At 34.6% G+C, this 288,358-nt stretch overlaps 1 protein-coding gene across 9 annotated transcripts; it reads right to left on the bottom strand.

The window, feature by feature from the left end:
• Positions 1-39,563: 39,563 nt before the first annotated feature.
• On the bottom strand, positions 39,564-179,189 carry DDHD1 (DDHD domain containing 1). Of its 9 annotated transcripts, XM_031952842.1 has the most exons (15): positions 178,345-179,189; positions 161,750-161,824; positions 148,959-149,132; positions 148,170-148,190; positions 141,293-141,391; positions 139,227-139,355; positions 138,533-138,680; positions 116,353-116,459; positions 96,368-96,474; positions 79,825-80,087; positions 78,709-78,784; positions 58,248-58,397; positions 51,787-52,039; positions 50,678-50,878; positions 39,564-39,808 (listed from the first exon to the last, which is right to left on the bottom strand). In XM_031952842.1, exons 1-15 carry the CDS (start codon positions 179,165-179,167, stop codon positions 39,627-39,629), a joined length of 2,808 nt encoding a protein of 935 aa, XP_031808702.1. In that variant the 5' UTR covers positions 179,168-179,189; the 3' UTR covers positions 39,564-39,626. The 9 variants fall into 9 exon arrangements, with proteins under 9 accessions (XP_031808702.1, XP_031808705.1, XP_031808704.1 ...); XM_031952845.1 differs by lacking the exon at positions 161,750-161,824; XM_031952844.1 differs by lacking the exon at positions 148,170-148,190.
• Positions 179,190-288,358: the final 109,169 nt, after the last annotated feature.

A 288,358-nucleotide genomic window follows, 5' to 3' on the forward strand; every position in this document is an offset into this window, starting at 1 on the left:
CATACATATAACCTGTAAATAAAAGGCTATTTAAAAACAAATCTTTATCTGGTTTCATTCATATTCCATGCTAGTATGATGGAAAGCCTCTAAGGTCCCCCCTAGAATGTTCTTGGGAATATGCTATCTCTGATTGTCCATTCCAAGGGATGGCTCCATCTCATGATCAGTGGAAATGCACCATCTCCCCTTGCCAAATCCAAAGGGTAGAACATCTATCTTATAACCACCTATTCAGCAGAAATATTTCCTCTACTGCTGTTATTCATATTTTGGTCTATGCACTTTATGGTAGCTAAGGAAATGTTGTTCTATTTTTAACATACTTGTAATCTTTAAAAAATAGAGCCCTGAAGAAAAGTGACCCCTCAGATCAAGAGGGAGGTTGGGGGGGTCATCTTGTTTAAAGAGGATCCTGATTCCTCTAATAAAGTGTGTTTTTGACTCAGACCTTTGCCTCAGTTTCTCCTTTTGGTTGTCCAGAGTGATTTTTTTCCCCGAGTTGTTAGATTCATATCTCCAACTACCTATTGGTTATCTTGAATTGGATGTCTTGCAAACATCTTAAACTCAGAATGTCCAAAACTAAACCTGCAATCTTTCCATCAAAAGCTTTTACCTTTCTAAATTTTGGTTCATTATCACTATCCTCCAGTTTTACAATCTAAGCGTTGGCCCTCAATCCCTCACTCTGTCATTTCTCACATCCAATCTGTTGCTAATGCCATCATTCTGATACAGGTCCTTAGTATCTCATGGTTGGACCATTTTATGGTTGGATAGTCTTATTACATGGTCTACTTAGCAGTCAAAGTGATCTTCTTAAAGTGCAGTTCTGACTATAATACCCCCCCTACTCAATAAATTCCAGTGGTTTCCTATTATCTTCAGAATTAAATTCAAAATTCTTTGTTATTTTTATTATTAAAGATTTAAACTTTTCATAATCTTCTCCTGTCACACACACACACACACACACACACACACCCTCCTTTTCACTCTTCTTATATCTTACTTTACTTTTGTCTAGCTCCTCGGTGATATTGGTCTTTTTGCTATTCCTCAATCAAGATACTTTTATCTATTGATTCCAGACATTAAAATATTCTTCCTTTCTCTTAGCCTTTTCCCCTCCTCCTTTCATGTTGGGCAAGATATATTTTTATAGCCAACTGAGAGTGTGAGTATATGTATGTATACATACAATGTATGTGTGTGTGTATATATATATATATATATATATATATATATATATATATTCTTCTAGCATTTAACCAGTTCAGATGACAATGATTTTCAAGTATCATACACCCCATTCCACCTCTTATATTCTCAACTGTCAAAATTTTTCCTTGCATACTCCTTTTATGTGAGACAATTTCATCATTTTTTCTCTCCTTTCTCTCTTCTCACAGTGCATTCCTATTTCTCATCTACTTTTTTTTGGAGATCATCCCAACATGATATATTCATACTTGTGATCTCTCTCTATATATAGATAGTTCCAACTACCCTAATAATGATAAATTTCCCACATAGGAATATAACAGTTTAACTTTATTAAGTCCTTTATGATTCTCTTTCTGGTTTACCTTTTTAATGCTTCTCTTGAATCTTATGTTTGAATGTAATATTTTCCATTCTCTTTTGTTACTTTGATCAGGAGTGTTTGAAAATATTCTATTTCATTAAATGTCTGTTTTCCTCCTGAGGGATTATTATTATTACTTTGCTACAGATATTATTCTTTTTTTAGTCCTAGTTCTTTTGCCTTCTAGAATATTATATTCCAAGCCTTTTACCTGGGGTAGCTGTGCTAAAATGTGTGTGATCCTATGGCTTCCCATGTGAATAATTTATTTCTGGATCCTTAAAATATTTTTTCTTTGACCTGCAAGCTCTGGAATTTGACTATGATATTCCTGGGAGTTTTTATTTTGGAATCTCTTTCAAGAGGTGATTTTTTTCATTTCTTATTTTGCCCTCTAATTTTAAGATAGTGGGGCAGTTTTGTTTTATAATTTCCTGAAATATGTATAATATTTAACCTACATCAGATTGCTTGCTGTCTTGGGGAGGAGAGAGAGAAAAGAGGGAAAGAGGAAATTTTGGAACACAAAGTCTTGCAAAAATGAATATTAAAAACTATCTTTACATATATTTGGAAAAATAAAATACTATTGAAAACAAACAAAAAAGAAATATAATAGCTCTTTTTTGGGATCAAAACAATCCAATAATTCTTAAATTATTTCTTCTTGATCTATTTCCAGATCAGTTAAGTTTCTTGATGACATATTTTACATTTTCTTCAATTTTTTCTTCTTTTTTTTACTTTGTTTTGTTGTTTCTTGCTTTTGTTGTTAATTTCCACTTGCCAATTCTAATTTTTAAGAAATTATTTTCTTCAATGAACCTCTTTTTAGATTTAGCCAATTCTTTTTTTCTAAGGAGTTTTTTTTCATCAATGAAGTTTTGTCCCTTTAGCATTTGTTCAAGTCTTCTTTTTTTCATTGAGGTTTTATATCTTTTTAATCATTTTGGTTAGTTCTGTTTATGATGATATTTTCTTCATTATTTCTGTTACTCTTCAACCAAACTGCTAATTCTCTTTCCATGATTTTCATGTTTTACTCTCATTTCTTTTCCCAATTTCTTAACCTCTTATTTGATTTTTAAAATCCTTTTTTAGCTCTTTTATAAGAAAAATCTCTTTTTTATGCTTTTCTAAGAATTTTTTTTGTTTTGCGTATATTTTCATATTATTGTCTTCTTCTGAGTTTGTCTTTCACTTCCATCTCACCACAGAAACTTTTTATGGTTTGGTCCTTTTTTTTTTTTTTTTTTTTTTTTTTTTTTTTGGTTCTTTGCTTATTTTTGGAGCCTTTTTTTTTTTTTCTTTTCTTTTTTGAGCTTGGTTAGAATTGGATTTTTTTTTATTTTTTTTTATTTTTTATTTAATAGCCTTTTATTTACATGCTATATACATGGGTAATTTTACAGCATTAACAATTGCCAAACCTCTTGTTCCAATTTTTACCTCTTACCCCTCCCCACCCCCTCCCCTAGATGGCAGGATGACCAGTAGATGTTAAATATATTAAAATATAAATTAGATACACAATAAGTATACCCAACCAAAACATTATTTTGCTGTAGAAAAAGAATCAGACTCTGAAATATTGTACAATTAGCTTGTGAAGGAAATCAAAAATGCAGGTGTGCATAAATATAGGGATTGGGAATTCAATGTAATGGTTTTTAGTCATCTCCCAGAGTTCTTTTTCTGGGCATAGCTGGTTCAGTTCATTACTGCTCCATTGGAAATGATTTGGTTGATCTCGTTGCTGAGGATGGCCTGGTCCACCAGAACTGGTCATCATATAGTATTGTTGTTGAAGTATATAATGATCTCCTGGTCCTGCTCATTTCACTCAGCATCAGTTCATGTAAGTCTCTCCAGGCCTTTCTGAAATTATCCTGTTAGTCATTTCTTACAGAACAGTAATATTCCATAATATAGAATTGGATTTTAATCCCCAGAAGGTGGGGGTGGGAGGAAGAGAATGAGAGGTGGGAGTGGGGGAAAGGGGATGAGAGTTTAGGGGAAATCATTATCCCAAACTTCAGGTTTTTTCACCCTGCAGTTTTCACAACCAGTTCTGGGAGTCTTTAAGTTTTCAGGGCTTCCTGGGAGTGTGATCCAAGGAGAGGTGTGATCCAGGGAGAGATAAGGTCATTGCTCTCCTAGTCTGCACTCTAATCATTACTCAGGTAAATCCAAGGGTGGAATGTCATATGAAAGGAATAACAAGAAAGATCAGTAAAATATAATAATAGTCAACACTTATTTAAATCTGTAAAGGACAGCTAGGTGGTATAAAGAGCCTCACAATCAACCTTTTTGGGAACAGGGTGTTAGATCTGAAAAATATATTGGGTTTTGGATAGGAAGATGTCCAAAAAATTAATTAAAAGGTTCTGATAAAGGCCTCATTTCAAAATTAAGGCTCTAATTTATAAAAAAAGCCATTCTCCAATTGAAAATGGTCAAAGGTTAAAGACAATTTGATAAAGAAATTGAAATTATTTCTAGTCATTGAAAAGATTCCAAGTCATTATTAATCAGAAAGAAAAAGACAATCAAACCATCACACCTCTCAGTTGGCTAAGATGAAGGAAAAAATGATGATTGTTGGAGGGGAGGGGGAAAACTGGGACATTGATTCATTGTTGGTGGAGTTGGAACTAATCCAACCATTTTGGAAATTTGGAACTATGCTCGACAAATTTGATACCTTTTATCCAAGTGTTACTATGGGATTATATCCCAAAGAGATTATAAAGAGGAAAGGGACCGTATGTGCACGAATGTTTGTGGCAGCCCTTTTTGTAGTGGTTAGAAATAAACGAATGGATGTCCATCAGTTGGAGAATGGCTGAAAAATTGTGGTATATGAAAATTATGGAATATTACTGTTCTGTGAAATGACCAACAGGATGATTTCAGAAAGGCCTGGAGAGACTTAAATGATGTGGGAAATGGAGGACCAGGAGATTTTAATTAACAAAATACTAGATGATGACCAGTTCTGATGGATCAGGCCATCCTCACAACAAGATCAACCAAACTTTTAAGGAGCAGAAGAACTGAACAGCTATACCCAGAAAAAGAACCTGGGAGATGACAAAAACCATTACATTGAATTAATCCCTATTTTATGCACACCTGCATTTTGATTTCCTTCACAATAATTGTACAATAATTCAAAGTCTGATTTTTTTGTAACAAAATAATTTTTGGTCATGTATACTTTTTGTATCTAAGTTATTTTTAATATATTTAACATCTACTGGTCATTCCCCATTTAGGGGAGGGGGGGGAAAGAGGGAAAATTAAAAGGGGTTTGGCAATTTTAGCGTAAAGTTACCCATGTATATATCCTGTAAATGGATTAAATTAAAAAAAAAAAAAAAAAAAAAAAAATGGCAGGACCAGGAGATCATTATATACTTCAACAACAATACTATATGAACCATTCTGATGGACCAGGCCATCCTCAGCAAAATCAACTAAATCATTTCCAATGGAGCAGTAATGAATGAACAATGCCAGAGAAAGAACCTGGGAGATGACTAAAAAAACATTGAATTCCCAATTCCTTATTTATAACCTGCATTTTATTTCCTTCCAAATATGTACAAATTTCAGAGTCTGATTCTTTTTGTACCCAAAAATAACATTTTGGTCATGTATACTTTTTATCAATTTATATTTTAATATATTTAAATCTATGCCATCCTGCCATCTAGGGGGGGTGGGGGTGAGGTAAAAATTGGAACAAGAGGTTTGGCAAAATGTAAAGTTACCCTCAATATCCTGTTAAAGGCTTTAAAAAAAAAGTTTAAGCGATACCCCTTTGATCCAGTGACTACTGGGAACCCAAAGGATTATAAAGAAGGGGGGATTAGTAAGAATGTTTTGTGGAGCCCTTTTTAGTTTTAGAAACTGGAAACTGAATGGGTCCATCAGTTGGGAATGGCTAAATAAATTGTGGTATATGGAATATTATGGAATATTATTGTTCTTAAGAAATGACCAACAGGATGATTTCAGAAAGGCCTGAGAGACAGGAACTCATGTAAAATACAGGACCAGGAGATCATTTATACTTCAACAAAATACTATATGATGACCAGTTCTGATGGTGGCCATCCTCAGCAATAAGATCAACCAAATCATTTCCAATGGAGCAGTAATGAACTGAACAATGCCCAAGAAAGAACTCTGGTAGATGACTAAAACCATTAATTAATTCCCAACCCTATATTTATTCCCACCTGCATTTTTATTTCCTTAAACTAATTGTCAATATTTAGAGTCTGATTTTTTTGTACTCAAAATAATTTTGGTCATGTATACTTATTGTGTATCTAATTTATATTTTTTATTTAACATCTACTGGTCACCTGCCATCTGGGGAGGGGTTAAGAGGTGAAAAATTGGAAAAGAGGTTTGGCAATTGTTAATGCTGTAAAGTTACCCATGCATTTAACCTGTAAATAAAAGGCTATTAAAAAAAAAAAATAGTCAAAGGAGAAAAAAAAAAAAAGTATTTATAGGCTTAGACCATCTTTGATATATTTTTACTTACTCAGGTAAGAATTAGAGTGCAGAGCAGGAAAGCAGTGACATTTGACAAATGGACTAACCGTAAAAGGAGTTAGCATCCTAAAAGAACTTAACTATAGCAAAGAGAAAGATATCATAAGGAAGGCACAACTAGTTCCTGGAGAACTTGCTGCCATAAGGCAGGCACTTCCTAATGAACCAGCAAAGAAATGGGGTATCAGTAGGTTCTTTTATAGAAGAAAAATAACTTGAGGAGTAGATATCATAATTTGGTTTTCTGATTGGATACAGTATTTGTGGGTCAATACAAGGAACTCAACAAGGAATTACAAAATAATTCTGTCAATACTGATTCCTGCTTGCCTCAGCTACCGGGGGTAGCTAAAGGAATTCAAGTAGGTAGGGTTCACTGCAACAAAGGCCTAGTTAAATTTCCCTTAAATTCAATAAAAGTCTTTGTTTCTCAACTGCTCACTATGACGCACCTAGATACTGGATCGCCAGAACAGACATGGCTTTTTACTTGAGTCTTATTCACCCCATTACAGATACTTCATACAAGAAAAATGGGGAAAGAGCTTTGGAAAAGGAAATACAGAAATTGTCAAAGAAAACAACTCCTTAAAAAATACAGTTGGTGAAATGGAAAAAAAAACAAACCCAAAGAAAACCACTTCTTAAAAAATACATTTGAGAAAATGGAAAAAGAAAACAACTCCTTGAAAAACGAAATTGGTAAAATGGAAAAAGAGAGCAACTCTCTAAAAAAAAATTAGAATTGGTGAAATGGGGGAAAAAAACCCAATGAACAAAATAACTAATTTAAAAATTCAATTGGCCAAATGCAAAAGGAGGTAAAAGGCAAAAAAGAAGAAAATAATTCCCTAAAAATTAGAATTGAATAAATGCAAGTGATTGACTCAACGAGACATCAAGAATCCGTGAAGCAAAACAAAAAAAAAAAAAAAAAAAGAAGAAAAGGAAAAAGAAAACAAAAAAGAAAAAATAGAAGAAAATGTAAAATACTTCAATGGAAAAACAACTGACCTAGAAAATAGATCTAGGAGAGACAATCTAGGAATGATTGGTCTACCTGACAACCATGAAGAAAAAAAGAGCCCAGACAACATCTTCATCAAGGGAAAACTGCCCTGCTATCCTAGAACCAGAGGGTAAAATAGTCACTGAAAGAATCTACTGATCACCTCTTGAAAGAGACCCCAAAATAAAAACTCAAAGGAATATTGTAGCTAAGTTCCAGAATAATAATGAGAAAATACTGCAAACAGCCAGAAAGAAACAATTCAAATATCAAGGAGCCACAATCAGGATTACCCAGGACCTAGCAGTTTCCACTTTAAAGGATCAAAGATCCTGGAATATGATATATTGGAGGGCAAAGGAGCTTGGACTGCAGCCAAGAAACAACTACCCAGCAAAATGAAGCATTATTTTTCAGAGGGAAAATATGGACATTCAATGAAATAGTGGATTTTCAATTATTTTTAATGAAAAGATCAGAGCTGAACAGAAAATTTGATCTTCAAATACAGAACTCAAGAAGCATAAAAAGGTAAAGAAAAGAAAAAAACAACTTTTTAAAAGGTTAAAATGCTTACCTTCCTACATGGGGAGAGGAAATATGTAACTCCTGAGAATTGTATATTTGTTAGGAGTATACTTAAAAGTGTGTAGATATAATTTGACTTTATTGTAATGATATAAAAAAGAAACTAGAGGTAGAAAAAGCATTGTACTGAAAGAAGAGTAAAGAGGAGGTAAAACAGGGTAAATTATATCATATAAAGGGGCAAAAAAGACCTATTACAATTGAGGGAAAGAAGGGAGAGGAGATGAGCATTGTCTGAATCTTAAGGTCATCAGATTTGGCTCAAAAAGAGAATAGTAGACTTATTTAGTTTGATGCAGAAACTTGTCTCACTTACAGGGAAGTAGGAGGGGAAAGAGGAAAGGAAAAGGGGAGACTAATATAAGGGAGAACAGAAGTAGAAGGAAAAAAGGGGAAGAGGCTGAAAAAGGGGAGGACAGATTGAGGGACGTGGTGGTCAGAAAGGGAAAGGGGGAAAGGAAAGAGAAAAGTTTAACTTGGGAAAAATAGGATGAGGGGAAATACAGAGTTAGTAATTTTAACTGTGAATGCAAATGGGATGAACTCTTCCATAAAACAGAAGCTGATAGCAGATAAATTTTTTGTAAGAAACACATTTGAAGCAGAGAGATATATACAGAGTAAAGGTAAAAGGCTAGAGCAGAATCTATTATGCCTAAGCTGAAATAGCTGTTTAAAAAAAGCAGGGGTGGTGATCCTTATCTCAGATCAAACAAAAGCAAAGGTAGATCTAATTAAAAGAGATAGGGAAGGAAACTACATCTTGCTAAAATGTCAATACTAAACATATATGCACCAAGTGCCATAGCATCCAAATTCCTAGAGAAATTAAGAGAGCTCAACCTCCCTTTATCAGAACTAGATGAATAGAACCACAAAATAAACAAGAATAAAATTAAGGAGGTAAATAGAATTTTAGAAAAGTTAGGTATGATAGAACTTTATTGAAAATTTAATGGGGATAGAAATGAATACATTTTTCTCTCATTGGTACATGGAACCTATACAAAAATTGACCATGTCAATTTTAGGACATAAAAATCTCAAAATCAAATTTTGAAAGGCAGAAATAGTAAATGCATATTTTTTAGATCATGATGCAATAAAAATTACATGTAATAAGGGGCCTGGGAAAGAGAGACCAAAAATTAAATGGAAACTAGATAATCTCATTCTAAAGAAGGAATGGGTGAAACAATAAATCATAAAGACAACCAATAATTTCATCCAAGAGAATGACAATAATGAGACAACATACCAAAATTTATGAAATGCAGCTAAAGTAGTTGTTAGGGGAAATTTTATATCTCTAGATGCTTACTTGAATAAAATAAAGGAGAAGATCAATGAATTAGGCATGTTACTAAAAAAGTTAAATTTTGAAAATAAAAGAAGAGATTAATAAAATTGAAAGTAAGGAAACTATTGACCTAATGAACAAAACTAAGAGTCAGTTTTATGGAAAAAAACAACATAGATAAAATGAGCTGGAGAAGAAAAGACCAATAATCTTTGCCAAATAGGGTCCACAAAGAGTTAGACACAACTTAAAACAAAACAAAACAAAACTTGAACAAAGTTTGTAATGTATAATATATAATTATATTATGCTATATATATACTATGCTATATAAAATATAATATGATGTATATACATCTCACAACAGTCCTCTGAGAGCTAATGAAGACATTGAGTCTGAGAGGTTAAAGATCAAACAAGCAACCAGTACCTGAAGCAGAATTTAAATTCTGGTCTTTTCTGATTCAATTTGGCACTAGTTAAGTCAGTCCTTCCTATCTACTTTATATAATTGCTGTGAAGTTCAACTGGGATAATAATAATACAAACCACAAAAGTACTACACAAACATCAGTTAAAGGCCTTAAACCAGATTTTAGTAGTCATTTAAAATCTTCTCTTCAATACATTCCACATACAGCAATTAAAATTCTTTCTTCAAATACTATATTATGCTAAAATCCTTTTTAAAAGGATCTATAGTGACTCTTTATTTCCTGTTCCATCTAAATTCTAAAGTATTGGAGTTTGAAAATGGAACTCTCTCCCATCTGATAGATATCCCATGTAAAGATGAGTACTTGTTTTTGCCTTGATGCTTTTGTACAAGTCATTCCATCTCCCTGGAACTTTCTCCCTCAGCTAAGCCAGAGCTGCATGGCATACTAAGTCCAATATACTTCACTATAAATTGCAAGACATTCCTAAATCAATGGAATTGCAAATTGCCCTCCAATACTTCTAATCTAATCTGTCCCTTGCTTTTAAGGTTGATGTGACAAACTCCGAACTCTGATTTTTCTCTAATTTATCAAGTATGACAAATTTTTGTCTTCATTGCCCTATGAATCCAAATTCAGAGATATATGAAACTCTTCCCCAACAACTCAAAGACAAAGTAAGATCATCCAGCAAAGTAGCTTGAAAGTCTTCTCAGTGTTTGGGAAAACAGCTGAGGCCTTATAAGGAGAAATATCTAAATAAAGTGCTAAACAATGGACTTAGATCACAGTATACCTAACAGATTTGTTAACTTTTAACTAATGGCAGATTTACCTTTAGTTTAGCTATTTAATCTAAAAGGCCTCCTCTACCTTTTACCTAAATCTACTTAAATTGTGATATATATATATATATGTGTGTTTTTTTGTTTGTTTGTTTGTTTTGCTGAGGCAATTGGGGTTAAGTGACTTGCCCACAAAGGGTTATGTGTCTGAGGCCAAATTTGAACTCAGGTTCTCCCGATTTCAGGGCTGGTGCTCTATCCACTACACCAACTACCTGCCTCTTATAAAAATAAAAACAAAATACCTATAGCCCTCACAAAGTTTGTGTTTTGTGTATGTCTGCATGTGTGTACAACGTTTTAGAAAACTTGATAAAAAGTTAGTTGCCAATTAGAGAATGTAATTATTTCCTTTCAATGCAAAATAAAAATTCTGTTCTCATGACTTTGCTATGAAAAGAAGATAATTGGGAGAAAAAAGTATGAGAGGCCACTTTACTAGTTGTAGAGGTAGATAGTATTTAGAAAGGAGGTGGGAAAAATTGAGTGTGACAACCCTTCCTCATTCCACATGCCAATGGAACATTCTCAGTTGCCATTCTTGAGAACAAGTGGATGTTTGGGAAGCAGTTTCCAGGCATATATGAGTCACTATTAAGGAATTTGAAATGAAATATGATAAATACCCAGAAGGGCCAAAGATTTAATTAAAAATTTAATAAATAAAATTTAAGGGGGCAGCTAGGTGGCACATAGAGCACCAGCCCTGAAATCAGGAAGATCTGAGTTCAAATATGACTTCGGACACTTAACACTTCCTAGCTGTGTGACCTTGGGCAAGTCATTTAACTCCAATTGCCTTAGCAAAAAAAAAGGAAAGAAATAAAATTTAATGAAAGATCAATTTGCTCTCTCTCCCTCTTTTCCTTTCTGAAATATGTGCTTCCCTCTTTTACCCAGCCTCCATGCAACTGTCCTGTAAGCACATTTCCTGGGACCCAGGATATCTTTTGTTCATGTGTATTTATTTTGTCCTTATGTTGAGTGGATGAGTATTGCATGATAGACATGTGTAGAAATAGACATAACCTTGTGAGTTCCAGAGATCAAAGGGCTGTGAATCACACTGGGTTGGAATTGACTGGCAGGAAAGGAACCTAGGGAAGAGCACTGATAGGCTCATCTGGGTGTTAAGAGAACTTTTTGTTCTTTTTGGAGGGGGGGGGTCAAAATGGGTTCATGATTTAGATATAAAGTATGATTCTATAAGCAAATCTTTAAAAGTTTACTTTCCCTTTTAAAATTATGTATTTAAATAAGCTTACTACCCTGGTAACTTTGAGCCCAGCCAGACTTTCTCCCATGTTTTTATTTTTATTTTTTAAAAATAATACTAGCCTTTTATTTTTCAAAATACAAGCAAGGATAGTTTTCAGCATTTACCTTTGCAAAAACTTTGTGTTCCAATTTTTTCTTCTTTCCTTCCTTTCCTTTCTTTCTCTCCCCTCTCCCCTAGACAGCAAATAATCCAATATAGGTTATACATGTGCAATTCTTCTAAACATATTTCCATATATATCATACTGTGCAAGAAAAATCAGATCAAAAGGGGGAAAAATGAGAAGAAACAAGCAAATAACAACAAAGATGAAAATACTGTTATGATCCACATTCAGTCTCCATAGTCCTCTATCTGGATGCAGATAGCTCTTTCCAGCACAAGTCTATTGGAATTGCCTTGAATCGCTTCATTGTTAAAAAGAACCAGGCCTTTTGTTCTTAACTAAACCTTTTGTAGCTTGTCCAAAATCATCATAACCTCATAATTACTGCATTCAATCAGAAAGCCAAATAATGGTATCAACCTCAAGGTTATATTTCTTTTATAAAAGATCAACTTGTACTGTAAACCCAAACTAACTCCTTTTTAGGACTGGTCCCTACTGGACCCACATGTGCAAAAATGTTTGTGCCAGCCCTTATTGTAGTGGCAAGAAACTAGAAACTGACTGGATGCCCATCAATGGGAGAATGGCTGAATAAGTTATATATGAATGTTATAGAATATTATTGTTCTATAAGAAATGAGCAGTCTGATTTCAGAGAGGCCTAGAAAGACTTACATGAACTAATGCTAAGTGAAATGAGCAGAACCAAGAGATCATTATACACTGCAACAACAAGACTTTACGATGATCAATTCTGATATACATGGCTCTTTTCAACAATGAAATGATTCAAAATGATGTAAATTGTGTCCCCTTTAACCTTTGAGGGGTGTTGGAATCTTTACAAATTGTTAAGTCATCAGAGTTGATAGAGACAATAATTATCTAATTTAGCATGGTTCAGTATGATTGATCTGATCCTACGAGGAGATGTTATGAGCCAGAACTTGAAACAAGGTACTAAGTACAACTGATAGACAATAATGCTCGTGTTCACACCTTTAGAGAACTCATAGAAGCAAGAAATATTTAAGTACTCATTGGAGTTCACATGTTTGCGAGATTTCAGGGTTGTATGAGATATCTGAATTCGCACCTCCCTTAATCTCTCCCTTGGAGGAGCGGAGTTGACCTTTGGGAGATCATATATATAGAGGCTCTTAGCTTCAGGAATTACTTTGGAACATTGACTGGGGGCAGAGAGGAGTCCTCTGGGAGGAAACCCACAAGCCCTCTCTCTAAGACAAGAGAGATTCATTGCATCTTCCATCTTGCTGCTAGCTGGAGGCTGAAGAAAGCAGAGGCAAAGGACAAAAGAGCTCTTGGAGCCAAGCAGAAAGATAGGCCTCTAAGAAAACTAACCAGGCTATATTGGAGAAAATAAAAAGATCTGAACTTTTAACACCTGGCTGCATTTGGGTGATTATTACTTTTAACTGAAACAAAGGCTGCCTCCAGAAAACCTCCCCAAGAAGCCTGCTCCCAGAGAGAACCATTATTATTTTATTTTAAAGAAGGAAAACACCACATTTTGGTGCTCTTAACGTGGGACAAAAATCCTGATCCAGCGGAAAAGCCTGTGATCCTGATCCAGTGGAAAAGTCTCCTCAACCCAGAAATTAGGGTGAGTACAACAAAGAAATTTTGTTAAAAGAGTTAAAGTAGAATTTCAGCTAAGATGGGACAAATGTTTAGAAAACAGCCTTCTGTTTCTGTTCAAGGAAAATGTTTAGAAAGCATTATCAAAGTTATGGAAAAATCAAGGTTTGATTATAATTTTGCAGCAGATCACTGAACTTTTAGAAACTGTTAAGAACATATGTCCTTGTTTCTCTCTGGAACAAGAATTGGATTTAGACGAGTGGAAATTAGTAGGAGAGGATCTTTATCAATTCTATAATAAAAATGGACCTAACTCAATTTCCAAAGACATACTTACTACATATAATTTAATACAACTGGCTTTAGGGAATCTTATAAGTGTTAAAATAAGGAAAAAGAAGAAAGTGCCAACTAAACTAGGTGATAAGCAGGAAAATTCTGATAAAAATAGAGTTAAGTACAATTCTGAGTGTGATACTTCACAGCAGGAGGAATTAGATCATTCCATATCTCATGACCCTCCCCACTCAATTAACCCTTCATGGGTGGAAGAAGAAGGGGGAGGAAGAGAGGCAGAAACACAGTCAGCTTCTCCTGTGAAGCAGAATATGACAAGATTAGAAGAGGCATTAATTAAGGCAAAAAATGAAGGAGAAGATATATCTGATTTTATAAATGCATATTCTGTGACTGAAAAGCTTAACTCTTCAGGTCAAAAAGAGAGAAAATATACTCCTTTTAATTTGGAAAAAAATAAAGATTTGAAAAAGGGTTGCACTCTTTATGGGGCTACATCATCTTATGTTAAGATGTTACTGATAATTTGTCTTATGAAATCTTAACCCCGAATGATCGGAAGTCCATAGCTAAGACATGTTTAGAACCTGGACAAAATTTGTTGTAGCTTTCAGAGTTTCATGAATTATGTAGGATTCAAGCCCAAAATAATAGGCAAACAGGAGCTATTGGACAAATCACTTTTGACTAACTAGCTGGTGAAGGTCAGTATGGAGAGAATTCAGAACAGATTTATTATCCCATAACAGTGTATGAGCAAATTTCTAAGGCTGGGATAAAAGCTTGGAATTCTCTCCTTGGACAGAAAGATGGAAATAAAGCTTTCACAAAAATAGAGCAAGGTCCCAATGAACCTTTTGCAGATTTTGTGGGACATTTGCAAACAGCTGTAATAAGACCATTGGAGATAATGCTGTTACAGAAATAATGACCAGACATCTGGCTAAGGAAAATGCCAATGAGGTTTGCAAAAGAATTATATGGGGACTAGACAAAGATGCTCCTTTAGAGGAGATCATAAGACGCTGTGCCACAGTGGACACAAATGCTTATTATACCCAAACTATGATGAACATGGAAAGACAAGGTCCCTCTTGGCAAGGGACTTCTAGAGAAATTCATCGATGTTTTCAGTGTGGAAAGGTTGGACATTTGAGAACTCAATGTAGATACAGAGATAGAGTGAGAGGACAGGGTGAGAGAATAAAACCCCAAACCCCATGTCCAAAATGCAATAGAGGCTTTCACTGGGCCTTGGAATGTAGATTGACCCAGAGAAATGAGAGGCAGGGCCCAGCCCCAAGATATTAATCAAAAGACAGGTGGATAGCATCTAAGGTTACACCCAGAGAGTCTTTAGAAATTCAGGACTCTGATGTCATCAAGCAACAGAAAAGCAATCTGGATTACAATTGGGGAGAATACAAGTTTTTTAACCCAACAGGGCAGTGTCCAGTGCAAACAGCTCCAATGTAATTGTCAGATGATGAGGAGAAATCCCAAAAATGGTGAATGGAAGGGACCAGATAGGTTAACTGCTTGGGGAAGAGGGTTTGCTTGTATCTCCACAGGAGATGGGTGCCAACGAGCTGTATTCGCCTTGTCCATCAGAGAGAAACAGAAAAAGAGAAAAACTTCAAACAAAGGGGAAGATTTAAGAAACATCTGACACTGAAGGAGCATGGCTGACAATGAGACTGTTAAAATAACTTTAAAATCTTCAGGAATCATTGGATTTCTAACACAAGATGAGACTGTTTCAAGTTCTTCAAAACAAAGGAGAAGATTTAAGAAACATCTGACACTGAAAGAGCATGGCTGACAATGAGACTGTTAAAAGAACTTTAAAATCTTCAGGAATCATTGAATTCCCTGAGAGGAAAAATTGTTGATGAGACTATTGCAGTACTTCAGAGCTTACAGGAATTATTGGATTCCTGGCACATGAACTAATGGACAATGGATTCCTTTTGGACTATTTTTAAGACTTATGGACATGTATAATTCTGTATGTTGATTCATATTATGAAAAATTGTTTACTTTGAAGCTCATAGGAATTATTGGATTCCTGGCACATGAACTAATGGACAATGGGTTCCTTTTGGACTATTTCTAGGACTTATGGATATGTATAAATTCTCATGTTGATTCATGTTATTTGTTACATTACTACTAGCCTGTGTTATATTGCTATGTGCTCATGTAATTATGTGTAATGCCTCCCATATTGATGGATTTATGTGTACTTAGATTTATGTGTACCTTATCACCTTGTTTCATATCTGTTTCAAGTGAGTCCCTTTAGAAACCTGCTAATCTGATTTGATTTTCTATTTCCTTTGGTGTTTTCATCTCCCTTCCTCAGATGTCAGGGAGGGTGTGACCACCTTCTTTTTATGGTGTTTTCACTCCTTTTTTTGAGCAGTCAGGGAAGGCATGATCACCTTTTTGGGGTTCTCACCTCCTTGAGAAGTCAGGGAGGCCATGATCACCTATGTTCTAAATCAAAAGAAAAGGGGAGATGTTGGAATCTTTACAAACTGTTAAGTCATTAGAGTTGATAGAGACAATAATTATCTAATTTAGCATGGTTCAGTATGATTGATCTGATCCTACGAGGAGATGTTATGAGCCAGAACTTGAAACAAGGTACTAAGTACAACTGATAGAAACAATGCTTGTGTTCACACCTTTAGAGAGCTCATAGAAGCAAGAAATATTTAAGTACTCATTGGAGTTCACACGTTTGGGAGATTTTAGGGTTTAGTATGAGATATCTGAATTCATACCTGTCTTAATCCCTCCCTCAGAAGGATGGAGTCGACCTTTGGGAGATCATATATATAGAGGCTCTTAGCTTCAGGAATTACTTCGGAACATTGACTGGGGGCAGAGAGGAGCACTCTGGGAGGAAGCCCACAAGCCCTCTCTCTGAGACAAGAGAGATTCATTGCATCTTCCACCTTGGTGCTGGCTGGAGGCTGAAGAAAGCAGAGGCAAAGGACAAAGCTCCAAGAGCTCTTGGAGTCAAGCAGAAAGATAGGCCTCTAAGAAAACTAACCAGGCTATATTGGAGAAAATAAAAGATCTGAACTTTTAACACCTGGCTGCATTTGGGTGATTATTACTTTTAACTGAAACAAAGGCTGCCTCCAGAAAACCTCCCCAAGAAGCCTGCTCCCAGAGAGAACCATTATTATTTTATTTTAAAGAAGGAAAACACCACAGAGGGGGGCCCTGAAACTGTGTCCCCTTTAATGTGTAAAAGAAAGGTGATTCATAGTCTCAAACCCTCCCCTAGGAAAAGCAAACCTTTCCCAGACAACACCCCAACTTAAGCAGTTTCATTCAATTGGAGATCTCGGCCTGATACTGCTATTGAGTGGCTCAATTAAGTAATTTCATTCAATTTTAAATTGAATTGAATTGAATTGAATTTAAAAATCAGTCTCTCAGAAGTTGGTCCTGTTTCCAGTCCAAAGATCAAAGCAAGCCTCAATATATCTAAGACTACATACCCAGATATCTTTCCAGAAGTCCTAAATAGGATTATGCTTGCCAAAGAAGCTGTCTTCTTAGCAAGCTGTTTTGCCAGGATTTTTTTGTCCATTGGTGAAAATATTCTCTTCTCAGGGTTAACCTTTGCTTTCCTAACAGGACCTTTTGCCCACTAAGAAGTCTGTCTATCTAAAAAGCTGACTTCTCAGTGCCAATAAATCCCTTTTTGCCACACAGACTTTGGGTTTGCAAATTCTTTCAGGCCTCTGAGCAGAGGGGATCTCCCACCCCAATTCTCACACCTCATCCTAATTACCACTAACCTCATCAAAATCAATTCCAATTGTTCAGTGATGAAGAGAGCTATCTATACCCAAAGGGAGGACTGTGGGAGCTGGGTATGGACTACAACATAGCATTCTCCTTCTTGCTGATATTGTTTGCTTGTATTTTGTTTTCTTTTCCAGTTTTTTTTCTTCTTGATCTGATTGTTCTTGTGCAGCAAGATAACTGTATAATTATGTATACATATATTGGATTTAATACATATTTTAACATATTTAACATGTATTAGACTACCTGCCATCTAGGGGAGGGGTGGAGATTTGGAACAGAAATTTGGAACAGAAGGCTTTGCAAAGGTCAATGTTGAAAAATTACCTATGCATATGTTTTGTAAATAAAAAAAGTTTTAATAATAATAAAAAAAAAAGGATTAATCCCTGCTTGTGGAATTAAAGGTTCATTAGAAACTTCACATGCCTTAAAGGCATCTTCCCCCTTATTAATTATAAGTTCCCCTAAGGAACATGTCTTACCTTTTCTTAATTGCTAAAACCCCTTTTTCTTGCTGAAATATGGATTCAGCCCACTCTTAGTTGTGTAACTTTTGTCTTTTGATTTGGAGAAGATTCAAGTCTACAAATTTTTAAATAATATTTTTATTTTTCAAAATACATGCAAATATAGTTTTCAACATTCACCCTTGTAAAACCTTATATTCCAAAATTTTCTACCTCCTTCCCTTCTACTCTCTCCTTAAGACAGCAAGTTATCCAATATAAGTTATACATGTGCAATTCTTCTATGCATATTTTCACATACATCATACTGTACCCTCCTCCCCCCAAAAATGAATCAGGTCAAAAGGAGAAAAAATGAGAAAAAAAAAAAAACCACAAGCAAACAAACAAAGAAACAACAAAGGTGAAAATACTTTGCTATGTGATTCACATTCAGTTTCCTTGGTTCAGATGGCTCTTTCCATCATGTCTATTGGAATTCCTTTGAATCATCTCATTGTTGAAGAGTCAAGTACATCACAATTCATCATCATGTAATCTTGTTGTGTACAATGTTCTCTTGGTACTACTCATTTCACTTAGCATCAGTTCATGTAAGTCTTTCCAGATTTTTCTGAAATCAGTCTGCTCATTATTTTATATAGAACAATAATATTCCATTACATTCATGTACCATAAAGTCTCCAAATGTTTTAGAGACAACTCGCACCACTTCTGGCCCAAGACACCAGTATTCTTTTAGAGTACAAACCCATTCTTTCCAACTTTGGTGACAAAACCCCATCATTTTGGTGGTCCTGTACAGGAATAATCTGGCTCTACTTCTAACCCCAACATTTTGGTGGTCCTGAAACCCCAATAAAGTCCAAGAATGCTGTATTTCTTCCCCAAAGTGAAGGGACCAGTTGCTAAAATCTTAGTGGTTGGTTGGATTTTGTTTGTTTGTTTGTTTGTTTGTTTTTTTTTTATATTCACAAAGCTAACTTTTATACTAACTTCTTTCACTCTCATCAAAGGGCTTGTTAATTCTTCATCTTCTGCCATCAGAGTGGTATCAACTGCATATCTGAGATTGTTGATATTTCTCCTGGCAACTTTAATTCCAGCTTCTGATTCACCCAGTCTGGAATTTTACATGATATAGTCTGCATGTAAGTTAAATAAATAAGGTGATAATATTCAACCTTGTACTCTTTTTCCAATCTTAAACCAATCAATTGTTCCATATTTGATTCTAACTTGCTTTTTGATCCAAATACTGCCAGAGGCAAGTAAGATAATCTGATATTCTCATCTCTTTGCTACATTTTATTGTGATCCAAAGTTAAGGGCTTTAGTGCAGTCAATGAAGTAGAAATAGATGTTCTTCTGGAACTCCCACTTTTTTCTCCATAATCCAAGTGAATATTGGCAATTTAGTTTCTAGTTCCCTGCCTCCTTGAAAACTAGCCTACTCTTCTGGTAATTCTCCATTCACATATTATTGAAGTCTGGTTGACAGAACCTTAGTGTAATCTTGCTGGCATATGAGATGAGGGCAATCATTTGATAATTTGATAATACTCAATATTACCTTTCTTTAGAAATGGGACATAAATTGATATTTTAAAATAAATGGCCACTCTTATGTTTCCCAAATTTGCTGGCATATTGAGTGCAACACTTTAACAACATCATCTTCTGAGTTTTAAATAGCTCAGGTAGAACTCCATAAGTCTTATTGTTAGCAATATTTCCTAAGGCCCACTTGCCTTCATTCTCCAGAGTGTATGGCTCTTAACCACACCATCGTGGTTATCAGTGATTTTGAGATCTTTTGTTGTGCCACAGTTCCCTTTTGCTGTCTTGACCTAGTTTTCCCATTTTCATATTTACATATTCTGCCTCAGGTTATAACCTTTCTCTCTTAATGTTTGATGAGATAGGTCTACCTCAGTTGCTCTGCCCCCAAACCCCAGGCTATAATCATTCTCTCTTAAATGGTTGATGAGATAAAGGTTTTATATCTTTAGGTTATAATCATTCCTTCTTAGTGTTTGACAGGATAAAGATTTATCCATTTTAGATGTCATTACAATATCAGTAACCTCTCCAGTACCTCCCTCCATTGTGTCATTGTTCTTCTTATCCTATAAAAAAGCTTGCTCTCTGATACTTAGTGCTGTCTTCTTTGAGATGATAGACTCATCCAGCCCTGGGACCAAGATCCATCTAGTCTCAGTATATCTCTCCATTTAATAAACTATTAAATTGGTTTCTAACCTCTGTCTTGCTCAGTTTCTCCGGCATTTCATTTTCTTGTATACTTCTTTTGAATATTCTTTTTTCCTCTTTTTAATCTCTTCTGTTTCTACTAAATCCCTATCATTTTTGTCTATCAGGCCCATTTTTATGAAACAGTCCTTTGATATTTCTAATTATCTTGAAGAGATCTCCTATTTTTTCCATTTCATTGTTTTCTTTTATTTCTTTGCACTGCTCATTTAAGAAAACCTTTTATCTCTTTGCTATTCTCTGGAATTCTGCTTTCAGTTAGCTATATTTTCCCCTTACACCTTCATTCTTTCCTCAGCTATTTGTAAAGCCTCACCAGATAACCATTTCGCTTTCTTGCTCTTGTTTTTTCTTTGGAATGTTTTTTGTCGGTGCTTCCTATGCAATACTGAAAACTTCTGTCCACAGTTCTTTAGGCACTATACCTATCAAATTTAATCCCTTAAATCTATTTATCAATTCTACTTTATATTTCTAAGGGGTGTTACTTAGATCATACCTATGTGATCTGATGATTTTCCCTATTTTCCAAACTTAAGTCAGAATTTGGCAATAAGAAGTTCATGATCTGAGCCATAGTCAATTCCAGGTCATGTTTTAACTGATTTTATAGAGTTTCTCCCCCTATACAGACCATCTGGTGATAGCCATGTGTAGAGTCACTTTTGGGGTTGTTTTTAACAACCTTTTTTTTTAACCCCTTTTTTAAAGGTTTGCCACGACCAAAAAGTTATTTGGGAAAAACTCTATTAGTCTCCATCCTGCTTCATTTTGTATTCCAAGGTCAAACTTGCTTGTGATTTAAATTATCTTTTGATTTCCTGCTTTAGCAGTTCAATCCCCTGTGATGAATGTGACATTCTTTTCTGGAAGATGTGGGTCTTCATAACACTGATCAACTTTAGCCTCTTTGACTTCAGTGGTTGAATCATTTGCTTTGGATTTGGATATCATTGTCATTTTTGAAATTATAGCCAGACACAGATTTTCTCACCCTTTTATGAAGGCTACTCCATTTATTTTAAGGAATTTTTGCCCACAGTAATATATATAGTGATCACCTGAACTAAACTCACCTGTTCCTTTCCATGTACACCCAAGATGTTAATATTGATCTTTACAGCAGCAGACTTTCTTTCTATCACTGGATACATCCACAACTGAGCTTCCTTTTGGCTTTGGCCTAGCTGTTTCATAGTTTCTGGAGCTACTTCAAGTTGTTTTCTACTCTGCCAGTAGTGTATTGAATATTTCCAAATTGAGGAGCTCACTTTCAAGTGTCATATCTTTTATGATTTTGATACTATGTAGTTTCCTTGACAAAGATTTCCTTTGTCATTTCCTTCTTCAGTGTACTACCTTTTATCAGAACTTTTCGCCATGACCTGTCACATCTTAGGTTTCAGTGAGCTATACAAACCCCTCTGATGTAAACTGAAATCTTGGGGGAAAGGGTAGTCCTGGGTTAGAAATCTCAAACCGCCCTCTGAGAGGGGCCCACCCTCCTGTTCATAGGGGAAATTTCAAGATACATAATCTCATTCAATTCAATTTGAAATCTTGGCTCGGGGCATAATCATTACCCTCTATTGAGTTGAAAATTAGTCCCTTAAATTCATCTGGAGATTAGTTCCCAACTCAGGGCCAAAAACCCTAACATAATCAAACACCATGTGCCCAAATCTTTGCAAAAAAAGGTCCTAACAGGATTTTGCCCACTAAGTTATTTTTCTCAGTATAATAAATCCATTTTTGCCATAAATCTTGCCATTCGGAATTGGGAATTCTTTCTCAAAAAATCAGTCACACTGACCAGAGGATCTCTCAACCTTCATTTCTCACACCTCAATACCTCTGCCATGACAAGGCAGTGGATGCTAGAGAGGGTGTATTTGTTTACATACTCTAATAATGCATAATTTCTTTGGTTTTTGGTTTTTTTTCTACCTAAGAGTAGTTTTTATGTACTAAATATTTTGTGGGAATATAGAAAGCTAGCAGAGTAAGCTAAAAATTAAACTCGCCTTGGGAGTAATCAGTGAAAGTAGTTTTTATTCTGAATCTCAAAAGAATTGTAATATTAGTCTACCAATATTTTAGTGTACTAAATGGATACAATTCTAGCCCAACACTAGTCTTATAAATAGTCAAGTGACAGAGCCCTTTTCTAATTTTCCACAAAGGCAAATAAAATTCCCCTTTAGAGATAGGCCAGATACTAGATTATATATCCACATGGCTGACAAAAGCCTGCCTTTTTATATTAGCTATTGATATCTGTATTATATTTAAATTGGGAAAGCACATTTAGGAAGGAGCAAGACTATAAAGGGCTTTAAATGCTAAACAGAAGATTTTATATTTGATCCTGAGTTTACTAAAAGGGAGGAATAATATATTCAGAATTTTGCTTTAGGAAAATCACTTTAATAGTAGAGTAGAGGTTGGATAAGAATAGAAAAGATTTGAAGCACTGAGATCAATATGAAGATGATTTTTAAAAATTTATTTTGTTCTGAACTTAATAAAACAAGTATTTCCCTAACAAAGTAGGATAGAAAAACAAAGTACTGTACTTGAAATTGCAGATCCATTATGTACAACTTACCATTCCTTTCAAATATACAATAAAATTATCATGTGACTTTTTTCCTTTCTCCCCCATCTTAAACTTTGAGATGGCTACCATTATACACAAATCTGTGTGTATGTGTGTATACATACACATACATATATACATACATATGTCAGTTCTTTTTCTCGTTCTATAAAATAATGTTTTGGTACTTTGGTATGGCATTGAACAAGTAGGTCTAAATTGGCAGAATTGTCATTTTTATTATATTAGCTTGACCTATCCATGAACAATTGATATTTTTCCAATTGTTTAGATCTGACTTTATTTGTGTGAGAAGTGTTTTGTAATTATTATGTTCTTATAATTCTTGGGTTTGTCTTGGAAAGTAGACCCCCAAGTATTTTATTTTGTCTATAATTCAATTCTTTTTCTGAATTCAAACACCATCTTCCTTCATAGGATTGATGAGATTTGAATGCCCATAATTCTCCCCAATTTAATTGAATTGCTTTGGAATTTTGAAATGACCAATTGCCAAATCCCCAACCATTATTCCCAATGGACTTTCCTAAAGCTGCAACTTTGGCCAGAGTTGGAGACTACAGGAAAATCAGACCTTTAATTGCTGGCAGGGGTATAGAATGCCAATCAAGAAAAATAGAAGATAATATGCTAGGAGTAAAAAGTTACCACCTTTGGAGTGAGGAAGTTAGGTAGGAGAGTGAGAGAAAGGACATAGCCTGCTTTCTACAGAGTGTTCACAGGAGTATTTTGAAAAGCTAGGCTGTGAAAGGCCTGGAGAGACTTACATGAACTGATGGCGAGTGAAATGAGCAGGACCAGGAGGTCATTATACACTTCAATAACAATATTATATGATGATCAGTTCTGATGGACGTGACCCTCCTCAACAATGAGATGAACCAAATCAGTTCCAATAGAGCAGTGATGAATTGAACCAGCTACACCCAGTGAAAGAACTCTGGGAGATGAGTGTGAACCACAACATAGCATTTCCACTCCTTCTGTTTTTGTCTGCTTGCATTTTTGGTTTCCTTCTCAGGTTATTTTTACCTTATGTCTAAGTCTGGTTTTTCTTGTGCAGCAAAATAACTGTATAGATATGTATACATGTATTGTATTTAACATATATATTTTTTTTTTATTTAATAGCCTTTAATTTACAGGATATATACATGGGTAACTTTACAGCATTAACAATTGCCAAACCTCTTGTTCCAATTTTTCACCTCTTACCCCCCCCCACCCCCTCCCCTAAATGGCAGGATGACCAGTAGATGATTTAACATATATTTTAACATATTTAACATGTATGGGTTTACCTGTCATCTAGGGAAGGGAGTAGGGGAAAGGAAGGGAAAAGTTGGAATAGAAGGTTTTGCAATGGTCAATACCGAAAAAATTACCCATGCATATATCTTGTAAATAAAAAGGTATTTGAAAAAAAAAGTTAGGTGAAAAATTTTTCTGGAGGTTTGAGAAGATAAGATTGAGTCCCCAATCTCCCCACTATATAGAACCCCAATAAGAGAACAGGCTAGCCTTTTTGTAGTGGCTAGAAACTGGAAACTGAATGGATGTCCATCAGTTGGAGAATGGCTGAATAAATTGTGGTATATGAAAATTATGGAATATTACTGTTCTGTAAGAAAATGACCAACAGGATGATTTCAGAAAGGCCTGGAGAGACTTACACGAACTGATGCTGAGTGAAATGAGCAGGACCAGGAGATCATTATATACTTCAACAACAATACTATATGATGACCAGTTCTGATGGACCTGGCCATCCTCAGCAACGAGATCAACCAAATCATTTCTAATGGAGCAGTAATGAACTGAACTAGCTATACCCAGAAAAAGAACTCTGGGAGATGACTAAAAACCATTACATTGAATTCCCAATCCCTATATTTATGCACACCTGCATTTTTGATTTCCTTCACAAGCTAATTGTACAATATTTCAGAGTCTGATTCTTTTTGTACAGCAAAATAACGTTTTGGTCATGTATACTTATTGTGTATCTAATTTATATTTTAATATATTTAACATCTACTGGTCATCCTGCCATCTAGGGGAGGGGGGGGGGGGGTAAGAGGTGAAAAATTGGAACAAGAGGTTTGGCAATTGTTAATGCTGTAAAGTTACCCATGTATAAATCCTGTAAATAAAAGGCTATTTAAAAAAAAAAAAAAAAAAAAGAGAACAGGCTAGGAGCATTTAAATGACAGGTTACTAAGCCAACAAGGCAGAGGAGAGAGTTCTGAGACAGTTCCTCTGTAATCCCCACTTGATGGAGGAGGGGGAAGAAAGACCAGAGTTGCAAATTGAGAGTGAAGGAGAAAGAAATGCAATTTTCTTACTCGGCCACTTCTCGAATAGCGGGGGTTCCAATGCTGTGTTGGAACTGGATCAAGGGGGAGCTTGACCAAACCCCAAACTCCTGCTGGAGGACAGAGCATTGGGAAGATGGCTCAACCCCTGTAGTTCCCGGGAGTAGCAGCCAAGAGTAGAGACTTGTCTCCAAATCTCGCTTTAATTCTGTGACCTTTCTATTCGTTTACAGCCGAGTGAGAGAAGTTTGAAGGTTCAAACTTGGCTTGGAGTGTCTCCACAGTTTCTGCCCAAGGGCAGAGCTTAAAATCAGAATTCTGAAAAAGCTGGAAGATGCAGGATTCAGGTCAAGTGAGAGAAAAAGGAATTTAGGAGTGCCTTGAGATGCAAAGGAAGCCCCTAAGCATCTTAAGCTTTCCAGTTAGGGGATTTTTCTCAAACCAAGTTGATCTGTTTCATTTTGGACAGGAAAAAGCTTTAATTTTCCCCAAATTCTATAGCCTCTCATCTCTAGACATAGCTTCTCATTTCTAGACACCTCTAGAGATAGAGTGTAACAAAACGAGGCCTTTTGTCAGAGAACACTGGTATTCTCCCCGGGGAGAATACTGCTCGAACCAGGGGCTCCAACAACCAAACCCAGTCTGGGTGTCCACTACAGAATAGTGGGGAAAAAGTCTTTTACCCTGTCCAGATCTTCGGGGATTTCCCCATCCGGGAACCAAAAATGATAAGGTTTGAATGCCCTCAATTCCTGGTGGTCATGAGGTTAGTGGCAATAAGTTGTTACAATCCCCTTTAATCAGCCACAGGTTTAAAAGTGAAAGAATTCACTTATTACCAAATTATTAATTGCAAAATGAAAGTTTATTGTTGGATAGAAATCAGTTTGCTAAGAGACTGACTTCTATAGTGACAAAGACCTATTAGGGAAATGGAATTTCACGCTGAGAGAATCAGTGGGCAGGGTCTTAGCAAATTACTTGGGCCATCTGCAAGAGCTGAAGAAGCTAGTCCAAATACTGCCTTTTTAAAGGAGTCTTGGGGCTTCAGGACTCAGGTTCCTAGGCTCAGATTCTCATCAGTTTTCAGCCCAGATCGCCTATTGGAATTAACAACACTTCAAAGATGTGCCTTTTGACCAGGATTTCTAATTAAATCAAAGGCTCTGGCATCCCGAAAAGATAACTTATTTGGGGGGATATGCCTTCCCCAGGAGGGGCTGAGACTCCAAAGGGATCACAGATCACAAGGAAATATAGTTTCTTAAAGGGAACACAACAGTTTCCCTCCCTCTTCAGGATCTTTGAGTTTAATCTGGGTATTTAAAAGTCGGAATGCTATAATAGTTGCTCAAAATTGTTTTTAAAACAAACCTGCTATTATTGGATATAATATTATCTTTGGTTCTGCTCATTTCACCCTTCATTATTTTGTTGAGTTTTCTTCATGTTTTTCTAAAATCAATGAACTCATCATTTTTTTTTTTATAGCAGAATCATGAACATATCCTATAATTTGTTTAGTCATTCCTTAAATGATGGGTATCCCTTCAATTTCCAATTTTTTGATGCCACAAAGAGAGCTGCTCTAAATATTTTAGAACAGATAGGTTCTTTTACATTTTCCCTAATTATATTAGGAATCAGACCTATTTGCAGTATTGCTGGGTTAAAGGATATAATTTAATAACTCTTTGGACATGATCCCAAATTTTTCTCCAGAATGGTTGGATTAACTCACAGATTTACCAACAATGAATTAAGGTCCCCACTTTTTTATATCCCCTCCAATATTTGTTATTTTCCCCTTCTGTCATTTTAGCCATTCTGATTGGTGCAAAATGCTATCTTAAAGTTGTTTTAATTTGTATTTCTCTAATCAATAATGATTTTAGGCATTTTTCACATGATTATAAATTATTTTGATTTCTTCATATTGTTCATATTTATTGTTCAAATCCTTTAACCAGTTATTAATTGGGAAACAACTTGCATTCTTATAATTTGACAACATTGTTTATAGATTGTGAGAAATGAGACTTTCACCCGAGAATCTATCTATAAAAACTTTCCTCCAGTTTTCTGCTTTCCTTCTGATTTTGGCTATATTTGTTTTTATTTGTACAAATCTTTTTAAATTTAATATAATCAAAATATCTTACAACACTATCTCATTTGGCAATATAAATTATTTAACCTATCCATTAATCCAATAGATCTTAAATTATGTTTTCTTGATTTATTTTCCAGGTAACTTTTTTTTTTTTACGAGACACTTCACATTTTCTATTATTTTTCATTCTTTGAACATGGTTTTATAGTTTCTTGATGTCTCATAGAATCATTAGCTTCCACTTGTCCAATTCTAATTTTTAAGGAGTTATTTTCACCAGTGAATTTTTGTATTTCTTCTTCCATTTGGCCACTTTTGATTTTTAAAGTGTTATTTTCAGCATTTTTTGTTTTGTTTTGTGTCTTTATAAAAGTTTCATAATTTTCTTTGTTTTCATATCTTTACCTAATTTTTCCTCTACTACTATTTGATTTTCAAAAACATTAAAAAAATTCTTTTTCAGGAATTTTTGTTGCTTATATGCATTTTCCCTATTTTTGAGGCTTTGTGTAATGGTTTTAACTTCACTGTCTTTTTCTGCATTTGTATCCTGATGTTTCCCGTCACCATAATAGCTTTTTATGGTGAAATTCTTTGTTGTGCTCTTTGTTATTTTCCCAGTCTATTTCTCGATTGAATTTGTTACAATTCAATTCTATTCCCAACGTATAGGGGAGAAGAAGCACTTCCCAAACGTCAGGACTTTTTTCTTTTTGGTATTGCTATTTTCAGAGCTAGTCCTATGGGTTTAAAAGTTTTCAATTCTTCCAGAGTATGACTGGAGAGAAGTGTGATTAGTGTTTTCCTGGTCTATACTATCTATGGCTCTCAGAAAAAGTTCCTGATTGCTTGGGACTAAAATGGATATTGCCCTTCAGAGCCCCTGCTTCTTTGGGCCTGAAAGTGGTATTAACTCCTCAGGCACCCTTTTAACCAAAAGTGCTCCTCTGTTCTTGAACTGTGACCATGAAGTGGGTATAGGCAATGGAGTTGCTAGCTTCTAGTGCTGTATCTAAGGCTAGCACAAGGGTCTCTTGCAGTCTTTTACTGTTTGCCAGCTCCCTTTAGCATCTCTGGTTTGAGCATTCCTGAAACTGATGCTGCTTCTGTCACCCCTCCCCAGTTCCATCACTGATATTGCTCCATGTGGACTCTGAGTCTATCCACATGTTACAGATCTCTCCTTCCAACTTCATAAATTGTCTTGGTTTGAAAGAAATCTCATCCAGACTTTGTTGCCTTTGCCTCTCTACATTTGATTAAAGGCCTTATTTTAAAGTTGTCTGAAGGGAAATGTTGGGAGAAGTTAACTGAACACTTCATCTACTTCTCCATCTTGACTCTACCCCACCCCCTTGCATCTCTTTAGATTTATCTGGGTTTTCTTCTCCCTGAGATCTTTGGTAATTTCAATCTCCTTCTTTTACCCTTCTCCCTACCTCCCAGCCATTCTTCTCTCTTGCTTCCTTTTTTGTTTTTAATGGTAGTTTACTTGAGGGATAAATGTCAAAGAATGTTTTCTCCCTTGTTGGGAAATTCATGGTACACCAGCTAAGATGTTATGGGAAGGAAAGAACTGGAATGCCACAGACAAACCCTTCTCTCAAACTCCAACACATGCACACACACATGTACAATGCAGACACACAGGTAAAAACACACAAATGTACACACATGTACATGCACAGACATGCTCACATTCACATACACACATATGCACTGCACACAAAGTGTATAATGCAGACATGCATACAGATGCACACGTACAAAATGTGCACATATGTACAAATGCACATGTATGATCACACACAATACACATGTGTACAAACATGCATACACACACATTCTGTCCCAATATCCCACAAGTATTATTTATTTTTTCTGGCCTGGGACCAGCAGGGAGCTGCCATGCTGGTGCCATAGCATTCATTTTTGTAGTTTGAATCTCTGAGATTCTGGGAGAAAAGGGGTGAGATAATGTTGAATTCTATTTCCAGCCCAGATATGTGCCCTACCCCTTTCCATTTGATTTTCCTGCAGAGATCTTCTGCAGCATGCCAGTCTTTGCATTAGCTATGTGATATCAGTGAACTTAAGTCTAGAGGACTAGTCAGCTAGGTTCCTCAGGGTACTGAAGGGATGGGAGAACTGTGGATTAGGCTTTGTTGCCAATCAAATGGATGTGCCTTTAGCACAGTGTTAGTGCTGTTGTATAAAATGTAGAGATGAGTGAGCTCAACATCAAAGTCTATTTTTTAAGTTTTTAATTTTCAAAACTTATGACCAGATAATTTTTCTATATAAGTTTTTTTATTTTTCAAAACATATGCATAGATAATTCTACAACATTAGTTCTTGCAAACCCTTGTGTTCCACTTTTTCCTTTCCCTCTCCCCTAGATGGCAAGTAGTCTAATATACGTTAAACATGGTAGAAATGTTAAATCCAATATATGCATCTGTATTTATACAATTATAGTGCTGTACAAGAAAAATCAAATCAGACCAGAAAAGAAAATGAAAATAAAATGCAAATAAAGAGATTATGTTGTGAACCACACTCAAGTTCCACAGTTCTCTCTCTGGGTGTAGATGGTTCTTTTGATCACAAGACCATTGGAATTGGTCTGAATCATCTCATTGTTGAAGAGAACCATGTACAACAGAATTGATCATTGTATAATATTGCTATTGCTGTGTACAATGATCTCCTGGTTCTGCTCATTTCTCTTAATATCAGTTCATGCAAGTCTCAAACCTTTCTGAAATCCTGCTGATCATTTCTTACAGAACAATAATATTCCATAACATTCATATACCATAACTTATCCAACCATTCTCCAACTGATGGGCATCCACTCAGTTTCTAGTTTCTTGCCAATACAAAAGGGCTGCCATGAACATTTTTGCACATGTGGGTCCTTTCCCTCTAAGATCTCTTTGGGTTATAAGCCTAGTAGAAACACTGCTGGGGTCAAAGGTTATGCGCAGTTTGATAACTCTTGGGGCATAGTTCCAAACTGCTCTCCAGAATGGTTGGATCCATTCACAGTTCCACCAACAATGTATTAATGTCCCAGTTTTCCCACATTCCCTCCAACATTCAACATTTTTTCCTATCATATTAGGCAATCTGAGGGGTGTGTAGTGTTTCTTAATTTACATTTCTCTGATCAATAATGATTTAGAGCATCTTTTCCTATGACTAGAGATAGTTTCAATTTCTTCATCTGAAAACTGTCCATATCATTTGATCATTTATCAACTGGAGAATGGCTTGAATTTTTATAAATTTGAGTCAATTCTCTATTTTAGAAATAAGGCTTTTATCAGAACCCTTGAATGTAAAAATGTTTTCTGAGTTTATTGCTTCCCTTCTAATCTTGTCTGCATTAGTTTTGTTTGTACAAAAGTTTGCACAATCAAAATTATCTTATGATCAGTAATGGTCTCTACTTTTTCTTTGGTCATAAATTTCTTCCTCCTCCACAGATCTGAAACTGAAACTATTCTATTTCTTCTAATTTGTTTATAATATTATGTCTAGATCATGAACCATTTTGACCTTATCTTGGTATTCAGTGTTAAGTGTGGGTCAATACCTAGTTTTTGCCATACTAGTTTCCAATTTTCCTAGTTTTTGCCAAATAGTGAATTCTTATCCCAAAAGCTGGGGTCTTTGGGTTTGTGGAACACTAGTACTATAATCATTGACTATTTTGTCCTGTGACTAACCTATTCCACTGAAAGGCTTGATATCCTAAATCATGGAAATAGCTGCTTTATCTTTTTATACATTGTTTTGTAAAGATTTGAGAGGTCCAGGGGATCAGAGAAGTTAATCTTATCTTTTTTATGTGCTTTGAAGTCTTTTTCTAATTCTTTCCACTAATACTTCCATTTAAATTATATCATGTAAACTCTACTTATTGTACATACCTGTATAACTCGATTCATATAAAAACTTAAGCAAAAAGAGGTTTCAAGTGGAAAAAAGTTGTAGTTCTGATCTAGACAACATGGCATCACTGACTTCCTAATAGGAACTCTTTCTAGGCTTTCTGTGATTCTGGATTGTCTGGATGATGATCCTGACCCTGCTTTCTTAGGTGGAGGACTCTGGGTTGAAGATTCTAGGTCCTGAATATAAAGTGCTCCAGGCCCGAGTTATTGTCCTTGATTAGGGGCTGAACTTGATTATTTTTAGGCCTCCTTATGCTACAAATCTACCCCAAAGCTCTTAGTGCTTAAATTCAGCTCCTGGCTTCTCTGGGAGATTCCTAATTGTTTCTTTAAGCCTAGGGTGAATCTGATCACTTCCCAGAATCTCAGACTTCTGCCTCAGGACTGAGTTCTGGGAGTCTAGAGAAGCTCCTCTTGATCTGGCTGAGCTGATGGTCTTGGCCACAGTCTGAGCATAATGAATAATGCATACTGAATTCTTGCTTCTAATTTGATCCCTTGGTTTGGGCCAGGGGTCTGCTGTCAGCAACCCTACACTGTTGCTTTAGTTCCAAACACTGAATCTTTGATTCTATGCCACCCTTATCAAATACAGTTCCTGTCCTGGTCACTGAACTGAAGATCAAATTTGTGATATTAAGCTGGAAAAATTTGTAGTTTCTCCTTCAAATTCCCATTTAGTTGAATGTTCTTAGATTGCTGTTAAATTGCTTTTTTCCTCATTTTCAAAGGCTTATAGAATAATGGAATTGTTTTTAGAATGTTTGATAGAATCCAGGTACTTGGATTTGTGTTGTTAGCAGGAGGCAACCATGTGGGCTTTAGTGCCAACAGGGGCAGTAGGCATAAATATGGGCAGTGGACAGACATGCAGGCTCCAGTAGTAACTGACAGCAAAAGGTAACAGGCAGAGAAGGCAAGCATAATTGCTTACTATAATCTAGAACTGACTAGTTCCTCTGCATTGCATCTAAAACTTCCCCTAATGATCATTGCACACAATTCCTCTGCAAGGAAAACCTAGAGAACCAACGGACTGTGGAGAGGGAACAGCAATAAGATGACATTAAATTGTGGGCATATAGCCAAATTAAGTACTTTACATTTCAAAGATTTTCTTCGATAAAAACAAAGAGATTGACAAATTAAACATATAACTAACACCCCCCCCACCCCAACATTTGTCTGAAAATAAGGGGGAGATTAAATTGGGGAAATTCTTCAAAGGCTTTTCATAGGATGTATTTCTTTTCTTTTTAAACTCTTCTAGCCTCTACCTCCCTGCCCCACTTCCCTACCAGAAAGATAGAAGTGAAAAAATCCTAAGTGAATGTATAGGGCAATTCTTCCTGACCTGTAATTGACGACTGTAATCATTTTTGCTGCAGTCCTGATGTTCCTGATGTTGCTTTCATTTATTGTCACCTTTTAAAATTGAGATTCATTGTCAGTTGCAATCTTTTGGTCACTCACCATTTGGATAATCTTTTAGACCTGGACTTTCCTGGGACTCTCCTAGATTCCCTCAGAGAGTTATGTTGTTTATTCTATTTTAGTTGGCCTTTGGTTTTCCTTCTTTGATGCTACCTATTGAAGGTCACCCTAAGCTCATTTAAACAGTTATTTAAAATAGAAGTATCAAAGGCCAATAATACTCCGGAGTGTGGTCAGAACCACATTAAAATGTAATTGGGAAACTTGTGATGGAGTCTGCATACATAAAGAGGACTATGGTGACTGAATGTAGATCACAACATAGTATTTTCACCTTTTTTGTTATTTGCTTGCTTTTTTTCTTTCTCATTTTTCCCTTTTTAATCTGATTTTTTTTTTTTTCTTTGCAACATGGTAAATGTGGAAATATGTATAGAAGAATTACACATGTTTAACATATATTAGTTGCTGTTTAGGGGAGGGGAGTAGGGAGGAGGGAAAAAAATGTCGAACAAAAGGTTTTGCAAGGGTGAATGTTGAATGTATTTTGCAAATAAAAAGCTATTGTTAAAAAACAAAAAAATCAAAATCAAAAGATGTAATTAGGGAAAATCTTAACAAAATAAATATACTCTAAAATGTCATCATGTAATTTCCTAAAGTCAATATGGGGTCTGAAGTGATCCTTATGTATACTGTAGGGATCCTATTTCTATTTGAGTTTGTCACCCCTACTCTGGAAGACCTTCAGGAGTATAATATGATGGGAGCAGTATTCTAATTCTCATCCCCATGCAAGTAAAACTAGTTTTTCCTTAATAGGTATTGTTTTCCTTAAAAGGCAGGAATTGTTTGGCAGGGGTTGTTGATAATACTTCCCACTTACCTAAATACAAAACAGTCACAAGGTTCCTGGTACACTCAGATTTTTGCCTATTAGATCATGATGGGTAAAATTTACTCAACTAAATTACTCTCCTCCTGCTCTCTAAATAAATTTTTTGATAATTACTGAATGATCTATCAAGTGTTTCATATCAAATCTAAACTATCAGGCATCTGGCCTGATGTCCAGTTAAGAACATTCATCCAGTCCTAGTTTTGACTACAAGTGATTATGTTGGGCCAAATTCTTCATTTTGTTTGAAGGGGTTGCAGCATTCTTTAACATATTACCAGAAGTGCTTATCAGATCTTTCTTTGAATATGCTATTAGCTGCATATTTAAAGTTATCACTTGACACTTAAAAAAAAAAAAGCCACGAAAAGATGGTGTAAACATGCAGATGATAAAATATTCCTAACAACATGTCAAATCAACATGTAATAACAAACCAACAAACATGTGCCAGGTACTATGCTAAGTGTGCTAATATTTAGCTAAGCTAAATTAGGGATTTGGGAAAAGCTTCTTGCAGAAGGTGGGATTTTTAGCTGGGATCTGAATGAAGTCAAGAAAGTCAGGAAAAGAAGATTAATTCTAGGAATGGGGGAATAGCTGATGAAAATCCAAGGAACTGGGAAATGGAGTGACTTGCAAGGAGGAATAGCAAGGAAGCCAGATAGCTAAGAATGTGAGATGTAACAAAACTGGAAAGATGAGGGACGGAGGAGTTAGGTTTTGAAAGGCTTTGAAAACCAAACAGAAGATTTTATATTTGAAGCTGGATGTGATAGTATGCCCGGGAATTTATTGAATAGGATAACATGGCTAGACCTGAACTTTAGGAAAATCAATTTAACAGGTCAGTAAAATATGGACTTAAGTGGGAAGAAATGTGAGGCAGGGAGATTAGCATGAAGGTTATTGCAGTAGTCCAGGTATGAGGTGATGAGGTTATGACAGTGTTATGAAAGGAAAGGTACAATCAATAGGAATTGGCAAATGAATGAGATGAAGTGAAGAGTCAAGAATGATACCTAGTTTGAGTGACTAGGATTGTGGTGCCATAGACAGTATTTAGGAAAGTTATTTCATGAAAAATTTCACAAAAGAATTCATAAAAGATATGATTAGGAAAGGAGAGGTAGCAGGAAAAAACAACAGAGAGCTGGAACAAGCTTTGGTGGCCACCTTGAAATACTATAACAACTAAGTGAAATTTCCTTTGTGTTCAGCAACTTCTCTGAAGAATTTGTACAGAATGATATATGGAGTAGTTGTCATTTATTTATATTTATGGATATTTAATTGTATCATAATGATACATGATGAAATCACAGATCCATCAGTTATGAAATAAACAAATTATACAGTGCTATGTAGCGGAAGATGTCTGGAGTTAGAAGAGACTAGGATTCAGATTTTAACTCTTGACATTTACTAGTTAAGCCTAAAGGAAACTTACTTAACCTTTTTGAACCACAGTTAGCTTCATTTATAAAATGGGCATCCTTATTGAATATCTTTCTCTTTTACTTTTACTTACAGGTAAATATTTTCTTTTATTATTTAGTAAATGAGCAGAGCATTATCCTATATTTGCATTAATTTATTTTACCAGGTTTTTGTTATAATCAAATGAGGAAAAAAAATATACTTACCAAAACCATCAAGAATCATAAAACTATAGAATACTTCACAAAATTATTTAAATTATCAGATATTTTTATGTAAGATTTATTAGAATAAATGTTAATTGGGTTAATGGATAAGTAAAACTTTGTCAAACAATATATAAATGTCTCATTTTATTTCATTATTGTAACCAAATTACCATGGGGCCAGTCTGAGTCAGGACAAACCCACAGCAAGAGACTAATTATAAACGCGGTTCTTCATGGAACACAAAGAAGCTAACTGGTTCGTGTGGGAAATCAAAGTCATGATCTTGTATAGAGTAATGACCTCTACAGGATTGGATTATTATAACAGCTTGATAGTGGGTCTGCCTCATCTCTCCCCAACCTATACTAACCAGTAAAATGATTTTCCTAAAACAAATCAGATCCAACCATGTCATCTGCCGTGTTTTAAACTAGTTGGTAAATTCAGCTAGTGAGAGCAAGTGGATTATATTCTATAATCTTTCTCTCCTAGCCTCCCTTAGAAAGCTGAAATAGGGAAAATTTCTGCTCATTTTATGTCTTGCTTTTCTGTCTCTCTCTTTCTAGCAGTAGGAGGGAAATAAGTCAACCTGGATGCAACAACAACTGGCTTATTTTTTATGTGCTCTGATACTAATATATCATGGGGCAATTAGTAGTGGAACACTTGAGAATTTGGAAGACTGTAATTGAAGTGGGAAGTATGATCATAAGAAAAATGTGGGGAAGGAGGAGATCAAGAAAGATAAGAATTCTAAATTATTATTTTAGGGGGAAGGGTTTATAATGTCTGAGGATATGATGAGACATATTGATTAGATTGCCTATGAACTTGAGAAAGCAGGAGATGAACCTGAATTGTGTAAGATAACAAGTACATCCCTTAGCTTTGTAGCAGTGCATCTAGCTCTACACTCCATCACATTCATATATCCCTACAGAGAAAAGAAAAAAAAAACTTTAATTGCTACCATAACCAACTATTTCACCTAACAAAATAAAAAAGGTTGAGCTAATAGGAAGGGATATAAAACTTGAAAGGAAATATACTGCATGTCTCAGGGTAACCACAGTATTCCACAGCTAATGGCTTTTGAGAAATGCACAATGACAAAACAAGAGGCAAAAAATTCCTCAAACTCTCATGGGGAAATATGGCTTAATTTTGGATCATTGCCATAACATTCTGAGGATCAGAAATTTTGATTTCCCACCTCTCATGAGAATTTTCCCCAAAAGCAGAAGACCAATCCATATTTCTGAAAATTAAGCATGGATGATAATGAAAATGAATATTAGAAAAGAAAATTATGCTGTAACACAGAAAATACAGAAAGCTAACAAAGGGGGTCAGACATTGCTTTCTTCCCAGCTAAAGGGTGAGAAACAGTGTTTAAAAGATTTTAAATTTCTTTAAAGGAAAATGTTTAATATTTTAAATATTAAAACAAGCTTGATATTTCAGGAAACTACATTTATTTTTATGAATATAAATATTCTCTCTCAAGATATGCCTCAATTACAGGGAAGAGAGAAAGCATAAACCTGCTCCATCCAAAAGCAAAGGTAAAGAAAAAGCTCATGCTTTTACTACAATCTGCCAGGAAAATATATTTTTTTTTGAGGAAAAAAATAGTTCAACTTTTCTCCAGTGATTTTTTTCAACTAAAAAAAAAATTAATTCTCTATTAGGAAACCCATGACAGAGTAAATATTCCAGTTGGTATCCAACATAAACAAAGAAAATATAAACTTCCTAAACCTCTCCATGGAAGAGGAGCTTGTAAAAATCAAGTAGGATTTACAATTAAGGTTTATAAAAATAGAAAAACTCAATTATGAAACAATGATAATTTACTTTAATTGAAAGCCTAGCAAGTAACTATGCTTTATAAGTTTAAAAAAGGGAAATAACAAAAATTAATTTTAGATAAATTTTAAATAAAACATTCTTTAATGGCATGATTTCCAATCAAGACGTTTCTCCACTGTAATCTTTAATAACTTTTGGGAAACTGTAATTAAGATGGAATTATTTGAACAGTACCTAGGATAATCATCACAGATATACACTAAATAACAATAAATTTATGGCCAATTTTAGAGTTGCTCAAATAAGGATGCACAAATGTTACTTACCTAGTAACTGACAGCTAAATCAAGTCTGAATTACATATAGGTGTTACTTGAATATGAACAGGTACATCCCATGAACATATGCAGTGCTATAGAAATAAGTACAATCCTGACAAAATCAAAATTGTAGCATCTATCAATATACATAATCTTCTCATATTAAAAAGAAAAGAAGATTATGCTGGCCAGAAGGTCTCATTTAAAGATAAAACAGAATAAGCAATCTGATCTTTCTCAATGTACACCGAACTCCAAACAAAGACGCTACACTTCATGTGATATGGAACACTTCTTGATGTGGAACAAAATAAAACAGAACAAACTTCTTCCAAAGATGGATGAATGTTTTCCATGCATTGTAAAATCATCAAATCAAATGGACATTATAGTCTTTCACTCTTTTTCAGGTAAAAAAAAATGCTTTGCATTCCAAATATGAAGAAAAACCTTAAAAACAGTTTAGAAGAAATGTCAAACTATAAATAGGGAGAAACTTTCAAGTACCTTCAGTCAGTTGTTTGAGATGTTTGTTTTTCCTGAGAACTGAACTGGACCCAAGGAAATAAATAGGCAAAGGAAATGACCCAAGTTCATGGGAATTTCTAAACTTGAAAGAGAATTGCTTCAGCATTGCTAGGATCTCATTAATAGTTTTTTACAGCAAAGGTTCCTTAGTGATTCATATGCTACATAACATGGTCTTATTTTTTTTTTTTAATCTTCAAATTATTGGTTTACTTTATATAAATTTATGGAAAGTCCAAAACAGACAATATGACCGACACTTATGTGTCTGTGAATACACACACACACACGCGCGCACACGCACATATGGATAAAAACATAAGGAAAATCTGAGATGTCTTTACAGTACTACTCTGAAGAGATGAAATAGAAGGTGAGGCAGATGATTCTTTTCTGGCAATTACCTTTCAAACATCTCATTCTCATGTGACATATTTATAAGAACAGAAGAGGAAGACCGTTGGTTCCATGGCTTTTCTTGTGTAAACTATGAGGGTCTAACATGTTATTATAATTTGAAGACATCTAACAGATTACACATCCGAATATGAATTGTTCTTGCTAATAATAAAGAGGAGAGAAATTTGGCTGCAATCTATTTTCTAATTTGTTATGTAATATATCTCAAGGCACTTTAAAAAAATCTTGGTGCCTCAGTTTACTCATCTGTAAAATGAAAACATTTTTCATTTATAAATATTCATTTATTTACCTCTGGGAACAACTAACTGTGAGGATAACTGAATGACTTTAAAGGCATTTTGAGCTCCTCAGATGAAAAGCATTATAAAAACTATTTAATCTTGAGGAAAACTCTTCTAGTGCCTTTCAACTGCAATCCAAGTTTGTGCCTTAAATTCTGTTATTTATATTCTGTTAAACAGCTAGAAAACATTTTAACAGAATTTGATATATGAAACTTTTTTACTTAGAGCTTTTAACTATTTTTTTTAAAGTCTCTCTTATAAGTAATTTAAAGAATCTTACAATTTTGCAGGGAAAAAGAACTGAACTAGAATATTATTTGTGTGAAACTACAAAGTTGCTTTTTTTTTTTTTAATGAAAACAAATACTGAAAATTTGCCACACTGTCTATATATTCAGCTGATAAGTACAAAGAAATTTTTTCTGGAAAAAAAATTAACACTGTAAAAAAGAAATGTACTTCTTAAATTATGTCGAATGGAGTTTTTTTTTTTTTTTAAGTGATCCTTCAAACATAAGAATAAAATAGAAGTAATAAATTATAAACAGATTTTTCTTTTCTAAGCATTACTCTAAATTAAATTCAACAAAATCTAAATATGTAGTTAGAATGACCTCTGTTATTGTGGAAAATGTAGATTTTAATTTAAAGTATCACCTTTTGTCTTTTACTCTCACGTAAAATAAACAGGACCGTGCACTTTTAGGTACAATATATTTGATTAACTGGATTACAATGGATTTAATTTTTATACTTAATAAACTTAAAAGTTTTATTATTGTTACCATAGTGGCCTCTCAAGTCTTCCCTATCAAACCTTCCTTACCAATCATTCTTGTGTAATACCAGTACAGACTGTTACCTGAAAATTTTAAATTAACTTATTTAGGTTAGGGTTGAATTTTTTTTTAAATAAAAATTAGGGACTTTTAAATACAAATATTTCTTGCTCCAAATAAAATCGAAACATACTTAAGCCTGAAACCTCTGTGTCTTAAACATACTGAATTTTAACAAGCAACAATTTTGTGCCATTAAAGTTCCTTCAAAAGTTCAGATTGGGTCTAACTTTGGCTTTGCATCATTGTCTTGTTCATGTTTGTACATGAAAGTTAAAAGAAAAAGGGCAATATCCAAGGATGACCAATATGCAGTATGTGATGTTACAGCTGACCAGTATCGGCTTTCCACAAGGCCTTCTCTGAGTTCAAAATCAATCCTGTGATCCAGTTCCACTAGGAAAAAAAAAAAGGCACAATTTTATTAAATAAATCTTTGCACAATCTAATTAAATAAAGAACGAAAGATAGAAAAGTAGTTAACTGAAGTGGATCTCAAAACTTTTGATCTAAGGTTTCTATATTTCCTCTCCTCAATATACTCAAAGGAAAAAAAAAAACCACAACACAACAAAAACTACTGTCAATTTACTTGAAATGAATATGGGTAGAAGGGGTGGAATGGTGAAGTACATATGAGAAAACTAGAGAAATTAATGAGGTTCAGAAGGAGAACTTTGCTCATTATTCTATTGTCAGTGGACTGTTTCTTACATTTTCTAACTTCCCAAATTCCTTTTAATTCTGACTTTGACAGATACTTAACTGAAACTTCAAGAGAATTCAATTAGACTTTTATAAGCTCCTTGATACTTAAGACTGTTTTTTGTTTTTCTATAACTAAGGCCTAGCACAATGTCTGACACACAGTAAGCACTTAATAATAGCTTACTCTTTGATTTTAATAAAACTTCAGGGAGAGAAAATTTGGTTAATGGAACTTTGGTCTTTTGTATCTCTTTCTGATTTGTATGTTATTTTACAGAGATCAATAATATCAAAAACTCAGGCCACTCAACCAATTCAATTTTATTCTTGGTATAGAATTATAAAAGATTATTTTTAGGAAGGAAATATTTGATGTTAAGTGTAATGAATAGTTTTGGGTATGTGGGAGTATGTGTATATGTGTGACTTATTTATGATTTAATTAAGCCACCTTGTGATTTTACAATATTTTATCTTTTATAAATCCTGGGTCGAAATCCAGGTATGGGAGTTGGGAAGGCCATCTGATTCATCAATTCACAGGTCAGTACAGTATTTTTCCAGAGGATATCTGTAGGTGCTTAAAAAAACAAAAACCAAAACAAAACAGGCCAAATACTTGAGACTGTCTATCTTTAAATCAATGATTTGCTTCTGCATAAATAAAAAACAAAAATAAGTTCTTAAGATATAATAGCTACATTTTAAACTCTACATTCATACATACAAAGGCCAAGTTCTGTGAGGTGACTTTTCCCCCAATCTTTTGTCATTTTCTTATGTTTTAAGAAAATGTTCGTACGTTTTAAGAAAACGGAGGGGAAAAGTCTATAGAAAATGGGAGAATAGATGATGTGTGCACACCATACCTGTTAATATAAATAGAGGATTAAATGAAGTGCACCACTAGGGTAAATGGGAAGAAATAAAAGATGGAATGAGAACACTATAAGAGATTCATCAATGAATTCTTTTTCAATTCCATCATTAGACCATCATTAGAATCGGTAACTTTTGGGTTAATTTTCCCAAGGCTGTCCTCACCAAAGGAAAAATCAGAGAAGGGAACTGGATTGGATATGTTTGCACCTAGGGAATTATTTCTTGTGGTTTAGCACCACCATTTAAAAAGTCCAGTCCTACTATGCTCTGGTTGCCAATTTATCAATATTATTAAGTGTTTACTATATGCCAAGAATTGTGCTAAGTATAGGGGATATAAACAAACAAACAAAACCCATCCCTGCCTTTAAAGAGTTAATAATCAAATGGGAAGGTCATGATAGGAAAACTGAAGCCAGGCATAGGGCAGGATGAGATTGTACCTAAGGAGATGTAAATGCAGCCTGGTGAAAAATGGTGAATGTTTGAGCTGAGTTCTCTTAGTCAAAATATGGGGGTGAGAGGATGAATATGCAGTGCTCAAACACTATATATGATAACATTATTTACAAGTCAAAGAGGTTTATCTCGGCTTTCTCAACTATGAAATAAGGATAATAATAGCACTTACATCCCAGGATTTGTAAAGATCAAATGAGATTAATATTTGTAAAGTGCTTAGTACAATGCCTGGCACATAGTAGGAACTTGATAAATACTATTGTTGTTATTGTTGTTGCTGATTAAAAGAGCAGCTAAGTGGCTTGGCCGGTAACAGTGTTAGGTCTTGGATCAGGAAGATATGAATTCAAATCTGACTTTAGACATTTAATTGCTGTGTAATCCTGGGCAAATCACTTAATCCTGTTCACCTCAGTTTTTTTTTATCTGTAAAATAAACTGGAAAAGGAAATTAGAAACTTTGCTAAGAAAACCCCAATTAGAAAAAGTCAGACATTACTAGAAATGAGTAAACAATGACCTTAAGCTGGCAGAGGTTTTTTTAAAAGAAAATATTCAAATTGACTACTAAGAATCACTAGAAGTTTTCACTTGTGCTTTCAATTATGAGAAATGTGTGCATAGCATATAAATAAGCACTTATTGTGCCAATTGCTTTTTCTTTATCATGGGAATCAAGTTCACTTAACAGAATTGACAACATGCAGTATTTATTGTAGATGATACATTTTTCTGGGTAAAATTCTCATTTGATTAATTAACCATGAAAATGGATCAGCATAATTGGATTATTTCTTACTCTAGGTATCTATTTAGACTTTGCACTTTATTGACAGATCCATATTTGTTCCTCACCTTACTTTTAAGTGGAATTTAGCTTTTCAGAAATCACTGTTAGAAATCACATTCTTAGCTTATAGAATATGAATTTCATATTGTCTAACAAAAGAAAATAGTATGAGCTTATTAAGGGAAGGGAGATATCATGGACCCACAATTTTTCTTTCTATGAGCTCCTAGGTCATTTTAGTGGTCAATCTGGAAAGTAGTTAAGATGGCTGAAGGGAGGAAGCATAGAGACAGCTGCTAAAACTAGGGTAGACTCAGTATTCCTTTTATCACCTACAATTCAAATAGTATACAATTAAAATAATTACTTATGCAAGATATCAATTTTTTTATTTATAAGAACAAGAAAGAAATAATGTAGAAGTTCATTTTTTGGTATAGATTTCATTGTAACTATATCAAAATACCATTACTGACATGAAGAAATGTAAACACTTTTTGCTAGGTAAAATCCCTTGTAATAATAATTGCTATTATATAAAGTAGTCTCATTGATGTCAAGGGATAAAGAAAGGAATATATGGAAAATAAAAACAAAACAAATTCTGAAAATTGTAAATCATCAACAAATGATAAATAGTGTAAAGCTGAACTGGAGGTCATAATAATCAAAGAAAAAAAAATCTGGACTCTTGGCAAAACCTAAGGAAGACAAGAGAAGAGAACAGGTGGGAGAAAGAGGAAGAAAACTGAGACATCAGTTATATAAATCAAGAATTTAATCTTAAATTCAAATTAAAACAACTCTGAGATACCACTACACACCTGTCAGATTTGCTAGAATGACAGGGAAAGATAATGCAGAATGTTGGAGGGGATGTGGGAAAACAGGGACACTGATACATTGTTGGTGGAATTGTGAACACATCCAGCCATTCTGGAGAGCAATTTGGAACTATGTTCAAAAAGTTATCAAACTGTGTATACCCTTTGATCCAGCAGTGTCTCTACTGGGATTATATCCCAAAGAGATACTAAAGGGAAAGGGACCTGTATATGCCAAAATGTTTGTGGCAGCCCTCTTTGTAGTGGCTAGAAATTGGAAAATGAATGGATGCCCATCAATTGGAGAATGGTTGAGTAAATTGTGGTATATGAATGTTATGGAATATTATTGTTCTGTAAGAAACGACCAGCAGGATGAACACAGAGAGGCTTGGAGAGACTTACATGAACTGATGCTGAGTGAAATGAGCAGAACCAGGAGATCATTATATACCTCAACAACGATACTGTATGAGTGTGAAGACCGTGTATTTTTAAAATCAGCAGGAGTCCGGAGTTCAGGTTAGGGGAAAATCGTCAGTCTTTATTCTCAGTGAAGAAGGATTGCAGGTGGAAGAGAATCGGCGATAGCAATGTGTGCAGCTGAGTCAAGAAGCTAGCTAGACCAGCAGCCATACGACCAGCAGCTAGGAGAATGGACCCAGGCCCAATCTCTCCCAGCTTCTCTTCCTGTCTCTCTCTCTGCCTCCACCCACCAAAATCGTCATTTCCTGTACAACACATCAGGACTTGCACAGAGAGTGGGCAGGGACCATTCTTTATCCAAGCATGTATAGAGTATAGCCCAATTACTATTTAGCCTCATGTACTTGGGACCTCAGTGCATCAACTCAAATCTCAGCCCATTACATATGAGGATGTATTCTGATGGAAGTGGATTTCTTTGACAAAGAGAAGATCTAACTCAGTTTCAATTGATCAAGGATGGACAGAAGCAGCTACAGCCAAAGAAAGAACACTAGGACATGAATGTAAACTGCTTGCATTTTTGTTTTTCTTCCCGGGTTATTTATACCTTCTAAATCCAATTCTCCCTGAGCAACAAGAGAACTGTTTGGTTCTGCACACATATATTGTATCTAAGATCTACTGTAACCTATTTAACATGTATAGGACTGCCTGCCATCTGGGGGAGGGGGTGGAGGGAGGGAGAAGAAATATCGGAACAGAAGTGAGTGCAAGGGATAATGTAAAAATTACCCTGGCATGGGTTCTGTCAATAAAAAGTTATTAATTAAAAATAAAATAAAATAAAAGGAATAGAAAGTTATGTAAAAAAAATTAATCTTAGAATATACTACAAAAATTGAGCTTACAAATTTATTTTGCTACAAGCTATTTGCTTCCTTTTAATGTATTTAAGGAACAACTATAATGAAAAGATTAATTATCAATGTCACACATTTAAGTCCAAGCATCAGATGTAAATAGCTTTGTGTAAATTTCTTATCAAATAATGTATTCTGTCTATATATTTGATTAAAAAAATACAGAGACAAAAAGGAAAATAGAAACGGAGAAAAAAGGAATAAAATTTTGGGCTTTTAAACTTAAAAGTACCTCTCTTACTGGGGAAAATAAGAAAATTTGTAAGTACTAAATCATTCATAAAATTACCATCAAAGAATTACATATATAAAGTCATATTTGTAATAACATCCAAACTGATTTGACAAAAAAGGTTTATAGATAAGTAGCAAACTAGTTTTCATTATAGTAGAATGTTTAAGTGAATCACTTTCAGATTATGCTGAATGCTATTTCTGATCTATGCTATTCTGACAAAATTGTCTTTACTCTATATTACATATCCATGAAAAAGAAGTTATAGGAGATTAAAGAATGATTCATGTAAAATATGTAGGGGAAAAAAACCAAAGCGCTCTGAAATGTTAGCTGATGAAAGGCAGCCAGATTTGGATATTGAAAGTTAGGGCAGAGATTCAAATTCTGTATGATTATCTGGCATGCTGCTGGAAGTAAATTTTTTTGGAGAACATAAATTACTATTTGTTCTATATATATTTTGCTACTACATAATCCCTCATGAATCGCAAAATCAGTGGCAGTAGCAGGTGTCCTTCAGTGTCTTCTTTTTTCTTTTCAGTACAAAAAAAATTAGGTGCTGAAGATGGACGATTCCAAAGTCCTTGTAAAGCCCTTCTCCCTTGTCAAGCCTGACACACAGTTTTCATTGACTCAGCAAAACTAACATACTAAGAAAATAACTTCCTTATCTCCTTTAGCAAATGATAAATATTTTTCTTTCAATAAGTGTACTCTTTTTCTTTGTATGGCCATCTGCATTTTAATGAATATCCACTTTTCTTTTTCCTTATTTCACATAATGTATAATTACTGCTTACTGAATTGTGAATGACACATTCCTTATCAATGGCTAATGGAAAATGTCACACTCTGAATGTAATAAAACTTGTTTCCTGATTTGTTCTGGCTTATTGGTTTTAGACAGGATTGATTAGAAAATTCCTGTGAAAATAAATACAAGAGTACAAGTCTTATTATTGTGGAGCATCCTTCACTATAGAGAAAATAATGAAGTATTAAAGTGGAAAAATGTCAGCATACATCTACAAGTCTCCTTATATGAAGTTGGCAGGGAAGTAAGGGTAGAATTATGAAAAACAGCTATCTTTCCTCATAGAATATTACTAATCAAGCAGAATGAAGCAATTAAGAAGGAAGTAATCTAAAATAGATTTAAGAATATTTAGATTTGTTAACAAGCATTAGCAAGATTTAATAAAATCTAAAACCTTTAGACAATAGAGGTTACTTTTCAAAGAATTACCTCCATTAATCAGGAAATAAAATTCCTTTGTCTTTTCATATTAAACAACTCCAAAGTTGGCCTTGGAACTAAAGTCCCCAAGACCTGGCACAAATGAAATAGAAACAAAGTAAAAATGCTATGATCATAGTTTCCAAAACCAATATAAAGGAGGCAAGGACATTTTTTTTCTAAAATAACTAACAGATTTCCAAGATAGTGCCTAAGTGACAAAATAACAATATTCAATGAAGATACGATGAGTATATATCTAAGTAAACCAAAAAGTTAACTATGGCAACTCTAAAGAAAAGGTTTTACCTTTCTTTAAAAGTACCTCTCTTACTGGGGAGCATAAGAAAATTTGTAAGAACTAAATCATTCATAAAATTACCATCAAAGAATTACATATATAAAGTCATATTTGTAATAACATCCAAACTGATTTGACAAAAAAGGTTTATAGATAAGTAGCAAACTAGTTTTCATTATAGTAGAATGTTTAAGTGAAGTTCTACCTTTTAAAGAAAGGTAGAAACAGAAAACTACTTTAGTAACTGTGCTGAAAAGAATGTTATAAATAGAACTATATTATTATACTTGGGCCCACATTCAGATGAATTCATGGATGACAGAGAGACAATGCAGCATAAATCAAAGAATTTACAAGAAAGATTACTGAAGAATATATATTTAAGTTGTTAAATACAATTATATACTATATTTAAGGGGGTAAGTTGAAGTTATGGATAGAGTATCCAGTGTGAAATCAGGAAAACCTGAATTCAACTTTGGCTTCAGACACTTTGATAACCCAGGATGATCCTAAAGTTAATCACTTAACTGTTTGCCTCAGTTTCCTTAATTGTAAAATGAACTGGAGAATGAAATAGCAAACTACTCCAGTATCTTTGCCAAGAAAACTTCAATGGGTTCAAAAAGAGTTGGACATGAATGTAATGAATGAACAACACTGTAGATTACTAACTTTCATTGTTGCTATAAAAAAAGCAAGATTAATTGGAGGAAACCTTTAGTTTCATCATACTATTTTGAAGTTTCTATGTAGTAATCAGGGGCTTACCTTTTCTTTTCTAGGTCAGCTATCATACATTCAAAATCAGCTAAGTGGTTGTAGTAACTAGAATGCAGGGCCTGGGTGAAGAAGACTGAAGTCCAAATTTGGTCTCAGACTTACTTACTTACTCAGAATTACAGCTTGTATGACTCTGGGCAAGTCACTTAAGCTCCATCTACCTCAATCTTCTAATAAAAGTATCTATCACCTAAAGTTGCTGTGAGAATTAAATTAAATATTTGTTAAATGCTTTGCAAATATTAAAATAATACTTAAATATTAGGGGTCAGTTATCATAAAATGTGTTTTGACATAATTTAAGCAATAGTAATTATGGCTTATAAAACTGCCACTGCACTTCTAGTAAAATTATTTTATCACTTGCATGATAAAACAAAACTATGTATAACAAAAACATTTGTTTCTAGAGTTCATGTTTCCAATGGAAAAAAAAAATAGTAGTTTAAATCACCAACCATATACATACTTTCTGTTGTAAGAAATATGAAAATTTGCTGTATTACAATTTATAACTGTGGAATAAATTGTCTAGAAACCACCTGAAGATCTGTCATTAATTACAAAATTCAGGTGCTTCTTCTCCAGGCTGGCCTGCTTTGACATAGGCGGCTACAACCTAAAAGTAGTAAGTAGCATTGGCCAGATAGAAATTTTAAACCATAGCTAGCTACAATACATATTGGCCAGGGGATAACTATTTAAGGACCTACGATCTGCCCAAATGAGTTTGTTGTGATTTCATGTAATAATAGCAAAAATAACAATAAAACTAACATTCATATTTTAAGGTTTGAAAAGCATTTTATAAATATTATATAATTAAATCACAGAATTTGAGAGTCAGAAGGGCAGTGGTCATTTAGTTCAATGCACATATCAAAGAAATATTTATGATAATGTACCCCACAAGTCATGTAGTATCTGCTTGAAGACTTCCAGGAAGAAGAAGCTGATTACTTCTCAGGACAAGCCATCGCACTTTGTGATAGCTTTGGATATTGGAAAAATTTTTCTGACATCAAGCCTAAGTTTGCCTCTTTGTAACTTCCAACCATTGCTTCTGGTTCTATCTCCTGGATCAAAAAGATAAAGTTTAAACTCTTCTCCACTATGAAATGTTCCTCAGAAATCTTCTTTAGGCTAAACATGCCTTATTCCTTGAACTGATCTTTCTATGTCATGGATTCACTAACTTTAAATCACTGTTATCCTCCTTTGAACACTCTAGTTTATCTATATTCTTACTGTGATTTTCAGCATTGTACACAATACTCCAGATAAGGTTGAGGGATGTGGAAGGAGGATAAAGTACAGTGGGACTAGGACTTCTTGATTCATGAAAACTAACCCCCTCAACTAATGTAGTCCTCCTCTGCTGCCTCCCCCCACCCCCAATTATTTTTGAAGTCTTAAACTGGTGACTCAAATTGAGCTGGTAATTCAGATTCCCTCCCCCCAAACTACTGTCTATCTATATCTCCTCCATCTTATATTTATGAAACTGACATTTCTACCAAAGTGCAAAACTGTCTACTACACTCTATTGAATTTCTTCTTCTTAGACTTTATAGTCTCATTTCTCTAGCCTGGAAAAATTCTCTGCGATTTGTACTCTGTCATTTAGTGTTATTTAAACTTTCCAATTTCATATCTGCAAATCTGATGAGGATTATCACCTATAACTTTATTTAATTAAATGATTACAATATCAGAGACTTCCTGCCAGTGTACACTGAACTACTAAACAACTACTTTTCGAATCTGGCATCCAACCAATTCCGAATCTGATTGTATTACCTTACTTAGTGACCTTTTCTTTTTAATATAGCAATGAATGTTGCCCATACTGCAAACTGTGAGTCAATAAAAAAATCAAGGCACAAGTACGTGAAATTCTATTTGTAATGAATATTCCATAGGAGAAAAAAAGGAAAACCTTTCTCCTTTTGCTATGTTTTTGTTTTTGTTATGACTATAACAGGGTACAAAGTTTCAGACTTCCCTCCTCCTTATATAAAAGGGTAATGGGAAAAGAGCACTTTAATTATATAATTTTAAAAGTTAAAATTCTTATCAAATTTGCATATTGCGGAATACCTCTTCTTTATTTATGTTTATAACCAGAGGCAATATAATATGGTGTTAAGTCAATCTCAGAGTCAAAAAGACTTTCATTCACGCCTTGCCTTTCACACATTCTAACAGTAAGACCTTCTGCAAGGAACAGAAGTGAATGTAAGGGATAATGTTGTAAAAAATTACCTTGGCATGGGTTCTGTCAATAAAAAGTTATTATTAAAAAAAAAAACCTTCTGCAAGACATTTCGCCTCAGTGTCCTATGCAATTCTGTATGATTCTTAAGTTGCAGAACAATTACTAATTTTCATTAATAGAAGGGGCTTTATTATACAAAGGAAATCACAGTCCAGAATCTTTCCATCTTCCCCCAAAACAAGCTCAGAATTCTGGTCATGTAAAAGTATGTACATGTTTCAAAATCACTGTTCACACGACAATGATAAGAACATAAAATTATCATTATAAACTGATACTTAATTCAGCTAAAGAAAACTTAGGGTCTTTAATACAGCTAGACTAGATTTTATGCTATTATCTGTGGTATAATGACATATCTCACTTTTATTGATATGCAATTAAGAGTATTACTTACCAAATCCTGCTCAGTCATTTCCAAGCCTGGCTTTAAATCTGTTCAGTTTTTAGATTTAAAGGTCTTAAAGTCAGGTTGGTTAAGATCAAGCCAATACTAGAAACTAAAGACTTGGGGCAGATCGAATTGGAAAATGAGATATGGAAATTTTAATTTATCATAATATTCTATATTATTTATAATTATAATCTATTATAGAATCCAGAATTTTTAGAACTGTTGTACATGTCCTTTAAAACCATATGACCCATAGTTAAGACATTTCTATTATTGAAAATGTTCTACGAGACCCCATTAAACTAAATTTTTTAACCATTTGACATTATAATTACAAAGGAAAATAGCAAAAAACAAACCTAGCTAGAATTTTTTTTAATTGAAGGGAAAGTCTGACCATGTTACTCCCTTTTAAAATAAATTCCAGCAATTCTCTATTGTTTTAAGGATAAAATGTAAATCCTATTTGGTCCTCTACAACTTGGCCCTTACATACTTTTTCAGCCTTTTCATATATTTATACTCTATGGTCTAGTCAAACTGGCCTCATATGTGATATTCCATTACCCACCAATCTCTGACTTAAATGGATTGCTTTCCCTTGCTCCCTCAATGCATTATCATCTCATCTATCTCCTAGTAATTCCTTAAAATCCAACTGAAGTGCCACCTCCTACATAAAGTCTCTCTTCTAATCTCCTCCTTACAATTGCCCCACTCACACAAAAAAATTGTTTTTATATATATATTTGCATATGCATTTCCTGTCTTCTCTAATAGAATCACCTTTAGGGGTAGTTTTATTTTTGTTTTTGAATCTGCAGTGCCTAGCATAGTTCTATGTACAAAGAAGATATTTATTGATCAACTGACCAAAAATTGATCAAAAATATTCACAGAACATTCTTTAGAACATAAATATAACTGTTAGTAGCAAGGTTTCAATTTTAGCCCCAAAATAATTTAAGAAGTTAACTTAGAATAAGGAATATAATAAATAAAGTACAGTGTGCACTAACATGTAGAATCAAGAAAGCCAGAACTGCTATGTGGAAAGGTCTGCATGGTCATTGTAGTGCTGATTGGTGGGATGATGGGCTTTTTTTCTTCTTCTGTTACTTCTTTTGATGCATCAGATGGCTGTGATGTAGATGAACTACTAGAACGTCCAAATCTTGAAAACAACATTCCTCCAAGTCCTTTCCCAATGCTAGCAGCTCCTGTATTTCACAAAAATAAGACAGTTATCCTGCATGCTAAATCATTCTCTACCAAAATAGTTAAATGCTCCACCCATCAATTATAGTCTGTTGAAAGATAGGTTGCAATATTAATCATTTTTTCCCCCAAAGTGATAATAAACATTCAAAATTCCAATTCTTACTTGTAAGATTCTAAACAGTTACTACTGTACAAGATGAAAAATTTAACATGCCCTACCTTAGGCACTGTTCTTTTGATAAAGGGATATAGGAATTATTTTATTTGAGCATTTAATAACTAAATTATATTTGAGATCACAATATTTAAAAAAATTATTATAGTATTTTATTTTTCCAAATATATGCAAAGATAGTTTTCAACATTGACCTTTGCAAAAACTTGTGTTCCAAATTTTTCTCCCTCTCTCCCAAGACAGCAAGCAATTTGATAAAGGTTAAGTATGTGCAATTCTTCCAAACAAAATTTTCATTTTTGTCAAGTTGGATCACAATATTTCTCACAAAATATTTTATGTTAAGCTATATCTAAACTTTGTTGCAATACATGAATGTGCCATTAAAAACTTGGTATTAAGCAGCATAAAGTCTGAATTTGCGATGTATATTCAAGTCACTTTAAAGCTTCATTTCTGTAAACAAAACAATAAGCTAAACTGACTTAATACCTACATATAAGACATTAATTCTAGAAGAGACTATTAATTCTTTGAAGTTAAGACTACAAAACCTAACTAGAGGCTGCTCAATATAAGCTATTAACTTTAGCTGTAGAAACTCATAATAGAATGGCATATTTTTTCAGAAGTACTTAAATAAGAGCACAATTGGTAGCATGTACCTTAAAACTTAACTGCTAGAGAAATGATATCTCCAATCATGGAGCAAGAGTACTTATGAGAAAGTACCTAATATGCTGGCTTTGCCTATATTTGTTATAGATTCCCCATAATGCCGTCGAGACATGATAGGTGAAGTCACTGGGCTTGATACTGCTGACAAATTTTCATTCTCTGATGCTGAGGTAGGTTCTTTTGCAGGGTTGAGAAAAGTTGGCTTCATGTGTTCATAAGGTAGAGGATTTGTAGTATTATACCAATGGATCTGGACAGGTGAAATGTTGCTGTAGTGTTTCAAAATTAATGGTTCTAATCTATAAGCCTTGAAAGAAAAAAAATTTTTTAGAAGGTATAATGAGCAGTAAGATTTAATTTTTGAATATAGAAAATGTTCATTATTCAATATTATACTAAAAAAAACTTCTAAAAGGTAAAAACATAATTTCCTTTGCAAATTTAAAATTTTTCATTTAACATCACATTTCTGAATTTCTATTCTTCATAACAAAGAAAAAAAAGTATATATATATATAATATATATAAATATTATGTTATACACACACACACACACACACACACACACATATAAAGCTCAACACAAATTATCAACAAGGAAGGGAGATGCATTTTCTTATTTCTTTCAATTTGGGGACAAAGTCCATTAAGTGTATTGAAATTTATGAAAGGTATTAAAATTGATCTTTCCTTCAGGCTATATGTATATTTGCAGATTGCTGTTTGTTTACTGGACACATAAAGCTTTCAGCATAATTATAACTACTAGATAGATTACAAGAATTGACAATTTATGAAAGGATTAAACTTTTCTCTTCAAAGAATTTTCCTTTAAGTACTGTTTTTGAAAGCCTCAAAAACCTTGTTGGTAAATCAAAATTAAATAAAATGGTAAACACATCATAAAAAAGAACCAATTTATAACAACTCTATACATAACCTCTAGCTTTCACTTAAGATTAACGCATGATGGGGCAGCTAGTTGCTGTAGTGGATAGAGTACCAGCCCTAAGGTCAGGAAGACCTAAATTCAAATAGCCTCAGGTACTTAACACCTCCTGGCTGTGTGAGCCTGGGCAAGTCACTTAAGCCCAACGGCCTCAGCAAAAAAAAACCCCAAAAAACCACATGACAGAAGCTACTATCTTATCACAGAGGAAAACAACAGAATTATAGTTATAAACTATTACAAAAATGATATGATTAAGTATCTGATCATTTTAATTATTTTTAGAGTCTTCATCATATACCAAACTTTATATCACTTGTAGTTTTCCAATATTTTCATCCCCTGGGACATGATTAAATTAGGAGTAAAAATAAAAAAATAAGAACATGGTATCATTTAACTATAACCATATTGATTTTTTTTTTAACAATGGAAATAATTTTCTAAAATTCTAGTCTTCAATGTATAATTGTTATTGTTAATTCATTACTTCAAAGATCTTAATTTTATTGGTGTGGTTTTACTTGCCAGATAGTTTAATGAGTTACTATGGTCAAAAAAATTCAAGATTTGGAAGCTAACTTTTTTGATGATGGATACAGACGTTCCTTGGATGATAGACACTAATCAATTTATGTCTATACTTGAAGATATTCCAACTTTATGTGATTTGCTAGGAATAGTATTAAACACCTTGGTGCTAAAACACATTACAGTAGACTTTAAAAGAATCTCAGAGGACATATATTCCAACAAGCATATGAACAAAAACTTCTCTCAAATACATTTAACAAGTGGTCATTCAGCTTTTGCTAAAAGAATTTCAATAAAGAAGAATCTACAGTGTTCCCCAAGCCTAGTTTATTCCATTCTAGAGGACTTTTTGACAGTTTTTTCATATATCTTTAATTTGCCTCTGCAATTTTTACCAAAGGTTCTTATTTCTGTTCTTTGAATCCAAGCATAGTAAGTCCAAACCTTCCATAAAATAGTTTTCCAAATGACCTGATAGCAGCTTTTGTATCTTCTATAAGTCTGTGTTGAACACTTCCAATCCTTCAAAGAATCCTTATATGGAATTGAAAGGGGAGTGGAACTGTGTTCCCTTTAAAACTATCACTCTGAAACTGTGTTCCCTTTTTATCTTGGAGTCTCAGGTCCTCCTGGGAAAGCATATCACCCCAGATAAGTGAAGTATTATTATTCAATTAGAAATCTTGGTCAAAAAGCACCCCATTGATCTTTTGGGGATGCCAGACCCTTTTAAATTCCAATTGGAGATCTGGGCAGGATATTGATAAGCATCTAGGCCTGGGGACTTTGGCATTCTTTTCAGCCTGCAATCTGAGCCTCAAGATTCCTTTTTAAAGGGCAATTTCTAAACTCATTCTTTGCAGAAGGGCCAAAGCAGCTTGCTCTGCCTCTTTGGTATAGCTGCTAGGACCCTGCCTGCTGAGAAGGAATTCTCTTCCCAATGTCAGCCTCCATTTCCCTAACATGATTTTGCCATTAAAGAAGTCAGTCTCTTAGCAAAGCTGGCTTCTTATCCAACAATAAACTTCCATTTTTGCCACTTAAAACTCTTCGGGTTTGTGAGTTCACTGTGCGCTGACCAAAAGGGGATTTACCACAAGTCTCTGACTGCCACTAACCTCATCAGAATGACCATCTTTAGATGGTATTATTAGCATTACCATCCTGGTTGTTCTCTAGTTCATCAAGTCTTCTTGAAATGTGTTAACTAGAACTGGAAACAATACTCTATATGTAGCTCAATCAGGACAGAGTACAGTAGTATTATCAGACATTTCCTTACTTCCCACTAGGCTACCTTCATTTTGGACTTCCTTGATAAATATCCCCAGTAAACTCATCACTGGGAAATTTTATCATCTTAAAAGATCCAATCAACCTTAGAGTTCACTTCAGGAAGTTCTATTGGTACTGCTGACCTTCTGATTGGAGGATAAAGCCAACACATCCTCAATCTTTATTGATTTCAGGAAGGGAAACAAATTTCACCAGGCTACTCTTTTTTAGGCTACATTTTCTACTTCTTTAGCTTCTCTACCAATCCTTGACTAACTCCCCTCATTAGAGTATAACTTCCCTGAGGGCAGGGATTTTCTCTTTTCCCTCCTTCCCCTCCCCCCCCACTTTGTTGAAGTGTCAGTGTTTGGCACATAGCAGGTACTTAAAAAATGTTTATTAACAAATTCCTAGATTGGAACACTTTAAAAAAACCTAAGTTTAGCTTTTTCTGGTATTATATCACACTGGTGACTGACACAGCTTGCAGTACACTGAAAATCACATATTTTTACCAGATGAATTTTCTGCTAGCCATGTTTTCACTATCTTACATTTACGATGTTGAATTTTTGAGGTTCAGCAGAATGCCTAAATTTTGAACCCAAGCTTAAATTTATCCCAAATTTCACCAAGTTATAATATATATATACAAGTTATAACTCACTGGCAAAAATGCCAAAATTAGCACAGGTCCAAAAACAGATCTCTGGGGTATTTCACTATAGACTTTCTTAGAAACTGACATCAAACAATTAATGACTATTTTTTGGATATAGGCATCAAACAATTTCTGAATTCATCTAATTTTAAGTCTAGATATTTAGTTTACATCTCCCCATCTTTTGCATAATAAAATGAAAGAATAGTGAATACTAAGCTAAAACATAGACAAACTATATTCACTTGGAATAATATCCTCAGTTCCTTGAATTGTTCTGCCTCAATTCCCCTGGTTGTAATCCCCCTTTCTGCTCATTAGGACTGAGATAATTAGGGCTGTGGCCATTTTGGCATTCCAAAAGATAAAACTCCAGATGTCCTATCTCAGATACCTAATTGGCATTGTCTACCTCTATCTCTTCAGACTTCCTGGCTCTAGTTTGACTATCTCCTTTACTCCCAATTTGTAAGAATTTATGATCCTACACTCCAACTTTTCAGAACCAGATTGATAAGTCACTTCTTGGAGATTCCCACTTACCAGTTTGGACTCTACCTCCCTGCCTTGGACTCTATCCTGATAGCTTTAAGAGCCACGTTTTTATATATTTCATGGGAACCTCACATTGCTGCTAGATGCTTTTGAGACAGCAGCCCTAGGGGCAACATGCCCCTAGCACAATCTCTCCATCTCAGATAAAATATTAAAAATTTTCTAATCTCTATCTTGCTTCAGTTTCCGGTGTTACATTTGTAATCACTATTTCCTTTTCAATCATCTCTTTAATGAGTGCTAGAATTACCAGGAATCAAAGTCAAGCCCAATTGTCCCATAGTTTGTAGACTCTATTCTTTTACACTTATTAAAAACACCTGAGACACATGCCTATTTGTAGTTCTGTGGTATGTATCCTGAATCCCTTTATCATTCAAATAACACCAACAGCAATTTCATCTTCCAGTTCTTTCAGTACAGTGAGATGTAGTTCATCCGGGGTTGGTGACTTGGACTCCATTAAAGGAGTTAGATGTCAATATCAATTTTAAAGGCAAAGATTTAATCAAGAAGCTCTGATTTCTTTCCATCAATTATTTATCATCACATTCAACCCAAGAAACAGCTCATTCCTTTTTTCAATTCTCTCCCCAAAATAGGCAAAATCCCTCCGCTTTTGTTATTCTTAGCTTTCCTCATTTGTCTCAGCTAATTCTCAATTTTATTACTCCTGATATTCTTCTTAAAACCATTCTATCCTTTTTTATGTTCCTCATTACCTGTTCTTGCCTTTATACTTTGAACACATCTTTTATAAAAATAATCTAAGTTGAATGATAAATTTTCTGTGTATCCAAAATACTTTTCAAATCACTTCATTTTTTTCTCCTCATTCTAACTACTTTTCTTTAGAAAGTCTTTATCATTTCATTCTTGAGAACTTTCTACCTTTCATGGGTTGACTTACCCTGTAAAATTTTAGGCTATTAGATTCTTTCCCTAAACAATGAAATCTCTTCCAAAATCTCATGTAAATTGATGATGAAATTATCATTATCAAAAAGAACCTGTTCTACTTTGGGCAGAAAGCATGTTACTATAGATGTCTACATAAATGAAGTCCTCTAAGACTGTTTCTGCTTTTGCTGACCTTCACTCAAATACTTTCTATCCATGATTACTCTCAATGATTCTTAAATTTCTTCATATGAATATATTTTCAGCTTGAGAATAGCAACTAAATATGAATTTGACATAATAGAATCTTCAGGCCATCTTGATCTTATTTACAGAATAAAAGATTAAAATTGGCATTTTTCATCATATATTTTCACTGTTTAGATCAAATTTCTTAACTTTTTTGATTTGTGGCAGGGCACAGGGTGTAGTATTCAATTTCCATTTGGGAATTTATGTAATTTTGGAACAATTCTGTTTCCCAGTATATCAATATGTTTCTTACCATTCATTATTTTCTCAAAAGGGCAAGAATTCCAGGCCCATTGTAAAAAAAAAAAAAAAAAAAAAAAAAAAAATCCCATTTTAGAAGGCAGGGAGAAGAGGTTGGGAGAAAAAGGATATTTCTTTCAGAAGACTGATGAAATTTGTAAAATCTTAAAAGGATTATCTGGACTTCAGATAAAAATTGATTCAACTTTAAATGAAAAGTGAGCTTCACTTTTTCAAAAATTATTTTCTTTACTACTTCAATCTTTGTATTATTTTGCCCATGACAAGTTTTTTTTTTTTGTTTTTTTTTTTAAATTTAAGCAATTGTTACCAGCTATGTTTTAATAGTCTTCCCCACTGTTCTTCCAGCTTCAAGGAGCCTGTGTCATCATACTGCATAGGAATAACACCAACTCTTATAGAGACCTTGTCCTTTTGAAGGTCTCTGCTTGATTTTTGCAGTAATGGTTTGTCAGGTCTTGGCACTATTTTCAACTGTGTTCTCTTTTGCACTTAGATCTTATTTCGATGTAGGCTTGAATATCCTTCAGAGCTACAAAGCTTCTCCATATCAACAGTTATTATATTACACAGTTATATGAATAACTTTAAGGTAAAATTTGTCTTCTTGAATTAAAAGCCTATAAATTCATTTTATTGGTCACTTCTACTTTGTGTATTTGTTTATAGACTTCTGAGGCCATAGTTTTTATTTGTTAGACCTTTTACTGGATTTTATCAGTTATGAATTTTTATGTATCTCTATTACTATTCTTACCCACATTTCAAAGAAGATGTGCCATGTATTCAGAATCAGCTAATGATAAGAAAACTGCAAAAAACTTAAAATTGACCTCAACAATGCACAATTGTTGGGTTACCATTCCTGAGCCACTTCAGGTTTTTGTATGAAAACCCTCTATTTTGATTTTGAAATTATAGTATAAATCTGCAAATTCTAGGATATTCTGCTTTAAATTATAAATATAAATACATCTAAGAAACCAAAAATCTTTTCCTGCAAAACTGCTATAAATATAATCTGACAGCTAAAATAATTTTAGATAAGATTAGAGTGTCTTTCAAAGTATCACAATTATTCAACAATAATTTAACAATGAGAGAAAAAAGTTTGTAACTCCAACTCACAACTGGATCTGTGGGATGAAAAATATTTAGTAACCGGTTACATATGATTCTAGGCAAAATGTGGTCTTGACTTCCGCTGTTTCCTGGACGGATGCCACGTAATGCCAAAAAAACTGCTAGAGGGGATCCCATGCAGAAAAAATTTTCAACCTAAAAGAAAAAATAATTAATCCCAAATAAATCATGTTGGAAGGAAACAAAGAAAAATAATTTAATCCATCCTCTTTATTTTACAGATAAAGAAACTGAAACCCAGAGATAGATGATAAACAACTTGCTTGTGGTCACACAAGAGAACTGGTACTAGGACCCAGGAGTACAGAACACTGTTCATTCTTTAAAAGTGCTGGTTTTAAGTAAGAAATTTACTGTGCACAGACTTCCTAAAGGATGATATTGTTTGAATTTGTTATCTCTCACTTTCAAATACAGCTATTTTTGAAAATAAAATTTAGTTTGAGAATAGAAATTAAATATGAATTTGATACAATAGAATCTTCAAGACATCTTTACCCTATTTACAAAATAAAAGAATATCAAAACTGAAATAAAATTCATCTTTTCAATTCAGAATGTACGTGTTAAAAACCTATTATGTACTACATATTGGTGCAAGAAATACCAAGGTAAAAACAAAGAATTTATAAACAACATATAGAGAACAACACTTACAGAGACAAGTAAATATTAAAAAAAAAAAATTATTTTTGTGGGGGAGGAGGAAGGACTATGAAATTCCTCTTTAAAGAATTAAGCAGTATTGATTGTAAGATGAAATAAGGAGGAATAGCAAAGATATGGAAATAAAAGATGAAATGTCATATAGGAGAAAAGGAAATATATGGACATATGAGAGAGAGGAAGGAAAAGAGGGAAAGAAAATGAACATAAAGTAATCAGTCAAGACACAGTGGATAGAGTATGAAAGAGCTTTAAATACCAAACAGTTGTTAATATTACTACTGAAGCTTTTTGAGGAGTAGAATGACATGTTAAAACTACTTTGAAAAATATAAACTCTGTAGAGGAATGAAAAACCCCTGAAGGCAGGGTGAAAAATTAAGGGGCTATTTTAATAGTCAATAAGCATTTACTAAGCATCTACTGGGTATCAGGTACTATGCAAAACTCTGGGGATACAAAAAAAGGTAAAAGGGTCTCTGCTCTCAAGGAGCTCGCACGGGTTATGTATGAACAACAATACAACAAGCAAGCTACATAAACAAGGAAGGCAATAAAATTAAGGAGAATTAGGAAAGGCTTCTCTGCAGAAGAGTTGGTTTTGGATGTGGTATGAAAGGAAATCAAAAGGCAGAAATAAAAAAGGAGAGCATTCTAGGAATAGGAGATAGCTAATGAAAATGCAAGAAGTTAAAAAATGGAGTTTTGTTTGAAGAGCAGAAAGGAGATCAGTGTCACTGGAACACTCAAGGTTATAAGGTATATATAAAATGACTAGAAAGGTGGGGGAAGAGTAGGAAGGGACAGGCTATGAAGGACTTTGATTGCCAAAGAAAATTTTATATATTTTAACTGGAGATGATAGGAAATCACTGGAGTTTAATGATCTTGGGGAGGAATTAATATGGTCAGGCCTACTCCTTGGAAAGATCATTCTGCCAGTTGACTGGAAAAATGGGGAAAGACTTGTGACAAGAAACAAATCAGCAGGTTATTGTAATGGTCTGAGTGTGAGGAGATGAGGGCCTCTATCAAAATGACAGAAGAGTTAGAGGAGAAAGGGGACATATGTATGAGAAATTACAAACATAAAATTAACAGATATTAGCAACTCGCTTAGAAGCAGGAGAGGATAAAGAATTAAGTATGACACACAGATTGCCAGCCAGGCTAGAAGGATTATGGTTCCTTTAATAATAATGAGGAGGTATGGAAGGGAAAAGTTTTAAATAGAGAGATAAGTTCAAATTTTGGACATGTTAAGTTCAAGATATTTACATCCAACAAATATAGAAATGTAAGAAATGGAGCTTTAGTTAGGTTAGTGCTAGATAGGCAGATTTGAGAATTGTTAGATTCTTTATGAGATGATAACTGAATAGGGACTGATGAGATCATCAAGTCAGAGTACAAAGGGGAAAAAAGGACCCATGACAAAACACTGAATGAAGATCCAGCAAAAGAGACTGACAAGAAGTAGTCAGATAAGAGCAGAATGATGAGAGAGTAATGTCTGAAAAACCTAGAAAGAAGAAGAAGTTCTATAAGTGATGAAGGATAGATTAAGGCCAAGAAGGACGCAAAGGCCATTAGATTTAGTAACTGAAAAAATACTATTAAATTATGGAGAAAGTAGTTTCTATTGAATAATAAGGTCAGAAGCTAAAGTTAAGAAAGAAAAGGAAAGTAAGTGAAAACACTATGTAGCTATTCTTTACTATTGTGGAGATTAGTCACAAAAAGCAAGACATATGGGTGGATAAACAGATCAAATGAGGATTGGTTTTTTTTAAGGATAGTAAAGACATGGGTATGCTTATAGGTTGCAGAGAAATAGCTAGTAGACAAGAAAAGATAAATGAGAAAAACTTTTAATAACAAGAGCCATTCCTCAACTGGTAGTCAAAATGATATGAACAAGCAGTTTTCAGAGGAAGAAACACAAGTTATCAATAGTTATTATTATAAAAATTCTCCACATAATTAGAAAAAGGCAAAAATCTGAGTGTGTACTATCTCACATTCCTAAGTTTGACTAAGTTGACAAAAAAAGAAAATGATAAATGTCAGAGGGGCTATGGGGAAAAAATATATTAATACATTGTTGGTAAAACAGATCTACTATTGTGTAGACAATCAGGAAACAATTTGGAACTAGGCTTCAAAAGTTATTTAATTATACATATGTTGCCCAATGATACTACTAAGTATGTCTATATACCTCCAAAAAAAAAAAAAAAAAAAAACCCACAGAGAAAGACCTGTATGTACAAAACTACTTACAGCACTTTTCTTCATGGTGAGAAAGAATTGGAAAGTGGAGTAGAGTAACAAAGGAATAAGCATATATATATATATATATATATATATATATATATATATATACAACACACACACACACACACATACACACACACATGTATATCAAATGCCTACTCTGTACCAGGCATTGTTATTAAGTGCTTTATAAATATTTAATTAAAACTATTTAAACATTTAATCATCTCAATAACTCTAAAGGTAAATGCCATTATTTTTCCATTTTATTGTTAAGAAAATTGAGGCTACCTGAAGTCAAGTAATTTGACTGAGGTCACACAACTAATAAGCAATCACTAAGACTGGATATGAACTCAAGTCTTCCTAACTTAAGGCTCTAGATACCTAGTGTTCTAGATACCGCTTAAGGAATGGTCAACAACTGAGGAATGGCTCAACAAGGTGTGATAGAATAATACTATTGTGCTATAAGAATGATAGAGGTTGTTTCAGCAAAATCTGAGACAAAGATGGTGAGAGAGTGACAGAAGATGACTATATGAGTGATGCAAGAAGAGGAATTTTTGAAAAAATGGTCCCAATTTCTTTAGTAAAATATGAGGCATGGTTCTAAGTTGAGTGGGTAAGGGAAGGATAATATTGGGAAGTTTGAGGAGATAAAAAAAAGAAACATTTAGAAAAGCTACTGTGGTGAGGTGAAGTTTTCTAACAAAAATCTATAATCAATAAAATTTGGTCCAGTCAATACAATTTCCAGCTCTGTTACATGAAATACATGAAAAGAAGTGAAAACAGCTGATGATGGGAGTAATCTACCACAGAAGTTTGGCAGAATAAGATCAGCAATATAAGAACTAAAGAATCTCAAGAAAATAGGAGAATGTAGAGTGGGATTCATCATCAAGAGGCCATGATAGGAAAAGAAGAATGTAGTAAGTGCAGAAATGATGGTCTAGGAAAGAAACCAGTGGGGTTGGGAAGAGAAGAGGAGTTGAAAGCTTGAAAGTCATAATGTACATAGAGAACAAAGTTTGGAGTAGCAAAGCAGGAGAGGTGAAATTAAAATAGACATCAATTAAAGAGAATTTCAGAGTTCATAAACATGGAAGTGGCATATTTACAGGTGATAGGAACATCTGGAAATGACAGGAAACTATTGGAATTTAATGAGTTAGGGAGTAACATAGTCAGACATGCTCTTTAGAAATTACTTTGACATTTGAGATTAAAAAGACCATCTCTTGTTTTATTTTACAACATGATTAATATGGAAATATGTTTTGCACAACTACACATGTTAACCTATATCAAATTGTTTACCTTCTCAATGAGGGGATAGTGAGAAAGGAGGAGAATTGCTAAATGTTAAAAATTATTACATTTTTTTGGGGAAATTAATTGGGGGAAAATAAAATACCAAACAAATTTTAAGAAACAGAAAAAAAAAAAGAGCAAGACCATTTTTGTGTGTGGCTGAGGCAAGATGGTCATGGGAATTGTGTAAATTGAGGAAATGGGAGGTCAAGGGATTTGAGGGAGTATCATTATGTATATTGCAGTAACCTAATATAAAGGCAGGAAATGGGGAGGAAAAAGATTGAACCAGACTTTGAATTAACTGAGGAATAAAAGGGAATGTCTTGGAAGTCAGCAGACAACAGCTACTGAATTCTGATTCTGTGATGATCAACTATGCAAGACTTGGTTCTTCTCATTGCTCCAAGGTAACCCCAATAGGCTTTGGAAAGAAAATACCATCTGCACTCAGAAAAAGAAATATGGAGACTGAATATAAATCAACACATATTATATTCAATTCTTTTTTATTTTTTCCTTTCTTGTGATTTTTCCCTTTTGTTTTGATTTATCTCTTCCAATATGATTCAAAAAGAACTATGTATTAAAAAGTTAATTCCAAGAGACTTTGGACAGAAAATGCCATTTGCATCCAGAAAAAGAACTATAGAGATTGATTGTAAATCAACACATGCTATGTTCCCTTCTGTTTTGTTTTTTTTCCTTTCCTATGATATTTCCCTTTTGTTGACTTTTTTCTCTCAACATGATTCACAAAGAAATGTTTATTAAATAAATTAATTAAAAAAAAAGAAAAACAAGTTAATATGCATGTATAACCAGAAAAAAATAATAATAAAAAAAAGGATAGGACAATGGAGGGTGGAGAATTAATTTGAATAATGACTATTTGAAGGGAGAGTTCAGAATCACAGGGATGATTAGGGTACGATAGGGAAAGTTTGTTAGTCATAGAAAAAAAATTTAAAGATATTGTATAGTCTTAGGTTGGAGTTTTCTATGGCCTTTAAGTAGTTCAAATGAAAGGACAAATTTTGGAAAATGAAAGAACAGTGCTGTTATTCTCTTTTGCCAAAACAAGAAACCAGGCTGGTGACTTGAAAAGCCCTTTTTCCTATTCCTTGGGAGTAAATAATCTGATGCTTGAAAGAATGGTGTTCTCTTCTCTCTCAGCAAGAAGCAGGAAACTTACCCTAATGGAATGCGTCCTCTACCATTACTCTAAAGGCAGGAAATTGGTACAAGTTAAAATAGTATTTTTCTTCTTGAGAAAGGCTGAAGACAGACTTGAGACCTAACGTTTTCTCCTCTTCTCAAAAAGAGAGGACTGTGGTGCTTGATGGAATGTGTAACCCTCTCTGGAGGCAGGAAATCTGGTGTGATAGAATGGTGCCTCTTCCCTTTACTCCAAAGGTAAGAGACTGATGATTGATGGTACGAATCCTGGTGAGGAATGATTAGGATTTGAGGTAGTTCATTTTGAATGGAGAAAACTGATAAAATTTTTAATAGACTGGATAGGAAAAAGGAGATCATATTAAATATTATAGATTTAGAGATGGAAGAGACCTTAAAATAGGGGTGTTGGACTAAATACCCAACGCCCCTATTTTATCAATAAACTGAAGTCTTAAGAGGGAAAGTGAATACCCTGATACTGTCTTGATAAGTACCCACCAGATGCAAGATTGAACCCAGATCTTTTGATTTCAAGCCATTATTCATCCCATTATATCATACTCTTCTCAATGATCCTGAAGTGAAACAGTCAAATGACTGAAGAAGAATGAAACCCTTAAAAAAAGGAAATTAAGAAGTAGGCTTAAAAGTAGGTTGTAGGAGAAATATTGCAATTTCTACGGTGGATGTGCTGCAAATGAACTGATGCTGACTGAATCAAGCAGAACCAGAAATAAATTGTACATAATAACAGCAAGATTTTGTGATGACCAACTATGAAAGACTTGGTTCTTCTTGGTGCTTCAAGGCAACCCCGATAGATTTTGGAAAGAAAATGCCATCGCATCCAGAAAAAGAACTATGGAGGTTGAATATAAATCAATGCAAGCTAATATTCAATTCTTTTTTTTTTTTTTTTTTTTTTTTTTGTGATTTTTCCCCTATGCCTTCAGGGCAGTGAACTAGAGATATCCAGTAAGCAGTTCTTAATTAAGAACTCTAGCTCAAGAGACAGATGAGTAGGTTATTTAGATTTGTAAGTCATTTATTAATTTAACTCATGGAATCTAATGTGATTACTGATTCTAGACAGAAGAGAATCAGGTCTCACAATAAAATTTATTTGTGAATGAAAAATATGACAAAGATTATGAATTGTTAGAAGAAATTTAAAATAATCCATATGAGGAAAAATAATAAATATATAAATAAATGTCAAAAAAATCTGGAGAGGAAGAGAAAGTATTCAGGCATGACTGATTAAGTAATTTGTCAATAAGCATCTCTTAAGTGTCTGGTACATGCCACATACACAGAATAAAATAATAATTAAAAAAAGGAGTTAAAATCTATGCTCTCAAGAAGTTTTCATTCTATTAGAGGAGATAATGTGTGTAGGTGTCTTACATATCTTACACACACACTCACTCTTCAAAAATAATGGGAAAGAAGGGAGACTGTTAGCTGTGGGGATGAGAAACAGCTTCATTTAAAGGTAGTACTTGAGATGAGCTTTGAAAGAAATCATTGACTCCAAGAGGCAGAGATGAAGAGGAAATAAATTCCAGGAATGGCAGCAAGGAGATCAGGTTAGGACAAAGAATGAGGGCAATGAGTAATGTATAATAAGTTTGAAAAAAAAAAAAAAGATAGGAAATAGGATGCAAAGGGATTTAAGCTACTGAGGGATCTAAGTAGGTAGCACAGTGAACTGAGTACAGGTCCTGGAGTCAGGAAGGTTTGAATTCTAATTTGGCATCAGTCACTTACTAGCTATATGATCTTGAGCAAGTTACTTTTCTCTTTTCCTTTTCTTTCTTTCTTCCCTTCCTTCTCATGCCAAACAAACAAAAAAAAATTATATTGATGATAATGGTAATGGAAGGCAAGAGAGTTTATGGAGCAGGGAATGATTTGAACTTTTAGAAAATCACTTTGGCAGTTCTGTAAATAGTTTGGAGAAATGAAAGATGAGGTAGTGAGAACATTTAGGAAGTTACTACAATAGTTCAAGCAAAAGGTGATAAGAGACTAAGACAAACTCTATGTGAATAGAAAGAAAGGGTTGGATGTGAGATAGAATGGGGCAGTATTATCTTTCTCACAGAGAAATCACCCTACTCCTGTCACGCTTTGACAAAACCGAATCTTGGGCCTTCACTGTATAAAGACACTTCGATAATCATTTACTATCCTACTTATAATAGCTATTCAAAACTTTTTCATTCCTGTCAATATATTTCATTCACAATCCCTATCCCTCTAATACCTCAGTTTAGGACTTCATCTTGCATTCGACTGATTAAAATTGAGGCCATTTTCTTCTTTTTTAAATATCTTCAAGAACCATCTACTAAGATATACTAATATCTATTCCCCATTCTTTAAAAAAAAAAACAATTTTTGATCCAACCATCCTCATTATCTTCTCTTCTCCCTTTCTCAGTTAAACTCCTTGAAAAACCCACCTAAAAGGGCTTAATTTCTGTATTTTTTTTCATTGCATTATTCAACTGAAGCTGTTTCTCCTAAGTTACAAATGATTTCTTCATTGGTAAATGTAATGGCTGTTTTTTCAATCCTCATTCTTCTTGCTTTCTCTGTAGTTAACATTATCTATCACCCTTTTCTCTCAGATACTCTTTCCTTAACTATGAAATCCACCAGTCTTTTCCTATTACTCACACTTTCTGATTTCTTTAAATTATTTGGTCCTTCAGAACACCAGTCCCACATTAAGTGCCTATTCTAACTGGATATATCACAGACATCTTAAATTCAAATATTAAACAAAACTATCTCTCTTGTGAACACTTATGTAGAGAGAATCACCATCCTTTCAGTCACTCAGGTTTGAAACCTATGTTTCCCATTCTGAATTCATTCAACATATTCAATAAATTGCCAAATCTTCCTAACTCTAACTAAAGGCAACTAGTCAAGCATTTCTATTAAAGTAAAATTATGTAGCAAAGGGCTAGGAATAGAAAAAAAGATTTTCAAGGAATTCTTAATGGTGAAGATGACATGCAAATAACAGAAATACACACATCATTAATTAGAAATTAATCTCAGAGGAAAGAGGAAAAGGAGGAGAAGAGAGATAGCCAACTTCTTTTTTTTCCAGAAGATAGGATTTTGGCTTGAAGCGAGTACTGAGAGCATTTTGGGTAGGGAATCTAGCCAATGAAAAGGCATGAAATCAGATGACTGTGACAATTGAGAAAAAACAGAGATCAGGAAGAATGAAGACTGAGAAAAGGCCATTATATTAGGCAATGAAAATCAAGTTTGGAGGGAATAAACTGGCCAAATACAAGTACACAGCCACTCACATTTTTTTCAGTCTTATACTGAACTCTGACCATAATTTTGAGTATATGGACCTTTACTGACAAGGTGATACAGATATCTTTTTGGTATGCTGCCCACATTTGCCATAGCTTTCCTTCAAGGAGCAAACATCTTTTAAATATCATGGTTGAAGTTGCTGCCTGCATAGATCTTAGAGCCCAAGAATATAAAATTCAACATTGCTTTCATTCCTTCTTCTATTGGCGAGGAAGTGACGGGAACAGTTGCCAAGATATTAGGTGGGGTTTGCATTCTTTCTTTCTTTTTTCTAATGTTCAGCTTCAAGTCAACTTTTATACTATTCTCTTTCACTCTCATCAAGAAGCTACTTAATTCTTCACTTTCTGCCATCAGAGTGCATATATAATAAGCATATCTGAGATTGTTGATATTCCTCCTGATGAACTTAATTCCAGATCCTGATTTGTTTAGCCTACTATTTTGCATGATGTATTCTGCATACAAGTTAAATAAATAAGGTGACTTATGCAGCCTTGCTGTACTCCTTTTCTGATCTTAAATCAATTGTTGCATGCTTGGTTTTAACTATTGCTACTTGATCCACATACAAGTTCCCCAGGAGACAAAATGATCCCATCTCTGAGGATTTGCTACATTTTATTGTGACCTACATAGTCAAAGGCTTTAGTTTAGTTACTTATTTTACTTATTACTCTGGATACCTGGGCAAGGTCTTAAGTGACTGCAGGGTGCCACTGCATACCAACTTGCCTCTGGAGTCAGCTATTTGTAAATCATCTTATTGGATAGCCATTTTGCTTTCTTGGTCTTTTTATTTTGAAGTGCTTTCTGTTCAATATTGCAAACTTCAGTCCATAGTTCTTTAGGCACTTAACCTATCAGATTCAATCCCTTACTTGTACTCATCAATTCTATTTCTAATTCTATATTCCTAAGGGATGTTATCTAGGACATACCTATATGATCTGATATTTTTTCCTACTTTTTAAAATTTAAGTCTGAATTTTGCAATAAGAAGCTTATAGTCTGAACCATAATCAGTTTCATGTCTTGTTTTAATTGACTACAGTCCACCTTTGGCTACAAAATATATAATCAATCTGATTTCTATGTTAACCATCTGATAAACTCCATGTATAGAGTCAACTTTTTGAGTTGGTAAAAAAAGTGTTTGCTAGATCTGTAAGTTATTTGGTCAAAACTCTTATTAGTCTCCACCCTGCTTCATTTTGTACTCCAAGGCCAAACTTGCCTATAATTTAAATTATCTTTTGATTTCCCACTTTAGCAGTACAATGAATGTGACATCATTTTGGAGTTTGTTTGTTTTTTTAAACTGGAAGATGTAGATTTTCATAAAACTGATCAACTTTGGCCTCTCTGGCCAATAGTTATTGGAGCATAGACTTGCATTACTGTTATGGTGAATGATTTGCCTTAGATTTGAACAGATATTGTCATTTTTGAGATTTTATCCTAATTACTGCTTCTCTCATTCTTTTATTGATTATGAGGGCTACTGCATTTCTTCTAATGGATTCTTACCCACATACTTCGTTTCTTCTAAGAGATTCTTGCCCAGGTTAATATAAATGGTAATCATCTGAATTAATTTCACCTGTTCTTGTCCATTTAACTCACTAACACCCAAGTTATCCATCTTTTACTCTTTCTACATCCTGTTTGACCACAGCAGCTTATCTTGGATTATAGATCTTACATTCAAAATTCCTATACAGTACTGATCTTTATACCATTGAACTTTCCTTTTGTCATCAAACACATCTGCAGCTGAGCTTCCTTTTGGCAATGGCCCAGTCATTCATTAGCATAGGCACTACTTCTAGTTGTACCTCTACTCTTCCTCAGTAGCATATTGAACACCTAATAAATTGGGAAATGGATGAATATGACATATTTTATATGATATGAAAATTATGGAATATTAATATTTTTAAAGAATGAAGAGATGATTTCAGAAACACCTAGAAAAGCCTAGGTGAAAAAACTCACAGAGTAAAATATATAATTTTTCCTAAAATAGCTATGTTATAAAAACAATTTTGAAAGATAAGATGACGAAATAATCAATTCTAATTTCATATGAATGAAAAAACAAAAACAAAACAACAATTCACTATCTCATTATAAACGATAGATAAACATGAAAAATAAATGCATTTTTCTTTTAGTATGGTTGAGGTGGAAATTCGTTTTGCTTTACTATATTTATATAATAAAAAGGTTTTTGTATTTCTTTCAATTTTTCCTCCCAATGAAGACTTGATAATTGGAAAAAAAAATCAAATTTTAAGTTCTTCCTGAAGTGGAGGTATCTCTTCTAAGAAGGAAGAAGTCATTTGTCTTCCAAATATGCTACCGCTGAGCTAAAGAAGTTATCTAGGAAGATATCTAGTAAGGCTCAGAAAAACAAGAGAAATACAGTAGTTCATGATTCCTTGCTAAGAGATAATTAGGGAAAAACAACAAAATAACAGTAAGTTATCATTTATATAATATTTTAAAGTTTGCAAAGTGCTTCACAGTATGTATTCTTTCATCTGTACAAATATCCTGGAAGGGAGGTGCAATTATTATTCCCATTTGACAGATGAAACAAGTAAGACAGACAGAGATTAAATGACTCAGCAATGTCACACAACTAGTAATTAAATATATAAGTTGGGATTTGAACTCAGGGCTTCTTGATTGCTGTTAACCTGAAAAAAATGAGGGCATGTACCTAAGGCATAAGTGGCTTAAGGGACACAATGGAAAGAATGCTGGGTCTGGAGTCAGGAAGACCTGAATTCAAATCTGACCTCTATTTCTCATTAGCTAAGTATGTGACCCTGGGAAAGTTACTTAACCCTATTTGTCTCAATTTCTTCATCTGTAAAATGAACAAAAGGAAATGGCAAACCTCTCCAGTATCTCTGCCAAGAAAATCCCAAAGTCACAAAAAGTCAGATATGACTGAAAAACAATTTGATAACAACCACCTAAGAGACATTTCCAAATGAACAACAACTACCCAATTTTGGTGATTTATATAAACACAAATGACATTTCCAGAAGAAAACTAAAAATCACTACCAACAATCGTAATCCTTACACAAAAAAGCAAAAAAACACAAGAGCTCATGTTGTTTTTTCTTTATTGTCAGTTGCCTTTGAAAGTAAAGGTCACAAAAGAAAATTTATTTTGGGAAGTATTTGAGAATGGATTTTGGATTTATGGATAATTTCTTACAATTAGAATTGACAGACTCTTACTCAAAGATGGAATTCACCGGACAAAACCTGTTAAGAACATATTTGCTAGGTATCTTACAAATCTAACAAAAAAAACCCTTATGCTAAAAAAAGATGAAGGTAAAGATTGCCTATGCCTATCCCCCAAGGCAAATTCTACAGGGAATAGGCAGAAAGAAGAAATAGGAAAGCAGTTAAGGCACAAAGAAATACAAGGAGAAAAAGTTACCTATGGCATCAAATGTCAATATGAAAACATGCAGCATTTAGGCAACAAAGAAGAAAATGGAGGTCATAAAGTAAATTTGACCAAATCAGTATCACTGAGACTTGGTGAGATGAAATCTATGCTCTAGGGGAAAAAACCTGATTTAATATAGATAGGATAAGTAAAAGAGAAAAAACAAAAGTGAAAAAAAATGTGGGAAGATAGAAGGTAGTACTATATATTAAAAAGATAATCATGAGAAAATCCTCAAAAATTATATTTGACAGAAGGCAAAAAAAGAGAGAACAAATGATTCTGTCATTGGAATATACTATAGACCATCTGGACTGAAAGAGAAGATAACTAAAGAATTTTAGGGAAAAGATTATATGCCTGGAAACATAAGAGCAAGTAAGGATGGAGAATTGCAATTATCCAGATATTTGTGGGAGTGTCTTCTGCCAAATCAAAGCAAACAGTGACTTAATTGGGTATGATAATTTCATGTTTCATGCTTCCAATGCATGAAAAGCCTGTTTCATGTTTCCAAAGGAAGAGGAATTAATAATGGGAAATTCTATTTTGGATCTGATTCCTACTAAAAGGAAGGAACTATTTGCTAAAGGGAGCATGAGAGGAAGTTTGGAGGATTCAACTGTTCCATCCATTTGAGACAGAAATGAGAAGAAATTTGGGCATAGTCTGATTTGCAACTGAGATTTTTGAGAATGCAGAGACTCCCAAGGAGTAAGAAGAAATATAGGTACACTAAAATGTTTCAGAATAAATCAATCCAGGAGTGATGGGAGCTCAAGAATAAAATTTTGAAGATGTAATGGGAAATAATTTCAGTGAAGAGGGAAAATGGGATGTTTGAAAAGACCAATGTGGATGCTTGGATGCAATTAACTGAGATTTTTTTTTAAAAAGTTATGTACAAAAGATGGAAGTAGGAACAAGTAACATGGTACATATTTTCCTGTAAAAAATATGTGAAGAATGGTAAAGTACAAAATACGCTGAAGCTGTCCAGAAAAGCTAACAACAGTTTTTCTTTTTTAAAAGTACTATATTGTTTTGGTCAACCTGCCACCTGGGGAAGGGGATGGGGAGAAGGAGGGGAAAAATTGGAAAAAAAGGTTTTGCAAATTGTCAATGCTGAAAAATTACCCATGCATAGATCTTGTAAATAAAGAGCTATAATAATAATTTTTTTAAAAAAGTACTATTATATTAAGAGAAGTTCAAAGAAAAGAAAGGGCCTTTATGGAGAATGAACTTTACAGTGAAATGACAGATAAAAATTGAATTAATACTCAAGATAGGACATAATAAAGGAAGTTGTCCTTGATAAATTTAAGTCATCTGGTCGAGATGAGTTATATCTGTGCATTGTGGAGGGGGAAAAAAAAACAACCTAGCAGATATAATTGCTGACACTGGTCAGTGATATCAGTAATATTTATGGATAACTAGAAATGCCACAAAACTGGCAAATGATGTTTCATTTTCAAAAAAAAAAATTCTAGAATGAAATATTAACGACATAATTGGTAAATACCTAGAAAGAAAAGTTAAGATTACAAAGAACCACATCATGAATTCATTAAGCCAGACCACGACAGACTAACTTTAGCTTTTTTCCCACAAGGATAAGGAAAATGCTGTGAATATAATTTACCTAGTTTTCTACTAAATTTCTGAAAAAAAGTATTTCTTATTATTCTTGTAGAGATACTGAATAAATTTGGATTAGATACAATCAGATGGATTCAGAACTGGTTAGATGGTATGGTTCAATGGTAGCTGAAGGTACCTAATAGACTACTTCAGAAATCTGTGCTTGGGTCTGTGCTATTAAACATTTTTACATCAATGACTTAGATAAAGGCATAGATTACTAGTACAGTTATAAAATTTGTAGATATTACAAAGCTGGGAGAAATAGCTAACATACTGCATAGAAGAATCAGGATCCAAAATAATCCTGACAGATTAGTGCATTGTAGAACGGTCTTGTGACTGAGTACAAAAAACTAACTTTATAAGAGTAAGCATAGACAAACCACAATTATTCTTAAAAAAATTTGGGAGTTTTAGTGGACTATAAGATGAATATGAATCAGCATTGTGATGTAGTATCTAAAAAAGAATAATGTGATCTGCAGCTGCATTAATAAGTAGAGAAGCACAGTTTCCAGAATAGGAGCCTGACTGTCATTGTATTCTGTCTACTTTGGGCTTTGTTTTGCAATATGGTTTTCAGTCCTGCATATCATAGATTAGGGATAATGATAAACTGAAAAGTGTCCAGAGGAAGAGAACTAAAATTGTAAAGGGCTTCGAGTCCATAACATAAAGACTGACTGAAGGCAGTTTACCCTGGAGAAGATATGAGGAGACATGATAGCTGTTTTCAGGTGTGACATGAGGAACAGGATCTAGACTTATTTTATTTGATCCCAGAAAGCAAAACCAGAAACAATAGGCAGAAGTTACAAAAAGATAAATTTAGATTTGATGTCAGGAAAAATTCCTAACAATGTTTTCCAAAAGTGTAATAACCTGACTTAAGAGGTAACTCAGTTCCCACTTCATGGGGATCTACAAGCTATGTTATAATGAGGATTCTTTTTGTTTAAGACTTGATGATGTACAGAAGTTCGTTCCATCCTGAAATTCTGATTTAGTGACTTACCGAAAGCTAGTGTGTGGCAAGGCTAGAACTCCAACCCAAATCTTCTGATGTCATATTCAGTGCATTCTTCATTAACATTACAGAGTAATCTTCCAAAAGAGGAATTAAAAAAAAAAGTCTTGCTATATAATATGGAATCTGAGTAGCCCACAACATTGAGATTTTCTTAAAGTGTTTTTCTTTAAAATTTTTATAATATAATGTTTTTACATTAATCTTCATTTTTAAGTATATACTCCATTTTTCTACCCAGTAAGCTATGCCTTGTAATAAAGAATAAAAAAGGGGAAAAACAATGTTTATTACAAGCAAAATCAGCCTACACATCAACTAAGCCAGATGATACAAGTAATATTCCACTCTTATGGTTCACCACTTCCGTAAGGAAAAGAGAATAATACATTTTTTTCAATTCCTCTTCGGCCCAATTTTGGTTATTATAATTATATAGCATTCAGTTTCTTTTTGTTTTGGTTTTTTCTTTATATTTCCATTGTTGCCATACAATATTGTTATATACATTTCTGCTTAACTAATCCTTTTGTCAGTTTAGTTTTTCATGTTACTTTGAGTTCTTCATCATTTTTAATTAAAAGTAATAATTCATTAAATTCATACACAATTTATTTAGTCATTTGCCAAAGTATAGGCATCTATGTTACTTGCAGGTCTCCAATACCAAAAAAGTACTGCTTTCTTTCTGTTTATTACCTCTGGGAGCTATGTATACCACTGAAATCTGTGCTGCTAAAAACAAGATTTGTCAGCACGCATTCATAGCAAAAAAGTACAAAGTTCATTAAGTTTATTTTTGTGTATGCTTTTTACTAAATTACAATGTACCCTTTTAGCAAATACTGAAAAAAAAAACCAAATTAGAAATTATTCATTTTAAATTAAAGAATAAATTACAGGCCTAATTATTATATTCAAAAGATCTAACACTATATTTTAAAGTAGAATTTGACTTACATATAACTTTTGGCATAGCAAAAATCAAATTGGACTCCAGAGTCCAAAAACGTAGGTTTCTTCCCACTTACTAATCATAAGAATTTGGCTATGTCACTTAATTTGTCTAAATTTTAGTTTTCTGAGCTGTAAAATGAAAATTTATCTTAGTCTATTTCATAGGATTATTGTAAAAAATGAATGGGTTAACATGTGATAATGATGAAGCTGTTTATTACACAAACATGAATATAAAGTAGTTGGGGGGAATTTCTTATTTCATGTACAAATGGTTTTCCATGTTTCCTAAGAGTGAGCTGAACACCAATTCAGATGGCTAACTAGCCCTTGTGGAGCTAGGATGTGTTCTTTTGGGGGAAGATATTTCCCTTATTTCAAGCAGGGTTGAAAGGGTGAAAAAGCAGCAGTGATACTTGGGCCATTTACCTCTTTAATCAAAAGCATATCATTCTTTTTGCACAAAAATGGGAAGATAAGAGCATAATACAGAGAAGAGGTTTGTGTCACTCTATGTAACACAAAAAACTTGCTTGTATGCAAGTTTACCCCTAGGGAAACTTCTCTCTGTGAAAATAGTGATGTTCAAAGTGATGTTGAGAATGAGGAGGAGGCATCCATGACTGAGCATGGGGAAGAAGAAGTAAGTTGAGGATATGTTTGTTATGTCTCACTTGATATTTATAATCATTAAGTAACAAAAAAAGTTGCCTTTGTTTTAGGAATTTTAAATGATTCTGACGTAGAATAAGTGGTACTTTGTGGAAGAAAGTTTTTAAGGTAATGTTTTGCTCCAATGAATTGGATGCTTTTCTATAATTAACAAATAATAAACATAATAATAAGTCTTCATTAGATCTTTTAGACAATTATGTGATTGTAAAGATGTGGTCCACTGTGGAATATACTTGCAAAAGCCTGCTTCTTATCTACTAATAGAAAATTATTAAAATGGGAAAACAGAGGGCAGCTAGATGGTATAGTGCAGGGAAACTTCTTACATAGGGGGCCAGTTCACTGTCCCTCAGACTGTTGGAGGGCAGGACTATAGTAAAAACAAAAACTTTGTTTTGTGGGCCTTTAAATAAAGAAACTTCATAGTCTTGGATGAGGGGGATAAATGTCCTCAGCTGCTGCATCTGGGTCGTGGGCCGTGGTTTAAGGACCCCTGGTATAGTGGATAGAGCACCAACTTTTAAGTCAGGAAGACCTGAGTTCAAATCTGACCTCAGACACTTAACACTTCGTAGCTGTGTGACTCTGGACAAGTCACTTAACCCCAATTGCCTCAGGAAAAAAAAAAAGGAAAACAGATGAACAGGCTAGTAGCCACTGCTATTTTCTTGATTCTTTTTCTCCATATTCACAAGGTCTAAGATTTTTCCCATTAGGCTTTGATATTTTCCATTCAGTTAACTCTTGTGAATGAATCTATCTCTCATTGCCCTCAATGCTTTTCTTATCTTTAATTTTGTGTCATTTCTACTTCCTTTTTAAGTACTTGTAACTCTGATATTAAGAGTCCAAATGAACTGGGAGTATATCCCAAAGAGATCATAAAAGAGAAAAAAGAATCCACGTGTGCAAAAATGTTTGCAGTAACCCTTTTTGCAGTGGCAAGGAACTGGGAACTAAGATGATGCCCATCAACTGGGGAATGGCTGAATAAGCTATAATATATGAATATAATGGAATTATTGCTCTATGAGAAATGATGAGTATACTGACTTCAGAAAAGCCTGGAAAGACTTAAATGAACTGATGGTGAGTGAAGTGAGCAGAACCAGTAGAATGCTGTATATAGTAACAGCAAGATTATGTGATGACCAAATATGGTAGATTTAACTTCTCAGCAAAATAGTGATCTAAGACAATTACAATAGACTGGATGGAAAATGTCATGTGTATCCAACAAGAGAACTATGGAGACTGGATGTGGATAGAAGCATAGTATTTTAACATCTTTTTGTTTGTCTGCTTTTTCCTTTTTGTAGTTTTTTCCCTTTTTGGTCTGATTTTTCTTGTATAACATGACAAATATGGAAATTCTTTTAGAAGAATTGTACTTATTTAATCTTTATCAGATTGGGAAAAGAGAAGGGTAGAGTAGGGAGGGAGAAAAATTGTTTAAAGAAATTAATGCTGGGGGCAGGGGCAGATAGGTGGCATAGTGGATAGAGCACCAGCTCTGAAGTCAGGAGGACCTGAGTTGAAATCTGGCCTCAAACACTAAACACTTCTTAGATGTGTGACGTTGGGCAAGTCACTTAACCCCAATTGACTCAGGGGAAAAAAATTAATGGTGAAAATCATCTTTATAAGTATTTGGAAAAATAAAATACAATTGAGAAAAAAAATTAAAGTGATAAATTAAAAAAAGAAAAAGAGTCCAAGTGAGATAATTTTATTTTCCTTGATGGTAAAAAAATTTTATTATATATATCTTTCAGATCTTTTTTATTTTTGTTTTGTTTCGTTTCTTATTTTCCTTCCATTTTATCTTGAAATGCACTTACATGACTTTGTTTATTTAGGTCTCCCACCAAGCTTTTTTGAAACTGATTTTTACCACTTGTTTTATACCAACATTCTAGCACTATTACCCAAGTGGTTTTGAGCCATGAAACACAAATGTATCTGAAAGACTCCAAGTAGTTTTGAGCCATGAAACACAAATGTATCTGAAAAACTGGAAATGAGTATCAGAGAATTATGGAGAAGTATGTAAAGGGTGTGAGCATGCTACATCATATTTTAATGAAGAAAAAAGAGTAAAAGATATCATCGGAAAATATACGGTAGGCATAAAAGATGGGATGATTATATTAAGAGGGATAACAGGTTGATATCTAGAAGGTTCCATCAGTATATTTGTAATCTTAGGAGAAAGAGGAGGATTCCAAAATGTTGGGGTAGAACTTCTCTAATAAATTTAGGGGAGGAAAAAATTAAGATTGCAATCTTCATTCCTAGAAGAAACCACCAAATTGATCAAATTACAGATCGATTTGAATATACCATCCTTGTGATTAATTTAGGCTTGAGTTATTTCAGTTCCAGAGGACACACTTTTTTCATTTTATTATTCTAGCTTTGTATACATTTTTATTTTTGTTCTAACAAGTTGGTCATTTATATACAAGAAAACTAATTTAGTAATGTTTCTCTCAGTAACAAGTTATTTCCCACCAATTAATATATATGTAAAAATCAATTTTATGTTTTTGGACAAATTATTATTTGTGATTCATTGCTTGTCATGTCCAGTGCCTCTTTTCAAAAAAGTATTTATCATACAAACATGAAACTGAATTGTCTATATGTTTTTGGTCTCCCATTTTTGTTGATCTACATCTTTCAAAATATTTCTCACTATATTCACTCACACTTTTATATTGAAGCTATAAAAGTCTATGTTGATTAAATCTGGCAGGACATTATCAGACCTTTCATAAAACCACAACTTCTCCTCGGCAATTGATACTGTTGTATTATTTGACAGTAGTCTTTTGGCAAGTACTTATGAACACTGCATTATGTGATGGCCAGAGGTTTCATGAAATAACGTTTCTGGTTGTATTAAGGTACACAATGAAACTAATTATACCTTTACCTCTCTGAGAAGAAATTGTTGACTATCTCTTTAGCACAAATTCTATTTTGGGGGAGTCTGTTCTGGCTTCAGTTATAGAACAAATGTCAAGAATGCTAAGATTCATTTCTTCCAGTAGTATATACATTTGTTGATTAGTGATCAAAGATACCACATTCAGAGTTCAAGTTTAAAGATGATCTAAAAACAATGTGATTTGTGTATCTTTTTCTCCTTCTTCCTGCAGAAGAACCCCTGGGGACCACTTTATATTCTTTATTTGAAAGGCCAAAGAATTCATCATGTAGCATGGTGATGATCCTCAGAAAATGGACAATCCATTTCTAGGCTTGTACTTGTAACATTTCCATTTTAGTAGAAATTTAAGGCAGTCAATATGTTTTTATTAAGTGTTTACTATATATGCTAGGCCGGAGCAGAGAGTAGGCACCTGTGTAGGAGTATAGTGATGAAGTCTACAGAGTAAGGAAGAAAGCCAAGAAGGAAATGAAAAATAGATAGTCTAGGCCCCTCTCAAAGGTGGAGGCTCCAAGGAGAATTCATCAAGGAGATGAGGCAAGTTCCAGGATAAGGAAGATCCAAGGATACCCTCTTACTCTGACAGTGTAGCAGGCCAAAATTTAATGGAGGGATCCTTACAGATGGAACATTCTAATTTTGATCCCTTCCTACCTAATATATTTAGCATAATGGCATATAGTAAGCACTCAAAAAAATATTAGTTTGTAGTCTCAGTACATAAAATGATGGTAGGTTGACAGAACCCAAGATCAGTGACTTTGCCATAAGTGACTGAGTTGAAGTAGAAGGAACTATATATCTAAAATGGTCTCATTTCTCAGCTGTAATTTTGTCATATGTAAAATGACAGTAAAAAAAATGCATACTAAAATGAACAATACAAACTTTGTATTTCTTTACATACCTTAAATTTTAAGGCAGGTGTTTGTGTCACAGTTGATGTCTTCAATCCTTGTAATCTTTCTTCAATTTCTTTCAACCTATAAAATTATATATTAAGTACATTTTAAAACTTTCACAAATTTAATATGATAAATTATAGTTAGTGAATAAAATATGCTAGAAATAATACATTATTTTCTAAGTGATGTAAACTTTAATCTTTGGGGGGAAGGGCTAGAAAAGAGCCTTGGGGGGAAGGGTGCTCCTCATTCCCAAACCCTCCCTGCCTCTGGGAAGGGCCACAACTATTCATGATAAGTAATCTCATTCAATTGGAGATCTTGGCCAGGGGCATAATCACCACCCTCTATTGAATCTAAAAACTAGCCTTTAATGTCCTTAGCCTCAAACCTCAGAAGGCTAATAAAAGGCAACTCTAAACCCCAAATCTTTGCTCCAGATCTTTGCTAAATAATGCCCTTCTGGACTTAGCCCACTGATGAAAATATTTTCTTCTCAGTGTAAGTCCATCTTTACAATAGTCCTAATAGGACCTTGCCCATTAAGAAAGATGTCTTCTTAGTGTACTGTTTTCTTAATGTAAATGAAATCCATTCTTTGCCACAAACCTTGTACCTATATTTATTGGGGTTTGAGAATTATTTTGCAAAATATGCACAACCAGCCAAGGGGAATCCCCATTGCTATTAGGGGATCTCTTACCCTCAATTCTTGCACCTCATCATAAGCATTTTAAAAAGAGATTTGGTCTTACTACTCTATAATTTTTTAACTTAAAAATCTATACAGAAACTAGGAACTCTTTCAGTAAAACAGAAGCTAAAGATCAAAGGAGATGACAATGTAGAGTGACAATTGTATTATAAACATAATTAAATAGCTATAGTATTTTTTAATATCTAAAAGTCAACTAGGACACAATGCTATAATCTTTAGTTTAAGGTTTATTATCTTTAAAATGTCAATTTCAAATGGAATAATTTCTGGAAAAGAATTCTTATTGGTCATTCTTTAAATAATAAATGTAAAGTAAGTGCAAATTGAATAAGTGCTTAGCAAGTATGTGGTATAATAGTAGGTATTAGAGAAACTATCATTATTATTATTATTACTTTACCGCTGCTTAGTTAGATAAAATTCATTTAGGAGATGTCGTTCTTCATAGCTCATCCATCTTTCATCAGGTAGCTCACTTTCCTTCTGCATCAGCTGTTCATAAAGTCGAACAGGATTCCAGCCAGTCATTATATCATAAGTGATCACACATCCTAAGGAATGTGACACTATTGAGACTTTCCCCCCCTTTTCTTCAAAGTCTGGATTCCGAGAACAGAAAAGCGAATATAATCGATTTAGCTCCTGCTGAAGACCTTTAACTAGCTGTTTGAGATAAGAAAGGAAAATAATAAAACTCAGAAATCAGGACTAAGCTATCTGAACTATTATATTATAGTTTTTCTAATTATTTTCAAAATAATTTCACTTATGTTCCAGTAATAATTATCTGTTGCTTCTGTTTATTTGTCAGAAGGAAAACTCATATATATATAAAAATATATATATATATATATATATATATATATATATATATATATATATATACACACACACACACATCCCCAATTATAAATCCTCCCCCTGCCCCAAAACTTTTAATTCCAATTTCAAATAAAATATTTACTAAATGCCTACTTATATGCAAGATGTTGTACTACATGATGAGAATATAAAGACAAATCATCCTTGCCCAGTAGGAATTTATATTCTTTTGAAGAAATCATCCCTGCCTTGTAGAAACTTACAAACTTAAAATATATATATAACACAAACTTTTAAAAGAGCTACTGTTTGAAACCCCCAACAAAACCATATTGTTAAAAGTAATACATCTAAATTAAGTTGCTTTTTGAGTGTGGAGCGGGGTAGAGAAAGGATATTATTATTCGTAGCAGTATTAACCTTATTCATTCAAAAGTCTTTCAAACTATTAGGTTTGTGAGTACAAAAATAAGGGGGGGGGGAAGTTGTATATTATTTCTGAAAAGCAGAATTTTTCTTTAAATTGAAAGGCTAACATTCTCAGACATACTATTCCTTTTCATTGTCTATATGTGAGAATCTTAAGATTTTGATATGGAGATGTCAGACTCCCCCCAACTTCTCACACTCTCCAAGTGTGCTTGAACCAGATTAAAATGTAATTGGAAAATAAGTAAAGTGTTCAGCAAAATACAACAACAAAAAAGTTATTTTGTTTGTTTCTATTTGAGTTTGACAGCATTGTTTTAGTAGATTGTTTTCAAGAATTTCTATATCCAAAAATCCACCCTATATCCAGTCTGAATTTAGCTTACATGACTTGATACTTATATTGAAAGCCTTTTATGGTAGGATTTGCCAGACTTTGAGCTCTACAGACACAACCTTCAAGAATCCAGGGTCATCTCTATGCCATGAGAAATCATAGAAAGATATTAGTGGAGTAATAAAGGAGTAATAATTCTAGTTAATAGCATTTTTTCTATTTTTCATATAATTGTATATGAAATTAGTAAGAAAAGTCCTTCATAATTGGCAGAATTCTACTTTTACACATGGATAAGTACAATAAATATGTGTGAAATGCTTGATTAACTAAAGAGTCTCCCTCTTTCCCTTTAAATTCTATTTTGATAGCAATGGACTTCTGAGATTATGTCCTTATCACAAGGAAATTAAGCTTCTAACTTAAAAAAAAAAAAAAAGTTGGCACTGGTAAGTGAATGACTTGCATTACATAGTATATGTTCAGAATTGGCTCTTGAAATTAGATTTTCCTGAATCTGAGGCCAGTTAAGTTTATATACCAACAAACTTTCCAGGATGGGAAAATTTAATTTCCAACTTATTTTGAGATACATTCTAAATGATTTTTAAAACCATTTCCCTCTTTCTACAAAATAAGACAACAGAAAGGGAGAATTACTTCTACAACTCTATCAATTATCACTGACGCTAGGGATTCTTCCTGGTTACTGAGCAAATTGCCCAACTTCCAAAAAGAACTTTTCTGAACTTTGTGATACCTTCTTATATATTCACTAAATAGGAAAAACAATTAAAAGTAACAAAATTCACTACCAGTAGGTGTGGTGTTCTCTTCTTTTCTATAATATATGATTGTTCTCTCTGTGGAGCAGATTTCTTAGGGAGGTTTTCTGGAGACAGCCTTAGTTTCAGTTGCGAGTAATAATCATTCCAAATACAGCCAGCTGATAAAATCCAAACGTTTATTTCTTATCTCTTTCCTTGGACCCGATTAGCTTTCTTAAGAGGCCTATCTCTCTGCTTGGTTCCAAGAGCTCTTGCAGCTTGTCCTTTGCCTCTGCTTTCTTCAGCCTACAGCCAGCACAAAGATGGAAGATGGAATGAATCTGTCTCCGCCTCCGAGAGTGGGCTTGTAGGCTTTTGTATCTCCCAGAGTGCTCCTTGGCCCTGAGAGCTTCTTGCTTATATGCTGTTCACCGAGTACACACCAATCATTATATCACTGGGAAACCATTATTTGTTGTATGATTAAATCAATGCTAAACTAGATTTAAACATTGTCTCCTCAATTCCACTTAATATCTATCTTGTTTCAAGTTCTGGCCCATAACATCTCCTCATAGGATCAGATCAATCACACTGAGCCATGCTAAATTAGATAATTATTTCCTCTATCAACTCTAATGAGTTAATGCTTTATAAGGATTCCAATAAGTGGGACTGTAGTAAATGTGGGCATCATTGGTAAAAACTGCAAATTTACTGAATATTTTTGTAGAACACTTCGGTGGTAGAAGGTAATCAATCATTAAACAAGTACAACCTATCATTACTATATAAGAGGTATTGGAGACATAAATAAAATGAAGAAAATAATTCTTACAAGCAATTTCTAATGGAAGAGACAAGTACAAATACAAAACATATAGAATATATGTTAGAAAATACAAATACAAACTAGTTAAATACAAGGTAGTTTTATAGGGAGGTTTCTAGAATTTGAGGGGATCAGGAAAAAATGCATGTAGAAGATAGTACTTGAACTGCTTCTTTAAAAAAAAAAAAAAGAATTCTATGACATGGAGGTAATTAAGGGGAAATTCCAGGCATGGAAAATGGTCAATGTAAAGGTACAGGGGACCAGAGATATGAGGAATAATAAGAAGTTCAGTTTGGCTCTATCGTATGATGTTAGAGGAGAGAGTAATATACAGTAAAATTGGAAAGAGAGGTTAGAGCCAGATTATGAAGAACTTCAAAAGCAAACAGAGCTATTTATATTTGAATCTAGAAGTTAGGAGTTGAATGAGTAGAGGAGTTACATGGTCAGATTGATACTTAAGGAGTAAGATGCAAAACATATTGCACAAGTTGAAATAGCAAACTGTGCCAAATGAGCAATGTGCTATAATGAGAGAAAGTAAGAAATTAGAGATAACACCAAGGTTACAAACCTGGGAGGACTGAAAGAATAGTGGTGCTTTTAAAGAGAAGTAAAGAAATGAGAAGAAGGTCTGGAGGGGAAAATGGCATGTTTTACTTTGGACATGTTTCCAAGTCAAGAAGTTTGAAATGTTCAAATGGCAACTGATAATGCATACCTGAAGCTTATGGAAGTGTATGGGATTAGATCTATAATATATGTAAATTAAATACAAGGAAATGATAGTTAAGCCCATGGAAGCTGATGAAATTACCAAAAGAGAGTATAGAAATAGAAAAAGATTGGAAAGAATCTTTGATAAAACACAGATGGGGAGCAAGACATGAATGATGAAATAGTCAAAGAAACTGAAAAAGACTGATCAGACTGACAGAAAGACAATCGGGAGACAGTCAAGTCACAACATTCCAGTGGAGAGAGCAATCTAAAAGATTTCCACAGTAGCATTATGTTATTTGTAAAGAATGTCCTACCTATAGGTTAATGATTAAAGTGTGACACTTTAAATTAACAGAATACTAGAATTCAGATAAGACTGTCATGTATGCAAAATATTAAACAAAGACACCTGGAAAATAGCCCACCTCCTTGAAGCTGTCAGCTTTAGATTGGAGCAGCAGTAAACTAAGTAAACAGAATGGCAAGAGAAAAAAAGTAGAATCTTGTGGTCTATACACAGTTAGTGGGTATGATATGAATGAATGATTGAGAAGTGGGGTTAGGTAGGAGGAAACCATAAGAAAACGTCACAAAAACTCAAGAGAGGAGAGACTACTGAGAAGAGAGTGTCAAATGCTGCAGAGAGATTAACAAGAATAGAGTTAAGACTATCAGACTTGGCAATTAAGAAATCACCTGGGGTACCCTAGGTGATGCAGTGGATAAAACCCTGAAGTCAGGAGGATCTGTGTTCAAATTTGGTCTCAGACACATAACACTTCCTACATTTAACACTTCCTGGTTGTGTGACCTTGGGCAAGTCACTTAAACCCAATTGCCTCAGCAAGAAAAAAAAAGTTTTTATTTCACAGGAGGGTACCTTTGGAGAAGAATTTTGGAAAATCACTAAATACTTGAAAGGTAGTGTGGCAAAGTATTAAGAGTGTTGAAGGAAAAAGAGGGGTGGGTGGGTGGGGGAGCCAAGATAGCAACATAAATCCAGGAAGTTCTCAAGCTTTCTCAGTTTTCTTTGAAAACCATATATAAACAAGCCCCTGAACAGAGTCTGACAGAATGGAACCATTCTCCAGCTCAACACAGACTAGAAAAAAGTTCAAAACAGGTTAGTCTCACTAGGATGAAAAGGATGTTCAGCCCAGCTCAGATTGACTCTGGGAAGACTGGTGAAAGCAAAAGAGCAAACGAGACCTTCAATCCTGGTTCAGTAGAAGAGCAAATCCAGTCCCAGATCAGAAGGAAAACTCTGGGAAACCAGGCTTTTCCTGGAAAAAACAGTCAAGCTATCCACTGCAAACACAAAGGGCCCCTGTATTCAAAGCCAAGGCTCAGAGCTGCATAGGAAAGTTTATAAAGCTCAATCATAAAAGTTAAAAAAAAAAAAGGAAAGAAAATGAGCATCAAACAGAAAAGAATCTTGACTTTAGAAAGCTACTATGGTGATAAGACAGAAGAAAACACAAACTCAGATGAGGGCAAAATGCCTACAGAAGAAATCTTAGAGTGATTTGAGTTAGTCTCAAACCCAAAGAGGCTTCTTGGAAATACTCATAAATGACTTTAAAAGGCAAATAACTGAGGTACAAGAAAAAATGAAAAAGAAAATGTGAGGTGAGAGAATCAATAGTTTGGAAAAGGACGGAAAAAAATTGTTTGAAGAAAACTCCTTAAAAAGTAAAATTAATGGGGCAGCTAGGTGGTGCAGTGGATAGAGCACCAGCCCTTAAGTCAGAAAGACCTGAGTTTAAATCTAGTCTCAGACACTTAACACTTCCTATCTATGTGACTCTGGGCAAATCACTTAACCCCAATTGTATCAGAAAAAAAAAATTAGTAGAATTAACCAAAATAGAAACAAAAGCTTACTAAAGAAAATCACACATTAAAAACTAGAACAGGACAAATGGAAGCTAAATGACTTTTGTGAGACAGCAAGAATCAGTCAAATTAAAAAGAATGAAAAAAAAATGGAGAAAAAAAAAGTGAAATATTTCATTGGAAAAATAGGTGACCTAAAAATAAATTCAGAAGACACAATTTAAAAATTATTGGCCTGCCTAAAGGCCATGACCAGAAATAAGAGCCTAGATAGCATTCTTCAAGAGATCATTAAGGAAAACTGCCCTGATATTTTAGAAAAAGAGGGGGAAATACTCATTGAAAGAATCCATCAATTACCTTTAAAAGAGATCCCACAAAGAAAACCCCAAGGAAAATTGGTGTGCAACTTCAGTACTACAACTTCAAGGAAAAAATACTGCAAGCTACCAGACAAAAACAATTCAAATATCAAGGAGCAATAGTCAGGATTACCCAGGATCTGACAGCTTTTACACTAAGGAATTGGAGTGCCTGGAATACCATACTCCAAAAGGCAAAGGACCTGGGGTTACAACTAAGAATTAACTACCCAGTGCGATTCAGCATCATCTTTCAGGGGAGTCAATGGAGTACTTCAATGAAATAAGAGACTTTCAATCATTTCTACTGAAAAAAACAGAACTAAACAGAAAATTTAATCTAAAAACACAGGACTTAAGAGAAGCATAGAAAGGTAAATGGGGAAATATATATACATATAATTTATTTATTTATTATAGCTTTTTATTTACAAAACATAAACATGGGTAATTTTTCAACACTGACCCTTGCACAACCTTCTGTTCCAACTTTTCCCTTCCTTTCCCCCCCCACCCCCTCTCCTAGATGGCAGGTAGTCCAATACAGTTAAAAATGTTAAAATATATGTTAAATCTAATATATGTATACATATTTATAGAGTTATCTTCCTACACAAGAAAAATTGGATCTAGAAGAAAAAAAAAAACCTGAGAAGGAAAACAAAAATGCAAGCACACAATAACAAAAAGAGTGGAAATGCTATGTTGGAGTCCACATTCATTTCCCATAGTTCTCTCTCTGGGTGTAGCTAATTCTCTTGATTACTGAACAACTGGAACTGGTTTGAATCATCTCATTGTTGAAGAGAGCCACATCCATCAGAATTGATGCTCATATAGTATTGTGTATAATGATCTCTTGGTTCTACTCATTTCCCTTAGCATCAATTCATGTAAGTCTCTCCAGTCCTCTCTGAAACCATCCTGTTGGTCATTTCTTACAGAACAATATTATTCCATAACATTCATATACCACAATTTATTCAGCCATTCTCCAATTGATGGGCATCCACTCTGTTTCCAATTTCTAGCCACTACAACATGGGCTGCCACAAACATTTTTGCACATGTGGATCCCTTTCTCTTCAAGATCTCTTTGGGATATAAGCCTAGTAGAACTTTGCTGGATCAAAGGGTATGTACAGTTTGATAACCTTTTAAGCATAGTTGCAAATCACTCTCCAGAATTGGCTGGATGTGTTCACAATTCCACCAACAATGTATCAGTGTCTCTGTTTTCCCACATCCCCTCCAACATTCACCATTATCTTATCCTGTCATCCTAGCCAATCTGACAGTTGTATGGTGGTATCTCAGAGTTGTCTTAATCTGCATTTCTCTGATCAATAGTGATTTAGAGCACCTTTTCATATGACTAGAAATAATTTCAATTTCTTCATCTGAAAATTGTCTGTTCATATCCTTTGACCAATTGGAGAGTCTTATAAATTGGAGTCAATTCTCTATGTATTTTGGAAATGAGGCCTTTGACTATAAAAATGTTTTCCCAGTTTATTGCTTCCCTTCTAATCTTATCTGCTTTAGTTTTTGTTTATATAAAAACTTTTTAACTTAATATAATCAAAACATTCTATTTTGTGCTCAATAATGATCTCTAGTTCTTCTTTGGTCACAAATTCCTTCCTCCTCCACAGGTCTGAGAGGTAAACTAACTTATGTTCTTTTAATTTATTTATAATCTCATTCTTTATGTCTAGATCATGAGCCCATTTTGACCTTGGTATACACTATTAAGTGTGGGTCAATGCCTAGTTTCCAATTTTCCCAGCAGTTTTTGTCAAATAGTGAAATCTAATCCCCAAAACTGGGGTCATTGGGTTTGTCAAACACTAACTTGCTATAGTTATTAACTATTTTGTCCTGTGAACCTAACCTATTCCACTGATCAACTAGTCTATTTCTTAGCCAGTACCAAATGGTTTTGATGACCACTGCTCTACAATATAATTTTAGATCTGGTACAGCTAGGCCACCTTCATTTGATTTTTTTTTCATTAGTTCCCTTGAAATTCTTGACCTTGTGTTCTTCCAGATGAATTTTGTTGTTATTTTTTCTAGGTCAGTAAAATAGTTTCTTGGGAGTTTGATTGGTATAGCACTAAATAAATAAATTAGTTTAGGTAGTATTATCATCTTTATTATATTCACTCAATCTATCCAAGAGCACTTGATATTTTTCTAATTGTTTAGTTATGAATTTTATTTGTGTGGAAAATGTTTTGTAGTTTTGCTCATATAGTTCCTGACTTTGTCTTGGCAGATAGATTCCCAAATATTTTATACTATAAACAGTTATTTTAAATGGAATTTCTCTTTGTATCTCTTGTTGTTGGATTTTGTTAGTGATGCATAAAAATGCTGATGATTTATGTGGATTTATTTTGTATCCTGCAACTTTGCTAAAGTTGTGGATTATTTCTAATGGTTTTTTAGTTGATTATCCGGGGTTCTCTAAGTATACCATCATAACATCTATAAAGAGTGATAATCTGGTTTCATTATTATCTACTCTAATTCCTTTAATCTCTTTTTCATCTCTTATTGCCGAAGCCAGCTTTTCTAATACAACATTGAATAGCAATAGTGATAGTGGACAACCTTGTTTCACCCCTGATCTTACTGGAAATGGTTCTATGTTTATCCCCATTACATATGATGCTTGCTGATGGTTTTAAATAGATGTTGCTGACTGTTTTAAGAAAAAGTCCATTTATTCCTATACTCTCTAGTGTTTTTATTAGGAATGAGTGTTGGATTTTATCAAATGCTTTTTCTGCATCTATTGAGATAATCATATGGTTTTTGTTAATTTGGTTATTAATATAGTCAATTATGCTAATAGTTTTCCTAATATTGAACCAGCCCTGCATTCCTGGTATAAATCCTACTTGGTCATGGTGTATTATCCTAAGGATGATTTTCTGTAATCTCTTATTTTATTTAAGATTTTTGTATCAATATTCATTAGGGAGATTGGTTTATAATTTTCTTTCTGTTTTCAACCTACCTCGTTTAGATATCAGTATCATGTCTGTGTCATAAAAGGAATTTGGTAAGATTCCCCTATTTTTTCAAAGAGTTTATATAATATTGGAGTTAATTTTTCTTTAAATGTTTGGTAGGATTCACATTAGGACTCTGGTCTCCAGATCTTTAGGAGGGGGCCTGGGTCAGACCCACCACCCTCCACCCTTAATTCACCTGGAGATTCATTCTTTAATTCATCTGGAGATTACTCCTTGGCTTCTAGCCTCAGGGAAACTCCTAAAATAATCACCACTCTTAATTCACCTGGAGATTACTCCTCAATTCACCACTCTCCACCCTTAATTAAGGGGATTGCTCCTTAGCCTTGGGCTACAGATGACTAGATAAAATTGAACTCTGTTTCTCAATGCTTTGCTGCTATTCCAATTGGGAATCCAGCCTGCAGAGAATTCTCAGGGTCAAAATACCGCCCCCCCCCCTTTTTTTTTGCCAATTTAACTTGGAGACTGGGACTGTGAATTCTTTCACAAAACCTGCCATAGTAATCTGGGGACCCTCAAACACTGTTAGGGTGTCTCATCCCTCAACAATGTGATGTGATGTGATTATATGAAAGGAAAAGACATTAATGGATGGAAAAACTTGAAAAAGAGAAAAGGGGAGGTATAATAGGGCAATTAGTTCAAGTGAAGAAGTACAAAAGACCAATTATATTGAGGGAAAAAGGAGGGGAATGAATATTGTCTAAAGCTTCATCTCATCAGTTTTGGTTCTAAGAGGGAATAACAGTCATTCAGTTGGGTATAGAAATTTATCTAACCTTATACAGAAGTAGCAGGTAAAAGAAAAAAAAGGGAAGGGCAGGACACAAGGAAGGAAAGAAACACTAGGTGATGGGGGAAAGATTCCAATCTTTGATTCCCAACCCCCCCTAGCTAATGTAAATTATCCTTTGACTCACAAATCCTTGTCCCTTTGAATTCCAATAGAAGATCCAGACCTGTCCCAGCCCCACCTGGATCTGAGCCAACTTTGGGGCTACACCCCAAAGCCCCTTTAGCTAAGTCTCTGACTTAAAAGGACCACACTGGGAACCCCTCTTTGCAGAGATTCCAAACATGGCAGCCATGTGAGGACCCTCTGTCCACTGGACCCTCTATCCAGTGCCCTCCTTGTCTCTACCTTCACCTATCTCCTACCTCTAAACTCAGTAATAAACCTCTTTTATTAATCTGGCTCTCCGGGCCAATAAATGCTTTTATTGGGAATTCAGCGCCGCTAATAGACCTTATACCGCTGTATCCTTGTGCCGAATCCGAGGGGGTTGCAGGGGAACTCTGACTCCCTGTACCCCAAACCTGCCACTAGACCTTAACTAAACCCTAATTTCATTCAGGTACCCCAAATCTAGACCTCAACATGTGGTCTACACCTCAACATTTGGTTCCTGACCTCAACATAGGGAAAAAGGTAAGAGAACAGGGAGGGGTGATAGAAGATAAGGTAATGGGTGGGGTGGGTAATAAAAAACAACCCCTCAAAAAACATGACTAAGATTGTGAAATTCTTAAGGGCAGGGGATGTCTTTTAATATTTTTAATATTTAATATTTCCAAGGCCTAGCATACTGAATAGAAGCTTAATAAATGTTATGATTGATTCTGAGGGGGGTAGGAAGGGAAAGCGTGTAGAAGACTTAGATTTAATTCTTGACATATGACCCCAGGCAAAGTAGCATACAAAAATTAACAGTAAAAATAGTGCTTATATATTACTTATTTCATTACTTGTTGTAATGTCAGTACTGTGCATACTTTACATACTGTACATACTTTACATACTGTACATACATACACAGTGTACATACTGTGCAAAGTACAATATAAAATGTGAATTATTACAGAAGCTAGAAATTTGCAGCCATTTACGAAAAAGGAAGGATAATAAGTTTTTCCTCTTATTTCACTACCCTAAAAAAAATATACTTTTTAAGTAAGTCTCTTACTTTAAAAATATAAATACAGAATCTAAGAGTTGAAGAGTCAAAGTGAAGAAGGGACATCTATTTCAACTCAAACATTTCTAAACAACTGGTTCTACTGTTATACCACAGTTCTCTTTTATTGTCCTGACTCAGTTGCCCTAGTTATCCTGACTCAGTCCTGCCTCAGCTTCCCTGCTTCTGAGTCCTGCAAAACCTCTCCTCCCTCTTTATCAGAATACTTGAGAAGGATAAAAGATCTTATGTTTTAGAACAGGGGTCCTCAAACTGTGGCCTGCTGAGGACATTTATGCGGCCTGCCGGGTTATGGCAAAATCAGACTGGAAGTGACATTTGAAGTAAACTCGCATTAGCACACACACTTCCAGCACTGGGCTGAGGCGGCGGAGACAGAGTGTGAGGCGATACTGAGGTGAGGTGAGTTCCCAGGCCAGGGTGTGTAGTGTGGGGAAGGGAGAGAAAGACGGAGAACTGATGGCCTGCGACCTTGTACTGTAATGGCAGCCTCCACAACAGACAGGCGCGCGGGATGTATAGTGCATGATGCACATGTCACGGCCGCTGCAGGGGAATTCATTGCAACAGTGAAGGACGGAAGTGGGACTGCGAAGAGCGGGGGAGAGAGTGCGGGAAACGGAGGCATCACAGCGCAGAGGCAGCTTGGAGGAAGTTGGGCATTGCAGTTTGTATGTCTCTGTGTGGGCAAAGTTATTGCTGGTATATTGTTTTTGTAGCACTGTATATATATATATTGGTATTTTACTAATAGCAATTTGGAATCGCTAGGAAATAATGATGTCAAGAAAAAGAAAAACTGACTCGAAGTGTAGGATATTCAAAGAACAGTGGACTTATGATTACTTTTTGATGCAGTACAAGGAAAGAACTGTATGTTTGATATGCCAGACACTATCTTCTGTGTTCAAAGAATATAATTTGTGTCAACACTATGAAACTCAACATAAAGATAAATATACATTGACAACTCAGCAAAATACTTTTGTGAAGCAGAAGCAGCTAAATATTTCATCACTGTGAGCAAGTTTTCAAGTTGCCAAGCTAATAGCACGCACTGGCAGACATTCGTGGAGAGAGAATTTGTTAAAGAATACCTTCTTTCTGTTGCCAAAGAGATGTGTCCAGAGACACATTTAGTACAGTGAGATTTTCAGGAACTACAATTACACGGAGGATTGAAGAAATGGGAGACAATCTGCATCAGCATTTGCAAAACTCCATAAAAAAAATTTCATATTTTTCCTTGGCACTCGACGAAAGCAATGATGTTTGTGATTCTGCACAACTTCTAATTTTTATTCATGAGACGAATGATTACTTTGAAATCATAGAAGAGCTTGCTGTACTGCAAAGCATCAAAGGAACAACTACAGGAGAGGATATTTATGAAAAGGTTTGCCAAACTATGAATGGTTTGGAGCTGGATTGGGCTAAACTAGCCAGCGTGACAACTGATGGTGCTCCTAGCCTGGTGGTGTCTAAAAAAGGAGTAATTGCTTGCATTAACCAAGAGATGGACAAACATAACCATTCTCAACAAATAGCCATACACTGCCTCATTCACCAACAAGCTCTGTGTAGTAAATCACTGCAGTGGGACTCTGTTATGAAAACTGTGGTATCTTGTGTTAACTTCATTAGAGCTAATGCACTAAATCACAGACAATTTCAGGAATTTCTGTCTGAGCTAAATGTCGAGTATGAAGATGTTCTATATCACACAGAAGTCCATTGGCTGAATCGAAGGAGTTTTGAAATGTTTCTATGACTTTCTTCCACAGATTACAACTTTTCTGCTTTCAAAAAACAAAGAAGTACCAGAGCTCAATGATGCAGAATGGAAATGGCACCTTGCCTTTCTGACAGATGTAACAGAGCTACTCAACAATTTCAATATGCAACTTCAAGGAAAGGGGAAGCTCATCTGTGATATGCAATCACATGTCAAAGCATTTGAAGTAAAATTAGGCCTCCTCATCAAAAAATGAAGGAGGAAAACTTCTGCTATCTCCCCACAACTCAAAATCTGTTAGCGGAAAAACCATTGATTGCATTCCCAAACAAAACATGTGTGGATTCACTGGAAAAATTGCAAAAGGAGTTCCAATTTAGATTTAAAGAGCTTCATCTCCATGAACAGGCCATACAGCTTTTCCGTAACCCATTTTTTTTGACATTGAAAATGTGGATACAATTTACCAAATGGAACTGGCTGAACTGCAGAACTGAAAGATGCATTCAAGTCAAACAGCCTTTATAATTTCTATGCATCTCTCCCCTCTGAGACATATCCTCATCTCAGGAACCATGCACTCAAAATGGCAACCATCTTTGGCAGCACTTATGTCTGTGAACAGACTTCTTCTAGAATGAAACATTTAAAATCTCCAACCAGATTAAGACTAACAGATGCACACTTGCATCACTTGTTAGGACTAGCAGTGACAAATATGGAACTAGACATTGACCATCTCATTAGCCAAAAGCAGGCCCATAGTTCCCATTGAAATACTGGTAAGTTTCTTGATTTAACTTTACTTCATTTTAAATATTGTATTTGTTCCCGTTTTGTTTCTTCACTTCAAAATAAGATATATGTAGCATGCATAGGAATTTGTTCACAGTTTTTGTTTTTACTATAGTCCGGGCCTCCAACAGTCTGAGGGACAGTGAACTGGCCCCCTATTTGAAAAGTTTGAGGACCCCTGTTTTAGAATATCAGAATGCCTTTCCCCATTCCAAGTTTTCTGAATGTCAGATACCGTCTTATCAAGATGCCTCTCCCCATGTCCGGGGTGCCTCCCCCTGATTATGTCATCCCATCTCTGGTGGCTCACCCCACCCTGTCAGAGTCCTGTTCCTACTCTCAGTACCCTGATTCTGCCCCTGCCTCAGTTTACCCCCTGTGTCTGAGCCACGTGTATATATGTCATTGAGAACGCTGATTTTTTGCTGGATTCTTGGAGCCAATAGTCTCATTCAGCCCTGAGGCCAAACCATGGATCCATTTGGTTTCAATATTATCTCTCCATTTAATAAATTATTAAATACTCTCTAATCTTTATCTTGCTGAGTTTCTCTGGCATTATACTACAACATACATAAAGAAGGGCCATATAACATTTCTTAGAATATACTCAGGGAGGGGGAACTGCCTACTTCCCAAGACAGTCCATTCTACTTTTGGAAAAGTTAAGTTAATTTTTCCTTATATCAAACCAGAGTGCAAAGCAGTTTCCACCTATTAATTCTTGTTTTGCCCTCTGAGATCAAGCAGAATGTCTAATCTATTTTTTCTGGATTTCCATTCCATTTTCTCCAGCAAATTGCTCTATCATCCTGACTACCTCATTTCTTCCTTCAAGACTCAGCAAAATTCCCTATTCTGATAAAATGCCTTTCCCATTCCCCTATTAGACTGGGGACTTGAGAACAATGACTATTTTTTGCCTTTAGTTTGTTGATTTTTTCCTATTCACAGTATGTATAATGTGCTATAAAGCTTGCTGATTTACTTTCAGCAAGTCAAATCCCTTCACAAAGTTAGACAGTTATGTTTTCCTTAAAACTTGTCAAAGCTAAATAATCTGAGTTCCTTCAACCAATCCTCATATGTCATGAGCATGATCCTAGCTGAAATCCTTTGGATTTTCATAATTTTCTTCAATTTCACCTATAAAATTTCACTAGGGTGAGAACTCTTAACAGATATAGAAATGTCTTAAGATATCTATTAAATTCTAGGAATTGAACTGTGATCAAGAGGTTAAGTAACTTGCTCAGGATCATATAGTTAAGAAGTTTCACAAGTGATGCTTGTATCTAACCATATTTATTGACTCCAAATGCAACATTTTAACTATGCCACACTGACTTTCAAGTTATTATTAAAATAGTAACAACTACTATTCTTAGTCTATCTGTTAAACTATTTCCAAATTCACTAAAATATATTATTGTCCAGCCCACATCTCTTTATATTGTTCATAATAACAATTATAAAAAACTGAAATTCTTTGCTAAAATCTAGGGAAAATGTATTTACAATGTTTCCCTAATTTGTCTGATAACTCTATCCAAAAAAAGATAGCAGTAAGTCTTTGTAAAATATGCTCTTGATAAAAGTCATGATTGTCCTTTATGATCAGTTTTCTTTCTTTTTTTTTTTTTTTAAAAGAGAAAAACATTCACTAATCACTTTTTTTTTTTTTTTTTGGTTGAGGCAATTGGGGTTAAGTGACTTGCCCAGAGTCAAACAGCTAGGACGTGTTAAGTGTGTGAGGCCACATTTGAACTTAGGTCCTTTTGACTTCAGGGCTGGTGCTCTATCTACTGCACCACCTAGCTGCCCCTCACTAATCACTCTTTATTAAAATGCTCTAGAAAATTCCAATGAGTTAAAAGTTAAGTTCACTAACTTATATTTTACAAACTCTACTCTCTTGCCTTTTGAAAACTGGATTAATCATTTATTATTTTATGCATAAAATCATGTTTATATTAATTTTAAAAGTATGACTTGTGCAATCATAAATGTACAAACTAAAATTGCCTTAAATATTTTAATTTCTTTTGATATGGAGCAACAAGTTGTTTAAGGACTTTAGTACTTTCATTTTTGACCAGTTTTTAAGAACTAGACAAAAATTTGATTAGAATTAAGCAACATTCATGTCCCTGTTATATAAGTAAAAATTAAGAAAGAAGCCTTAGATAAAGATAAGTACTGTTTTTCTTTCTCTCATGTAAGAGAGAATTATACCATAGAGGTATTATTGGTGATAGTTAACAACTCATATTTGTAAAGCATTTTAAGTTTTAAAAAGCAGAAATATATTTTGTGACATGCACTATCATTTGTCAATGTATAAAAATAAAAATAGTAATTTTTAGGCAGTTTTTAATTCATTTGAGACATTTTATAAAGAGGCTTGTTTGGGTATTTGTTAAGAATTGTCATGTCAACAGAAAAAGCAGCAACAATATAAAAGATGATTAGATACCTTCATAAGTTTCATAGATTTAGGGTTAGCTAGGTGGTGCAGTAGATAGAGCACCAGCCTTGAAATCAGAAGGATCTGAGTTCAAATTTGACCTCAGACACTTAACACTTCCTTAGCTGTGTGACTGAGCAAATCACTTAATCCCAATTGCCTCAGGGGAAAAAAAAATATAGATTTAGAACTAGAAGAGGCTTACTACAATTTCTTGATTTTCATATCAAGAAAACGAGGCCAGAAAAGCTAAGTGGCCCTATGATTAAACAGTTATTTAATCAGCAAAAGTAGAATTTAAAGCCAGGTCCTCAGGTTCTAAACCTAGCATAATTTTCTACTGTACCATTTTGCAATGACTGTAGAAAATACATGGACAGGTGAGTAGTGTGGTAGATAGATCACAAGTGCTGGAGTCAGAAAAAACTGAGTTTAAATCTAGCTTCAGACATTACTAGCTGTATGATCTCATGTAAGTCATAAATAATATGAAAATTTTCCTATTATATGGTTTTAGAAATAGTTTTGAATGGATAAGGAGTAAATAGCAACACATGAATAATAACACTTTATTTACCTAAAAAATTACTTTTTCTCTGAAAAAGGGAAAAACTCTCTACCCATAAAGTCCTCAGGAGAGAAAGGGCTTAAAAAAAATAGATTCTAAAATACAGGATTAAGGTACATCACCACATTAAGTGTAGATTATTAATAGATGAATTCTCATAAGTCTCCTTTTCAAGAGTAAAATTGCATTAAAATTCTGAATACTCTGCAACAGGAAAGAACAATATATTAAAAATACTTACTTCATCTCTATAAAGTGGACTTGTATAATACATTATGTCCATTGCACTGCTGTTCAACATATCCCTTAAGCCTCTTACTTTGTCAGGAGTAATTGAATCAACAGTGTCTAGAAATAAAGATAAAGGCCGTTAAACATTCAAAAACCTTTATGTATAGAAATAAAAAATATGTATGCAACTAAAATTATACAGTTAAAGAATATTATAAATCAAATAGTATTGGAAAAATTAACTAATATTGTTGTAAATAAAACACTATTAGAAAAATCTAATGAGTCAATGGATTACATTGATTTTTTTTTCTCCCATCATTAATACTTTGGGATTGTCTTTTTTAAATTTTTTTTAATAGCTTTTTATTTGCAAGTTATATGCATGGGTAATTTTACAGCATTGACAATTGCAAAACCTTTTGTTCTAATTTTTCCCCTCCTTCCCCACACCCTCTCCCCCCAATGGCAAGTTGATCAATACATGTTAAATATGTTAAAGTATAAATTAAATACAATATAAGTATACATGTCCTAACAGTTATTTTGCTGTACAAAAAGAATTGGACTTTGAAATAGTGTACTATTAGCCTGTAAAGGAAACCAAAAATGCATGTGGACAAAAATATAGGGATTGGGAATTCTAATACATACATACAATTCTATAATTATTTAGAAGATATAATGCTAATATGAGTAACCTGAACATATTCTCCTTGTACAAGCATGAATACAGATAGGAACAACCGCTTATACTTAACCAAATAAATAGCTATAACCACATACTAGTATCCCTACTTCACACATTGTTAACCCAACCCAGGAGTGCATATAAAGGAAAGATTAAAAGGAATAAAAGGAACTGGGCAAGCATGAGCCCCGCTTGTTTACCAAAAACATCACCTTTAGCATTTACCAGTATTAGAGGCACTACCTGCCCGGTGAGTTATGACTTTAATGGCCATGGTATCCTGACCGTGCAAAGGTAGCATAATCACTTGTCTCTTAATTGGGGACTAGTATGAATGGCATCACGAGGGCTCAACTGTCTTTTATTTCCAATCAATGAAATTGACTTTCCCGTGCAGAGGTGGGAATACTTATACAAGATGAGAAGACCCTGTGGAGCTTAAGTCGCATAACTCAACACATACTAACATATAACCTACTGGAACAACCCGTATAAACCCCTGAGTTATAGTCTTTGGTTGGGGTGACCTTGGAGCATAAAACAACCTCCAAATGAATATAACCTTGATTAACCAATCTAAGTGTAACAATACCAGTTATTGACCCATCTCTTGATCAACGGAACAAGTTACCCCAGCGCAATCCTATTTGAGAGCCCATATCGAAAATTAGGGTTTACGACCTCGATGTTGGATCAGGACACCCAAATGGTGCAACCGCTATTAAAGGTTCGTTTGTTCAACGATTAAAGTCCTACGTGATCTGAGTTCAGACCAGAGAAATCCAGGTCGGTTTCTATCTGTAAATTCATTTCTCCCAGTACGAAAGGACAAGGGAAATAGGGCCAACATCTCCAATAAGCCCTAGAACCAACATATGAATCGATCTGAATATACTAAATCAATTTGTATTTCTCCCCAAAAACAGGGTGTTAAGATGGCAGAGTTGGTAATTGCATAAAGTTTAAGCCTTTACTCCCAGAAGTTCAAACCCTCTTCTTAATAAATGTTCACAATAAACCTTCTACTCTATATTATTCCTATCCTCCTAGCAGTAGCCTTCCTGACACTCATTGAAAGCAAAGTGTTAGGCTACATACAATTCTGAAAAGGACCAAACATTGTAGGTCCCTATGGCCTCCTACAACCATTCGCTGACGCAGTGAAACTATTCACAAAAGAACCCCTTCGTCCACTAACTTCTTCCATCTCAATATTCATTATCGCCCCCATTCTAGCCCTCTCCATCGCCCTAACAATTTGAACCCCATTATCCATACCCAACACCCTATTAGACCTAAACCTCGGACTAATCTTTGTCCTTTCCCTATCTGGCCTATCAGTTTACTCAATCCTATGATCAGGATGAGCCTCTAACTCAAAATATGCCCTAATTGGAGCTCTACTAGCAGTTGCACAAACCATCTCATAGGAAGTCTCCTTAGCTATCATCCTCCTATCAATCATACTAATCAGTGGCTCATTTACACTAAAAACACTCTCAATCACCCAAGAAAACTTCTGACTAATCATTACAACATGACCCCTTGCTATAATATGATATATCTCTACACTAGCAGAAACGAACCAAGCACCGTTTGACCTAACCGAAGGAGAATCCGAACTGGTATCCGGCTTTAATGTAGAATACGCTGCTGCCCTTTCGCTATATTCTTCCTAGCAGAATATGCTAACATCATTGCTATAAATGCCATCACAACTATCCTATTCCTAGGACCCTCTCTTACATCAAGCTTCTCCCATATGAATACTCTTTCATTTATACTAAAAACACTCCTCCTCCCCATGGCTTTTCTATGAGTACGAGCATCATACCCACGATTCTGCTACGATCAACTAATACACCTTTTATGATTCTATATGTATGTAATGGTTCATAGTCATCTTTCAGAGTTTTCTCGCTGGGTGTAGCTAGTTCAATTCATTACTGCTCTATTGGAACTGATTTGGTTCATCTCATTGCTGGAGATGGCCATGTCCATCAGAATTGATCATCATATAGTATTGTTATTGAAGTATATAATGATCTCCTGCTCCTGCTCATTTCGCTCAACATCAGTTCATGTAAGTCTCCCCAGGCCTTTCTGAAATCATCCTGCTGGTCATTTCTTACTGAACAATAATATTCCATAATATTCATATACCACAATTTATTCAGCCATTCTCCAACTGATGGGCATCCATTCAGTTTTCAGTTTCTGGGCACTACAAAGAGACCTGCCACAAACATTTTGGCACATACAGGTCCCTTTCCCTTCTTTAGTATCTCTTTGGGGTATAAGCCCAGTAGAAACACTGCTGGATCAAGGATATACACAATTTGATAACTTTTTGAGCATAGTTCCAAATTGCGCTCCAGAATGGAGATGTATTCACAATTCCACCAACAATTTATTAGTGATTACATTGATTTTTGCCTTTATATCTGGGTAATAAGTTCATAAAAGTGGAGGAGGGTAGTTCACTGCTTTGGGTGTTATTAAATGACCACTTGGTTAAATGTATGAGATATTCTACTCCTCACCATATTGCTCTTCTTTCCTTATTTTTACTTTTTGTACTTTTTGACATTTCATAGGGATTGCTTAGAATAATTATGGGTAAACACCAAATCTAAAATTTTTGTGTACAGATAATTAGCAGTTGTTTTGCTCTGGACGCTTCTTTTTTCTTTATATTTTCTCCTTTAGGATTCTGTTTTTTTTTTTTCCCATGGAGTCAATTATTATCTCCTTTTACCTAAAAGGAGTCAGACAAAACCTACCAGTCCTAATCTCTCTTGAACTTCAGTTCCACATCACCAGTTGCCTATAATATATTTCAAGCTGGAAAGTCCATAGGTATTTTTAACGTAAAAGATCCAAAATATTATCTTTTCCTTTTTTGTAACTCTTCTTCTGCATCTGTTACAAACTTCCTTGTTTCTATTAATAGTGGATGTCTTCACCAACATTCTTATCAAGGTTGATTCTTGATGCTTTCTCACTTTCACCAAAACCTTTACTTTCTCCAATCTATTCTCAAAATAAATGCCAAACACTCTTTAACAATGAGGTGATTAAAGGCAATTCCAATAGACTTGTGATGGAAAGTCCCACCCACATCCAGAGAGAGAACTATAAAGACTGAATGTAGATCAAAGTGTAGTATTTTCATCTTTTTAAATTTTTTTTGTTATTTGTTTGCTTGTTTTGTTCTTTTTCATGTTTTTCCCCCTTTTATCTGATTTTTCTTGTACAGCATGAGGAATACAGAAACATGTTTAGAAGGATTGCACATGTTAACCTTATAATAGATGGCTTGTTACTTGGGGAGAAGGGAGGGGAGAGAGAGGAACACAAGTTTTTGCAAGGTTAAATGTTGAAGACTATCTTTGCGTGTATTTGGAAAAATAAAATACTATTAATGGTAACAACAACAACAACAGCAACAACAACAACAACAAAATAAAAGTGAATTATACTAAAGCAAAAGTCAGGTTATGTCATGCCTCGGCTTTAATTAGCTCCAGTGTTGGCCAAATGCTTCTATGATTAAATAGATTCCTTTATTATTTGGCATTTAAAGCTCTTTATAACTTGATTTCAACCTATTTTCGCAGCCTTCTTAATGTTTCTCATTTTGTGCATTCCACTTTCATGTCTTCAATCAATCAATAAGTAGTTATCAAGTGTCTACTAAATACTAAAAATTGTGCCAGATATGAGATAAAAGTTCAAAGGCTGAAATAATCACTACATGGCAAAACCCATATATTAATGGGGAGACAAATATATCTTTATCTATATCTATATCTATTCTATATCTCAAAGCCACAAAGTGAATAAATGCAAGTATATACAGAGCAGTTAAAAACAAGGTAATTTGGAAAGTAGGGCATTTTAGCAATTAGAAGGATCAGGAATGTATTCAAACAGAAATGATGCTGTGTTGGAAAAGAAAGGGTTTTTTGAGGCGTAATAAGGTGGAAGAACATTCCTTGCTTGCTTCCTCTCATTTCTCACTGACAGATTCTGCTGATTTTTTCTCCTTAACCTCATGTACATTTCATACAAAACTGCCAAAATCTTAATCAATTTATGTTTTAGCATCTTTCTGTTGGGAGTTAACCTCTTAATTAGTTTCCTTGATTCTATAAGAATCACCAATTTAGTTCAACCAATACCTGAAAAGGTCGCTTCTCAAAACATCTGGTTATTCAGCCTTCACTTGAATACCCCCAGAGGAGCCTATTTCTCAAATAATTCTACAACTTTGATCTGTAGATGTTACATTCAATTTCTCTGGTCAACAAAAGAACAAGTATAACTCTTCTTCCACATGCCAGTCTTTAAATACTTGAATAATATTTCATCACACACTCTTTTTTCCTGCTGCCCTTCCCCATCTTGTAATATAGTTCCACAGAACTGATTCAACTGTAGGAAGGATATCAACAGATTCTGTCCATAATTCCCTGTCCACTTTCTTTCTCCACTTTTTTCTCCTTGTATACATTTGGAAAGAAGTCTCTTATTAGTCCCTTTGCTGCTGCCCTTGTTCATTGCATCTATTTACTCTTCCATTTCTATTGGAGTGTTCAAAAAACAAATAATTCTTTAGTTCTGGTTTTCCTTCTAAAAATGTCCATGTTTTGTCCTGTATAGTTAAATTCAAATTTGTAGAAGAGGTCAACCTGAATTTCATTGCTCTTTGGAACCCATTAGTCCATTTCTTTATTAATGGGTTTGAAATAAGTCTTGCATCATTCAAATTTCCTTTTTATTTGAAAGTCTTTCTCCTAATGGTTTGTAGAATAGTTTCAGAATTGAATTTTTGCATTTAACCACTATATGTCTTGGAGTTTGCAGCCTTGTGCAGAAGTGATCTTTGAAATCTTAGAATTAGAATGTTATTTTCTACATTCAGAAGTTCTGGACAGTTCTTTTATCTTTTCTTTATTATAATGTTAACATGATAGTAGAGTCCCTATGATTATTAGGTTATATGTTTGCAATCTTGTCTTTGTAATCTTTGTTTTACTTGCACAGTAATGCTGCTTTTCTTCTTTTTGGTTGTCACTCATTTTTATGTATTTGTATTTTCAACCAAATGTTTTCTCTTGGTTTTTTTTCCTGAGGCTTGCTTATTCAAGTTTATCTATTCTACTATTTTTGTTGTGCAGTATTCAAATTTTGCTTTAATAATCCTCATTTTTCTTTTAAACCACTCAGAAAGAGGTATTGTAGAGATGTTCTCAAATGCTACAGCATCTAACTGTCATCAAGTGTTGGAACATTTCTCTTTACTTTGAAGTATTTAGAGGGGCCCATACTCATTGGAGCTGGACACCATACTTCTTTTTGTTGTTACTGTATTTCATGTTGATTTCTGTGTATACATAAGGTCTCTTGAGTTTTCTTCCTGAAATCTTTGATACTGAGTCTTTTATTCCTCCCTGTTTCCATATCTTTACTTTCTGAGTAGTTCCCCTCTCATGTCGATTTCCTTGGGGTTTGACCCAAAAGTATCTCTAACTCCACTTAATTTAAGACATGCTTAATTTATGTTTTGCTACACTCAGGTCTCGGCCTCAATTGACTTTTGGTCACAACTAGCCCTACCTGCGTGCTATACTCTTTCCCTGAGGCTTGGAGTATTGCATAGTACCCCATTTGCATGGTATCCTATTCTTGTGACTTGTTGATTACTTCTGTTCCTCAGGTCTTTGGCCTAGCACTAGAAATTTGGCCTCTTCCCTAGAATCATTTGTTCAGGGTTTTGCAGTGCTGTTGCTTCTGGGATGCAGCCCTAGCATGTTTTTGTGACCAGGTGAAGGTCTGAGCAAGCTTCCTCAGTTTAGAATCAGTTTTTCCACAATACTGGAAAGTGGGAGGATTGAGTTTTGATGTAAACCTTACTTGTGTCCTTGGGTCTGCTGGTATAGCTTTGGTGCCATAGTGTAAAAGGTGTTTTTTTTTTTTTTTAATTTAATAGCCTTTTATTTACAGGATATATACATGGGTAACTTTATAGCATTAACAATTGCCAAACCTCTTGTTCCAATTTTTCACCTCTTACCCCCCCACCATCCCCCCCTCCCCTAGATGGCAGGATGACCAGTAGATGTTAAATATATTAAAATATAAATTAGATACACAATAAGTATACCTGACCAAAACATTATTTTTCTGTAGAAAAAAATCAGACTCTGAAATATTGTACAATTAGCTTGTGAAGGAAATAAAAATGCAGGTGTGCATAAATATAGGGATTAGAATTCAATGTAATGGTTTTAGTCATCTCCCAGAGTTCTTTTCTGGGTATAGCTAGTTCAGTTCATTACTGCTCCATTAGAAATGATTTGGTTGATCTCGTTGCTGAGGATGGCCTGGTCCATCAGAACTGGTCATCATATAGTATTGTTGTTGAAGTATATAATGATCTCCTGGTCCTGCTCATTTCACTCAGCATCAGTTCATGTAAGTCTCTCAGGCCTTTCTGAAATTATCCTGTTGGTCATTTCTTACAGAACAGTAATATTCCATAATTTTCATATACCACAATTTATTCAACCATTCTCCAACTGATGGACATCCATTCAGTTTCCAGTTTTAGCCACTACAAAGGGCTGCTACAAACATTCGTGCACATACAGGTCCCTTTCCTTCTTTATAATCTCTTTGGGATATAATCCCAGTAGTAACACTGCTGGATCAAAGGGTATGCACAGTTTGATAACTTTTTGAGCATAGTTCCAAACTACTCTCCAAAATGGTTGGATTAGTTCACAACTCCACCAACAATGCATCAATGTCCCAGTTTTCCGCATCCCTCAACAATCATCATTATTTTTCCTGTCATCTTAGCCAATCTGACAGGTGTGTAGTGGTATCTTAGAGTTGTCTTAATTTGCATTTCTCTGATTAATAATGACTTGGAGCATCTTTTCATATGACTAGAAATAGTTTCAATTTCTTCATCTAAGAATTGTCTGTTCATATCCTTTGACCATTTTCAATTGGAGAATGGCTTGATTTTTATAAATTAGAGTTAATTCTCTATATATTTTGGAAATGAGGCCTTTATCAGAACCTTTGACTGTAAAAATATTTTCCCAGTTTATTGCTTCCCTTCTAATCTTGTCTGCATTAGTTTTGTTTGTACAAAAACTTTTCAGTTTGGTATAATCGAAATTTTCTATTTTGTGATCAGTAATGATCTCTAGTTCTGCTTTGGTCATAAAGACCTTCCCCTTCCACAGGTCTGAGAGGTAAACTATCCTATGTTCCTCTAATTTATTAATAAATTCATTCTTTATGCCTAGGTCATGAACCCATTTTGATCTTATCTTGGTGTACGGCGTTAAGTATGGATCAATGCCTAGTTTCTGCCATATTAGTTTCCAATTTTCCCAGCAATTTTTATCAAACAGTAAGTTCTTATCCCAAAAGCTGGGATCTTTGGGTTTGTCAAAGACTAGGGGTTGCTATATTTGTTGACTGTTTTATCCCTTGAACCTAATCTATTCCACTGATCAACTAATCTATTCCTTAGCCAATACCAAATAGTTTTGGTAACTGCTGCTCTATAATATAATTTTAGATCTGGTACAACTAAGCCACCTTCATTTGATTTTTTTTTCATTAATTCCCTTGAAATTCTTGACCTTTTGTTTTTCCATATGAACTTTGTTGTTATTTTTTCTAGGTCATTAAAATAGTTTTTTGGGACTCTGATTGGTATGTAAGAGGTGTTTTCAGTGGGTTCAAGTGCAATGAGCATCAGTTCCTGGGTTGGAGGATTAGAAAAATTCTGTGGTCTATTCTAGACCACAGAAACAACTTTGGTGCATAGTTTCAATTTTGGGTTTTTTTGAGGGATTGGAGAAAATGGAGATTGAAGAAAATGTCTAATCCATCATCATGTTGCTCATTTGATTTACGAAAACTTGGTCTTTATCATATCTAAGCTCTGCTGCTTATTACTTAAGGGAGGTCAGTTAATTGTTATACTAGAGTATTAGATAAGGTGACTGCTAAGATATCTCTTTTTCTAAGTTAAAACATGTTTATTATTCTTTCAACCAATACCTGTGATCTTAAGGGTTTCCCCATTTCAATCACTCTACTCAAAGCATACATGAGCTTTTCATATTTGCTAAACATGACTGGAATTATTCCCTCACTTTTTTTGGACACAGTGTCTCTGTTAATGAATTAAATTACTCAGGTGCTAAATCATTCTGTTAACTAGAGCTTCTAGTTCCCTCCTAAATATACTGATGATGAACCTTCAATAATGAATCTGGCCATATCTTTTTCTCATTATATATGTATTAATATAATTTATTGAATCTACATGTAGGAATTTATGTTGTTCAGTTGTGTCAGTAGTCTTTCCTATTCTTCATGCATGATCCCATTTGGGAATTTCTTGATAAAGATATAGAGTAGCTGGTCATTTCCTTCTCCAATTCATTTTATAGATAAGGAAACTTAAACAAACAAGAGTTAAGTGGCTTTTCAGGGTCACACAGCTAGTAAGTGTTTGAAGTTTGATTTGAATTCAGGAAGAGGAGTCTTTCTGATTGCAAGTCAAACATTCTACCCATGGTGCCACCTAGCTGCCCAGAAATTTATACCTATTCTCCTTAAATCATTAGATTCAAGAGCATGTTAAATCATGTCATCTAACATGGTAACTATTCCTCTCAGTTTTGAATCAACCATAAATGTGATAAGCACTTATACCCTTATTCCAGGTAAATAATGAATGGGACTGATTTGATGAAGTATTTCTCAGTCCCAGAAACTTTGAGACCTTGGGGAGGTCATTTGTTCTCTGGAGGAATGAACTTTGAAACTGAGATACAGGAAGTTGCAGGAAGTGACATGACCTGTGGAAGGCAGCCAGTATTAGTGATCATCAAGGATGGTTACATCCTGTTGGTCTATCCAACGAGAAGGCTTGAATCTTTTGCTTTTGAACCCTGGACAAGCCGGAATCTGACTAGGTGCCAGGAGCACATGGCGAGAGTTGGGATGGCTCCCAGATATATGTCTGGGCCGCTCCCTGCAGGGATTAAATAAATGTTTTCTCTTTGTACCTGATGTCTCTGATTAGTTAATTGGATTGGGAAGGGGGTCTTGTCCCGGACCCATCCCACACAAAAATAATTAATTGAAAAGCATTTATTAAGCACCTATAATGTGCCAAGGCCATTGTAATAAAAATGGTATCTATCACCAAGGGTAAATACATATTCCTTGAGATATTCCTCAATGTTGATACTGACCCTTTAATAACACCACCACTGAACTGGTTCCAAACCCATCTAATTCTAACTAACCAGGCCTACATCTCTCCATCCCGTCCATTTTTGTCCACAAGGTTATTAAAGACTTTCTTAAATGCTCAAAGTCTATCTATATAAACTATATACAGTATTCTCCTTACCTAATGGCTTGGAAATTTTATCAAAAAAGGAAGCGAGGTCATTTTGAAATGACCTATTCCTGACTAAACAATACTGGTCTTCTGTCACTATTACTTTCTTTTTTTAGGTGATGATTACCAATTCTTTTAATAATGTTCTTGAATTCTGCCAGAATCCAAGACATCGCAATACAGTGGTAAACACAATTCTCTTCTATTTGAAAGATATTGAAAGCCATTTGAAAACTGGAACAATACCTCCCCCTTTTTTAGGTTTGCTCTTGTTATTTCTGGTTTTAAAGATCACTAAGAAGGACTGATTTAAGATATTTGCCATTACGTTGGGGTACAATGAATTTGGGCTTAATGATGGGCTAATTAAGTACTTTCTTCTTGGCTTCATTATCTTGGATTTCAACTCCTCATCAGGCATTTTCATTCCTTTCTAATACAAAAACCATTACCCTTGGCAGAGAAAACAAAATAAGAATTGAATAATTCTATTATCTTTCTATCCAATTTGATTCAATGATCTTATCTCTTTCACAGTGTCATTAATTTAAAGGACAAAAAACAATCACTTGCTTCAATTTTGTCCAGGAATACTAAACGATCTGGTAGGGTTTAGATGTTTTAGAATTGTTCTTTTCTCTTGGATTTGGGTTTTGGGATTCCTAGCACTAGCACTTCATGTGGAATATTTTTGTCTGTTTACTAATTCTTCCAGTCTTATTTCCCCTATTTGTTTTAGGGTTCTGATCGATGCCAAGGTCTTCTTTGGCTCTGATTTATATTCCTTCTGATTTGTATCTCCTGATATTTAATGCTATGTGCTTTTTTTTTTTTTTAGTCACAGATTTTCAAGGTGACATGTCTGATACATTATTTTTAACATTCCTTTTTTAAAAACTGTTATGCCACAGTTCCCTTTTAATGTCCCGAACCAGTTTCTCCAATTGTCCTATTTAGTTACTCTGCCTCAGGTTATAACCTTTCCCTCTTAATGTTTGATGAGATAAAGATTTTATATCTTTAGGCTATAATCATTCCTTCTTAATGTTTGACTGGATAAAGGTCTATCCATTTTAGACATCATTAGAATACCTGTAACCTCTCCAGTACCTCCCTTCATTGTGTCAACCTAGGTGCCTCCTCCCATTAGGTTATCCCCATCCAGGTACCTCCCCCATTATGTCATTGTTCTTGTTATCCTATAAAAATACTCAGGGCTGGATTCTTTGAGAGAATAGTCTTGTTCAGCCCTGGGACTAACCATGAATCCATTTGGTCCCAGTAAATCTCTCCATTTAATAAACTATTAAATTGGTCTCCAATTTCTGTCTTGCTCAGTTTCTCCGGCATTACAAAATGAGTTCCAAATTGTCTCCCTCTCTTGAATCCTCCCCTATCTACTAAATAGAAAATAGGAATAGGATATGAATTAATACATGTGAAATCCTGCAAAGTACTTCCATTTTCACCATGTTGTTGTTTTGCTGAGGCAATTGGGGTTAAGTGACTTGTTAAGTGTCTGAGATTTGAACTCAGGTCCTTGTGACTTCAAGGCTCTTTTTTTTTTTTTAATAAGAAAAATGTGAAAAAATATATATACTTCAATTTATACTTAAGAGTTCATTAGTTTTTTCTCTCTGGAGGTGAATGGAAGTGCATGAGTCTTTTAGAATTATCTTGGATTGTACTGATCAAAGTAGAAAAGTCACAATTGATCATCATTACAACTTTGCCATTACTGTGTACAACAATCTAGGTCTTGCCATGTTTTTTCTTAAACAAGCCCTCTCATCATTCCCATAGCACAATAGTATTCTATCGCAATCATTTGCCACAACTTGTTCAGTCATTCTTCAGTGATGAGCATTCTATCAATTTTCAATTCTTTACCAGCATAAGAAGTATATTTTTGTACATTTTGTCTTTTTCCTTTTTCTTTGATCTCTTTGAGATACAGATATAATATTGGTATTCCTAGGTCAAAGGGTATACAGTTTTCTTTGGGCATTGATCTCCAGAATAGTTGGAACAGTTTTTCCCTCACCCCTTCCAGCATTTGTCATTTCTAATAGTTGTGAAATAGTATCTCAGTTAATTTGCCTTTCTCTAATCAATGATTTTTCACGACTATAGACAACTTGAACTTTGATTTCTTCTGAAAATTGCCTGTTTATATCCTTTGATTATTTATGAGAATGGCTCTTATTTCTAATAAATCTGATTCAATTCTTTAGTCAACATATATGAGAGAAATGAGGCCTATATCAAGAGAAATTTGTTAAGATGACTCTGCATTGCCCTCCATCCTATTTTGTTTCTTTTTGTTTTATCATGTGCCTTCTCAATTCTATTTTCTTCTAACCACTGTCTCCCTTAATCTGACCTCCCTTTTATCATTCCTTCCCTTTCTTTTTTCTCTTCTCCTCCTTTTTTCCCACTGGGTTAAGTTGGACTTCTATATACAACTGAATATATATCTATTTTTCCCTTTTTGTACCAATTCTGATAAAAGTGAAGTTTAAAAACATTGCCCTTCCCCACTCCATTTTCCCCTCCAGTATAAAAACTCTTTCGTGTCCACTTCTTTTATGTGAGAAAAATTTCCCCATTTTATCTCTTCCGTCTCCCTTTATCCCATACTGTCTCACCCCTTAATTTTTTTTTTTTTGAAACATCATTTCAACTGTAAACTCCTAATAAAGTTCGTAGGAATTACATGTTATCAACTTCTTATATGGGAATATAAATAGTTTAACTTTATTGAATATCTCATGATTTCTCTTTCATATTTACCTTTTTAGTATTTCTTTTGAGTCTTGTATTTAAATGTCAAAATTTCTATTTAGTTCTGGTCTTTTCAGGTATTTCATTAAATATATCAATTTTTCCCTCCTAAAAGACTATACTCAAGTTTTTCCTGGACAGATTATTCTTGGTTATAATTCCACCTCCTTTACTCTCTAGAATATCATATCCTGAGCTCTCTAATCCTTTAATATGGAAGATGTTAAAACTTGTGTGATACTGTGGGGCTCCATGATATCTCAATTGGTTTTTCTCACAATTTCCTAAGTTTTTAGGCCATAAAATGTTTCACTCTGACCTTTTGTTAGTCTGCCGCTCCAAAATTTGATTTTCAGGTTGTTATTTTTAAGCTGCTTGGAAGTGGACTTTGAAAGCGTTCTGGTGGGTTGTCTTTAATTTGCCAACTTGTTCTCTCTTTCTCCTTATTCCCTAGACTTCATGTCTTTTATGTTCTTAAAAGATTTCAGAGGGATTGAAGACCTTCTGTGAATTATACAAGGAAAACTCATGATCCAAATTTGGTTCTATAGACTTCTATAGGCAGGAGTTTCAGAAATTGCTCCAGGTAAAAGGCAACTAATTGAAAGGCTCTGCAAAAGATCAATACAACTTTAATATCCCCTTAGTCTGAGCTCCTTGCCATCACATCCCTTCCTCAATTAAAAACTTTACTCTAGATTAATGGACTGAATCCATGAATTTGCACAAAGTCAAAGCCACATTGCTACAGTATCCTGTTCCTCCTTCTGTATCAGTACACAGTCTCAGGGAAGGTTTGAGATGGATCCAAGACTGCTCATTGTTCTCTAGCACTCTTTCATATACTATTTTCCCCCGTTAAAATATAAGTTCCTGGAAGTACATAGATGCAGGTCTATAAACCAGAGCCTAGGTCTAGTCAATCTGGATCATTAGTTGTTCTTCAAATTAGACTTTCTGTCATATCTTATATAAACCTTATATAAATCACCTTTGTATAAACCTTCCCCAAAGCCAGAAATAAATTACTCATTTCTGCTTTTCAGAATTCTTTCTTTCTTCTTTGAAGAAGAGGTAAGGCTTGTTTCACTTTTCTTTCCTAAGTCTTTAATCTGTGTAGTTGTTATATCTGTACCTTATCAAACTGTTTGCTAATGTTTGTATATTCTGAACCTACCCAGTATATTGTCAACTCTTTAAGGGTTCTATTTTGATCTTTTTAGATTCTATATTTGATATAGTGTCTTTTTCAAAGTAGGACTAAGTGTTGTTAAATTAGTAGGCCATTAAACATAATACATAGCAGATAAGAAAGTGCGAGCCAGTTTATCTACTCAGTTCTTAGCAGAATTACTGACATCACAAGTCAAACTGCCTAAACTGAGGAACCCTACTGATTGAATATAAAGTTACTGCAGTCTAAGAGCAAGAAGATAATAGTTGGACTACAAATTTCTGCTAACATGTACACTTTTGACTCCTCTTCTCCCCCATTTTCATCTACTTGCTCTTAGGCACCTGAGGAATATGAGAGATGGGAATCTAAATAAGTAGTTACTGTGCAGGATCTTTACAAGAGTAAATAAACATTTAATGAGACCCTTTGATATTTTGTGTTGATTTCATTAATAATGATCATGATATATCAAAATCAAAAGTTCTTTACTATAAGCAAGGAAACTGAGTAAAGTGAAATAAAAAGAAGACACTATTTCTATTTATCTAAAGTTTCAATAATCAATTAATAAGTCAATCAACAAGCATTTATTATATGCCTAAGTTTTGGGGATACAAATAAAGGAAAGATCAAATTTTCTGCCCTCAAAAGCCCATGCTCTAATGAAGGAGACAACAAGCAAACAACTATAAGCATATAAGCTATACACAGTTAAAATGTGAAGTAATCTCAATAGAAGAGTTGGGGAGAAAGGACAAAGAGAATAGCTTGCAGAAGATTTGGCCAAGTCTTGAAGGAAATTAGGAGACACAAGTAAGGGAGAAGATCATTTTAGGTTATGGGAGCCAGACAATGAAAAGACATGGGATTGGGAGATAAGAGTGTCTAGTGCAAGGAGCCCAGTCACTGAATCATAAAGTACATAGAAGTGAGTAAATAAAAAGAATTGGAAAGATAGCAAGAAGCTAAATTGTAAAAGACTTAAAAAGTGGATTTCATATTATGATCCTGAAAGCAATAGGAAGCTGCTTGAGTTAACTGTGCATGTCTATGAGAGGAAGAGTGGGAGGAAGGAGGTGACAGTCAGACTTGTGCTTTAAGAACACACACTCTGGGATCTGAATAGAGATTGTGTAGAAGTAGGTAAAGAATTGAGGCAGGGAGACCAAACATGAGGTTACTGTAATAGTTTACAAATGGATGATGAAAGCTTGTACCAGAGTGGCAGCTAAGTGCATGAGAAGTAAGGGACGTATACAAATGATACTGTAAAAGCAAAAATGACAAAAACTTGCAACAAACTGGATATGCAGAGGGTGGGATTAATGTGAATGAGGAGTCAATTGAAAGTAATAGAGTTGTGAGCGTGGTTGTGACAGAGATCCCCTAAAAGACAATAAAGATGTCCGAAACTTGATTGGCCCTAGTTTAACTTGCTTGTCTAAGGACATAAAAAAGTCTCAGCCATGTAGAATCTGGCCCTTTCAGACTCAATGGGTGCCTGAGATTAAATGAATCATCATAACTTGACATGATGACAAGAACTATTTCCATAAGGAAGCAAGGAAGGCCACATCTATCAAAGCAGAAGACAAGTTTCACTGTAATTCAGTTGTATATCCTTGCTATGTTAAGGTAAATGAGACTTTTTTTATTTTGTTCAATTGACTTATGTGACAAAATCAAATGTGATGTTTAACATACTGGATTAATTGCCATCTAGAGGTGGGGGTGAGGGAAAGGGAGAGAAAAAATTTGGAACACAAGATTTTGCAAGGGTGAATGTTGAAAATTATCCATGCATACATTTTGAAAATAAAAAGTTTTTAATGTAAAATAACAGGAGTGAAACAAGGTTGCTCACTATCACTGTTACTATTTAATATTGTATTAGAAATGCTAGCTTTGGCAATAAGAGTTGAGAAAGAGATTAAAGGAATAAGAATAGGCAATGAGGAAACCAAATTATCACTCTTTGCTGATGATATGATGGTATACTTAGAGAAGCCCAGAGATTCTACTAAAAAGTTATTAGAAACAATCCACACGTTTAGCAAAGTTGCTGGATACAAAATAAACCCACATAAGTCATCAGCATTCTTATATACCACTAACAAAACCCAACAGTTAGAGTTACAAAGAGAAATTCCATTTAAAGTAACTACTGATTGTATAAAATATTTAGGAATCTATCTGCCAAGGGAAAATTAGAAACTTTATGAGCAAAACTACAACACACTTTCCACACAAATTAAGTCTGATCTAGCGAACTGGAAAAATAATAAATGCTCTTGAATTGGGTGAGCAAATATAATAAAGATGACAATACTACCTAAACTAATCTATTTATTTAGCACTATACCAATCAGACTATAGTAAAAACAAAAACTTTGTTTTGTGGGCCTTTAAATAAAGAAACTTCATAGCCCTGGGTGAGAGGGATAAATGTCCTCAGCTGCTGCATCTGGCCCGCAGGCCGTAGTTTGAGAACCCCTGATCTAGAATCACGCTCAATTTTCATTCCTTCCTCTAATAATCATAAAGTTTTTGTCAAGTCTATATTCACAACTTCTGATCCATCCCTTTTCTCCATTTAGATGCCACCCCGTTTTAGACCCTCATAACACTGTTGCAACAGCCTCTTAACTGGACTCCATTTTTCCAAGCTTCTTCTGTTTCTAATCTATCATCCACAGGGTAGACAAATTGATGTTCCTTAACAATATTTCTGATGTCATTCCCCTAAATGATAAACTTCAGTGTTTTTAGGATAAAATACAAAAATCCTCTGGTTGGCATTTAGAGACTTTTACAATGCCTTCAGCCCACCTTTCCATCCTAAAGGGCTAGTCAAACTAGTTTTAGCTGCAGTTCTTACAATTCAGCATTTCACTGCTCACTGTTAAAACATCTGAACAAGATTTAATAGCATCACAGATTTTGAGCTTCAAGGGAACTTGGAGTGAGAGTTCAATCTCTTCATTTTACAAATGAGGAAACAATAAAAAAGTAAAGTGATTTGATCAGAGTTAAAGAAGTAGTAAGCATTAGAGGAAGAATGTTTTCTGAAAGAGCCAGTACTCTACTCCTTCCAGTGTACCATGTCCACTGGCAGTAGGATTCCCATGAATAGCTTCTATACTTATAGACTGGGAAAATGATAAAGACACCCATTCTTGGTGACCACAAAGATATTTTTTAATGAGGAAGTGGAAAAGCTTACATACTCTTATACACAAATGCCTACAATGGTTGTTCTATAAGTCATTACTACTCCCAATTACAGTGTTCTTTATTTCATTTACTTATTTGTGTTGAAGCAGTTGGGATTAAGTGACTTGCCCAGAGGCACACAGCTAGGAAGTATTAAGTGTCTGAAGTCAATTCTGGAGAATGATTTGGAACTATGCTCAAAAAGTTATCAAACTGTGCATACCATTTGATCCCTTTGTTACTACTGGGTTTATATCCCAAAGAGATTTTAAAGAAGGGAAAGGGACCTGTATGTGCAAGAATGTTTGTGGCAGCCCTCTTTGTAGTAGCCAGAAACTGGAAACTGAGTGGATGCCCATTAATTGGAGAATAAATTGTGGTATATGAATGTTATGGAATATTATTGTGCTGTAAAAAATGACCAGCAGGATGATTTCAGAAAGGCCTGGAGAGACTTACCTGAACTGATGCTGAGTGAAATGAGCAGGACCAGGAGATCATTAAATACTTCAACAACAATATTATATGATGATCATTTCTGATGGACGTGGCTCTCTCTTCAACAACGAGATGAACCAAATCAGTTCCAACAGAGCAGTGATGAATTGAACCAGCTATACCCAGCGAAAGAACTCTGGGAGATGACTATGAACCATTACATAGAATTCCCAATCATTCTATTTTTGTCTGCCTGCATTTTTGATTTCCTTCACAGGCTAATTGTACACCATTTCAAAGTCCGATTCTTTTTGTACAGCAAAATAACTGTACTGTATGGACATATATACATATATTGTATTTAATGTATACTTTAACATATTTAACATGTATTGGTCAACCTGCCATCTGGGGGAAGGGGTGGGGAGGAAGAAGGGGAAAAGTTGGAACAAAAGGTTTTGCAATTGTCAATGCTGAAAAATTACCCATACATATATCTTGTAAATAAAAAGCTATTAAAAAAATGTGTCTGAGGTCAGATTTGAACTCAGGTCCTCCTGACTTCAGGGTTGGTGCTGTATTCACTGTGCCATTTAGCTGCCCCCAATTACAATGTTCTTGAAATTGAATTCATTTTCATTTTGCAAGGAAACAGATATTGCCATGGTTCCTAGGACTGATAATCTGAGAAAAGAGCATACCACTCTATAACATTACAAGTTAGACTGTCTCACCTAGAACTATACTAAAAAAAAAAAAGAGTAATTATGATAAACTATTTCAATACTATCTGATCCCAATTATGCTTGGTCCCATAAATACAGTTATCACTATCAATTAATTTGTTGTGACTTCAAATTTGTATGGTCACATTTCTCTCTGTTATCCACAAAAGCCCATCACAGTAATAAGACAACCCGAAGACATATTTCTTCCCCAATAGGTGAAGCAGAACTCAGAAGCAGACATCAGTAACCTACCAGAAAAACTTCAATCACCCTCAAATCATCTTCCCTATTTTGAAATTATTCAATAGGCTTCAAAGGTCCTCACTTCAACTTTCTTAATTTATATCTATTCATTAAATCTCAATTACCCATTTTTGCCTTCTATTTAAAAAAATTAGTAAATAAACAAAAAAACATTCTATGTTTAATATTATCCAGTTCTTAGTTCAATTCAACAAGAATTTCTTAAGGTGAAAATTACAATGCCTGGCATTATTTAGACTCAAACGATGAACTGAAACATAGACCTTTGGAAAGTAATTTGGAACCGTGGTCCTTAAAGTCACTAAATTATTCTTACCCTTTGACCCAAAATACCCACTACTAGGCCTGTACTTCAAAGAGATCCAAGAAAGACAAAGAATGTATAAATACAAAAATATTTATAGCAGCTTTCTTTGTAGCAACAGCTCAAAACTAGAAACTGAAAGACAACCATTTATTGGGGAATGGCTAAACAATTTAAAGTAGTATATGAATATACTACAATATTACTATGCCATAAGAAAAATAACAGAACAACTTTAGGGGAAAATGGAAAAACATATTTTTCCTTCAAACCTCATTTCAAATGGATTTTCTTGCGCGAAATATTCCCTGCTCTCCTTACTTTAGTGATTTTTCCCCTCACTTGTTCTCTCCAAAAAATCTGTAATCTTTTTGCATTTATATTCTGTAAATTAATGCACCAAATTGAACAAAAGTGGGAGAACAATTTATATAACATCATTATAAAGAAAATCAACTCTAAAAGGTTTTAGAATTCTGATCAATGACTCTGATCAGTCCTTAGCCAGAGGACTAAAAATGAAACATGCTATATCTACATCTGCTAAAGAGATGATATTTTAACATGCTGAATAAAACATGTATTTTTGGACATGTCTATTGCCTAAATTTTTGGGTAATGTCTATTGTTGAGCTATGCATATTCACTGTAAGAGTTTTATTTTTTATTTTTATTGTTCAATTGGGGAAGGGGAAATGGAATATAATAAATGTGTATAAGTCAAACAAATGCAGAAAAGCCCCATAGATCCTATACTCAAAGAAGGTCTGTCAGATAAAGTAAAACATCCTCAAATAACCAATACATTTTGAATATGATATCAAAGCAATGTAGAAAGGAAAAAGTATTTTGAGAGATTTAAGGAAAGACATCTCATTCATTTCCAGATAGACGAATCAGGGAGTAGGTGCACTTAATTAATTCTGGAAGGCAACAGATTGCATGTACCTCCATCAAGAGCAAGTTTTGATCTCCACTCAACAGGCAGAAATTCAACATGTGTTGCATGATTAGAAAAGTGCTTTTCTTCTATTTTTCTTGCGGCATCTCTCATCCTATTAAGAAAAAGGAACTCATTAGGGTTGTTACAAAATGGAATATTAAAACAGTAAATTTATATTTCCTTCATAACATTATCACTAAGCTGTTAATTAAATTTTAGTTATTTTATTAAAATATTGCTCATTTTCACTCCTCAGCAATATATTACTTTAGTTGCTCATTCTTACTCCTCAGCAAACCCTAATTTCCAAATCTATTTATCCATGATTGTTCCCTGGGGGATCTTTTTTTTTTTTTTTTAAATATCTTACTTCTAAAAGGTATTCAATTAGATTGTATTGATAATTCAGTCTCCCAAAGTTTGCCACTTTAAAGAAGATAAAAGTGTATCCAAGTAAATTAATGATTCTCTTATTTGTATTCAAGCTGTTTGTTTTCAAAGATTTCATCCTTAACAAGTGTTGAGTATATAATGAAAGAAGAAAAGCACCAGTACTCAAAAATAGGATGCTTGAAAGAAAAGAATCTTGGAATTGTCTCCCACAATTAAATGTTAAGGTTTTCAAATAATTTTTTTCATGAAAGTCATACTTTCTTATTTTATTGTGATATGACAACATGTTAAGGACAAAGACACTATGATTCTTGAATTTAAATGTAGTATAATTATTGTTTTCTTTTACCATTTTTGGAAGCACAATTAGGGTTCCATTTCAAGGGATAAAATTATTTAGTATTGTGAATACTCACACCTTTCTTTAGAATAAATAGATCTGATTCCGCAAACTATAAGGCAATGATAATTATTGATATGGTCATATTAGACAGGTAAGTATAAATGTATATTAAAAATATGTCTGACCCACAACATAGCTTATGAAAATTATTATTTTTAAAGCTTTGGGTCTCCATAAGTGGAAACAATACAATGATTTCAATAGGTAGATTGAGAAAACATATGCCATGCCTATAAATAAGACAAAACAACACATTATATATCACGTAGGTGTGTATATTCATAAAAATATAACTTTTTCCTGGTGAAGAAGATAAAAATTTAATTGTTAACTTGTGGCTAACAGTTTTAACAGCTTACACTGCTATTTAACAGCTTAAACAATAATGAAGTATATCCTACTGCTCATAGAACTTATGTAATGCTTTTTAATTCATGCCTTTTGGAAAAGGAAAGAAGTTGAGAAATGTAAGAAAACAAGAGGTGATCTAATTCAAATCTATTACTTTGTGGATGAAGAATCTAGAGGCCAGAGATGTTAAAAGACTTTCCCAAGGCCATATCCCTTGAAAAAGACCAAGATTCTTTATCAGGATTTTTGCACTTGGAATCTGTTGTGGTTATTTCTTTCTGAAAGGGACTGAAAAAAACATTCCTCTAGTTCTATTCAATGAAGTGGCTTCTAAGAGAGAAGCCTGATAAGGTAGAAGTAATGGAACTCGTTCCACAGAGAGCAGGAGAAACCAAAAGAAGTACATAATGTTTATATACTTATGAAAATACACAAACATACACACATCTTATAGGTACAAATTCCATAAATAATTAAATGAAATATTTTCTTCACTCACAAATACTACAGAAAATCATTTATAATGTACTCTTTCCTCTTTTAAGTGACAGAGATAATAATGCAGGGGGAAAAAAGGACTGGAAAGCATTTCTGTAAAATATCCTTAATCACTTTCTCAAAATACTTAACAATGTATAAATATATAAAGGCTTGGTTAAATTAAAGCAAAACAAGGGAAGGTAAATGCATTAAATATTTCTAGTTAACACAGATATCCTCCAAGACTATATCCTAAGCAAGTTTTTTATTTTGTTTTGTTCCCTCTAAAACAGAGGTTCTTAACCTTTTTTTTTTTTTTTTTTTTTAAATGTTATGGACCATTTTAGCAGTTTGATAAAGAAAACAGACTCTACAGAATGTTCTTAAAATTCATAAATAAAAAGAAATGCAAAATTCCATTTACAGGTTTATGAAAATAGAGATGCAATTTTGTTTTCCCATCCAAGTTGAAATCTACCTTGAAATCTACCTATGGATCAGAGGTTAAGAACTCCTGCTCTAAAAGATAGTCATGACCTTTCCCATGTATGGTAGTAATATGAAGTGTAACCTATAAAGATATCCAAAATGCTAATGCTTTGAACATCTTTCTGTCTCAGAGAACTTAACAAAGCACAAACCTCAGATATGCATAACCTAATTCAATATAATTTAGGCAACAAATTAAGAGCATAACTTCCTTCCTGAACAAATTGTATCTCATGGATAGAGGAAAAAGATATCACATGATAGTGATAGTCAAATACTAAAAACAATACAAATACAAGAACCAAATGCCTTTAATGAAAATAATTTGTCAGTCTCTGTAGAACTGAGATGCCAGTCTTCATATACTGCTGCCTTTTTTTGATCAATAAATTTACTAACCTTTGCTGATTTTTAAAGATGCATGGTTGTTTTGACAAAATTCACTCAAAGCCTGGAGAAGTTTAGGGCCATTAAAGTCAATCTCATCTCATGAATCCGTAGAGCTCTTCTTTCTTTTCGGAAGCAATGGGGTATAATCAGGGTAAATTGGAACCTTCACATCATGGATTACTGAGTTCCCAGGGGACCAAGTCGTGGAGAGGATTCTATTCCTGTTTGGAAGGTTTTTTGCAGATTACTAAAACCACGTTTGGCCAAAATGATGATGGGTAAAGAGGATTTCCTATTAACTAATCAAATTTCATTCACATTTATATATCTATATTTGAAGGAAACTGATAATGAATGATACATTAAATCCTTCCACATCATTTATAAAATTTTCATAGACACTGACCATTATTTGATTTTAGAATCACTAAAATGGTCAGAAATATCATTTCTATGTTACTTTCATGATCTTATTTCATATGAGGAATCTTTTAAAAAAGATTTTGTTGTATTAACAATGTATACTAGGCTTTATAATCTCTTTTAAATATTCTAAATTAAAAACATTTTTTTTCTTCCTCACAAACTCCTAAAGCTATTTTAGTTTTTTAAATCTATGTTTTTTTTTTGTTTTGTTTTGGCTTTTTAAAGCTATATTACACGTCATCATCAAATTCTTAACTTATTTGCACAACAAACGTCATGCTAAAATAGCCATTAAGTCTCAAAGACCTCTGGAGAAAAATATATCACGAAACCAGCATCACCAAATCATAATCACTAAAAGTGGGCAGAGGTAAAGAAGAGATAAAAAGAATATAGTAAATTAATTACAACATATACATGCAAATTTCTAGTGCTGTGTTTAACTTTTATAACTATTACATTTTAGTAACAAATATCATAATTTGAATTGTAAAAAAAAAAAAAAAAAAAAAGGGGGACCCATAGGGGAAATTTTACAATTTGGGTTAAGATTATTTTAATTTATATTAGCAATATTGCCAATTGGACCTTGGCTTTTAGCAAGAATGTATTTTTCTCCTCCAAAGACTTAAAATTTACATGAATAACTATTAAGATTCATGTTAGAAGTCTTATGTTTGGATATCTATATTATATTTTTATTCCAATTATACCCAAGGCACATGACTACATTTCTAGAATATTTTTGAATGACTGGTCCCATCTTCAAAATTCCAGAAAGATGTGTATGGGAATATATGCTTGGACTATGTCATATCTCTGATATACACCAAAAATAGGTGCATCTTAAGGACTTCTCTATCTAAATAAACCCCAATATGATCTGTTATTATAATGTAATTATTATAATGTAAAAACTAAAAAGCAAAATTAGCAAATCCAATAATAATTACAGAACCTACACATAAGATATGTGGATAATGGTAGTCATAATAAAGGTATTCTTGTCTTTAATCATCCTCTCGCTTTCTAGGTATTTCTCTTTCACTTCTTTTAACATACTGCTTCTGGAGCGGGGTTAGTAGTATGGCACATTCCAGGCACCAGAGGCTAATAACAATTATTAGAACAGTCTGTGATAGTACAAGGCTTATTAATTTTTTTATTTCATAAAATGATGTAATAAATGATTAGAAAAATGACTGGCAGGTGTCATATAAATATTATTGTTATGTTTATTTTCTATATTAACAATTTTGAGCATCCTTAATTTATGTATATTTATGAATTATGTACCACTGACAGCTTGACTATTATGAATATTGTAAAACTTATACAAAATAGTAATAACAGATGAGAAAATTTTTAAAATAATTTTTATTTTGCTTTTTAATAGCATAAATATTTTAGTTCACAAAATATTATTTGTGATGAAAAGTTTTATTATTGTCAAAAATCATGGTCTAAAAATCTTTGAAATACATGAATTCAAAATTCTGCTTCTATATTTAGATTGTAATTCAATATTTGGCTTTAATGACTGTCACTTGCCTCATAAACATAAGCAAATCCAAGTGGAAGAAGTGTATCAGTTGCTGCATATATGAAAAGATTTTTGCATATTTATATTTTTTCTCATGTAAGTTGTACTTGAAGACCAAAATGAATTTGTTGCATTTTTTCAACAAATGGTTCAAAACCCACTGTAATTATTTGGAGGACTTTTAAATATGCTACAAAATTCTGTCTAAAATTTAAAAATGAGATGAAATATTTGACAAAAAAAAAAGTAGTTTTTAAATAAGTTTTAAATGAGTTTTACTAATCATGAAGGGCTCATACTTCACAAACAATGCAAGGACTCTCTCAAGTTCTCCTTTAGGAACTTTAGAATTGGTTGTATGCCATCAGAGACACTGGCACAGGACCACCCAGCATGGTTGAATCCCTCCTCAAGGTAAGCCCTCCATTTTTCTCCCCCAATCCTATAGCTGGAACACCCCAAGCCACTGGGAGAAGGTTTGTCTGGGTCATCATGAGCTCCATCCTCAGCAAGTTTGCCTTGACAGGGGCACCCAGACGTGGAAATTCTTGCACTATTTTAAGAACTCTGGTTACAAACAGCTTGCTTTTAAGTTATCTAGAGTCGGACTTCTGAGGGTCCTGTCAATAAAAACTGGAACCTTTCCCCTTTTCCTATCTCACAAAAGAGAAATAATTTGGGTGAATTGGAAAAATAACCAAATTAGGAGAAAAAAAAAAAAAAACAATTCAGTTTGTCTAGAAGATTATCAGAATCTAGATCTCCTTAACTAAAGTTAATTTAAAAATATATTTCAATTTTTAAAAAATTTTGTTTTCTCCCTAAAACAAAAGGGAAACTTATTTACAACTATTTGGCTATTATTTAGGAAAATTCTAAAATTGTTAATTAAATTATTGTCATCATGTTATACTTAAAATTGGTAATTACTGTGTGTGGAACAAGAGGGATGAAGTGAAAGCCTTATCAGTTCACCTCCAAGTATGAGGTGTTTACATCTTTTTGCCCACTTCACAGTGTGGGGAGAAGTATCAAATAGCACAGCCCATGAAAACACTAAGAATAGTTGGGGTGGGCAAGAGCAAGCTTAGCCCCTTCTCTGCGGTCTATGTCAACTCCCCTTAATTTGTAAGCTTGCCAATTTTCTTGAAACCATCAGGGTAAGCAAGGTCATCAGCCCTGAGAAATAAGCCTGTTTAGGATTTATAATTCTAAACAAGGAATATGTTTATTAAGGATCTATAAATTTGTTTAATGATTGATCCTTTGTTAAGTGCTCTCAGGCTGAAGCCTGAAAGATGTTTTGATGCTATTATAATCATGTCTCTGTTTTTTCCTCTTATAGTAAATTTCTATAACAAGAGCAAAATAGTCAGTAAAAGCCAGGTGTTCAATACAAGTATCCCAGAAGACCCAATGGTTTCCTACTTTAGATCTTAAAGATTCTTTCTTTCGTATACCAATGTATAAAGATTTACAATTTCTTTTTGCCCTTGAAGGGGCAAATCCAGGGGAACATAACCCTTTACCAATTAACATGGGCAATCATATCCATAACATGGAGGTAGCTCAGAGCTTCTGTATCAGCCCCCACATATTTGGACAGGCACTGGCTATCCAGTATGTAGATGGTATCTTGATCTGCAATCACACCCAAGAGGCTTCTTTGGCTGCAGCCATACTAACTCCTCACTTCTGGTATCCCTCTCCCCACCCTAGGGCTATGAAGTGTTTTTGTCTAAAGGCCCACATAGCTTATCAGTCTGTTAAGACCCTGAAAGCTAAATTAATCTCTTGCTTTGATCTCAGCCCTACCTAAAGCTTTTCCACTGTACATTGATGGAAGGCGGGGCCAGGTCCTAGAGTTTTGGGCTCAGTCTCTGGAACCCTATCCCAAACCTGTTACTTGCTTCTCAAAGAAACTTGACTCAGTATACTTAGGCTGGCCCTCTCGCCTTAGAGCAGTGGTTGCTACAGTCCTAATTGAGGAAGCTTCCAAGCTCACCCTAGGTCACCTATTAGAGGTTCTAACTTCCCAACTATTAGAAGTTCCTGCTAACTTCAGAGCATTTTGGAAGCCAAAAGGCATCAGTGGCTTGCTAGTGGGAGGCCTGCTAGATAATCAGGCTCTCTCCTACTAGATGCCCCCGATTTGACTCTCCAGATGTGCCACACTGAACAACCCTGCCACCTTGCTCCATGACAACACTCAGTCAAGTGACATAATTCATAATTGTGAAGAAGCTTTAGATTCTGTCTACTCCAGTCAACCTAACTTGAGAGACATTCCTCTTGACAATCCAGATGGTGAATGGTTTATAGATGGATCTAGTTTTCTTGAAAATGGGGATAAGAAGGCAGGTTATTCTGTAGTGACCCTCAATAGCACCCTGGAAGCAAAGCCACTGCCTCCTGGTTCATCTGCCCAGAAAGCCAAACTTACTGCCCTTACTAAGGCTTTGGAACTAGGGAAAGGAATAAGAGTGAACCATCTATACAGATTTCAAATATGCTTTTAATATTTTGCATGCTCATGGGGCTATAGGGAAAGAAAGGGGACTTTTGACAGCAAAAAATTCTATTAAATATGCAAGGGAAATTCTACAACTATTATGAGCTGTCTGTGAATGAGAGGTTTCTGTTATATTTTGTAAAGGACACCAGAAGGGCTATTCACTTCAGGCCAAGGAGAACAGGTTTGTAGATTTCAACTACCCATGCTGATGTTCATTTGCCCTTGACCATAGCACTTTTAATTCTCCAGCTCCCTGACTCTTTACACCCCTTCATATTGTTGGCAGAACAATTCCTTGTGGAAGAAAGGGGATATACTCTTTCTTCTGGGTGATTTCAAACACCCTCAGTCCAGCTTCTAATCCCAGAGGCAAATCAGTGGGAACTTCTTTTTGGCCTGCCCCACTTCTAGCAGAACAACCATCACCCAGCCTTCATCCTTCAAATAACTCAAAAGGTGGCTGAGATATTTAAGATTACTTATCTCACTGGGCCTGGCAGCCACCAGGAATCTTCTGGGGAAGTGGAGAAAATGAATCATACCCTCATGTGAGTCCTGGAGACTCCAGAGGATTAGTGAAGAATCTCCTATATAAGAACTATGTAATGAGTTCCCACCACAACCTGGCTCTTCAGAGCTTATGGGGAATTTTCCCCATCAACAAAAGAAGCCAAAGATGTTTGCTCATTAGCAAGGGAGACATAGTCTCACCCTTCTCCCCAATCTGAGTCACAAGGGGAGGTATGGTCCAAGAATGTGAATACAGAAGGGGTTTCAACATTGTAAATCTAAGGACAAAGAACAAAAACATTCCTTTTAAATCTCAGACCACTACTCCTATCACAAAACTCAGTGTCAGCATTCTTATATCCTTTTGGGGGAGATAACCTGCACTCTAACCACACACCAATGTTCCTTTGATTTTCAGTTTTCTAATTTGTTTCATTTCTCCAACTTAATTTTTATAACTGTGGAAATCAAACTCGTCCATTTCTCACACTTCCCCATCCTAAAGTTAAAACTCTGTAAGAGCTTATATCTTGCATTTGCTTATATAAATTTTTCTGGGGCTAAAATAAAAATTTAAAAGAAAAAGCACAAGTTCTTAAAAAATTCTCTTCATATTCAGTTATGTTTATCTACCAGTAAGTAGTGAATGGGACTGATTGGATGAAGTATTTCTCAGTATTGAGTCACATGATCCCTGTTTCTGGGTCTGGGAGGGACCCTTGGGGTCACATGATCTTTGGAAGATCAGACCTTGAACCTTGGAATGCAGGAAATTAGTGAAATTGCAGTAAGTGACATGACCTATGGGAGGCAGACAACATTGGTGACCATTGGTCAAGGATGGTTACTTCCTTTTAGTCTATTCAATGAAAAGGCTAAGGTTTTTTATTTTTAAATCTCGGACAAGCTGGAAGCTGGGCAGGTTCAGGAGCACATGGCAGGAGTTGGGATGATTCCCAGGTGTGTGTCTGGGCCTCTCCCTCCAGGGACTAAATAAATGCTTTCTCTTTGTAGCTGAAGATGTCTCTGATGAATTTTGGAAAAGGGGTCTAGTTTTTTTGGTAGCCTCAAGGCAGAGGCAGTTATACTATAACAGAAAGAACACTGGGGAGGAAAAAAAAAAAAAAGGAACACTGGATTTAGAGTCAAAGGACCTGATATCAAAACCCAGTTTCACTATTTACTACAGATATGATATAGCTCTGAGGGAGGAAGTAACAATAATCCTAAAGTGACTCAGCCTCGGAAATACTACAAACAATGCTGGCTGTCAGATAACAATTTGTTGCTCAATAATAACAGTTTCTGAGACAATCTAATCCAAGGAATTAAAGTGGGGTGCAACTCCACCTCTTACACCATAGAATTCAATACTGCTCAACTCTACCTCTAAGACCACTCCTCAATTAAGCCATAAAATTAACATATCAGTGACAAATACCTGATCTTTCTTTTTCCTATAAATTTATCTTCTTGCTCAGGGTTCTTTGCTAAATTCTTTTAGAACTTAATTGGTGTTGTAATTATAATAAACTTTGCCTCCTGACTTAGAGATGGGTGAGAGCCTGCAAATTCTTTTGAAAACTAGCAACATGGTTCTGGAACCCCAACCTTTTTGGAGTGTCTCTTTAATAATAACATATTGTTGTCATGCCTTCTGGCTTTATCTTACAATCATTTCATCCTGTTGTATCCCCCAGACTGAAAATTCCTAGATGATAAAGAAAAACAATTGAAAACAAAGACAGGGTGAGTATAACAGGAAACTGAGAACTTCCCAGGAAAGACATTTGATAATTCCAGACCCAATTTTAGAGGTCTGTTAATCATTAAGACTCTAGGAAGGAGAACAAAAGACTTGCTCTTTCAATAGAAATATTTGACCTCCTGAACCTTTACATAACTTCTTAGAAGAAGCTAGCTAATTAATAAACTGGAGATATTCTAAGGGGTCTATAAACTGGGTAATCTCTATTAGTTGAGGAAGCCTGAGGTAAACCAAGTCTCCTTGGTTATTCTAGTTTAATGGATTCCTTACCTCTAAACAAATCTCTTTGTGAGGGGATTATATGGTTTCTTATAAAATCATTAACTAAGGTAGATTGAATTTATAACTTGGATTCAATTTACCTGGGGAATTTGGGAGGTGGGGTGCTCATATTAGATAAAGTAAAACAATTGTAAAACTTGTGAAAATGACCATCATAAAATTCAGGTCAAAATTTAACAAGTCCATGTTACTTCCAGGCATTAATAGAGATAATGAGATTCAACTGGATAAGGGGAAGCGGGGGAGGGGTTGTCATGATTTCTTATGGCTTGTGACTATATAATCTCCCCTGACTTCTGAAGGGGTGACCTCCTTTAAACTGGGGACCCCAATTTATGGGATGTCTGGTTCTCATGAGATTCCTGAATAGTTTCTATTCTTCACTTTGAGAGACCTCTGAGAAGTCACATTGAGTTAGGATTTGCCTTACACAGGGTAAATGACTCTAACAATGTATATGACAATCTGTCTTAGTACTTCTCCATCTTTGTTGTGAGGAAGGGCATATATTTATCACTGTCTGTTTGCTAGGATTATTATTAATTTTTCAATCACCCAGGTCAACTTCCTTGCTATTTACATTGCAATAATTGAGTATATTCTTGTGGGCTCTGCTTATTTCCTCAAATTTGATTCCTTGTGATTGTCAATTATTGACAGGATACACTTTTTGTTTCCAGATTTATCATGAAGAGTACACATAATTAATAAAATCACATACTGACTTCTTGGATTTTCTTAGGAATAGGTGCAAAGTAATGAGATTGCTGAGTCTAAGGGTACTGGTAATAAGGTTTAGATTTAGGGAACCAAAATGAGATAGGGTTTCAGGTGGTCAGGGAGTTATGTGATAAGGTTGAATGGCAGGTTCAGGGTTCAGGGAACCAAATGGAGAGATCTGGCTCCTCTGCAACCCCTTGGGATTAGGCACAAGGATAGGGACTTTGGGGGACTCCCTTCTGGCGGCACAGAGGTTCTCTGTAAAAGAATTTGTCGACCTGAAAACCTAGATTGATAAAAAATTTATTATGGGGATTGTAAGTAAGGTTAGAAATGCTGACAGAGAAGCATAAAATCTGCTTAGGAAATAGGTGAGGATAAAGAGAGGATGACACTGGAAAGAATATTCCAGTGGACAGAAGCTCCTTGGCATTCCAAGCATGGAGCTGGCATGTTTGGAATCTCTGCAAAGAGAGGGTTTTAGTTTGGCTCTTTTATATTGAATGTCTTAGTGGGGGCTGGGACAGCTCAAGTTGGCTATGGGCTGGGGGTTGCTCTTGATCGGTCCAAGTACAGCTTGAGTTGAACTGAATGGAAGATTTACATCTGAGAAAATTTTACAAAAAACAACAACAAAACCAATTCAAATATGCTGGAGCCAATAATTAGAATCACAGATGACCTAAAAGCGGCTATAATAAAGACTGAAGATCTAAAGAACTTAGGGTTGAGGCAAAATTAAATATAATACTGAATGGAAAAAAAAAAAAAAAGGATATTTAATGAATTGATAGATTTGCAGGATTCTGTGGCAAACATATCTGAACTTTATAGAAAATTTGACATATGGATCAAAATCTGAATAGGGTTGGAATTCTCTAGCTCTAATTGCTCTTCTTTCCATTCACTAATTCAGGTTCTGATCACTTTGCTTAGATTACTGCAATACCTTTTTACTTAATTGGTCTCCTTGCCTCAAAGTATCTTTCCTCTCCAATCTAGCATTCACCATAGCTAAAATGATTCTCCAGTCATTTAACAAGTACTGTCCTAAGCATTGGTGTTAAATAGAAAGGAAACATAATTAATGCCTTCAAGAAGTATACAAGCAAACAACTATGTACACACAAAATATATACAGAGTAGATGTAGGAAAGGTAATCTCAGGAGGAAAGGGATCAAGAGTGAGATTTGAATTGAGTCATGGTAGGAGATAGCTAATAAATGTGCAATAAATCATAAATGGATTGTCTTGTACACTGAACAGTAAAGAGTAGTAATAGGAAGCCACTATAGATGACTGAATGGGGGAACAGGATGGGTATGGGAGAGAATAGGACATGACATAGTCAGACTTTTGCTTTGGGAACTACAGCATAAGTCTAACCACATAATCTCCTTACTAAATAAACTCCAAAAGTTCATTATCATCTCCTATCAAATGTGAATAACTCTTGTTTTTCATTTAAAGTTAACAATGAACATAAAACTTACCTGGACAACTTGAAAAGAATCTGGATAAAACAATACAAGAAATGATTAAAGAAAATTGTCCTGAACTGATACAAGATGGGAAAGTAGAAATAGGAAAAAACCCACCAATCATTACCTGCAAGAAATCCTACAAGGAAAACCTACAGGGACATTATTGCTAAATTTTGAAAAACTCAGATCAAAGAGAAAATTTTACAAAAAACAACAAAACTAATTCAAATATGCTAGAGCCAATAATTAGAATCACAGATGACCTAAAAGCAGCTACAATAAAGACTGAAGATCTAAGGCAAAATTAAGTACAATACTGAATGAAAAAAAAAAGGATACTTAATGAATTGACAGATTTTCAGGATTCTGTGGCAAACAAACCTGAACTTTATAGAAAATCTGACATAGGGATCAAAATCAAAGACTAATTTCAAGGGACTCACTCAATAAGGAGCTTAAAATAGTTATTTTACGTATGGAAATGTAAATCACATGTTTAAGATTGTCATTAATAATCAGATAGCTTAAAAGAAAAATTGGGGTAAAGCCAAGTATTATGTGATTTAAAAAGTGAAACCATGTAAGAAAAGATGTTATGGTTACATGAATGAAGTGCCAGAGCAAGAACTGACACAGAGGAATTAGATGGGGGAGGAGGTCTGATAATTCTAAAATCCTACACATATTAGGAATGGGTTAAAGAGGGAATAATACATATATATCTAGAAGAGTATAAAACCCTCTAAAATTTATAAGGAAAAAAAAAGTAGAGATAGTAATCATTGATCTCAAAGCCAAAGTTAAAAAATTCTAACAAAGGAGAAATCTACGTTATATGTCAATCATGTTAATATTGTTTTAAGATACATATGTGTATGTATGTGACACAGCACATATGTATATGTATGGGCACAGCAGAAAACAAAAGAAAACCTACAAGGAAGTAAAAAAAAAAAGAGTTCTGAGTACAATGTCTTCTCACATATATGGTTTTTTTTAAAAGGGACATTTATTGTTACATATTTTAAATCCTCTTATGTTCTGCTGTGCATATGACAATTTTTTTCTCCTTTTCTATTTTGAATTTGTTTTAAATAAAGACAAAAAATTATTTAAAAAAAAAAACCCTCAACCCTTTCCCCCCTTAAAATAAATTTAACAATGATAATTTATTAAGTTTACTGGCTAGGTGTTATAAAAATAGTACTTATTCTCAAGAAGCTTATGTTTTAATAGGGGAAGATAACAGAATAGGAAGAAGAAGAAAGATGAAAGTATTCCTTGCTGTACTTCTGGGAGAAATAGAGTTAGAAGAGTCTGGAGACAAACTACCTTCTGTGTAATATATAACTCTTCTTCCCTCATTTTATGATCAAGCCAAATAGACTTTCCAACTGTATTCCTTTTCTGGTTCTCAACAACATTGGCTGTTCCTCCAGCTTTGAAGAAGATAAAAGGGAAAAGAAGACTTTACCCACCTCTCAGAATACCTTTACTTTGAAATTCAGCTATAGCACCACTTTAATGAGACGCTTTTCATTTAATGTCCTGACTTTCCCAAATTATCTTGTATTTTATTTTGTGTATACATACAAATAATCATATTAACTTTAAGTATTACTAACAATTCTGAAATGACTTAAATAAGAAGTTACTCTGCTTTCCCAATAAGCCTTATGAGATGTCAAACTCCTCCCTTCCCTCCATTCTTAGGACACTCATTCCATCTTCTAAAGTTTCATGCAGTATGAATGTTCCCAGCTCCAATCTATGGTTATATAAGTGACTCATCCTCCTCTCTTCTTTAGACTGCCTGTGCTTTAATTAAGTCAAATTTAAATTAATTTGAAGTATAACTACCACTATCTTTCCTGATGCCAGTTGTGGTCTTTCCTAGAACTCTCTAGGGCATGCCCGTCCAATTTCATAAAATATTAATTATTCATCAATTTTCCTTGAATTCTCAGGGTTTTTTTTTTTTTGAGAATATGATTGCAAATGGTAGTTTCTGATCATTCTTTCTTCTTACTTAAACTTACTTTTTCATTTTTTTTATTTTAGAAATTTGATTTTCCTTTCTTCATTCTTGACCAGATTAGCCAATATTTTATTGAGGTGGTTCATTTTTTCAAGAAACTTATTTTTAAGAATTTTATCAATTTTATTAGTCTAATATTTTAAAATGCTGATTTTTTCCTGCTAATTGAGGTTTTTGGTACTTATTTTAGAATTTCTAATGTTTCATATACTTAATTACCTATTATTATTTATTATTGATATACATTTTCTAAGGTTTAATTTTTCCCATAAGCTCTTTAGTTCTATCTCAAGAATTCTGTTGTTTCTTTGCTATCTTATAATATGATTAACATGATCCAATCTTTCCAATTCTTTTGGTCAATTTCTAGAATTTTATTTGCAATTATGTATTGAATGAGATAAAAGCATATGATTCTGGACTTAAATACTACTATTCATCCTTCAAGGACAGGCTTAAGTTCTACTTTTATTCATAAAACTGTGATTCAACTCTTTTCTCTAAAAATTAAATGTATTTAAAGTTAATACCACAAAATTTAGCACTCAACTGTCTTCCAAATTATTCATGTCCATTTTGTTTCTTACTTAGACAGCAATGAGGATAATATCCCTGTTATATATTACTTCTCTAACTAATCTACAGCATTAGAAACATCCTCTTCTTCAAGATGTATTTGTTGGTTATTTTCAGTTATTATTCAATGAATATGTAGGTACTCCAGTGTAAGAAATGTTCACTGTTCTATTCACAAATTATTATTGCCTATGGTCTAATTCATCTATTCTCTTTTAGCCAAACTGTTTTTCCCTTCTTCAAAACTACAATAAAACTCATCTCCCCAAGAAGGCTTTCAGGAGTAACCTTCTTGGCAATAATGTATTCCTGCAGTCATTTACTAAAATTCATTTAACAAGCATTAACTAAAGTTTAATGCTTTTTTGCAGGTCACATCAAATAACAAAGAATTTTAGAAGAAAAGGGGAAGAACTAGCAATTGAGTTGATTTCAAAGACAGTTAGGAAAGATAGAGTGTATTTCAGGCATGGGGGGATAGTAGGTGAAAAGGCATACAACTTTTTTGCTCAAAATATATTATTCTGAAAAGACTTCACTCACACAGCTACCACACCTCATACTTAGATTGCTTTCCCTATCTCAATCTCTCCATTCCATTCCATCCTCTAATTAGCTGCTAAGTAATCATCTTAAAGAATAGGACTGACCATGTTTATAGTCTCTCTTGCCAAATTCAACCGATTCCAATAGTAGTCTTTTCCAGGACTATACATAAAACCTGATCACTTTCTTCCTTTTCAATATTCTTACACTTTATTCCGATATTCCACATACTCTAGAATTCGGTAAAATGGCTTTCTTGGTGTCTAGCATACATGATTTATCTTATCATTGGTTATCTTTCATGCTTAGATGGCTTTCCCTCTTCACTGGTCTCCACATATGCTTCAAGACAGGTAAAATCCCACCTTCGGCAAGGAGATCTGTTTCTACTTTCCCCAGTCCTCCTTGACTTCCACACCCCATCCCAGCCAAACCCTCAGAGATGATCTCTTATTCATACTATACATAGTTGTATGCAGGAAGGGAGATGGAGATTTGGAAGTTTTGATAGGGTTAAAGCAAAGAAAACAGATTACGTCTGATAAAATGTGCCAGGCAAGCCTACTGTGGCTGGTGGCTGTTCATTTGTTTTTCAGTTGTGCCTAACAATCTGTGAAACTATTTCGGATTTTCTCGGCAAAAAAGTGGAGTTTGCCCATTTCCTTCTCTATGTCATTTTACAGATGAGGAAACTGAACAAACAAGGTTAAATGACTTTCCCAGAGTCACATAGTAGCATCTGAGGGCAGATATGAACTCAGGAAGATGAATCTTCTTCAATTTAGAATTACCCCCTTAACATCTACTGGTCATCCTGCCATCTGGGGGAGGGGGTGGGGGGGTAAGAGGTGAAAAATTGGAACAAGAGGTTTGGCAATTGTTAATGCTGTAAAGTTACCCATGCATATAACTTGTAAATAAAAGGCTATTAAATTAAAAAAAAAAAAAAAAAAAAAAAAAAAAAAAAAAAAAAAGAATTTAGAAGTACCCTATCCATTAATACACAACACCAATATGTGACCCAAATCTTTTGAGGTTCCCTTTCCAACCTCACATTTGGTGGCCTGGTATGGGAAGAGTCTAGATTCCCCTGGGTTGATTCCCTGCTTGTCAAGGTTAAGTCCCCCAATTTTTTCTCCCACAATTCTATAGCTGGGATACTCCAAGCCACTGGAAGATTTGTCTGGGTTGTCATGAGCTCCATGTTCAGCAAGTTTTCCTTGACTGGGGCCATCCAGACTGGGAAATTCTTGGAATTTTCAGCCAAGTTCCTAGGGAATCTTTGCCACTCTTTTATCTTTTCTGGAACACTACAGAAGATGAAATGCTTTAAGACAATTGTTGGAAAAATTTTATGGCTTTTGGCAAAGATGGGACAACCTTCTTTCATGTCATTTTGTCTCTGCGTCTCTGTGCAGAATGTCTGTGTCATGTTTGTTTTGTGAGCTAGATTTTGTTAGCTGGAAAGATTTAAAATGCAACCAGTAAGAAAAAAAATCTCTATATTGTAGTTAGAATGCCAGGAAAATTTCTTAAAAAGCCTAAATTTTTTCTGTAGACTTCAGTTCTGGTCAAGTTGGGGGCTACACAAAAAAGTTAACTAATTAAAATTAAAATAACATCTTAGCAGATTCTCAAAATTTTGAAAGTAATGATTAAGAAATTTGGCAATCATTCTTGATTGCAAGAAAAATTCCTGAAACACTGGGGATAATTCTAGGAATTTACCCCATTCTGGAAGAAAAAGGAAAAACAAACCAGGCAAAAAGCAATGTTTTGCTAACCTTTCCTTGACTCCTACCTTGTCTGAAATCCTCTTCTGCTCCTTTGGCAAAGCACTGCAGAAAGTATTAAGGGACTGTGTCCACTCCACTCTCTGGAGTGATCCTAAGTATATCTCAGTTGTGGGGATTACTGACAAGATCAATATAGCTCAAGACTCTCTGCTAACTCCTCTCATTTAATTAAAGAAATATAGAGAAATGAAACAAAATTGAATTGGAAAAAGAAAATTGAAACCCAAGAAATGGAGGGTAGGACTTGGAACAAGGAAATAAAATAATAAAATGAGAATGTAAACAGGAGCAGGGATTTGTATTTGAAAAGCCAAAAGAGAATGTAATCAAGGTTGGAGATTTAGAATAAGAAATTGTTGATGTAATTAGAGGTAGAGAACCACTTACAAGAGTGTGTGGGGAGAGATATTACTAAGTGATCAGAAGAAGAAACTGAGCCTCATATGGGGAAATTAGACTGTGACCTCTGGTACTCAAAGGGGCATCAGGAGAGGAACTTGCATGCAGGTACTAAAAAAAGGGCAAATATTGATCCCTTGTATTCAATAGGACAGCTGCCTCTGTAACTGTGTAATTAAAGACTTTTAACTTCACCTCTTCCAAGTCCTATGGAGTTATTTTTCACAATCTATATGCCTTTAATTTGTTTCTCTTGTCTAATTGCTGTTAGTGGCATTTCCTGCTCCCTTTTTAACTTTTTTCATTTGAAATTCATATTATCTACAGACTCTCACCCCTATTCCAATCCAGATTACTCTTGTGAGGAATTGAGTGAAGACACTCACGGGAAAATAGCTTAATTGTGACTTGAGACTTTATCCTAGTGATGACTGGATGGCAGAAGGAAGTGGAAGATTCTTTTTACTAGTATAGATGGTTGCTTTGGGGCAACCCCTAGCAGCCTTTCCTAGCAGGGAATGGAAGACTCAGGGAACTAGTATATATGTAGTCTGAGGAGATCTTTCACTCAAGGAGGCTGGTATGAAGCAGAAATAGGAAGTTGCAGACCTTCCTGCATAGAAAGAAGACTTCCAGTTTGTCTCTTAGCAGCCTTTTCTTCAAGTAAATACAGTGAACTATTACTATTACTCTGGAAGGCAATTTGGAACAATTTTCTAAAATCACTGAATTGTATCTAACTTTTGATTCTAAGTTATTCCACTATTAGGTCTATACAAAGAAGAAAAAGGTCCATACATAAGGGGAAAAAAGTATTTTTTCTCAAATACCCCAGTTATTCAAAAGACTTCAATCTAGTTAACTACTTTCCATGAGATACCTTTATCTTTTTGTAAAATGGAAATAGTATTACAGGGTTGTTTTAAGGAGGAAATGAGATAGTTGTAAAGTATTTTGAAAACCTTTCAAGTGCTACACTATACAAAGTGCTTCTTTGCTTTAATAGTATTAAAAATTGGAATCTAAGATGGACAACTAAGTTGTCCATAAACTGGAGAATGGCCAAACAATATATGGCATATGAATTTTAACAGAATACCACTGATACCACAAGAAAAGAATGAAAGGGATAACTTCAGAAAAACTAAGTTAAAACTTGAATGAACTAATGAAAAGTAAAGTAAATAGGGGAACAATTTATATAATAACAAGAGCAAGTAAGGGTAACTAACTTTGAAACATTTAAGAACTATAATCAAAGTAATAATTAATCACAATTCCAGAGTACCAATTCTGGATGTATCATCCATCTTGGTATATATTTTGGGAGCGTGAAGTAATGTTTTACTTAAGTATGCAAATTAAAAGGATTTTTTTCCCCAGTGGGCTGAAGAGAGGTGGGAGAAAAAAATACTTATAAATCCTTTTTTAATAAAAAAAAAGTTTCCCTTTGCATCACAGTAAAAACAAAGCAGAGATAGAAAATATCTCTAATGATAAAACACATTATTTTAATACATAACAATTATTAACTTTCTTATTACTTTGTAGAGTAGATGAAAACCTTTTAGACTTATATGTGTTTATGCATATATATGTGTATGTACACACACACACACACATCCCTCAGACCATTAAAATGAAACCAAAACTTCAACACTAAAATTAAAGTGACAAACATGTATTATTCTGATAATTCCTTTTATGTCAATTCAAAGATTTTATCTAGTTTTTTTATTCCTTGCTATGCATGTCTTCTAATTCTAGATCAACGACTCTATATTTTTTTTAGTTTAAGAGAAAAAAATTATCAGAAGGAAAATTGCTTGAAATTTTCTCCATTTAAATAAGCACAAAAGTACTTATTAAGTTGCTATGAATAAATCAGACTTCAGAATTTGAGCTATAACTTTTTGTGAAGACCAAAATACCACAATTTTTGCTAATGGCCAAAGATTAAGGCTTTCCTTTAAGAATGTGGCTCAGATACACATGAATTTTGCTAAACAACCACAGTCAACTTAAATACTCAGTGTCCCAGATAGCTCCTTTATAGAGCAGAAGGGATTTCCCCTTTCCAAATATATTTATATATATATATGTGAAAATTTCAAGGTAAAAGGAATAATTTTTCTTTGCTTATTTTCCATAATATTTAGTAGAATAAACCTAAAATATGGATGTTAATTCTGTTATTTAATTCCATTTACATATTTCCATCTATCTTATCTTTCAAATCAAGTCACCTGGACAGCAATGTTTCCTCATCCTGAGTTTGACAAAGCATAACTTTTTTGTTTTAAACAATAAAATTAAATATCACTTGTAACAATTATAGTAAAAACAAATGCTGCAAACTAGTATAAGCTGGTATAAACTGCAAGAAACAGTTAAAATGAATGAGTGGGAAGATACTAAAAGCAAGAATTTGTCTAATTTTTAAAATTCACAACTGAGCTTTAACATCAACAAGTAAAATTTCCTTTTAATGCAATAAAATATTGCTATGTTATATTAACATTAATTTTAAGTTCTTAGAGTTTAAATCAGAAAGACTGTTTATTCTTTGATTGTGTGGAAAACTCATACATAATTGAGACAGGTAGGTGGTACAGTGCCAAGTCTGAAGTCTGGAAGATTCATCTTCCTGGGTTTAAATCTGGCTTCAGACACTGTGTGACCCTTGGGCAAGTCACTTTATCCCTATATACTTTAGTTTTCTTGTCTGTAAGAGGAGCTTAAAAAGAAAATGGCAAACCATTCCAGTAAATTTGCCAAGAAACCCCAAATGGGGTCAACAAAAAGTTGAACACAAAACTGAAAACAACTGAACAACATATTCAATATTATATATAGATATAAGATTAAATATTATACCTATTAACATCAAATTCAGAACTTTATTAGAAGGACTATCATCATTCATATAATTTCTTTTGAATAATCTCTATTGGGAATATGCAAAAATGATTTTCAGTCAAAAGGCTACAAATAAAAATAATATTCAGAATAAATGAGTAAGAAGACCTAACTCAGGCTCAGTCAAAATTAGCTAGAAAAGTCTAGCCAAGTAACTTAATTTTTCTGCACCTCATTTTCCATGAGTAAAAGATGGAGGTTAGATCAGATGATCTTACCCTGGACAAATTACTTAACCCCTTTGGATTTATGTTCTCTCTCCAAATGAAACTGACTAGATGATTTCTAAAGTTCATTAGTGCTCTAAAATTCAAGTTTTATTTCAGATAAAAATCAATGAACAAAACAGGTTGCTATATTAATATAAAACAGCCAATAGGTTTGATTTTAGGGGTAAAATTTCAAGTCTTATTCATTTGTCTATATGCTGTCAATGTATAACATTCAAAAAACTGTTCCAACATAAAATTAATAGTATGCTATATCATATAATTAAAAATATGTCTTTCAAAGTTCTTAAGAGGTAAACCAGGGCCAAAATTTCAAGGAGGCACTGAACTAGTGGCTAGGCAAGACAAGAACTTAACTTTCAACCCTAAAATTTCAGTTGCTTCCTTGAGAAAAATTTCAATGGAAGACCAGTTAAGAACTGGAAGTCAATGATTCTAAAAATACTATGGCAAAATGTTTAGCCTTTCTGAACACACACACAAAATTCGTTATTACACAAAATCATATCTTTAAAATCACTAAAAATGAAATAATTTGTGGCATGATCATTCAAATTTAGGATATTCTTCCTTTTTCTCCTCTGTAACAAAATTAGGCAAAAGGCAACTCAAACTGGCGTTAGAATACAATTTTTACTTTAGACATTAATTCTGGCATTGTAAAAGATTACCTCCCCCCAATTTTTTCCCACAACAATATATATATTTTATTATATATAATGTGCATATATTTACATACATATTCTTCCTAGGCAACTGACAAGTGGTCACTACCCTCAGAATTGACTTTTGAGGGGAAGGGTAAGATACAGGTCAAAGTTGGCCACAACACAAATGACCAATGATTAGTGTAGAGGAAATAGCATAAGGGATAGGAGATTATAAAAAAAAAAAAAATCAAGAAAGATACCATATAAACAGAGTGCTGAACTTCTACCAAAAATATAAAAAAGACTTTCATATAAAGAAAGAACTACAAAACACTGGGCAGATCCTCTGTGAAGAATCTACTAGTATAGAAGGCATGATTCACAAATGGAGGAAATAATTAGATCAATGAGATTACAATTCCATTATAGTATTTCAATTAATTAGTAAATGAAAAATATTTTGATTCTTAATACTTCTTCGATTTCAAATTATTCCAGGTTAAACAGAATGAATATAGGTTTTGATGTTTTTAATCTATTTTCATCTTAGGCCCTATATACCTTCAATAATCAAAGAAAAGTACAGTTCCTCCCTGCCTTTCATCACCTTAAAAAACAAAAAGAGCTGATTTTTGTTTTTTTAAATGATAGTCGGTACTGAAGAACCTTGAAACAAGACATACTCAGAAAGGCTTGGAGAGACCTACATGAACTGATGCTAAGTGAAATGAGCAGAACAAGGAGATCATTATTTATGGCAAACACAAGACTATACGACAATTCTGACAGACGTGGCTCTCTGCAACATTGAGATGATTCAAACCAGTTCCACTTGTGCATTGAGGAAGAGAACCATCTACACCCTGAGAGAGAATCATGGGAACAGAGTGTGGAATACCACACAGTATTCTCACTCTCTCTGTTGTTAATTTGCTTGCATTTTGTTTTCTTTCTCAGTTTTTCTTTTTCTTCTTGATCTGATTTTTCTTGTAAAACAAGATAACTGTATAAATATATATATATATACATATATTGGACTACCTGTCAGCTAGGGGAGGGGATGGGGAAAGGAGGGGAAAATTTGAAAGAAAAGGTTATACAAAGGTCAATGTTGGAAAAATTACCCATGCATATGCTTTGTAAATAAAAAGTTTTAATAATTAAAAAAAGAAGAAACGAGACACTCTCTGTTAATATCAATAGGTCTTGAGTTTAAGAGATCAGATATAGATTTAGAACAGCACAACAATTATGAAATATATGCATAAAAACTCACATGGCTGTATTTTTTATTATTCTTCCTTGGTCCATTTTCTGCCCAATGCCATGCACAACAAATACAATATGAGTAGTCTGTGAGGGCTTGTCTTCTAAGGTAGCTTCTTCTACATAACCTCGATGGAGTCTGGTCCCACTACTTGAAGCTGTGGAAAAGTCATGACTCTTCAGGTCAATATTTTAATCTAAAAGAAGTGGCATTTTTTGCTTATATCTGAAAATTTTAACAAAAACTACAACCTGGCTCAAAATTTCATTCTGGGATAACCAGACTCATGTTCATGTGTAAAAATCACATATTAAACTTGCTTGCAATATTTTTTTTATCACTTTGAACTTGTTTCCTTACCCCCCAAAAGGGGATATTTATAATAAAAATTTCAAAAGATTGTTGTGAAAATAACTATAATAAATCTTAAATGCATTGCAAAAGTTTTTTTTTGCAACATTATTTCCACATATTTTTAGCTCTACAAAATCTTTTGACTATTTTAAAAAGCATTAAAATTACTAGTTCAGTTATTTCTTTAAATACTTAATCTTAAATTATGATGCAGATCAGCTAAGCCACTAATAAATAAAACAGTAGAAACAATTACAAATATTTACGAAAATGTGAATTCTTCATTAAATATTTTCTAAGGATGGGAAAAATAACATTCTCCATTTGAGTAAAAACGAAAATATATTACCTTTAGAAAAACCCAGCTTTTGTGTTACTGTTCTTGCAATTTTAGATGTTGTTGCATCACTGTAAAGATATACCTCATCCACACTATGCCAATCCACATGGTTACGACTCAACTTTAAACTATGAATGGCTGTTGAATAAAAACAAAACAAAACAAAACAAAACAAAAAAACAAAAAAAAAAAGAAGGAAGCAATCTTTATATTTATATGGAAAATGGTCAAAAGAAAACTCAGTATTTTGCTGCTTTATTTCATAACTCTGAATGGATGAATATCAGATACATCATTTAATATGCTGAATAATAGGAACACAGCCCTCTGTAGTTCACCCTTTCAACTGTTTGTAAATATAAAATTCTTAGCCATCAGGGAATTCAAAAGCAATCTGATTTTTATTGTCCCATCTTAGGCCTAAAATAATCCAAATCAATGGCATGACAAATTTATCTTTATGATTAGTTTATTCTTGGAACCCGATTCATCTTATAGATTTTCTTCTGTAATTTAAGCCTCGGTCTTAATAGATATAGTAAAGATAGGACAATATCAGAAAAGACAAGGTTACAATTTGGGTTCGAAATTCAGAAACAGTTTTAGCCTACTGGCACTACATATTTAGGAACTTTTTTCTGCTACAAGACTGTGTCTTCTAATCTGAAGAAAGCTCACACCATATGGGAGGTAGTTAACTTAATAATGAAAATACATTCAATATGCCTTTTTAAGAGAGTTATTTGTCTAGATGAATACCAAGATGATGAACTGGTCTCTAATTACCAGTCTGATCTCCTTAACAATAAGTTAAAAAAAAGGTAAAATAAAAAACATTTTTGTTCTTTTTACTATTTATTTAGCATACTTCGTTAGGCTACAAAAGTGACTATTTGTAACAGATTGATGTTAGATACTTAACTTATTAATTTAAATGTTAATTTTTGTCCCAACAAAAACATTTAGGTTTGGTTTGAAAGAAGAATTTTAAATTTATTTAAATATTTAAGGGGGAAAAAATTAAAGAAATATTGCTTTATTTTGCCATATCAAAGCATTAGTATGAACACTAAAAAATAGTCATCTAACTCTAGATGCGGACTATTAACAATACTTAGCAGTATTTTCTGAAGGACAAAAAAAAAAAAAAAAAAAAAAAAAAAAAAAAAAAAAAAAAAAAAGGATTTTTCTATTCTCTAGCATGCTGGTAAGAAAAATCTATATACTAATTTTGGGATAACCATGGGGAGCAGGGCTCATGCATCTGTAATCTAGGTTACCCTATTTTTTTCTCACAAAATCCTTCTGAAGCAGTAAATTTAAACTCCATTTTGTAGAGGAGAAAACAAAAGCAGAAAGAGGCTGGCTTGCTTTGCAATTACCTTTTTTTTTTTTTTTTTGGTGGCAAGGTTAAGGTTTTGAGTGTCTAATGAATTTTCACTAGAAAAAATGTATGGCTAGACATGGTGGTACAATACTGTAATCCCTGTCACTGGGAAGATTGAAGCTAGCAGACTAAGTGAGCTCAGAAGTTCAGAGCTGCAGTATACTGAAACCAATCAAACATGATCCTTTAGGATAACTTACAAAAGAAAATTTAAAAAGTTTTTCTTATGTGGAAGTTAACTTCTTCCATGTGCCTTACAAAATTTGCCTAATGATGCTATTAACAATGTGTATAAGACAAAATTTAAATTAATGTCAACAACTATACTAGATATATTTCTATTTGTGAGGAAAGGATGGGCAGACAAACATGTTTCATATTATCAGGGTAATGATAAAAATTGGCTACTCTTTAGGTAGCTTTGACCCAAATGTCTCAATAACTTCAACACTGTTAAAACTACACATCTTAATTATAATGTATGAATAATTCTACAACTAATTAACAATAGACTAAAAATACATAAAAGAAACAAGGACAACTAATTCCTAAGAATTTAAACACACATTACTTGCCTAAAAAGCCAATGAATTAATCTTCCAGAATACTTTACCAAAACAAACTACTGAATGCCAAAAGCCAGGAATATAACTACATGGAGAAAAAAACAAACTACAAATTACTGTACCTTGGGAACGCTTTCGCTTAAGACATGCAGCATCTGTACTCTCCTTATATCCTCTCCATTTGAACAAAGGGAGGGAGAAGGGAGGGAGGTGGTAGACAACTAAGAAAGTAAAAACACTGTGCTTCAAAGTAAATTTTAAATGAGGGTGTCATTTTGTCTCTGTTATAGTGTGATGAATTATATTGAATAAACATTATTTAAATGATTAATTTATACAATATCTAATTACAATTAGAGAAGTAAAAGAACATTTTCATAATGTTTATCAAATATATCATCTTGCTTTATTTAACTGAGAAAAGAAAAAATAAACATGGCATCTAAAATCTTTAGCTAAAAACAACCACGTAATTAGTGCAGTTAGAAGCTTCATAAAACATACCAAAGAATATGTCATTTTTGTGTACATATATAGTTCAACATTCTCTTTTAATTGATTTAAATGCTTACCTTCCCACCCATTAAAGTTATTTACATATACCAAATATGTATAAATGACTCAGCAAAAGGCTGATGAATAAATTATGAATTCAGTGAATACATTTTTAACATCTGCACAAAAGCTTCACTGAGAAAATTAAGATGCTTTTAGGTATTTTATTGGGATTCCCTTCGCATTACTAAAGTATAATAGTAATTAAGGACAGTCTTATTTTTCACAAGACCAGCCAAGTTGTTAAAGATTTTTAAAATATGTATTTCAGTTATACAAGCGCATAACAAAAAATAAAAGACCATAACCATAACACAGAAACCAAAACTATCATTACCATATTCCTTAGTGAAAGCTGTTGGCAGGAATAAACATGAATTCACATAAACATGAATCAAACAATGAAAGGATGCATCATATTTGGTAATCTGTAAATAAACCCAAGTCAACCATAGTTTCTTTTGACATAATTACCAAAAGATAAGTATTTTAAAATGCATTTAAAGTCTGACCTTACAATGTAACTTCTGACATTCAGTTAATGAACACTAAGATATGTAGAATTTAATTTACATTTATATTTAGGTGTTAGATTTTCAACCTCAACCTCTCCTACCTAAAAATAACATTAAAGAAGAAAGGTTAAATACAACTCAAAAAATTAAAACCAATAGTTTTTTTTTTTTTAATTGTACAGTATTATACATATAAAATACAGACTTGAACTTTACTCAATTTTTGCTCATTCAAAGAAAAATAAACTTATGAAGTTTAAGATTTAATTAAATAAAGTATTTTTAAGAAGCATGAAAGCTAAAAGCCAGGACAAAAAAAGCAAAAAATAATGCATAACTATTACAAAAATAACACTAATTGAAATAGAGAAGTGAAAACATGCGAGTGAAATTAAACTTTGTCATTAAAATGTTTCTTCTTTCATGTGCTTTCTGGTCACGAGAAAGATCTATCACTTATGACTGGAAAGAAGGGCTATTACCAATAAGTTGCCATCTTAAAAGAATCCATTGAAAGAATGTGTCAAGTAGTCTCAAAGCAGATCAAATTGAAGAAAAAACACAACTAAAAAAATTTCAAATTACAAATGAAAATACACATTTTTATTTCCATTATTTTAAGAAAACAAATGGGAAATACCCAGATAACATGACTTATCTCATACTAACAAAAAATAAATTAACTTTCAGTATGCCTGTGCATTCATGGTAATTAAGTTTTGGTGTTTATTTATTTATTCATTTATTTGGTAAAATCAAAAGTAATGTTTCATATCCTATCCTCTCTTAGTCCCTGCCCTTGCCAAGATATTTTATTTTGGTGGGGAGCCTAATTTAGCAGGGGGAGTGGAAGAAGATATACTAAGCACATAGTATTTTATAAATTTCAAAAAATTTCTAAATATTCAGTATTGGAGCCATTTCTTGTTCTTCCCTACTCCAAATTTCAACTCAAAATTATTTATGTTCCTTCCCTCAAACCCTCAATATATCTAGAGTGTTTCATTTAGGATAGTTTCATTTTAAATAGTTCATGAACTTCCTTACTATAATAATACAATGACAGTAGAGAAAAATGTTTGCATTCAAACCAAACAAGGAATCAATATAAATTGTTTAAAAGATAAGAAATAATTCTAATTCAATAAAATTCAACTTTGAATCCTTGTAATAATTACAGAATGTATGACTGGAAAAAATACTGAATCATATATGGATGCAAAAAGAATAGACCAGCATAGACTAATTTTTTTCCTTTCCTTTTTTGGTCAGGGATACTAAACTGGTAGTCCAGGAGATAATACCACTTGGATAAATGCAAGACATTTAACAAAATATCTCATAATATTTTTATGGAAAAGATGTAAAAATAAAGGTTACATGGTAATATAATTAGGCTTTTCAACTAGCCTCAAAAGAGAAGTCATTAATAGTATTAACATTAGTGTCAATTGGAAGATTTTCTAATATGGTTCCTCCTAAAGACCTATCTTGACCTTGTATTGAATGTTTTGATCAATTCTCTGAATAAAGGAATGTTTATCATATTGTAAGCAGATGACATTAACTTGGGACAGAAAGCTAACACAGAAAATGACACAAAATCCAAAAAAATCTTCTCAGATTAGAATGTTGAACTGAAGATATTAAGATTAAAATCTAATAGAGATAAATGTGGGTCCTTGGCTTAAAAAAGTTAATTTCACCAGTATAATATGGGAAGCTTTGGTTAGACAGCAGTTTGTCAGAAAGAAATTTGTGGGTTCTGGTGGAGCTCAAGTGGTGTGATTAGGCAAAAAACAATCTTGAGTTAAATTTAAAGAGGCATAGCTTCTAAGAATAAGAAGATGGCAGTCCTGCTGTCACCTGGAAAGACCTCATGTCATACTCTTTTCCACTCTAGGTCCTTCTTAAGGAAGGATCTTGATCAGTGGGAGAGAGTACAAAGAAAAGGAATAAGGGTGGTGAAGAGACTTGGTACCATACCACACTAGGACTACTGAAGTAGTTGTGGATGTGTGACCTCGGAGTAGTCTCAAAGGAAATATTTTAAATATGTTAAAGTAACTGCATGGCTATTATGGGAAAAGTAAGAATTAGGAACAAGATGAAAGGGGGGTAAATTTTGGTTTTTTGTTAGGGAGAACTTCTATTAGATTTATTAAAAAGTAGAACTGATTGCATTGAGAGGTAGTTTCCTCTCACTATAGTTCTTCAAGAAGAAGCTATATAATTTCTTGATAGTTTTTCATCTCTAAGTTGAATTAACTGCTACTGAAATTTCTTCAATCTCTAAAATCCTTCAGTTTTGTGAAGTAAAAGTAAAATAGGTTTTAATTTAAAGTAAGTTTAAAAGATAGTGATTAGCAATCTATGATATAATATAGGATTTCACCGAAGCTGCCTTCATCAGTCTAAGGAGGTGTGACTAATATCAAGAATTCCCCCACTCTCTTAGGAGTTCATCTCTTATAATGTGTTGGAATTCTAAGACAATCCTGCAAACAGCAGAGGAAAGGAAAAGATGACATTATGACAATGTATATGAGCCCTCTTCCCTCTCCTTTCCCACTTCAAACCAATACTCTAACTTACTTGGACTAGTAAACAACAAATTTGCTCACTTTAAGACTGGCCTTAGAAGGAAAAATAAAAAACAAAACCAAAAAAACTCTTTTCCCTGCTAATTGCAAAGCAGAAAATGGAAGAAACTCCTATTTATAACACATTTATGTAGGAGAAAGAGAAAACAGGCATGAAAAGAATTATATATATTTAGAAGAGTGGGTATGGAGAGACAATGCTCATCAAATAGTGCATTAAGGACCTGTAATAATAATCAGATCATAAATGAAGCAGGAAGGAAAGCATCCCAATTAGCCATATTTTTTTTTTTTACATTCCCTATTATGATATTGAGGTCCTTAAAGACTATCAAATGGACCACAAGATTTGATCCTTGGAAAGACTAATTATTTGGCAAAATACTAGTCTAACTTTGGTCATAAATGTTTATTACCAAAAGGCTAGACACCAGGTCATGAGATCTGGAAAGGGTACAATTGTAGAAATTACATTGATTAAATAATGATTCCTTGAAATATTTAAATATGAAAGATTTATTAATTACTTTATTCAAAGCAATATTTCTCCATATTTCATTTACATGAAATCTCTTAAATAAACATTTTCTGGTCTTGATAGCAAAAGACTGAAAATAAATCAAATACTATTCCTTTCATATAGAACTATACTGTTTCTTTCATAGAGAATTATATTTAATGAAGCATCTGATTTAAATATGAATGAGTTTTTCTTTTATTCAACTAATGCTTTCATGAATACATTCTGCATATTGCTCACTCTATCCTGAAACTATTAAGAAAATCTGTTGCTAATGTGGGGGGAGGGGATAAAGCTAATTCCTTTAGGGTCAAAAGTGAACCTGAAAAACCCAGGCAGAGAAAAAGCCACAAGTAAACAGGACAGTATTTTATTTCAAGTAAGACATCTGAGGAAGGGAACTGCACATTTATGTATGTGTGTAAACACGCATGTCTATATAGATTGCCTACAATCACAACCAGTGAGAATAAAAACTGGGATTCAAACCTATCTTTTGTGACTTAGAAATCTAGTATTATTTTCCATTACACCATGACACACAAATTATGTATTCAGTTTATTCTATTTTATATTTACATTATTTCATAATTTACTGAAGCTAATTCATGTGTGCATAATTTGTCTATTTCTTCTTTTTCTTTCCATAATATTACATATAACTATATACTAGGCACTCAGATGCTTGTTATAAAAGCAACAGTGATGAATTAACCAGTCATTTTCATCTCACATCCAATATGATTTACATAAAAAAAAAAAAAAAAAAAAGCCGATGGAAAAGCTTTACTCCAGAAAGTGTGCAAAGAACAAAGTCGATATATAAATCTTTAAAGTCAACACATATTAAATGTTTTATACATAGTCTTGATCGGAAATTGATGCATTTGGAGTAGGTACGTATATATTTTCTCTTTAAATATTACCATAGAAAGCAAAAGCAAGAGATGGTAATATTAACTAAACAGAGTCAATTTAAATTTTGAAGCCTAATAAATGTTTAAAACCACAAATACTTTCTCTCCTAAAAAAATATAATTGCTTAGTTAAAATAGTCTAATGTTGTAATGGTGGAAAACATAAATTATTATGTACTTTAAAGGATCACTTAATGCCATTTTTAAAGAAAACTATATTGGACTTTTGATGAAGGAAAAAAGTTGGAATTTGGTGAAGCTAATGAAAATGAAAATTCAAATGCCTGGAAGTAATAAGTATAACAATCAAAAGGTTAAGAAAAGAGACCTTTTAACTTTATAAGTTAACTTTCACTTATAAGATAATTTTAAAAGTCTGAGTCAACTTTTTAAATAGTGATGGCTACACATGAGATAGTGATAATATTCCCAATCTGAAAGACCTAAAGATAAGAGAAAGCTGATATCCATTCTTCTTATAATAAATTGCCATTAAAAAAAAAAACAGGATTTCAACACAATAGGAGAAAGAATAAACTATGGCATTTCATCAAATACTGTTGTGCTATGAAGAAAACATGAAGAATTCAGAAAAACATGGAAAGATGTCTATAAAATACTGTAAAGTGAGGAGAGTAAAACTAGAAGAATAACTTAACTTATATTAAGTGAAGAAAACACTACAAAAAAATCAGAAACAAGATAAAATTATCAATACTGATTCCAGACAACTGTCATGACATTGGAATATTTTTCTTTCCTCTTGGCAGATAAATGCAAGGATGGGTAACAAATATCATGTATTCTGTCGGTCAAGATCTTTTTACTTAAAAAGTTTTTATTTTGGGGCAGCCAGATGTCATAGTAGACAGAGCACCAGCGCTGAAGTCAGGAGGAGCTGAGTTCAAATCTGTTCTCAGACACTTAATATTTAACACTACATTTAACACTTCCTAGTTGTTTAACTTTGAGCAAGTCACTTAAACCCAATTGCCTCAGCAAGGTAAAAAAAAAGTTTTTATTTTACAGGAGAGTACCTTTGGAGAAAAGTTTTGGAAAATTATTGTGGTATAAAAATGCATTACTAAAACATCAAAAAGAGAAAACATTGGCCTTTATAGATCTTGAATGATTAAAATTAAGCAGTACTAGAAAATGCTTGATATAGAAGATAATGACACATGACAAGCTGTATCCAGGTCAACAAAGCATTATTTTTATGTCCCATCTGCTGGAACACAGAAATGGCTGCTATACAAAAAAAAACAGCTCATTTTTGTAATAGCATATATTGTGATTTTTTTCCCTTCACAATAAAACAAAGATACATCGTTTCCACTTAATCCTCAAAAACTTAATATTGCAATCACAATAATGACAAAACACAGAAACTATAAGTTTCTGAAAATTACTTTTCTGCAACTCCAGCTTTAGATAAATGAGAAGAAACTAAATGTGTAACTAATTAGCTAAATGTACTGAAACAAAAATATGACAAAAATCAAATTCCATATAGTTACAGATACAGTACTATGAACTTGGTATTTGGTATTTTAAATTTGACAATAAATTTCAATCAGGTTGCTCCTAATTTGTGATTAACCTCGTTGTCCTCTCCAAAAAAGGGAATGATCCTTAAATTAACTTTGGGTCACAGAAAACAAGTCAAAATAACCCAGGAATAAAGTTAATTTTTGCTTGATCCATACTGGAGCTTCTTTGTTGGTTTTTGAGAGATGCTTTATTGGTATGATTTATTTTATATTTACAGTGTAGCTGTTAAGAAAAACATCCCAAAGAAAGGGCAAGCATGAATGAAGAAACACTTCAAAAATACATTATTAAAGAAATTGACAAGATATTATTCCACCTGTTCCTATTATACTTACCAGCATAGCTGATTCCACTGCCTGCAGTAATAACAGAATAGAAATACTTTAAACATTGTTATAAAAGATTTATATTTTTCTAAATTACCAAAATTTTATCCAAAAGTTACCAAATTATAATTACATTATAAACATTCTGCTTTGCAAATATTAAGTTAATTTAACAGAAGTAGTGAAATATTTCAATTATTTTGTTATGTCTACCATATTCTATTATTATTAGAGTAAAAAGCCTACTCAGTTAAAGGAAAAGAAAGCCAATCCCTATGTAGTATCATTAGATAAGATGATACTATACAGCAGGGGTCCTCAAACTTTTGAAATAGGGGGCCAGTTCACTGTCCCTCAGACTGTTGGAGAGCTGGACTATAGTAAAAACAAAAACTTTGTTTTGTGGGCCTTTAAATACAGAAACTTCATAGCCTTGGGTGAGGGGGATAAACATCTTCAGCTGCTGCATCTGGCCCGTGGGCTGTAGTTTGAGGACCCCTTGCTATACAGTAATGAATGAGAACTTCCCACAAAAATTCCTTTGCTAAAAGGACTAAAACAAGGCCTATGCTACATCAAATTTTATATTGCAGGATGTTACAGAAGTTCCATTATTACTTAAATAGTAAATTTTAATTCACATCATAATTTGCAACTAACAAGGAAATTTATTTAAATAAGAGATGCTATTATAACTTTCTAAATCATGAAATTGTTGTTACAATATGCTAAACCTTCATTTTGAGATTTTATTTGCACATAATATATTAGGAGGTATAGAAACTGAATTGGTCTTACCATCTTTTCCATCTATGGGTCTTGACACTTCAATATCAAAATTTTCTTGCATCTGTTGACCCTTAAAACACTTAAGGTGTTCTTGTTCAATTAAATTGCTTTCTTCTTCTTCTAGTGGCTGCCAAGTACCATCAATGAACCATTGTCCGCGCATTACTGGTATTTTGTCACTTTCTAGAAACATATATCAAAGAATATATCATTTCAGCACTCTCCTTCTTAGGAACAATAAAAAAGTAACTATAATTTTATCCATGTTGTTCCTATAAATACATGATTAGGATCCAATGGCATCAAAATAACTTTTTTTATTTTATTTAAAAAAAAACAATAAGAAAAAAGAAAAACAGAAAAGAAACATAAAACAAAAGAGAACATTGTTATGTGTCCAGCAGAACATTAGAGAGGATTCAAAATATTTAACAACAAATTACCAGTTAAAGAGTATGTTAGTAGAAGAAACTATATTTATGAGTGTTCATCTTTTCTTTATGTCCTTATAAATTGTTGTTCTGGTCTCAGTTGTATACCTTTTTCACTTTGTTCTTTTTTTCCTTCATATCCCTCCCCCACCTTCCCCAAACAAGCTATCGTTAAGAAAGGTTATATTTAACTACATATATGTACATATAAACATACACAATACATATATACTCACACTCCTGCCTCCCCCTACACACACTTTTCTTGTTCTGGTTAACATTCTGCTTTAATTCTGCTCCTTAACTTGCCTTGCTATTACTTAGCCTCCTCCATCCACGGATCCCTCTCTTGTCTTCTTTCCTACCCTTTGGCTCCCTATATGCCCATCCTTTCTTATTTCTTTATAAATTTTGAAGAGTACTATAACCTTCATGATTTATATGAAGTTTCGCGATTCCCAATGTGAATAGGTGAACTATGAACTGCAACCCCTTCCCATACCCTGTACTCATTTGTATAACATAATTACTATTTTTAAAAACTCTGCCCCAATCTTTCTTTTGAGCTACCCTATTCCTGATGTCAATCTTAAGCATATGGTATACATTTCCCATGTAAAAAAACATAAACAATTTGTCCATGTTAAGTTCCTTGAAACTGATCTTTGATATTAGCTCTTATATATTACATTTTCTATTGAATTTGAGTTTGGTTGATTCAGTTTTAAAAATCTGCAAGTTTACTGAATGTCCATTTTTAAAAATTCAATACTATGGATAGTTTTGCTGGATATGATATTTTTGGCTATAAGGCTCAAATTTTCATTGTTGATAGATAAGATTCTAGGATCTGCTATCTTTTATGGTGGCTGCTATGAAGTCTTGTACAATTCTAATTAAAACACCAGTGTATTTGAACTAGTATTTTTTCCCCTCGTTTCTTGCTAAATTTTCTTTGATCTGGGGTTTGAAATTTGCCAGTAATATTCCTTTGTTTTCCACAAAGGAACCTGTTGAGGAGTGATCAGTAGATTTTTTTCTATTTCTACTTTCCCCTCATATTTTATCACTTCAGGACAATTTTCTTGGATTATTTCTTGAATTAATGTATTAAGGTTCTTTTTTAGTCACAACTTTCAAGTAGTCCAATTATTCTTATATTTTTCCTTTTTGATCTGTTCTCTAGATCTTTTGTTTTTCTTGTAAGATGTTTCACATTCTGTTCTATTTTTTCATTCTTTATAATCTGTTATTTCTTGGTTTCTCATAACTTTACTGGCTTCTCCTTGCCCAATTCTAATTTTTAGAGTTATTTTTACTTTTGAGACTTTGTATCTTTTTCTAGTTGGTTATCTTTTTTCTCCCACAATCTTGTTTTTCTTGGGTGGTTTTTATTTTAGTTTAGTTTAGTTTAATTTAGTTTAGTTTTTCCTCAATGTCTCTCATTTGACTTTTACTTACCTACTTTGCCATATTTCCAGAATCCTCCCTCTATCAAAATCACTTTTTATTTTTTTTAAAAAAAATTTTCTTTAATTTTTTTGTTTTTTAATTTTTTTAATATTATATCTTTATTTACAAAACATATGCATAGGTGATTTTTTTCAACACTGACCCTTGCAAAACCTTCTGTTCCAAATTTCCCTCTTCTTCCCCCCACCTAGATGGCAGACAGTGCAATACATGTTAAATATGTTAAATCCAATATAGGTAGACATATCTATACAATTATCTTGTACACAAGAAAAATTGAATCTAGAAAGAAAAAAAAAAACCCGAGAAGGAAAACAAAAATGCAAGCAAACAATAATAGAAAGAATGAAAATGCTATGTTGTGGTCCACACTCAGTTCGCATAATTCTGTCTCTGGGTATAGATGACTCTCTTCATCACTGAACAAGTGGACCTTGTTTGAATCATCTCATTATTGAAGACAGCTATATCCATCAGAATACATCCTCATACAGTATCATTGTTGAAGTATATAATGATCTCCTGGTTCTGCTCATTTCACTTAGCATCAGTTCATGTAAGTCCTCCCAGGCCTCTCTGAAATCATCCTGCTGGTCATTTCTTACAGAACAATAATATTCCATAACATTCATATGCCACAATTTACCCAACCATTTTCCAGTTGATGGACATCCATTCAATGTTTCAAGGTTCTAGCTACTACAAAAAGGGCTGCCACAAACATTTCTGCACATATGGGTCCTTTTCCGTCCTTTAAGATCTCTTTGGGATCAGGGTATACACAGTTTGATAACTTTTTGAGTATAGTTCCAAACTACTCTCCACATTGGTTGGATTCATTCACATTTCCACCAATAATGTATCAGTGTCCCAGTTTTCCCACATCCCCTCCAATATTCATCATTATCTTTGCCCATCATCTTAGCCAATCTGAAAGGTGTGTAGTGGTATCTCAGAGTTGCCTTAATGTGCATTTTTCTGATCAATAGTGATTTGGAATACCTTTCCATATGACTACAAGGTTTCAATTTCTTCATCTGAAAATTGTCTGTTCATATCCTTTGATCATTTATCAATTACAGAATGGCTTGATTTTTTTATAAATTTGAGTCAATTCTCTATATATTTTGGAAATGAGGCCTTTATCAGAACATTTGACTGTAAAAATGTTTTCCCAGTTTATTACTTTCCCTTCTAATCTTGTCTGTATTAGTTTTGTTTGCACAAAATTTTTTTAACTTAATATAATCAAAATTTATCTCTTTTGTGATCAATAATGGAGTTCTTCGGTCACAAATTCCTTCTTCTTCCACAGGTCTGACAGGTAAACTATCCTATATTCTTCTAATTTGTTTATAATATCATTCTTTATGCCTAGATCATGAACCTATTTTAATCTTATCTTGGTATATGGTGTTAAGTATGGGTCAATGCCAAGTTTCTGCCATACTAGTTTCCAATTTTCCCAGCAGGTTTTGTCAGATAGTGAAATCTGATCCCAAAAGCTGGGGTCTTTGGGTTTGTCAAATACTAAATAGTTATTAACTATTTTGTCCTGTGAACCTAATCTATTCCACTGATCAACTAGTCTATTTCTTAGCCAGTACCAAATGGTTTTGATGACCACTGCTCTACAATATAGTTTTAGATCTGGTACAGCTAGGTCACCTTCATTGATTTTTTTTTTCATTAGTTCCCCTGAAATTCTTGACCTTTCGTTCTTCCAGATGAATTTTGTTATTATTTTTTCTAGGTCAGTAAAATAGTTTCTTGAGAGTTTGATTGGTATAGCACTAAATAAATAAATTAGTGTAGATAGCATTGTCATCTTTATTATATTCACTCAACCTATCCAAGATTACTTGATATTTTTCCAATTGTTTAGATCTGAATTTATTTGTGTGGAAAGTGTTTTGTAGTTTTGCTCATATAGTTCCCGACTTTCCCTTGGCAGATAGATTCCCAAATATTTTATGCTATCAACAGTTATTTTAAATGGAATTTCTCTTTGTATCTCTTGTTGTTCAATTTTGTTAGTGATGCATAAAAATGCTGATGCTTTATGTGGATTTATTTTGTATGCTCCAACTTTGCTAAAGTTGTGGATTATTTCTAATGTTTTTTTAGTTGATTCTCTGTGGTTCTCTTAGATATACCATCTTATCATCTGCAAAGAGTGATAATTTGGTTTCCTCATTACCTCCTCTTATTCCTTTAATCTCTCTCTCTTTTTTTAAATTTAATTTTATTTAATAGCCTTTTATTTACAGGTTATATGTATAGGTAATTTTACAGCATTAACAATTGCCAAACCTCTTGTTCCAATTTTTAACCTCTTACCCCCCACCCCCTCCCCCAGATGGCAGGATGACCAGTAGATGTTAAATATATTAAAATATAAATTAGACACACAATAAGTATACATGACCAAACCGCTTTAATCTCTTTTTCATCTCTTATTGCCAAAGCTATTATTTCTAATACAACATTGAATAGCAATGGTGATAGTGGGCAACCTTGTTTCATCCCTGATCTTATTGGGAATGATTCCAGTTTATCCCCATTACATATGATGCTTACTGATGGTTTTAAATAGATGTTACTGACTTTTTAAAGGAAAAATTCATTTATTCCTATACTCTAATATTTTTAATAGGAATGGGTGTTGGGTTTTATCAAATGCTTCAAAATAACTTTTAAAGACATTTAAGATTCCAAGGGAAGATTTTAAGCTAGAAATACACACACACACACACACACACACACACACACACACACACACACACTCTCTTTCAACAGCATTTCACTATAGTTGCTGTTTGACTTAACATTTGATTTCAATAGCATAGGGAGCTCTTGATGAGGAACTATTTCTACCAATGCAGACTGGTATCTTCTTTCAAACTTATAGTCATTATGTTGCCTTAGGTAGTGAAATTAAATGACCTATCTAGGGTCATTGTGCTCAAGTACCTTGGTACTTGAACCCAAATCTTACTGACTGTGAACCTAACTCTATCTGTTAATAACAACTTGTCTTTCAAACCTTAGTTAAGATTACATGAAAAATTATATTACTATAAAAATGAACAAAATGAAAACAACAAAAACTCCTAATCTTCCCCAAACCCATAATACTCCACTTAACTATTTGCCTAAAAATAATACTTGAACAAACAGGTGAATAATTGTCTTGAAAAGTGGGACACTAATACATTGTTGGTGGAACTGCAAATGGATCCAACCATTCTGGAGAGCAATTTGCAATTATGCTCAAACAATTATCAATCTCTGCATGCCCTTTGATGAAGCAGTGTTTCTACTGGGCTTATTATATCCCAGAGAGATCTTAAAGGAGGGAAAGGCACCCGCATGTGCAAAAATGTTTGTGGCAGACTTTTTTTGTAATAGCAAGAAAGTGGAAACTGAATGGATACCCATCAGTTGCAGAATGGCTGAATAAATTATGGTATATGAATGTTATGGAATATTATTGTTCTGTAAGAAACAACCAACAGGATGATTTCAGAGAGGCCTGGAGAGACTTACAGGAACTGATGCTAAGTGAAGTGAGCAGAACCAGGAGATCATTATACATGGCAACAAGATTATACAATGATCAATTCTGATGGACATGGCTCTTTTAAACAATGAGATGATTCAAACCAGTTCCAATTGTTCAGTGATGAAGAGAGCCATCTACACCCAAAGAGAGGACTGTGGGAGCTGAGTGTGGTTCACAACATAGCATTTTCACTCTTTTTGTTGTTGTTTGCTTGCATTTTACTTTGCTTCTCTTTTTTTTTCTTGTGTATCACAATAATTGCATAAATATGTATACATATATTGGATATAACATATATTTCTATCATATTTAACATATATTGGACTACTTGCCATCTAGGGGAGGGCGGGGGCGAATGGGAGGAAATTGAAACACAGGGTTTTGCAAGAGCTAATGTTGAAGAATTGTCCACCGTTTTGAAAAATAAAAAGCTTTAATTAAAATAAAATAAAATGTTATGTAAAAAATTAGCACATCCTACATAATTTCAGCAACAGCATACTTGCTAACTATGCTTGCTCAACAAGAGCAGGACTGCTCCACTGCCTATACATTAACCTGGGTCTCAGTCCTAGGAGGAGAAAGAGCATCACTAGTACACCAGAGCTTATGGCCCCTGGTGAGCAAGTACCTGGTCACAGCTTGTGACTGCTCACAAATCAGTGCACAGTACAAAAGAATAGTAAATACACTTCTCTTTCGGTTTTACAACTTTGGAAGAACCAAAAACTTGCAGGTCCCCAGAATCATCTCTGAAAATAGCTGAAGCTTGAGATAGCTTCCTTCTCCACTCTGGAAGCAGAGCCACACTTTAGCACCGAGTTAAAAGTCAGGAAATAGAATGAAAACATAAAGAGCAGGGGAGGAAAAAATCCTAACTAGAGTAAGTTACTATGGTGGCAGGGAAAATTAAAACAGGAACTCAGAAGAAGATAACAAAGCCACAACTAGTATATCTAAAGTCTTAAAACCCAAACAAACAACTCGAGTCACATAAATGTTCAAAAATTATTTTAAAATCAAGTAAGAGAGGATGGGGCGGGGGGGGGGGGGAATTGGGTAAAGAAATGAGAATGATGCAAGAGAAAGAAAAAAATACTGAAGAAAATAATAACTTAAAAACCAGAATAGGCCAAATGATTAAAAGAAGCAGAAAAATCCAATCAAGAAAAAAAATTCTATACAAAGCAGAAATGGCTTACTAGAGAAAAAAGTTCTCTAAAAATCAGAGTTAGACTAGTGAAAGCTATGACTTTATGAGACAGCAAGAAAGAATCAAACAAAATCAAAAGCATGAAGAAATGGAACAAAATATGAAGCATCTCATTGGAAAAACAATTGGCCTGGAAAATAGATCCAGGAGAGATAATTTAAGAATTACTGTACTACGTGAAAGCCATGATCAGAAAAAGAATCTAAACAACTTTCAAAAAATTATCAAGAAAACTAACTTGATATTTTAGTACCAGAAGGTAAAATAGAAATGGAAAGAATCCACCAAACATCTCCTGAAAAAGATCACAAAATTTCAAGATTACAGTCAAATTCCAGAGCTCCCACAACAAGGAGAAAATATTACAAGCAGACAAAAAGAAACAATTCCAATATTGTGGAGTCAGTATAACACAAGATTCAGTAACTTTTACATTATTGTAAAATTCTGGTATTTATTCCAGAGGGCAAAAAGACCTAAAATTACAACCAAAAATCTCTTGCCAAGCAAAACTGGGTACAATCCTTCATGGGGGAAAAATAAATATTCAATAGAGCAAAGGACTTTCAAGCAGTGCTGATGAAAAGAACACAACTGAATAGAAAATTTGACTTTCAAATACAAGACTCAAGATCTTAAGGAATTCAAAATCAAAGTGTTTACATTACTACAATGAAGGGGAAATGAGTGAAGGGGAACAGGTGAACCTTACTTATTCTTTTCATAACTGGCTCAAAGAATGAAAAATATAAATTTTCAATTGAGTATAGAAATCTATCTTACATAGAAGGGGAAGGGAATAAGATGAGTATGTGTGGCAGGGAAGGAGGGCATTTTTGGGGAGGTAAAAGTCAGAAGCAAAACACTTGAAAATGGACAGGATAAAAGGATATGAAGAAAAGGAGGGAAAGAGAAAGCAAGGGGAGAGAGACAGAGAGACATAAATGGGAGGAAATAGAATAGAATAAAATACATGGTTGTTCATCACTGTGGAAAAAAAAATTAAATCAAGTTTATCTGATAAAGACTTCATTTTTCAAACACAGAAAATGAAGTCAAATTTATAGAAATCAGTTTTCAGACAAAGTCATCAAAGCTATCTATAGTCATATGAAAAAATGTCTTAAATCATTCCAATTAGAGAAATGCAAATTAAAATAACTAAGTTCCCACCACACACATAAAAGATTGGCTAGATGTTGTGGGATGTAGGAAAATTAAAATACTAAAATAAGGTACTGTTGGTGAAGTTGTATATTGATTCAACCATTCTGAAGAGCAATTTGGAACTATGCCCAAAGGACTATAAAACCATGCATACCCACTGACCAAGGAATACTACTGGGTCTGTAACCCAAAGATATATTATTTAAAAAAAAATGGAAAAGAACCTATGTGTACACAAATATTTATAGCAGCTCTTTTAGTGGTGGCAAAGATGGAGATATCCATCAATTCAGGGAAGAACTGTTCAAGTTGTATATGGAATACAAATGTGCCTTAAGAAAAACTTGGAAAAGACTTATGAACTGATGCTAAATGAAATGAGCAGAACCAGAACATTGTACAGCAATATTTTATGATAATCTACAATGAATAATATCTACAATGAAGGTATATTTTTAGCAACACAATGATCCAAGAACAACTCTGAAGATTTAAGATAAAAGTTGCTATCAGGATCCCCACACCAAGACATTACTCTCTTTTTACTATTATGAGACACCCAATTTTCCAGAGCTAAGGTCCAGCAAACAAGCTATGATTTGTGACTGGCAATACAACAATCCTGTTTAGTCACTATCTGGATGAATCAGCCACAACAAAATCCAGAATTTTTTCGCCCCAGACTTGGGTGATCTCTAATTCAGACAAATATCTGCAGTACCTGTGTTCCAGTCCAAAAGTCCTGCTATGAATCAAACTTGTCTTACTGTTGCTGTTGTCTCACGTCTCACTGTCAGAGCTCACTCTGTAGTCACTAGAATATATATTGAAATCTGCCCACACTAAAGTATGTTTCCTACTAGAGGTGACACTGGCACATGCCTGTCTAGTTTCCTTTCTCCAGTAGAATAAAATTAAAAACAAACAACTTTGAGGTCTTTAAAGTTTTTTTTTTTTTAATTTTTCAGAGTTAAATGTTGGTGTGAACCTAAAAATACCAATGAGCTCACACAGGTTAACACAAGTTATAAAACCTCTGTGATAGTGCTGCTGTCCATCTCCAGAGAAAGAACTAGTCAGGCTTGATGCAGATGGAAAATATTTTTTCCTTTAACTTCTTTTTAATTTTTCTTGGGATTTTTTTTTTTTTTGGGGGGGGGTCTTTTTTCTTTCACAGTACAGGGAAACATGTTTTGCATAACTACACAAAATGGCTTGTCAAAGAATTTGGGGATCATAATTTGAAAAAAATAAAAAAAATCTTAAAATATTATATTTGAAAAAAGAATATGAAGGGCTAAATTCTCTTTGTAGACTAAAAAGAGAAGGACTCTGACTGATGTTTATTCAATACAAGATCAAAACTTAGGAGAAAAACCATTAATAATAACCAATGATTTGGGGAGATCCAAAGTTACCCCTTCTTCTATAATACTCATTTCAAAACTCAGTCTCTAGAAAGATATGACTGATAATGAAATTGAACTAATTCTCCATAATCTTGATCAGATCTCACCTACCCTTTCAAAGAATTTAATCCCTTTCTGTTCTACAAAGATCTGGGTATTGATAAATTCTTTGATTAGATTGTCCAAGGCTAGGGATAATTTAGAAGCAAGTGATAAAATCAAAGTTCAACAGAAAAAAATCTAATCTACTAATCATACTCCCAGATTCATACTTGAGGCACTATATTGGGGACCTATGATTGGGGTCAGGTGTCAACTGGGCAAGCTTTGTCAATCCCCTATGCAATCTTGGGTCACAGACCCATCCATGTAGGGTAGATTTGCTGGATTGAAAGGCCATGGGAGGTACATGGAGAATGAGGAAATTTAGAAGCCAGTAGCAGTAGCAGCAACAGAAACAGTGATGGCATGGCTCAGACCTCAAGCCCAAAGCTAGATGTCTAACTTCCAAAGTCTAACCTAGCCTTCAGAGGAATAAGCAGGAAAAGAATTCCAAAAAAAAGAGTAGCCTATAATTCTATCACTATTGACTGTTTCAACAGAGTTTTCCAGCAGAATTTCCAGCAGGGCAGAATTGAGACATAGTCTACTTTTGCTCACACCCATAATCTAGTCAGGCATTTACAGAACTCAGACCAAGGGAGCAGAAATTTAGGCTAGGATTAGACAACTTTAGGAACATTGAAAGATTATAGGTCCACAGTATATTTGAAATCCTGGAATAATACAACAATCAAAACGCTAAGATATCAATAAAAGCACCACCATAATGACAAAGGTGAACCCTGAAACTGTGTCCCCTTTAATCTGTAAAAGAAGGGTGATTGGGGTCTCAAGCTCTTCCCTAGGAAAAACATACCTCTCCCAGACAATGCCCTCTTAAGTGGTCTCATTCAGTTGGAGATCTTGGTCTGATATTCCTATTGAATGGCTGGAAACTACAAGATAAATAATCTCTTTTCAAGTGGAAATTTAAGCCTGGGCAGTGACAACATTGAAGGAATTTTGAATGGAAGCCCAAGCCTCAGATTGCTAATAAAAGATAATTCTGAACTCCAAATCTCTTCAGAAGTCTGAAACAGGATTATGCTTTGCCAAGAAGCTCTTTTCTTCTCAATGTTAACTCCTTTGTTATTTCTCTGATGGGACATTACCCACTGAGAAGTCTGTCTTCCTAGCAAAGCTGGCTTCTCAGTGGCATTAAAATTCCCTTTAGCCTTAGACTTTAGGGTTTGAGAATTCTTTCACACTGGATCTGTGTATCTGACCAAAGGGGATTCCCCACCTCAATTCTCACCTTTCTTCATTACCACTAGCACCTCATCAATAATAGAGCCTACCTACAAAAATGACTGGCCCTAACATCACATCTGAAGTCAGAAAATAAGCTGGAAAAAAGGACAAACAAAAAATTAATCCTACCACAATCAGCAATTATAGAATTTCCTAGTGTAGTGTTGTTGTTCTTTTTCTATAATATACGATCTTTCTCTCTGGGAGCAGGTTTCTTGGGGAGGTTTTCTGGAGGCAGCCTTAGTGTCAGTTCAGATCAATAATCACCTCAAATGAAGCCAGGGATTTAAGTCCAGTCTTTTATTAATTATCTCTTCCAAAATAGCCCGGTTAGTTTTCTTAGAGGCCTATCTCTCTGCCCGGTTCCAAGAGCTCTTACAGCTCTCTCTGAATCTCAAGTTCTCAATCTCAATGTTGGTTTTGCTCCTCCGAATCCTTTGTTCTTCCCGACTGCAGTCTCTAGCTTGTCAATCTCCTGAACTGAATTCACTTGAGCTTTCTTTGGTTCTGAGAGCTCTTGTTGCTAGTCTTTTGCCTCTGCCAGCTTCTCCCTCTAGCTCAACTCTGACTCCTGGCAATCTGACTGACTGACTGACTGACTGAAGCTCTCTTTTTATGCTCTTTTAGAGGTGTAAACTCAAAGGTTGACTCCTCCTCCAAGAATGGGATTACAGGATGTGTAACTTTGTGAATCTTCTGGACTTGTGAATCTCCCAAACTTGTGAACTAATGTGTGAGCTAATGTGTGAACTCTCAATGGTGTGAACATAATCATTGTTTCTATCAATTCTATTGACAATATCTAGTTTCAAGTTCTGGCTCATAACAAAGAAAGCAAAAGCTTTTTTTTTTTTTTTTTAAGATAAAAATTCTTTTTCTTAATAAATGGAATGAGGGCACTCCAGGAAGAAATTGGGAAAAAATCATTGATAAGGAATAAAGATATTTTTGAAAAGGAATTTCATACCAATGGGTATGAAAACTTGCTTAGGCATCAAACACTCTAAAAATCTAAATAGGTCAAATAGAAACCAATTAACTTTGTGATGCAGCAAGAAACATTAAAACAAACTTAAAAGGCTGAAAAAAATAGGAAATGAAGGCATTTAATAGCAAAAACAACTGAATTGGAAAACAGATAAGAGAGAAAAAAATTTAAGAAGTATGAAATATAATAACACCATGAGCCTAGATATCAAACTTCAAGGAATCTTAAAAAAGAAAATTGCTCAGATATTTTAGAAACAGAAGACAAGTAGAAAATCAAAGCAATTCAACAGTTACTTCCTGAAATTCCCAAATGAAAATTACTAGAAAAACATCACAGTAAAAAATTCGGAGCTTCTCGGTCAAAGAAAAAATAATACAAACAACCAGGAAGAAAGAATATAAATATTGAAGAGCCAGTCAGGATCACACACAATTTAGCAGACATTATTATAAAGGAATAGAGGATTTTGAAATCAGAATTCCAGCAGGTAAAGCATAAGAGCCAAAAATAATTTAACTTACTCAGTAAAAGAGAATATACTGTTACAGAGAAAAAAGTGGACCTTTAAAAAAAGTTATTTCAAGCATTTCTGATAAAAAAACTAGCTATGAAGAAACTCTGAAGAACAAAAGCATTAGTGAAGAGAAACATAAAAGGTAAATATGAATGAAAAATAATGGACTTAAAAAAGGATAAATGAGATGACATTATCTCTTCTGATTCGTTTCATCATAAGGGTTCATAGAAGATATATAATTAGACAAGGACTGTAGTGGTTCTGTTATGTTTTAATGATCTTAAGAAGAGAAACAAAGGGGAAGAGAAATAAAGGAGGGTGCATAAATATACAAACAAAAAGTAGGGTATAGTATCACCCACTACACACATATAAACAATAAGTTAAATTCAGAAATAAATTTCACTCAACAATAGGAGAGAGAAGGGGGCAGGGAAATTAGGAAAGGTAAGGCTATACAAAAATATTTATAGATCTTTTTGAAATGATAAAGAATAGGAATCTGAAAGGGGCTGCCCATAAATTAGAGAACAGATGATGGAATACCATTGTGATGAACTGTTATCAGCTTACCTATGATTCCAGATGATGAAACAAGTTACTTAAGGATTCAGAATGCAGAACGATATACATTTTTTTTTCCTGGTATGGCAAAAGTGAAAATGTGTTTTGGTTCATTACCTCTGTGTAATGCTTTTTTTTTTTCCTTGTGTTCTCCATGAGGAAAGGGTGATACAGTGAGAAGATGGATCCTGGCTGATCAAAACAAAAAAAGTAGGAATATACTACTAATATTTCAACCAAGGAAAGAAACACAAAAAGAAAACAAGAAGTCAATGTCATTAGTGAATAGTGACTCAATTTTTTTTTTTAACAAAATCATGTCAAAAAGACTACAATGAATTTTTTTTGATTGTCTAATGTAATTCTTTTTTTTTTTTAATTATAATTTTTTATTGACAGAACCCATGCCAGGGTAATTTTTTACAACATTTTCCCTTGCACTCACTTCTGTTCCAATTTTTCCTCTCCCTCCCTCAGATGGCAAGCAGTCCTATAGATGTTAAATATGTTATAGTATATCCTAGATACAACATATGTGTGCAGAATCAAACAATTCTCTTGTTGCACAGGGAGAATTGAATTCAGAAGGTAAAAATAACCTGGGAAGAAAAACAAAAATGCAAACAGTTTACATTCATTTCCCAGCATTCTTTTTTTGGGTATAGCTGCTTCTGTTCATCATTGATCAATTGAAACTGAATTAGATCTCTTTGTCAAGGAAATCCACTTCCATCAGAATACATCTTCATACAATATCGTTGTTGAAGTATATAATGATCTCCTGGTTCTACTCATTTCACTTAGCTACAATGATTTTAAAAAAAAACTCTTTATTTTCAAAACATATGCATAGTTTTCAACATTCACCCAAAATTTTTTTTCTCTCTTCCTTCTCTTTTGACAGTAAGTAATCTATGTTAAGCATGTGCAATTCTTCTATACATATTTTCACAATCATGCTACACAAGAAAAATCAGATCAAAAAAGAAAAAAAAAATGAGAAAGAAAACGAAAAGCAAGCAAATAACAACAACAAAAAAGTGAAAATATTATGTTGTGATCCATACCTAATCCCCATAGTCCTCTCTCTCAGTGCAGATGGCTCTCTCCATTGCAAGGCCATAGGAACTGGCCTGAATGACCTCACTGGTGAAAAGAGCCACATCCATCAGAATTGATTTTTATATAATCTTGCTGCTGTACAATGTTCGCTTGGTTCTATTCACTTCACTTAGCATCAATTCATGTAAGTCTCTCCAGGCCTCTCTGAAATCATCCTGCTTATCATTTCTTATACAACAAGAATATTCCATAACATTCATATATATATTCAGCCATTTTCCAACTGATGGGCATTATCCACTCAGTTTCCAGTTCTCCTTGCCATTACAAAAAGGACTGCTACAAACATTTTTGCACATGTGGAAGACTATAGTGATTTATCCAAGAAATTATTCATTATGACCAAGTGTCTTAACAGGGATGCAGGGATGGTAAGAAAATAACTAACATAATTAATCATATTAAAACCAAAACCACCTGATTATCTCAATAGATGCAGAAAAAGTTTTTTATTAAAGCTAAAAACTAGACAGTATAGTCATAAAATTTTGAAAACTGTCATTAAAAGCAGGTATCTAAGACATTGCTCTCTTCAATGATGAGATGATTCAAACCAATTCCAATTGTTCAGTGATGAAGAGAGCTATCTACACCCAAAGAGAGGACCATGAGAGCTGAGTGTGGACCACAACATAGTATTCACACTTTTTCTGTTGTTTGCTTGCATTTTGTTGTCATTCCCAAGTTTTTTTTTTCTTCTTGATCCAATTTTTCTTGTGCAGCAAGATAACTGTATAAATATGTATGTATATATATATATATATATATTAGATTTAACATATATTTAAACATATTTAACGTGTATTGGACTACCTGCTATCTAGGGGGTGGGAAGAAGGAGGGGATAATTTGGAACAGAAGACTTTGCAAAAGTCAATGTTGAAAAATTACCCATGCATACATTTTGTAAATAAAAAGCTTTAATTAAAAATAAATAGAAAGCATGTATCTAAAACCAAAAGCAAGTATCACATGTGATGAGGATATATCCAAACCTTTTCCCAATAAATTACAGGAGAGTAAAGCAAGATTGTCTATTCTTCCTTGTAATACTGAATATAGTTGTGGAAATGCTAGCAACCATGAGTCAAGAAAAAGCAACAAAAACAGGTAAACAGAAGATTAAACTATCCCTATTTGGTGATGTATGATGGTATATTTGGAAAAATTTTGATAATCAGCAACGTTAGTGCACACTCAAAAATCAAAATCATGTCTATTTGATAATAACAAAACCCAAGAAACAAGGAAAATTTCATTCCAAATAACTACAATATGCATAAAATGTCTGGGATCAACTTACCAAAGCACAGAAAAGACCTGTACAGATTCAAATTACAAAGTCTTTAAAAAGTAAATCAATTTAAATAGTAGCTGGGGGAATATTCAATGTTCAACGTTAGGCCATGCCAATAGAATTAAAAGGACCATACTTGCAAGATAAATTTACACTTTTAATGTATCAAATTGTCAAAGGGATACTTTATAGAACCTGATAAAACAATAACAAAATTCATTGGGAAAAACAAAAGAATTAGAGTTTCAAGGAAAATTATGAAAGTAAGTAGGGACAAAAGCAATCTCAGACCTCAAACTATATTATAAGACAGCAGTCACCAAAACCATCTGGTATTGGTTAAAAAATAAAACAAGATAGAAGGGAAGTAGTGGAATGGGAAAAAAAATCTGTGTCAAAGGTTTGGCATACACAAATCATGTAACATGATATGCTACACCACCACCACATTATATTTAAGACTAACAACCATTCCCTAATAAGTGGTCAAAGAATATGAACAAAGAGTTCTCAAAAGAAAAAAGGCAAACCAAAATAATTTTTCTCACACTGTGCAAATTGGCAAAAAAAGAAAAAAAACAAACTAGCAACAATCAGTGCTGGAGGGATTGTAGAATGACAGGTACCTAGTGCTGGTTAACTAATAAATGGTATAGACTTTTCTGGAAAGCAATATGAAATTATGCAAATGAAGTTAATAAAATATTCATACCAGAAGGAAGCCATCAATAAAAATAAAGTCCCTATATACACTAAAATATTTAAAACAGCACTTTTTGTGATAGTTAAGAACTGCTAGGTAAATAAAGCAAGTGCCCAGCAACTGGTGAAAAGCTAAAGAAATTGTGCTATATAAATATAATGGAATTTTATTGTGTCATAAGAAATCATGTGTATCATAAATATAGAAAAAAATGAAAAGACCTTTATGATGCAGAATGTTGTTAGCAAAGACAAGAAAATAATATACATAGGGACTTAACCAATGTAAATGGAAAGAACATGCCAAAAAAAAATCAAAAGTAAATGTATACAAAGATCAAGAACTCAAAAGAAGAAAAAGAAGAATATACATCCAATCTATTTCTTTGTGGAAGTGGGAGGCTCACAGATGTTATACATTGCATATGTTTTTGGCCTTTTTCAATGTAAGAATTATTTGTGCTGATTTTCCTTTCTAAAAAATACTGTTTGTAATATGAGTTGAGTCATTTGGAGTGGGGGAGGGCAGGAATGATACTTGGGATGACTCCCATGTTAGAAAAAAAGGAAGATATTGATAAAAAAAAAAAACCAATGGGGGGGGGGGGGAAAGAAAATCTTGCAAAGGAAACCTACTCAAAATCTGTGTTGGCTAATGCCAACACAAACCTCCTTGTATGGTAGAGCTGATGGCACAATGGAAAGAATGTGATCTTTGGAATCAGAAAACCTGAGTCCAAATTTCACCTTTGAAAATTACCACTTGGATGACCTTTGACCAGTTACTCTCTCTCTCTGAGTCTCAGTTTCTTCATCTGTAAAAGAAGTAGTCAGACAAGATCCTTTCCAGTTGTAGTGATATTAACTATATGTAGAGATAGAAGAACTAGGTTCTAGTTCCAGCTTCACCACAAAGTGGCAACAGGCAAGTTATTATGAATCTTTTGCCACTGTTGCCTATCTATAAAATGAGGTTAAGACACTTTTTCATAGGCATTTTGTGAGAATAAGTGATTTATAGTATACAAAACACTGAATTCCTTGAAGGAAATGAAGTCTATAATTCCCATTTATATGGTACTTTACAGGAAAGCACTTCATTCACAATGATCCTGTTAGGTAGGCAGAAAAAAAATTATTCTCTTTTCAAAGTTCAAGAAGATTAAATGACTTGAATTAATTAAATTAATAATTAATAATTAATTAAATGACTTGCTTAAGACCATCAGTAAAAGGAGACAGAACTTGACTCTAAATCGAATGCTTTTCTCCTAACAACCCTATGAGGTAGGGTAGTTTGACTTTTAGGACATGAATTATTTCATTTTGCCCTAACTAACCTACAAATTGACTTTACTTTAAAATAGAGATTCTTAAACTTTTTAGTTCCTGATAAAAGCTTATGGATCTTTTTTCAGGTGTATAAAAAGCATAAAAAATAAAATACAAAGGGCTACAAAATAAACCAATTACATTGAAATGCAGTTTATCCAAATATTAAAACAAAACAAAAAAACAAACAAGCTTCTCATGGAAATGAAATAAGAATCCATGCTTTAAATATAATATAGCTTTTAATACCATAAGCTGACTTTGGTTCATTCATTATCTCTCTTTAAAGGTTCTGCAGTATTAAAATTTTTATTCTACTGTAATATTTTTTTAATAATGAGTATTTTCTTTTCCTAAAGCTTTTTTACAGGGGGAGGAAGAGAAGGGGAGGGAATTTCACAGTATTCCACCCCAGAAAACCTTAGCTTAAATGCAAGCTCAGAACTTCACTAGTTTTAGTTCTCAGATTATCAATGGTCTCACTTTTGTTGTTAAAGTGCTTTGTAAAATTTCAAGCTACTGTATAAAATAAATAATTGTTATTTTTATTCAACTTTTTAGAGTAGAAAAGGCTACCTTAAAACAAAAGCTGAAAACGACAATGTTTTAAATATCTGAAAATCTAACAAAATGTACAGTAAATATATATATCGCCATTCTATTCCATCTCATCTTCTCCAGCACAGTCCATTCTATCACTTATATTCTCTTACTTCTCTTCAACCTCTGTCTATCAGCTGCTTTCCAACAAACATACACGTCTTTCCCATCCTCAAAAATCCTGTTGATTCATCTCTCCCTACTATTATCACATATCTCTCTCCTCTTTTTTGTGGTTAAATACTTGAGAAGAATATGCTTAATTAGTGCTTCTACTTCTCTCATTCTCTCCTAACTTCACAATTTGGCTTCCCACCTTGCTGTTAAACCAAAAGTTTTCTCCAAGGAAATTAACTCAATCTCTTAATAGCAAGATTTAATGGCCATGTCTCAAACCTCATCCTTAGACTTTTATGTAATTCTTTGTAATGCCTTTGAAGTATCTTGCTTCTCCTTGATCTTTTCTCTCTAGGTTTTTGAGACATTACTGTCTTCTGGTTCTCCTCCTATCTATTTGACTCTTCTTTCTCAGGTCACATCAGCTAATTTGTTGGTATTCCACAGGGCTCTATCCTGGGCCCTATTCTCATTCTCTTTCTATACTATTTCACTTGGTGATCTCATTAGTTACCATGGATTAATTATCACCTCTATCTAAAAATTCTCAAATCTCTTTACCCAGTTATAAACTTTATGCTGAACCTTCAAAAGTTTTGCATATCCAACTGCTTAGTAGATACTACAAAATGGGTCTTAAACCTTGAGACATATTAAATTTAAAACATCTAAAACCAAACTCATTCTCTTTTTCCTCTAAACCTTCCCTCTTACCATTAAATTTTTCTATGATTTTTACTATACCATCCTCCCAGTCACTCAGGTGACTGCTCCTCATTATAACTTCATATCCAATCTGTTACCAAGGATTGTTAATTTTTGGTAACATCTTTTGCATATGCTCCACCCCACCCCCCAACCTCTTTTCTGACATTGCTTACTGACAGAATTACTGAAATAGACTATTGTTTGGTTCACTTGGCACAATGTCTTCCCCACTCTAGTCCAAAGTCCACTATGCCAGTCAAAGCGATCTTCATAAAGTACGAGTCTGATCTCCTCTCCCTGTTTCTGTAAATTCCAATAACTTGTAAACATCTCCTGAACAACATAAAATTATAAAACCCATCATAACAGGCCTTTTCTCCCTATATCTTGCCAGTCTTCTTACAATTTGTACTCTACCCCATCAGCGACATGGCCTCAACTGTTTCGCAAATAAGATGTTCCCCATCTCTAAACTATGAGCTTTTTTACTGACTATCCTCATGCCTGAAATGTTCTCTTTCCGCATCTCTGCCTGTCTTTTAAGTCCCAGCTAAAAACCTACAGGGAGCTTTTCCCAGTCCCTCTTAATTCTAGTACCTTCTCTATGTTGATTATTCTTAATTTATTTCTGTATACAACTTGTTTATATATAATGGTTTGCATATTGTCTCATCATTAGATTATGAACTCCCTGAGATCAGAAACTGTTTTTTTAACCTTTCTTTGTATCCTTTACTTTTAGCACAGTGCCTGGCACACAGTAGGTGTTTAGTGAGTGACTTGAGTTTATTAGTAATAATAGCTAACATAACACTACATAGTTGACTTTACCATAGGTTTTTTTTTTGTTTGTTTGTTATTTTTGGTTTGAACTGTCTTTTCGTTTGTAAGGGAAATTCGCCACAAGAAAACTTATATCATATAAATCTGTTAAGTTACACTGAAAATTGAACTGGAAGTGTCTGAATCTAAATCTGAATCTAAGTCTTTCGGTTAAAGATAAACCAAATATACTTTTTAGAAAGGAAAAATAAAATATCCAAAATGGAAATAACTTTCCCAGTTACCTAACAGACTAAAGTCCAATATATGACTATATGAATAAAAACTAGGTAAAGTCAATTTCTACTTTAATGTTTAGCTATCATTCATGTATTTCTTTAATGTTTACAAAATACTTTACATACATCATCTCTTTTTTAAAATAGTACTTTATTTTTCCAAATACATATAAACATAGATTTTTTTTAAACAAGAAAATTGGGTCACAGAGCTAGTAAGTGTTAAGTGTTTGAGCCAGCTTTGAACTCAGGTTCTGCTGACTTCAGTATCTACTACACCATCTAGCTGGTGAAAGGAAAAGATAGTTTTTTTCAACATTCAGTTTTGTAAAACTTTTGAGTTCCAGAATTTTCTTCTTAATCTGATATAGGTTAAATACATACAATTCTTTTAAACTTATTTCCATATTTGTCATGTTGTACAAGAAAAATCAGATCAAAGGAGAAAAAAACACAAGAAAGAAAAAAAAAAGCAAACAAAAAACAAAAGGTGAAAATACTATGCTTTGGTCCATATTCAATATCCAGTTCTCTCTTAGAAAGCAAAAAGTAGTATACTGCTGAAAAGTAGTATGGCAAAAACTATGCATGGACCAATATTTCACACCATTTATCAAGATAAGACAAAATAGACACATGACCTATATATAAAGATATTTTACAAGAAAACTAGAAAAACATGGAACATATTACTTATCAGACTTATGGATAGAGAATGATTTGTGAACAAACAAGTTATATATTATATTACATTAAAAAAGTTTTGTACAATTAAAATAAATATAGCCAAGATTAGAAGGATTTGGGGAAATTTTTTTATAGATGGTTTATCAGATAAGTCTCATATCTAAAATATATAAAGAATCTCATCAAATATATGAAGTCATTTTAAGGAGCCATTTTGATAGGTTTAGAAAGAGCCAATAATGGTCTTTGCTAGAATAGTAGTGAAAGCAGAGAGAACCACCTAATACTTGGCATACTTGGCATGTAATATATACTTTAAAATTGCCTGCTGGGCAGGAGATAAAAAGAGAAATTCCATCTAATCTAATTGTAAACAATATAAAGTATTTGGGAGTTTTCTTGTCAAGACAAAGCCAGGAACTTTATGAGCATAATTACAAAACACTTTCCACACAAAGTTAGATCTAACAATTAGAAGAATATCAAGTACTCATGGGTAGGACAAAAGGATTTCAAGGGAATTAATGAAAAAAAAAATATATATATATATAAATTAAAGTGGCTTAGTTATACCAGACCTAAAACTATATTATATAGCAGTGGTCATCAAAACCATTTGGTATTGGTTCAGAAACAGAATAGTTGATCACTGAAATAGGTTAGGTTCACACGACACAATTATAATCTAGTGTTTGATAAATCCAAACACTCCAGTTTCTGGGATTTATTCACTATTTGAAAAAAATTGCTGGGAAAATTGGAAATTAGTTATGGCAGAAACTAGGTACTGACCAACACTTAACACTATATAGCAAGATGAGGTCAAAATGAGTTCATGAAACAGACATAAAGCAAATTAGGAAAACAAGGGATAGTCTACCTTTCAGCTCTGAGAAGAAAGGAATTTATGGCCAAAGAACTAGAGAACACTATGAAAAGCAAAATGGATAATTTTTGATTATATTAAATTTTAAAAAAGGTTTTGCACAAACAAAACCAATGCAGTCAAGGTTAGAAGGGAAGTAGAAAACTGGAGGAAAAAATTTGCATCTAAGGGCTCTGATAAAGGTTTCATTTCTGAAAAATTTAGAGAATTGATTCAAATGTATCAGAATACAAGTTATTATCTACTGGTCATCCTGCCATCTGGGGGAGGGGGTGGGGAGTAAAAAGTGAAAAATTGGAACAAGAGGTTTGGCAATTGTTAATGCTGTAAAGTTACCCATACATATAACCTGTAAATAAAAGGCTATTAAATAAAAATTAAATTAAAAAAAAAAAAAAAAAAAAAAAAAAAGAAAAGAAAACACCATCTCCATCCTGAGAGAGAACTATGGAGACTGAATATAAATCAATACATGCTATGTTCACTTTCTTTTTTCATTTTTGTATTTTTTTTCTCTCTCGTTTTTCTCCTAAAGAAATCTTATTTAAAAAATTAATGAACATGAGTAGCCAGAAAAAGAAAGCAATAAAAATAATAAATACATTCTATCTAAAATAAAATTTAAAAAATGTTTGGTAAAATTCACTTCTATATCCATCTGTCCTTGGAGATATTTTTCTTAGGGTGTTCACTGATGGCTTGTTCAATGGCTTTTTCTAAAATAGGCTTAAATATTCTATTTCTTTTGTTAATTTTCATTTTTGTAACCATTCATTCATTTCATTTAGATTGTCAGATTTATTCACATACAATTGGATGAAATAACTCCTAATTGTTGCTTTAAAAAAAAAAAAAAAGAATACAAGTTATTCTCCCAATTGATAAATAGTCAAAGGATATAAACAGACAATTTTCAGATGAAAAAATTAAAGTCATTTCTAGTCATGTGAAAAAATACTTTAAATCATTACTAATCAGTGAAATGCAAATTAAGACAACTATGAGGTACCTAAATGCCTCTCAGCGCAGGATTAACAAGATGATTTCAGAGAGGCCTAGAGTGACTTACATGAACTGATGCTAAGTGAAGTGAGTAGAACCAAGAGAACATTATACAGAGCAACAATAAGATTATGTGATCAAGTGTGATGGACTTAGCTCTTTTCAATAGTGAAGTGATTCAGGCCAATTCCAAGAGACTTGTGATGGAGAGAGCCATCTGCATCCAGACAGAGAACCATAGGGAGTGAATGTGGATCACAACATAGTATTTTCACTTTATTTCTTTTTCATTGTTCTCCAAAATGGTTGAATCATTTCACAATTCCACCAACAATACATTAGTGTTCACTTTTCCCACATCCCTTCCAACATTTTTCATCTTTTCCTGTCATTTTAGCCAATCTGAGAAAGTATGAAGTGATAATTCAGTGTTGTCTTAATTTGCATTTCTCTAATCAATAGTGACTTAAGGCATTTTTAACCCTAGAAATGGCTTTAATTTCATCTGAAAATTGTCTTTTCAAATCCTTTGATCATTTATCAATTAGGGAATGGCTTGTACATGCATAATCTCATTTTATCCTCACAGCAACTCAATAAAAAAAAGATGCTATTATTATTTCCCTTTTCTAGAGGTTGAGAAAGGTCAAATGATTTGTACAACCTAACTAATCTAAGGCTGGATTCAAACAGGTTTGGCAGATTCTGAGCCTAGAGACTCTATCCAACAATAGTTTCTTGATGTCAAGGCCCCTAATCTATCCACTAAGCGCCACACTGTTGAAAATATTCTTGCAATAAATAGTACATAATATACTACCTCCAAATTTGCAAAATATTTTATAATTATGTATGATGTAGATGTAATCTTCCTGAAGGCAAAGACTCAGCTTTTTATTTGTTCCTTCAGCATTTAGTACATTCTTCATAAATACTTACCAATTAACCTTCAAAAATTAAAATCAAAGGTGGACTCTCAATTTCAAATGTAGGGCAGTTTTTTAAAAAGATATACTTTAAATCTCACTTTACTTGAACCATTCAATTCAACAGGGTAGGTATGAGAGTAAAGAAAGTAAAAAGAAAATGAAAACAAGCTACTTCATAAATTTCCTAGCAAATTTAAATTTTGTATTCATTATTTTAAAAAAGTTGATTAAAGTCAATTCTATATTATAAAGTATTAATTATCAAAACTATCTGGTACTGGCTAAGAAAATAGAAATGTCTATGCTCAAAAGTTATCAAACTGTGCATATCTTTTGATCTAGCAATGTTTCTACTGGGCTTATATCCCAGAGAGATCTTAAAGGAGGGAAAGGCACCCACATATGCAAAAATGTTTGTGGCAGACTTTTTTGTAGTAGCAAGAAACTGGAAACTGAATTGATGCCCATCAGTTGGAAAATGGCTGAATAAATTATGGTATATTAATGCTATGGAATATTATTGTTCTGTAGGAAATGACCAACAGGATGATTTCAGAGAGGCCTGCAGAGACTTACATGAACTGATGCTAAGTGAAATGAGCAGAACCAGGAGATCATTATACATTATGCCTACTATGGCATCATCACTTGCAGAGGTGACCTAGGATTAAGGTAAAGTCCAGAACAGGTTCATGAACTAGTGTACCTACAGCTAATAGAGTGATGTAATGGGCTAAGGTTTGAGTTGATGCACTGAAGTCCCAAATACCTGAGGCTAAATAGTAATTGGACTATACTCCATTAATATACATGATTGGATAAAGAATGGTCCCTGCCCACTCTCTGTGCAAGTCCTGATGTGTTGTATAGGAAATGACGATTTTGGTGGGTGGAGACAGAGAGACAGGAAGGGAAGCTGGGAGAGATTGACCTTGGTTCCATTCTCCTAGCTGCTGGTCATGTGGCTGCTGGTCTAGCTAGCTTCTTGATTCAGCTGCACACATTGCTATCTCCGATTCTCTTCCACCTCCGATCCTTCTTCATTGAGAATAAAGACTAACGATTTTCCCCTAACCTGAATTCCTGACTCCTGCTGATTTAAAAATACACGGCCTTCACAGAGTGGTTTCTAAATTTTTAAATTTATGGTGAAATTTCAATACACAAAGAAAACCAAAAAAAAGACTTTTATGATATACTGGGATCTTCTATGTGTTGCCCAATTTGTTTTTAATTACACTTGCATATTCTAAATTCAACAAGTTAGAAACAAAAGTGTTTGTGTCTTCTCTACTTTTCAGATTTTATCTATGCAGTTTAAAAAAGTTTCATTATTGCTCTTTTTTTTTTGACCTACCAAGGCAAAATAACCCCAACATTTGAAACTACATAACTCTGTCGTATCTTACTGTTAGAATCCTAATGTTAAATCAATGGAATTGATACAATGCTTATTGGTTCACACATTAGAGCAAATCCTTACAAGTTGTTAAGTCACTAGAATTGACAGAAACAATACTTAAGTTAACACTTTTAAGAGTTCACACATTAGTTCACACCTTTGGGAGATTTCAGGATTCAGTATGAGATATCCAAATTCACACCTCCCATAATCCCACTCTCAGAGGAGGAGTCAATATTTGAGTTTACACCTCTAAAAGAGCTTCAGTCAGTCAGTCAGTCAGTCAGTCCGGAAGATTGCCAGGAGTCGGGAATGCTAACTGAGTCCAAGGAAAGAGGCAAGACTTGGAAGGAGAAAATAAACAATTGGATTTTATCAATTGGCTGCATTTGAGGTGATTATTACACGGAACTGAAATTAAGGCTGCCTCCAGAAAACCTCCCCAAGAAATCTGCCCACAGAGAACAATCATATTATAGCAAAAGAAGAACAACATCATATCTTACCTATCCAATATTTACACTATCTAAACTGGATATCTAGCTCTAAAGCTTCATCAATTTCAACTATCATTAAGGAAAAAAATGCCATTTTGATTCAATTTCTTGCTACCTCCAAATCAATACTCTGGTAACAACACTAAGAATCACTGAGGAAATATTTTTCTTCCCTAATCAGACTGAAAGTTCAAAGACATATTTCAACATATCAAAGTTTCTTGTAGTAACTCCTTTTTTAAAAAAAAAAAATTGGTATTAAAGCTTTTTATTTTTCAAAACAGTGGACAGTTCTTCAACATTAGACTTAGCAAAACCTTGTTTTCCAAATCCCACCCTTCCCCCATGCTCTCTCCTAGATGGCAAGTAGTCCAATATATGTTAAAAATGTTAGAAATGTTAAATTCAATATATATATATATATATATAATTATCATGTCACACACACACAAAAAAGAAGCAAAATAAAATGCAAGCAAACAACAAAAAGAGTGAAAATGGTGTTGTTTAGTACACTCAGTTCCCTCAGTCCTCTCTCTGGGTGTAGATGGCTCTCTTCATCACTGAACAATTGGAACTGGTTTGAATAATCTCATTGTTGAAGAGGGCCATGTCCATCAGAATTGATCATTGTAAAATCTTGTTGCCATGTATAATGATCACTTGGTTCTGCTCATTTCACTTAGCATCAGTTCATTTAAGTCTCTCCAGGCCTCTCTGAAATCATCCTGTTGGTCATTTCCTACAGAACAATAATATTTCATAGCATTCATATACCATAATTTATTCAGCCATTCTTCAACTGATGGGCATAAACCCATTTCGACCTTATCCTGGTATACGGTGTTAGGTGTGGGTCAATGCCTAGTTTCTGCCATACTAGTTTCCAATTTTCTCAGCAGTTTTTGTCAAATAGTGAATTCTTATCCTCAAAATTGGGATCTTTGGATTTGTCAAACACTAGATTACTATAGTCATTGACTATTTTTGTCCTGTGAACCTAACCTATTCCACTGTTCAACTACTCTATTTGCTAGCCAGTACCAAATGGTTTTGAAGTCCACTGCTTTATAATAAAGTTTTAGATCTGCTACAGCTAGGCCACCTTCATTTGCTTTTTTTTTTCCCCATTAATTCCCTTGAAATTCTTGACCTTTTGTTCTTCCAGATGAATATTATTTTTTCTAGGTCAGTAAAATATTCCCAAATATTTTATACTATTATTTTAATAGCTATTTTAAATGGAATTTCTCTTTGTATCTTTTGCTGTTGGATTTTGTTAGTGATGTATAAAAATGCTGATGATTTATTTGGGTTTATTTTGTGTCCTGCAACTTTGCTAAAGTTGTGGATTATTTCTAACAGTTTTTTAATTGATTCTCCAGGATCGTAGTATCTCCTCATAGAACTATTTAGCTAACAATTTTATTTATTTAGGTAAACCAGCTTCCCAATTTGTGGAAAAAGAAGACTGCAGTCTGAGTTCACCTGGTACCTCATCATGCCTGGAATAGGTACCTCTCCTCCTTCTACCTCTACCCTCCTGTTTATTCCAAACCCTTCATATCATAGATCTTCTCCACTCCTCCCCCTTCTCACTATCTATCCTAGTTCTCTCCATTTTCCAGTTTCCTCTAGTGTGTTGTCTTTCCTCATTAGCTTGAAAACTCCTTGAGGGCAGGAATTGTCTTTTTTTCACATTTGCATTCCTAATGCTAAGCATGGTAAACTGGTACATAGCAGGCTTTTACTGAAGTATACTTTCTATATGAATAGTAGTATGGTATCATGGAATGCTGAGCTTGGAATCAAGATGATTCCAAGTAGTAGGTTCAAATCTTTCTCTGACACTATCTGTGCCTTTGTAATGGCCAATAATTTGACAATTGATACGTGAGATCCTAATCTGGTGACTATTAGAAGAACTGAATGAGAGAAATATTGACTTTCTCATTGTAAATAAAACTAGAAGACAAAAGGAGGTTGTAGTTAAAGAAAAAAACAGACTTGAAGAAGCAAGAAGAGTTAGTGGAATCATTCTTCTAGATACGAGAGCAAAAAGAAATATTTCATGGGATGCTCAGTCATATTATATTGCACTATTAATGACAAGTACCTGAATAAAGAAAGATAACCACAAGGAAACTTCATTGCAACTTGTGCATCATCTATTGTAGAGAATGAAGAGATAGACAAATCCTATGAAGAACTCAATCTTAAGACCCTGAAAATCAAATCAGCATATATTTGAATACCTGGTGACTTGAATGCAAAGATGGGCTAAAGAAAAAATGGCCAAAATGATAGCTCAAGAAACAAGCTTGTATAAACAAACACAGATATCTCTTATAATGACAACTAAGCAAAAAATATTGATTATGAACCTATATGCCAAGCATGATACTAAGGTACTTGGGATACTAAAATAAATAAATAAATAAATAAATCAACCCTGCTCTCAAGAAGCTTATTCTATCAAGAAGAATAACATGTTCAGAAATAAGTATATAAACAAGATCTATACCAATAAGGACAAGACAAATATTGGGAGATGGGTAGCAACTTAGTGGAGGAGTTACAGGTCAAGAAAGATATTACATAAAAAGTGTTGCTTTATTCAGAGTTTTAAAAGAAACAAGGGATGCTAAAAGCTAGAGATGAGGAGAGCGTTCATTCCAGGTATGGGACATAAAAAAACAGAGATGAAGACATTTCCTCTGTGAGGAACAAAAAGGCCAATTTAGCTAGACAGTGGAGTATGGAAAGGGGAATAATTTCTAATTATAATTGGAAGAGTAGACTGGGTTCTGATAGTAAAGGACTAAAAGAGCTAAACAAAGAAGCTTATGTTTGATATCCTGAGGGCAGTAGGGAGGCACTGCAGGTTTTGACAACATAAACCCTCTAATTAAAATCACTATAGCAGCTGTATGGAGGACAGACTACAAGAAAGACAGGAAGATGGTATTAAGAGACTAATACAATAATCAAGTAGAAAGGTTTGAAACAGGATTAAGTAGCTATGAGAATTGAGAGAAGGGAAGAAATCTAAGGCAGGCAACTGTGTGGTGCAATGGATTAGGTGCTGGGCCTAGAGTAAGGAAGACCCTGGGTCAAGTCCCTTAATCCTCTTTGCCTCAATTTCCACATCTGTAAAATGAACTCAAGAAGGAAATGGTAAATCATTCCAGTATTTATTGGCCAGGAAAATCCAAATGAGTATACAAGTGAATAACAAAAATATACAAGAGATTTTTGTAGAGGCAGTATCAACCCTTCACATCCTATGCTGTTACTAAGGTTTACTGATTTCACCTTTCCAATATGCACCTTTCTCTGACGCTGCTACAGCTCTAGCGCAAGTCTTCAACAGCTCATGCCTAGATTACTGTCTGTTCCTGGGTTTGTATGTCTCAAGTTTCTCCCCACTAGAATGCCTTCTGCATTCTGCGACATAATAATAATAATTTTTATTATTTTCCTAAAATTTGAGCAAGACACTCTATCTGGGCATTTTCTCTGGCCCTCCTGGAATGCTCATCCTCCTCAACTCCAACTACTGACCCAAAGTCTATTGAAAGCCTTCACTAACCCCTCCTAATTCTCTATATTATTTCATATTTATTCTATAGCGCTTGCTTTGTGTATGTTGTCTTTCTCATTGAATTGTAAGATCCTTAAGGACAGGGGCTGTCTCTTGTCCCTTTGTATCCCCGGCACACATATGGCCCTTAATAAATGTCTATTAAATTGAATTATTTACTTTGTTAGAATACACAACTGTTGAAGAGGATCTTACATATCTCTAAAATGCTCTAACTCTCTAAAATATATCGCTAAATCATTGTTATTCAAATCAAGAGGAAAAAGCAAAAGCAAGATAAAAAAAATCAAACATTTTGATCATAAAATCTATTGCACAATTATCTCCAAGTGAGCAGGTAAGAAGGATGGATGCAGTGTTGTTATATCTTGGGGGCGGGGGGAGGGGAGGGGGGGGGGTTCTTTTCCATCTGCCTTTCCTTCCCGTGTAAGAGGAAAGGTATCTTGTCCTGGTATCTCGATATGATTAAAACCGTGATTTCTAGCTTCTCACAAGGGAATCAAAGTTAAAACTTATCTTTAACTCCGTGGTTTGTCCCTCTAGGGATAAGCAGCGGCCTCTACTTTTATCTTAGTTACCATCCAAAAGACTGGTTGCAATGACGGGGGGAAGGGGCGGGAGAAAGAGAAAGTACAAGTAGAAATCCTTTAGCGGCTGCCTCCTCAATCGCTAGTCCTTGGCCTCCAGCAACGAAGTTTTAAATAAAAGCTTGTTAGATGGCAACAGTAACCACCGCCCTCGCTCCTGCTCCCGCACCGGTACTCACGATTCCAGTAGACGGGGTAGCACTCTCCCTGGGCTACATCCACCTCATAGAGCCCGCCTCGGACGCACACCGGTTCGATGTGGACCAGCTCCTCCAGCTCCGGCTCGCTCAGGGCCGCGTTCCGGCAGTAGCCACAGGCTCCGTCCTCGTCCTCCTCCCCGGAGCTCGAGGCTGGGCCGGGCTCCCCTCGCAAGGCCCGCGGCCTGTTGTCAGTCACCTGAATCAGATTCCGGAAAGCCAGCTCAATGCGGAGAGAGTCATAGCCAATGAAGGGCTTCCAGGTCTTCTTATCTTCCTTGTAAAACCAGCGGACCTCCTCCGGGCCCAGCTCGGCCACCACTTCATACCGATGCCGGGAGGCCGGGCAGCCCGGGCGGGTTCGCTTCCTCTCCGCCGGATCTGCAGTCGCCGCCACCGCACCTCCGGAGATCGACGAGTGCAGAGACGACTGCTGAGTCTGCGGGGGGATGAGCAGAGACGAGGAGCTGCTGGCCCCGCCACCGCCGCCGCAGCTGTCGCCCTCGCTGTAGTAGCGCAGGGAGGAACCCGACTCTGCCGAGCTAAAGTCGTACGTCTCGTCGCTTAGGCAGGAGTCCAGGGTCAAGTGACGACCGTGCTCTTCCAAGCCCTGCGCCAGGGGCAGCCCCGGATCCCCGCCCAGCAGGGCCAAGGTCACCTCGGCATCCGACGGGTCCCCGCCGGAGAGGTGCTCGTAGCAGCACACGCTGCTATAAACCGCCTCGGAACTCAGTTCCCAGGCGCTTCCGCCGCCTCGGCCGTTAGGATCCGGGCTCAGCGGGGAGCCTCGGCGAGGATAACTCATGGTGCCGGGACGCTGCCGGCCGCCTCACCTTACCCCGCGTCCTGACCCCCGAGGCTTCTCCAATACATTCAAAGCTACTGTCAACGCCCTTTTCGCCAGGAATCTTAAAACTGTGAAACCCTGGTCGGAAATGCAGCGGCAGCTACACTTCTCCGAGCTCTGCAGCGGCGGAGGCTCCAGAGGCCACGTTCCACCCGACGCCCCATTATCACGCAGACCACGTCCTGGAGGAGGTGCTCCAACTAAACCCCCGCCCACACGGAGGCTCCCAGAAGCTCTGTCTCTCCTTGCGGGGCGGCCGGCTCGGCTTTGCTGGGTCTGGTCCTCTCCTGGCCCGCTTTGTCACCATGACTACCAACACCACCCTCTCTTCCATTCTCCTCCGTCACCAAAGCCTAGTTTCCTTCCCTCTTCCCCTGTGCCCTCTCAAAAACTTTCATCCTGAACCGCGAAGGAAAGTGTCGCAGAAAGAACGAAATTGTCAGATGAAATAAAGCTGGCCTTGTTGGAAACAAACCATTCCATTTAGTACCGACAAAAACACTCAAAGAAACAGAGTGAAAGAACGAGCAGATGAAAGACAACTCACTAAAAAGAGCTACCATAATGACAGAAAAGTTCAAGGCAGAGAGCGAGAAGGGAATGACTTGGAAAGCTCCAAAGAAAAATGTAGTTTAGACAAAAATCCAACCAGAATTCCTAAAAGAGTTAGACTTAGGAAAAAAAATGATTCTAAAAACCAAATGAGAGTAGTAGAAGAAAAGATCAAGGAAAGAATAATTTGAAATTACGAATTGGAACAAGAGATTCAAATTGTACTAATAAACACACATACCCCTCCTTGGAAATTTGAATTTACCAAACAAGTTATCGACTCCATGAAACATCATTAAATACGACACAAACTCAAAAGAATGAAAAAATAGAATATGTGAGGTACATTGTACTAAAGATTTAGAAAACAAATTAAGAAGAGATTGGACTACTTGAAACCCTTGTGGGGGAGGGAAGGAAGAAAGCCCAGATATCGTATTTCAAAAAAATCATAAAAGAAAAATTACCAGATTTCTTGGAATCGAAAGGCAAAATAGAAAATTAAAGAATCGTCTTGTCACTTCCTGAAACCTAAAAATGAAATTTCCCCAAAATATTGTAGTCTAAATCCAGAATCCTTGGGTCAAAGAAAAAAAATACTACAAGTCCCCAGAAAGAATTCAAGTACAAGAATTCAAATAATTCAAGTCAGATCACATAGGATTTAGCAACTTTTACTACTGGGCAGCTAGGTGGTCCAGTGGATAGAGCATTGGACCTGTAATCAGATTGACCTACATTCAAATCCAGCTTCACACAGTTACTAGCTACATGACTTTAAAGTGATTTAATTCTGGTTTCTTCAGTTTTCTCATGGGGAAATAAATATGAGCTGAAAAAAGAAATGGCAAACCATTCTAGTAGCCTTGCCAAGAACTCCCCAAATAAGGTCACAAAGAGTCGGACACAACTGAAAAATAACTGAACAATAATATCATAAAAGCTTGAAGCACTTTGAATATGATATTCTAGTATGTTCTTCTAGTAAAATTGTAGTAAAAAAAAAAATCTAGTAAAATTTACCAGTAAAATTGGCAGAAGAGAAGGAGTAGGGTGGGGGAAGAAATAAATCATTAATATGATAAAAGATTTCCAAGAATAAGAGACCAGAGCTGAGTAGAAAATTATATATACCAACACCTTAGGTGAGAGAAAGGGAAAAAAAAAACAAGGATAAACTGTTTATATTCTTATATGAGGATTGAAATCTATCATTAAAAGGGATTATAGAAGGTTTGAGGAAGTATAATTAGAGGACACAACTATGATTCTATTATATTTTAATGATCTTAGAAAAATGCAAACGTTAGGGAAGAGAAATACACTAGGAAAAAATGGGGAAAATTAACTCATAAATGGAATATGGAAAAAAGAATTCCATACAATAATATCTTATAAATTGGTCAAAGGAGGGAAGAATTCATATATGTACAATTGGGTACAGAAAAACATTTTACCCACCAAGGAAACTGGAGAGAAAGGGATGGGATAGGATGGGGAAAGAGAAGGAAAAATAAAGAATAGTGTAGACACAATTAACAATCATAACTGTGAATGTGAAAGGAAATGGAACTTATCCATAAAATAGAAATAAGATAGTAGAATGAATCAGAAACCAAAATTCAATAGCATATTGTTTACATGAAACATGTATATATATATTTTTACCAGTCTTTCCATAGGGGCTATCTTTATTTTTTTTATTATTATAAATTTTAATTGACAATATATGCTTGGGCAATTTTTTACAACATTATACCTTGCACTCACTTCTGTTTTCCCTTCCCTCCTTCCATCCCCTCCCCTAGATGGCAAGCAGTCTTATATATGTTAAATAGATTACAGTAGATCTTGGATACAATATATGTGTGCAGAACCGAACAGTTCTCTTGTTGCACAGGGAGAATTGGATTCAGAAGGTAAAAATAACCTGGGAAGAAAAACAAAAATGTAAACAGTTTACACTCATTTCCCAGTGGTCCTTCTCTGGGTGTAGCTGTTTCTGTCCATCAGTGATCAATTGGAACTGAGTTAGATCTTCTCTTTGTCGAAGAAATCCGCTTCCATCAGAATACATCCTCATACAGTATTGTTGTTGAAGTATATAATGATCTCCTGGTTCTGCTCATTTCACTTAGCATCAGTTCATGTAAGTTTCTCCAGGCCTCTCTGTATTCATCCTGCTGGTCATTTCTTACAGAACAATAATATTCCATAACATCATGAAACATATTTGAAAGAGAAACTTACACACAAAACCAAAATGAGTTTCTGAAATAGGTTCTATTATGCTTCAGTTGAAGCAAAAAAAAAAAAAAAGGTATAAGGAATTGTGATTTCAGACAAAGTAAAAGCAAAACTATATCTAAACAAAGGTAAGTTTTTTGCAATCAATTAATATATAATGCTAAACATCCATGAACCAAATAAATTATAATAGCGGGAGGTCTCAATATGCCCTTCTTACACTTAGATAAATCTAATTCAAAAATAAAAAAAGAAATGAAGGAACTGAATAGAATTTTAGAAAAGTTAGATATGATCTATCTCTTGAAATTATTTAATGAGAATAAAAAGGAGTATGCCTATTTCCACAGATGTATATAAAACCTTCATAAAAAATGATTATTAGGGTACAGAGGAGATCTCACAAAAATACAGAAAAGCAAAATCTTTAACCAGCTACAAAGCAATAAAATGAAAATCTTCAAAACAAAAATTAAAAATCAATTGGAAACTAAATGACAATCCTAAAGAATGATTGAGTCAAATAACAAACTATATAAATAATTTAATTAAAGATAATGACAAAAATGAGACATATAAGTGAATGCAATAAAAGTAGAATTTAATACAAATGCTTTCATCAACCAAAAAAAAAAAAAAAAAGCAGATTTTGGAACTGAACGTACAACTTAAAAAAATAGAAAATCACAAAGTAATTTCTAATGAAATACTCAAGTAAAACAAAGTCAAAGGAAAAATGAACAAAACTGAAAACAAAATCCATTGAATTAACAAGTTTTATATGTATATACATATATACATACTTAGATGTGTATATTAGGGGCTAAGTTTTTGGGAGAGGAAATAGCTATCCCATTCTCTCATTTGATTTTTAAAAAAGAAGACAAAAACCAAATGGAAAAATGGTAAAAAGATTTACAACCAATGAAGAAGAAATAAAATAAAAGCTATTTCACCACACTCTAGTTGGGTGCCAATAAAATTGACAATCATATGAAATGAATTAATGTTTACAATTTTTTTTAAACATTGTGACTATTAGATTAATAAGATACAGAGTACTTAAATAACTCTATCTTAGAAAAAGAAATCAAACAAGCCATAAATGAACTTCCAAGAGAAAAAAATCCAGGATCAAATGGATTTACAAATTAATTCTACCAGATATTTAATGAAGTTAATGCTATTACTACATAAGTAGTTTGAAAAACTAGGGGGGGGAATGTCCTGTCAAATTCCTTCCATGTCACAAAGACTTTATAACCGAGAGAGTCAAAACAAAATTATAGAACAATATCGATATATCTAATATTGTTACAAAAGTTTTTAAATAAAATTAAAATTATAGCAACAAATCATAAGGGTTAAAAACATTATGAACAGACTGGATTCATATCAAGGATGCAGGACTGGTTCAATATTAGAAAAACTATCAATATTATTAACTATTACTAATAACAAAAACATGATTATATCAATAGACTTTTAAAAAGATTTTGAAAAGGTGCAGTACTCTTTCCTGCTTTTAAAAAAATACTAGAAAGTAGAGAAATAAATGGAACTTTCCTTAAAATGATAAATAGCAATAAAAATAAGATTAAGTTTACCTATAATGGGGTTAAATTAGAGGTTTTTCCAATAAGATTGGGATAAAAGCATGATACCCATTATTAATATTACTATTTGATACTGTACTAGAAATGGTAGGTAGAGCAAAAAGAAAAGAAAAAAATGGATACAACAAGTATATTTGAAGAAAAACAATTATTTTTGTTACTGATATGATGTTTAGAGTAAAAAACACTAGAGTCAATTAAGAAAATAATCAAAATGATTAACAATTTCAGCAAAATTATACAATTTAAGCTAAATGTACATAAATTATCCTCATTTCCATACATTACCAATATCATTCTTCAGGAAAAGATAGAGAAATTTCATTTAAAATAGCTACAGACAGTTTAAAATATTTGGGAGTCTACTTGCCAATACATGTATAGGTACTATACACAAAGAGGCAGTGAAGTGCCAGTTATGTGACAGTCTGACAAAAAGTAGACATAGACCAACATTTCATACTTTATATTAAGACAAACTCTAAAGAGAACATGATTTAGGCATTAAGAGTAACATCAAAAACAATTTAGAGGGGCGTGTAAGAAATTAACCTGTCTGATCTACAAGTAGGGACAGAGGTTGTGACCAACAAAGTGAAGGAAAAAAAATTGATAGGGGGTAAAATAGATAATTTTGAACCTATAAAATTAAAAAGTTTTGTAGAAACAAAACCCATGAAGCTAAAATTGAAAAAATAGCAGGAAATTAAGAAAAAATATTTGCAGCAGTTTCTCTGATAAAAGTCTCACTTCTAAGATATATAGGAAACTTAAAAATCTATAAAAATAAAAAGCCAGGTTAAATGATGTGAATGGTCAGTTTTCAGAAAAAAAGAAAACTCAAACTATCAATAATCATGTGAGGAAATACTCTAAATCTTAGTGATAAATTAATTTCGAAGTACTACTGGTGAATTTTCCAGATGCAACTTACTTTGATCCCCAACTTTCCTGATATTCCCCTATTCACTGACAGTTGAAATAAAGAGGAGGAAAAAGGTTTCCTTTAGAAGATGGAATTTTAGTTGAGACTTAAAAGAAGTCAACAAAGCCAGACAGTAGAGATAATGGAGAGAATTCCAGGTAAGAGACTGCCTAGAGAAAATGTCCACATGTAAGAGATAGAGTGTCTTGTTTGTAGAAGGAAGGATATTAGTATTACTGAACTGAACAGTAGATATAAAGAGTAAGAAGACTAGAAAGGTAGGAAGGAGCTAGGTTATGAAGGGCTTTGAATGCTAAATAGAGGAATGGCTAATGTGGAGGTTTGTTTGATTATGCATATTGGTAACAGTTTTATTGTTTTTACTTTTCCCCCTTGAGTGAGGAAGGTGATAATTTGGAGAAACTGACTAAAAAAGGTAATGAGATTTTAGCATTAGTAAAATGCCATCAGAACCAATGAAATGATAATGCTACTATACTTAGTAATGATTCAGACCCAATTTGAAGCATTTGTTCTAGATATTATAGTTTGGGAAGGAGAGAACATTGCTAAAAGGAAGATACACTGGGGAATTGGGTACTTCAAATCCATGTCTCATGAATACAATAGAAGGAAATTGTTAATTCACTGTCTTCAGATTTTTAAAGGTCTGCCAAATGGAAAAAGGATTGATATATCTTGACGAAGAAATAAGACCCAGATGGAGTGGAGTATAGATTTTAATTCTATATAAAAAAAAAAAAAAACAAGCAACTTTCTAATAATTAGAACTGTCCAAAAACAAGTTGAGCTAAATTCCTTAGACACTGGAGGAGTTCAAGCAGAGGGCTGACTCTATTTTATTGGAAATTCATGGAGATGATTTATATATCACAATTCTGCCTTCTGTCCAGTATGTTTTACAAATTATATTAAATATCATCTTTAAAATTTTGAGTTTTGAAGTTTATGTTGACAATATGATATGTAATATATTGGAAAGAGAAAAACTGGAGGCAGGAAAACCATTAGGACTATATGGAAATAGTAATTGATGTGGGAGATATTGGGTGTCTGAACTTGTAAAGAGAATAATACTTGAAGGTATACTTGAAACAAGGTATTAACTCAGAGGAATTAATGAGACGATGGTTATTTAGTTTACATATACTTAGTACTTAGCATGGTGATGTATTAGTTCTCTACTTCACACATATTCAGTATGCTGACTGGGGACAGGAAGTCAGACAGAAGTCAGAAATCAGACTGGCAGAATGCTAAGGGAGACTGCATCAGATTATGACAGATGCAGACTGTGTAAGAGACAATAAAGACTTGGGACTTTATCCTCCTGAGACCAAGGCCTTTCCGGAGGACCTCCAGAAAGCTAGCCTGGACATTACATGAACTACAGAAGTGGTAGCAGGAACGGAAATGAGAGTGAAAAGGAGAGAATGAGATATATGTTGCAGAGAGACTCAACAGGTCTCCATAAGGAGAACTCATTGCTTTTTTTTGTGGCTTTGGATGAGGACACTTAGGCCTTTTCAGAGTTGTAATTAGAAATATTAAGATTGGAAATTTTAAAAGTTTTTGTCTTTGGAAGATTTCTAAATTACATTAGATTTTAAATAAGTATAATTTGGAAGTTTCTATATTTTGTCATCCTCATGATCCTCTTCTCTCAAAAATGTTTGAGTACTCTTGCCAGATATAATAGAATAACATTCTAATATTTCCATAGTTTTCATTTTCTCCATAGTTAATTACTATTATCTGTAAACTCTGATTTTTTTTTTCTTCCTTTCTATCTCTGTGGTTTACACAGGTTAGAATCAGGATAGTGCCAGAGATGCTTTACCTCTACAGTCTTATTGATTTATAATTATCTATTCAATCATTTGTTTTCTCAGTAACCTAACTCTGTTCTTCTCAGATTTCCTCCTAAACTATCAGGGAATGAACAAAGATACAAGCTGTTCTCAATAGGACTATTATATCTTTCTTTGCTTATGTCTTTTTCCAATTATCCCCACCAGTTTATTAATTTTCCTTCAATTTTGTAGATTAATTGTATTGCTTTGACATGTCACAATCCTTAGCACTTAAATTTACCTTTTCCATAATATCATTTTACATTTTCCCTATTTACTGCAACTATTATTGCCTTGTTTCTTAAATACATGTTGATATTATTTCAGATAGCCTAAAATATTTTAGTATTTAGCAATTTTTAATAATTCATGTTTTCTAAAATCTTGAAGACCATGATAATTACCTAAAAGTTAAGTGAATTTTAATGTAAATGTAACTATTTTTTGTTGTTTTGCATTTTGGAGATTGTATCTGAGAGAAAAGTACAAAATTAATTATGACAAATTCCTGGGAAAGAGAAGTACAATATATGTCTCTCTGATTAGTCTCTATACTACATGAGTACGCGGCACATAGAATGAATATTTAATAATTTTGCTTATTCTCTTGTTCTCTTTCCCACTTACCAGCAATCCCAGAAGCCTTCACATATCCTCCTAAAAGTCACTCTTCCAAAACACCCATTTCAGGTGGATATTGTTATGGCTGTATGTTACAAGGTTAAGTAACAAAAATATTACAGCATTCCAAGGCATCTTGCCTTTGGACAATAGAGCTTTATTTTCTTTGAACTGTCAAAATAAATTGGTCAGATTTCTTTGCTTTATTATTGTGAATTTTGAATAAAATATTATCTCAACTTGCCTCTTATAGAATCACTAAAAATCTTTGATTGTTCAAGCAAAGAATGGGTTATTAGTGTGAAGATACTGTAGTGTATTGCTATCTTGTGTTTTGCTGACTGCTGATCAGAATTCTGATTTTATGTTATAAAAAATGTTTTTTTGTTTTTGTTTTTGTCTTTGCTTTTTTTTTTTTTTGGTCTAGATCTGGGATTTCTTTGGTGTAGGGTATTCTCAGTTTGGAAATGTTCTTCATTTGTAGTTAGATGTAGTTAGACTACTTCTGTTCAGCTTGTAGTTATAGAGTTGTCTGGAGTCAAGGTCACAATTTATGTGTCAGAGGCAAAACTCAAACTATGTTTTCTTGATTCTATGATACCATTATATCAGTTTCACTGATTTTCTTTTAAAGTGTCTTTCTGTTCTAATAATTTAGGTATTTTGTATTTTTCAAGGTATTCCTCTTATTTCTTTTAGGTTCTCTGTTTATATACAGTATATAACTGTGCATAATATGTTCTTATTCTTGATATTTATTTATATATCTTTATATTTATGTTTTTATTGACTTGATTTTATTCTATCATCTTTTTAAATCAAAATGCAAGATGTTTTATTCCAATACAGTTTTTCTAGAACATCCATTTCATAATCAGTAGAGATCCTTTAAAATTGATGCATACAAGACAATTTATGAAAAACCTTTCCGAAAAAAAAATATAACTAATAATTGGGTATATTCTTTCAATACAATTTACACTCTATGTAAGAAAACTAGTTTACTCTTACTTGGTTTGCATTCTCTTAATCAATAGTTTGTTTTAATTTGAAGCAATTCAGTGTTTCAACAAGGCAACAAGAGTCATAAATCCATTATAGTTCTATAAGGATAATGTAAATTAGCCAATGGAATTAACAATTCATATTACCTTGCTACTTATACGAGGTCTTCTTAAAACTCATCGGGGCAGAACATATGTTAGGCAGATGTTGCCCTCAAGATCTGGAAAAGATCCCTTGGCCTGGCATGATTTCTGCTTTGGCCTCTCTGCAAGGAGTTGAGCCCAGTTGTCCCTTTTTATAATTGAAACATTGGCTAGAAGCTGGGGGCAGTTGAGTTGAAATTGGACAGAGATCTTTGAGAATTGAATAGAAATTTTAATGAGTGTCCCTGGACTAATCTCCAACTCAATAAAGGGTGTAATCAGTAGGGAGTGTTATCCATGGGGGTGTGTGCTGGTCTTCTCCAGGATAACAGAATGAAACTACTTATCCTGATTCCCTTGGAGGCGGGAGACCAGAGGGCCAGAGTGAGGGTGAAGGAAAGGCCCCTTCCATCTTATCGGCCACCAGATGTCTACCTGTCATGGTGGAGCAAGGGGGAACTTGATTAAGCCCCAAATTCTTGCCACAGGGCAGGACATTGGCCGGGGAGCTCCACCCTTGTAGCAAGCAACCACCAGGTATTGGGTTGTTGTGAGAGAGGCAGTTTCTCCAGTGCTCCTCCTGCTCTAACGGGACAGGGACTGGAAAGTCTCCTTGGACAGTTTCCATGAGACCTAGAAACATGAATCTCTGGGGTTCCAGGCCTCAGTCTGGGAGGGATTTGATATTGAAAGAGCCATCTCTGCTCTGAGTGTTTCTCTCAGAAGGCAGAAGTTGCCCTTAGGAGAATAGAACTGGGAGTCCCAGGTTTTAATTCAGGTGAGAGAGTTAAAGAGCCAACAGCTGTTTGTAAGAACAAAGAGAAACTAGATAGCTCAAATTTGGCTTCTCTAGTTTTGTTGTGCCACAGTTCTCTTTTAATGTCCTGACCCAGTTTCTCTAATTGTCTTATTTAGTTACTGTCTCAGGTTATAACCTTTCCCTCTTAATGGTTGATGAGATGAAGGTTTTATATCTTTAGGCTATAATCATTCTTAATGTTTGACAGGATAAAGGTCTATCCATTTTGGACATCATTAGAATATCAGTAACCTCTCCAGTACCTCCCTCCATTATGTCATCCTAGGTGCCTTCCCCCCCATTAGGTTATCCCCATCCAGATACCTCCTCCATTATGTCATTGTTCTTGTTATCCTATAAAAGAGTCTTGTTGTCTGATATTCAGGGCTGGATTCTTTTTTTTTTTTTTTTTAAATAATTAACTTTTTTTTTTAATTTTAATAGCTTTTTATTTACAAGTTATATGCATGGGTAATTTTACACCATTGACAATTGCCAACCTTTTGTTCCAATTTTTCCTCTCCTTCCACCCACCCCCTCCCCTAGATGGCAGGATGACCAATACATGTTAAATATATTAAAGTATAAATTAAATACAAAATAAGTATACATCTCCAAACTGTTATTTTGCTGTACAAAAAGAATCAGACTCTGAAATATTGTACAATTAGCCTGTGAAGGAAATCAAAAAATGCAGGCGGGCAAAAATATAGGGATTGGGAATTCAATGTAATGGTTCTTAGTCATCACCCAGAGTTCTTTCACTGGATGTAGCTGGTTCAGTTCATTACTGCTCCATTTGAACTGATTTGGTTGATCTCGTTGCTGAGGATGGCCTGGTCCATCAGAACTGGTCATCACATAGTATTATTGTTGAAATATATAATGATCTCCTGGCCCTGCTCATTTCACTCAGCATCAGTTCATGTAAGTCTCTCCAGGACTTTCTGAAATCATCCTGTTGATCATTTCTTACCGAACAATAATATTCCATAATATTCATATACTACAATTTATTCAGCCATTCTCCAATTGAGGGGCATCCACTCAGTTTCCAGTTTCTGGCCACTACAAACAGGGCTGCCACAAACATTCGTGGACATAAAAGTCCCTTTCCCTTCTTTAAGATATCTTTGGGATATAAGCCCAGTAGTAACACTGCTGGATCAAAGGGCATGCACAGTTTGATAACTTTTTGAGCATAGTTCCAAATTGCTCTCCAGAATGGTTGGATGTATTCACAATTCCACCAACAATGTATTAGTGTCCCTGTTTTCCCACATCTCTTCCAACATTCCGCATTATCTTTCCCTGTCATTCTAGCCAGTCTGATAGGTGTGTAGTGGTATCGCAGAGTTGTCTTAATTTGCATTTCTCTGATTAATAATGACTTGGAGCATCTTTTCATATGGCTAGAAATAGTTTCAATTTCTTCATCTGAGAATTGTCTGTTCATATCCTTTGACCATTTATCAATTGGAGAATGGCTTGATTTCTTATAAATTAGAGTCAATTCTCTATATATTTTGGAAATGAGGCCTTTATCAGAACCTTTGACTGTAAAAATGTTTTCCCAGTTTATTGCTTCCCTTCTAATCTTGTCTGCATTGGTTTTATTTGTACAAAAATTTTTCAATTTGCTATAATTAAAATTTTCTATTTTGTGATCAGTAGTGATCTCTAGTTCTTCTTTGGTCATCATTTTTAAAATTTTAAAATCATTTTTAATCATTTTTTTTTGAGAACCAAGGAGATGTGTATTGTAATGTTTCTAAAAGTTCAATGATCTGCTCCCAAGTTACAATCAAACCTTGTTTTTCTATGAGTTTAACTATGCTTTCAACACATTTTCCTTGAGGTAGAAAAGGCTTCTTTCTAAACATTTGTCTCATTTCAGCTGAAACACTACACCAGGCTGTCAATTGATAGAATCCATAATATATCTCCAGTTCTCTGTCTTACTGTCTTGGCTGGGATCAATTTATCAATGTTTACTGTTGTCCACAAATCAGGGCTTCTTAAACATCTTCCATTCCTGATCCCTTTTTGTCTGAGAAATTTTTATATAACCCTGGGTATATATATATACAAATCAAACATTTACTAGTAAGAAATCATACTTTTGAGACCCCCCCATACTTACAAAGCACAGTTCAAGAAACAGCTCTAGATTACTCCCCTCCTTCCCCCCCTTACCTGGGGATTCCATTACTTCTACTTTACTACTATATGGTGCCAATAAGTTCCCTTGGCTGGTTTGCTAGTAGTTTATCAGGATATAGCATGCAGGGATCAGTGTCTCCCAATGGTATCAGTTCCCCCCTGAATTGTTGGGGCCTATGTAAAAGATCTCTGACCCTCCTGCTAGATGTAACTTAGACAGAAAAAAGTAGTTAAGTCAGAGTATTTAGCTGCAGGGTTGTGTTCTACCCAGTTGTAACTTAGATTCTTTCTTCCCTCTATCTAACCAATTATTGGTTAAATTCATCCACCTTTGGTGTCCACTTGACACCCAGCTCTCACCTATGGTTCCGAGAAGCTATAGCATGTGTAGTGGATACTCCCAGGCAAAACTGTCTTGGTAGATAGGCTAAAAGAGAGCAAAGACAACCTACAAGCCTGAAACTTGATGTTGAGTTAGGGGATGTCTACCCCAAACAAATGAAGACTTGGTGGATTGGGATGATGAAAATGATTTGTTCCAACATCTATGAAGTTGGCTGAAATAGGAACTGTGCAGTATTTAAAACTTGGCTAGATATAGAAAATGCCAAGATCATCCACTGTATGAGCTTTATGTGCACATACAAATATGATACACATTTATTTACTTATATGTATATGTACATATATTTTATGTATACAAATGTATAGATATTTATATAATAACTATTATTTTGTTTTAATCATCTAAGATCTGACATCTCCTGCCTATCTCTACTCCCAGCTCCCCATTGAGAACACTAGAAAAATTAAACTTAATGTACACACACTTCTATATCACATATATCTATATATCTATAATCATATGTACACATATACATTCATATGCATAAATGTAAGGCTGTAGTATGCTTATTTCTGTTTGTCCTCTGTTTCTCTGAAGGTGTATATTATCTTCTTTCCTAAGTCCAAGTCTTTTCGTATTTTTCTAAATTTATCAATTCATCCTTTCTTACACCACAATAATATTCCAACCTTTTACTCTCTAGTTATTTTAAGTAGTCTAAAACAATATTGATTAATATGACTGACATGTAGTATAATTTCCCTATTTTTTCTTGATTAAATCTATTTTAGCTTTAAACTTTGAGGTCATAATTATTACCCCTGCTTTTTTTTTTACATAATAAATTCCATACCTGCTCTTTATTTTATGTTTGTATATAGCTTTCGTTTTTATAACTTTTCCCAAAAGCAACATATTGTTGAGTTAAAATTTAAAATCTATTACCTGTTTCCATTTTATGAATGAATTCATACAATTCACATTCTACGCTATAGTTATGTGTTTTTCCCCCCATTTTCTTCACTATTCTTCTCACCCTATTCCATCCCTCCTTACTCCTCTGCTTTGCTTCTACCTGCTACCTTGCTTATTACTTAACTAACATCCCTCCAATGATTCCTCCCTTATTCTCTCTCCCACCCTATCCCTTTGCCCTCTTGTAATACTTTTATATTCCTCCAAACATATATATTGTTCCCACTTTACCTATTAGTTTACACATCCTTCCTTGCTCCATCCTATTCTCTCACTCTCTTATTTCTTTTTAAATTTATAAGACTTTTATTCCCTTGCAAGTATATATATATAGTTCTCTCTTTAATCCAGATCTGATGTGAGTAGGGTTCTCTCTAAAAATCTCTCTCTTATCCTCTCCTCCTGCCCTATTCCCTTAGCCTCTTATTTCTTTCTGACTTTAGAAAACTTTTATACCCTTGTAAATACATATACATGTACGCAAATATGTAAACACACACATATGAATTGTGTGTATTGAACCTGTGTCTCAAATGAGAGTAGGGTTCCAGAACAGCTAGCTCTCCTCCCTCATCTAATTCCTCTGTTAGTTCTTCCTCTTGTATCTCATTTGTATGAGATAATTACTCTTTTTACTTTTTCCTATGTGATTTTGCTTTTTAGAATCACATTATACTTAGCTCTATCCCAATTTTTCTTTTAAATTATTTTTCTAATATTTCACATTCTTTTCTAATTTTTCATTCTTTTGATTTTTTATTATTATTTTCTTGGTGCCTAATAATATTATTAGCTTCCCCTTGTCCAATTCTACTTTTCAAGGAGTTACTTTCTTCCTGAAGTTTTTGGATATCTTTTTTTTTTTTTTTCAATTGGTTGACTTTCTTTTCAGAATTTTCTTGCTTATTTTGGATTGCTCTTAATTTTTTCCCCTAATTTTTCTTCAGTCTCTCTTATTTGATTTTTGAAGTTTTCCCAAACATTCTTATTGGGCTTGTCTTATTGGTATGTCTCTTTGAAGTAGGAATGGCTTTTTAAACTTCAAGATCTTTCTCTATATATGAAACCCAAATTTTCTCTTTCCCCTTAGTAGCTAGGTAAAGTTTGGTTCTTTCTACTCTGCTTACTTGTTTTTATATTGTTTTATTTTATTTTTAGCAGCTTATTTTTGTAATCAGATTCTAGTTCCAAGTTGTGGGGACTGGTGGTTGAAGTTCTTCTTACTAATTTTTTTTTTTAACTCTGCCTGAGGTCCCAATCTTGGGTACTTCTCACTACCCTTAAGCTAAGGTTAGGGACCCCCAGCTACTTGTCCTACAAATGCTCTTGCTCCCTGCAGGCATTCCTGAGTCTGCAAACTTCAGCTCTTTTCTTTGCCCTGAAACTGAAAGTAGGAATTCTACTTTCTTGCAAATGCCCACAGCCAGCAGGAACCTACCCTCTGTTACCATATTCACCTGGTTTGTGCTTGCTCCTTCTTGCCAGTAGCCATAACTTGGGACTGGGACTGGTCAGTAAAGCTGTGCAGGGCATTTTCTGGGGCTCAGCATTTAAATCCCCTCCATACTGTTGGTGAGGTGAAAGTTCCTGATGCCTGAGGCTGCTGCCTCAGTTATCTGACCCAGTTGGTCTGTTGTTTGTTGATTCAGCTGAGTCAAGCTGGAGATGTTCTGAGGTCCTCTGAAATTGTCCTAGAAGGACATTTTTAATTATTTCTGCTGCTCTATTCACTTTGAGACAATACTGTGTGTGTGTGTGTGTGTGTGTGTGTGTGTGTGTGTGTGTGTATGTGTGTGTGTGTGTGAGAGAGAGAGAGAGAGAGAATTTGGAGAGCCAGGAGTTTTTTACTTCTTTTGTTTTCTTCCCAGAATCTTGTCTGCTTTGTTTTTATTGAAAAGAATGAAAACAATCTAATACGAATACCATGCTACAAAGTCACTGTTTTCCTCCTCTCATGATGAATCAGATGAATTTTGGGTGCTAAGGAGAATAAATTTTTATTTATTTATTTATTTATTTTTATTTTTATTTTTTTATTATAGTAACTTTTGATTGACAGTATCCATGCCAGGGTAATTTTTTTTTTTTTTTTACAACATTATCCCTTGCACTCACTTCTGTTCCGATTTTTCCCTCCCACCCTCCACCCTCTCCCCTAGATGGCAAGCAGTCCTATATATGTTGAATATGCCCTAGTGTATCCTAGATACAATGTATGTGTGCAGATCCAAACAGTTTTCTTGTTGTACAGGAAGAATTGGATTCAGAAGGTAGAAATAACCCGGGAAGAAAAATAAAAATGCAAACAGTTTACATTCATTTCCCAGTGTTTTTTTTCTTTGGGTGTAGCTGCTTCTGTCCATCATTGATCAATTGAAACAGAATTAGGTCTCTTTGTCAAAGAAATCCACTTCCATCAGATTACATCTTCATACAGTATCGTTGTTGACGTATATAATGATCTCTTGGTTCTGCTCATTTCACTTAGCATCAATTCATGTAATTCTCTTAAGGAGAATAAATTTAAGAATATCATTGTTTGAAAATTTCTGAATCCTATGCATGAAGAATTTTTTTTGAGGGGAAGAATATTGTCAGAAAAAATTTTGTTAAGTAGGCCAAAAACAAAGATTAAAGCACATTAGCAGCACATGTCATAATAGATGCTCAAGAATTAGTATGCATACTTACTTCAAGCCTCATTCTTATAGATGGCCTGAATTTGCATATAGCTGATCTTGTAAAATAATTAGTATTTCATAAACATTGTTCCATCTCATGTTTACATTATTGACACCACATGGAAGACAAGAAATTGGTTCTTTCTGAAAATGATTGCAGAACTATGCAGACTGTCAGCTTCTTTCTCAGAATTCTTTAATAGAGAAGTTGATAATTAACATTAATGAATCTTCTCCAGATATTTTAAGCAACTCAGCTTCGAGAACCTACAAGATGGGCTTAACAGAATGGATTGTTTATGTATTTATAATAGCTTTGTGAAACTGTAATTCTTACTTATCATAATAGAGGACAAATGAGAAGTAGAGGAAGTAGGAATTAAATTTGTAAGTAAACAACAAAAAAGAAAACAAGTAAAGTACCTAGAATTCTCTTTCCTGGTTAGGAAGAATATTGTTTCTGTATTATTTTAATTCTTCACCTTTATATTATTGTTTATGTTATATGCATTAAAGTTGCTGTGTTGTAACTTATTCTAATGTTTATGTTTGTAGGGCAATAAACAAATCTGCACAGAATGGATTATGCCAAAGAAAATAATTTTGTTAACTTCCATGAAAAATTAAACATGTCTTTCATTCATTTCCTACAAATACCAGCAGTTGTCTCTCTACATGGATATAATGAGAGAATTGGCTAATGAGGGTCAAGTATTTGCCTTAGGTGCTACATATTCACATGGGAAAGCCTATGTGATCTTGTATCAGTACATGATGGAGGAACACTTTTTGGCCTTGCTTCAGAGAAGGTGTAAATATTCTCTGACTGCTTTCACTGTCTGGTAATGAAAGGTCTTTTAATTGGCTGCTGAGCTAGAAATTAATGTATATACAAGACAGACTTTTTCTTCCTTGACTGCATTTGAACAATGAATAAGAAATGTAGTATTTGTGAATCTCTGAAAGAAAGTATTCTGAAAGAAGAGGTTTCAAAGTACATACCACACTGAAGGTTTACAGAGCCTTTCTGCTGACTTCATAATTGTATACTTCTGAAATCCATACAATCTAATAGTACTGTATCAGAAAATTGAACCACTTACATCTGAATTGTCTTAAGGAGATTCTGAAGATTTCTTGCAAATAGGATATGGACACTGCGATCCTCTCTCAATCATTTTGGCAATCATTCAAACTATATTGCAGAGTGTGCAACTCTGATGGGCTACTTATATAGTCTGAATACTGAATGTATACTTACCCAAAGGACTATGTTTTACAGAGAACTTATACAAGGCAAATACACAGATGTCAGAAGAAGTGGTACAAGCACATTTTCAGCGTCTCTCTGATGAACCTTGGAATCAGTTTTAAGACATAGGAGACACTGGCTGATCAGTCCAATATGTATTTAATATGGATACATGTTTTTCTGGAGGGTGATAGGGAGTGTTGTGAAGGTATTGTAGGTTTTGCAACAACTTGAACACCTCTGAAAAAGAATTAACAACAGGCTCATGATAATGTGAATGCCATTTGCAGGAAAGCACTATGCCATAATCATCAGTGCATATGCTCTCATTATAATGAATCCTGATGAGATCAAAGAAAAATTTTATGAAAATCTAAAGACCTTCATCATCAATGTGCTGAAAGGGGACACATTTGTAATTATAGGAACTTTAATGCCAGAGTAGCCACAGACTTGCAGATATGGCAGGGAATACTTGGTAGAAACAGAGTCAGAAACAAGCAACAGCAATGATCACTTACTACTGAAACACTGCTTGTGCATTTCATGACTTCATTACCAATACTGTCTTCCATTTACTGAAATGGAATAAAGTTTTATGGATGCACTCTCTCAGCAAACTTTGGCATTTAATAGTCATTGAAGAAGAAAAGACAGACAGGGTGTGAGAGTGACAAAGGCAACATGTGGCACAGAGTATTGGACTGATTACAGATGTATCTTCTCCAAATTAAATTTTCACATTTAACAAAAGACAGTTCTAAGACAAGATGACTAGAGGCTTAATATCAAAAGATTAAAGTGCTTCTCTAACTTAGAGGGGAAACTGAGCCAAATACAGTTGGCAACTGTGGACAGCATGCAAAAATTTGGTATGAGCACTGAATTTATTCATTTGGGGGGCATGAAAATGATGAGGAAATTCAGAAGCTGCTAAATAAAAAACAAGTACTCCACAGGGTTTACCAGCCATCTTTAGGAAGAAAGCATTTAAATGCATCAAAAGTTAAGTACAAAAAACCTCAGAGACATACAGAATTCTTGGCTCAGTAAGAAGGCAGATGAAATTCAGTTTTACATTAATAGTAACAGATCCAATTCAGTTCCAATTGATCAGTGATGAACAGAATCAGCTACACCCAGAGAAAGAATGCTGCGAAGTGAATGTGGACTGCTTGCATTTTTGTTTTTCTTCCCAGGTTATTTTTACCTTTCTAAATCCTATTTTTCTTGGGCAACAAGAGAATTGTATAAATATGTTCACATATATTGTATTTAAGATATACTTTAACATGTTTAACATGTATGAGACTGTCTGCCATATAAGGGAGGGGGTGGAGGGAAGGAAGGGAAAAGTTGAAATAAAAGTGATTGCAAGGGACAGTGTTGAAAAATTACCCATGAATATGTTCTGTCAATAAAAAGATATTTAAAAAAAAAAACCTACCTGCTTGACTCAGATCAGCAAGAAATTAACTTGGCAATTGAGGCACTGTGTCTTGCAAATAATTCATTCATAAGCCATGATGTACTTAGAAGCCAATTTGAGACAAGTATATCCCATACATCATTTAAAGTTTGAGCCCATTGTCCTAGACCAAGGATGTGAAGAGTGGAAGGTGTATTGTGTTCCTAGTTTGGAATACTGTTGTACTTACAAGGTCAGAAGAGTCCACAAACTTTTAGGATTATTATTATTCTCCCTGAAGGGAAATGTAGCTATCATGCTTTAGGGATATGACTTGTCAGTAAAATGTAGCTGGTAGAGTAAGCCCCAGAGCCTGTACTATGTGGGAAAAAAAGTTTATTTTATCAGGCAGATTTTGGAAATGTAGAAATAAAATTTTTTACTCTAAATTACTTTCTGCAAGAGATTTTCTAGAATAAAATTATTTGCACAAATTTCTCTTGTGCTTTTAATAGTGATTATCTCAAGTTATTATCTTTCTCCCTTTTTTGATCTACTTTTCTATGTATGTGTGATCAATCTCTCTTTCTGTCTATCTATATTCGTGGCTATGCAGTAAAGTCCAAATCTATTCATCTAGGCATCTATTTAGATATCCAGGTATCTATTTATCGTCTATTTATGTAGCTTCCTATCTAACTCTCTCCCTTTATATATATTTATCTATTGATATATGTATGTGTCTAGTATTTATAAATATATTTCTACTTATTTACTAACGTGTATTTATTTATTTAAGATTGGGTCTCCCTATCTTTTTCAGGCTTGAAGTATGGTGGATATTCTTAGGCCTGATCCCACTGCTGATTGTTTTGACTTGTTCTCTTTCTGACCTGGGTTGACATGCCCCTCTTTAAATATCCTGGTAGCCTTTTAACTTTGAAAGTTTACCATATTGGTTCTGGGGAAGCTCAAGAAAAGCTCCTTAGTTGCAGGGATTATACTGCAAGAGTTACTTGAACTAGCTCACAAGGGCTGCTGGTTAAATTTTCATTTTCAGATACCTCAGAAATTGTCAAAGATACAAACCAGGGCTAGATTTTGTCGACTGTTTACACTTAAGAAAGTGATGGGAAAAGTGTAAAAAATGCAAAATAAATTTAAAAGCATGCCATATGTATGTTTTTTTCCCCTCAGAGAGTTGGTTATTAAATATTTATCAGAATATCCCTAGATTATATGAATATGTTACCACACCTAGACATAATATTCTCTTAATTTGCAGTTTCCAGGATTTTAATGAAGCTGAATTATTTTTGGTTTAATAAGTTTGTGAGATCATCATTATGAAACCAGAATTCCTTGAGATGTGTATGCACATCTCCTAGCTCTCCATTCTAGGTTGTTTAATAGGGATGCTCTAGATCAAATGTGTCAAACTAAAATAGAAACAGATTTGACTTAGGAAACCTCAAATTAACATTATCTGTTTTATCATATTTTTATTTTTGTTAAACATTTCCTAATTTCATTTTAATCTCTTTCAGATGTGGGAGTTTTATGGGTGTGAGTTTGACACCCTTGTTATAAATAATATTATTGAATTCTAATGGTTATGGTTTTAATGTTTATACATGGGGATTTCATTTGTCATCAAAGAGAATGGAATGAAAATAGAACTAATCACTCATTGACTTTCTTTTTATAATCCAAGCTTCATTCTGATATATATATATATATATATGTTATTTTGAGGATATTACTTGAATTGGGAGACACCATTAGATAGACAGCATTGATTTTAAATTTCATTACTTAAAATATAAAATTACTTATAACTTATTCCATATTCTTTGGAAAATGTGACTTAGTTTAACAAAAGTTTACCAAAAATTTAAAATAGTGCAGGAAAATATTAATGTACTTATTTGTCTTATAAATAATTATAATAAAATTATAACTATGTGACACTTTAGAGTATAACATGTATTTTACATACATTATTTCACTTGATATTTTAATAGCTTTTTGAGGCATTATTGTTATTATTATTTTCATTTTTTGGACGAAGTAACTGGTTGGATTTGAACCCAAATCTTCTTGACCTCAAGTCTAGTGCTTCTTCCTAGCTCTCATTCTTTCCTGTACACTGATACAACACAGAATGTGAAGAGGGAAAAGAAGAGATAAGAACATTTGAATAGGGAGAAATAGTTTTAAATGGAGGAATCAGAGAAGACCATGAAATTAACTAGTAAACTTTTGGGCCACATGACCAACAAAATAGAAGACTAGGATTTTCTCTTATAATCATGACCTCTAAAAACCAGAAATTTTGTACCAAAGATAAATCAACTTTAGTTGTCTCGATGGACTAAGACATTTTTAAATTATTCTTTAAATATTTGAAATCATTGGCCGAACCAGGAAGGCAGAGTAAAGGCACGGACTTCCCTGAACTCTCCCCAAATCTCTCCAAATACCTTTAAATAATAGCTGAAAACAAATTCCACAAAAAGGTGGAATGAAACAATTTTCCAGCCCAAAACAGCTTAGAATGGCATCAGGAAAGGCCTGTTGCATCAGGGTGAGAAAAGTGGACCACAATCCAGTACTGCTACCACACTATAGGTCTGGCCCCAGCAAACCAAGAGCAGATCTTCAGGGTGACTGAATCAGTGGTAACAATGGCAATTTTCAGACCTCTCAACTTATAGATGATAAGGAGATTAGGCAACAAATCAGAAGATTTACAGTGGTCCTTTTGGGTAGGATTCTATTTTGTTGCCTATACTTGGATCTGGGTCACAATTCTGGGTCTCAGTCCCAGTGTGAAGAGGAGCACTACCATAGCAGAGTTTGTGGATGCAGGAGAAATAGGACTTTGATCACATTTCCAGGTTTGAAGAGAGTGTACACAAACCAGTGTACAGTACAGGAGATCATACCATCTACAGAATTACCTGTGAAAACAGCTTTACAAAAACCCTAAAGTTTGAAATAGTGCCCCCTCCACTTGGGAAGCAGAATACCGCTTTAGTATAGAGTTAAAAGTCAAGAAATAGGCTGGAAAATAAGCAAACACAAGAAAAAATGACCAGACCAAAGAAAGTTACTATGGTGACAAGAAAGGTTGAAACACACACTTAGAAGACAACAAAATAAAAATTCCTATACCAAAGCCTCAAAGGAAAATATGAATTTGTCTTAGGCCATGAAAGAGCTCAAAAAGGATTTTAAAAATAAAATAAGAAAGGTAGAAGAAAAATGGGAAGAGAAATGAGAGTGATGTAATAAAATTGTTGAAAAAAAGAGTCAATAGCTTGGTAAAGGAGGCACAAAAAATGACACCTTTGTTGAAAAAAATAACACCTTAAAAACCAGAATAGACTAAGTGGTAAAAGAAGCATAAAAATTCAATGAAGAGAAGGAATGCCTTGAAAAACAAAATTGGACACATGGAAAAGACCTCTTTAAAACAAAGAATTGACTAAATGGAAAAGGAGGGAAAAAAGCTCACAGAAGAAAATAATTTGTTAAAAGTTGGAATTAAGTGAGTGGAAGCTTTATGAGACATAAGGAAACAAACTAAATTTAAAAAATGAAAAAAAATGAAGAAAATGTCAAATAGCTCATCTGAAAAACAATTCACCTTGAAAACAGATCCAGGAGGGATGATTTAAGAATTATTGGACCACATGAAATCATAATCAAAAAAAGATCCTAGACATCATCTTTCAAGAAATTCTTAAGGAAAATTATTCTAATATTCTTGAAAACTCCCAGGGATACTGTATCCAAGTTCCAGTACTCCCAGATCAAGAAGAAAATACTACAAGCATCCAAACAAACAAGCAAACAAAAAGTGTTATGGGCCAGAACTCTGAACTTAAAAAAAGGATTCTTACAAGGTACATTTCCTTACAAGGAATTGATGAGACAATGGCTATCTAATTTAGCATGGTGCTTAACAGTTTTCTAAGTTCAGTATGATTGATTTAATCTTATAACAAATAATGATTTCCTAGTGATATAATGATTAATATACTATATATTATATATATTAATATAATATACTCAATGTAGAGCATATAAGCCAACCTCTCAGAGCCAAGGAGAGAGATTCATTTCCATCTTCTGTCAAGCCCTTGGTGACTCTCCTGGGAGACTGAGAGCCTCAGCCAAATTTAGAGAGCTAGGGAAGACAAGGAGACTGGAAGCTGAAGCACAAGCCCTTGGAAGCACATTAATTCATCACATCTCACACCAGCTTGGTGGCAGGCTCTCTTCCTTAGCTTCTCCACTCCAGACTCTGGAATGCCTCTAAGAAAGCTAGCTGAAGCCCCAGGCAAAGAGACAAGACTTTGAAAGAGATAATAAAGGATTTGGACTTTAACACCTGGCTACTTTTGTGGTGTTTACTCTACTGAAATGAAGGTTGCCCTAAAGACTTCCAGAAAACCAAACCAAGAACATTACATTTTGGCGCCCAATGTGGGGCCAAGGAACTACATCTGTGACCCAGAAATTAAGGTAAATACAAAAATAGACAAGAAGGAAACTTTGTAAAGGGTTAAGCTAGTGCTTCAGGTGAAATGGGACAAATGTTTAGAAAACAGCCTTCTTTTTCACCTCAAGGAAAATGTGTAGAGAGCATTGTTAGACTTATGAAAAACCAAGGTTTGATTGTAACTTGGGAGCAGATCACTGAACTTTTAGAAACAGTAGAGTACACATCTTTTTGATTCTTTAAGGAAAAAGAATTAATCCAGATGAGTGGAAATTTGTAGGAGAGCAACTATGTGAATACTATAATGATAATGGACCTGACTCAATTTCTAAAGAAACATTTTATACATATAAGTTAATACAATTGACTTTAAGAAATTATATAAGTATTAGAATAAGAAAAAAGAAGAAAGAACAGAGGGGGGAGGATTACTAACTAGGAGAAAAGCATGAAGAATTAGACAAGAAAGGAGTTAAATACAATTCTGATGAAATTAAGGAATGTGGTGCTTCACAGCAGGAACTAATGGGAGGCATTCCCCAACCGCTGACTTAACTCCCTTAAGTAACACTTTATGGGTGGAGGGAGAAGGAGGAGGAGGAGGGACAGTGACACAATCAGCACCACCTATGAAGTAGTCTATGACAAGATTACAAAAGGCACAAGTTAAAGCTAAAAAAGGACAGGAGATATCTGATTTGATAAATGCATACCCTATTATTGAAGAATTTGACTCTCCAGGTCAAGCCAGGAGAAGATACACTCCTTTTGATCTGGAAAAAATCAAGGATTTGAAAAAGGGTTGCACTCTTTATGGGGCTACAACATCTTATGTTAAGATGATATTAGAGAATTTGGCTTATGAAATTCTAACCCATAATGACTGGAAATTTATAGCAAGGACATGTTTAGAGTCTGGACAAAATTTGTTGTGGCTTTCAGAGTATAGTGAACTATTCAGGATGCAAGCCCAACGAAATAGGCAAACTGGAGTTAATATACAAATCACCTTTGACCAATTAGCAGATAAAGGTCAGTATGCAGACACTTCAGCACAGATTAATTACCCCATAGCAGCATATGAGCAAATTGCTGCTGCTGTTATCATTGCATGGGGCTCCCTCCCAGGACAAGTTAGAGGAGAAGCCTTCATGAAAATAGAGCAAGATCCCAATTAACCTTTTGTTGATTTTGTGGGGCATCTGCAGACAGTTGTCATAAGAACTATTGGAGAAAATGCAGCTACGGAATTATGATAAGACAACTGGCTAAGGAAAATGCTAATGAGGTTTTTAGAAGAATTATATGGGTACTACACAAAGATGCTCCTATAGAGGAGATCATAAGATGTTGTGCAACAGAAGTCACAAATGCCTTTTATACCCAGACTATAATGTAAAATATGGGAAGACGGGGTCCCTCGTGGCAAGGGACTTCCAGAGAGACTTGTTGATGCTTTCAGTGTGGTCAGTTAGGGCATCTGAAAGCTCAATGGAGGCATGGAGATAGACTGAGAAAACAAGATGGGAGAACGAGATCCAAAACCCTGTGTCTAAGAGGCTTCCATTGAACCTCAGAATGTAGATTGACTCAGGGAAATGAAAGGTGGGGCCCAGCTCCAAGACCTCAAACAAAAAACAGATGGGGTATGATGGCAGCCAAAGTTACATCCAGAGAATCTTTAGAACCTCAATACTCTGACATGATCAATCAAAATGCAATCAAATGGCAGAAAGAGATTACATGATCAATCAGCAGAAAAGCAGTCAGATGGTAGAAAGGGATTACAATTCGGGAGAATATAGGCTTTTTAACCTGACAGGAAGCAGTGTCCAGCGTGAGCAGCTCCAATGTAATTGCCAGGAGATGAGGAGAAATCCCAAAAATGGTGAATGGAAGGGACTAGATGGGTTAACTGCTTGGGAGATAGGGTTTGCTTGTATTTATACAGATGGAGAAGGAATCAGATGGGTGCTAATGAGCACCCGGAGAGAGACAGAAAAAAAGAGAAAAATTCAAAACAAAGGAGAAGACCTAAAAACCATCTGACACTGAAAGAGCATGGCTGATAATGAGACTATTACAGAACTTCAAAAACAACAGGAATCGTTGGATTTCCTGAGATAAAAAAAATTGTTAAGATGTTGCAGAACTTCAAAACCAGCAGGAATCATTGGCTTCCCTAAGATGAAAAATTGTTGATAATACTGATGCAAGGAATCACTGGATTCCCTAATACAAGATGAGACTATTGCAGGACTTCAAAACTTGCAGGAATCATTGAATTTCCTACACACATGAAATAATGGACAATAAACTCCTTTTGGACTATTTCTAGGACTTATGGATATGCATAATTCCTCATGTTGATTCATGTTGTTTGTTATGTAATACCTCCCATGTTGATGAATTTATGTATACCTGTTTCAAGTGAGACCCTTCAGAAACCTGCTAATCTGGTTTGATTCCCTATTTTCCTTTGGTTTCATGTCCCTTCCTGAGACATCAGGGAGGGCATGATCACCTCCTTTTTTGGTGTTTTCACCCCTTTTTTGAGGAATCAGGGAAGGCGTGATCACCTCCTTTTTGGGGTTCTCACCCCCTTGAGAAGTCAGGAGTGTGACCATCTTATGTTCTAAAACAAAAGAAAGCGGGAGATGTTATGGGCCAGAACTCTGAACTTGAAACAAGGATTCTTACAAAGTACTAACTAAGTGGAATTGATGAAACAATGGTTATCTAGTTTAGCATGCTGCTTAATAGTTCTCTGTTCAATATGATTGATTTAATCTTACAACAAATAATGGTTTCCTAGTGATATAATGATTGGTTTATACTCAGTGAGGAGTATATAAGCCAAGCTCTTGGAGCCAAGGAGAGAGATTCATTTCCACCTTCAGTCAAGCTCGTGGTGGCTCTCCTGGGGGACTGAGTGAGCTTGGATTAAAAGCTAGGGAAGACAAGTGGATTGGAGGCTGAAGCACAAGCCCTTGGACTCACATTTATTCATCCCATCTCACACCAGCTTAGTGGCAGGCTCTTCTCCTTCATTTTCTTGACTGAAACCAAGACTCTGGAAGGCTTTTAAGAAAGCCAACTGAGCCCCAGGAAAGGAGACAAGACTTTGAAAGAGATAACAAAGGATTTGGACTTTAATCCCTGGCTACTCTTGTGGTGATTACTCTACTGAAACAAAGGCTGACCCAAAGACGTCCAGAAAACTGAACCAAGAACATTACAAAAAAGAACCTTCCACCCCCCTCCCAAAAAGAGAAAAGAGAAAAACCAAAACCCATTAAAATATTATGGAACCACAGTTAGGCTAGCACAAGATTTATCAGCTTCAACATTAAAAGACTGGGGGATTTGGAATATATTCCAGAGGGCAAAAGAACTAGGATTACAACCAAGAATCATCTCTCCAGCACAATTGAGTATAGTCCTTAAAGGGGAAAAATGAATCTTCAATGAAATAGAGGACTTTGAAATAGACCTGATAAAAAGATTAGATTTGACTAGAAAATGTGACTTTCAAATACAAAACTCAAGGAAATAAGGTAAACAGAAAAGATAAATATAAATAGCTTAACCTTATCAAATTCCTTATTTATAACTCCTAAAAACTTTCTCAAATCAGGACAGTTGGAAAGAGTAAATATAGATAGAGGTCACAAGTATGAGTTGAATATGATGGTATAATTATCTAAAAAAAATAAAATTAAGGCGTGAGAAAAAAATGATCCATTGTGAGAAGAGAAAAGGGAGAGGCAAAATGGGGGAAGTTATGTGATATAAAAGAAATCCTAACAAGATTTTGCAGTGGAAGGGGAAATTTGGGAAGTGTTTGAAAGGGCAGCACATGAACTTTACTCTCCTCAGAATTGTTCAAAGAAGGAATAATATACACACTCAGTTGCATGTAGAAATCTGTCTTACCATATTGAAATAGATGGTATTCATTATTGTGAAAAACTTTTTTACAATGAGTTTTTCTGACAGACATATAGAAAATTCTATGTTCTGACAAACATATAGAAAACTGAGTAAAATTTATAGAAATAAAAGTTATTTCTCAATTGAAAATTAGTCAAAGGATTTGAACAGGAAGCTTTTAGAAAAAGTTATCAAAGCTATCCATAGTCATATGAAAAAATGCTCTAAATCAGAGGTCCTCAAACTACAGCCCACAGGCCACATGTGGCAGCTGAGGACAATTCCTCACCCAGGGCTATGAAGTTTCTTTATTTTAAGGCCCACAAAACAAAGTTTTTGTTTTTACTATAGTCTGGCCCTCCAACAGTCTGAGGGACAGTGAACTAGCCCCCTATTTAAAAAGTTTGAGGACCCTTACTCTAAATCATTGTTGATGAGTGAAATGTATATTAAAACAACTCTGAATCTCATACCTGTCAGATTGACTAATATGACAGAAAAAGAAAATGACAAATGTTGGAGGGAATATGGGGAAATTAAAAAATTAATATACAATTAGTGAAATTGTATATTGATTCAACTTTTCTGGAGTATATTTTAAAATTATGTCTAAAGGGTTATAAAACCATGCATACTTTTTGAACAGGCAATACCTCAATTAAGTCTGTATCCAAAAGAGTTAAAAAACAAAAAGGAAAAAAAATTGTAGAAAAATATTTATAGCAGATCTTTTAGTGGTGGCAAAGAATTGGAAATTCAGGGGATGGCCATTAATTGGGAAATAACTGAAGAAGTTGTATATGATTAGGACTAAGTACTGCTATGCTTTAATAAATCATGAGCAGAATGCTCTCAGAAAAATATGGAAAGTCTTACATAAACTAATGCAAAGTGAAAAGGACAGAACCAGGAGAGCATTGTACTCAATAACATATGTTATAACTCATATATCATATGATGATCTACTGTGAATAAGCTATTCTCAGCAATACAATGATCCAAGATTATTCTGTAGGACTTAAAAAAGATGTCCACCGCCAGAGAAAGAACTGGTAGAACCTAAATGCAGATTAGAGATTCTTTTTCTTTATTTTTCTTGGTTCTTTTTCATGTGTTTTCTTTCTCATAATGATTTATAAGCACTATACATTAATAACCTATGTCAAATTACTTGTTTTTTCAGTGAGGTAGGGTGGGTAGGGAGACAATCTGAAATAAATAATATTTTTTGAAAGGTCAAAATTGTTTTTAGTATTAATTTAGAAAAATAAAATATTAAATATAATTTTTGAAAAAGAACCAAATATTTGAAATCATTTATAAATTTGTCTAATTCAGGAGTCTATTTTCTCTTAGATTGTCTATTATGATTCTTGACTCTTATTCTGGGGCTTTGGGAATCTTAATTTAAAACACCAATTTCCTTTTTATTCTCAGTTTTTTGAAAATAGTAATAATTTTTGATAATGCTTTTTATTTCCCTTTTGTTGTGAATTCCCTTTATTTAATTCTTATTTTTTAAAATTTGATGTTCTATGTTTTAAAGTCAGATTAATAATTTATTTTTATTGATCCTTTCTGGAAACCATTATTTTTATCATTTCTATACATTTTGTTTTAAAATTTTTATACTTTTCCTCTATTTTTTCTTAATTACAAGCTTTATGGTTGCTAATTTAAATATTTTCTTGTCTTCTAAGTTATATACAATTTTTCTTATTTTTTTCTCCTTTTGTAATTTGTTTTCAGGGATATAAATTTCTTACATGGGATTATTTATAAAGGCTGGATTTATTATTTTTAAATATTTGCATATGATTTCTTTACATCCTAGCACATGATACATACTTTGGTCACATAATGAATGAGAAGACACTGGAAAAGACCTTGAAGTTGGGAAAGATTAAAGACAAAAGGCAAAGGAGATGGCAGACGATGAGATGGATAGATAGTATTATGGAAACAATGAACATGAGGTTGGACAGATTTTGAGAGATAGCGTGGGATAGAAGGTACCATAATTCATGGGCTCTTAAAGAGTCAGACATGACCAAATGACTGAACAACATGTAGCCCTTTGGAACTGATGTGAGGAGATGCTCTATACCTAATTTTTACTTTACACAAATATGCAGGTTTTCTCCCTTCTTCTGTCACTCAATAATCACTCTTTCTTTAAGGTATATGCTATTCATATTTACCACTCAAATTAAAATCCTGATATATAGACCTTTACATCATTCCCTTTTCTCCCCCCTTTAATAAATTTGATACCTGGCTTGCAAGTTTTTTCTCCTTCCCAATTCTTGCCTAACTTCAACATATATACATATATTTAAATTCTCTCTCAAATACACTTAATTTCTCAACATATTCACTTCCCATACTCATTCCTCCACTCTATTTCAGCCATACACAAAGATGAGGATAACCTTGGTCTTGCCATTCACAAATGTACCACTTCTGTGTTCAAGGATTCTAAAATCCCCTTATCCTAAATATAGTTTTTTAAACTTCTCCCTCTTCTTTTCCTTACATAACCCAATTCTTTACACAATCTAGAGGAAAACAAATCTTAACAAGTGAGATTTAGGGACAGTAACATCAAAAGGTTTATGCCACAGAACAAACTATACAAACATATTATTCTCACATTAGTAATAAATTTAAATAAAATTAACTTTCCCATTGTTGTAACATAAAAAGTCTGCCTTAATAAACAGCCAATGAAAATTTAAAGGTGAAAAGGTCGACATCTTAAAGTAAAACCTAGTGTTTAACCCTTTTTTGGTTCACAAAGATGGAAAAGGATAGTTTAAATTAGGAAACAACCAACAAGTAATTAAGTTTGAATGGAACATCTAGTTAGAATTTTGTGAAAAATATGTTTAAAAGCAGTTATGTTATTATATATAATGTTTTGTAACTATCATTTAAGAATTATGTCTGAATGATTCTTATTTCTTAATTCTTAATATCATTAAGAATATTTCTATCCTTTGCTTATAAGCTGAGAAGTTATAATTAAAACAATTTGAATAGAGGTAGCTATTGTACTTACGTTCCTAACAACACTGCTTCAGACGGGACCATTACTAAAGCCTTAGAAACCTTGATAACCCTGCCAGAAAAATTAGCAGAAACTTCAGGAATTGACAATCTGTTGCTTGGGTGGATAGAAATGGCAGTCTCCATCTTGACCGCCTTAATAGTAGTAGCTGGGGTGTTAATGGCAGTGGGATGTAAGGAGACTAGTGCAGAGATTAACAGATTTATATGAAGAGGAAACTTTAAAAAAAAAAAAAAAAAGCTTAAGCCAAATTTGAAAGGTTAAAAGGGGATACAGAAATCAAATTATGAATAAAAGAAAAGGGGAAAATGTAAAAATTGGATGACGGTTTAGTTTCCACAGAGTCAGGGAACTTAAATTAGAAAAAAACAGAGAAATAAAACTTAAATCAGAGAAATGAAACCTAAAAGTTACAAACCTTATAGAGAGAAGACATAAATTAGAATAAGAAACATGCAATGAAATGAAAGCAGGGGTGGCCATTCACTTGGGGGAATTAGAATTTCTAGAGGAGTAATAGAATTACTGAGGAGTAATATTCAGCCATTGAGGATTCCAGGGAAGGACTAAACTATGTCCAAATAAGGTGATTGCCATGGGGAGATGAAATTAGAGGTGGGCACTCCCACTCATATGGGGGAATATCTCCAGATAGACTATATCCTCTGCAGTACCCAGTCAATGGGAATCAGGAGAGGGAATTGTGTTTTGGAATAGGGTATAAAAAGCCATATCTTACTAATTTTAAGCATGACTACAAGTTTATATGCTTCCACTTGCAAGAATGTAAAATAAAATTTTTTTCTGGCTTTATCAGTGGGTATGTAGAATATTTTTTATAGGGCACTTGTCTCTTACAGTAGGTTTTTAATAAATGCTGATTCATTGATTGATTTAGTTTAAGAATTCTAATGACAAACAATAAATTCCAGAAGTGTCAATTATAAAAAGAGAAAATTTAAATAGCATGATACTATTCTGTACTTTCTCAAAATTGTAGGAGATAGTAGAATGATATTCTGAAAAAACAAAGGAACACTCTCAAAAGACTAATGATGAAGCATATTTTCTAATTCTAGAGAAAAAAAACTGATATTTGAATACATAATGAAGCATGCTACTTTCACTTTCTTTCATTCTTTTTCTTTTATTCAAGTCTTCTTATACAAAATGACTATATGGAAGTTATTTACATAATTGTAGATCTCTACTCTATATCTGATTACTTACCATGTCAGTGAGCTGGAAGGGGAGGGAATTAGAGAGATTTGGAACTCACAATATTTTAAAAAAATGTTAAAAAAATTGTTTTTAACATGTAATTGGGGAAAAATATATTAAAAACAACAGCAACAAAGGAGCTCAAGATGCAACCCAAAATGTTATATTCTGCAAACCTGAGCTTAATTATATGCAAAAAAAAATCTCTCAATGAAAGAGATGTATTTGAAGTATTACTACATAAATGAGCAAATTATTCAACTTGTAAACAAGAGAAACACAAGAAAGGGAAATAAATACAACTACTAAAGAAAGCACCTATCACAAAATAAATTTTCCTAATTCTTGAGACTATAAAAGGAAAAAAAAAACTAGAAAGAGAAACATACTCATGAGATTAAAAAAATATCATTAACAACAGATGGACCATTTTTCTTTTCTTTTTTTCCCCTACTTCTTTCTAAAGGTACACAAGGGGAAGAAAATTGAAGACAGAACTTTAAATTTATTTTTAGATATTTTTTAAATTAATTTCTTATTTATTTAAAATGTTGATTTTCCTCAGTTACATGTAAAACAAAATTTTACATTTATTTTTAAAACTTTGAGTTCCAGGTTCTCCTTCTTCCTCCCCTCTCATTACACACCCAAATTCATATCTTTTGATCAATTATCAATTGGGAAATGGCTGATTTAAAAAAAAAAAATTGTGTCAGTTTCCTATACATTTGAGAAAAGAGACTTTCATCAGAGAAACTTGCTTCAAAATTCTTTTTATAATTACTATTACTAACTGTATTTCCCATTATTTATTCTATTCTCTCTGTCCTTTCACCCTGTCTTGCCTTAAAAAGTGTTTTACTTCTGAACTACCCCTGCTCCAATATGCCCTCCCTTCTATCAATCTCCTTACTTCTTGTATCTCCTTCACCTCCTACTTTCCTACTGGGTAAGATAGATCTTTATATTTGCATTGAATGTGCATGTTATTTCCTTTTTGAGCCAATTCTGATGAAAATAAGCTCCCCTTCCTGCCCTCTCTTCCCCTCCATTGTAAAAGCTTTTTTTCCCCTCTTTTATGGCAGATAATTTCAATTCCACCTCTCCTTTCCCCTTTCTCCCAGTACTTTCCTCTCTAACCCCTTAATTTTATTTATTTGATTATTTTTTTAGATATCCCTTTATATTCAATTCACATCTGTGTCCTTTGTATATACTTCTAATTGTCATGAAAATGAGAAAGTTCTTGAGTTTCAAGTATCATTATTCCATGTAGGAATGTAAACAGATTACCTTATTCTGTCCCTTATGATTCTCCTTTCCTAATTACCTCTTTATGCTTCTCCTGAGTCCTATATTTCAAAATTAAATTTTCTATTCACAAATGCTCTTTTCATCCTGAATGCTTGAAATTCCTCTGTTTCATTGAATTTCCATCTTTTCTCCTAGAGGATTATTCTCAGTTTTGCCGGGTAGGTGATTCTTTGTTGTCATCTTAACTTCATTGCTCTCTGGAGTATCATATTCCAAATCCTCCAATCCTCTAATGTAGAAGCAGCTAAATCTTGTATTATCCTGACTGACTTTACTATACTTGAATTGTCTCTTTCTGGATGCTTGCAATATTTTCTCGTTGATCTGGAATTCCAGAATTTGGCTATAATATTCTTGGAATCTCAGGAGGTGATTGATGGATTCTTTCTATTTTCCTCTCTGATTCTAGAATATCAGGATAGTTTTCTTTGATAATTTATTGCAAGATGATGTCTAAGGTCTTTTTTCGATCATGGCTTAAAGGTAGACCAATAATTTTAAAATTATCTCTCCTGGATCTATTTTCCAGGTCAATTGTTTTTCCAATGAGATAGTTTACATTTTAAAAAATTCTTTTAAATTTGTTTGATTGTTTCTTCATTTCTCAAAAAGTCATTTAGCTTCCATTTGCTCAATACTAATTTTTAAGGAATCATTTTTCTCAGTGAGATTTTACACCTCTTTTTGCATTTGACTAACTTTGCTTTTTAAGGCATTCTTCTCTTCATTAACTTTTTAAATTTTCTTTTTTTTTGTCACTCTCATTTCTCTTTCCAATTTTTTATCTATCACTCTTACTTGATTTTCAAACTCCCCTTTAAACTCTTCTAAGGCCTGAGATCAATTCTGGTTTTTTTTTTTTTTTTTTAAATTTCCTCCCTATCTGCTTCCCTGTCAGGTAAGATAGATTTTTTTTTTTTTTTTTCTTTAGTGAAGCTTTTTATCTTTCAAAAAATATGCATAGACAGTTCTTCAACATTAGCCCTTGAAAAACCTTGTGTTCCAATTTTCCCCTCTTTCTCCCATACCCTCACCTAGATGGCAAGTAGTCTAATACATGTTAAACATGTAGAAATATATGTTAAATCCAATATATGCATACATATTTATACAATCATTGTGCAGCACAAGGAAAATCAAATCAAACTAGTAAAAAAAAAAGAGAAGCAAAATAAAGTGCAAGCAAACAACAACAAAAAGAGTGAAAATGCTATGTTATGAACTATACTCAGTTCCCACAGTCCTCTCTCTGGGTGTAGAATCATCACTGAACAATTGCAACTGGTTTGAATCATCTCATTGTTGAAAAGAGCCACATCCATCAGAACTGATCATTGTATAATCTTGTTACTATGTATAATGATCTCCTGGTTCTGCTCATTTCAATTAGCATCAGTTCATGTAAGTCTCTCCAGGACTCTCTGAAATCATTCTGCTGGTTGTTTCTTACAAAACAATAATATTCCATAACATTCATATACCATAATATATTCATCTGTTCTCCAATTGATGGGCATCCATTCAATTTCTAGTTTCTTGCCACTATACAAAGGGCTGCCACAAACATTTTTGCACATGTAGGTCCCCTTTCCTTAGACCGCGTATTTTAAAATCAGCTGGAATCAGGAATTCAGGTTAGGGGAAAATTGTCAATCTTTATTCTCAGTAAAGAAAGATTGGAGGTGGAAGAGAATGGCCAATAGCAATGTGTGCAGCTGAGTCAAGAAGCTAGCTAGACCAGAAACCACACGACCAGCAGCTACCAGCATAGAACCCAGGCCCAATTTCTCTCCGCTTCTCTTCCTGTCTCTCTGCCTCCACCCACCAAAATCGTCATTTCCTATACAACACATCAGGACTTGCACAGAGAGAGGGCGGGGGCCATTCTTTATCCAAGCATGTATATTAATAGAGTATAGTCCAATTTAGCCTCACGTGCTTGGGACCTCAGTGCATCAACTCAAGCCTCAGTCCATTACATCTCCCGCTTTCTTTTGTTTTAGAACACAGGTGGTCATGCCATCCCTGACTCCTCAGGGAGGTCAGAAACCCCAAGGGGAGGTGATCACACCCTCCCTGACTTCTCAGGAAGGGAGGTGAAAACACTAAAAAGGAGATGATCACACCCTCCCTGACATCTCAGGAAGGGAGATGAAAAGCACCAAAGGGAAGTGGGGGTTGCTAGTGGGTTTCTGGGCTGAAGGGTCTTATTATGCACAAACCCATCAGCATGGGAGGTATTACACAAGCACAAAGCAATAACGCAGAGACTATTAGGGATGACCCTTCTCTCAGTCAGTGCAGGCTCAATGTGGTATAACAAACATGAATTGTACACGCAAGTAGCAGAATAACAAACAATATAAATCAACATGGTTTCTTTGGGATATAAGCCCAGTAGAAACACTGCTGGATCAAAGAATATGCAGAATTTGTCAACTTTTTGAGCATAGTTCCAAATTGCTCTCTACAATGGTTGGATCTGTTCACAGTTCCACCAACAATGTATTAATGTCCCAGTCTTCCCACATCCTCTCCAACATTCATCGTTATCTTTTTCTGCTGAGACTAATTCTTATTTAGATGTAGAAACTTTGATGTTATCTTCTTCCAAGTGTGTATTTTGATCTTACTTGTCACCATAGTAACTTCTTATAGTCATAATCTTTTTCTATGTGTATTCTTTTTTCAGGCCTATAACTAGCTTTTAACTCTTTGTTAAAGTAGGGCTCTGTTTCCAAGATGGAAATTGTAATATCCCAAGATCCAGGAGCTTTGTGCAGCTGTTTTCAGAGATCCTTTTAGGGATCTGTAAGTTTTCACTTCTTCTAAGGTGTAATGATCCAAGAAGAAGTATGTTTGAGTGACCACAAGCACTCTTTCCTACCTTATAATTGTAAAGAGGATCCCTGCTCCACTGTGGCTATAAGTTTTATGCTTGCTAAAGCAACAGAGTCCTTCTTCAGTGCTAATAGAGACCTTGTTCTGATTTCCATCTGGGCTAAAGCCCCTGGAAGCTGCTGCCACTACTTCCAATACTTCCTTTGCTACTGTACTGTTTTGCTGGTTTCTCAAGATCTTTTCATCCTAGTGAGATAAATCTTTCAAGTCATCTTTGGTATCTCTGAACTGAAAAGTCTGGAAACTTCCAGTGCTGTTGCTGAATCAGTGGCCCCAATACCTGCTCCTCACTTGGCCGATTGGGGCTGTGCTGGACCTCCCACTTTTGGAACAAAACTTAAACAATGAAGAAATGAAACAGGCCCGAAACATGATGGAGTAAGACTTCTAATCCTCCCTTGAACTTCAGAATGGAGAGGTTCACTAATGAGGAGAGGGGAGGTAGAAGATAGAATAAGAGAGATATGCCTTAATCAAGTAAATGGTAAACAATGGAGGGAACATAAGTAATGCAATTGCTAAGCAAGAAAAGGGACAAAAGGTCAGCAAAAAGAGGAAATCAAATAGATAAAAAGAAGTAAATATTAACTCAATAGTAAGAAGAGGTCCCAATGAACAATCTCATGGGAGGAGAGATATAAAGATTGTGTAACCTTTGATACAACTCTAGTGAGGAATGCAAATCTTACAATGATTATAATCTGCAGGTATTTGGTGTTCAGGGTAATCATTTTCCTAGGGACAGTGTTCTTTCTCCATGAATAACAATCTATTTCAAGAGAAGGGAAATAAAGGTACTGCACTTTATGCAAGTGCATAAAGAAAGGTAGAAGGAATGGATTCAGTCAGAGCATTCCAATGCAATTGGAAAATAAAATAATCATGTTAAGAGAAGGGTTTAGATTTGAACCACACAATTTGTGACACAGTGATGTTTTCATCATAAGGCAATGAGTTTTCATGATTTCACATGGAAAATGATACTTCTAACAGTGAGAGAGAAGAAAAATGGGAAGAGAAATATAGTATAGAAACCTGTTAGGGGCAATGAAGCACTGCTCTCTCTTTGAGATGTGCCACGGAACCTGAATGCCACATCAGGTGGTAGGGTGAGCCCAGGAGGTAAAAAGGGGCTTGGCTTCTGAGGCAGGAGGTTATATCTGGCAGAAATGAAAGGAACTGCTAATAGGTTTCTTGAGATGGCAAGGGGTGTGTCCTCTTGCTAAATTTCCTCCTGGGATGCAGCACTAACTCCAGAAGTCTCCATTCTGGGGCTCTGCCTATGCAGTTCTGAGTGGGCTGGCCATGAGCAATCCCCAGAAGAGAAGAGCATAAATAGAAAGCCTTGAGCAGAACTTGCTCTCTTGATCTTGCTCTCCTGCTACCCCCACTGAGAGGATGATTGAATAAAGACAGAATGGTTGCACCTCCTGATCGGTCTGTCTTTGTGTGATCTGGGTTGGAGCCCAAAGGCAGGTGAGTTGGCTTAGTCCACCAATGGGTGGACAGATAGAGTAGTCTTAAGGGACACTACAAGTGGCTACTAAACAGGTACCATGAGGATAGGACTTTTGTGTAGCAGGTCTACAGGGTGGGAAAGAGACAAAATTCTGCTCTAGTGAGTGGAACGTTTGGCATGGGACAAACTATAGTGAGGGTCTCAGACCATGAGGTGGTAGGGAAAAGTTTATAGAATATAAAGCAAGTAGAACTGGAAATTGATTTTTAAAAGTTGGAGATAGTAGGTAATCATTTAATAAGGAAACTCCAGGAACCATCCCAGGATGGCACCACCTCATTTATTAAGTGATCAGAAGCACTTTAAGAGGTGCAAGCTGCAATCCATTAAAAGTAGATAATAAAGTGCAAATGGAGAGTCATAAAACAAATGAGGGTCATAAACGGGCACTCACTTGGACCAACCACTTCCATAAAATGGAGCAGGTGGAGATTAGCTATGGGAAAGAATCAGAAAGTAAACAAGAAGATGAAAGAGGTAGATGTAATAAAAAAAGGAAGAGGTAGTGAGGAAGAAACAGGAAGTGGATATGATGAAACAAGAGGAGGCAGGGATAAGATGAGGAATGAGGAAGTAAATAGAGGGACATATGATGTTGAAGAAAAATATGGTGATAAGATGAGGGAGAAAAACGCAAACAGAGGGAAGGTGCCTCTGTCTCCAAGGCATGGCCTTCTTTGCATTCCTTACCCTCCCTGAGGAGATATGTCTCCTGTCTGCTCCTTCTGCATCCTCCTGTGGAGACTTTGGAGATTCCCAGACAAGTTTAGGACAAATGATACAGAAAGCTGGAAAAGTATGAAAGAAATGAAGATCAAATGCAACATGATGTAGCAGTATATGCAGCTGTGTCCCAATGTGCCCAAGAATCAAAATTCAAGCTTCTGGAAAGCAGAAGCCCTCAATGTCTAAAATTAAACAGGGTTCAGATGAACCTTTTCCTGATTTTGTGGCCTGCCTACAGGCAGCTGTTTTAGAGGTCCATGGGTAAAGGGGAAGCCTCCAGCCTCCTTATACAGAAATTGGCATGGGAGAATGCTAATACTAATGCCAGAAGGCCATGCTTACTTTAGATGGGGAGGCTGGCCTGGAAGAGATGATAAAAGAGATGTGAGAATGTCAGCTCCAGTGCTTTTCAAATGGATGCCCTTGCAGCTATTATATCTAAAAGAGTTACAGCAGAAGACCTGCCCTGGCAGTTTGCAGACAAACTGGGTACATTCCAATCCCTGGTGGTCACAAGCCTCACATACAATCTATGGGGCAGATACATATTTAAGGCTTGTGGGGCCTCAGTTTATATACCACCTCCACAGGATTTTTAATTGGGGTCATTAGGTGTTTGGAGACCATCTTTCATATCACCTCTCATGATTAACATTAAATCTAACACCCCAGATGGGGTACCCCAATGGCCTTTCTCAGTAGACAAAACCCAAGCCTTATGTGAAATTGTGCAACAAATGTCCAGTCCGTGGAATAGCCCTGTATATATCATAAGAAAAAATCTGGGAAATTCAGAATGCTAGTGGACCTTAGGGCCATTAATGCTATTATTGAACCTATGGGAGCCCTACAACTTGGTATGCCATCTCCTAATCTAGTATCTACAGGTTGGCCAGTTACAGTAATAGATATACAAGACCACAGAAGATATTACAAAACCATATTGAAATGCTGGGAGAACTTGCCCTTGAGGCAGTAAAAAGAGCTTCTCATCTAATAGGGAAAAGACCCTTACTGTATTTACCCTTTGAACTGGGAGCTAAAGAAGTCATGATGCAAACTTTTTGGCCATGGGCATATTGTGTTTAGTGGGCTACATTAAGCCAGCATTCTCCATACTTTTTCCTTTTCTTGCTGTTCCACGTTATGGTACAGTACCTTTGTAAGACAATTGTTGATGACCCTGTGTAAGGCACTAATGTCTTTATTGACGTCACTAAAACCACAAGGCCTCAATTTATCATGAGTGCTCAAAAGAGCACTCTGGGTTTAGAGACTCCTTATGATTCTACCCAGAAAAAAATGAGCTTTTCACTATCATCCAGGCCTGTAGAATATACTCTGAGCCCATTAATATCATATCAGAGAGCTTTTATGCTGTCCAAGTGCTCTGAAGCACTGAGGATGCTATCTTACAGCCTTAGAACTCTTCAATTGCTAACCTTCTTGCTGAATTGCAGATGATTTTACAGACTAGGAAACATCCCATTTACATCCTGCATGTTTATTCTCACCAGTGCTGTGCAGAGACATATTTTCTGGCAATGAGATGGTGGACCATGCTTTACAATGCTTCCTTCTCACAATTGCCACACTCCCTGAATGTGCTCATGAATTTCTCTACTTAGCTGCTAATTCTCTACCTCGCCTTTATGGCCTCACCCGGAAACAAGCCCGATAGTAAAGCAGTGTGTTCAGTGTGTTTCGTTTCTCCCTCCTCCACCTAGTAAGGGAGTTAATCCCAGGAGTTTATTCCCCAATAATTTGTGGCAAATGGATGGGACACATATGGGCTGTTTGGCCACTACAAAATGAATGACTAGAATGTTTTTATTCCTCTTCTAAGAAAAACTTTAACACAATAATTATTTTTATTTAATTAATTTTAATGTAACCCTGTTCCCATAAACTCTTTTCTCCCTCACCCACATCTGTTTGTTAAATGAGCCTGTTAGTGCTTCAATTCTGGCTTGGGGTTCTCTCTCTCTCTCTCTCTCTCTCTCTCTTTTTTTAAATTGTAACTTTATATTGACAGAACATATGCCTAGGTAATTTTTTTTTTTTTTTTACAACATTATCCCTTCCACTCACTTCTGTTCCAACTTTTCCCTTCCCTTCCTCCACTCTCTCCCCTACATGGCAAGCAGTCTTATACATGTTAAATAAATATATCCTAGATACAATATATGTGTGCAGAACCGAACAGTTCTCTTGTTGCACGGGAAGAATTGGATTCAGAAGGTAAAAATAACCTGGGAAGAAAAACAAAAATGCAAACAGTTTACACTCATTTCCTAGTGTTCTTTCTTTGGGTGTAGCTGCTTCTGTCCATCATTGATCAACTGGAACTGAGTTAGATCTTCTCTTTGTTGAAGAAATCCACTTCCATCAGAATACATCCTCATACAGTATCGTTGTTGAAGTGTATGATGATCTCCTGGTTCTGCTCATTTCACTTAGCATCATTTCATGTAAGTCTCTCCAAGCCTCTCTGTATTCATCCTGCTGGTCATTTCTTACAGAACAATAATATTCCAAAACATTCATATACCACAGTTTACCCAACCATTCTCCAATTGATGGGCATCCATTCATTTTCCAGTTCATAGCCACTATAAACAGGGCTGCCACAAATATTTTGGCACATACAAGACCCTTTCTCTTCTTTAGTATTCCTTTGGGATATAAGCCCAGTAGTTAGCTTGGGGTTCTTAAAGGTGATCATCTAGAAAACCCCTCCCAGAAAAAGAAAAAGGTTTCCACTTTAGTAGTGTAATACATTTCTGAAATAGTAACTTTTCTCTTTCCACAGACTACAAAAAAAGAAAAATACTTAAAAATGTCCTTTTAATCTTTTTTCATTTTAAAGTAAGACAAAATATTTTTTTCTTTAAAAGATTCTTTTCTTACACACACACACACACACACACACACACACACATACACACACACACACAAAGCAAGCTATATACAGGAGAAGTAGAAGATCTTTAACAGAGAGAAGGTACTGCTTTCATTGCCATAAGGATGCTATAGCTAAAAGAGTGAAGAAAGCCCAAGCCATTATCTGGCTGGTCAGGAGACCTGGACTTTGTGCTCTCTTTCCAGCTGTGTCTAGATAGAGTGAAAGTCTTGTTCACTCATAGGATGGCCAACATGATCTAAACTGGGTGAAAGGAAGGACTAAAAGGTATATAGGGAGATCAGATATACACCTTAAATTAGATAATGGATATGTAAAAATCTAGTTTAAGGTGTATATCTGATCTCCCTGTCTTTACAGAGATTACCATGATATGTTTGTGATTTTATGCTCCTATGTATTGGGGACTATGCCCCTAAGCTCTTTTTATACACCTTTGAAGTAAATATACCTTGGCAAAAGTTAATCCAAATGTAGGACTGTTGAGAAAGATTACTTTCTTGTCAGTATTGCCCTGCTTCAGCAATGCTCAGTGTCTAGGTCTTCTGCAATCATGTAATATCAGAGAGAGGCAGAGGACTGAGATAAAGAAAGAAAAAGAAATAGAAATAAAGAAAAAAAGAGGAAATAGAAAAATAAGAAAAAGAAATAGAAATAAAGGATTATTTTTCATTTATAACCTATTGAATAACTGGTTCCTTATTTCTGACACAATTTCTGCAATTTATGACTAATAAGGTGCCTTTCTAAACTTGAAATCAATAATTTGAAATAGTGAATTTCCTTTGGGGCTTTATTGTCTTTAGTCAATGCCACATTGAAATCTTTGGAGTACTGAGAGAGCCTACATTTGGAACATTTCAGGAAAATGTTCTGACAAATTACAAGTTATGCTCCTAAATTACACCAAACCACCCTGAATAATAGTCACATTATTTATACCTAATGACTAAATTTTCATTGTAGACCTTGTACTTTGTTAAATATTTGTTTTGACGTCCCCAATTTGTGTAGCAAGAAAATCAGATTCAGCCAAGCCATAAGTGATCAACCAGTAGATGTCACTAGGAGTTTAGAATGACAACCAATAGATCATAGAAAAAGTGTTGGGAAAAAACCCAAGAAATCAGAAAAAATGGAAAAATTACTCATAGATTTAAAAAAAGTTAAATAAAGTGATTTTATATTTAACACAGGATCCCCCAATATATCCAAAGTTCAATTTTTGAATTCCCAGAGTCACAGAAATAAACTGGTTTACTTGAGGACAGATGATGACATTTGTGAAATAGCCACAGAATCTGCCTTATGTTGGTCTATGAAGATAAATAAAATTTTGTTGAACTAAACTGAAGTTTGAAATGAACTTTTTTATTTTAAGGTTAAGACATAAGCTAATTTAGCTACTCTTGAACACTAGTGTTATACTCCATGCCACTGATAAAGATTATTCAAGCCAAGGGAAGCATGAACCATGTTTTTCCATACAGGTGTTTATCCTAAGACTTTGGTTGTTCCTAACTTCTGTAGTTAGTTGTTTATAATGATATGACAAGAGTCTACTTAATTACTTTCAAATGGCCTTATTATTTTAAACAAATCAACCCATTGTCATCATGTATCTTGTTGTATAAAGTTTCCTAATATATAAAATGTCAACATGTAAAATCATCATAAATATCCTATACAGCCTTAGCTTTAAGAATGATTGCTTCTGAGAATTTTATGTGGTGAGTGAGACACAGCAGGAATTACAAAAATAGCAATACAAAAATTATACAATATTTTTAGCTTGATAAGAGTAAACAATGTCCATGATCTTGGTTAAGAGATCAAGAAAGATGAAAGTAAGTAATTTGACAATTACAAATATAAATTACAATAGAAACCAAAGAAAACTAGGGGAAAGTCATGAAGGTAAATAAAAACAAATTGATCCTGCTAAAAATTCTGAATTTATCATTACAAGGGAAAGGAATTTCAATTAATTCTAATAGAAACTTAGGAAAGATCCAGTATGACTTGGGAAGAAGCAAGAATGATGCCTATATTTTAGAAGTGTTAGTCTGAAGTTAAATGATCAACATTTTCCTAAGAGAACCAGAAAAAATATTGAGAACAAATTCATGTAGCTAATATTTCATTGCATCCATCAAACAACTATTTAAAAAATTATTACCAAATGTGCATCAGAAAACAAATACAGAAGATGCAGATATAATACAGTGCTGAATAAAGTATATCTTCCCTTCTTCTTCCTTGCATGTATTCAAACAAATCCAGGGTTTGTTCTATGCTCTATATTCAGAGCCACATTTCAATGTCTCAGTAGAAAACTCAGTTTCTGTGGCTAATATTTATTTGTTGCCTTTGACTCTTCATTTCATATAGAAAGATCAAATGATCATTTTTCTTCATCTGGATCTTGGAGCTTGGAATTTTTTTTATCTCAATTCTTTTATAATTCTAGTTATGCTCACAAATTTCTTTCTTTTCTTGATTTTTAAATTCCTTAACCTGCATAATGTGATTTTTAGTAATATTACTTGTAGCTCTCAATGATAACCTTCCAGGACAGTTCTCCCTAAAATAGCTATGTCAATTTCAAGCATATTCCCATCCTTTAAAATGGTAATTTGAGTCCCGTCAAATATGTTTAGCTTTATTGGGAAAACAGGAGATGCAATTAGATCAAAGCAAAGGCATTTGATGAAATAACATACAAAGAAAAACAGGACATAATAAAAATGTTTTCTCCATAAACATGTGTTATAATTTCCCACAAATATATAACTCATCACTAGGAAGAGTGAACACAAGGGATTCATGTAGTAAATATAAATATATGGAAAGACACATAGATACAAACATATGTGGTTACAATATACATATGGAGGGGCAATCCTGGACTCTAAAGATTAGGGTCACATGTACAAAAACGTTTGTAGCAGCTCTTTTTGTAGTAGTAAGGAACTGGAAATTCAGTGGATACCCATCAATTGGGGAATGGCTGAATTAGTTATGAAATATGAATGTAATGGAATATTATTGTTCTATAAGAAATGATAAACAGGTTGATTTTAGAAAAGCCTGGAAATATATTTAGAAGAATTGCACATGTTTAATATGTAGTAGATTGCTTGATGAATAGGGAGGAGGTGGAAGGGAAAGAAGGGAGAAAAATTTGAACACAAGGTTTTGCAAAGGTGAATATTAAAAATTATTTTTGCATGTATTTGGAACAATAAAAAGATATTATTTAAAAAATAAAGATTAAAGTCACTAAGATCTTCTAATAATGTCATTGCATTGTTTCTGCCATATTTGCTCTCTATTTGTTTTGTAGTTTTTCCATGATTATGTTCACTAAATGTTGCTCTAATAGCTCTACCTTTGGTTTACCTGAAGCTTTTGGCTATTTTTGGCTTCTTTTGGGGAAATTCAGATGTCGCCATGTTCTTTTATCTTGCAAGATTTTCTTTCCTGAATGTAGACATCAGAGGGGCTACCTAACTCTGGTCCCATGGATAGTGCATATTGAAGAGCATTTTGTCTCCCTTTTGTCTTTCCCTGGCACTTTAGTGGTCTGGTACTGTGTGGAGTCCTAAATTGCTTCCATAGCCTTGATTAAAGACTCTTGTTACTACAGTCTTTATAGTCTTTTATTTTAAATTGACATGTTTTAGAAAATAAAAAAATCCTGTCTGAGAAAAGCTAAAAGCCTTCCTTTCCATTCTCTTCAATGTCTTGAAGTAGACTATGGAGCATGCTATTCCTCTAACAGAAGCTTCTGGTTTTCAGGTTCCATTTTTTTTTTTTTTAAATCACAAAGAACAGTGTCTTTTCAACACCTTTAACATCCTTAATAAAACCTTCCTGGTTTTGGGTTTTGGAAACTGAGGAGTAGGCAACAACAGTCCAACATTCTCTATACCTGCAATTTTAATTTCTGAATGCTCAACTACAAATCAGCCAACAAGCACTAAACTTTTTTAAGATTTGAAAGTTCCACAATCCCCCTTTATAAAAAATCTCCAAAACATCTTTAGATGAACGGATAGGCAAAAGATAAAAATAAAGTCAAGTCTAAGAAAGAAGGTTATTGAATTTTTTACCTGGTAAGGTGAATGTCTTAGTTTTTCATAAATATAGGTAGTCAGCCAAAGCTTACAAATATATTAGAAAAACAGCTAACTTTTTTAAATGTTCATTTCTTGTTCTAGGTCATTTTTCTAGGAAAAAACTTCTAGTTTTTAATATGCAATTAACACCTACAAAAGAAAAATGGGTTATATTGAATATATTTATTCTTCAAAACTTTCATATTACTGTCATGTAATCTTGTTATCTTTATAATCCTTCCCATTGAAGAGGCACCAGGAGTGGTAAAGAGAAATAGACTTGGGAAAGTAATAGATTGTAAAAAGAATATTATATAAAAATTTGCAACATGTAAAAACCATGCTAAGACATCCATCACAGATTATATAAAGTTTTGCTACTTGTGATGTGAATAGCACACAGGAGTTAGCAAGAAAAAGGATTTTAACAATTAACAAGGGGAAAAACAAGTTCTCTAGTGAAACTCACAATTAAGGAGGGAAAAGGCCTTAAAGAAAAGATGCTATGAGTTGACAGAGAGTTGCTCATAGCAGGTTTAGTTCTGAAGAGGAGTTAGCAAAGTTCTGCATTGTTGAGTGGATTTTTTTTTCTTTTTTTAAAATTACACACACACACACACACACACACACACACACACAGAGTTCCAATTACATGTAGAAAAATGTTTTACATTTGTTTTTAAAACTTCTGAGTTCCAGATTTTCTTCCTTCTTTCTTCCCTCCCATCTTGAGAAGCACACTTGAAGTTTTGCAAAAATTTCCCATTAAAACCATGTTGCAAAAGAAAACATAGAACTTTACCCCTCCCCCCAAAATCAAGAAAAATAAAGTTTAAAAAATGTATGCTTCAGTCTGTATTCAGATACAAACAGTTCTTTCTTTGTGTTGGATAGCATTTTTCATCATAAGTCCTTCAGAGCAATCTTGGATCATTGTATGGCTGAGAACAACAAAGTCATTCACAGCTGATCATCCCACAATAATACTATTACTTTGTTCATAGTACATTTCATTTTATAAGAAGTCATGGAGGACTTCTGAGGTTTTTTCTTAGAGCATTCTGCTCATCATTTCCCACAGAATAATAATATTGCATTATCATTACATACCACAATTTATTCAGCTGTTCCCCAGTTGATGGGCATCTCTTCATTTCCAATTCTTTGCCCTAAAAAAGGAATTACTATAAATATTTTTGTACATATAGGCCCTTTTCCTTTAAAAAAAAAATCTCTTTTGGAATTCAGGCATAGTAGTGATATTGTTAGGTTAAAGGATATGCATGATTTTATAGTCCTTTGGGCATAGTTAATATATTTTGATCATTTATCATGGGGAATGGCTGTTATTTGCTTATTTATTTATTTTTATAAATTCAAGTCAGTTCCCTACACATTCTAAAAAAGAGGCCTTCATCAGAGAGTCCTGCTTCAAAATTCTTTTCACAATCATTATTGCTAATCCCCTCCCTTGTTTATTATCACTGTTCTTTCACCCTAACCTTCCTCAAAAATGTTTTCTTCTGACCACCTCCTCCCCTAATATGCCCTCCCTTCAATCACTTTCCTCTTTCTCATATCCACTTCCCTTCCTACTTTTCTGCAGGCTAAGATAAATCTCTAATTTGTATTGAGTATGTATATTATTTCCTCTTTGAGCCAATTCTGATGAGAGTAAGATCCTTTTCTACTTTCCTTCCCCTCCACTGTAAAAGTTTTTTTTTGGGGGGGAGGGGCTCTTTCATGACAGATAATTCATGCCATTTCACCTCCCTTATTTTTTTCCTTTCTCTCAGTATGTTCTTCTCTGACACCTTAATTTTATTTTTTAAAAGGTATTATCTCTTTATATTCAATTCACATGTGTGACCTCTGTCTTTATATACTTCTAATTGCCATAAAAATGAGAAAGTTCTTATGAGTTTCAAGTATAATTCTTCCATGTAAAACAGATAAACTTTATTAAGTCCCTTATGATTTCCCTTTCTTAAATAACAATGTATGCTTCTCCTGACTCCTGTACTTGACAGTAAAATTTTCTTTTCAACTTCGGTCTTTTCATCATGAATACTTGAAATTCCTTTTTTTTTCCTTTTCATTGAATGGTCACCTTTTTTTCTGGGTAGGTGATTCTTGGGTGTAATCTTAACTCCATTGCTCTCCAGAATATTCCAACTCCTCCAATCTTTTAATGTAGAAGATGCTAAATCTCATGTTATTCTGACTATGGGTTCACTATACTTGAATTGTTTTTTTCTGGATTCTTGCATATTTTCTCCTTGACCTGGGAATTTCAGAATTTATAATATTCCTGGGAGTTTTCATCTTGGAATTTCTTTCAGAAGCTGATAGGTGGATCAGTTTTCTTTGATAATTTCTTTTAAGATGATGTGTAGGCTCTCTCTCTCTCTCTCTCTCTCTCATTTTTTGATCAAGACTTTCAGGTAGACCAAGAATTTTAAATGATTTTTCCTGGATCTATATTTTCAGATCAATTGTTTTTTTCATTCTTTTGGTTTTGTTGATTGTTTCTTGATTTCTCATAAAGTCGTTAGCTTTCATTTGCTCAATTCTAATATTCAAGGAATTATTTTTCTCAGTGAACTTTGTATCTCTTGCCTTTTTGGCCAATTTTGCTTTTTAAGGCATTCTTCTCCGCATTAGCTTTTTGTATTTCCTTTTACATCACTCTCATTTCTCTTCCCAGTTTTTCTTCTACCTTCCTTACTTGATTTTCAAACTCCCCTTTGAGTTTTTCTATGGCCTGAGGCCAATTCTTATTTTTCTTGGAGGCTTTGGATGGAGTAGCTTTGACTTTGTTATCTTCTTCTGAGTGTATGTTTTGATATTCCTTGTCACTGTAGTAACATTCTATTTTCTTTCTTTCTTTTTTTAATTACAGCTTTTTATTTACAGAACATATACATGGGTAATTTTTCAACATTGTTCCGTGCAATCACTTCTGTTTCAACTTTTCCCTTCCCTTCCTCCCCTAGATGGCAGGCAGTCTCATACGTAACATTCTATTTTCAAAATATTTTCCTGTTGTTTGCTCATTTTTCCAGCCTATTACTCAGCTTTTAACTTTTTATTAAAGTAGGGCTCTGTTTCTAGAGGGGAGGGTGCAGTATCCCAAGTTTCAGGGGTTTTGTGCAGCTGTTTTAAGAGATCATTTTAGGGAGCACTCTTTTTTGCCCTCAAATTGTGAGGAGGGTTCCCATTTCTCATAATTCCTAAAAGATCTATAGTGCTATAGCAATAAGATAATGTAAGTGGCTATAAGATCTAATATGCTAAAGCTGCAGAGTCCTTCCTCAGTGCTAGATCTCTTGAGCTGAGGCCTTCAGAAACTGCCTCAGCCACCATTGCTCATGCCCATTCCTTGTTTGCTAGTTTCCCAAGGATTTCTCATTCTACTGACAAACCTTTCCTGCTTACCTTCCAAATTGTCTTTGATGTTTCTGGACTGAGAATCTAGAAACCATCAATACTGACACTGATTCAGATGCCCAAGGCCCGCTCCTGCTTTCCTGGGCCCATCTTGGGCTGCAGCACTGCTACTGTATTGGATTTCCATTCTGGTGCAACATTCCCTTATTGACCTTTCAAGTTTTCTTCAGCTTTTCCACTCTGTCTTTTTATGGGTTCTCATGCTCTAAAATTTATTTAGGATCATCGTTTAAAGGAATATGGTGAGATTTGTGGGAGAACTTGATACTTTCCTGCTTTTACTATCTTGGTTTCTACTCCTAAAAGGATCTTGTATAGGGGAAATACAAGCTCAGGGGTTTGACATTATAATTTGGGGAGTCTCAGGGAAAGAAAGGAAATAAAGATGGGAACAAACGTGTATTTTGAAAAGATAGTCCAGGAATCCTTGGTTCCCATCAAAGTTTAACAAAGCTGTCTGGGAAATTCCCAAAAGGTTTTTTAAAGATGCTAATTAGATAGTCTCAGAGTGGATGATCTAATTAAAGAGTTTTGGCTAAACATTATTGAGACAATAGAAGTGGCATGAGAAGACTTTTGCTTAAATAGAATATTCTAGGAGAATTGACCTGATTATAATTTTCATTTGAATAGTTCCTGAGAATAAGCTAATTGAGGGTTGTTGACATTACCATTACCTTTATAATCACCTTGGTTTGCAATGTTAGTGTTTTCATTGTTTTTAACTCATTTTCCAGATATTATCATTTCTATGTCCACATGATCCTTATCTGCACAAAGCAATGTTTCAAAGTTTTAGTCTTCAAAAAGGTCTTCTCAGGTGACCAACTGAAATATTTTCTAACTTTTGGTAAAAAACCTACTAAGATCTATGAAAATAATGTGGTGCTAGTGGTAGTGGAGAAATGTGAGAATTGAGGTGGGGAATCCTCTCTAGTCGGTGCAGGTCCAATGCAAAGGAATTCACAAACCTTAGAAGTCTGAGTGGCAGAAAAGAGATTTGTTGTTCACTAAGAAGGAAGCTTTCTTAGTGGGCAAATTCCTAATGAAGAATTTGGCAAAAGTGTGTTTAACAGATCTCTGGTTATATGGACAAAATGTTAGCCTGGGGCTGGAAGCTGCCTGGGATAATCAATAAAGGACTGTCAGAAAGAGATCTCTAATTGAATTGAAGGCTTTTTCCAGAAGCTGGGAATTCTCTGAAGGGGATTTGGGCCACCCCACAAAGATCTCAGTTTCAATGGAGGGTGATTTGACCAAGATCTCCAATTGAATGAAGTCACTTGACTTGGGAAGGGTTTGTCTCAGAAGGTACTTTTCCCAGGGTTTGGGAGTATCTGCTCCCTCCCCCCCCCCCAATTTATAGCATTTTTTCCAAAAAGATCTCAGTTAAAATAATTTTTCCTCCCTCAAAAGGACAAGAGATGTATAATATTCAATGTTAGAACATCAGGGACATAGAGATATTTCATATATATTCATATATTCAAATGTATCTATATTTCTATATCTATAATATGTTATATATTATATACCATATAATATATTATATAAAACATTATTATATAAGTATATAATGCATTTATATATGTAAATATATAAATATACATATAATATATATTTATATTCATATATTCAAATATATTTCATAAGTAAAATATAAAACTTTAAAATTTATAAAATAATTTTTACATATTCTTTTATTTGATACTTACAAGAACATTTATTTCACAAATACTTTGTTAAATTTATAATGTCTCAGTTACTATTGACCTGCTGGAGAGTTGTGAAAGTTCAGTCACTGAACTTCTGATTTTCCTTTGTTTTAGGAAACAGCATTAAATTCCTGGGATCAGAATTTCCAAGAATTTGTTCTATCCTCAGTCACAGTTAGTGCCAGTGCTCACAATTGATTCTCTCCACCTTAGATCCATAATTTGGCACAATCTGGCACTCCAGTATCCAGTCCTTGCTCAGGGATCCCCTGGGATCTGTTATACCTTGTTTCAACCTTCTCTCAGACCTATCATGCTATATTCACTTGTTCACTTGTTTTTATAGGAAATTGTTAGAGTTTTTCTGAAAGCCAAGACTTTTTCCTCTCTGCTTCTTGGTTCTTTAAAGTAAATTATTGTTTTCTAAATGGGGATATTTGAATACATCAAATTAAACCAAAATTGCTTCAGGTTTTTATTGAATGGCTACTGGAATTCTATAAGGCCCATTATTTATATTTGTTTATACTTTTGTAGGTCTGGAATGAGTTTAAATAGAAAATGTTTTCTACAAATATCCTGGTATATGGTTAAAAATTTTAAGTTAGCAATTTTTGTGAGAAATTTTGGAACTTTTTTTTTTTTGTGGAGACTGACTTTAATTTTTTTTGTGATGAATCCAGAGGTCATTTTCTTTCTCTCACTTCTTATTTATCCCTTTGCTTTTGAATGGGTATTGCTTTGTGAAAAATCTGGGAAAACTTTTTTATTTAATTTGGTAAAATTCTGATAAATTTTTTCTTGAGATCAGTTTTTATTTTAGAAATGGATTTTAACCATACATTTTGCATTTTGGAAAACATTTTGTTTGCATTTAAATTTTTTCCCACAATAAACTGGGAAAACTTTTTACAGTCAAAAGTTCTGATAAAGGCCTCATTTCCAAAATATATAGAGAAATGACTCTAATTTATAAGAAATCAAGCCATTCTCCAATTGATAAATGGTCAAAGAATATGAACAGACAATTCTCAGATGAAGAAATTGAAACTATTTCTAGCCATATGAAAATATGCTCCAAATCATAATTAATCAGAGAAATGCAAATTAAGACAACTCTGAGATACCACTACACACCTCCCTGATTGGCTAGAATGACAGGGAAAGATAATGTGGAATGTTGGAGGGGATGTGGGAAAACAGGGACACTGATACATTGTTGGTGGAATTGTGAACACATACAGCCATTCTGGAGAGCAATTTGGAACTATGCTCAAAAAATTATCAAACTGTGCATACCCTTTGATCCAGCAGTGTTTCTACTGGGCTTATACCCCAAAGAGATACTAAAGAAGGGAAAGGGACCTGTATGTGCCAAAATGTTTGTGGCAGGCCTGTTTATAGTGACTAGAAGCTGGAAAATGAATGGATGCCCATCAATTGGAGAATGGCTGAATAAATTGTGGTATATGAATGTTATGGAATATTATTGTCCTGTAAGAAATGACCAGAAGGATAAATACAGAGGCTTGGAGAGACTTACATGAACTGATGCTAAGTGAAATGAGCAGAACCAGGAGATCATTATATACCTCAACAACGATACTGTATGAGGATGTATTTTAATGGAAGTGGATTTCTTCGACAAAGAGAAGATCTAACTCAGTTTCAATTGATCAAGGATAGACAGAAACAGTTACACCCAAAGAAAGAACACTGGGAAATGAATGTAAACTGCTTGCATTTTTGTTTTTCTTCCTGGTTTATTTTTACCTTCTGAATCCAATTCTTCCTGAGCAACAAGAGAACTGTTTGATTCTGCACACATACATTATATCTAGGATATACTATAACCTCTTTAACATGTATAAGACTGCTTGCCATCTAGGGGAGGGGGTGGAGGGAGGAAGGGGAAAAATCAGAACAGAAGTGAGTGCAAGGGATAATGTTGTAAAAAATTACCCTGGCATGGGTTGTCAATAAAAAGTTATTAAGTTAAAAGAAAAATTCCCTCTCTTCATAGGAACTAGTTAGATTTTCTTTAGAGTAAGATAATTTTGTTCTTCTTAGAAATTTTTAATGTAATTTTATTGTTTCTTTGGAGGCATAATAAACTTATTCTGGCTTGTCTTCTTCCTATTATTGCATAATTGCTACATTTATTGTTATGGTATATTTCTTTTTTTAAACGATAGCTTTTTATTTTCAAAATACATGCAAAGAAAGTTTTCAACATTCAACCTTGTAAAACTTTGTGTTCTAAATTTTTCTCCTTCCCCATCTTCTAGACGCAAGTAATCCTATATATGTTAAACATGTGCAGTTCTTCTGTACAAATTAGTACATTTATCATGATGCATAAGAAAAATCAGATTAAAAAAAAGCAAGAAAGCAAGTAAACAACAACAAAAAAGGTGAAAATATTATATTGTGATTCATATTTGGTCCCCATAGTCTTCTTTCTGGATGCAGATGGCTCTCCTCATCACGAGTCTATTGGAATTGTCCTGAATCACCTTATTATTGAAAAGAGTCACATCTATCAGAATTGATTATCACATAATCTTATTATTGCTGTGTACAATGTTCTCTTGGTTCTACTTGGTTCTCTAACTTCACTTAGCATTAGTTCATACAAGTCTCTCTAGACCTTTCTGAAATCATCCTGCTAATCCTTTCTTATAGAACCCTAATATTCTGATATGGTATTTTCTTAAAAATCTGAATGCTACTCTGTTGTCCATTTGCACTCATACATGTGTACATACATGAACACACACTTAGGTATATGGCTGTACATATACTATATATGTATACATACATATTTCAATAGTACTTTTTTCAAATACATATAAAGATAGTATTCAACATTCAACAAAACTTTGTGTTCTAATTTTTTTCTTACTCTCTCTTTTATCTCCCCCCTCTCCGAGAGAACAAGCAATCTAATATAGATTTAATATGTACAATCCTTTTAAACATATTTCTATATTTGTCATTGTGCAAAAAAAATCATATCAAAAGGGAAAAAAAAAACCATGAGAAAGAAAAACAATAAGGAAACAAACAAACAACAACAAACGTGAAAATACTATGCTTCAAACTACGTTCAGTTTCCATAGTTTTCTTTCTGGATATGGATACATTTTCCACTCTAAATCTATTGAATCATCAGATTGTTGAAAAGAGCCAAGTCCATCACAGTTGATCATTACACAATCTTGTTACTGTGTACAGAATTCTCAAGACTTTCCAGGCTTTTCTGAAATCAGCCTGCTTATCATTTCTTACAGAATAATAATATTCTATTTTATTCACATACCATAACTTATTCAGCTATTCCCCACTGTTGGACTTCAGTCATTTTCTAGTTCCTTGCCACTATTAAAAGAACTGCTACAAACATTTTTCACATGTGGGTCATTTTTTAGTGACTTAGCAGGAGAGAAAGAAAGGAAGAAGACTTGTACTTTTTACAAGGCCTACATGTGGAAGCATTTGACCAATATGCCATTCTCCAGCCTCATTTTGTATTAAAAAAAGAGAGGCACTGGGAAAAGAAATGTTTTATATATATATATATATATATATATATATATATATATATATATATATGTACATGTACATGTATATGTATATGTATGTATGTATGATGAGGTGCAAGAATTGAGGGTAAGAGATCCCCTTTGGTTGATGTTGCAGATTCCTTGCAAAAGAATTCACAAACTAGAAGTTTGTGGCAAAAGGGGATTATTTGCACTAAGAAGACAGCTTTCTTAGTGGGCAAAAAATCCTGTTAGGATGATTTTACAGAGATGGGTTGACACTGAGAAGAAAATATCTTCATCAGTGGGCTAAGTCCGGAAGGGCAAATAGCTCCTGATTAGGAATTAGCAAGGGTGGAAAAAATCTTCCTGATTCCCAAAGGTGGGTTAACAAACCCTTGATTATATCGGGTAAATCTTGGCCTGGCTCTGGGGAGCAGTTTGAACCACTCAAAACGATATTGATTATGCCCCAAGGCTGAGATTTCCAATTGAATGGGAGTTGTCTGGGAAATATGTGCCCCTCCCAGGGTTTGAGAGTCAGGAATTCCCCTCAAAGAGGACACAGTTTACAATTGCCCTTCCCAAAGGTTAAAGGGGACACAATTTACATCATTTTCCCCCTTCAAGCAGTCCCCTCCAATTCATTTGGGATAATGGAATGAAGGTTTCATCTTCTCTATGACAAGGGTCATAGAGCTATCCCTATGTTCACTCGGGGTTCAGGCCAGGAGGGGAAGTGCGAGATATGAAAACAAGTAGCAGCAGCATCTAAGGGATATTGTGTGTCCAAGTATCCCATGATCTTCAAGCTGAAGGAGCTGTTGAAAATTCGTAGCTTGAAACCTGGAGGAAACAAATCTCACAAGCAGATTAAAAATGCAGGGGCCAAATATGAGTAAAAAAATCAATAATTAGAAGTGGAGTTAGTATAGGGTTAGTAGAGACTATAACCAGGAACCCCACCCAGAGGAAGACTGGGGGTGTGTGAGGGATTTTCCATGAATGTCTTGCCTCTAGGCAGCTTTCTCTAAGATTCTCTCAGTACGAAGTTCAACCTTCCCAGAGTTATTGATGTACATACTGCAAGTGGTATTGACTAGGGCACAGACACCTCCACTTGAAGCAAAGGGATAATCCAAGGCCATTCAGTTATCTAAAACCATGTTAGCAAGAAAGTTTAAAGATTTTTGGATCTCCCAGAAAGAGTGTGCAGTTTCATTGGTCAGCTGGTTGATTGTGGCAGTCAAATTAGAAAGGAAGTTTTCATGTTCTAAGTATCCCATTCAGGGTACTAGCATTGCTGTGACTTTCTTTAAGTACCAAAGAACATTTTCCCAAAATCGATGTCTTTGTCTCCTTGAAGAGATGGCAGTGGCATTATATACAGTGAAAAAAGCACTTAGGTGGCCAAGAGTGCAAGACCCATAGTATTTAAAAGGGATTAAGCATCAGGTAGAAAGAATTACAGGATGGGGAGGGTTCCAGTCAGAGGCATTTCCCTCAGAAACATAGAATGGAGAACTTACTTTACAGAGAAAAGCATATCCCTTAGGTGCATAGATGGTACCTGAGGTCAAGTTTTGTAGCAGTTTCCTGATTGATCATCTGCCTCGGCCCATGAGGCAGAGTGTGTGGAGCCTGGAAGAAAAGAGACAGAAGCAAGAGAGAGGGGACATGCAGAAGGGAGGCAAGACAAAACCATCTGATCAAGCCTCATTTTTATGGGCGCAATAGTATAGATATATATAGCAGCAGGGTTGCACGAACTTAGTACAGGGTGGGGGTCCTAGACAAAGGATTGGTTTCCTGCCCAAGGATGAGCTGATCAGGTGCCTTTGTTCGTAGGAAGCTCCAGGATGTGATTAGGAGATGCTTAGATATCTGCCTATTCAAGGTTAGGGCAGTCCTTGGTCATGTAGGAAACTCCATGATGTGATTAGGAGATTCCTGTTCAAGGTTAGGGCAGTCTTTTGGAATATGGCCTTATGTGGCTGTAGATTAGTGCTGGCTCCCCACAATCGTCCCCAAGGATGATTGTAGTTACATGACATTCTATCAATCAGAATGTTAGTTTTCAGGAAGTCATGAAGAAGTTTCAAAGAATATGGTGTAGAAGCATTATGAATAAGTTTGCCAAGATAATATCAGAATGGATACCCTACAGTTACTTTCAGGGTGGTCCATAGTCATAGGTACATCTAGCCCTTGACCCACCTGTGCAGCTGGTACAGGTTGCTGAGGTGAAATTGCGGCAGATTTGAGAGTAGTCAACCACTCACAGTATTGGTGGTATAAATCAGTGTCCTCACATCAGGGATGTAAATGTGGCCATTATGGACCACGGTGACAGCCAGTTTCTGTGGTATGTGTGTGTGATGATGTGTAAATATGAGATCTTTCCTGGCAAGAAAACAGGGGGTAATCAGGTAATTCCCTTGGTGGGTAACTAGTACAAGTGGGGTAGCATCCAGGGTGGAGATGGTAACATTTGAGAATGGGACCTTTGCAAAAAAATGCATTAGATCACATTTGTGAGCCATCTTGGGGGTGTTAATGGCCCACCCAACAATCCTGAATGCCCCCATTACCTGCAAAGTTCCCTAGTCTGACTAGGAAGTTATCTCCTTACTGGCGAGGGCTCACAGAGTAACACCAAGAAAGCCAGAGAGAGGATTAGGAGTAAAGTTCTCATGGTGAAGAAGGAAGGAAGGACATTAGAGTGAAAGACAATTTCACCCTTCTTTCTCCAGAGATTTTTCAGGGGTCTTGAGAAGGAGAAACTTTTCAGGGGTCTTGTGGAAGAGAAACTTCAGGTCCTCTCTGGGCTCACAGGAATATTCTGAGATATCTGAAGGAGAGGTAACAGAAGCAGCATTTTTAATCATGGAAATATGAGTCTAGCTGGGGAATCCTTTTGGTTTGACTGACATTGGAGTATTCAGAATGACCTTATATGATCCTTTCCTCTTTACATCTTGAGGGTCAGTACCTTGAGGCTTCCAAGATTTCAAGTATGCCATGTCCCCTGGATTTACAGGGAAGGCAGTCTGAGTATGAGCATCTGTAGGTTTAGGGAGATGCTCATTTGCGTATTCAGAAAGAGCCTTCTGGACTGCACCAATCTGAGTGGCAAACTGAGTGACCAAATGCTGTTCTGGATCTACAAGAATGTCAGTGGTTAGGATAGGCCTCCCATACAGAAGTTCAAAGGGGCTCAGCTTAATATTCTCCTGAGACACAATGAGGACTTTAAGAAGCCCTAATGTAGGATTCTTCATCCAATCCTCTTAAGTCTCTAAGCACAGTTTAGTAAGGACTCACTTGAGGGTGTGATTCACTTTCTCTACCTTCCCAAAAGCCTGAAGACACCAGGAAGAGTGGAGAGGGTAGGTGATTTTGAGGGCTTTGGCTATATTTTGGGTTACTGGGAAGTGAAGGCCCGGCCATTGTTGCTCTGTAAGGAGTTCGGTGCAAAGTGAGGTATGATCTCTTTTAGCAAGCACTTTGATCCCTCCTGAGCGTTCCCATTTCTGCAGGGAAAAGCTTCTACCCAGTTAGTAAAGGTGTCAAAGAAAACCAGAAGCAACTTGAAACCTCGGGGGTGGGGGGGGGGGGGGGGGGGGGTGGGGTGGGGGGTGGGGGGGGTGGGGATATGCGTAAAGTTTATTTGCCTATCTTCCCCTGGGGATGTGACCCTTCTCTGAATATGCTTCAGGAGAGGGGGAGATTTAACAGATTCTTCAGGATTCACTTGGGCACAAATTGGGCAGGCCTGGCAGACCTGTCTGTTTCTCCCAGCTTGTGACCAATAAAAATACATTTCATAAGGGATTGAAGAGCATTTCTTCCCAGGTGTGTGGCCTGATGAAGACCAAAGATAAGTTTCCACTGACTTGCCTCTGAGATTAAGAGCTGGTTTGAGGGTGTTTGAAACCATCTAGAAGGAGAAAGGCTATAACCCTTTTCTTCTACAAGGGTCTTTTTTTTTTTCTGTGAGCTATAAGAAGGGGTATAAGGATCAGGGAGCTGGGGGATTAAAGGTGCCATGGTCAGGGGCAGCAAGTTTAGCAGCTAGTTCTGCAACCCTATTTCCCTTGGCTTGAAGTGAATCTCCCTTCTGGTGTCCTTCACAAAACATGATTGAAACCTCTCTGGGTCCATGGACAGCATGTAGTAGAATTTCTCCTACATATTTAACAGGAAAGTTCTTTGTTGTCAAAAATCCCCTTTCTTTCCATATAGCCCCATGAGCATGCAAAATATGAAAAGCATATTTGTTCACTCTCATTCCCTTTCCCAGTTCCAAAGCTCTGGTTGGAGCAATGAGTTCAGCTTCCTGGGCAGAAGTCCCAGGAGGTAATGGCTTAGCTTCTAGGCTGCCATTGAGAGTCACCACAGAATATCCTGCCATTCTTTCCCCATTTTCAAGAAAGCTCGACCCATGTGTAAGCCATTCACCATCTGGGTTGTTAAAGGGAATGTCCTTTAAGTCAGGTTGGCTGGAGTAAACAAAATCTAAAGCTTTACAATTATGAATCATGTCACTCGACTGAGTGTTGTCAGGGAGCAGGGTAGAAGGGTTAAGGGTGTGACACACCCAGAGAATCAGGTCGGGGGTGGGGGGGTGTCTGATGGGAGAGCTTGATATCTAGTAAGCCTCCCATTAGCTAGCCCCTGATGCCCTTTGGCTTCTTAAATGCTCTGAACCCGGTGAGGGGTTAAATCCTCTAATGGCTGTCCCAAAGTTAGTTTTGAGGCTTCTTTAACTAAAAAGGCTGTGGCAGGAAAGTCATCCTAGGGAAATTGAGTCCAGTTTCTTTGAGTAATAGGTGATCGGTCTGGGGTCAGGTCCCAGAGTCTGAGTTAAGACTCGCAAAGCCCTGGCAGCCCTCTTTGTAGTGGCTAGAAACTGGAAACTGAGTGGATGTCCATCAGTTGGAGAATGGCTGAATAAATTGTGGTATATGAATATTATGGAATATTATTGTTCTGTAAGAAATGACCAACAGGAAGATTTCAGAAAGGCCTGGAGAGACTTACATGAACTGATGCTGAGTGAAATGAACAGGACCAGGAGATCATTATATACTTCAATAACAATACTATATGATGACCAGTTCTGATGGACCTGGCCATTCTCAGCAATGAGATCAACCAAATCATTTCCAATGGAGCAGTAATGAACTGAACCAGCTACGCCCAGCGAAAGAACTCTGGGAGATGACTAAGAACCATTACATTGAATTCCCAATCCCCATATTTTTGCCCACCTGCATTTTTTATTTCCTTCATAGGCTAATTGTACAATATTTCAGAGTCTGATTCTTTTTGTACAGCAAAATAACGGTTTGGTCATGAATACTTATTGTGTATCTAATTTATATTTTAATATATTTAACATCTACTGGTCATCTTGCCATCTGGGGGAGGGGATGGGGGAAAGAGGGGAAAAATTGGAACAAGAGTTTTGGCAATTGTCAATGCTGTAAAGTTACCCATACATATAACCTGTAAATAAAAGGCTATTAAATAAAATAAAATAAAATTAAAAAAAAAAAAAAAAAGACTCATGAAGCCTGACCTCACCTTTCATTTACAAATAGAGTGAAAAGCTTTTTCAAAATAAATAAATAAATAAATAAAATAAAAAATAAAGGAAGGCTATTCTAAGATAGTGAGAACCAAGGCAGGGCAGAGGTCAGTTTGGCCTTTAGGGTTTTAAAAGCCTTGGCTTGATCAGGTCCCCTTTCAAGGGGAAGATTATCAGGTCCTTGAAAAGAATTGTAGAGAGGCTTGGCAATAATCCCAAAATTAGGAATCCAAATTCTGCAGAAACCAGCCATGTTAAGGATCATGTCTAAGTGCACTGTAAGAGGCAGGTAAATTCTCTGAGAGCCTTCACAGCTGTGAACATCTGAAAGCATTGCAAAGCAGCCTTTACTGACACAGGTGGTGCTTGTGGACTGGGAAAATAAATTGGAGGCAGACGGAAGAGGAGAGAGGTCAGACAACATAACAGCCTCTCAGTTCAGAGGTCAGAGAATAGCAACTGCCTCTTAGTCTCTTTGACTCACCATTATCCTCTTACAAGAAGAGAAGAAAAGGTTGTGTGGTTCAAAAATGCTGAGGGGGTCACCATTTAATAAAAAAAAGCTGGAGAGATCTCTAGAAGCAAAGCAAAGTTTATTATATATTCTCCCAAGAATCAGGGCGTCCCATTCATCGAGCAGACAATGGAAGGGAGTAAGTACCATTGGGGGCAGGGTCAACACTTTTAATCCCTAATGCAAATACCCCCTCCCACCACTGACCCTCATCATTATTGGCTGAGGCTAAATGGGGGAACTACCCAAGAAATTGAACTTGACCAATAAGCACATAGTTGCCCATATTTGACTGAAATAGGGAGACGCTGATGTCATGGGAGGATAGCAGGAAGGGGATTTAGGTATGCCCTTCCCTCAATCTTCAAAGTCCTTCAGGCCTACTCAAACTCTGATGTAGATGAAGCCTTACTCGATTTTCACAACTGTCTTGAAAGATCTCACCTCATCTCGTTCAAGGTCTACCAAAGTTAAAGCAAAGTTACATATTGTGTTTCCAACATAGCCATGCCCAGGAAAGTGTATAGCTGTTTGTCTGAGGCAGGGTCTGGAAGACCTAAAATAGTCTGGTTCTTCTCCTCAGAAAGTGAGAAGTGGGGGTAAGATTAGGGCTCAAATATTTGATTCACTGGCAGGCAATGTGGACTTTGGGTAAGGAGACCCGGTAGCCCCTCGAGGTTAGAAAATTTAGGATTTTCATGGTTGCATTTAGGGACTCCTCTCTGTTGGGACTGCAGATTAAAATATCCCCGTACTGAATGAGACTGCTGTTAAGCAACTCCAATTCCCTTAAATCTTTAGCCAGTGCCTGTCTGAATATGTGTGGATGTAATGCCAAAAGAAACTGAGCAAGACAGAGATTAGAGACCAATTCAGTAATTTATTAAATGGAGAAATTTGGGACCAATGTCCAGGGCTGCAGACTATCATTCAAAAGATTGCAGTATAAAGGACAACCCTTTTTATGGAATAACAAGAACAATGCATAATGCAGAACCTAAATGGGGAACGTCATAAGAAGATTACATATTCTAAATATTAAGGAATGTCTATAACACCTTTATCCAACCATTAAGAGGGATGGTCATAACCTTAAGGCAGAAACGAAATAGGACAAATGGAGGGCTGGTACCCCATTAAAAGTAAAGCTTAATTCCTTCTTTTCTTGGACTATTCAAATCTTTAATTACCTTCCTCTAGAAGGCCTTAGCACTATAATTTGAACAACCCTATGTGAAGTAAATCAAAATAAAAGCCCTAGACCAATCAAGGGAAGTCTCTCCCTCCCCAAATTAATACAATACAAGGTTCTTTATTTCAATTATTTCTGACAATCAATTGTCAGATCCTCTGCAGTTGGGGAACATATGGACAGCTGTGGTCATTTAGGCAGCTGTGTTGCCCAAACAGGGCTGCCACTAGAATACAGATTTCTGAGCAGATTATGCAGTTAGACCAAGGCAGGCAACCCCAAACTTTTAGAGGCCTCGATATCAACGAGGTCCTTTTTTCCCATGAACTACTAATTAAGGACCTGGGGTAACAGGGTAAAGAAACAGATCGAAGGGCTGCCAGTTCAAGACAGGTATCCAATTTCTGGTTGTTTCTAAAAAAATAATCCCAAAAACAGTTCAGGACAATTCCAACAGAATAAAAGGATTTCCAATTAACCAAATCAGCAAATCTGTCTAGTAAATTTAAGCAAGGAGTAAAAGGACTGCCAATTAAATCTGAACTAGCAAGATACCAGTTTCCCAACTTCAATTAAATCTAATGAAGATCCAGTTTTTAACTTCCTATTTCTTCTCCTCCCCCCCTTTTTTTTTTTTGAAAAGGTTATCAAAACCATCCACATACAAATCAACACATATGCATAACATAACAACTAAAGTCCCTCAAACAAATTTAATAGTTACACAAGTTTAAAATTTCCATTCCAAATCAAACACACGTAATACAGTAAAATTTTAACTAATCCCCTTTTTCCCCTCCCCCATCAGTCCAAATTACATCAGGAAGCGGGCAGGGTGGCTGTCATTTGCTTCTTCAAGCTGGACAGGGCGATCTCAGTCAGAGGGGATGGGTCTGTAGTGGACTATAAACAAAGGTTTGATCTGGGTGAAGCAAGTCAAATATCTGCAATTTAAAATCTAAAATAAAAACAAATCTAACAAGAAAAGTTAAACAGTCGAGATAGAAAGACCAGTCCACAAGGACTTACAAATTGGCCCTCATTAGAAAAACCTTAAAAAACTTGAATATCCAGACACAATATCAAACAATAGATGACCAGACTAAATACTTATTTGCTCAAGTGTTTAGGATATAGTGATTACACATAACCAGATTGGAAACAGCAAGGTATGACATAATTGAATTAACAATTTCTTATTGACCATTATAGAAATCAGTTACAGGAGGGAAAAAATGCAGTGACATATTACAAACCCAAGATATTTTACCTCTAAAAACAAATCCTAAACAGATATTTACCATAACCTTATCAGTTTGCTGCTTTTAAAATGTCTGGAACAGTTTAGAGGAAGGGGGGGAGAATAGAATTCCATGTGACTACCCTTCCCCCAACTCCACAAGGGTGGGGAGCGAAATCACTCCAGGCTAACTAAATGGCTCCTATAGCTGAAGTAGCAGCAGTGGGTGAGGGGGGGGGGTGTGAGTTTAAATCTTTACAAAAGATCCCTGCCCCACCCAACATTTAAAGTAGCAGAAATCAGTGGGTGGGTGGGGGAATCTCATAAAACCTACATGTCCAGCAGAGCTGGATTTAAAGCATATCTCATTTCTATCTCATTTCAAATAATAAAACAACATAGTTTCTTTCTCTCCTTCTGGCCCCGTGTGGCCATTATTCCCAATGGACTTCTCCTAAGCCCAGCCTGGCCAAAGATGAAGCTTTCAGAAAAGTCCTTGTTACATACTTTAGGTAAAATTAGAGGCACATGACCTCTTTCAGGCAAGTTAACAGAACTTCTTTAACAAGCTATTGTTCCTTTAAGATCTTATACTTAAGGAAAACCAATTCATTTCCCAAATTTAGAATCATCTTTAAATTCCTAATCAAATGTTTTCACCAGCTGGAGTTCAGTATTGAAATAACCAATTCCCAAATTTGATCATTGTTCTTAAATTTATTTTTTTTTTTATTTTTTATTTTTTTTATTTAATAGCCTTTTATTTACAGGATATATACATGGGTAACTTTACAGCATTAACAATTGCCAAACCTCTTGTTCCAATTTTTCACCTCTTACCCCCCCCACCCCCTCCCCTAAATGGCAGGATGACCAGTAGATGTTAAATATATTAAAATATAATTTAGATACACAATAAGTATACATGACCAAAACATTATTTTGCTGTACAAAAGAATCAGACTCTGAATTATTGTACAATTAGCTTGTGAAGGAAATCAAAGATGCAGGTGTGCATAAATATAGGGATTAGAATTCAATGTAATGGTTTTAGTCATCTCCCAGAGTTCTTTTCTGGTATCGCTAGTTCAGTTCATTACTGCTCCATTAGAAATGATTTGGTTGATCTCGTTGCTGAGGATGGCCTGATCCATCAGAACTGGTCATCATCTAGTATTGTTGTTGAAGTATATAATGATCTCCTGGTCCTGCTCATTTCACTCAGCATCAGTTCGTGTAAGTCTCTCCAGGCCTTTCTGAAATCATCCTGTTGGTCATTTCTTACAGAACAGTAATATTCCATAATTTTCATATACCACAATTTATTCAGCCATTCTCCAACTGATGGACATCCATTCAGTTTCCAGTTTCTAGCCACTACAAAAAGGGCTGCCACAAACATTCGTGCACATACAGGTCCCTTTCCCTTCTTTATAATCTCTTTGGGATATAATCCCAGTAGTAACACTGCTGGATCAAAGGGTATGCACAGTTTGATAATTGTTCTTAAATTTAACAGAGCTCTTAAGTTACCGAAACAAACAAATTACAAACAAGTTCACAAAAATCACATAGAACACAGAGCACAACTAGACTGTCCAATAACATACAAGACATACAGAACACTGATCACACTTAGACTGCACAATTACAACATTCAGTAGGACACTAACATTAAAGCCAAACCAAATGGCGTTTTAAAACCCCCAGTCTTTGTAGATAGCCCCCCAAGCATGCAAAAGTGGGAGGGGCCGGCATTACTCTAACACAGGATGACCCAAACAGGGAAACTGAGTCCCATTTTCAAATGTATATACTTCCCACTCGATGGGAGAAGTGGGAGGACCTCTCTTAGAAATGCAAAGGACGGGCCTTTGTCTCTGGAAAAGAGTTGGACAGAAAGAGTTTCCTCAAGCAAAGCATCTGCTCCAAGAAAAGAGTTTTGAGGTGGCGGATTGCAGACAAGTAAAACTTAGTTTTCCCAACCTTTGCAGCCTCCCTTGTATCTCTTTTTAGAGATAGAGCCGCAGCAATTCCTAAAGAATTGTGCCAGAGCTCCCAAGAGCTCCAAACAATGACTGCAGTCTTGATGACTGCAGTGTCCACCACAAGATAAGGAAAGAAAAAGTCTTTTACCTTGTCCAAAATTCCATCACACTTCAGTAGCGACTCCCTGCGTCCAGTAGGCCACTCATTAACCAAGCAAATGGCATCCCCAAAAAGGGCATCCCAAGTGACCCCGCGTCCCTTATTCACTAATCAACCAAACCAAACTTACTCTCCTGTGGCCGAAATGGGGTTGTCTACCATCAGGCTATTGTGGCTGGAAACTGCTTTCTTTCCCAGAGGCTCTGGAAAGAAATCCAGGAGGGCCCGACCTCTCCAGGCCAAGAATTCAGATTCTCAGTCACCCCGCCCAAGGCAGAGACCCCAAAGTCTCATCTCTTATCCTGCTCATTTTCTAATTATCTCGCTGGGGGGCCTCCAAATGTAATTCCAAAAGAAACTGAGCAAGACAGAGATTAGAGACCAATTCAATAGTTTATTAAATGGAGAGAAATACTGGGACCAGATGATCCCAGGGCTAGACGAGACTATCATCTCAAAGAGTCTAGCCCCGAGTATCGGGACAGCAAGCCTTTTATGGAATAACAAGAACAATGACATAATGCAGAGACCTAGGTGGGGATAGCCTCATAGATGGAGGTTACTGATATTCTAATGACATTAAGGAATGTCTATAACACCTTTATCTCAACCATTAAGAGGGGATGGTCATGACCTTAAGTTAGAATACAAAATAGGACAAATGGAGGAACTGGTCACCCCATTAAAAGTGACCTTTGGCATTACATTGAATATCTCAGAAGCTTTGGAGCAGAACTGTCCAAGTTAGTTGGTGAGGAAATTCCCCTGGCTTTGCCCATTCAAAAGCAAAGAGAAACTGTGAGTCTTTATGCAAAAGTATACAAAAAAAGGCATCTTTAAGGTCTAGGGTGGAGAACCATTATGTGTTCCCTGGAATCTGACTAAGGATTAGGCACAATGGGGTGAATGGGAATAACTGCTTCATTAATTGCCCTAAGGTCCTGCACCATGAGAAACTCCCCTTTCGGTTTTCTAACAGAAAGAATTGGAGTTTTTTAGGGAGACTTATAGGGAACTAGAAACTTATACTTAAGAAATTTCTCAATAAGAAATTGCAACCCTCCCTAGCCTCCAGCTTTATTGGGTATTGATGTTTATGGGGAAATACACTAGGGTCCTGAAGCTTAACTAATTTTGGGGTGATGTGCTTGGCCCTCCTAGGAATCCCTTGATCCCAGACAAAAGAATCTATTTTCTCCCAGATTTCAAAGGGAATTTGGGAGGGTTTTGAAAGAAGCATGAAAAGGTCACTTGGAGGTCTGAGAAGAGAAAATTGGGTCCCCAATTTCACCACTAAATCATGCCCCCCAATAAGGGAGCAGGACAGCCCCATCCGGATCTGAGCCAACTTTGGGGCTACACCCAAAAGTCCCTCAAGCTAAATCTCCCATTATAAAAGGGACATGCTGGGACCCTCTCTTTGCAGAGGTCCCAAACATGGTAGCCATGTGAGGACCCTTTGTCCACTGGACCCTCTGTCTGGTGCTCTCCTTATCTCTACCTTCACCTATCTCCTTACTTCCAAATCCAATAATAAACCTCTTTTATCAATCTAGCTCTCAGGCCAATAAATGCCTTTATTGGAGACTCGTGCCGCTACTAGACCTCATTTACCTCCGTATCCTTGCGCCGAATCCAAGGGGGGTGGCAGGGGAACTCCATTTGACTCCCTGTACCCCAAACCTGCCACTAGACCTCAACTAAATCCTAATTTCATTTAGGTACCCAAAATCTAGACCTCAACAAAAGGAGTGTTTGTTTAAACAATAGGTCACCAAACTGACAAAGCAGAGGGAAAGTCTCAAACAGTTCTTAAGTTTCCCTTCAATTTCTATTATCCTATGGGGGGGAGGGTCGAGTGGAACCAGAGTGCCAGAGCAAAACTCAAAGAGAGCCCCCCCCCCAATATCAAAAAGAAATTTAATGGACTTACCTGTTATATCCAAAGTAACCCTGGGTTCAGGGGTCGTGATGGAGTAAGGGGGGGGGGGGGCCTGCCCAAACCCTGGTCCCGTCACTACTGGTCCTGAAGAGACCAGAGGGTGAGGCTTGAAATGGTGGCTCTACTCCTCTGGGCAGTCCCTCTTCCAGTGCCCTTCCTTGTTGCATTCAGGGCAAGAGCTGGGGCTCCCCCCCCCCAGGGCAATTGCATGCCCAGAGGCACTGCCCATTATACCTAAAGCACAAACCCTGGTGTTTTCTGGAAATAGCAGCAGCCAAGATATAGGCTTGTTCTTTATTTCTTGCTCTTCCTCTATGGTCTTCCTCCTCTGCTGCAGTTCAGTCTCTGTTGTTAAACTCTAAAAGCTGTTTCTAACAGCTGAGCCTGGGGAGTTTGGGGGCCCAAGGCTAACTTCTGCAGCTTCCTCTGTATATCTGGGGCAGATTGGTTAATAAAATGCGTGTTGAGGACAGTGGTCCCCTCTGAAGAAGGGAGGTCCAAATTAGTATATTTTCTTGGAGCCTCTACAAGGCAACCCTGAAAGAGGGCAGGATTTTCCTCAGCTCCTTGGGTGATCTCCCTAAGTTTGTCATAATTAGCCTGCTTCTTAATTCCCCTCTTCATGCCTTCAGTCAGGCAGGTTAAGAGGTGGTCCCTTCTCTCTCTATCACTATTCCCCTCCTGGTAGTTCCACCCGAGGTCTGAGACAGGCACAGCAACAGCCCCTGGGGGTATCTACCAGAAGAGGATGCAGCCATGTCATCCCCAAACTTTTGGGCCAGATCCCAGATTCTCTTTGTCTAATCTATAGTACAACAGGAGGAAATAATGATATTAACATCTCCCCAGGAAAGATTGAATTGGAAGGCAATGGCTTTAAACCCCTCAATATACTTTGTGGGGTCCTCAGACAGACACACATACACAAACTGACAGTGAAACAGACACAGACACACACACAGACACACACACACACACACACACGCACATACACACAGACAGAGACAGACACACCCAGAGACAGAGAGAGTGAAATAGAGAAACAAACACAAGGACACACAGACACAGACACAGACACAGACACACAGACAGACAGAGACAGAGATAGAGACAGAGACATATAGACACAGACATAGAGAGATATACACAGAGACACACACAGAGAGACAAAGACATATGTGCGTGTGCACACACACACAACCACACACACACACAGAGACACACAAAGAGAGATTGACAGAGACATAGCTATAGATAGACACAGATAGAGGGAGACAGAGATATAGACATACAAACACACACAGAGAGACAGAGAGAAAGAGACAGAGACAGAAACAGACACAGACCCAGACACACAGAGACAGAGATGCAAACAGACACACTGAGAGAGAGAGACAGAGAGAGACACAGACACACATAGAGAGACACACACACAGACAGAGACAGAGAAACAGAGACACACACACACAGACGGAGACACAGACATAGACACACAGACAGAGACACAGAGAAAGAGATTGACAGAGACATAGCTATAGATAGACACAGATAGAGGGAGACAGAGATACAGACACACACACACACACAGAGACAGAGAGAAAGAGACAGAGACACAAACAGACACAGACACAGACACACAGAGACAGAGATGCAAACAGACACACTGAGAGAGAGAGACAGACAGAGAGACAGGGAGAGAGAGTCAAAGATAGAAAGAGAAAGAGAGAGACACAGACACAGACACACACATAGACACAGAGAGAGATAGAGATACACACACAGAGACAGAGATAAAGAGAGACAGAGACAGAGAAACAGAGAGACACACACAGAGACAGAGACACAGGCACAGACACACACACATAGAGAGACAGACACGGACACACACATAGAGAAACACACAGAGATAGAAAGAGAGACAGAGACATAGAGAGACAGAGACAGACACACACACACACAGATACAGACACACACATACACAGAGACAGAGACACACACACAGGAACACAGACACAAACACACAGAGATAGAGACACACACAGAGAGACAGAGAGAGTGAGATAGAGAGACACAAACATCACAGACACAGACACATCGAGAGAGACAGACAGAGACAGATAAAGAGATAGACACAAACACAGATATACACACAGACACACAGCCATAGACAGACTCACACACAGAGACTGAGACACAGAAATACACACAGATGGACAGACACACAGAGACAGAGATAGAGACAGAGAGATAGACACAGACATAGACATAGAGAGACAGGCAGACAGACACACACACAGAGACAGACAGACAGACACACAGACAGAAGCAGACAGAGATAGAGACAGAAACACAGACAGAGCACACACAGAGACACAGACATAGACACACACACAAAGAGACACAGACATAGACACACACACAAAGAGACAGAGACAGAGTCACAGACACACAGAGACAGAGATGCAGGCATAGGCACACACAGACACAGACACAGATAGACACACACAGAGATAGAGACACACCCACATACACACAGAGACAGAGTCACAGACACAAAAACACAGAGACAGAGACAGACAGACAGACACACACACACACAAAGACAGAGAGAGTGAAATAGAGACACAAACACAGATACAGATAGACACATCAAGAGAGGGAGACAAGCACAGACATAGACACAGAGAGACAGACAGACAGATACAGACACAGACAGTGAGAGAGAGACACACACACAGACAGATACACAGACACAAACACACAGATACAGAGACACACAGACACAGATACAGACACAGACACACACGAGATGGACAGAAATACACAAACACAGACATGCAGAGAGAGAAATAGACAGAAATACACAGACAGAGAGAGAGGCAGAGAGAGATACACAGACACACACATAGACACACACATACACAGGCAGTTACAGACAGACACACACAAACAGATAGACACACACAGAGAAGCAGACAGCCATAGACAGAGACAAAGAAACAGACACACACACAGAGAGACACAGAGAGAGACAGACACACACACAGATAGACAGAGACACAGCTACAGAGACAGGCAGATAAAGACAGAGAGAGAGAGAGAGACAGAGAAAAAGAGAGAGAGAGAGAGAGAAAGAGAGAGAGAGAGACAGACAGACCAAGACAGACAGACAGAGACAGAGAGAGAGAACAAATATATGTACATATTCCTCAGCATTTCCATTTAGAAGATGCCACAGTTCTTTTAGCTCTAGTCTCTGGAGCAATTCAATTTTGTATTTTTCTTTCCATTTATCTTTCTGTTAGATTTGTCCAAAAGTGAACTAGAACAATGACATCTATCAGTATTCAGTTACTTGCTAGGAGTACAAACATACAGAGGAAAAAAGGTAATTCCTTCGCTCAAAGAAGCTATATTCTAATGGAGGAAGACAATATTTAAAGGATGCTAGAAAGTGTGGGGCAAGGCATTCACTGTGGACATAGCACAGATCAGAGGTTCTCAGGGAGGAAAGTCCCATTTCTGAGACTTGTGATTATAGATTCCAGACAAAGACTCAAAAATCAAGCATCAGGCTAGAATCATGTTGGGAACAAAGTGGCTAATATGGACTAGAGGAGTGGCAAAATGGTATCTTGTTTACATGATTTCATCAAAGGATAATAATGAGACAAGATATAAAAATTTTAAAATGTAGTCAATATAGATCTGGGTGAAGGTGAAATGTTAACTCTAAACACTTTTATCAGTAAGTGAGAGAAAAAAAAGTATTCAATGAATTGGGCAGGCAAAAAAGCTTAGAAAAAATTAAAAATATTTAGCACTAAAAAGAACAAGTTAAGGAAACTCAAGGCAAAAAAATCAATTGAAGTAATAAATAAAGATAAAAATGTTTTTTTTTTTTTTGGTTGGGGGATCATAGCCAATATGATTTTAAAAAGGAAAGCGTAAAATCAGTTTACTAGTGTTAAAAATGAGGAAAAGTCAATAAATAAAGTTATCAGATATAGTTTTGCCAAATTTCATGAAGATTACATTAAATTGGAAGAATCAATTAAAATCAATGCTGGAAACTATATGAAATATGTAGGTTAACAGAACAAGAAAGAGAGAATTTAAATAATTCAATCTCAGAAAAAAATTAACAAAATAATAATAAGCCAGGAAAGGAAAAAATAGGACAGACAGTGGTACAAATTCTGTTAAAAAAAAAAAAAAAAAACTACTAATATTACATAAGGAATTTACAAAAATGAAAAAGAAAAAAAGAAATTATATACAACTATGGTCTTGATTTAAATAAGGGAAAGAGAAAGAAGACAAAGAGAAGTATAGGGGCAAAAATATATTAAAAGTATTATTACAATGACTAATTACTTTATTTATATCTGAAATTCTGAAATTCTATTCAGAATTACTATAGAATATATAAAGTATCTAATAATGTATTTACTAAAACATATAGAAACTATATGAAAGCATACAGAACTATAAAACACTGAAAAGTAATTTTTAATTGCTCTTGGTTTGGTCATCCTAGAATAATACAAATAAAGTTATTAAGATAATTTACTCATTGAGTACCATATCAAATAAATTGCCAAAGGTTAGGCTTGTGCAGCCAGAAATAATAGTAGCAGTCTTATGGAGGAACCAAAAATCTATGAGCTAAAGTGAAGTAATTTTAAAAGTGTGAAATGGAGCTGTATTAGATCCCAAATCAGTTAATAAAGTCATTATTGGCTAAAAAATAAAAATAAAAAAATGTGATCAGTGGAACAAATTATAAACACAATATACAAAAGGAAATAAACATAGTAACATAATATGTGATAAATTCCAAAACCTTAAACTATTAGGGTAAGGTTAGAAATTTCGGAAAATTAGAAAGCAATTCAGTAGAAAGTAGATGTATACCAACAACCAACACAAGATTCCACAATAAATTCCAACATACTACATTATTTGTATATAAAATGACATATAATAAATAAATAAAAGGAACAGAGAAAGATGCAACTGTTGTAGCTCTTGAAGAGACAACTTTTATTATAAATATAAAAAGTTACTGAACTAATTAAACCATTGTGGTTAAAATTAGAAGAAAAATAGTTAACTGAAAAAAATCTTTGTAGCAATTTTCTTTGATAATGAAGACATCATAGGGAGATAATTCAAATGCATATAAATAAGTTGCTTCTTAGTAATACAAATGAATACAGACTATTAACAGCCAAAAGGTAAAAAAAAAAAAAAATGCTTCAAATACTTAATGATACAAGAAATGCCAATTAAGACCACACTCACTCTGAGGTTGCATTTCACACCCATCAGATTGTCCAAAATGGCAAAAAATGAAAATAACAATTGGAAAGGTACATTGTTCTGGAGCTATAAATCTGTCTTTAAAGTAACTTGAAATATCCTCAAAAAGTTGCTTAATTGAAGATATACCTGTTGGAATCTTTACAAAGTGTTAAGCCATTGGAGTTGATTTAATCTTAGAAAGAGTTTTTTTGGGCTAGAACTTGAACTAGGTACTAAATATAACTGATGGAAACAATACTTGTGTTCACATGTTTAGAGAGCTCATAAGAATCTAAGAACTCAATGGAGTTCACATGTTTGGGAGATTTCAGAGAGCATGCTGGGAGATATTCCACAATCCCACTCTCAGAGAAGTAGCATAAATACATTTCCAGTGAGAGACTCAAGGGAGTTCTGGGAAACTTTGACTGGGGTTGGAGACAGAGCACTCTGGGAGACACAGAAGCGTACTCAGTTGGAGATTGAGAAGCCACGAGTCAGAATTGAGCTGGAGGCTGAAGAAAGCAGAGGCAGAAGCCAAGGACAAAGCTGCAAGATCTCTTGGAGCCAGGAAGAGAGATAGGCCTCAACTAACCCGGCTAATTTGGAAGGAGAAATAAACGTTTGCATTTTTACCAGCTGGCTGCGATTTTGGAATAATTATTTATTTCAACTGAAACTAAGGCTGCCTCCCAGAAAACCTTCACATATACCTTTTGATTAACTAATACCATTACTAACCTTGTACCCCAAAAAAGATTTTTAGAAAGGAAATGACACATATGTGCAAAATAATGGTGCAAAATAATTTATATGGTTTTATTGTATCAAAGAATAGGAAAATATGAAGGTGGGTAATTAAATAAATTATAGCATTTGAATGTAATAAAATATGATTATATTCTAAGATATGACAAAAGTGAAGAATTCAGAGAAACAGTGGAAACATATGAATTGACACAAAGAAACAGAACCAAGGGAACAATTTATATAGTTGCTTAAGGAAACAATGATTAGTGCAATGACTAAGCATAACTCTAGTGGACTGATGTTGAAACATGCTACCCACATTTGAAAGAACTGATAAATGTTAGAAAATTATATACATACATGTATATAAAATGATATCTAAATAATCAAAGGAAAAGTTAATCTATTGGAATGGATAAATAGTAAAACTATAATATGAAGGACTTTAATGTTCTCTTTTTAGATGATGACAAATTTAAAAGTATATATATATAAATAAGAAAGAAGCTAAGGAGCTGACTTCCTTTAGAAAAATTAGAGATGATAGATCTTTGGAGACTACTAGATGGGAATAGCTGAATGTAGTATCTTTACAGAAATTTAGTATCTAGGACATAAAAATCTGACCCAAGACATAGAAAAAAAATACTAAACCTGTCATTTTCTGCTCACAACCCAATAAGAAATCTTTAAAGAATTTAAAAATAACTAAATATTAAGTAATATAATTTAAAGAATTGATGGGTCAAAGAACAAATTATAGAAAGAATGGAAATGTCATCAAAGAAAATAATGATTAGTAAGATAAAAATGCAACAAAATTTATCATATTCAACTAAAGCAGTTTTGAGAGGAAATATATTTTCCTCTAAATATTTTTATCAATAAAAGAGATAAAGTGCAAATCAATGAATTAGACATGTAATAAAAATTTAGAAAATAATAAAACAAAAACTTCATTAAGAAGGAAAATAGAAATACTGAAAATTAGAGAATGGAATTGAAAGACCATGGAATTGATAAATAAAAATTGGGGCTGATTTTTCAAATCAACATGATAAAATAGTAATTCAGCTAATTAATATGATTAAAATAAAAATAGAGAAATAACAATAAAAGAAGAGAAATAAGAACATTTTCAGAAATTGTTTTGCCCAATTATAACATAATTTATAACTTAGAGAAAATGAATAATTACATGCAAAAATATAAAATACACAAATCAATAAAGAAAATAGTAGATTATGTAACCAAATAAAAGAACAAAATTTAACAATCATAAATTAATTTGTAAAGAAAAAACACTCACTGGCTAGGTGAACTTACAAGTGAATTCTATTAAATATTCAAACAACAATTGCTGAAATAAACTATGATAATAAAATTAACATAAACAGTGATGATAAGAAAAATATTTCCAATCATTTTTATGATTAAAAACATGTGCTTGAAAAATCAGAGAAAGAAAACAAACCAATAAAAACAACTAGATAAAATATTAACAGGTAGAGTGCAATATATTAGAAAAACTACACTCTAACTAGGATTGATTTATACTGAGAATAAATTTCAGTATAAGTTGTATTAAAATACAATTAATTATATTAACCAAAGGAATAGTAAAAATATAATTATACTAACAGAATGGGCTTTTAATCTAGCATCTATTTCAATTGAAAAAATTTAGGAAGCATAAGAATAAATGGACATTTCCTTTTTCATGATATATTCAATTTGTTTAAAACGAAGGACCAACATAAAGTCTTATTTAATAAATAAAATTCTACCTTGTATAGGAGACTTTTCCCATTCCTCTTAATTCTAGGTCCTTCTCTATGGAGATTATCTCCCTCAATTTATTCTGTATTTAGTTTGTACTTAGTTGTTTGCATATTGTCTTCCCACTTTGATTGAATTTAAGAATAGGAATTGTTTTTTTTTTTTTACTTATCTTTGTATCTCTTTCACTTAGTTTAGTGGATGGTACATAGTAGGCACCTAATTAATATTTATTGATTGTATTAGAGAAACTTGAAAGGAAGAAGCTATACCTCTAAAAGATGTGGCTCCTAGGGAAGTCCCAATTTCAAGAAAGGAAGATGAGCTAAGCATGCTCAGTGTATCTCTAGTTCTGTGGCTGATTGAGAACTTGGCATGCCTTGCTGATCTGTACCACTTACTGATTTGAAAAAATGACATAATTTTTCTGGAAAGGCCAACTTACCATGCTGGGTGAATCCACTTCCTTATACAATTATACTTATCATGATTAAAGAAATGTAGTAAAATCTACTAAAATCAGGTCTGTGTTGGATATATTTCTTTGGCTTCTAATTTGGATATTGTCAAAGAATAAAGACTAGTCACTTATGTGCGCAATACTGTGCTAAATTGATTAGGAAAAAAATCATGACCTGATATCTATCTATTAGGATTTTGAAAAGAGGATTAAAAGTATGAAACAGCAGGAAATTTAATGTTTCCTTGGAAAAACAAATCTTGGATAAAATAAGCTGATAGTTTAAGATATCTGGGTATGACATAAGCAATGAGACATAATTATCTAAGGTTGCTTTTTTCTTTTTTGCTGAGGCAATAGCGGCTAAGTGACTTGCCCAGGTCACACAGGTAGGAAGTGGTGAGTGTTTGAGGTCGAATTTGAACTCAGATCTGGTGCTCTATCCACTGTATAGTTAAATACATAGTTACAGTTAAATAGTTATAATATTAATATTATTACATATGTTAATATAATAAATATAGTTAAATACATAATTATAGTTAAATAAGAACAAACTATATAATAACTTCAACACTATAGAGAAAACTGAAAAAACTTAGATCTCTAATCAATGCAACTAAGATTGAGGATGACTGATGATGAAATGCATCACTCATCTAAGGCCAGAAAAGTAATGCACTTAAAATATAGACAGAAATAAATTTTTAGAACAATCATCTTGGGAATTGGTTTTGCTTATTATGCTTATTATAAGGGCTTTATTAATTTTTTAAAATTTATGTTCAGTTTATGTAGAGGAAATAGGAGGGACAGAAGATAAATTCATGTAATATAAATAAGTAAACTTATTTTAAAAAATAAAAGATTTTTAGTATTAAAAGAATCAGAAAAGAAGTTTGCATTTTGAAAATGTAATGTGAATATTACAAAAAAAATTTCCTTTTTTCCTGACACAACACAGATTGGTATCTTTTCTTTGAATTAGAAGGTTGCTGAGGAGTTATCACTATTTTTTTTAAAATACATTTAAAAGTGGTCAGCTGCTGAATTCAAGAGAATTCATAATAGGGTGAAGATAACTTAAAATGTCCTCTGTTTTTTACATAAAATCTTGGCTCATAGCAGTCACAGTTGTTGGCAGGAGATAAATAAAAAATATATTTGTTGAAATTAGATTAAAATAAGCACTAATGCCAACTTTGAAGGGAAAATTAAGTGAGAGTGAATAATTAGATAAAACTTGGGATTTGGAAGTTGTGAGAATGGCCTTTACATTGGTTTTAGTTATATTGATAGTATACTTATGAAACTCAAATCTTTGTTTGTTTTTAAGATTAATTAAAGTGCTAATAGAGGCAGCTAGATGGCTCAGTGGATAGAGCATTGGGCTTGAGGTCAAGAAGACCTGAATTCAAATGTGCCTCAGATTCTTCCTAGTCATGTAATCCTGGGTGACCTTGGGTATGTCACTTAACATCTGTTTGCCTTAATTCACTGGAAAAGGAAATGGCAAACCACTTCAGTAGCTTTGCTAAAAAGTTGATAAACAACCTAAAGACAGTATGTAGGATGGCACGATGTAGTCCCCTGGGGTCATAAATAGTTGTAAATGACTGAATAACTGAACAACAGCAACAACAAAGTGTTGTCTGTCTACTTCTTATTGAATACCCAAAGCAAGCAGTGCAGAGAAGGAGATAAAGGAACTTTTTCTTGGTCCTTTCCTGTTTTATCTAAGGATTGGACCTGGCAATTAATTGTTTATTTTCATTTCTCTTATCCCAGAAGACAAAAAAAATAATTCATTGAATCTAGAAAGGAGATCAGGGATGAGGGATTTTTCACACAGACAAGTCTGGAGAGGATGAAACACTTTCCAAGAGAGAACCAGGAAGAAATTGTAGTATCAGAAGCAGAATTGGATTACTAAATGCTTCCATACATTTTCTGAGGTAAGAATAAATGTATAGGTAAAGATTGTGCAATAGGTTATCAAGCCTGACGCTTTAGCAATTAAAAATGAACTCCATCACATTGTACTTTCACTGTCCCTGTGCCCACTTCACTTTGGTTCTGAAAAAGTTGGTACTCTTTTGGCTGTGGATTGTTGGGATTTTAATTTCTCTTTCCCATTGTATAAGTATAGACTTTATCTTTTTCAGTGCCATATAAAATATCAGGAGTTAAAGAGGAAACAAAATATATTCTAATTTTGTCAGGACTGCTTGGTGTAATAGTAAAGAGTAAGGATGATCATCAAAAAAAAACAAAAAACACACACACACACACACACACACACAAATTTTGTTTAAAGGGGAGGAGGCTGATGAGGCAGTATATGTGCAAATTAGCCAGGTCATGACCTTTTTTTTGGCTTTCATTTCACTTTATAAACAAAAGCGGGCCTGAATTCAATCAAATGTTACTTGTTAAAGTAAACTAGCAATAAGCTGGTGAAAATTAAAGTAGAACAGAATCTGGTTTTAATAATTTCATTCTCTACTCTGGTCTTCAGATTTTTTATAAAAGTAAAACCACTCCACCATTTCATTCCATGGAGTATGCCCTTCATTCTCTGCCTCTTTCATTAAAATTAAAGAGAGTTTTAATGAGTGTTATACCATAATGAATAGAAAATCCATACCCAAAAGAAAAATGCCACAATCATTGCAGAAAATATCCTTAAACTTCAGAAATCACCCTTAGTATTGGGATCACTAACATAGTATATTTTAAAATTAGAGAAATGAATCCCTGTACTGTTTAGTTGGGATAAGTAATGTGTATAAATAATAACATGTGCTCTGAAATAAGGAAATTTAGGTGTTGTTTTTGTTGTTATTAAATATCTTTTAAATCTAACTTAGTTGAATTTTCAGTTACCATTTCTAGAGAATCTGGAAAGAGTAAAAATAAACAAAAAGGAACTCTGCATGGATGTGTTCAAAGAATCTTAAGGTTGAGAGAGAGATCTTAAATGGTCATTAAAATAGTGTGGTGAAGTGTTAAATTTGCTGAGTTTAAAGTAAAGATATTGAATTCAAATGTCAACTCTACAACCTAGAAGTGCAGCGGTATGATTTTGTATCCATCACTTAATCTCCTAGACCTCCACTTTCATTTTATCCATAAGATAAATGCTATGAACTAAATGAAATTTGAATTCCTTCTACTTATGTTACTTTGTTCTATTGAGATCCCAGTTTGTCAAATAAATCTCTCACATCCTCATCTACCAACTTATTGTTTTAAGGTCTTAGGTTGAAGTATTTTTTTTCTATCTATAATACAATACAACATATTAAAATGAAATAAACATCAGTCATATACCTACTATGGTAAGCTGACTACAATATTAGTTATTGAGAAAGATACAAAATTTACATAAAAGGATCAACAGAGTGGACACCTATTTTACAACAGTTAATTATGTAATAGTAAGGGATTGCTTTTGTTGTTAATAGATTTTGTTTACATTCAAAATTTACACATTATCTCCATTCTGAGAGGTCTATAATAGAATTAAGTAAAACTATCAATAATGACCTCATCTTAAAATGCATGCAAAATTCTGTGTTTAAGCATTCCTTCATCTTTCTATTTTTAAAACAAGCAGAAACCTATTTTTGATTCCTTCCAACTCTCCTCAACCCTTTGGGGAAAAAAAAGGAAATAAAATCCTTATTATAGATATGAATAGTCAAGAAAAACAAATTCCTTCAATGGTTACCTACAAATAAACACACATATATATATGTACATATACATACATATGTGTGTATATATATATATATATATATATATATATATATAATCTATCTATCTCATTCTCCACTCTAAATCTATCTTCTCTGTCATTAATAACATGTTTAATCATCAGTATCTATAGAATCATGAATGGTCATTCAAGTGAACATAGTTTTTACAATTTTAAAAATTATTTCTTTCTAGTATTGTTATTATATCAATTGTTCATTTGTTTCTGCTCATTTTCACAAATTAGTAAAAGTCCTAAAATGTTCACTATTATTTTATTTATATGATATACATTAATCCTCTGGGTATGCCTACTTCATGTTGTACCAGTTCACATGTCTTTTAATTTTTTTGAATTTTTTTCTTAATTTCTTAGGATACAATAACATTGCATCATATTAATATACCAAAATTTATTTTAGCCATTCCTTAATTACTAGACATCCCCTAATTGCCACTACAAAAAAGAGCTATTATGATCTTTTCTTTTTTTCTCTGAATTTATTAACTTCTACTATTAACTTCTAGCATTTAATTTGCTTCTACCACATGGTAGTCACTGAATCTCTCTGAGTCTTAGTTTCCCAAAATGAATACTTTTTTCAGCTTTTTTTTTTTTTAATAGGATGATGAAGTTACTTTTTGAGGTCCCTTCTTGCTCTAAGTTTCTTTGATGATTAGTTTCAATAAATGTAAGGAAAGCAATTCAGTTTCTCATATCTTTTTCTCATTTTGGGCATGTTATAAACCCCTAAAGAATAAGTAGATACTAACATATTTAAAATGAAAATGAAATACAAGAGCCTGGTTCTCTACTCATGCTTTTGTGTGGAATAGAGAGAAAAGATGAAGAACTTACACTAATATATGAATTTTTTTTCTGTATTTTATTTTCATTATTTCTGTGTTTTCCTGTATAATGACCTGTATAATATGTGCAGGCCCTTATGTACTTGAGCCTTGGCCAGCTATATTTGAAGCCTGAAGGCTTGATTTTCTGTTTCCTAGAAATCAGGTGATTTCAGGGAAACAGAAACCTTCCGTTCCAATCTCTCCAGATATTAACAACCAATTAGATGCCTCCCCTCCCCTTCTTAATGCTCTCTTACTTTTGACGTAATCTCTCGTATAAAAGCTGTGTATTTTTACTACTTCTTTAGCCCTACTATCCTGAGCTTTCTCTTTCCCTTATCTTGTGATAGAATGCCTCCTTTGGAGGCATAATAAACGACTTTTCTGCTTTCTATTTTGAGTGATCTCTGAGTTGTCATTTTGGGTAAGGGTCTTCTAAATCCCACACATTTCCCACTAACAAACAATTTTCTCCACATCAGTAGGACTCAGCAATTTGCTAGCCCTTAGCTGTTCCATACATATCAAATCCTTCCTGTTCTCCTTCCATCCATAATGAAATCTAATTTCCTGCTCCATCACTCCTAAAAATGACCACTCTATCTCCAAAGACAGTCAGACTCAAAACAATACTGGCTAAGGTCCCTTGGGAACACAGATTAACTCATCTTCTAGAACTAAAACATTCCCTTTTCTTAAATGATCTGATTCTAAACTCCCTGTGGTGATCATTTTGTTGTACTTCCATTGTTTTCTATCTCAGTTTTATCTCCTTTGCATTTTTTTTCCATATGGCTGATGGATTCAGTATATCATGCTTTCTTGCTTTGAAAACATACTCAGAAAATTGCCAATTTGGAAATTACTTAAATTACAAAAAAATCAACAATTCTAGAAATTCATGCCAAAAGCCTACAGTTTATTGAATAGGATTAGATGCTCTTTGCCTATGACACTTCTAATATAATTACATATAAGTTTAAACAAGAAATTCCAAGTTTAAAACTGGAATCTTAACAGCAACAGCTGGGTTATTTTTTATATGATAGACAGGAAAGAATGACTTTTGTAATCTTCATATTTGGCTCCAGGATTTTGCTTTTATAAAAAAATTCAGATAGAGTTGAACACTCTAATTTGTCCCTTATGTTAAGGTCTCTGACTTAAGGAGTCATCATCCTTCTCCTCCTCGTTTTCCTTTTCCTTCCTTCCTTCCTTCCTTCCTTCCTTCCTTCCTTCCTTCCTTCCTTCCTTCCTTCCTTCTTTCCTTCCTTCCTTCCTTCCTTCCTTCCTTCCTATATGCACACATACATATTTTTTTCTCTCTCTTCTGACAAACAGATTCTTAAAATACTGAATACTGTAGTGCACCTTTCTGACAGTCAGGGGTAAGTTGTTAGCTCCTGGTCTTCTCCCTAGGCACTTCACATTCCACATTTTGTTTCTAGCATGAAAGATTTTGTTTTAAATCATAATAGCATCCAGGCTGTAATCACATTATAACACACATGGAGAACTTGTAAAATGTCATGTGTTTTGGATTTGACATTCTGATTTATGGTTGTACTCTCCAGTTACACAGCTGCAATCTAATTTGCCATCAAAGATGTTTTCCATTTTTCTGTTACTTTGTTGCACCCTGTCTTTATGTGGGGAAAAAATGAAAGGTACCAGGTAAAGTCACAACCTAATACAAATGGATTTGTCAGACAGTGTAAAAGTGTTTGCCAGTGTTTCAAAAAGCCTATGATTTCTGACTAAAAGTACAAAATAAGCTTTTTACTTGATGCTATCACAAATTTAAAAAAAAATAGATATAATTTATATCTCTGACCATTCCATAATCTCTTATTCTGTCATATAATATCCATCTCCTGGGAGGAGTGGCCATGAATTTTTTCATTTGAACTCTAGGTAATTGCAAACTACAACTTTCTCCTTATTTTGCTTACTTCACAAAACATAGAAGGGATCTTATAGATAAAGTCTAGAATCACCAGTTGTTAAGAGCAGGAAGGGACTTGATAAATGAATTGTCAAGTCAACACACATTTACTAAGTAATGAATATATCATACATGGTACTAAGATACAAACAGTGTTTTAAAAAATATTCTTGAAATTACTGAACTCAAAGTCTAATGGGAGAGTAATCTGAGACCCATAGAGGTTAAGTGACTTGTCCCAGATCACACAGTTAACTAGTAACAGAGCTAGGTCTAGACTTCCATGTTTCTGAATATCTATGTAAAGATATGCTTCATTGATAAAGTTCATAATAGAACAAAAGTATTCTAAGTAAAGTTTATTTGAATATGCTAAAAAAGAATGTTAATATTTTCTTTGGAGTCACAACCATTAATTTCTCATTTAATATCAATGAAAAACTTAACAAAACCATATTTGGTTCTGCCATTACATATAGCATCTCAATATACATTGTTCCATGAACGTAAGCAAATTTCATGCTATAGGTTTAACAAACTTGAACTGTATTATATTTAATACAATCTTATTTTTTAAGAAGCCAGGAAGATACTGAATATGAATGGATTTATGGTAGATCAAAAAAGCCATAGTGATAAGGATATAAAAAAAATTGTTCAGCTAATGATAGAAATGATAAAGGATGTATGAACATTTAATCACTTTTTTTTAGCATAATTCCAAATTGTTTGACAGAATGTTTGGAAGATTAAACACTCCATCAATAGTATATTTGTATGTCTTTCTTTATATAACAACTCCAACAATGACTTTGCTAATGGATGTGAGATGCAAATTTAGAGTTGATTTGTTTTGATTTCTTTCTTCATTGGGAATTTGAAATAGTTTTTCATATAATTGTTGATGGATAGGAATTCTTTCTAAGAAGAATAATTCTCAATTGTTTTAAAATTTGTCAGTATCCTTTGACCATTTTCTAATAAGTTCAAATTTGGTTGATAGGAAATTCTGAAAACTAGAAGTCTGTTGAATGTCCATTTTTTCTCATTTAATATCATAGATAATTTTTCTCGATATGATATTTTTGGCTGCAAGCTTACTTGTTTTCATTGTTGGTAGATATCATTTCAGGACCTTCTAGCTTTTATTGTGGCTTCTGATAAACTACAATTTTAATTGTAGCTCCAACATATTTGAATTGTTTTATTTTTTCCTTGTTTCTTGAAAAATTTTCTTTTTGATCTGTGGTTTTTGAAATTTGGTGATAATATTTCTATGTGTTTTCCATAAAGAATCTCATTGAGGTGGTGATTGGTGGATTTTTTCTATTTCTACTTTCCCTTAATGTTCTATCATTCCAGGACAATTTTCTTGGATTATTTCTTGCATTATTGTGTCAAGATTCTTCTTCTTTTTTGGTCACAACTTTCATGCAATCCAAATAATCTTATATTTTCATCTTCTTTATCTCTTCCCCAGATCTGTTGGTTTTCCTTGTTTCACATTTTGTTCTACTTTTTCATTCTTTATAATCTCTTTTGTTATTTCTTGCTCTCTCATAGCTTCACTAGCTTTCTTTTGCCCAATTTTAATTTTCAAAGAATTATTTTCATTTTTGAGACTAACTCCTTTTCTAGTTGGTGAGCTTTTTTCCCCATAATTTTCTTGGATTTTTTTGGATGATTTTTATTTTTTAGTTTTTCCTCAATGTCTCTCATTTGATTTTTAAATTCTTTTTTTGACTTTTATAAATTCTCTGGGTAGGGAGCCATTTCATGTTACTCTTTGGGATAGAAGCTTTTTTCACTTCAGTGTTCTCTGAAGATGAACTCCATTCTTCTCTTTCCCATAGTAAGTTTCTATGGTTGGATTCTTTCTTCTTTGCTGATTCATTTTTTTTTTTTTTTTTTTAAATAAGAGTGTAAATATCTCTGGGGAGGTGGTGACTCTAGCTTCACTTCAGTTCTTTCCTCTGCCTTAGAACCCCAAACCAAGAACTCCACTGTCCTTCAAGTGCCCACAGTCAGTAGCATCCCTGGCCCATTGCTTCTACTTTCACTGGGTGTACTGGCTCCTTCTTGACAAGGGTCCCATCTCTGTAGTACAGCTGGATCTGGCATTCCTAATCAGCTTAGGTTCATTCAGTCTTTCCTAACTCAGATCTCCAATTCCTCAGGCTGTTTGAGAGATGGAAGTTTCTATGGTTCCTACAGAGCCTCCAATCAAACTCAGATAGCCCCAGGACTTCCCACATGAAGTTTCTGTCTAGCCCAGAGGTGTATATACTTCACATAGATTAATCCCCATCTCACAGTTTTTTTTTCAGATCTTCTTGGGTTGTACCAGTAGGATCTTTGTTCTGCCCCAGATCTTCTTGATTTGTCACCAATCTGTGTTCAATTTGTGGTGGAAATCTGGAGAGCTTGAAATTTACCAACCTATTCTTCTATCTTCCCAGAATCCTCCTCCCAATTTTATTTTTAAGGCATTCTCCTTGTTAATTTTTTGTATTTACTTTTGCATCAGTCTCAATTCTTTTCCTAATATTTTCTTTCTCTTATTGATTTTCAAAATCCCCTTTGAGTTCTTCCACAGCCTGAGACCAATTCTAAATTTTTTTGGAGGCTTTGGCTATAGGAGCTTTGACTTATCTTCTTCTGTGTGTTTTGATCTTCCTTGTCACCAGTAACTTTCTATGATCAGAACCTTTTTCTATAGTCTACTCATTTTCCAGGCCCATTACTCAACTTGTAACTCTGTTAAAATAGGATTCTTTTTCCAGAGTAGAGGGTGCACTGTTCAGGGGTTTTGTGCAGCTGTTTTCAGAGATCTTTCTAGTGAGCTGATCAAATTGTTAGGCATGTCCCTACCTCACTGTATTTGTAAATCTAGTTGCTAAAGGACAGAGTCCTTCCTCAGGACTAATAAAGAGATCTTCTGTGAGCTGAGGCCCCTGGTAGCTGCCATATTGATCATGACCACTCCTGGAATGCTGATTTCCCAATGTTTTCTCATCCACTGACAAACCTTTCCTGCTGACCTTTGGTGTCTCTCAGTTTAGAGGCCTAGAAACAATTGGTACTGTTTAAGAGGGCTTAAGACTGTTTCTGCTTTACTAGTGTTGAGGCCATGGCTAGAGATGGGATTGGGGCTATGCTGGTGCTGGGAGTGTAAGCTGGACTCCCACGCTGTTACCACAGACCTTTCCTGCTGACCTTCTACTTTGTTTTCAGCTGAAAAATATTCTATTCTATTTTTCTGTATGTTCTGACACTCTAAAATTTGTTTAAATAATTATTTAAAGGAATTTGGAGAAATTTAGGGAAACAATCAATGTGTTCCTACCTTTATGCTGCCATCTTAGTTTCACTTTCCCCCATTTTTGAAATTTGAAATTTTCTGCTTCTTTACCAATCCCCCTCATTGAGAAGTCAAGAAAGTTGATATATATTATACAAGTGTGACCATACAAAGCATATTTACATATTAGTCATGTTGTAAAATAAAGCATAAAATAAGAAAAAAAAAGGAAAATATGAAATCATTCATTAGGCATCCATTAAAAATCATCCATTAATCTGTCAGTTTTTCCTCTGGGGAGGGACGGTATTTTTCCTAATAAGTCCTTCAGAATTGTCTTGGATCATTATATTCCTGAGAATAGCTAAATCATTCACAATTGATCATCTTACAAAATTGCTATACTCATGTGCATGTTCTCCTTGTTCTACTCATTTTCCTTTTGTATCAATTCATGTAAATTCAGGTTTTTCTGAAAGTGTCTAACCCATCATTGCTTATATCACAATTCATAATCATATACCACAAATTGTTCAATCATTCTTCAATTGATGGACATTTTCTCATTTTCCAATTCTTTGTCTCCAGAAAAGAGCTGCTGGATACAATTCCAAATTACTCTGTGTAAATTTGAATCAGTTCACAACTCCACCAACAGTACATTAATGACTCAATTTTCCCACGTCTCCTCCAATATTTATCATTTTTCTTTTCTGTCCTATTAGCCAATCTAATAGGTATGAGGTAGTACCATTGTTTCAATTTGAATTTCTCCAGTCAAAAACGATTTAGAACATTTTTATGGCTATAGACGTAATGCTGGAGAAACTGAGGCAAGATAGAGATTAGAGAGTTTTTAATATTTTATTTGAAAGGGAGAGGTTTACTGGGACCAAATGGATCCATGGTTTGGTCCCAGGGCTGAATGAGACTATCATCTCCAAGAATCCAGCATCCAGCAGCCCATGTGAGTTCTCCATGACATATTTATACACAGTAGCTAAACAAAGGCAGGGGGGTGGAGTCCAAACTCTGATGAGTGGGAATCTCCAGGCAGGAACCATTACTCTGGTTCTGACAGCTTGGGGTATGGGACCATAAATTCTTACTAACTGGGAATTAAGAAAATGTCTGGCTAGAACCAGAAACTCTGGACTCCCCCTTTTTGAGTTTACACATTGACAATCTATAACCTCTGAGTTATACCAGTCTTAATGAACCAGAGAGGGGGTGGGTTTACAACTAAGGGGATTGAGGCAGAACAATGAAGGAAACTGGTGCAGGACCAATTAGGGAAACTGAGGCAGAACAATTAGGGAAACTGAGGCAGAACCAATTTAGGGAAACTGAGTCAGGACAATTAGGGAAACTGTCGGGATAATTAAAAAAAACTGTGGCACAAGATAATTTTGATCACTTCATCTGAAAACTGTATTTTTTGATCATTTGTCAATTGGGGAATGGCTCTTATTTTTACATATTTGACTCATTTTTCTCTTTATGTGAGAGGTGTGTATTTATCAGAGAAACTTGCTTCAAAATTTTTTTCAGTTATGATGGCTAATTTTATTTCTCTCCATCCTATTTCCTCCCTTTTTATACTATTCTCACTCTCTCTCCTTTCACCTCATCCCTCTTCAAAAGTCTTTTGCTTATTGCCTCTACAATGCATCTGTACAATCACTTCTTTAAGCACAACCTTCTTCAATTATCCCCTTCTCCTACCACTTTCCTATAGGATAAAATGGATTTCTACACCAAATCGAATGTTTATATTATTCTCTTTGATACACTTCTGAAGAGAATAAGGTTCATGATGCTGAGTGAAATGAGCAGGACCAGGAAATCATTATATACTTCAACAACAATACTATATGATGACCAGTTCTGATGGACTTGGCCATCCTCAGCAATGAGATCAACCAAATCATTTCCAATGGAGCAGTAATGAACTGAATCAGCTACGCCCAGAGAAAGAACTCTGGGTGATGACTAAAAACCATTACATTGAATTCCCAATCCCTATATTTATACCCACCTGCATTTTTGATTTCCTTCACAAGCTAATTGTTCAATATTTCAGAGTCTGATTCTTTTTGTACAGCAAAATAACAGTTTGGTCATATATACTTATTGTGTATCTAATTTATATTTTAATATATTTAACATCTACTGGTCATCCTGCCATCTGGGGGAGGGGGTGGGCAGTAAGAGGTGAAAAATTGGAACAAGAGGTTTGGCAATTGTTAATGCTGTAAAGTTACACATATATATAACCTGTAAATAAAAGCTATTAAATAAATTAAAAAAAAAAAAGAGAGAGAATAAGGTTCAAGCTTTCCCTGTTACCTGTCCCATCTCCCTCTCCCTGGTAATAACTTTTTCTTGCCTCTTTTATATGAGATAGTTTACTCTGTTTTATCTCTCTCTTTCCCTTTCTTCTGGGGATGGACAGGATATATTCAATTCACACCTGTGCCCTTTTAACTGCCTAACAATAGAAAGTTCTTATGAGTTCCAAGTAGCATCTTTCCATGTAGGATTGTAAAAATTTTAACCTTATTAAATATTTTATGATTTTCCTTTCCTCATTACTTTTTTATGCTTCTCTTGAGTCTTGTATTTGAAAGTCAAAATTTCTATTCAGCTCTGGTCTTTTCACCAGCTCTGCTTGAAAGTTTTCTATTCCTTTTGAATATTCATTTTTCCCTCTCAAAGGATTGTACTCAAATTTGCTGGTGATTCTGGATTGCAATCATAATTCCTTTGTCCTCCAGAAAATCATACTTCTAATCCTTTGATCCTTTAATGTAGAAGCTGCTAAATCTTGTGTTACCCTGACTGTGGCTCCACCACACTTGCATTGTTTCTTTCTGGCTGATTGCAATATTTTCTCCTTAATCTGGGAGCTGTGAAGCTTAACTATAATATTCCTGGGAGTAATTCATGATCTCTTTCAGGAAGTTATTGGTGGATTCTTTCAGCTTTTATCTTATCCATAGGTTCTAGAATATCAGTGTAGTTTACCTTGATAATTTCTAGAATGATAATGTCTGGGCTGTTTTTTTGATCAAGGCTTTCAAGACATGCAACAATTTTCATCTTATCTCTCCTGGATCTATTTTTTTCAGGTAAGTTCTTCTAATTTTTAAAAATTCTTTTTGCCTAAAAAAAATGTTTCTTGATGTCTCATAGAGTCAGTAGCTTCTACTTGCTCAATTCTAATTTTTAAGGAAGTATTTTCTTCAGTGAGCTTTTGTACTCCCCCATCCTACCCCCTTTGGCCAATTCTATTTTTTAATGAGTTCTTTTCTTCAATGAATTTTTTTTCTTTAAAAAAATTTTAAATTAAATTTATTTTTTTTTCTTATAGCTTTTTATTTACAAGATATATGCATGGGTAATTTTTCTGCATCGACCATTACAAAACCTTTTGTTCTAATTTTTCCCCTCCTTCCCCCCACCCCTGCCCCCAGATGGCAGGTAGACCAATACATGTTAAATATGTTAAAGTATATGTTAAATACAGTATATACATATACAGTATATGTATACATATCCATACAGTTATTTTGCTGCACAAGAAGAATTGGACTTTGAAATAATGTACAATTAACCTGTGAAGGAAATCAAAAATGCAAGAGGACAAAAACAGAGGGATTGGAAATGCTATATAGTGGTTCATACTCAATTCCTAGAGTTCTTTCGCTGAGTGTATCTGGTTCTATTAATTATTGAACAAATGGAACTAGTTTGGTTCATCTCATTGTTGAAGAAAGCCATGCCATCAGAATTGAGCATTGTTGTGGAAGTATATAATGATCTCTTGGTCCTGCTCATTTTACTCAGCCTCAGTTCATTTAAGTCTCTCCAGGCCTTTCTGAAATCATTCTGCTGGTCATTTCTTACCGAACAATAATATTCCATAACATTCATATATCACAATTTATCCAGCCATTCTCCAAGTGATGGGCATCCACTCAGTTTCCAGTTTCTAGGCACTACAAAAAGGGCTGCTACAAACATTTTGGCACATATAGGTCCCTTTCCCTTCTTTAAGATCTCATTGGGATATAAGCCCAGTAGTAATATTGCTGGATGAAAGGGTATGTACTGTTGGATAACTTTTTGAGCATAATTCCTAATTGCTCTCCAGAATGACTGGATGTATTCACGATTTCACCAACAATGTATCTGTGCCCCAGTTTTCCCACATCCCCGCCAACATTCAGCATTATCTTTCCCTGTCATCCTAGCCAATCTGACAGGTATGTAGTGGTATCTCAGAGTTGTCTTAATTTGCATTTCTCTGATTAATAATGACTTGGAACATCTTTTCATATCTCTAGAAATAGTTTCAATTTATTCATCTGAAAATTGTCTGTTCATATCCTTTGATCATTTATCAATTGGAGAATGGCTTGATTTCTTATAAATTAGAGTCAATTCTCTATATATTTTGGAAATGAAGCCTTTATCAGAACCTTTGACTGTAAAAATGTTTTCCCACTTTATTGCTTCCCTTCTAATCTTGTCTGCATTGGTTTTGTTTGATATAATCGAAATTTTCTATTTTGTGATCAATAATGATCTCTAATTCTTCTTTGGTCACAAATTCCTTCCTCCTCCACAAGTCTGAGAGGTAAACTATCATATGCTCTTTTAATTTATTTATAATCCCATTCTTTATTCCTATATCATGAACCCATTTTGACCTTATCTTGGTGTACAGCGTTAAGTGTGAGTCAATGCCTAGTTTCTGCCATACTAATTTCCAATTTTCCCAGCAGTTTTTATCAAAGAGTGAATTCTTCTCCCAAAAGCTGGCGTCTTTGGGTTTGTCAAACACCACATTATTAAAGTTATTGACTGTTTTGTCCCATGAACCTAACCTATTCCACTGATCGACTAATCTATTTCTTAGCTAGTAACAAATGGTTTTGGTAATGGCTGCTTTATAATATAGTTTTAGATCTGGTACAGCTAGGCCACCTTTATTTGATTTTTTTTTTCATTAGTTCTCTTGAAAATCTTGACCTTTTGTTCTTCCAGATGAATTTTGTTATTTTTTCTAGGTCATTAATATAGTTTTGGGGACTTTGATTGGTATAGCATTGAATAAATTGATTAGTTAAGGTAGTACCATCATCTTTATTATATTTGCTCAACCTATCCAAGAACACTTAATATTTTTCCAATTTGTTAGATCTGACTTTATTTGTGTGGAAAGTGTTTTGTAGTTTTGCTTATATTGTTCCTGACTTTCCTTTGGCAGATAAATTCCTAAATACTTTATACTATCAGCAGTTACTTTAAATAGAATTTCTCTTTGTAACTCTAACTGTTGTATTTTGTTAGTGAAATATAGGAATGCTGATGACTTATGTGGGATCCTGCAACTTTGCTAAAGGTGTGGATTATTTCTAATAGCTTTTTAGTAGAATCTCTGGGGTTCTTTAAGTATACCATCATATCATCTGCAAAGAGCAATCATTAGATTTCCTCATTACCTACTCTAATTCCTTTAATTTTTTTCTCAACTTTTATTGCTGAAGCTAGTGTTTCTAATACAATATTGAATAGTAATGGTGATAGTGGGCAACCTTGTTTCACTCCTGATCTTATTGGGAATGCTTCCAGTTTATCCCCATTACATATGATGTTTACTGCTGGTTTTTAGTAAATGCTACTGATTATTTTAAAGAAAAATCCATTTATTCCTATACTCTCAAGTGTTTTTAATAGGAATGAATGTTGGATTATATCAAATGCTTTTTCTGTATCTATTGAGATGATCATATGGTTTTTATTAATTTGGTTATTAATATGGTCAATTATGCTAATAGTTTTCCTAATATTGAACCAGCCTTGCATGCCTGGTATAAATCCTACTTGGTCATACTGTATTATCCTGGGGATGATTTTTGCAATCTTTTTGCTAATATTTTATTTAAGATTTTCACATCAATACTCATTAGGAAGATTGGTCTATAATTTTCTTTCTCTGTTTTAGTCCTACCTAGTTTAGGTATCAGTACCATGTCTGTGTCATAAAAGAAATTTGGTAGGATTCCTTTATTCCCTATTTTTGGAAATAGTTTATATAACATTGGAGTTAATTGTTCTTTAAATGTTTGGTAGAATTCACATGTAAAACCATCTGGTCCTGGGGATTTTTTCTTAGGGAGTTGATTAATAGCTTGTTCTGTTTTTTTTCTAAAATGGGACTATTTAAGCAATTTACTTCCTCCTCTGTTAATCTGGGAAGCCTATATTTTTGGAGGTAGTCATCCATTTCACTTACATTATCAAATTTATTGGCATAAAGTTGGGCAAAGTAATTCCTAATTATTGCTCTAATTTCCTCTTCGTTAGTGGTGAGTTCTCCCTTTTCATTTTTAAGACTAACAATTTGATTTTCCTCTTTCCTTTTTTTAATCAGATTTACTAAGGGTTTGTCTATTTTGTTGTTTTTTTCATAGAAGCAACTCTTAATTTTATTAATTAATTCAATCTTTTTTTGCTGATAAGTTTCTGTAATCTCTTTGCTAATATTTTATTTTAAAATTGTGCATTAATATTCGTTAGGGAGATTGGTCTGTAATTTTCTTCCTTTGTTTTGGCTCTTCCTAGTTTAAGTATCAGTACCATATTTGTGTCATAGAAAGAATTTGGCAGTATTTTTTCTTTACCCTATTTTTCCAAATGGTTTACATATTATTGTGTTAGAATCCTTATAAGCTGTTAACTCATTAGAGTTGATAGAGACAATAATTATCTAATTTAGCATGGTCTGTATGATTGATCTGATCTTACAAGGAGATGTTATGGGCCAGAACTTGAAACAAGGTACTAAGTGGAACTGATAGAAACAATGCTTGTGTTCACACCTTTAGAGAGCTCATATAAGCAAGAAGCTCTCAGAGCCAAAGGGCACTCTGGGACAGACACAGAGCACTCTGGGAGAGCCAGAAGCCCTCTCTCAGAGGCAAGACAGATTCATTCCAACTTTCACCTTGATGCAGGCTGGAGACATTAGGAGTTGAGCTAGAGGCAAAAGACTAGCAATGAGAGCTCTTGGAACCTAGGAAAGCTGAGACTTCTAAGAAAGTTACCCGGGCCCAAGGCAGGAGAAAATAAATGTTTGGATTTTATCAGCTGGCTGCATTTGGAGTGATTATTACTCTGAACTGAAACTAAGGCTGCCTCCAGAAAACCTCCCCAAGAAACCTGCTCTCAGAGAACCATGATATTATAGAAAAAGAAGAACACCACATTTTGGCGTCCAAATGTGGGGCTGACAAAATCCTGATCTCAGTGGAAAAGCCTCTGATCCTGAATCCAGTGGAAAAGTCTCCTCAACCCAGAAATTAGAGTGAGTAACAAAGAAATTTTGTTAAAAGAGTTAAAGTAGATTTTCAGCTAAGATGGGACAGATGTTTAGAAAACAGCCTTCTGTTTCTGTTCAAGGAAAATATTTAGAGAACATTCAAGGAAAATGTTTAGAGACTATTACCAGACTTATAAAAAAAACCAAGGTTTAATTATAACCTGGGAGCATATTGTTGATCTTATAAAAACTGTACAGTACACATCTCCTTGGTTCTCTATAGAAAAAGAATTGGATCCAAATGAGTGGAAATTAGTAGGAGAGCAACTAGGTGAATACTACAATTCTCATCCAAACTCAATGTCCAAAAATACACTTTATACATACAATTGAATACAATTGGCTATAAGAAATTATCTAAGTGTTAGAATGAAGAAAAAGAAGAAAGAGCAAGAAGGGGAGGTGCCAACTAAACTAGGTGAAAAGAAGGAAGAATCAGATAAAAATGGAGTTAAGTACAATTTTGAGTGTGATACTTCACAGCAGGAGAAATTAGATCATTCCACATCTCATGAACCTCCCCCCTCAATTAATCCTTCATGGGTGGAGGAAGAAGGGGGAGGGAAAGAGGCAAAAACACAATCAGCATTCCTGTGAAGCAGAATATGACAAGATTAGAAAAGGCATTAATTAAGGCAAAAAATGAAGGAGAAAATATATCTTATTTTATAAATGCATATCCTGTGATTGAAAAGCTTAACTCTTCAGGTCAAAAAGAGAGAAAATATACGCCTTTTAATTTGGAAAAAATTAAAGATTTGAAAAAAGGTTGCACTCTTTATGGGGCTACATCCTTTTATGTTAAGCTGTTACTAGATAATTTGTCTTATGAAATCTTAACCCTGAGTGATTGGAAATCCATACCTAGAACATGTTTAGAACCGGGACAAAATTTGTTGTGGCTTTTGGAGTATCATGAATTATGTAGAATTCAAGCCCAACACAATAGGCAAACAGGAGCTATTGGACAAATCATTTTTGACTAACTAGCTGGTGAAGGTCAGTATGGAGAGAATTCAGAACAGATTTATTATCCCATAACAGTGTAAGAGCAAATTTCTAAAGTTGCAATAAAAACTTGGAGTTCTCTCCCTGGACAGAAAGATGGATGTAAATCCTTCACAAAAATAGAGCAAGGTCCCAATGAACCTTTTGCAGATTTTGTGGGACATTTGCAAACAGCTGTAATAAGAACCATTGGAGATAATGCAGCTACAGAAATAATGACCAGACATTTGGCTAAGGAAAATGCCAATGAGGTTTGCAAAAGAATTATATGGGGACTAGAGAAAGATGCTCCTTTAGAGGAGATTATAAGATGCTGTGCCACAGTGGGCACAAATGCTTATTATACCCAAACTGTGATGAACATGTAAAGACAGGGACCTTCTTGACAAAGGAATTCTAGAGAAATTCATTGATGTTTTCAGTGTGGAAAAGTTGGACATTTGAGAGCTCATTGTAGATATAGAGATAGAGTGAGAGGACAGGGTGAGAGAATAAAACCCCAAACCCCATGTCCAAAATGCAATAGAGGCTTTCACTGGGCCTTTGAATGTAGATTGACCCAGAGAAATGAGAGGCGGGGCCCAGCCCCAAGATATCAATCAAAAGACAGATGGGGCATGCAAGCAGCTGAGGTTACACCAAGAGGGTCTTTAGAAGGTCAGAACTCTAATGTGATCAATCAGCCTAAAAATAATCACATGGCAGGAAGAGATTACCGTTGGAGAGAATACAGGCCTTTTAACCCAATCAGTGTCCAGTGCAAACAGTTCCAATGTAATTGCCAGATGATGAGGAGAAATCCCAAAAGTGGTAAATAGAAGGCAATTAGATAGGTTAACTGCCTGGGAGAGAGAGTTTGCTTGTATCTCTACAGGTGGAGAAGGAATCAGATGGGTGCCAATGAGTTGTATTTGCCTTGTCAATCAGAGAGAAACAGAAAAAGAGAAAAACTTCGAGAAGATTTAAGAAACATCTGACACTGAAAGAGCATGGCTGACAATGAGACTGTTAAAAGAACTTTAAAATCTTCAGCTTTCAGTTCTTGAAAACCAGCAGGAATCATTGGATTCCTTGAGATGAAAAATTATTGATGAGACTATTGCAGTACTTCAGAGCTTACAGGAATTATTGGATTCCTGGCACATGAACTAATGGACAATGGATTCCTTTTGGACTATTTCTAGGACTTATGGACATGTATAAATTCTCATGTTGATTCATGTTATTTGTTTCATCACTACTAGCCTGTGTTATATTGCTATGTGCTTATGTATTTATGTAATTATGTGTAATACCTCCCATACTGATGGATTTATGTATAGCTGTTTCAAGTAAGTCCCTTCAGATACCCGCTAATCTGATTTGATCTTCCATTTCCTTTAGTGTTTTCATCTCCCTTCCTGAGATATCAGGGAGGGTGTGATCATCTTCTTTTTATGGTGCTTTCACTTCTTTTTTGAGCAGTCAGGGAAGGTGTGACCACCTTTTTTGGGGGGTTCTCACTTCCTTGAGAAGTCAGGGAGGTCATGACCACCTATGTTCTAAATCAAAAGAAAGGGGAAAATGTTGGAATCCTTACAAGCTGTTAACTCATTAGAGTTGATAGAGACAATAATTATCTAATTTAGCATGGTTCAGTATGATCTGATCTTACAAGGAGATGTTATGGGCCAGAACTTGAAACCAGGTACTAAGTGGAACTGATAGAAACAATGCTTGTGTTCACACCTTTAGAGAGTTCATATAAACAAGAAGCTCTCAGGGCCAAAGGGCACTCTGGGTCACACACAGAGCACTCTGGGAGAGCCAGAAGCCCTGTCTTGGAGGCAAGACAGATTCATTCCAATTTTCACCTTGGTGCAGGCTGGAGACATTCAGAATTGAGGTAGAGGCAAAAGACTAGCAGCGAGAGCTCTCGAAACCAAGGAAAGCTGAGGCCTCTAAGAAAGCTACCCGGGCCCAAGGAAGGAGAAAATAAATGTTTGGATTTTATCAGCTGGCTGCATTTGGAGTGATTATTACTCTGAACTAAAACTAAGGCTGCCTCCAGAAAACATCCCTAAGAAACCTGTTCCCAGAGAACCATGATGTTATAGAAAAAAAAGAAGAATACCACAGTATTGGAATTAATTGTTCTTTAAATGTTTGGTAGAATCCATCTGGCCATAGGAATTTTTTTCTTAGGGAGTTCATTAATAGATTGTTCAATTTCTTTTTCTAAAATGTTAAATGTCTTCTGTTAATCTGGGCAATTAATGTTTTTGTAAATATTCATCCATTTTGATTAGATTATTGGATCTGATAATTGGGCAATGTAGCTCCTAATTATTGCATTAATTTTTTTTTCATTGGTGGTAAGTTCATCTTTTCATTTTTTATGCTGGTGATTTTTTTTTCTTTTCCTTTTTCTAACCAAATTAACTAAAGATGTATTTATTTTGTTGGGTTTTTAAAAAATAATACCAACTGTTAATTTTGTTAATTAATTAAATAATTTTCTTAGTTTCAGTTTTATTAATCTCTTTTGAGTTGAAACTCTGGTTTCTAATTTCTAATTCCTAATCCGGTATTTGGTTGGAGTGTTTTATGCCTAATTTGTTGATTTCCTCTTTCTCTATTTTATTCATGTAGCTATTTAGAGATATAAAATTTCCCCTAAGAACTGATTTGACTGCATCCCATAGGTTTTGATATGTTATCTCATTATTGTCATTCTGTTTGGATGAAATCATGGATTATTTCTGTGATTTGTTGTTTGACCTACTCATTTTTTAGAATTAGATTATTTCATTTCCAATTGGATTTTTGTCTATTTTTCCTTGGCCCTTTATTGAATATAATTTTTATTGCATTGTGGCCTGAAAAAGAAGCATTTACTATTTCTGCATTTAATTGTGAGGTTTTTAATGTCTTAATACATGGTCAGTTTTTGTGTAAATGCCATGAATTGTTGAGAAAAAAGTGTATTATCTTTTCTATTTGATTTTCTCCACAGGATTATTATATCTAGGTTTTCTAGGATCCCATTAACCTCCCTTGTTCCTTTCTTGTTTATTTTGTGGTTTACTATTTAGTTTCTAATGAAACTTGAACTACTGGAATGTTAAGAGATTGCCTTTAGTTCAAATATTGTCAATTTGGGGAAGGGCACTACAATTCTGAAGGATGGGGTGATCCTATGATCTGACACCTGCTAGTGGTACCCAGTTGCTAATGCCCTTCTAATTGTACATGGGAAATTCTTTCAAAGGAATGGGGGACAAGCTCCTCTTAATGAAGTACAATTAGCCCAGTCAGTAGGTGCTGGAGGAAGCTAACAGAGTGGATACTTAGAGAAAACTAACAAAGTAGACACTTAGAAGATTAGCATTTCCTGATTATTGTTGATCATTCCACAGAAGTTAAGTTGCCAGTATAATAAGACTGAACGTAAATTGGTTAAGCATATTTAGCAACTAGAAAAAGAGTCCTTAAAAGGAATGAATACTGAAGGCCAAGGGGAAACTAATAGAGGTTGTAATTGCACAATGAGGGGAACTCTCCTGAGGGAATTGAAAAACAAACATTTATAGCCAAAAATGCATGGGTCTGGTGTTGGAAATAAGATCTCTGAAAAAAAGTTGTCCTGTATCTTACTGAAATCAAAGCCATAAAACATAAAAGACTGACTGACAGCAGCAATCATAACAGCTCTCATTTCTTTCCCTTTCTAATTCCGTTCTCTTTTCTATAAGTCTTCCTCTTTCCTTTCCCCTTTCCCCTCCTACTTCCCTAAAAGGTAAGACAAGTATCTATATCAAACTAAATATGACTGATATTTTCTCTTTGAGCCAAATCTTTTCCCCTTTTTATGCTTTTCTTGAATTCTGTATTTGAAAATCAGATTTTCTGTTCAACTCTGGTCTTTTCATCCCCCTGAAATATAATGCTTAATTTTGTGAGTAGTTGATTCTTAGCTGCAGTCCAAGTTTCTTTGCCCTCCAGAATATCATTTTCCAGGCCCTTTGATCTCTTAAAGTAGAAGCTGCTAGGTCCTGTTGTAATTCTGATTGTGGCTCCTTGATATTTGAATTATTTCTTTCTGGTTGCTTACAGTATTTTTTCCTTGATTTGATAATTCTGAATGTTAGCTACAATATTCATTGGAGTTTTCATTTTGGGATCTCTTTCAGGAGATGATTGTTGGATTTTTTCAATGGCTATTTTGCACTTTGATTCTAGGACATTAGGGCAGTTTTCCTTGATGATTTCTTGGAAGATTTTCATTCTGGTTTCAGGTAGTACAATAATTCTCAGATTGTTTCTCCTGGATCTTTTTCCAGGTCTTTTTTTTTTTTTATGAGGTGTTTTACATTTTCTTCTATTTTTTTTTCATTTTGGGGGGTTTTGTTTGAATGATTCTTGATGCCTCATTAAGCCATTTACTTCCATTTGTTCAATTTTAATTTTTAGTGAATTGTTTTCTTTAGTTAGCTTTTTTACCTCCTTTTGAATTTGGCTAATTGAACTTTTCAATGAGTTGTTTTGTTCATTGAATTTTTTTTTTTTTCCATTTCACCAATCCTATTTTTGGGGGAGTTGTTTTTTTTTTTTTTTTTCCCATTTTACCAAATCTATTTTTAAGTGGTTTTCTTCAGCATATTTTCTTCAGACAATTTCTGTGTTTTTTTTTTCAAAGCCCTCATTTCCTTTCCCCATTTTTCTTCTAACTCTCTTTCAAAATCCTTTTTTGAATTCTTCCAAGAGAGCCTTTTGAATTGGTCAGAGTTCTTTTTTTTTTTTTTTTTTTCTCATTTTTGAAGATTGAGGTAAAGGTTTATTTACTTTCTCTTAGGGCAAAGGGAAAATTGTCTCAAGCTTCCTCTACAGATGACAGGTTTCACGCTGCACTGGGGCCAGTACTGCTGGCTTCCTTCCCCTACGGGGTGAGTATGGCCAAGCCCCACTTGTTATGTCAAAGTTCAGGGGCTTACTATTTGCCTTCTGTAGTTGAGTTGGAGGTCTCACAGCTAGTCTACTGATCCACTGTCTTCTGAATCAGAGCAGAGTAGCCAACATTGCTGTATTTTGTCTGAGAACCTCCCTTTAGATTCCCCATCTTCTCTTCCCTGTGCTGTGCCTACACTGGGCTACTTCGTCACTGCTCAATTGATACAGACCTTTCCTAAACTTCTTTTATGATATCTACTGTTGGAAATCTGTTTCACTCTGAATTTTTGTAGGTTCTGTCACTCCAAGACCCATTCAGAGATTTGATCTGGTGTTGATTCTGAGGAAACCCAGGAAGAGCTCAAGCAAAAACCTGTCTGCTCTCTGCCATCTTGACTCCGCTCCCCACCCAACAGCTCTTAAAGAATGTTTTCCTTTTTTATGGACCACTATAAAGAATGGAATTGTTGGGAGATGGCTTGCTTTCTAATGATATGGAGGTGGTAAAAAACGTCTCTGCAAAACTGCAGTTTTTAAATTTATATGGAGGAAAGGAAAAATCCCTTACTTGTGGTAGTCTTAAGGCTCTGCAGAAAAAGGGAATAAAGCTTTAGCAGAACCCTCTAAAGAGGCAAAGCTTTGGTATTGTCCCATTTATGGAGAAAGGAGAAATTCTGACAGGCCAGGGTCCCCTCCTAGATCTCTGCCTTGTCTTGACAAATAAAGGGAGCAGAGTCAAATTTTACATGCTTGGACTCAAAGATCATTGCAAATGGCTGCAGCTATGAAATTAAACATGCTTGCTCCTTAGAATTAAAATTATGCAAACATGGACAACATACTACAAAGCAGAGACATCACCTTGTCATCAAAGATGTCTATATTGAAAGTTATAGTTTTTCCAGTAATAATGTATGGATGTGAGAGTTAGACTATAAAGAAAGTTGAGAACTGACATTTTTAAGCTAAGGAGTTTTGAAAGTCCCTTGGACAGCAAGAAAATCAAATCAGTCAATACTTAAAGAAATTAACTAATTCATTGGAAAGACACATACTGAATCTGAAGCATAAATACTCTAGCCACATAAAGACAGAACTAACTACAAATGGTTCTGATGCTGGGAAGATTGAAGCAAAAGAAGGGGATAGCAGAGGATGAGATGGATAGAAAGTGTCATGAAAGTAATAATATGAACTTGAACAGACATCAGGAGATAGTTAAAGACAGAAGGGCCTGGTATGTTATGGTCCGTGGAGGAATCAGACAAGACAGTATTTTCTTGACATAGCTTCTTTCCTCCTGCCTAAAACACAGGGAGACTTGACCTAAAAAAAAAAAAAAAAAAAAAGACAAAACCATCTGTAGGACCTAATTAGCTCCATATTCACTGATACAACTTCCTGGTCATGTAGGGACTTAAAAAGCAAAGTAATAAAAATGGTTTAAATTAAGAGGCAGACAGAAACAGAGAGAGACAGAGAGAGTACGACACACACACACACACACACACACACACACACACACAGTGACAGAGACAGAGACAGAGAGGCAGAGAGAGACAGACAGAGAGAGAGACAGAGAGAAAGGCAGAAAAGACAGAGAGATGCAGAGAAGGCGGGAGGGAGGAAGAGGGAAGGAGTGGTTTTGCAACATCTCTTTAGTATATAGCCGCATTTCTCCTATGACACTACTGCTTTGGTTCAGGCCTTCATTGACGCATGCCTGTACATTATAAGTGGATCTGCCTGACAGAAGTCTCTCTCCACTCCAATCCATCTTTCATTCAACTTCCTAAAGCTCCGATCTGACCATATCAGCTTTGTACTCAGTAAAATCTAGTCGCTTCTTATCATCTCCAAATAAAATACAAAATCCTGTTTTGTGTTTAAACCCCATCATGACACACCCCCAAATCCTAACTACTGTCACATCTTTTCCAATCTTCTTAGGCCTTATTACCCTTCACATACTCTTCAATCTAGTGGCTCTAGTCTTTTTCTTTTTCCACAAACAGGATACTTGTCCCCAGATACTTTTAAATTATCCCCTCAGTCTGGAAAGCTCTCCTTCTTCATCTTCCCCATCTGGTTTCTTTCAAATTCCAACTAAAATTTCATGTTCTATAGGAAGTCTTTCCTACCTTCATTTATGTACCTTAACTCTTAATACTTTCTATTTATCTCATATATAATTAGCTTATACACATTTGTTTGCTTATCTCCCCAATTAACTCCTCATGAACTTTTTGAGAGCAAACATTGCCTTTTTGTCTCTTTTTGTTTGACCAGCACTTAGCACAATGATTCACATATAGGAGATATTTAATAAAGGCTTATTGATTGTACTGAGTTAATAACTTTTGGTTTTGAATTTTATGGAAATTATATGTGACTTTAAAAATTTAAAAGTTATCTTAAAAAATCACAGAAGTAAAATAAAATATTTCTTGAAAAACTTACTAGAACAAAACTAGATTTAAAATATTTCTATCTTTTTGGGCATAGTTCCAGATTGGAACTATGCCCAAAAAGTTATCAAACTGTGCATACCCTTTGACCCAGCAGTGCTACTACTGGGCTTATATCCCAAGGAGATACTAAAGAAGGGAAAGGGACCTGTATGTGCCAAAATGTTTGTGGCAGCCCTGTTTGTAGTGGCTAGAAACTGGAAAATGAATGGATGCCCATCAATTGGAGAATGGTTGGGTAAATTGTGGTATATGAATGTTATGGAATATTATTGTTCTGTAAGAAATGACCAGCAGGATGAATACAGAGAGGCTTGGCGAGACTTACATGAACTGATGCTAAGTGAAATGAGCAGAACCAGGAGATCATTATATACTTCAACAATGATACTGTATGAAGATGTATTCTTTTTTTTTTTAATAGCCTTTTATTTACAGGTTATATGCATGGATAACTTTACAGCATTAACAATTGCCAAACCTCTTGTTCCAATTTTTCACCTCTTACCCCCCACCCCCTCCCCTAGATGGCAGGATGACCAGTAGATGTTAAATACATTAAAATATAAATTAGATACACAATAAGTATACATGACCAAAACATTATTTTGCTGTATAAAAAGAATCAGACTCTGAAATATTGTACAATTAGCTTGTGAAGGAAATAAAAAATGCAGGTGGGCATAAATATAGGGATTGGGAATTCAATGTAATGGTTTTTAGTTATCTCCCAAAGTTCTTTCTCTGGGCATAGTTGGTTCAGTTCATTACTGCTCCATTGGAAATGATTTGATTGATCTCGTTGCTGAGGATGGCCAGGTCCATCAGAACTGGTCATCATCTAGTATTGTTGTTGAAGTATATAATGATCTCCTGGTCCTGCTCATTTCACTCAGCATCAGTTCGTGTAAGTCTCTCCAGGCTTTTCTGAAATCATTCTGTTGGTCATTTCTTACAGAACAGTAATATGAAGATGTATTCTGATGGAAGTGGATTTCTTTGACAAAGAGATTTCAGTTGATCAATGATGGGCAGAAGCAGCTACACCCAAAGAAAGAATACTGGGAAATGAATGTAAACTGTTTGCATTTTTGTTTTTCTTCCCAGGTTATTTTTACCTTCTGAATCCAGTTTTCCCTGTGCAACAAGAAAACTGTTTGTTTCTGCACACATATATTGTATCTAGAATATACTGCAACATATTCAACATATATAGGACTGCTTGCCATCTAGGGGAGGGGGTGGAGGGAGAGAGGGGAAAAATCGGAACAGAAGTGAGTGCAAGGGATAATGTTGTAAAAAATTACCCTGGCATGGGTTCTGTCAATAAAAGTTATTATAATAAAAAAATAAATAAAATATTTCTATTTGCAATACAAGGTATTTGGGATGATGAATTTGTTGTACATTAATTTTAGCTATTCTGTAGAATCAGATGGTTACATATGTAAATTCTTCACTTTCCATTATTTTAATCAGCTATTCGTAATCAGACTTTGATCTTTGCTTCAAATTTGACATTTTGAAAAGGAAATTAAAGTTTATTGTAACTGAGCTCTGAACATCATTCAGTCCTTTGTTCTAAATTAAGAGAATTAACACCTGTAATACCAGTAGCTTAAATTCATAATTCCTCAGAAAGCAACTGACTTCTTCACTCCAGGGCCTTCCCAGAGATCCCTGACTTTAGGCTTGTATCCAGGCTACTTGCCTACCAGTCTCTGCTTTAGATCCAGTCTTTTCTCTAGTGCTCTAGAGAGTATCCAGGATCAGAGACAGAATTAAAGCTTGCCTTTTCTCCAGACTTCTCCAAAGTATACTTTTATCTTTCTCCATGCTGTATGGTAGGTTCTCTAGACACGAATAGGATATCATTACCTGCCTTGACATTGTACCTACCGGGAAGCTCTTGAACAATCTCCTCTCTTGTCTTTCCTACTTCATTGGTTAGCATACTCTCACCTCTCTTCTCTTACTCTATCCCAGTGACTCTGAATCTTTGGTTGTCATTGTATAAAACCTATTATCCATCCTGTAATACTTACTTCCTTACTTCCATCCTCCCCAGTGTTTCACTCTAGATCTATTCACTCTCTCTATGTGATTTCTGGAATGTCTGCTTTATAATCAATAAATTACTTTTTATATTAAAGCATTTCCTTCTTTACTCTCTCCATACTTTGACTTTGATTGAGACCTTGACCCTTAAGTCCTAGGCCACTCCCTTTCATTAATGGTTGCAGTATCACTCATTCAGAATAGTCAGTCCTAATGTCACTTGCAGATTGTCCCTCTACCACAATCCATTTTGGTGATTATTGAACTGAAACAAAAGCTGCTCTTAGAGACCCCAAGAAAACCAAACCAAAGAACATTACATTTTGGTACCCATAGGTGTAAATCTTGTAGAACCATATTAAGTACTAAGTACATGTACTGAACTAGAGTACTATTAAGCACCATACTAAACAACCGTTGTCTTTATCAATACCACTGAGTTAGCACCTTGTAAGAATCCTTGTTTCAAGTTCAGAGTTCTGGCCCCTAACATATAGGGTATTCTTCCTTTTTCACTGAGTTCAGTGCCTAGCTCAGTTTTTCTTTCAATCACAAGTCCTGTTCTCAAAACAAGGGACATTAATATACATATTGACACTCCCTCAAAAACTATAAACTCACTGTTCCACAATCTACTTAATTCCCATGATAAACCCCACCAGTTCTCTTCAGCTGCACAGAGAGACAGATGATCTTGATCTTCCATTACAAGTGTTCCACATTCATGTTCATGTTCACAAACCCCCAAATTGCCTTTGTATAATCATAATATTTTATCAGTACATCTTTTTCTATGCCTTATATCTAATCCTTTTTTTTTTTCATCTTTTTCAGTCATTCTTAAACTATTACCTCAATCCTGGATATACTGAAGTAGGGCTTTGCTTCTGGTGAATCAATTCAGTTCTATACTCAAACCACTTCTCTTTTTTTACTGACAGTCATGCTAAATCCCATCTTTGGATATTTCTATCATTCACTTACTTACTCTTTGTGGTGTTGAACAGACATGGAGAAATCAGTGCAACTGAAGATGGCCAAGGATAGACAGGTCTTTGTCTGAACTCTTCCTGGCTTCCCTTAGCTCAACATGAAATTAAGCCTCTGAACTGATTTTAGAGTGACAAACCCCACAAATATTTGGAGTATAATGAACTTCCAACAGAAAATATCTGCTTCAATTGGGGACAGGATGGAGGGGGGGTTAGGAAGGGGGGGAGGAGAGGCCAAGTGCAGGCACAACTCAGGGACCCAGATTAGAGAGGCCTCTGCATTCTGGGGAAGCTACTGGGAAGTCTTAGCCAAAATGCAGCAGTGTTGGCTACTCTGTCTTGGTTCAGAATCAGTGGATCAGCAGACAATCTGTGAGACATCCAATGCAACTATAAAAGGCAAACAATGAGCTCCTGTACCCCAAGATAATGCAGGACTTGGCCACACTCACCCAGCATGGGGAGGAAACCAGTAGCACGGGGGTAGAGGAAGTTTGGGACAATCTCCCTTTTGCTCTAAAAGCAGACCTTAACATTTGAAAATGAGCAAAAAAGCAAAAAGAGCTCTGACTATAGATAGCTTTTATGGAGAAGGGAAGAACAGACCTCAAACCCTGAGGACATTAAAAACAAATTGTCTCTAGATGAAGCCCCAAAGAGTGATTTGAGTTGGTCTCCATCTTACAAGGCTCTCTTGGAAGAATTCAAAAAGGATCTTAAAAGAGAATGAAAATAAAATTGAGTAAAAGAAATTAAAACTTTGCAGGAAAGTTTGGAAAAGGAAACACAGAAATTATCTGAAAAAATTCATTAAAAATATATTCAGCAAAATGGAAAAGCATATAACTCCTTACAAAATAGATTTGATGAAATGGAAAAAGAAAACAACTCCTTGAAAAACAGAATTTGTGAAATGGAAAAAAAATCAAATAATAAAACAACTCATTTAAAAAGTTCAATTGGCCAAATGCAAAAGGAAGTTAAAAAATAAGCTAACTGAAGAAAATAATTCACTAAAAATTAGAATTGAACACATGGAAGTGAATGACTCAATGAGACATCAAGCAAAACCAAAAAAAAGAAAAAAGAAAAAAGAACAAGAAAATGTAAAATACCTTAGCAGAAAAAAAAAAAATTGATCTGGAAAATAGGTCCAGGAATGACAATCTAAGAATTTTTGCACTATCTGAAAACCATGATGAAAAAAGAGCCCAGAAAACATCTTTCAAGAAATCATCAAGGAAAACTGTCCTGATGTCTTAGAACCAAAAGGTAAAATAGCCATTCAAAGAATTCACTGATCACTTCCTGAAAGAGACCCCAAAACTAAAACTCCAAGGAATATTGTAGCTAAAATTCAGAATTATCAAATCAAGGAAAAAATATTGCAAGCAACCAGAAAGAAACAACTCAAATATTGAGGAGCCACAATCAGCATTATCCAGGACATAGCAGCTTCCATTTTAAAGGATTGAAGGGCCTGGAATATTAAATTCTGAAAGGCAAAAAAGATTTGATTGCAGCCAAGAATCAACTATCTAGCAAAATTAAGCATTATCTTTCAGGGAAAAAGATGGACATTCAAGGAAATAGGTGAATTTCCTTTATTTTTGATGGAAAAATCAGAACTGAACAGAAAATTAGATCTTGAAATACAGAATTCATATTTATAAGCATTTAAAAGGTAAAAAGGAAAGAAAAAAATAACTTTTACAAGTTTACATTCTTATATAGAAAGATGATATGTTTAACTTTTGAGAACTGTATTTCTGTTAGGGGTATATATACTTAAAGGGTATAAATATATTGTGATAATATAAAACAAACTAGAGGTGGAAAAGGGATTGGATTGGAAGAAGAGAAAATGAGAGGTAAAATGGGGTAAATTACATTTCATTGGGTTAAATAAAAAAGACCTATTAAAATTGAGGAAAAGTTGGAAGGGAGATGAACATTGTGTGAATATAAATGTCATTGGATTTGCCTCAAAAAGAGAATATCAGACATATTTAATTTCATAGAGAAAGTTGCCTGACCCTATAGGGAAGTAGGAAGAGAAAAGGACAAGGTAAGGGGTAGGCTGATAAAAGGGAGAACAGAAGTAGAAGGGGAAAGGAGTAAGAACTGTTATGGCTGCTGCTGCGGATCAATCTTCTGTCTTATGACTTTGATTTCAGTAAGATACAGTAAGATACTCTGAATTAGAGCCTTATTTCCAAAACCAGATCCATACATTGGTGGGAGAGAGGGGAGAGGAGGAAAGCGAAAAATATAACTTGGGGAACATAAGATGGTGGAAAATACAGTTAGTCATTTTATCTGTGAATGTGAATGGGATGAATTCTCTCATAAAATGGAAGTGAATAGCAGATTGGATTAAAAGCCAGAATTCTACAATATGTTGTTTCCAAAATCATATTTAAAGCAGAGTGATACATACAGAATAAAGGTAAAAGACTAGAGCAGAATTTATTATGCTTAAGCTGAAGTAAAAAAAAAAAAAAAAAAAAAAAAAAAAAAAAAGGCAGGGGTAGGATCCTGATCTCAGATTAAGCAAAAGCAAACATAGATCTAATTAAGGAAGGAAACTATGTTTTGCTAAAGAGTACCACAGATAATGAAGTAAATCAGTACTAAACATATATGCACCTAGTGGTATAGCATCTAGGAATTTCCTAGAGAAGTTAAGAGAGCTGCAAGAAGAATTAGACAGAAAAAGTATACTACTGGGGGATCTCAACCTTGCTTTATCAGAACTAGATCAATCAAACCACAAAATAAATAAGAAAGAAGTTAAGAAGGTAAATAGGATTTTAGAAAAGTTAGGTATGATAGACCTTTGGAGAAAATTAAATGGAGACAGAATGGAATATACTTTTTTCTCAGCAGTACTTGGAATCTACACAAAAATTGATTATATATTAGGGCATTAAAAACCTCAAAATCAAATGCAGAAAGGCAGAAATAGTAAATGCATCTTTTTCAAATCATGATGCAACAAAAATTACATGTAATTAAGGGCTGAGGAAAAATAGACAAAAAATTAATTAGAAACTAAAAAATCTATTCCTAAAGAATGAGTGGGTGAAACAACAAATCATGGACATAATCAATAAATTCATCCAAGAGAATGACAATAATGAGACAATATACCAAAATTTATGGGATACAGCAAAGTTCTTAGAGGAAATTTTATATTTTTAGATGCTTATTGAATAAAATAGAGAAAGAAAAAAATCAATGAATTGGGCATGCAACTAAAAAAGCTAGAAAAAGGACGAATTAAAAATCCCCAAGTAAATGCCAGATTTGAAATTCTGAAAATAAAAGGGGAGGTTAATAAAATAGAAAATAAGAAAACTATTGAACTAATAAACAAAACTAAGAGTTGGTTTTGTGAAAAAACCAAAAAGTAGAGAAACCTTTAGTTCATTTGATTAGGAAAAGGAAAGAAGAAAATCAAATTATTATTATCAAAGGAAAAGCATGAACTTTCCACCAATGAAGAAGAAATTAAAACAATAATTAGGAGCTATTTTGCCCAACTATATGCCAGTGCATCTGATAAGCTAAATGAAATGAATGAATACTCACAAAAATATTAAGAGAGGAGGAAATAAATTACTTAAATAGTCCCATTTTAGAAAAAGAAATTGAACAAGCTATTAATCAACTCCCTAAGAAAAAATCTCCAGGGCCAGAGGGATTTGCATGTGTATTCTACCAAACATTTAAAGAACAATTAATTCCAATACTATGCAAAATATTTGGAAAAGTATAGAAAGAAAGAAGTCCTACCAAATTCCTTTTATGACACAGATATGGTGCTGATACCTAAACCAGGTAGGGTCAAAACAGAGAAAGAAAATTATAGACCAATTTCCCTAATGAATATGGATGCAAAAATCTTAAATAAAATATTAGCAAAGAGATTACAGCAAGTTATCATCAGGATAATGTACCATGGCCAAGTAGAATTTATACTATGAATGCAGGGCTGGTTCAATATTAGGAAAACAATTAGCATAATCTGCTATATCAATAACCAAACTAACAGAAATCATATGCTCATCTCAATAGATGCAGAAAAAGCTTTTTTTTTTTTTTTTTTTTTTTTTTTGGATACAAAATCCAACGCCAATTCCTATGAAAAACCCTATAGAATATAGAAATTAAAGAAGTTTTCCTTAAAATGATCAGTAGCATATATTTAAAAACATGAGCAAGTATCATATGCAATGGAGATAAACTATAATCATTCCCAAAAAAAGTGGGGTGAAACAAGGTTGCCTACCATCACCATTACTATTCAATATTGTATTAGAAATCTTGTTCATTGAATTTTTTTTTTCCATTTCACAAATTTTGTTTTTCAGTGAATTGGTGTCTTTTTCATATCTCTTTTGTAGGGCATTATATGCTTTTCCCATGCCTTCTTGCAATGATCTCATTTCATTTCCCCATTTTTCTTCTAACTCTCTTTTAAGATCTTAATCTGAAGAAAGCCTTGTGAAATGGGGACCAGTTCATGTCTCTCTTTGGGACTTCTGGAGTTCCTTTGCCCTAAGAACCTCAGTATTTGAGGTCTGTTCTCTCTAAAAGGCTGAAACTATTGAGTGCATGCACTGAGGGTCGGACAAGCAAGCACTTAAAGCTAATTACCAATAATACTCTATTAGCATTTGCTTGGAAAATGGCCCACACCACCATTCTGTGCTGGCTCGATGGGTTGGTGTATAGGGAAATTGGGGGTAGGGAGAAAAGAGTGGAGTAAGAAAGCCAGAGTGATTTCTGGCCGAATTCGTATCGCCATTCTTCTCTCGTCCACAAAGAATAAAGATCAAGGACTTTTGCTGATCCTGACTCTGGCTGATTCTAAAGTATTCAGGGTGCTAACATGGTCATCTCTCTCTATATAAAAGCTGTCTATGGTGAGAGTTCTTTTTTTGTTTTTTATTCATTTTTTTTAAAAAGGTTTGAGGCCTGTTCAATGCAAAGAATGGACAGCTGCTTTAATTTGCCCTGGAGCAGTTGTGCTGATTGGTTTCCAGTGCTGGGTAGCTAGGTCTGGTATTCTGGGGTTCAGTGATTTATAATTTGCCTTTCACAAAAGTCAAATCTGCCAAACCACCTCCTTGCAGCCAGGTCAGAGTAGCCTAAAAAGCTCATAGAAAATTCCCAAGTGCATGGAAGCCACAATGCTCTGATTCCCTGCCAGCTTCCAGTCTCCCTGTGCTGCATTCTGGGGCTCTGCAGACTGTCCCCTTGACCATTTGAAACAGATCTGTTCTGAAATTCTTCCAAGATAACTTCTTCTAGAAATGCATTGTACTTCAAATAGTTGTGGATTCTTTGACTACAAAATGAGTTTAGAGGCTTAATCTGCTGTTGATTTGAGAGAAGGTTAGAGGAGGTCACAGAGAGTCATCTCTGCTCTCCACTATCTTGAGGGGTGTATTAGAAATCTTAGCTTTAATTTGGAACTATGCTCAAAAAGTTACCAAACTGTGCATACCCTTTGATCCAGCAGTGTTTCTACTGGGCTTATATCCCAAAGAGATACTAAAGAAGGGAAAGGGACCTGTATGTGCCAAAATGTTTGTGGCAGCCCTGTTTGTAGTGGCTAGAAACTGGAAAATGAATGGATGCCCATCAATTGGAGAATGATTGAGTAAATTGTGGTATATGAATGTTATGGAATATTATTGTTCTGTAAGAAATGACCAGCAGGATGAATACAGAGAGGCTTGGTGAGACTTACATGAACTAATGCTAAGTGAAATGAGCAGAACCAGGAGATCATTATATACCTCAACAACGATACTGTATGAGGATGTATTCTGATGGAAGTGGATTTCTTCGACAAAGAGCTCTAACTCAGTTTCAATTGATCAAGGATGGAGAGAAGCAGCTACATCCAAAGAAAGAACACTAGGAAATGAATGTAAACTGTTTGCATTTTTGTTT

This window comes from Sarcophilus harrisii, chromosome 2 (assembly GCF_902635505.1).
Source record: "Sarcophilus harrisii chromosome 2, mSarHar1.11, whole genome shotgun sequence".
NCBI classification, from domain to species: Eukaryota; Metazoa; Chordata; class Mammalia; order Dasyuromorphia; family Dasyuridae; genus Sarcophilus; species Sarcophilus harrisii.

Excerpts from the sequence above, each read along its gene's own strand:
- DDHD1 (XM_031952842.1), bottom strand. The coding sequence starts at position 179,167 with ATGAGTTATCCTCGCCGAGGCTCCCCGCTGAGCCCGGATCCTAACGGC. Across the intron at positions 58,398-78,708 it reads CACCTGCCTTAAAATTTAAG|GTTGAAAATTTTTTCTGCAT; the intron begins GTATGTAAAGAA and ends TTTTTCTTTTAG. Across the intron at positions 50,879-51,786 it reads AGGCAAAGCCAGCATATTAG|GAGCTGCTAGCATTGGGAAA; the intron begins GTACTTTCTCAT and ends TGTGAAATACAG.